The sequence below is a fragment of the Crotalus tigris genome, unplaced genomic scaffold (assembly GCF_016545835.1).
Source record: "Crotalus tigris isolate CLP2741 ecotype Arizona unplaced genomic scaffold, ASM1654583v1 scf7180000019137.2069052, whole genome shotgun sequence".
Classification (NCBI taxonomy): Eukaryota; Metazoa; Chordata; class Lepidosauria; order Squamata; family Viperidae; genus Crotalus; species Crotalus tigris.
The window spans coordinates 717789-994392 of NW_024097395.1; the positions used below are offsets into that span (position 1 = coordinate 717789).

General features: G+C 41.5%; 5 protein-coding genes across 23 annotated transcripts; 3 read left to right on the plus strand and 2 right to left on the minus strand.

Moving 5' to 3' along the window:
* The first annotated feature begins 1703 nt into the window (after positions 1-1703).
* MTSS1 (MTSS I-BAR domain containing 1) lies at positions 1704-148988 on the plus strand. 17 transcript variants are annotated; one of them, XM_039359856.1, is made up of 16 exons: positions 1704-2093; positions 20457-20518; positions 28229-28302; positions 106845-106929; positions 107996-108087; positions 111976-112050; positions 118540-118563; positions 122814-122971; positions 125581-125688; positions 127945-128042; positions 132300-132510; positions 136857-136979; positions 139142-139339; positions 142664-142828; positions 144584-144746; positions 145685-148988. In XM_039359856.1, the coding sequence occupies exons 1-16, from the start codon at positions 2022-2024 to the stop codon at positions 146365-146367; spliced, it is 2391 nt and encodes a 796-aa protein (XP_039215790.1). In that variant the 5' UTR covers positions 1704-2021; the 3' UTR covers positions 146368-148988. The 17 variants fall into 17 exon arrangements, with proteins under 17 accessions (XP_039215790.1, XP_039215776.1, XP_039215777.1 ...); XM_039359842.1 differs by having other exon boundaries at positions 1870-2093; positions 136860-136979; XM_039359843.1 differs by having other exon boundaries at positions 1870-2093; positions 132303-132510.
* Positions 148989-151853: 2865 nt separating this feature from the next.
* On the minus strand, positions 151854-157964 carry NDUFB9 (NADH:ubiquinone oxidoreductase subunit B9). The gene is made up of 4 exons (XM_039359822.1): positions 157942-157964; positions 155805-155997; positions 154292-154405; positions 151854-152106 (listed from the first exon to the last, which is right to left on the minus strand). The coding sequence occupies exons 2-4, from the start codon at positions 155928-155930 to the stop codon at positions 151975-151977; spliced, it is 372 nt and encodes a 123-aa protein (XP_039215756.1). The 5' UTR covers positions 155931-155997; positions 157942-157964; the 3' UTR covers positions 151854-151974.
* Positions 157965-159583: 1619 nt separating this feature from the next.
* On the plus strand, positions 159584-169295 carry TATDN1 (TatD DNase domain containing 1). Of its 3 annotated transcripts, none has more exons than XM_039359804.1 (12): positions 159584-159732; positions 160271-160336; positions 161978-162027; positions 162187-162250; positions 163525-163668; positions 163756-163798; positions 165796-165881; positions 165974-166014; positions 166927-167003; positions 167927-167997; positions 168352-168478; positions 169147-169295. In XM_039359804.1, the coding sequence occupies exons 1-12, from the start codon at positions 159711-159713 to the stop codon at positions 169247-169249; spliced, it is 894 nt and encodes a 297-aa protein (XP_039215738.1). In that variant the 5' UTR covers positions 159584-159710; the 3' UTR covers positions 169250-169295. The 3 variants fall into 3 exon arrangements, with proteins under 3 accessions (XP_039215738.1, XP_039215737.1, XP_039215739.1); XM_039359803.1 differs by lacking the exon at positions 159584-159732 and adding an exon at positions 159768-160044; XM_039359805.1 differs by lacking the exons at positions 159584-159732; positions 160271-160336 and having other exon boundaries at positions 163538-163668.
* A 524-nt stretch (positions 169296-169819) lies between these two features.
* RNF139 (ring finger protein 139) lies at positions 169820-180993 on the minus strand. The gene is made up of 2 exons (XM_039359802.1): positions 180519-180993; positions 169820-171872 (listed from the first exon to the last, which is right to left on the minus strand). Exons 1-2 carry the CDS (start codon positions 180853-180855, stop codon positions 170080-170082), a joined length of 2130 nt encoding a protein of 709 aa, XP_039215736.1. The 5' UTR covers positions 180856-180993; the 3' UTR covers positions 169820-170079.
* Positions 180994-192218: 11225 nt separating this feature from the next.
* On the plus strand, positions 192219-212876 carry TMEM65 (transmembrane protein 65). The gene is made up of 7 exons (XM_039359807.1): positions 192219-192865; positions 207252-207296; positions 207890-207957; positions 208360-208414; positions 209588-209630; positions 210590-210695; positions 211071-212876. The coding sequence occupies exons 1-7, from the start codon at positions 192517-192519 to the stop codon at positions 211161-211163; spliced, it is 759 nt and encodes a 252-aa protein (XP_039215741.1). The 5' UTR covers positions 192219-192516; the 3' UTR covers positions 211164-212876.
* Positions 212877-276604: the final 63728 nt, after the last annotated feature.

Below are 276604 nucleotides of genomic sequence, written 5' to 3' on the forward strand. Positions count from 1 at the left end.
TAGAATAGAATAGAATAGAATAGAATAGAATAGAATTCTTCATTGGCCAAGGAATTTGTCTCTATTGCATAAGGTCTCTGTACATACAAACAGCAAAGTGATAGGTCCTATATCATAGTAACAGGCATTAAACATAATATACAAGTGATAAATCATAAATCCAAATAGGAGAAGGTAGTAAGAAAGGTGAGAATATGAGAAATATGAGACAAATAATATCAATACAGCCCTACTACATGGATATAGATCTTTAGGGAGATATTTTGGGAGAATATAAGGTAGACCTCGACATAAGACCACAATGAAGCCCGAAATTTCTGTTGTTAAGTGTGAAATTTGTTCAGTGAGTTGTGGCCCATGTTATGACCTTTCGTGCCACAGTTGTTAAGTGAATCACTGCAGTTTATAAATTAATAACCCAGTGGTTAAGTGAATCTGGCTTCCCCATTGACTTTGCGTATTAGGTGATCACATGACTTTGGGGAACACAGCAACGGTCATAAATATCTGAATTTTGATCACATGATCACGGGATGCTGGAAAAGTCGTAACTATGAAAAAACAGTCATAAGTCACCTTTTTCAGTGCCATTGTAAGTTTGTTCGGTCAGTAAACAAACGGTTGTAAGTTGAGGACTATCTGTATTGGGAGAAGTCCGCCAAGCGTGGCTTAGTCAACAAACCAGGCTGAGTTTCTGGTGTTAACACAAGCCTTGGTCACTGCGGAAGGAACGGAGGGAGCTCCAATGCACACCTTCAGCCAGCAGCCAAGACCTCTTAAAGCATCAAAGGAGCAACTCCCGCCTCTCAGGTAGAGCTAGCAAGAGCCAACGACTCAGCCCGCCTTCTCCCAGCCTTTTCACCAATCAGAAGCCGCGGCCCGGACATTGGCGCCCGTGACGTATCTTCCCGGGGAAACTGTGAAGCCGCCAAAGCTGCTCCAGATCGCGCTTGCGTGCAGTCGGTCGTGCTTTGGTGGAAGAGGGGAGGCGGGCTGGCGGGGAGTTGAGGGGGGTGAGGCAGGAGGAGGAAGGGAGGGAAGGGAGGGTTGTTAGCTGTGGAATCAGCACGCCGGAGGGCTTTCCTGCGGGGGTGGGTTCCTTTTGTATTTTGATTCCCTCCCTTTTGGAGGGAGGAATGGACATTTTATGAGCTGGGGAAAAAAAAAAAAATCTGGTGTCTGTGAATAAAAGCGCTGGCGAGCATCTTTCTTTCCGCCAGCTTGCCTTGATGCATTCAGTGCAATTGCTTTTTTAAATAGCGCTTTTGGATTGTATTTTTTATCTTAGCTTTTTTTTTTTTTTTAAAAAACAACAACTGGAACGCGCATTCTTAGAGCAAGGCGCAGACTTGGTACCCCTCTCTCTCTCCCCCGCGCCCCCCCAAATCCCCGGGTATTTTTTTTTGGGGGGGGGTTTTTGGCAAAATCGGATCCGCAGCTGCTAAATGAATAGTGGCTTGCGAGGGAGGGGGGCTGCTGTGGGCGGCAGAAGACAGGCTGGTGCATCCGAGGCGTTGTTCGCTCGCTCGCCTCTTTTCTGTTGAAACCCCCCCCCCGTCTAGATCGGAGTTGCTGCTTTGCGCGGGCATGAGCCAGGATGGCCATTCGTGGGGTTGGTCTCTGCCCTTGCGTGGGGGGGTTGCAAACACTTTGAGTCTCCCCACCCCCATCCGTGGGATTTTCCTCGGGGTTGCTAGGAGCTGCGCTTAAACTCGGAATCGCCCGGCTGCAAGCGAAGAGAAGGGAGTTGGCGCGGGCGAGAAAGCCAGCCAGCCTGCCTGCCTGCCTGCCTGCCAGTCCGAATTGCGAGCTTCCCTTCGCCTTTTTCGTCGTGCATCGGGAGCGAGCCAACCTCGGGATTTTCTCTCCTCCCGCCTTTAAACGGCTTCCTTTTATTCTGCCTCCCGCCTGGTCGGGATCCAAAGGCGAGGCTCCGATTGGGGAAAGGGGGGGGGACGTGTAGAAGAGAAGATCGCCCCCAGTCGTTGCTTTGGGGTCCTCGGAAGCTGGGGGGCAGAAACATGGAGGCGGTGATCGAGAAGGAATGCAGCGCCCTTGGAGGGCTCTTCCAGACCACCATCAGTGATATGAAGGTAAGGGGGCCTGCGGGGCGGGGGGGGCTCTGGATAAGGGGAGACGCGGGGTGTGTGTGTGTGAAAGAAGAGCCCCTCGAACCCCGCCGCCTTTTGCAAACCTGCGCAGGAGAAGGGCTCTCCCTCCGTCCCACCTGACTCGAGGAAGTGGCTGGGTGGGTGGGTCACTAAGCAGGCAGTGAAGCGCCAAAAGGCTAATTCCCAGCGCACGGAGGGAGCCTTGCCTTGCCCAGGGCCTTGGTTGAGCTCCAGGTCCCTCCCGCAGGCGCCCCATTTCCCTTCTGGTGACGAGAGCCGCGCGGGTTTTCCCTTCGGGGTCCTCGAACCCCGCTTTCCCTGGCCCAGGATTTCTCTGGTCTGCTGGAGTGCTGAATAATGGCCTTTCGAGCCGAAAGGGCGCAGCCCAAGCCTCTGAGCATCCCGAGGAAAGCATTTCAAGTCTTTATATTGGTTGTTTTTAAGAGTTACACCTCCTCTCCGTCGCTCTGCTTTATCTGGATCGAAGGGAAGAGTCAGCAACATAGGATATTAACACCGTAGTACGCAAAGGCTGGCCTTGTTTAAATGCTCACGCTGCCCTTCCTGATGTCGTGATAAAGACGTGAGATATTGTAAAAGCTTATGTTACGAATAGATGTATTTAATACGTCCGAGTTGCCAATGGTTGAACATTCCCTGCTAGTTGGCTGAAATGGAACTTCCATATTCAGTGGCAAGATACCTTTGAGAATCAACTGTTGGAGAGTTAATGGAGCCAGGGCCATTGGTTTTGTGACTCCCTTTTCAATTTTGAGAATACTGTAAAAAGAATTAGGATGGGGTTTGCTGTGATAAATCATGCCAGTGCCCAGATGTTTGGGGGGAAAAAATGACCCGAGTCATGGTATATGCTGGTTTTGTAAAAAAGATACTGGCCTGGTTTTCTGTACAAGTGGCTGGCTGAGAAGTTATTGGTGGAAATAGTTTTTTAAATAGTGAGAACCCCGGTGAAGTGGTTCAGATCCACACTTGGCAACAGGAAGGTCTCTTTGGGGTGACTTTGAATCACTTGTTTTCTCTCTGCCTGGGTTGTGATTGTGGAGAAAAATGAAAGGAGGGCACAATGAGTACACCATTGAATGAAAGGTAGCATAATAAAAAGCTACAAATTAAAATTAAAACCAGTTTTTTTTTTTAAAAAGGCTTTTTTCCAAGAGACTGATGAAAAAGGTCTGTGGTCTTTTCTCCCCGTTTTGCTTGACTCCAGTGGACCCTCATCCTTATGCTGTCCTATTTGTCCACTCACCTAAATGAAATCCCTTAGTTCCTTTTGGCCAGTACTTAGACACAGCTGGACAGTATGTGAGCCCAGAATTGCAGTAAAGGAAGTCATTTCAGCAATAAAATGCAATAGTGTGACTTGTTCCTAGTGGTGTCCACAGTGAAGCCCAGTCACATTGGGCTCAAGGCTCATGGTTATCTGGCTGTTAGTTGTGAAGGGGGAAGAACCACATAAATGAGGTGTGTTACATATTTAAACTTTTATCTGGATCGAAGGGAAGATTCAGCAACATAGGATATTAACATCGTTTTACGCAAGCTGCGCCAGCCCAAATAAACTGTAGGAAGCAAGGAGGGACAAGTAATAATGATATAAAACAATTCCATATGATCATGTATATGTGGCAGTACAATAGTGCCAGCTTCTGTTCAAATCCCTATGGATTACTACAGCAAGGTTTCGTTTGCCACGCTGCAGATCCTTAATATTTAAAACTAACTTGCACCCACTGAGGTTGAGGTGGGGTTGCAGAAATAATTCCCAGTTATTTCAGCTGAATTGCACAACTGAAAAGCTGAGATTGCAGCTGGAGAAAATGTGAAGGTTTTTTTTCTTTTTTAAAAAGGGAAGCATGAAGCTGTGTGGGTGAAGAAACGAATGGTCAAAATTCAACTGACGGTGGCATTTTTGAATAGTTAAGAAATACAGCTTTTAATAGCGTGGAAGATGGATTCTTTTTATTTTCTCTCTGCTTCTTTTGGCAACACCCCCCCACACCCGGAATTTGGAAGTGCATTGATTGGTTGAGTGGGAACAGTCCCCATGAACAGTGTTAATCAAACAATGGGCCTAATTCCACAGTTTTTTTTTTTAAAGAACCTTTAAAACTGGATTCTTTTGTACTGTCATCTGAGCAGGTCTCTGCAGATGTTTTAACAGGGCTGCTTGCTTCCATATGAAAAGTATGTCAGGAGTTTTGTCATAATGAACTCTTTGTGGTGTGGTGTGGTGTGGCTGAATCCCAGATCTCTCCCTTTGTTGAACGGCATGTAAATCTCTGGGGAAGGAGGTCCAGAGCAAAACCTGTAATCATTTTCATTAAGTCCGTTTCAACCATGGAAATGCTTTAACCAGATGCCTTCTTCCGCCAGCTGGACTCTATAAGTAGGCATTGCTAAAAGCTGGAGCTTTTATTCCCTTTCTTAAAAAGGAAGCAACATCAGTTTGGGAAAATCTTGTTCTGTGGTACTTGCAATTGATAGTGTGTACACCTGGAACGCCTCCACACCTCGGAGCGTGTGTTTACTTATTTACTGGGGTTTGATAACAGAAATAAATTGGAGCTATAATTATCTGCATTTGTTAGGGGGGAAATTCTATGGAGAAGTCAAGATTTTTGATCTGTTTTCAATCTTGTGATGTCATTTTTAGACAATATTTGCTGATACACTCCAGAAGGGGGAGCTGTGCTAGGCTCTTAACAATTGCAGATCAAAACAGTCCTGTGGCTCCTAAAAGACAAGCAAATTTGCCACCCCATATAAGCTTTTCTGGACCAGTTGCCTTCTCAAATGCCCAGCCCTTTTGCTAAAGCAGGCTGTTTCCAAGACCTAGATCCAGTCCTTAAATGAAACAGGATGTTTTCCCTGTTGCTGCTACTGACTTTGCTAATTGGGGGCATGAGCAGGGCTTATTTTGGCTGTAATCCCTTGCACATATATTTAAGAGTAAGAGTCATTAAATCCAGTGGGGTTTGCTTATCAGTAAATGTGACACAGGAGTGAAGGACCTGACCTTTTTTTCCAGACACAGCAAAAAAAAAAAAAAAAAAAAAAAGGAAAAAAGGGGATGGGTAATGGGGCAGATAATCATACAAAAGTATTTTGAAAAGGCTGTGTGTCTGGGGATAGATTATTAGCAGGCAAATAGAAAGAAACAAAATGCAGACTCACTAGGATGCATGCTTGAACTGATGAGAGAATTTAAGATAAGCACGATGTGGTTTCTTTCCATGGCAGTATCAGCATTGCTTTGTTTTAACTAAATGGCTGCATGGAGTTGCACAATTCTAAGAAAAACCTGACATATCTGGTTTTCTATTGTCAGGCAGTTAGCAGGGGGCTCCCTCCTTCCCCTTAAGCCCACTACTTGACCCAGTCTGTTTTCAGTGGGGGCAGTAGTTTGCTGAAATAAACATGAACCTCTTGGATGCTCTTTAAATATTTCAGAATGCAGCTTTAAATATTTGCAGGGATCCGTTCCGCCTGACGGATTGGAAACCAAAGAACCTCTAGTATTACCTGTCACGGGATACCTGAGGGTGTAGCTTTGACAAGTCAAGGCAAGGACAAATCCTGTTGAACACCGTGTCCTGTCCAAGCTTGTTGGACATGGTTTTAACTCCTTCAGTTGAGTTACCACCTTTGCGAAATAATGAATAAATTAACTTTGTGCAGAGCAGAGGCCTCCAGCCTTAAATGCAGTAGCATGTTAATTAGGCCCTCAAAAGACTTCAGTGTCTTAAACATTCTGATTTATTACACTGGCCTTCTCAGTTGAAGTATTGATTTGGGTATCAGTGGTGCCCTTTTATCTTTTTCCTGGTACTAAAAATCTAACAGCTGTCCACATTCTAAGTTTTCTGTTTTGGTTACAGTCTTCAGATTTGTTTTTAACCTTCCATATTGATCCTAAATACTGACAGGTTAAGCCAGTGCTTCTCAACCTTGGCAATTTTAAGATGTATGGACTTCAACTCTCAGCCTTATTGACTGGGGCATTCTGGGAATTGAGGTCCACACATCTTAAAATTGCTAAGTTTGAGAAGCACTGTGGCAAGCTGTTTTAAGATGCACAAGAAAATGTGGACAACTTTTTAACTAAAGAACCTCTGATAATTCTACTTGCTACTTGAATATTCTGATTTTATTGAAACAGAAAGTTTGGAAACTTTAAACATAATTTCAGATGTTATAGATTAAACTAAACATTCCCTCTTTTCACAAGCTTTGTAATAGCAAATGGCACTTCCAGGATTAAAAATGTCAACTATATACATATATGTACTGTGTTGAGTGAACCATCCATATATAATTTATTCAATAAGCCATGATAGAACATGGTCGAATGTGTTGTGCAAGCTTAGCCCGCAAGATTCTGAGTGCCAGTTGAAGAACTGCATTGATTATGGATTTATATGATTTATATGATCTGAAGAAAATCCAAAGTATTGAAAAGTAGCTACTGTCTGGAAACTTGGCAGAAATTTCATGCTCTTCTTTTTTAAAAAACAAAAGACAAACCTTGAAATAATTCAGAGTTGCAGTACATTGAACTGGGATCCCCTGAACATAGAAATATACAGGTCATATGGTGTAAAGTTGTAGTAAAAATTGTTATTTAGTACATAAATTGCTGACCTCTTCTGTGCACTCTAGTTCAGGGATGTCAAACTGCTGGCCCGTGGGCCGGATGCGTCACTCCGAAACTGCGCCCCCATTGCCGGCAGTGGGAAAAACCTCACGATACGTCCCGCGACATCGCGAGTTTGACATGCCTGCTCTAGTTGGATCCCACTGCAGCTTTTTTTTTAAGTGTGTGAGAAAATGCTGCTTTTAATGTTTTAAACTCAACCTAGTCTCATTTTCCCAAGTTTATGTTGGATCAGGGTCAAAAGAATTCTCCCCAACATATGCAAAATCACCAAATAAGGGAAGTTTTATAGCCCAATGTGTTTTAAACATCTTTTCTTCCAAAGGCTATTTTAAGGAATAGAAAAAAAGGGTTTTAGCTTGAGGGGGTAACCACTAATAAGATAAAAGTGATTTGTGTCCACTCCTTACATTCATCAAAAGGCAAGAGAACTTTTCACTGTGTGAATACAAAAATGTGGTTAATATTTTGTTGCCTGTCTTGTCTGCTTAACATTACATTAGGATTGTAGCCTATAGTTAAAGGAATAGTAATTCTGGTGATAGTTACTCTGTCCTAACTCCCTTAATTAGAGTTCGTATGGGCAGGTGCATCAAAGATTGGTAACTGGTCCCAACCAAATGCCCCAAAGGTGCTTTTCCAAAAGGCAAGTGGACTTTCTTGGTTTTTTTCTTTGAAAATGTTTTGCTTCTCATCCAAGAAGCTTCTTCAGTTCTGAACTGAAGAAATGTCTTGGATGAGAAACAAAACATTTTCAAAGGAAAAAACCAAGAAAGTCCACGTGCCTTTTGGAAAAGCACCTTTGGACAACCATGATTGAGAATCTCCATAGACATCCTAACCAAATGTTTGTCATTTTGCTTGGTGGATTTGAGAACCCACCCGTGTCCCTGCTAACACGTAGTAATATTGGGAACAATGGCTCGATCTCCATTCTTGCCTTGAGCCACATATTCTAAAGTGCATTGCTTGCAACTCTGTTTTTTCTTTAAGGGTTATTTTGTTTGAGGTCATTTTTGCCTTCAACGTGTCTTTTGTCTGTCTTAGCTAAATAGACCCTGATCAGTGAAAAAGTATTCACTGGATTTTTTTCCCCTTTGCCACTGAAAGCTATTAGAACATCATTTAGGCCCCAGTATGTATAAAAATGGCTGTGAAAGTTGGACCATAAGAAAGGCTGAGTGCCAAAGAATTGAGGCCTTTGAACTATGGTGCTGGCTGGAGAAGACTCCTGCGAGTCCCCTGGACTGCAAGGCGATCAAACCGGTCAGTCCTAGAGGAGATCAACCCCGACCGCTCTTTAGAAGGCCAGATCCTGAAGTTGAAAGTCAAGTACTTTGGCCACCTAATGAGAAGGAAGGACTCACTGGAGAAGAGCCTAATGCTGGGAAAGATTGAGGGCAGTAGAAGAAGGGGACAACAGAGAATGAGGTGGCTGGATGGAGTCACTGAAGCAGTAGGCATGAGCTTAAATGGACTCCAGAAGATGGTAGAGGACAGGAAGCCCTGGAGGAACGTTGTCCATGGGATCGCGATGGGTTGGACACGACTTTGCAACTAACAACAATATATAGAAATATAAGAACATAGCAAGGTGGCTTAATAATGAAGACTCCTGCCTCCCACTCGGAAAGTTGAGAGTTCAATCTTACGTGATGGCAGGTATTTCTCTGCACACAAAGAACAAATTTCTGCTGTGAACTCCAGATAGGCATCAGGAAGGATATCCGGCCAACTCAGCTCAAGCACCCCGACACTACCCCAAATTAAGGGATTACAGGGTCGTAAATGGGGGGTTTATATATAAAAATATGAATGTATGACTAATTCCAAAGTGAAGTTCTAATTTCATTTATTACATTAAATGAAATAATCTTAACATGCGGTAGGCCAGTATAAAAACCCGTATACGTTGGTAAATTAAAGTGATACAGATGGCCAGCTCTGCCATTTAAATTTTGGCTCCTATCATCACTGTGAAGTTCTTACCACAGGGATTGTAAAGGTACATCTTGACCCACTCAGCAGAAATTTATGGAGCCTTCTTTAGAAGGGTGGGATCATTGATGCTTATCTCCCTGGATAGATTACAAAATCATTTCTAAAATTCTGGATCTCCACTGGTCTATATATAGATACATTGTCTTGAGAGCGAGAAAATTTAGGGCAGTAGTGAGTCTTCCCAAAAATAGCCATGCATTCAAAATCACTCCAGGAGCTCATCATATAATCTTTGAGAAACCCACAAAGCGTTCCAGAATAACATCAGTTATCTGTAAGCCCAAAATTGGCATTTATGACTCCAGTATCCGGAAAGCACTGGATCAAATAGAGGTCCATGGGGCATAGCTGGACAAAATCTATTGCTCACTCAGAAGAGCATTAATGATTTATCTTAAGCACTGAATGAATCTCCAAATGTATGGATGAATACTCCACAGAATTGAATTTTGTGGATTGAAGGTAGAACTTTTTAAGCTCAATGAACATTGCACTTATTTGCCAGAAAACAAAACACACTTCTCCTCATTAAGATGCTCATGTTAGCTGCTAAGGATGGCGCAGAAAGACTTTTCTGTGTCAGAATCTGTACTACTATCCACTGTTGAGAGAAATATGAGTTCTGCAGGACAGTATCGGGCCATCTGTCCATCCACACGAAGTGGACCATCAGCCAGACAAAGATCTCAACATAAAAGCAATCCATAAGAAGGAAGATGACTTTGATATTTTGAAACAGCCATGTCAAAGCCTAAATTGAGACCCCATGAAAGCCCAAATGAGCTGTTCATGCCAGAACTCAAATATGGAAATGAATCACCATGGAGGAATGGATTAAAATTCTGGGAATTGAAATCCACAAGTCATAAAAGGGCCAAGTTTGAAGACCCCTGACTTAGTATGAAACATTCAGCCTTTGCTGCATTGCAGGTAGTCCTTGACTACAACTCATCACTTAGTGACCATTCGGATTACCCCAAAGATGGTTACAACACAGATTTGAAGTTCTCCCCCTCTGACCCCCTCAGACACTGAATCACATTCTAGGTGCTTGGCAATCAGCCTGCATTTACTGCTATTTGCAGCGTTCCATAGTACTGACCAAGATTTATGGGTTGTTGGTTTTTTTTTTGCCACAAACCACCATTTACTTCCAGTTTCTGGCAGAAAATGTTGACTATGGATAATGGATTTGCTTAATGACCGTGGCATTTGCATTGGGACCACCACATTTTCTTTATGACTTCTGCAATTGCTTAATGACTGCTGCAAAAAAAAAAATGTTGTAAAATCGGGTCTATCATATTGATGACCTGTTTAAAGGATTGGCACAAATTATGACTGTTATTCTGTGCTCATTTACAGTTATAAGTCAAGGACTCCCTGTAGTTGTTATTCATGGAATCTGCAACTTGTGATTTTTTTCACACACAGTTTATGTTCTGTTAGTATAATTATGATGCTTATAATAGTGGATGTGTTGTGAGCAGGGCCTCCTATATACCAGGGGTAGGCAACCTTGGCTCTTTTATGACTCGTGAACTTCAACTCCCAGAATTCCTGGTCCAGCCACACTGAGGGGAAAGAGAGAGTTTCCAAGCTGAGCCATGCTGGCTCAGGAATTCTGGGAGTTGAAGTCCACGAGTCATAAAAGAGCTAAGGTTGCCTACCCCTGTTATATACCGTTTAATTTTTAATAAGACAGAGAAACAGACACACAGATATAATACATATATAGAGAGAGCAGTTGTATTTTAACAATTCACACTTTGATTTTATCACATTCACTGACCTGTCCTTATTTCTTTATTCTGCAGTTCTTTCCTCTTCCTCCTCCTCCTGGAGGAGATTTCTCTTTTTTTTTTTTTTGCCAGCACATTGTATTGATTCAAAATACAGCTGATTGTTCACTTGTTTGTTTGTAATTATGTGCAACCAACTGGTCCTTCTTGTTCTGCATTTCTTTGCCACTATAAACAGCTGCAGTATGTTTCTTTTCAGGCTTGGAAAGAGGGGAGGGGAAAAAAAACACCCTTCTGATTTCTCTCCTCTGATCTTGAGTGTTGATCTTGGAAACAATCAACCGAGCAGCTGTCTCACATCAGGGTTTCTTTAAACCAATGGCATTGCTGAGTAAACGGTTAGCTATTTTTAGATATTCGGGCAGTTGCTGTGGATGGGGGAGGCATACTCCCTAAGGAACAGAAGACAACTTCCAGAGCAAAGTCTTCCCTTCCTTTCATCATGTTCTAGAATGGGTGGGCAACTATGGCAATCTTACGACCTGTGGACTTCAACTCCCAGAATTCCTGGGAATCCTGCTAGGGATGCTAGTTTGAGGGATTCTGGGAGTTGAAGCCCACAGGTTGTAAAGTTGCCATAGTTACCCACCCCTGAGCTAGAAATACGGGTACTATTCTACAGTCTTTGTTAGCAGCTCAAGCTATTGCAACAGTTTTCAGAAATAAAGCTAGTCCTGGACTTACGACCACAATTGGGACTAGAATTTGTTAAGTGAGTCATTCCAGATTTTATGAGCTTTTGTGCCACAGTTGTCAAGCGAATTACTGCACTCTGTTAAGTGAACCACACAGTTGTTCAGTGAATCCAGTTTCCCCCATTGAGGTTGCCTTGGGAAGTAGGCAAGATTGGAAAATGCTGTTCTTAGAGAAGTTTCTTTGCTGTTGAGTCCAACGTTATACCACAAAAGAGTTTTACAGAATGAGTTTCTGCAAGGAATTCCGTCAATTGCTATGGGAATATATTAGCCTTTGATAATGTTTGTGTAGTTATGCACATAGGGAAATTAATGCATGGAAAGATAGGGATGCTTGATCAGGTATAACCTCTTTAATGTTGCATTGTGGCTCTCGAGGGCTCTAAAACAACTTACCTGAAGTCAGTTTAATGCATCATACAATCATAAGACATGGCATCAGAAGCCCAGTGTTTTTTAACCTTCTTCTTAGGATAATGGCAGAAGGATGACCCAAGTTTAGTAGCTTAAAACTATAGGCGATACAGCTAATGTTGAAAATTTTCGCATCTCTTCATTAAGTTGGATCATACCAAGATAAAGTCTGTTACAAAGAAAGTAATTTGACTTATCAAGGAAGGCAGGCCAGATGCATTTATTAATTAGATATTTTTAGATATTCAGGAGCTCAGCAGAGCATATGCGATGTTTCATTTTCCTAGTTTCTCCTACATCAACCCTATGAGTCACAATCGTGGGATGTTTCATTTAATGACCAAAAGGAAAGTGAGGTTGTAAGCCCATCATGGTCCCGTGATTTTTCCACTTGGCAACTGCAGCACTTGTAATCCCCAAATAAGGACTGCTTGTGTAAACCAACCATTATATTGTCGGTAACTTCATTGAAATTTCATGGATGGACATTTTGCCAAATTGCTAAGAACTCAGCTTCACCTTGGAAGTTAGATCAAAAGGTTGGTATTACTTTAATGGACGAGAATTTGGTAAAACAGATTAAAGATCAAAACCGACCGCATATAAAGAGAATTTATAATGTTTTAATAGAAATGGATTCGGAAATGGAATTAGTTAAGGATTGTATGGTAAAGTGGGCTCAAAATATTCAAGAACCGACTCCATTGGATACATGGGGGGTAATTTGGGTCAGAAATGTAAAATTTACCCAGGCACAAAATTTAAGAGAAAATTTTTATAAAACGTTTTATAGATGGCATCTGGATCCTAAAAAGTTGTCTTGTATGTATCCTAATTTACAGCCCAAATGTTGGAGATGTGGTAGTTTGGATGCCACTTATTTTCATATATGGTGGACTTGTAGAAATATAAAAGCCTTTTGGATTAAGATTTGGTGGAACATTCAACAGATTTTCAAGAGAAAGATAAAGTTTACCCCACAATTATTTCTGTTGGGTGTTATTACAGATTGTGATGCTAAAGAAATTAATTTGATGCTGAATTTGATAACAGCTGCAAGGTTACTAGTAGGGCAATATTGGAAGAAGGATTGTTTACTTACTATAGAAGAATGTACGCTTAAAGTGTCAAACTTAGCAGAAATGGCTAAGATTTCTGCTTACTTGAAGGATCATTCACAAGAAAGATACACTTCGGTTTGGAGAAGATGGATAAATTATATTCAGAATAAATATGGGACTAAAAAGTTTCATTTAGCTTATGAGTTAATTTTAGAGTATTATGATATTATTTTTAGTATTAGTATTGTTTAACAATTTGGAGATTGTATTGTTTAATAATTAGGATATTAACTTGTTTATGTTTTCATTATTATGTTTATTTTCAATTTGTTTATATTTATGTCAAAGGGGAGTTAAAGTACATTATGGACTTGGTTATTTATATAGTTGGTTAATGTTAGTTAGATTATGATTATCATATTTGTAACCCTGTACTCAGCTCTGGGAAGTTGGGGAGAGAGGGGGGGGGTTGGGGGGTTATATTGTAATTTTTATAAAACTTTTTAATAAAAAAAAAGAACTCAGCTTCACCTTGTGATTTCCCCCCCCCTCCTCAAATTGATAACTAGATGGAAAAGCATTGCGAATTGGAATTTTGCAAAAAGACAGATGGTTTAAAACAGGGGTCCCCAACCCATGGGCTGTGACCCACTACCGGACCTGGCCTATTTGGAATTGGGCCGTGCAAGTGGCTGACTGGAGTGCAAGCACAGCTCAATTTGTGTGGGTCGGCTGGCCAGTCACTTGCATTGCCCAGTTCCCCTCTCCCCCCAGCCTGCCTGCCAAGCCACAAAGGTTGGGGGCCGCTGGTTTAGAAGAACCACGAGAGTTGCAAATCTTTTACAGATTGGAATTTGCTCTTTGCTTTCTGTTTTGCAAGTGGCCTTTTCCCTCATTGATTGAATGAAATATTTATGCAGCAAATGTCATGCAACTAAATAAACCCATTTCTTAATCAGTGAGCAGTGTACAAGCTGACGTATCTCTATGGGCAAAGTTCTTCTGTACAACATTTTGATATGTTCAGTTTAGGCTACAAAAGGTTCAGATCATCCTGTATGGTAGATTTTTCTTTGAGAGCATTTGAACAACAAGATGATGCTGTTTAGCGGATTCATACTGGCTAGGGATTTCTGGGAGTTGAAGTTCATATCTTAAAGTTGCTGAGGTTGAGAAACGTTGGTTTAGGGACTTAAAGTAGAGGTAATCCTCGACTTAACGACCATAATTGAGCCCAAAGTTTCTGTTGCTAACCGAAACATTTGTTAAATGAGTTTCTTGCCATAGTTTTTAAGTGAATCACTGCAGTTGTTCAGTTAGTAACACGGTTGTTAAGTGAATCTGGCTTTCCCATTGATTTTGCTTGTCAATTGGTCACAAAAGGTGATCACATGCCCCCAGGATGCTGCAACTGTTATAAATATGAGTCAGTTGCCAAGCATCTGAATTTTGATCATGTGACCATTGGGATGCTACAACGGTCCTAAGTGTGAAACAATAAGCAATATGACTGGTTGTTTAGTGACTGTTTGAAGTTATGACAGACCTCCCAAAAGATACTTATAACTCAATTCTGAAGTTCTGATAGCTACCCCCCCCCATCATATTTATGGCCATTTGCAGCATCCTGTAGATACATGACTGTGATTTATGAGTTTTTTGCCCCAAAGTGACATTTATAGGTTTTGGCAAAAATGGCCCATAGTGAACAATGGATTTGCTTAATGAATGACTGGGGATTTGCTTAACAACCACTGCAAAACATAAAATCGAGTTGGTCATAGGGGTGATCACATTTACAACCGTCATAACATATGACTGTAATGGGCAGGCTGTAAGTCTAGGACAGGGGTAGACAACCTTGGCTCTTTAATGACTCGTGGACTTCAACTCCCAGAATTCGTGAGCCATGGCTGGCTCAGGAATTCTGGGAGTTGAAGTCCACGAGTCATAAAAGAGCCAAGGTTGTCTACCCCTGGTCTGGGAGTACCTGGAATACATTGGAGGAGGAGGGAAGAATTGCAGCTAGTCAGGTGTTGTTGTTGTTAATTGCGAAGTCGTGTCCTCCCCATCGCGACCCCATGGACAATGTTCCTCCAGGTCTTCCTGTCTTCTACCATCTTCTGGAGTCCATTTAAGCTCACGCCTACTGCTTCAGTGATTCCATGCAGCCACCTCATTCTCTGTCGTCCCGTTCTTCTATTGACCTCAATCTTTCCCAGCATTAGGCTCTTCTCCAGTGAGTCCTTCCTTCTCATTAGGTGGCCAAAGTATTTGAAGTCAGGTGTTAAGTGACTATAATTTTCTTGTCTTAGTTCCTTCCCAAAATTGGAAGCTATAAAGGCCGGAAAAACAATCCAGCAGAGACTTGGGTAATATGCATGGAAACAGCTTGTTCTGCAGGAAAAATGAGTGTGCCGCTTGTGCAAACAAATAAACCTTTATTTATTTAAAATACCACCCCCCTTGCTCAGTGAATCACATGGGCAGATTTGCCCTGAGATGATCTATCTGATTTGTGATTTCTACCCCACTTAGAGCAGATACCTATTTAAGATAATTGTTTCTACAGCTGCAATCCACAAAACATTGCCAACTTACACAATTCTGATGTCCCACTGAGGATAGCTGGCAAAAGTATAAAAAGAGGACTCTTTCCTTAGCATCTCTAATAAAGGAGAATATTTGTAGCTCAGGGCTGACATGAGGGGCCTTGGTGCGCTCCGAGCTTGCTTGTTTTCTTGCAGACGTTTCATCATTCCAGATCAGCATAGATCGCGCAAGTTGAGCTGCATGTGTGCATGCCGCCTTACCATTTGTACAAGGGCTATGTGCGCATACACACATGTGTGCCAGCCCTCCCCTCGTGCAGCCCAGTTCCCCTTACCCTCTCCCCCAGCTGGGCCACCAAGCCCCAAAGGCTGGGGACCGCTGGCATAGATTAACTCCAAGGTTAACATCAGACCAACAATCAAGTAAACAATACTCCAATCAAGAAACTGCCGAAGAGCCAAGAGTAAACAGCCCAACCAAAGAATCTCTAAAGAATCTCCATCAACACTTGACAGGCAAGTCACTAGAATAGAACTGACAGCAAACTGCATTCTTTATTAGCACTGATGATGTTACCTAGTGTGGGTAATGAAAGGTCTGCAAGAAAACAAGCAAGGTCAGAGAGCACCAAGGACCCCTTAGCTTAGCATTTCTAAATAGAAGTCATATTTTAGGGGTGTGTATAATTGGCTGTGGGAAGCTTTTCTTTTCCTAATTTCAGATAGCAAAGCAATTTTCTTCTCTGCTCACGAAAGAATGTGCAAGAAATTCGGGGTCAGAAAAGGCCAGGCATGAGATTAGTGCTCCTGTCTTGAATCATAAAGTTTTCCTCTAAATCTCTTTTATTCCACAGTTAGGACAAGCAAGGCAGAAAAATACATTTAGGGCAACTGTATCTCTGGAGATATTGCTGCAACTCCAATTGTATATCAGCTAAATACAATTGATTTAATTTAATCAAGGTTGTGTAAATTCAAGACTAATTGAATCATAGCAATTAACCTGAATTAGTTATCTCTCAATCATCCACACTGGATGAATTCATCCCCATTTTAACCTCTTTGGTGGCTTAATAGCTTATGGCTAATATGAATTTTTTGATCTTTAAATTTAATACAGAGGCTTAGAAAATAAGTAAATTATTGTAGGGTAATTTATTTGGAGTAAAAGATTGTGATGTGCATAACATAGCTGAAGGGTTTAGAAAACTGAAAGTGGGGGGAAAAAGCAACGTTCTACAGTTGTAGTACAACTAACTGAAATAGGAGCCATCTTTTAAGCTAATTAGGATGGTGTGTTTGTTAAACTTTAGTATTTACAATGTGATAATAGCAGTCCTTGATATTAGGATTATGCTAGAATGCAACCATTCTCAAATTAGTGTTCTCCAGAATGTTCTCATTTAGCATATTTGGATAAGATTGTTTTCTTAATGACAAATGTCAATGTTGCTTTGGTTTTAGACATGTTTCTTCCTGTGTCAGAGGAAGATGACTTGAGTAGCACTTTCTCAAAATACAGGTTAGGGGTGAAAAACCTGTGCCCGTCAAATGTTTGGTGGCAATAAGTAGCATTGCCCTTTTCATTTGTTATTCTGTTCGAGGTTGAGTTTTGAATCACCTGACATTTGAGTCATCTGATTTTGGTTTGAGAGAGAATAATTGCTATATTAGGTTGCATGTGTTATTTCCACCTGGATTTTCTTTCTCAAGTGAACATAATGAAAATGCACGTTAACCATGAAGAGAAGCAGAAAATTGCTTTGTAGTATAATGAATAAGAGATTAATCTTCTGTTTGATTGGAAGAATTATCACAGCCAGTTGGCACTTGTTAAGTGAAGGGGATGGAACAAAGAATCATAGAGCTGGAAAGACCTTGGAGATCTTCTAGTCCAGCTCCCTGCTCCAGGCAAGATCCTTTTGCCATCACACTCAAAAGATTTTTTTTTTTTTTGAAAACCTCCAGTGATGGAGCACCCACAACTCCAGGAGGCAAGCGACTCCATTGATTAATTGTTCTCACTATCAGGAAATTTCTCCTTAGTTCTAAGTTGGATCTCTCTTTAACAGGTTTTCACCCATTACTTCTAGTCCCTCCCTCTGGTGCTTTGGAGCATAAGTCAATCCCCTCATCTCTGTGACAGCTCCTCAAGTACTGGATGATATTGTTAAGCGAATGGGATAATGTTGCAATAGATTTTTCAGGTTGTAAGAATCTAGGTTTTCCTTTTTGCCTGGAAGAAAATGTCTGTATACCTACATTGATACCTACAAAGCCTCCCCTTCATCATGTTTGCTAAGTGTGTGGTCAACATAGCTGTCCAGTTTATGAGCAGCAGAGCAAATAAGGATGCCGTGGGTGCACTTAATGTGATCCTCTGATGTTGCTGAACATATGGTACATTGGTTTAAGTTCTTGGACTACAACAAGCCTGGTCAAGGTCCTAGTTTATCTCCCATCATGAAACTCAATGGGTGATCTTGGTCATCCACTCAGCTCATCTTGATGAGTTGATGATAGGAAGCAAGGTTGGAGAAGTCTTATGTGTGTTTCTTGACTGGTTATAAATCTGAGGATTATAAATCCTCAGGTTATAAATCTGAGGATTAAATAAGTAATTAGGTAAAGGATTAGACTGAATGTTATGAAATCTAATACAATGAAAACATAGGCAAACGCTTCATGTTGTGTTAAGAAACAAAACGGGGGGGGGGGGGCGAATCCCTGACAAATGAATTGGATGGTTTTGAAGCTCAGTGAAAATGAACCAGAGAGACAAGAAATCTGATAATGCCTGAATGAATTGCTGTTTTGTTTGGTGCTTGTGCTGTAAAAGGTGAGGCTGAGGCCAGAGAGGGAGTCTTTCCTGCTTCTTGGTACTTCAAAATCATCAACAGTTGACAGATCTTTTGCTCAGACCAGAGTTGCTCCGATCTGGTTTCATGATTATCCAGAAGTGACTGATCCTTGACAGAATAGTGTCTCTGTTTAATGGGTCTTGCAGTGTCTCCTGGGGAAAGCGGAATGATCCAGGCGTTGTCAAATTGCCCCAGAGCAATTGCAGCCTTCTGTCGAAACCAAATCAGAGTTGGACTGAGTTTGAAGGGGAAAGGGGATTAGGAGGCTGGGAGTGGGGGTAGGAATTGACTTGCCCTCCTTGCATTCACTCCAGACTTTGTGGTTCAAAATTTGGGCGTGGGGGAAGGAATTGTGGTTCATACTTAGAAGAATGCATCAGATTATTTTATTTATTTGATTTTTATCCTATCTTTATTATTGTTTACAAATAGCCCAGGATGGGGAACATGCATAATATTCCTTCCACCTAGTTTCCCCACAACAACAGTCCTGTGAGGTAGGTTGGGCCTAGAGAAAATGACTGGTCCAAAGACACCCAGCCGGCTTTCATGCCTAAAACGGGACTAGAACTCACCCTCGCCTGGTGATTGGCCCAAAGTCACCCAGCTAACTTTTATGCCTGAGGCTTGGAATAGAACTGGTTCCTAGGCCCATAATGTTAATACTAGACCAAACTTATTCTCTGTCTCAAATACATAAAATAATTTTATTTTATATGTTGAATAACATATAACAAAGTTGGTTAACATATAACAAATTGCCCCTATAATGAGTTGGCATGGATTTGTCTTTTTCTTTAAATCTGTTGCTCAGTTATCAGAGGCCTGGAGCTTCAGGTGAAGATTGACCCAGATGAGGGAAGTCTTAGGAAGGCCTTCAAGTCCTCGTATCTACAAAGGAGCTACGTCAGGGTGCTCCTTGTACTCTGTAATAAATTTTCCTTGTAAAAAGGCAAGAGTTTTGCTACTGCTCAATGATGTCATCTAGCCTACAAGACAATATCTGGGGAGTAATCAGATTTTTGAGGCAGATTCTCTTCTTGACCTTTGTTTTAAATAATGTTTTTCATGCCAGTGCAATTCAATGAAGCTCCATAGAAATATTGCACTTTTTCCAAAAATTTCACTCTGTTTCCACAGCTCCAGGTGTGATATTTTTCTCCACACATTATTATAATATCTGCAAATTTCACATCTCTGTGTACTAGAAAGCAAGCGTGTATGCAAGTAGGCCAGTTAAACTGGGGAGAATTTGTCATTGCTTGTTTGTGAGTTGAGGATCCCGTTTGGGGCTGCTGCTGAGATTTGCGTAAAACAACATAGTCTGCTTTTTTGTGGGGATATTGCAATAAAATTATTTGAAAATTATTTGAGGGGTAATTGAGTCAAACAGTTTAACAATCACTGATATATACTTTTTCCCGTGTTGGTCTTTGCTGCCAGTTTAAACAAAGTTTAAAAATGCCACTATTAAAAAATTTGTGAATATAGGTAGTCCTCGAATTATGACCATAATTGAACCCCACAATTTTGCTCATAAGTTGGCATGTTGTAAAGCAGGTCATCACATGACAGTGTCCAATTTTATGGCTTGGGGGGGGGGCTAAAGTGAATGTAGTCATTAGCTGAACCCATTATTATAGGGTGGTTTTTGTTGGAAACCAGAAATAAAAGTTTTATTTCCATCATCAACATTGTGTAAATCATGGTCATATGACTACAGGATGCTGTAAATGGCCGTAAATGCAGGCAGGTTGCCAAGCACCCAAAATGCAATCATGTGACCTGGTGGGAGCAGGCCCAGATATTGAAACTTCAAATCTGGGTTGTAAGTAATGTTTTTGAGATTGCTAAGCAACCGGTCATAAACTGAGGACAACCTATGTCTGTATGTTTGAGAATTGGATGTCATTTCATTATGGCTGATGATGGATTTAAAATTCCGTATAACCAAGCTCTATCTTCAGTTGGTTGTGTGCTGGTGTGTGAACACATTGTTTGCCCCAACCCCTTTATAAAGTTAAGAGAAATGGTTATTCCAAAGTAGCCTCCATTTTTATCTACATACAGTCAAGATTAGTGTATGAATTTGATAGAAAGAAATTATTCTGTGCTGATATAAACTTGTTTTTCATCCTGGGTCTTTTAAGAACAACTTGATCAATATTACCTGTGTGTTTATTTATTGCCACTGTGTATTTCTCTTTCTTTTTTGTAAATTTGCTTAAGTTTTCAGAAATGGATTCTTTGTAGTGATCAAAATTTTGTACTTCTTCTCTTCCAGGGAAGTTACCCAATTTGGGAAGATTTCATAAATAAAGCGGGGAAGCTCCAGTCTCAACTTAGGTAAGCTATCCTTCCATGTGGTAGTGGGACCTACCTCACTGTTAAAAAAAAAATATGGGTCTTCAAAAGTTGTAGATGATTTGTGGGCCTTAATTCGCAAGCAAAGCAGTGGAATTGGCTGTGCAAAGTTAGTTTGGGAACGGCAAGGCAGAAACATGTTAAACAATGAAGTAGATACTTAAAGTACCACAAAACTTGAAGTGTTCATTTTTAGCCTTTATTTTAGAGAAAACAGGAGAGGTGGTGGTGGAATAAGGCTACTATGAATTGATTTATCCAATTTTAAGGTTTATTGTTTTTAATATTTTTGACGTTCTTTTTTATATCGTTTTATCATGTAAGCTGCCCTAAGCTGCTTGATAGTGAGATGCGCTGCATGTAGATTTAATAAATAAATTTTATTTGCTATTACATTCTAGGGGCATGCTCCAGATGCAACAAAGTAGGCACTTGGGGACTGAATATGGCCACAAAATTGATCATTCATATCATATATCAGTGTTTGTACCTTTTTAATTTTTGATTATCAGGCTTTCTCTTAAGAAGGCCGTGTTAGTTTTCTTTAATCTGTTGCATTAGCCTAAGGGGTTTAACCAATTTTCTAAGCAGGGATTGTTTAACCATAGCTAACTAAACCACAGTTACATGCTAAGGCATCCATTGTCATTGTCTAAGATATTCATTCATTGTAGTTTATTAAGTACATTGCATTTAACATAGGAAAGCATTTTGTAAAAGCTGAGCAGGCAGACACCCCAGAAGGGAACTTATAAGATTTTACATCTGAGTAATGCCAACTGGTTGGGTTTAAAATTAAAGGTATTTAAATTTACAGTCTTAAGTTAAAGGAAAATGTTATAAAGCTAATAGAAGAGAATATTTTATCTCAGGGTTGATCTGGTGCTCTTTGAACCTGATTGTTTTTTTGTAGACATTTCATTACCCAACTAGGTAATATCATCAGTGCACTGATGATATTGCCTAGTTGAGTAATGAAACATCTGCAAGAAAACAAGCTCAGAGAATACCAAAATCCCACAGTTTAAAGCTTCTAGGCATATTGTATGGTTTTGATCCTTGTCTGATGCACATACTGCCTTACAGAAGCTTTTTGTATCTTAATTGTCAGTAAAACTGATCTTTTTCCCAGCTGGCCACTGGGAACTAAAAATTAGAGAGGAATGAATTATGCAGTTAGTGAATAGCAGGCATATCTGCCTTACATCCTGTTTTTATGAGGATTTAAATGCTTTAACACCAAAAAAGGAAAGGAAAAGAAACCGGTGGCAAAATCTGGAATATTACTTGCTCCCTGGAATTTATTTTCCCTAGTCAAAAAATCAAAAGAGTTGGACGAAGCCATGCAGACTAGCAAATGCAGACTGGTCAGTGCGAGAATCAGAATGGAAAACTTCCAGACATATGACTCCGCCAGCGTCTAGTGAAGAGCTGCTACTGTTAAATTATTCTTACACTTAAAGAATTTTTTTTTTAACGTTGGAAAACTGCTAATTCTGTTACAAGCAAGTGTAACTTTATTTAGAACTAGTGATCGAGAATGCTAATGGAACAACTTTAATTGATGCAAGAAACTAATTGTTTCTACAAATAAAGGATTACATATGAGAAATAGTTATGGATTGGCAGCTATTTTAGAGGGAGGGAAAGAACATGGGAGCTAACGTAAAATAGTAGTTAAGTTATTCTACCAGGCTGACCAAGGTTTCTCATACATCATCAGTTCTTTTTATCAATTGATCTCACGGAGTTACTGTGCTTGTTATCATTAGCTCATTTGGGGAAGCTTGGAAATTGAAGAGGACCACGAAGATTGCATGTCTACGAAGATTCTCAAACATCCAGGACATGGTTGTCCCAAAGGTGCTTTTTCCAAAAGGCAACTGGACGTTCTTGGTTTTTTCCTTTGAAAATGTTTCGCTTCTCGTCCAAGAAGCTTCTTCAGAACTGTTCTTCAGAACTAAAGAAGCTTCTTGGTTAAGAAGTCATACATTTTCAAGAAGATCCAGTTGCCTTTTGGAAAAAGCACGTCGGGGACAAGAAGATTGCATGTTTTTTTCTACACCTACTTTTTTCCTTTCAAAATAGTCTCCAGGACCTTGTAATTCTTGGCAACATTTTTGTAATTGGTTTATCCTTGCCTTCTTCTTGGAATCGCAACTAAGCAATTGACCTGAAGTCACCGACTGACTGGCTTTGAGCCTAAGGCAGGGCTAGAACTCACAGTCTCCTGGTTTCTGGCCAATTCTTTAACCACATCACCAAACTGGCTCTCCTTTTTTTTTAAACTCGTACTACAGAGCAAAAAGAACACATGGGTGTGAGAAAAGAGGACCAGGAGAAGGAGAAGTCAAACTATTTGTGATTTACAAGCTGAACAAAAACTGAGGTTTTTACTGGAAAAGAGTTATTTGGTTTGGGTGTGCTCTTTGCTGAAAAAAAGAAAGCAAACAGTAATTAATATACTTGTAGTATAGTTACAGTAGTTTGCTGTGGTGACACGTTTTAAAGGGGAATCTGTAAAATTGAAATGAAAGTCCGTAACAGAAATGAAGCCACAAGAATTTCCTCTTGCTACAGGAAGATTTGATACCAATTGAAGCCCACTAATTTTGTGAAGCATCTGGTTATATCCAGGATTGTATAATCGTTACTGGCGCGGGTTCACATATAATTGATTGTTGGGGGCAATATGCTGACTGTAAACTGCTTAGAGAGTGCTATAAAGTACTCTAAAGTGGTATATAAGTCTAACTGCTATTGCTATTCTGAGCTATCATGGGCTTGTTAGGTGTGATGTTAGTGTGTTCTTGGCTTGAGCAAAGATCCAGGGTCAAAAGAGAAAATGTGACTTTGTGTGTGTGTGTATACATACGTGTACATGGGGCACACACATCACACCCGTTGAAAAAACTTTCAGAAGCTTCCTGTTTTTCTGTGCTGGCACAGCTGCTTAGTAAAGAGTTCCCCAACTTTTCCAACTTTGTGGACCAGCGGGGGGGGGGGGGGAGCAAGCAGCGGGCATGTACACGGGCGCAACTCCATGTGCACAAGCGGCAGGAGTGTGCATGCATACAATTGCCCGCTGCTCACACCAGTGAGGATGCACGCTCACCCGCCACTTCTGCAGCCTGGTTCCGAATGGCTCAAGGCCCAGAAGTAAGCTGTGGCCTGGGGTTGGAGACCCCTGGCTTAGTATGTATTCTTGGCTTTAGAAGCATTGTTCAAGATGCACCTAACAGGTGCTTCCTGTGCATCACCAAATCATTTTTTACTTCTTGAATTCCCATTGCTGTACTTCTGCAATCTGTCAGATAAGCAGAACCATAACTCTATTTTGTTATGCTTGAAGTAACTCTCTTTATTTGCATTTGCCTATTCTAGTTCATTTAAAAAAACCCATCACAATAAAATCATGGTTTACTATCACTCAGGAAGCTGATCTAAGTTGTAAAATGAGAAAAGCAGACATATATTGGTTAACTTGCCTTTATTCCTCAAGTTGGAGATAAGGCACTTAAAATAGCACCAATGTTAAGCTGTAAAATCTTTAGGTTTTTTTTTTTTCCTGATTTCAGGATTTTGGATTTCTTTTTGCTTCCACCTGCTGTGTGCCTTTCTTTTTAATTCATCCCCAAAGTCGTGCCCCAGATTCCTTAAAATTTATATTTGAACGTGCAATTAACTGAGACAAAGAGAAGAAATAGTTCAGCGTTTTTAAGTTTTTAAGACGAACAGAGTGTTTAAAAACCTACTTACTCATCAATTGCCTACTATATTTAGGGAATGTCTTATGTTTTATTCAAGGGAGAATCTGGGTAGCTGCTACAAAAGGTGATCACGTGACCCCGGGACACCAGAACTGTCATAAATGTGAATCAGTTGCCAGGCATCCAAATGTAAATCACATGACTATGGGGATGCTGCAGTGGTCATAAGTGTGAAAAATGGTCATAAGTCACTTTTTGCAGTGCGGTTGTAATTTCGAACAGTCAGTAAGCGAACTATTGTAAGTCTAGGACTATCTGTATATGTCACTATTTTGTATCAATTTTGGGATAAGCTAGTTTAGTTTTGTTTTTAAGCCCGCCTAGCAATCTGCTGAATCCTAATTTTACATTTGAAGCAGGCCACTGTGAGTTTCCATATGCTATGACTTAATCACAAACTGAACACAGTCTGAGTTAAGATTGTTAAAACCATCTTAAAATACTTAATTCAAACATGTCAGTGATGACTTACTTTTCCTGCTCACTAGCATCATTGTAATACATCAACGTGGACTTTGACACAGGCTTCCTTGGACAGATGCATGAGTCAGAGGTTTTATGAATATCCTGTTTCCCTTCTGACTTCCATCTATTCCAGAAGGAGTTTTGTTGGACTCTTTCATGATGGGTGGTTCTCTAGGATTTATTTTGCATTTTGATGTTCCTCATGATTTTCAGTATGTGTTGCCTCTGGAAGCCGTAGAGGACATCTAAAGTGCTCTAAGTTAAATGAAAAGTTAACCCTCCCCCCAGCTCATTTACAAAATATGAAGCTTCTTGACCAAAAAGTTTGCTTGATCTGTCAGATTGGTCATCTAAGACGTAAACACCTCTTACAAAGATTGGAATCTCTGACGTAAACACCTCTTACAAAGGTGAAATGTTCTGCAACTGACTCATGAGACAAGCCTGGATAAACTCAGTGCAAATGTAAAATTTCCATTTAAAATATAAGCTCACCAAAGAGATCCCAAAGGTGCTTTTTCAGGGGGCAACTGGACTTTCTTGTTTTTCTTTAAAGATGTTTTGCTTCCCATCCAAGAAGCTTCTTCAACTCTGATTGGATGGTGGGGAATGGAAGGATTTATACTTGATTCCTGCAAGGAGTATAAATTTTTCCATTCCCCACCATCCAGTCAGAGCTGAAGAAGCTTCTTGGATGAGAAATGAAATGTCTTAAAACAACCCCCCCCCCCAAGAAAGTCCAGTTGCCTCGTGAAAAAGCATCTTTGGGATAACTATGACCTGGATGACTGAGAATCTTTGTAGACATCATTAAAGAACGATCCAACCTAGAACTAAGGAGAAGTTTGCTAACAGTGAGAACAATTAATCTGGTGACTTCAGTAGTTGTGGGTGCTCCATCACTGGAGCTTTTCAAGAAGAGACTGGACAATTATTTCTCTAGGATTGTATAGGGCAGCGGTTCTCAACCTGTGGGTCGGGACCCCATTTGGGGTCGAACGACCATTTCACGGGGGTCGCCAAACAACGCAGTCCGCCATTTCCCCCCCCCTTTTCCTTAGCTGTGCTACTCCCGTTTATTCTATTGGCTTTTGAAAGCCAATAGAAGAAACTCTCTTGAATAGAGTCTAATTCTATTGGCTTTCAAAAGCCAATAGGAATTGTCCAGGCTGTCTCTGCCCTGCTGAGCCCGCCAAAAGTCCCATTCTGCAAACGGTGCTGCACCAGTTGAGTAGTCCTCGACTTATGACCGGTTGAGGGTCACGGCATTAAAAAGGTTGAGAACCACTGTTCTAAATAGTTTTTTGGATTGATCTGCTCCCAAATCCTTGTAGATCAAGTGTCTGCCACGTTTGATTGAAACAGATAGATATTTGCATGTTTCTGTTACCTTGCTGTTGTCTAAAATAAGACAATAGTACATCCTTTATGTAGTAGCAAGATTTGATAAGGCAAATATGTACCCTGAATACAGAATAACTTTGTTTCCAGAAGGGAAACGGTCTTATGAATCTTAGATTGATAGAGTTGGAAGGGGCCATTTAGGACATTAATAGTCCAGGCCACTCCAGCTAAGCATCTGCAACTGATGATTATCTAACTTCCAGTGAAGCACATTCAGTAAAGGAGAGCTTGTGGGTCATGGCATTTGCTGTTAGCGTTCTAGTTTTTAATCATTTAAACCCATGATTTTATGGCATTCTCTTTGGAATGTCAAGATCAAGTCTCGACTAATCCCTGGCCATGACATATTTCCTACTGTTAAAAATATTATATCCATCTCATCTTTGGATGGGATAACATACACTAAGCCATGATATACTAAATTAGCCTCAGTAGGCAGAGTTTACACAATGCTGAGCACCAGCTGTGGCTAATAAACCAGAAAGGTTGGGTTGTCATGACACACTGGGCCCCTGTCAGCACAGACTGCCTTTGTAAAGCCCCGTAGGTTTTGCTGAGCTACCACTTAAACTTAGCTTGTTGAATAAATCCCATATAGCTAGATGGGTTCATAATGCTAACCTATGAAGCATGTTTCACTAAGTGCACCAGTGGGGTTTGCATAACAGAAAATTCAAAAGCAAATGAACCACATACTTCAGTGTAATGTGCAACCCAGTCAATAAAGTTTGCGCTTTTGAGCATCCGGTCTATTCTTTTTTAATTATACAGGTACTCCTTGATTTACAATTACAATTTGGACTGGAATGTCAGTTGCTAAGCAGTGTTGTTGTTAAATGAAGCATTCTATGACTGGCTCTGATTTTATAATCATTTTTACTGGAGTCATTATGAGAATCAGTCATTAAATGAATCTGACTTTCCCAATTGACTTCACTTGTCAAAAGTCTGCTGGGAAGGTCGCAAATCATGTGACTGCAAGTCACTGTATGTGTGTGTGTGTATGTGTATGCATGTGTGTCTATGTATAGGGTTTTCCTGTTTGAACTGGGGGTTGGACTAGAACAGAGATGATTTTCCATGGAGAGAGATTTTTCTGGGACCAGAGGGGGCGTGGTTTTGTGTGCTGCCTGCATCCCACAGATGGGGGCATTGCTTGTTTGGGCGGACCGGTTGTTGGCATGCCGTGGCCTGGTACCGGTCCACGGACCAGGGGTTGGGGACCCCTGGACTAGAAGACCTCCAAGGTCCCTTCCAATCCTATTATTCTGTGTTCTGGCTGTCATAAAAGTGAGCTAATTACCAAGTGCCTGAATTGTGATCATGTGACTGTGGGGTGTATATGCAACAATCATAACTTTGAGGATGGATTGTGTGTCACTTTTTCCAAGACTATTGTAACTTTGAACTATCATTAACAAATGGCCATAACTGGAGGACTCCCTTTACTACTGTACCTCTTACCGCAAAGTTTTAGACAGTAAAGAAATACAGGTAGTCCTTGACTTAATGACCACAATTGAGCCCAAAATTTATGTTGCTAAGTGAGAAACTCGTTAAGTGAGTTTTGCCCCATTTTATGACTTCTCTTGCCACGTTTGTTGTGAATCACTGCAGTTGTTAAATTATTAACACAGTTCTTAAGTCAATCTGGCGTTGCTTTTTCAAAAGTGGACCCTGGGATCCAGCAACTGTCACAAATATGAACCATTTGTCAAGCATCCGAGTGTAAGTCACATGACCGGGGGATGCTGCGATGATCATAAATGTGAAAAATGTTCCTAAGTTCATTGTTTTCAATGCCGCCATAACTTCGAATGGCCACTAAACGAACTGTTCTAAGAAAAGGACTACCTGTGCTTTCTACTATTACTTGTTGTCCCTTTGAAGAGCAAATAACAGAGGAAACGAGATTGAGAAGATCAACGCCATTTCTTTGTTCCACGTACAGCTGCCTTTTTACCGTCTTATAGTAATTTTTTCTTCTTGTGTAGTGACCCAAATAGACTGCAACAATCTGTTTCTAATATTATGCTGTCTGTTTGTATTCTAGGACGACGGTTGTAGCCGCAGCTGCCTTCCTGGATGCCTTTCAGAAAGTAGCAGACATGGCAACCAATACACGTGGTAAGCAGATGTGTCGGGGTTTTTGTTTTTTTACTTTAGTGTGTATGTGGTCTGCAAAACCTGTAGGTGCTTGTCTCACCCTTCTGTTTTTAAAATTTGGCTATTGGAACCAATGGCATATCTGTTAAGACATCTGTGAGTATTCAGTTTTCCCTACCCGAGTGTGAATATGTACCACTGGCTTGAAAGAATATAAGCCAGAAACCTGTCACTGAAACTTGCTTGGTGTGAATAACAGGCATGTGGCTTCATTGGCCATCTGAATAGCTATTGTGGCTTGAAACAAAAGGGCTGCTTCATTTTATTGGAAAATAAATTTATTGGGGCAGATTAAGCCTAAGTCTTGTTTTTTGGAAAGAGTTGGGGGGAAAGCCACAATTCCATTAAATGAGATGCAGGGTAAATATATATTCTGGATATATATTTATATTCAGAATTTGCCTGTACTGCTATGGAAATTATGGGAAAACGCAGCGCCTCGGTCTTCTCTCTACAGTGTTCTCACTAAGCAAAATGTCTGGAGAAGGAAGGAATATAAATGAATGTGATTAATTTGCCATAGTCTTTCGAAGAATCAGGGACAGGCATGCATTGAAATGCATAAAGCTGGGAATGAACTTGTGCAGGGCACAATTTTTAGACGTCGGTTTCTGTTGCGGTGCACAAAGACATTTTTATGGCCCAGGGCCACTCAGAGTTGTTTCTGGGAGCTACAACGTGGGTGGAGCTATTTTTTCAGCAATAGGAATGTTGTCATTTTTATGTGCCTATTTTAGAACCTACACTGCAGTTTCCCTCTGTTTCATAGCTCATCACAGCAAAAAAAATGAGTTCTTCCCAGAGGGGGAAAATGTTGTGACAGTGATGAAACTTGTGGCTGTGATAGATTGTGCTGCCTTAATCAGACAGAGGTAGAGAGGCAAGCAGGCAAAAAGTCCAGAAGAGGAAGGTTTCAGATCTGATTTTGAAAATAATCAGATAATGGGTGAAAGGCGGCAGACAGACATAACCGGTAAAGCAGAGAACATAACCATAACTTAAAATTATAATGCAGATTTCTCAGCTGCTGGAGGTCTATAGAAAGCCTTCATGGGCGGAGATGGGACCCAGATGCTAGCCCAGTGTTTGGAGGAGGGTGGGATTGATAACTAGGGGTCTCTGAGAGGTATACTACTCCTATTCCCATTCTAACTTTCCCTGGGATATATATATTTATTCCCAGTATTTCTGTGCCATTCTGTTGTAGAAGGCTCCATGTAGTGCCGAAATAGAGATGGAAGGTAAAGACATTGAAATATATTAACAGTAGTGCTAATCAGCAGAAATGGATCAAAAAGGCAAGCTAGGATCTCTCCAAATAGTCTTTCTCGCAGCCAAAGTTTTGCCTCTTTCCAGAAACTCTACAGGAGAAGGCAAATATTGTATGTGGGGTAGTTTATTCCATAGAGGGCCACGGTGTGGATCGCTGTTGAGATGACCCTGGACCAAGAGCCCTATACAGGTAGTCTTTGACTTACAACAGTTCATTTAGTGACTGTTCTGAGTTACTACGGCACAGAAAAAAATGACTTAATGATCATTTTTCATACTTAATGACCATTGCAGCATCCCCGTGGTCATGTGATCAAAATTCAAACACTTGGCAACTGACTCATATTTACAGTTGCAGTGTCCTGGGTTCATGCAATCACCTTTTGTGACCTTTTGACGAGCAAAGTGGATGGGGAAGCCAGATTCACTTAACAACCGTGTTACTAACTTACAGTTAACAACTGTAAGATTCCCCAGATTTTAGAGTAAGGGAAAGGCAATCTTGTATATGAGAACATAAGGAATGCTCTGCCGGATCAGATCTCCTGCCCATCTAATCTAGCAATCTGTTCTCAAAGTGACCAACCAACTACACAGGAAAGGCCTACTAGTCTCCCAGCAGATCCCAGTGACTTCCAAGAACTTTACTTTTTTTAAAGTAAATCAACTTGGTAGCTAGCACCACATTTCATGGTAAAATCTCTTGGAAAAATTTAGAGTTAAGAATAACCTAATATTGCATTACGTGCTTGTGGCACAGCCTGCCTGCCTTCCTTCCTTCCTTCCTTCCTTCCTTCCTTCCTTCCTTCCTTCCTTCCTTCCTTCCTTCCTTCCTTCCTTCCTTCCTTCCTTCCTCCCTCCCTCCCTCCCTCCCTCCCTCCCTCCCTCCCTGTCCAAAAGCTCCTGTAGCTACTTGCCAGGACTTTAGCTACAACCTTTTCGTATAGTACAGTGGTTCTCAACCTGTGGGTCGGGACCTCATTTGGAGTCGAATGACCATTTCACGGGGGTCGCCAAACAAGGCTGTCCGCCATTTTTCCCCCCTTTTCTTTGGCCACACCCCTGGCACCCAGTGATGTATAACTGGTTGGGGGTCACCACAACATGGGGAACTGTATTATGGGGTCGCAGCATTAGAAAGGTTGAGAACCACTGGTATAGTATTATTCTTAGGTTTATCTGCTTATGTTTCAAAATGGGAAAAATTTATATAATGCACTTCTCAGAGGGTAAGTGCATTTGAAGCTGACTCACCAGCACTACTTAATTGATCTCACTACTTAGGAGATCCACTGGAAATGCCTATTCATTGCAGTCCTGTTATTTGGCTTTTCTTGTGGGTAGGGTGGTTTCTCCAGTCCTAGTGCCTTGCAGATGTTTTGAGACTACACCTCCCAACATTCCATCCTGGCTAGGAATTCCGGAAGATGCCATGCCATAAATGTGGAAGGTTGTACCCATTGGGGAAATATGAATGAAGGATTTTGAGTGTCCTCATCATCAAGAAAAGGTTGTGGGCAGACCCTTGATGCATTGCTTCGCTAATTAATAAAGCATGGCCTTTTGTTTATCTTAAGGTGCTATATTTCAAATCTATGTGTTATGTTTGTTTTACAACATTCTTTCTAAGGTTGATAGAACTACTATTTAGTGCCACCACTGGTTTGTTTGCCCCTTTGGAAGTGAGTGCCCTTCCCAGATCGGCAATCTAAAATGTTATTTTCAAAGGCTTCATCTCATAGATTCTCCTTTCAAATACGCAAATATGCTTTTTTCTGGAAATGTAAGTAATAACACAATTTATAATAATTCTGGGAGTGTCAAATTAGGTTCAGGCTTCACCTAGCCCAGGGGTGTCAAACTCACAACGTCACATGACGTGTCGTGACATATCGCAACTTTTTCTCCATTGCTGGCAATGGGGTTGGTGCGGTTTTGGCATGACGCATCCCGCCCGCGGGCTGGCAGTTTGAGACCCCTGACCTAGCCTATTAAAAGAAGGGCGAGAATAACTGTGGTCATTTTCTTTCAGAGACAGAATATTTTCCCGTAGAAAAAGTTCTCAGTTTAAGCAGATAAAAACAGCCGTCATTTTGTGCCTGTTATTTCTGGCTCAGCTGTAACATTCTTTGATTTTGGCTTAATGTGATATGAGAACCTAATTTCTGTGGTTTAAAAACTGGTTTAGGGCTTAGTATGACATAACCAAGCTGATTGTGCTTAGCCAGCAATTACAGTTAAAACATATCTGGCTTAATATGATGATGTACCCCATTGTTACATTGCACAGTAAGTTTTTTCAAGTTTTCAGTGATGTAACATACTTGTCTGTTTCTCTTGTAAAAACAATGTTGTCTATCACATGATCATTCAGGTCCACCCTGCTTAGCTTTTAGAGGTCATTCAGTGTTAGCTACATGCTATCATCTAGTACAGCGGTTCTCAACCTGTGGGTCGCGACCCCATTTGGGGTCGAACGACCATTTCACAGGGGTCGCCAAACAACGCAATCCGCCATTTTTTCCGCCATTTTTTCCCCTTTTCCTTAGCTGTGCTACTCCCTCTTATTCTATTGGCTTTCGAAAGCCAATAGAATAGACTCTCTTGAACAGAGTCTAATTCTATTGGCTTTCAAAAGCCAATAGGAATTGTCCAGGGCTGTCTCTGCCCTGCTGAACCCGCCAAAAGCCCCAGTCTGCAAACGGTGCTGCAAGGGGAACAGTCTGCAGAGCTTCCCTCCCTGTTGAGCAACTAAAAAGTAAGTAAAAGAGGGCCGGGGGTGGGAGGTGGGAGGCCGGTGGGTGCAGGGAGGGTTGCTGGCGCGCATGGGGCCCGGCAGGTGCCTTACCTGCCTTGGGCTGGGCCAGCTGGTGGCCCAGCCGGTGGTCGCCCTGGGCCGCCGCTTCCGCGGCCGCCCGGGAGCGTCTGGGCCTGCCTGCCGCCGCCCCTTGCCGGCTATGCCTCAGCCGGTGCAGGGGGTGGTGCTGCGCATGTGCGCCGCGCAGGGGGCAGTGCCGCATGCTTGTGACCGGGGTCGCCGGTATAAAAAGGTTGAGAACCACTGATCTAGTAAGTGATATGTATGTAACTTGTACTATGTATGATGTATGTGTACTTCAGTATTTTTTGGGTTGTGGTTAGGCACACTGAGGAAAATTTAGCCAAGTCAAGTTGTGTATACTATAAAACCATATTTTACCAGAATTTGATGTAACCAATCACATGCTACAGATTAAATGTCCTCTGCAATTTATGTCATGGGCAAAACAGCACCATTCAGCCAATTACGCAAATTATATTATTTGCATCAGTTTACTTCCTTGTGTTGATGATGCCATCAAGTAAATTATGTACATCTCATCTGCTTTTTGATTTGATTTCATTTGAAGACTTTCTTGACTAATAGCTGTACCTCCTCTGCATTCACCTGTTAAATCGGGCTTCACTTTGCATTTTCATGTATAGGCAGTCCTTGATTTACAACTGTAATAGAACCTGCCCGTCACGGTTGTAAATTGTGACAGTCATGAAATGGGTGGGTCACAACTTTTTTTTCTCCCACAGCTAAGTGAACCAATGGTTCATAATAGGGATAGTTTTGCTCAAAGCTGGAAGTAAGTGCCAGTTTTTAGCAAAAATGTTGTAAAATGCCTAGGCACATGATCATGAGATGCTGGAAACATCTGTAACTGTGGCTTTGTTGCTGAGTGCCCAATGTCCGGTCACATGACCACCCGTCATCTATTGGAACATTGAATCTGGGTCATAAGTAGTCCCAAGGTAAATCAGTCATAACATTGAATGGTTGCTAAGTGACCAGTCATACATCAAGGACCTGTATGGTTTATTTAAATTTGTAACCCTCTTTCTTATAACTAGATTCCACTTGTGGTTAATGGTAATGACATAATATGAGCAACAGGCCCATTCCAAAATACTAAAAACTACAAAGGACAAAGGGAAGATTCTCTTACTGCAGTTCCTCCAATGCTAATTTTTCATGGTATTTTTGCTTGCTTGAGTGTCTGGTAATTTCTTCCTAAGTAATGTTTATTTTTTTCCCTAATATTTTGCAGTTGCCATTGAGAACCTCTCTGTGTTGTGTATATCTGCCTTCTGTTAGAAACAAGTTAAAAATCTGCCCTGGGTTTTAGCTTCATATACATCCTATATGGTCCTGGTTTCCATAACAATTTGTCTACTTCACAAAGTGAGGTCCAGACACAATTTGAATGTGAGATTTATGCTTATGTTTCATTTCTTTATAGTTCTATAGCATGCCTCATTTCCAGTGAGTTTCTTCACATAGGATGATGGTTCCTATAGTGATGACTATCTAGGAATAGGTTATTATTAAGATAATTGGGTATAATGATTTTAACTTCATATATGCTGCTTTTTATTAAGTTTATTCCTGGAGGAAATGCATTATGTTATGCATGACACAACCTTAAGTAGCAAGATTCTGTTTTCTTTGCTTTGTTTTGCTTTGCTTTGCTGGAATAGACAAATAAATTAAGCTGTCATTTTTTCCCAAATATAATGGCTTTAAGGAGGCATAATTGCTGCAAGTGCAAATTTTTGGACAAGCTCTTGCTTTGGTGGAATTTGGGTTTATAAAACAGCAGTGCAATGATAAAACTTCCTCTTTCAGTTCTCTCATCAAAAAGCTTTAGCCATCTACTCAGATGTTGATATGGTGGCCTTATATTAGGAGAAGACAACCATTTTGTCATTTCTTGTCCACCCTGAAGAAACTTGGCGGGGGGAGGGGAGAAATCAGTTTTGAAGTTTTGAGAATTTGATTTTGGAATTTCTAGATCAGGGTTTCCCGACTGGCAAGTTTAAGACGTGTGAATAAGATGGGTGAACTTCAACTCCCAGAATTCAGCGGGTAGCCACGCTGGCTGGGGAATTGTGGGAGTTGGAAGTCCACACATTTTAAACTTGCCAAGGTGGTAAAGCCCTGATCTAGATGGAGTTTTAAAAAGTGAGAAATTGGTGCCCTAAATCTTACAGAGGCTTTAAGGCCTTGTTAATAAACAATCAGCTGGTTTTGTTTTTTTGTTAAAAATATTCAGGCACTCACTTTCTACCTGTGGCTTAATTTTTAATTGGATTTATATCTGTCTCTTCAGGGCTCAGAGCAGCTTACATGGGGCAAGGGGTTCTCTCATTTTATCTCCATCACAAAAAGCTGTGAGTAACCTGGGCTGAGTGCGAGCAGTTGGCCCACACTCATCCAGCTAACTCCATAGTTAAATGGGATTTGAAGCAGTCCAAGTCATAAGGCATTATTAACAACTGTATCACATTGTCTCGCCTTACTTTCCATACCTCCAGGCTCTAAAGTGGTGACGGGGACCATAATCAGCTTGGTAATGATTCATTCCTGCCTTAAATAAGACTTAATTTCCAAGCTGTTACCTGCTCTAGGGAACATCCCTTGGCACTCGTCCATTCCATTGCATCCTTGTGTAGGATTTCAAAGGGCAGTGTAACAATACGCCCACAAAATGACATGGAAATACTGTCCGTGTTACAAGGTGTGGTATATTTGACTTGCATGGAAGCATTCATTTTCTGTGGGTAGTTTAAACAAAATTGCTGACTTACTTTTGCCTAATGCAAAAAAAGAGGGATACATTGCAAAATTTATTTTGAAACCCTAATGAGCTGAGAGCTCTCTTGAACGTTGCTTATTGTAGTTACTGGAAGTTGCAGTCTATTTTAGGGCCCAGCCAATCCTGCTGAGAAAAGCGTTTTATTCTTGACAGTCAGCAGGAGACCTCATGAGATGTTCATCAGCTTTTATGAGCACTATATTAGCAAGAAAAAAAATGGCTGTATACAACAATCCTGTATACATTTATTATTAAAAGGTAACATGACTAAACTACTGTTATAATCCATGTTTTATGTCTTCACCACATCTGAGGTTAACTGGTATGGCAATAAAACATTTGTAAGCTCAAAATCTGAGTTGGTGGACTCAACAAAACACGTCCTAGCTCTCTTCTCTTTTAACATACCTCTTAATTTCGTCATAGACACAGTGCAATTTTAGAAATGTGTGTGCAGTAGAATTTCTGATTTGATGAATTCTTCTCCATCCCAACCCTATCTTTTTTTTGGGGGGGGGATCCAATTTATCCATTGGGTTTTGTTTCTTAGGATTTGCAAAGGAGAAAAAGGTAGTGTAAAGAAAAACATCAGTACCTTTCTTTGGGGATACTTTTCCAAGTTTAACCAAGTCATGATATCAGATTTTGGGTTAGCAGCCTATTTCAGTGTACAAGCTTTATTTCTGTTGTAAAGAAGAAAAAAATGACCATAGAGATAACCTATAGATCAAATCTGCCTTCGCTCTATATCCAAAGTACATGGTGGACCACCACCTCATTCATTGATCAGTACTGCCCTACATGGTGCTGGAGAACCTTGTTGTTCAGTCGTTAATTTATGTCTGACTCTTTATGACTCCATGGACCATAGCACATCAGCCCCTCTCCCTGTCTCCCGGAGTTTGCCCAAATTCATGTTCATTGTGTCCATGACACTATCTAATCATCTCATTCTCTGCCATCCCCTTCTCCTTTTGCCTTCCCTCTTTCTCAACATCAAGGTTTTTTTCCAAGGAGTCTTCTCTTCTCATTAGGTAGCCAAAGTATTTGAGCATCAGCTTCAGTCTGTATCTTTCCAAAGACCTGCCTTAACTGCCTGCCTAAAATGTATATGATTTATTTCCATTGTTCTCCCTGCCCTGATTTGTTTTTTCACTTACCCAATGGAGACCTTTAAATCTGATCATGTGAGCATTGAAAGTGTGTGAAACGATTGAACCCATGTTCTGTCTCCACGAACCATCGTATTATGTCTTGGGCTGTTGGGGCAGAGCATACAATGCCTTAGGTTCTGTTCAGGTTAGGCCTTGGTTCAGTCAGCAGCAGGTGAATTGAAGTTGATATTCTTTTGATGGGCTGTATTAAATATTCATGCAAAAGAAGCTTGGAAGATACATTAAGTACCATTGTTTTCTCTGCTACTTCCGTTTTGCCCCCTTCCTTTGTTTCCAGGAGTTTGAATTTATGAAACTGATGCGAAGATTATTTGAAAGCCCGAGTACTTCCTCCAGGATGGACAATTGATCTTCAAAGAACAATTGTTAACAAATCCTTTGATACTCCCTTTGGTGTTTGTATTTTTCCTCCCTGTTTTTTATTACAGCATGCCTTTGTTTTCTTTAGCTTTTTATTCTGTATTATTGAGAAATAGAATTAGAAAGAGTCTTAACCTCTCCGTGAATCACCCCAAGAAAAGTAGACAACTGGGCTCAGCAGATGATGATCAAGGTGTGTGTGTGTGTGTGTGTGTGTGTGTGTGTGTGTCTACTTAACTATTTAATGTTACCTGCACTCCTTCAAAATATGCTGAACAATTTTGCACTGTACATGTTTATTTTTGCAAAATGTTTATATACTTTTTTGGGAAAGGATCTTTGATTCCTTTCTTGGATGAATGACTAATCAAGTTTTGAGAATAAACTTTGATGTCCAGAGTAACTTCACATCTAAACAGTAAATCTGATATAAAATTGAATTTGAAAACCATTTCAGAATTATGATGGTGTTGAAACTCATGAATTAGAGTACATGGATCTATACCATATACCAGCTTGACTTTTTTCTATATATATAGAATCTGCAGTATAGAATCTCTAAACTTCAGGAAAATTAGAATTCTACTACCGGTCTAATTTATAGAAACTTAGACCTGTAGCCTTGTGTGGAGTTGAATGGCTTAGGGCACTGATGGCGAATCTTTTAGAGACTGAGTGCCCAAATTGCAACTCAAAACCCACTTATGTATCGTCGGGTGCTGGGTGGGCGTGGCCCATTGGGTGGATGTGACCCATTGGGTGGGCGTGGCTGCCATGGTAACAGCAGACTGGGTGGGACTAAAAAGTTCAATCAATCAATTCCAACTTTGCGAGATCTTTTTTTCCCCCGCGAGAAGTTGAAATTGATTGATTGAACCTTTTTGGGGGTTTTTTGGACACGGCGGTGGAGGCCTAAAGCGAAAAGGTTTTATAAAACCCAGCTGAAGGCCTAGGACTGGGGCGATACCACACGTGCCCACAGAGGGCTCTGCGGGCCACCTGTGGCACATGTGCCATAGGTTTGCCACCACGGGCTTAGGGAAAAACTAACTCAGTTTCTCAACTAAATTATATTTTAAGCTAACATTGTGGTCTTGTTCCCCTTACATATAGTTTCAATGGCTAATCTTTCCCACAAGATCTTGAATTGTCCAGTAATGAGCATTTACCTAAATTTGATAAATATTTTTTTTGACAGTATCTTGGATGAGGACCCCACACCCACCTAATCTAGTAGCATGGGAACACCTCCCTGGAAAGCATCACTTAACATAACCTAATAATTAAAAAACTGAGCGATCGGAAACATGTATATTTCTGCACTGGAAAAGGTTTGGTTAAATGAATGAACAGTTTATAAAACCCTGCCCAGCTTTTCTTTTTTCTTTGTTTGCTGACAATGACTGTTTAATTTGATCCTCTTGTAGGAGAAGGAATTAAAGAATGAAAGAAAATCAGGGTATTTCATCTTTAGTTACAATTGGAATCCAGTGACTTGCATTTTTTTGTTCTTGGCTGAAAAAGATGTGTATTAATCTTAATTAGTGGGGGAGGAAGCTACGCACAACATTGTAGGCATGCTGTCTATTCTTATACATTGATTATTATTTTTACTTTAATTGAGACTAGAGCTAGCTGAGAGTTCATACAGTCCCAATTAATACCACCCAGGAGCTTTTCCTGGGAGGAGATTTCCAGTTCAATAGGTTAAATAGTCACTATGGTAACCAACATGGATGCTTTTTTTCTGTGGACCTTTAAAAACGTAGTATAGAAACTCCAACAGAAACTCCAACTTCCTTCTTTGGCAGCCTTGAATTTTTCAAAAAGGTTATATTAAGTAAAGAAGGTGTATATTCAGAAACAAAATCTAAAATAAGTTGGCAAAATACTATTTTGTATTAAAGCAATGGGATGCAGATTTGTGCTAGTTGAAATGAAAAGAATGTGCAGGGCAGATTACTAGTATATATAAATTAGACGTAAGTGTATGAGAAAAGCAGGCAGAACTGGGGGAGGAGTGAAACATGTCATCAGCTTAGAGTTGTTGTGCTCCCACAAGTGGGCCAGATCCGTTCCCTTCTGCATTCCATTGACTTTACCTGGCGCTAATTTAGTGTTGGTCTTTAGTTGACAAGATCCTAGCCTTATAGGCTTGAATAAATTTTGTATGCTGCAATCTAGTGGCTAGTTCTGATTCTTTGCACCTGAGAAATATCCTGATGTCCTTCAGATATTTTAGACCAAAAACTCATGCCACCTGTGATCGTCTGCCATAATGCCTTTATTTACAGTAATCTCTATTGGCTTCTCTTGAGATGTTGACTAGGTTCAATGGTTTGCATGATTTTAAGCTTGCATGAATCTAGCCATTTTGGTTTATAGGTAGTCCTCAACTTTCAACTGTTTTTGAGCCTAGAATTCTGATTGTTAAGCAGGTCAGCTGGTGGCCCTGCCCAATTTTACAACTTTTTATGTGGTGGTTCTTGAAAAAGTAGTGGTCATAAGACAAAAGTGGTGATCATTAAGCAAATCCATGGCATAAATTGCAGTCACGTGACCTTAGGATGCTACCATGACTGTAAATGCAGGCCAGTTGTTGAGCTCCCAAAATGCAGTCATGTGACTACTGGAGGGGGTGGAGTCAGAAATTCAAGCATGGTTTGTAGGTAGCCCTGGGAAGGCCTGCTTAACTTCAACTAGTCACTAAACAATCAGTCATAAATTAAGGGCTACATATATAAACCTTTTTTATTGTAGTCTCCAAACTCAGCCAAACGTGGCAGAGTCAATACAGGAGTTGGGCTTAATGTGACACAACAGCATGTTATGTATGGTGTTTAGAGACTTGGATTGGAACTAAGGATAACCAGGTTCACATCTGCTCTTAGCCACAGACACTCAATGAATTATTTTCCCATCCCAGCCTTATAACGTACATGAGGAGTCTCTTTTCTTCAAGCTTTTGGAGAAACGCAGGAGATAGCGATGATGATAAATATCAATAATAGAGATGGCAATGGGATAATCTAGTCCAGGGGTAGGCAACCTTGGCTCTTTTATGACTCGTGGACTTCAACTCCCAGAATTCCTGAGCCGGCCAGCTGGCTCAGGAATTCTGGGAATTGAAGTTCACGAATCATAAAAGAGCCAAGGTTGCCTACCCGTGATCTAGTCATTCCTGGTCAGAAGTATATTCAATCCATTGCCAGATAATCTTTTTTCTTAAGATTAAGGTGAGGTAAATTTTTCCGCCTGTAAAGCATGGTGCTTATTTAGAATAGAATAGAATAAGATTAAGAATGGACTTCGGAGGTCTTCTAGTCCAGCCCCCTGCTCAAGCAGGAAAACCTAAACCATCTCAAACAAGTGACTGTCTAGCCCAGGGGTAGGCAACCTTGGCTCTTTTGTGATTCGTGGACTTCAACTCCCAGAATTCCTGAGCCAGCTATGCTGAGGGAAAGGGAGAGCTTTCCAAGTTGAACCATGCTGGTTGAAGTGCACGAGTCATAAAAGAGCCAAGGTTGCCTGCCCCTGGTCTAGCCTCTTTTTAAAAATTTCCAGTGATGGACTACCTTGGATCATCTTAGTTGCTCTTCTCTGAATTTTTTTTCAAACTCTCAACATCTTTTTTGTGATATGGTGACCAAAATTGGCTGGAGTACTAAGGTTTTATAAAGCGGTAGTAATACCTTGCGTGATCTTGATTTTGTGCCTCTGTTTATACAACCCAGGATTGTATTAGATTTAAATTTGGAGATTTATCCAGTTGAAGCTGCCTGAATTACTTGATTTCTTCTATACTCTTTAATCCTGAACTGTGCCCTTTTTCAGATTTCTTAAGCAAAATGTTTGTGATAGACTCAGGCCCTTGTTTATGTCAGGAAGATGGAAAGATTGAAGCTTTGTCAGCATTCCAAGGACCGGACGGGACACTGCAAAAGAGGAACTCTGCCCAGCACTTTCTAAATTGCATAAGACTTCTGTTTGGAAAGGAGATCTTGTGCTCTGGTTTAGATATCCCCTCCCCCCCCACGCCTGGGACCCATTGCCACATTCCCTAGATATTCATTTGCATAAATAGGGCCTAGCTGCATGAACCCAGTTGAGCTGTTTTCAATTCCCTTGATGGTGATGGCCCAAAGTGCACCATTAGCAGTCATTTTCTGAAGCTTGCAAGCTAAACAAAGGGTCATGCCTTGCATTTAGAGATAAAAGGCTTTGTGTAAAAAATACATTGTGATTAAAAGCAGCTTTCTGCTCCTTCCCCCCCCCCTTGTGTTTCTCTTGCATAGCTCATGTCTCTTTTAATTTAAGACCTATATTTCAAGAACTTTCTTGCAGCTAATATTTTAAAATCCTGCTTACCTTCCTGGTCTTTCCAACGCTTTCAAAGTAGGAGGTTTTCTGCTCTCCTAAAACAAATCTTCAAGGGATGAAGATGGAAGTTCAAAGGAAACCAAAACCTGCATTTGGGAAAGTGTAAAATTGCCAGCTTTTTCAAATGCTTTAATTTTATTTCTGACCTTAAAAAAAGATGAGGGGGGGGGGTTGTGTGGGATCTCAATTTCTAAAATGTTTATAATTAGGGCTATTTTCCCCAAAGAAAGCCGGGCTTTGTTACTTTCCAGTCTTGTTTCCCCATCAATTTTTGATGCGCCAGAAATCAGGTAATGGGTGCCATGGCAACAGTAATTGATGCAACCAAACAGGAGAAAGTTTCCTTTTCATAAATCTGACACATGGGGTGGTTGCCAAAAACATGTACTTGCTAATTATTAAAGGAAAACTGTGTTTGTTTAGTTTCCTTATTACTTCTCAGCAATTAATATTCACGTTGTCTGTGATTCTTAAGGCAGTAAACAGATATTAAATAGCCCTTTATTTCATAGCTAAATCTGTCGTTTGGGCATCTGATGGTGGTGAGTGCCGTATTCTTCCTTTTTTTGATTTTGGCTTCCGTATGAGATGGCCAGGCTGAGTCAAATGCATCATCAGTCATGAAGCTCTGAGCTCCCACAAAAGATCTAAGTCCAGCCCACCTTAAATTCCTTCTTATCTCCCGCTCATTTCCCTTGACTGTTAGTTGGCCAGATTCTTGTAGAGAACTTAAGCTTACAATAAATCTTTATACTGCCTGAATCTCCTGATTTCCCTGGTGCTGGACAAGTTCCCTGTATTTAGCTTTAATGGATACCATAGAGCTGTAGGCTTGCAAAAGAAGGTTAGAAAAACACTCTGTTTCTGCATTTTCTACATTGCATGATTTTATACACCACTGCCAAGAATCTGCCTCCATTCCAGACTAAAAATCCCCAAAATTGCTGCAGAGACTTTGGGTAAGTGGCCTATTGTGGCTGCATAAAGATTTTGGCTGTCCTTCTTTATACATGTAGTCCTCATCTTACAACCTTCTGTTTAGTGACCATTTGAAGTTACAACGGCACTGAAAAAAAAGGACTAATGAATGTTTTTCACACTTACGACCATCGCAGCATCCTCACAGTCATGTGATCAAAATACTGGCTTGTACTTACGATGGTTGCTTGGCAACTGGTTTGTATTTATGACGGTTGCAGTGTCCAGGATTATGTGATCCCCTTTAGCAACCTCTGACAAGCAAAGTCAATGGGGAAGCCAGGTTCACTTATCAACCATGTTACTAGCTTAACAACAGCAGCGATTCACTTAGCAATTGTGGCAAGAAAGGTCGTAAAATGGGGCAAAACGCACTTAACTGTCTCGCTTAGCAACAGAAAGTTGAGGACTGCCTGTACCTTTTCCATCTTTTCTATTTTTTCTTCTTTCTTTCTTTCTTTCTTTCTTTCTTTCTTTCTTTCTTTCTTTCTTTCTTTCTTTCTTTCTTTCTTTCTTTCTTTCTTTCTTTCTTTCTACCTACCTACCTACCTACCTACTTACTTACCTGCATCAAGCTTCATCACTGGTTTTAGGTCAAGGACCTTGAATCAACAATTTCGTAAGGAAGAAGCAAATATTTCAAGAAATTGTACAAAGCCTGGGGCAGGAAAAAGATGCAGCCAAATGAAGCATAAATGCCGGCCAGATTTCATTCACATATGCACACCAAAATCCCTCTTTTAAACCCCCCCCCTTTTTTTTGAAACAGATTCTTGGCACAGCCTCTTATTTGTGATGCAAATTAAAGTATAAAAATTGAATTGGGTGGGCAAACCCATTTTGCATCCTTCTGCCTGCATTATTTGTGTGCAAAATAAGGTCAGGGATATAAGAAGTCCTAAGATGATGAGTTTGGAAAGCTTCCCTTAATGGTTGGCACATCAAAAGCAGCTTTGTTTAATCCTTAAAACACAATGGCCAGTGGCACTGATTTTCTTGCTTAGGCATTTCCGTCCCTTGTGATGCTATCTTCCTTCCAAAGCTACTCTTGAGCTCTGCTCTCTGATGTTCCCATTATCCCTGGAGGATTAAGGTCTCTGTGTATTTTAACACATTCCTGTTGTGGAAAAAGTCTTGCTCATCAGCGGAGGTTTGTTCCGTGCATGTGGCAAGCCAGCTAGCAAGGTTTATCACTGTGGAACACTTTACTCATGATGTGTTCCTTATTTGTATGCTCAGCTGCATCGTATGCGCTCCATATAATCTATCTTTATTTTTCTGTGCACCAGCTTTTTGTAAGCCAGTTATTTATCTTGCTGTTTGGTGTCAAGAATCACAACAAGGCGTCCTCTCTGTACCCACCTTTTCTTCTTCTCCTTCTCCTTTCCTTCCTTTCATTCTTCCCCTCCTTTCTCTCTCCCTCTCTTGTCTCCCTCTCCCCTCTCCTCTCTATTGGTTCCTGCATTACCTGTACTCTGATGAATGGAGCATTTTCAATAGAGAGAAGCCCACCAAATACTGAACAGTTCAAGATGGATTACATTGTCTGTATAAAACAAGCCCTTTTCTCATTTTCACAGGCAAACTGGCTTTTTCCTCTGAGCCAAAAAATAGGTTGCAGAAAAATCTCAAGACAATTCGCTTTCATGGTTATTTTTTTTCAAATGCTACCTCTGATTAATGAGGATTAGATTCCAAAAGTTGAGAAATGTTTTTATCCGAGCATCATGGATTTGGTGCACGGGCAACCAAAATATTTTGTGTGATTGAATTGTTGCTTGAAACGTTCAATATAAACCTTGCTGCCTTCTGCATTATTAAAAAATATTTTTTTTAAAAGAATAATTATTTCCACATGAAGCAAATAAGCAGGGCTTTAAGATTCAGGACTGGAGAAAATGATTTTAGGTACATTTCATCGTTGTACTGATCTTTGCAGTGATCAGTGTAGAAGGCCTTGGTTGTTTCATGTATTCAGGTTATCTACACTGACTGTGTATTGGAAGATCATAGAATTCATGCTTGCTCAAAGCTCCATTATGAGAAGGTTAAGTAAGAGAGCTAAGGGATCTAGTTTAAGCTTCAATAAGTAGAGTTTTTAATTTCCTCTGTGTGAAATCAGTTCTTCATTAATTTTAAAGCGGTACACTGCAGCAACAGATAACTTATGCAAGTTAGCTCACTACAGAATTCCATTTATATAGGTCAGCCATGTAAAATTCCCACTTTATGAGACCCAAATCCCATTGATTAATGAAGATTATTTAAAATATTCGCAGTTGTCAACTAATACGGATTGATGAGTGCCTGTTTCCAACGGTAGGTAGGGCCAACATCCTGTTAAAAATAAAAGGGCATTAATTTGTAACCAGCTGGCATCTCCCTGGGTAACTGGCAGTGGGCAATAGAAGCTGCTTCTCTTTGCAATGACAGCGTTTGGAAAGGTTTCCTGAGCTCATATCGCAGCACTTCTTTCTAAGCAAAATGGGGGGAAAATTTGCATTATTCCCTGCTGCGAGTGTCTGGGCTTAGGGACTGGTTACTATAGAAACTAATATTGAAGAATTGACTAGGAGTTCATCCTTGGAGTTTGTCTGAGCTGATTTCACAGTATGGTGCAATCCAGTGTGTTATGATTCCTGCCCACCCTCGTTTCTTTTCCAACAGGAAGGAAACACAACACGATACTTGACTTTTGCGATAGAGGCACCAAAGAGATTGCTGGCGGGAAAGAAGAAATGGCAAGACAAGTGAATGACAGCCCTTTGATTAAGATTAATTTTGGTGTGAAATAGATTGATGCAAACCCCTGGGCTTCACTGAAAAAGTTGTGAATCCTCTGTGAATTCAAGGGTAGGGAGGGGTGTTATCCACCCCTTTTCTGACTCTTGTCCTCAACAGAGAACAGATGGGATAAAAAAAACAAAACAGTATTCCTATTTGAGGCAAGACAATAGATGAGCCATGGTTGCGCGGTGGTTAGAATGCAGTATTGCAGGCAAACTCTGCCCACTGTCAGGAGTTCGATTCTGATGGGCTCAAGGTTGATTCAGCCTTCCATCCTTCCAAAGTCAGTAAAATGAGAACCCAGATTATGGGGGGCAAGATGCTGACTTTGTAAACCGCTTAGAGAGGCTGTAAAGCTCTGAAGCGGTATATAAATCTAAGTGCTGTTGCTAAATGCTATCTTTCCTTGCTGTATATTCTTCATTCTTCTGTCAATTGAGGGCCCGTCACGTGGGTTTGCATTTTCTTGCCTTGTGACATCTCAATAAATGATGTGCGTTATATATGTCTGGGAAAGAGAACAACATAGATTGAATTGGTCCTCCCTTTCCCCCCCCAGGAAGTTATATTGGACTTAGACAATGCTGTCATTGATATCCAGACTACATATTCTCCTTATTTGGGTCATTCAGAATAGCACAAAAAGGACAGTGTTGTCCCTCTGCTCAGCTCACAAGCAGCAAGTTGCTGTTATTTGATTTTGAGTTCTGATGATTATTTTTTATACAAGTACCAGCTTTGGTCGATTATGAATGAACTATAAATTCATTAAAACATAAAGGTTTTGCAAATTGATTTGTTTTTTAATCTGGGGATTTGGGGAGAGACACTTGGTTTATTTGTATATATTGACTGAAAGTTGTTATGTTAATAGGAAATCCTTTTCTCCCCGTTTTCTGATTGAATTTGGGTATAGTGGGGGGTCTCCTCTTGAAGGATGATTGAAACCCACCCTGATTTATAAGTGAAATGCTCATGCATTTCAACATCTGCAGTTCCTACTTATAGTGGTACCTCGGTGCTCATAGTTCATTGTTTCTGGGAGGCGTGATATATACATAGCAAATTTTTCCCATAAGGAATAATGTAGTGAGTCACAAGGCAACTGACTTCTAGCTTGTCCGTTGAGTACCAAACAAACAATGAGTACCAGGACAAAATGTTTGCATCAAAAATGCGTTGAGAACCAAATTTGATGAGTTCCAAAGCAGTTGAGTACCAATACAGTACCGCTGTATTCAGCTGTGGGTTGTGTTGCGGTGTCGTCTACAATAGAGAAGGTGTTATTCCATCAAACTGAATTCTGAGTTTCTGTGCATTTCACACTTGGCAGTGGCATGCCTCTGAGAGTATACATTGTTGACTTTAGGCCAACTGAAAATAAATTTTAAAAGATTGTGCATAAGAAACAGATGGATGACACAGATAATCATAGACTGGGGCTAAGACGAGGATAGCTGGAGGCATCTGTGATGATGAGGGTGGACTTTCTAGCTGCACCTGTAAGAATGTGCATGAAGTATCCTTACACATTGCAATTACCAGTTGTACGACTAATAGTCCTATGGGGGGAGGGGGGGAAGAATTGTTCAGTAAATCTACCAGAGGATAACTAAGGCTTAGATGTTGTCTGTTTGTGCCAGTAGATACGATGCCACTGTGATTCTTGCAACGAGGAGGACTAATTATAATTCTAAAAGCACATCTTGTGGTTTAGCTTTCTAGTGAGCAGAAGTTTTTCTGAGCAATTAACAGATGAGAAGATAAGAATGCTGCTTAACTTGACAGCTTGTTGCAAATAGTTGTTTTGGTTAGTTCTTCCTGAGCTTGAAAGATGGTTGGGATTTCTAGGTTCTTTTGCAGTCCGCTCTTAATAATGGCCTTTTAAATACCCCAATTGCCAGAATAGACTCTTAAGATGCTGCTAACAGCTAGTCTTCAATTTACAACCAGAATTAGGATCAGAATTTTTGTTACTAAGCAAGGTAGTTGTGAAGTGAGTTGCACCCAATTTTATGATCTTTTTTTGTCATGATTGTTAAGCAAATCACTGCGGTTGTTAAGTGAATCACACAGTCGTTAATTCCCAATGATTTTGCCTGTCGGAAGCCAGCTGGGAAGGTCACAAATGGCCATCACATGACCCTAGGATGCTGCTATTGTTGTAAATACATGCCAAATGCCTGGACTTTGATCAGGTGACCTTGGGGATGCTGCAGTGGTCATAAGTGTGAGAGCCTGTTAATAAGTCACATTTTTCAGTGCCATTGTAACTTTGAATGGTTGCTCAATGAAAGTCTATGGAGATTCTCAAGTCATCCAGGTCATGGTTGTCCCAAAAGTGCTTTTTCAGGAGGCAGCTGGAGTTTCTTGTTTTTCTTTGTAGTCATTTCGCTTCTCATCCAAGAAGCTTCTTCAGCTCTGACTGGATGGTGGGGAATGGAAGGATTTATATTCCTTGCAGACAACTGGTCGTTTGCATTCTTTTAGAGAGTCATTGAGGCCACTTGGAGGTTTACCTGTGTCCTCAGGGTCACCTGAGTAGTGAAAATGTGTGTGGAGCCTTCTTGGCTGCAGGATGTTTTCTCCCGTGTCCCTTCACTGTTGGAAGACAGACACAGGCTAGGCTGTTGGGGATGAGTCTGTGTTATCTGAATCAAACTGAAGCGCAAATGGTTCCTGTAGTGTGCAATGTTTTCTGGAAATCCATTCATACTCGCTCACCATTCAAAGGATGCTAAATGAATGTTTGTGAGTTGAGCATTACTTGGGAATCAATGGATGGATTTCATAAAAGTGGTGTGGTTCTTGCCCTCTATCTGAAAATTATAGATGATCTTCTTAAATCGTTGCATCATCCAAATTAACAGAAACATACTGCATCCAGTTTTGGTCACCACATTACAAAAAATATGTTGAGACTTTGGAAGAAGTGCAAAGAAGAGCAACTATGATGATTAAAGGCCTGGAGACCAAAACATATAAGGAACGGCTGCAGGATTTAGGAATGGCCAGTCTAGAGAAAAGGACTAGGGGTGATGTGATAGCAGTATTCCAGTGTTCGAGAAGCTGTCACAAGGAGGAGGGGGGTCAATTTCTTTTCCAAAGCACCAGAAGGCAAGACGAGAAACAATGGATGGAAACTAATAATGGAGAGAAGCAATCTGGAATCAAGCAGAAATTTCCTAACAGTTAGGACAATTAATCAGTGGAACAGTTTGCCTTCAGATGTTGTGGGTGCTTCATCACTCAAGGTTGTTAAGAAGAGACTGGACAGCCACTTGTCTGAAATGATAGGGACTCCTGCTTGAGCAGGAGGCTGGACTAGAAGACCTCCAAGGTCCCTTCCAATTCGATTCTGATTGAAAATGGTAATCTCTTGAAGGTCTTAAGTCTTTGTATGTGGAACCTAGTGGCTCAGTTAACACATAACACTAAACCATAGTTTTGTTTTAACCATGCTTTGTTGAGTAAATCACAGAGATTGAGTTCATACAACATTCTGAAAATGAAACAAAATCCAATGAGGTGAATAAATTACTAAAAGATGGCCCTGTTGCCTGATGTGTGTGCATTTTGTCTAGACAATAAATTGAAGGCTTTATTTTTTTTTTCTTTTTGTTTTGAGAAAGTAGGTTGGGAAACCTATTAATTTGCTCTGTTTATTTTTGATGCATTTAAGTTCCACCACATGGATTCTGTGGGTGGCTAACAAAATATGTTCTTTACTTTGTTGTTCCCTCTCTCATCCCTTCAGAAACCTCCAGAAAGCTTTAGCAACAAATCCATTTGGCAGCTCATAAAATGTAATTTCAGATATCAGCAGAAAACACTGAGTGAATCCCACCATATGTTTGGGGGGGGGGAAGTGACATGTTGATTAGATCAAGGAGAAGTTGTAGAAAATTCATTTACCTATTAGGCTGGAAACAAATAACATTGGAAAATTAAAACAGCGTAGTCGAAGAAGGATACTCAATATTTCTACTCTCTGAATAGGATTTACAGATAGTCCTCAACTTACAACTATTAGTGTAGTGATAGTTTGAAGCTACAACGGCACTGGAAAAAAGGGACTTATAATCATTTCCCACACTGTATTTGTGGAACTGTTTATGTCACCTGCATTGAAACTAGTCTTCAAATTTCATGTAATCTCTGAACAAGATAGTTATGTCTACTGTCCTTTTAATTGTGGATGTGAATGGATGGAATCTAGTCTTTATTTTATCCTTCATTAAAAAACAAAAACCTGACATTCTTTCTATTACATTCAAAACCTAAACCAAATTTAGGTTGAAATTTTACAAGTGGACCCCAACTTACAGCCACAATTGGGACCAGAATTTCCATTGCCAGACTGAGCAAGTTGTTAAGGGAGTCGTGGCTGATTTTGTGAGGTTTTTTTTTGCCACAGTTGCTAAGCAAATCATTGCAGTTGTTAAGTGAATCATGTGGTCATCAAGCAAATTCAGCTTCCCCCATTTACTTGGCTTATCACACGTCAGCTGGGAAGGGTGCAAATAGTGATCACGTGACTCCAGGATGCTTCAACCATCATAAATCTATGCCAAGATGCTAGGCGACCAAAATGTGGATCACATGATATTGGGGATGGTGCATGGTTATAAATGTGGAGACCGGTTATAGAACACTTTGGTCACTAAACTAAAGGTTGCAAGTCAAGGACCATCTGTAGAAAAGCTGTTTTTATAAGCCATGAATGAGCAAACTTTCAGAAGATGATTACAAATAGTCCTCAATTGACAGCAGTTCACTTAGTGACAGTTCAAAGTTACAGTGGCGCTGAAAAAAAAATAGCAATAGCACTTAGACTTATTATACCGCTTCACAGTGCTTTACAGCCCTCTCTAAGCGGTTTAGAGAGCCAGCATATGGCCCCCAACAATCCGGGTCCCCATTTTACTATAACCTTGGAAGGATGGAAGGCTAAGTCAACCTTGAGCCGGTGAGGATCGAACTGCTGAAATGCTAGCAGCAGCCTGCAGTACTGCATTCTAACCACTGTGCCACCACCATGGCTCATAAGTGACTTAATAACCATTCTTCACACTTAGGACTGTTGCAGCATCCCCTTGGTCATGTGATTTACATTTGCATGCTTGACAACAGACTCATTTATGACAGTTGCAGTGTCCGGGGGGGGGTCATGTGATCACCTTTTATGACCTTCTGACAAGAAAATTCAAGAGGGAAACCAGATTCACTTAACAAAGGTGTTATCAATTTACCGTACTTTCCGGCATATAAGATGACTTTCGCAAGCGTTAAAATCGGCGCCGAACTTAGGGTCGTCTTATACGCCGAGTTGTCTTATATGCCAGAAATAACGGTAGTTTCCGGCGTATAAGACGACTTTCTAGGCATGCGATCTGGCGCCGAAGTCGGGGGTCGTCTTATACGCCGGGTCGCCTTATACGCCGGAATGTATGGTAACTACTGCACTGATTCTCTTTAACAAATGTGGCAAGAAAAGTTGTAAAATGGGGCAAAACTCACTTAACTAACAACGTAAATTTTGGGCTCAATTGGCATTGTAAATCGAGAACGACCTGTATTTGGGAATTATTAATTTGACTTCTCTTAGCAATGGATATGATATCACTTGTAGCAGCATTCAGTCAACACATTAAGCCAGAGAAGCCACAGGGTGACAGCATATTGGCTGCATCTAGACATAAGCTTTGGGAAACTAACGCGGTGCATGAACCCAGCCATTTATGGTTTAGTCAATAAGCAGTGGTTTAAAAAATCCAGGTGGTGTTTTGTATTCCTAAGACATTTTATTTTTTGCAGTTAGAAATACGAATGGTTGAGAAGAGGGTTGTTTTTATTGTTAAGTTGTCTTTGTTTTTCCCTGAGTCAGTTGAGACATGCAGTCATTAATCAAAGAACACTGCAGTATCACAAAACAAAATATATTAGCAGCACAAAGAAGAGAGAAGCAGATAGTACAAAGGCAGCTCTAGTAATGCAGCTGAAGCTGCATAATGCAGAAACTGATTTAACATCTTTCGCACAAATTATAGTGCGCTGTTGAGTTGCTAAGTATCTGGTTGACGGCATGCGGTTACTTCTCTAATTATTATATTTATGTATCTCTTAGAGATGGTCAGGTAGAGTCCTCATTCAACTTTTGGATGACATGTCAAGGGCTCTACCATCCAGAGTGAAGGCCAAAGACAAATTAAATTTATTAGATGGAATTAAAAATTAAAATTAAGCTAAATGAAACACAGAACCCTCCATTTATTTAATAATAATACTCCCATGCTTGTCATGCTGGAAGTTATAATTTGATGGAAACATATAGAGTGACAGTATGAGCTCTTTCCAGGCTTGTGATGGGTATATGGATGCTCATATTGTAGATCACTGTTTCTCAATTTTGGCACCTTTTAAGATATATCAACTTCCATTCTCAGAATTTACTAGCTAGCTTTGGCAATTCACATCTTAAAAGTTGCCAAGTTTGAGAAACACTATTGTGGAACCTGGCACCTGGGCATAGAATCATCATTACTTCAGTATTGTTACCAAAATGCAACACAGCTATTTAAAAACTCAGGTAGGGAGAATATTAGAAGGTGTGAATGAACACAAGTGTTATTATTCTTGTTTGCATGCCTGTGTCTTCCAAGAATTTTAACAGTTTCTGAATTTACAGTTTCGAGGAACACCAATTAAGTCTTTGTCTTGGCACATCTGATTTACAGATTTCAACTAGAACTGTTTCTCCAGTGTGTTGGCACAACTGTGGTTTGCTGTTGTGTGGCATTGTGAAGCTTCTGATTGCCTCCTACTTACTACAAGAAAGCTGATGTGGTATGGTTTAGCCTTGGAGTCTTATTGACACCTCTTGGCATTTGTAACTGTTCAGACATTATACAGTGTAATTTTTCCTTGAAAGTATTGATTTAGCACCAAATAGAAACAACTGTCTCCAGTTTTCCTGTTATTTTATAGTATAGGAAAATAATCTTCTTGCCTGTCAAGAATAGGGCGCGGAGGGGGTGTTAAGGGGATTTTGTTTTTTTGTTTTTAACTATACTATTAGAAGCAACTAAATCTGCATTTTTCAATATTTTTGAGAGCATGCAGTTCTTTAAAATAGCAATGAAATGACAATACTTGAAATAGCACAAAGTTGTTTTTATATGTGGAGCATTTAGAACTGGAGATTCTCAGTCATCCAGGTCATGGATGTCTGGAAAAAGAATGGTAAAAGAATGCAAATGACCAGCTGTCTGCAAGGAATATAAATCTTTCCATTCCCCACCATCCAGTCAGAGCTGAAGAAGCTTCTTGGAAATATCTTCAAAGAAAAACAAGAAACTCCAGGTGCCTCCTGAAAAAAAAAAAAACACCTTTGGGTCTTCTGGAAAAGAGAAATCTATAGGGCAGTGGGGGTGAACCTATGGCACGGGTGCCAGAGGCGGCACTCGGAGCCCTCTCTGTGGGCACATGTGCCGTTGTCCCAGCCTCGCCTCCCCCCATGACCCCCTCCTCACCAGCAGCCCTCCTGGAGGAGAGTCGCCCCCGAGTGTGGCCCACGCAAAGCAGCACAGCCAAGGACATGGCAGCCAGGCAGCATAGACCAGACTTTGCCCTCACGCCCCATTGTGCACAGTTGATGCTGTGGGGCGCAGACAGGGTTGTGGCCACTATGGTGCTGCTGGCTGCCTGGGTGATCTGTAGCAGGCCCTGGAGGCAGTGAGTGGCCCTGCGGGCAGGCGGGATGGGGACGGGGTGGGGACGGGGGGCAGGAGGTGGAGTGGGGGCGGGGCCAGCTTTTGGGCACTTGGTCTCTAAAAGATTCGCCATCACTGCTATAGGTGGTCTTTGACTTACGACTGGCCACTTAGCGAACATTTGAAGTTATGATGGATTTTTAAAAAGCTACTTATCCATCTGTGAGGTTTATTTTTTTAGTGAATGGCATATCATACATCATATTATATCATAATCAACAGTGAGGTTCTAACTGCAGCACACACATATACCCCCACCCACCCCCCAGTCACGTGATCACATTTGGAGCACTTAGCAACCGGCTCACATTTACAAGTAGTCCTTGATTTACTTCACTTAGTAACTGTTCAAAGTTACAACAGCACTGAAAAAAGTGACCATTTTCCACGCTTACAACCATTGCAGCCATCCCCATAGTCACGTGATTTAAATTTGGATGCTTGGCAACTGACTCACATTTATGACGGTCACAGGGTCATGTGATCACCTTTTGCGACCCTCTGAGGAGCAAAAGTCACTGGAGAAGCTAGATTCACTTAACACAGGTGTCACTAATTTAACAACTACAGTGATTCACTTAACAACTTTGGCAAGAAAGGTTGTGAAATGGGGCAAAACTCACAACAAATTTCTCACTTAGCAACGTAAATTTGGGGCTCAATTGTGGTCATAAGTTGAAGACTACTAGTACAATGTCCCATAATCATGTAACCACAGTTTGCAACACTTTTGCAGAAAACTGGGGGAGGGGAAAACATCTGTCGGATAGGCTGGATTTGCTTAACTATGCTTAATGACCAATTTTACAACTGTTTTTGCAGTGGTCATAAAACAAGTCACCATGCTTATTAAGTGAACCGTATGGCCGTTAAACAAACCACATGATTAAGCAAACCCAGCCTATCCGATAGGTATTTATGTTAGGGAGATATGTGTGAAAACGAACTAAGTGGGCAACCATGGCTACTTCACCATCTGTGGACTTCAACTCCCAGAATTCCCGAGTCAGCAGGTCATAAAGTTGCCTCAGCCAGTCCTGGAGGACTATGGCAGCTATAGCAACATCGGCCTTAAAACAGCGGATCTGAATTCTCAATTTCTGAGGACCTGGTGCATATGTTTTCTTGAAAAAGGAGCTTGTCAATGGCTTCTTTTCGAAAGTTATGTGACTTCCCATTTTAGAATGCAGAGCTGGGATTTCTTGATGACTCCCATCCTGTTGCCATGAGGTCTGTCTCTATTTGAACTTTCTGAGATCAGCCAACATCAACTAGGTGCTGCCAAAAAGCCGGGCCCTCTTCCTCTTTACCTTCCTTTCATTTTTGCCATGGAGAAGCCAAGGCAGTTGTTTTGGTAGTCTAGGGCAGGAAGAGAAATAGGATGAGCGTCTGGCTCCCTTTGTCCTTCCTCAAACTCCTCCTTCCTTTCTCCTTCCTATCATTAGTGCTGTACCAGGAAGGGTGTGGGTGGGTGTGGAGGCAGGTTGTGTCCTTGTGTCCTTATTGGTGCTTTGCATAGTTGGTTAAAAACATGAAAGGAAGGAGGGGAGAACAGACAGCTATGGAAAACTGGTCTTTACAGTTATGCCCATTAAAACTTGGAGCTGTGTTGTAGGGCGGAGGAGGAGATGGTGTGGAAACAAAGCTCTATTAAGTAAGAGTTTTATATTAAATATTTGGTGTAAGAAATTTACTTCCTTGCTTTGAATTGTTATTAGTTGCGAAGTCGTGTCCGACAATGTTCCTCCAGGCCTTCCTGTCCTGTACCATATTCTGGAGTCCCTTTAAGCTCACGCCTACTGCTTCAGTGACTCCATCCAGCCACCTCATTCTCCTTCGTCCCCTTCTTCTATTGCCCTCAATCTTTCCCAGCATTGGGCTTTTCTGCAGTGAGTCCTTCCTTCTCATTTAGTGGCCAAAGTATTTGAGTTTCAACTTCAGGATCTGGCTTTCTAAAGAGCAGTCAGGGTTGATTTCCTCTAGGACTGACCGGTTGGATCGCCTTGCAGGGCGCAATTGATAACTTCTAAATAACTCTTACGATTCTATAATTCTTTATCTCTGTAGGAACGTGAATGATTTTCAAAATGCATTAAAATATTTTTTTAAAAAATAATCCAAAACTAGAAATGGATTTTAAGTGGATTCATATGCTTGGTCATATTGAGTTGTCTGCAGCTATTAATACATTAAAAAGGTTTTCTTGCCATTTTTTTCCATTATTATGGATGTTAACAGTTTACTGGCTGTTTGACGTTACAATGACACTGAAAAAAAGTGATTTGTGATTGTTTTTCGTGCTTATGACTGTTGCAGCATCCCCATGATCAGGTGATCAAAATTCGGACACTTCGCAACTGGCATGTATTTATGATGGTTGCAATGTCTTGGGATCATGTGACAAACAAAGTCAATGGAGAAGCCAGATCGACTTAACCGTGTTACTAACTTAACAGTTGCAGTGATTTGCTCAGCAACAGTGGCGAGAAAGGTCATAAAATGGGGCAAAACTCACTTAACAAGTATCTTGCTTAGCAATGGAAATTTTGGGCTCAGTTGTGGTCATAAGTTGAAGACTACCTATACATTCTCTGTGTTAGCCTGGCACCAAAGATATGCTGATGTACCACAGACTGGAGAAAACTCCTGAATTTTGCTTCCTTTGAGTAAAACCCTCCTTTCCATAGCTAATCTTGCTCCTATCCTTTGTTTTCCACCATTCCCCTACTCCATAGGTGGCGAACCTATGGCAGGCGTGCCAGAGGCGGCATTCAGAGCCTTCTCTGTGGGCATGTGTGCCATTGCCCCAGCCCTGCCTTCCCCCACGGCATCAGCAGCCCTCCGGAGGAGCAGTCATCCGGAGGAGAGTCGCCCCCAGCGAGGCCCGCATGGAGCAGCATAGCCAATGACATGGCAGCCAGGCAGCAGGGACAAGACTGTCCTCACGCCTCGTCACGTGCAGTTGATGCTGTGGGGTGCGGGCGGAGGGCGTGGCCACCATGGCGTTGCTGGGCTGCCTGGGCAATCTGCAGCAGGCTGTGGAGGCGGTGAGTGGCCCTGCAAGTGGGTGGGGTGGGGCTGGGCAGAGCGGGCTGGGGGCTGGGCCCGGTTTTTGGGCACTCGGTCTCTAAAAGGTTCGCCATCACTGCCCTATTCCATCTGCTGAGCAAAAAAAGAAAAAGAATTGCTTTGCTTTCTGAATGAATTTGAGATCTGCTGCTGGTGAAGACAGGCTGGGGGAAAAGTGATTTGTACATAGAAAGCATCAGAAAAATCTGAGAAGATAAGTCTCTCCCATTTACAGCTGCAGCTCATGAAAAGTTGAAGGATGCAAGACTTGGAGATCCATAACAGCAAAATTCAAGGAGAGTAGTAACACTTACTTTTGGATTTAGGTTTCAGATATGGTATACATTTTATGTAAACCTCTACAGGCATACTTGATAAATGTTGATAAGGTAATCATTGCTTGTAATTAGATGTATTCATCAAGGATAGTACTGCAAAAGTTAGAATACTTTGCATGTCAGTTAGCATAATGGTAAAGGTTTCTCCTGCCTAGTCATGTCCTAGTCTAGGGAGTGGTGCTTGTCTCCATTTCCCAACCGAGAAGAAACTTCTGTGGTCACGTGGCTAGCAGGACCATACATCAAGGCGAATGCTGCTACCTTCTCACCAAAGTGGTACCTATTTATCTACTCACATTTGCATGTTTTCAAACTACTAGGCTGGCAGGAGCTGGCGCAAGTAACAGCAACTCACCCTGTTGCAAGCTAATTCCAAGCTAATTTATTGTTGTTTTCCTTCTCGATAAGTTCTCTATAATATTCCAGAAACCTCTTAAGCCAGAGTTCCCCAACGTTTCTGGCTTTGTGGACTGGGGGGGAAGGAATGGTTTGTGTGAGCAGCATGCATGTGCTCCTGCCGCCCACCAAATGGAGTGTGCACGTGCTCGCCCGCTGCTCGCACATTTGAGGGTGCACATGCTCACTGCCTGTTTCCATGGCCCATTTGCAAATCCCTCACGGCCCACAAGTTGGGGATTCCTGTCTTAGGCTATCCACAACTGTGTTTGTGAGGGGTGTCTATGAAGACTTCCTGTTGCCTGAAATTGTTTTACCGCTTAGCTGGTGACAAGTACAATATAGTATCCATACTGGATCTGAAGCACTATGCCATCTTTTGATTCAAAATACTTCTAGATGAGATATAAACATAAGAAGTTGCCTTGTGCTGCCATTTCTTCAATCTGCTTAGTCAACTAATAGTGGCTATAGCTGAAACTAGAACTCTTTTGCACATACAAAGTATAATGTTTCATCCCTGTACTGTAGGTCATCTTTACCGACTTTTGAGAAAAAACTAAGATCCTACCGTTTCCTTGACATTAATTTGGGATTAGGGTTTTCCACTCCTATTCATCAAAATTCGGGAGAGAAAAAAGTTAGGGCAATCTGACGTGACACTGTTGTGTGTATGCTTTAATTCATGCTTCCTTCCAGGAAGCAGTTGACCTCTTGTCATTTCTCGGAAGTGTGCTAATGAGGTGTCTTTTGCGACATCACTCCAAGCTTTTAAGTATTCCTGCTTTTAGTAAAGTGATGGGTAGAATTATCAGGAGACATATGGCCTCTCCAGATAAATAAGTGGAATTGGTAAGTGAGTGAGGAGCCATGAAGACTGCGTGCAACTAATAATTCAGCTATCATGTTAAATTATACCTGGTGAATAATTTTGAAAATGACAGGGAGAAATGGTAATCTGTTGTTTAAATTAACACACTATTGTGCAGATGAATAGGTACATGTGCCAAGATGAAACTGTAATTAGTGCTCTAAACTGAACCTTGTATTTTTCAAGTGTCTCCAACCTAGTCTGGAAAGAAAAGCCAGTACGGAAACTAAAATCTGATTAGATGGAGGGAATAACTGATTTGATCCTGTGTTTAAAGAATAAAAAATAGAACAACAAATAAAGAATCAAATTTCTCTGTGATCCCTCCATTAGAGACTATGGCCTGTTTTTAAACTGTATAAACTGTACAAATGTAGAGTTTGTAAGCAGCATGATCTCATCTCCGGCCTTTTCCCATCAGTCTGCTTTTTATGTCTTGTATAGTATAGTCCTAATCTCAGTTAAAAATTGGGTAGGTAAAAAAACAAATAGGACAAACCTAAGCTTATGCTGAATTTAATAGTTTTTTGGGGAGTACAAATAGTCCTCGATTTACGATCAGTTGCTTAGCAACCATTTCAAGTTACAACAGACCTACTACCAAAAGCAGTCCAATTTTGAAGTTACAATAACTGCACATGCACACAAACGCACATATCACGTGATCGCATTTTGGGTGGTTGGCAACTGTAAGGAGGTTTACAGTACCTCACAGTTATATGACTTGCGATTTTTGACAATTTTTTTTTTTTGCCAGTTTCCAGAGTTTACTTCTGGTTATTTGCAAACAAACAAACAAACAAACAAACAAACAAAAACCATTGGGTAAAATTGATTAATTTAATAGGTACTTAATAGCTGCTGTGTTCACTCAACAGTCATGGTATTTGCTTAACGAGGTGCAAAAAGGTCATAAGCTCTGGTCTGCTCACATGATGAACCATTTAATGACTGTACCAATTTACAACCGGGCTCAGTTGCAGTTGTAACTTGAGGACTACTTTTTATCTGCCTTGTCTTTATGATTCCACCTGCGTTCCGAAACAACGACAGATAGGAACCAGTGGGGCTGCACCCTTTTAGCATAATACACAGACAGTCCTCGACTTACAACAGTTCATTTAGTGACCATTCGAAGTTACAACAGCACTGAGGAAAAGTGACTTATGACTGCTTTTTCCACTTGTGGCCGTTGCAGCACTCCCGTGGGTCATGTGATCAAAATTCAGATGCTTGGCAACTGTCTCATATTTATGACAATTGCAGTGTCCTGGGGTCATGTGATCACCTTTTGCAACCTTCTGACAAGCAAAGTCAATGAGCAAGCCAGATTCACTTAAAACACCGTGTACATCTGCCTCGCTTAGCGATGGAAACTTTGGGCTCAATTGTGGTCGTAAGTAGTTTCATGGGACAGAACAAGATTCCTTCTGTGCACGTTCTCCATCATTTTCATGTCTGTTTATGGACATCAGTATCATCACTGTTCAATATTGCTGCTCTTTCAAAGGAGATTCAACTACATTCTTTGTCTTTTTTAACAGGAATTTGAGCAGGTGATTAAAGGTTAAAATGATCCCCCTTTTAATGAATGGGATTCCTTGGATATAATCTATATTTAACTATTGGAGTAAGGTTGGGATGTCTTTCTGGACAAGAATAAACAACTGTTGCATACTTGACAAATAACAGCTGAAAGAGACCAGCAGGCCCCTTGTGGTATTCTAATACTGTAAGGTCACCAATGCTTATTCTACTCCAAGCATTAGTGACTCGCACAAAAAGACTATGGACAAATGGTTGTGGGAATACCAAAAATAGTACTTAAAACAGCAACAGGCTCTCATCTAGTAGCTAGTCAATTGTTACTTTAACTGGTGGGTTAAATTAAGCTTCAGTGGGCAGCTGTGGACTAGTTCATATGCTTTATCCACAAGCTACTTATTCATTACTACAGCTGGAAATTAAAAACACGCACACCCATTGCAGAAAGCTATTTTAAACTATCTGGAAATTTGTATTTTGTATTTTTCTATTCACAGTCATCTCAGGGACTCAGTAACATTTGATACCTCTCAGAAGAAACTGATTTCATCTGAATATTAGGTATCTGTAATTTGAATAAGAATTTATCCAACCTTTCCATTTTTTTTTTCTTTTGTGTCTGCAGAATTGGCATTTTTAAATTTGTTTTATATTTATATCCTGTTCTTGGCTCTTGATAGTTAATGATAGTTACATGGCAGTTAATAATAGCTAGAATGCCCAAAATATAAAATTAGAATGTCAAAATAAAATCAGCATTAAAAGTAATAAACTAATGGAATTATTTCATTCTCTATAGGATCTCTGAGACAATTATGTTTCTAAAACATATAATGTAGCAAATAAGACAGAGCAAAAAATACAAATAAAATGGTTTTGACTTTCCTTCACTGCAGATATAAATATAAATTCACATTAAAAATTTCACTTCAGAAATGTGAAAAATAGATAAAATTAAACTTTTACTCTAAGTTTACAACATAACTAAATTATTCTATTATCTACTATTTTTTTCTAATTGTCACATCCATGTCATAATTTCATTTTTTCCTGTCATACAAAAAGTTAAATGGGGTTTCCAGTCAGCATTAAAATTAATATTTTTCTTTAACCAAAGAATCCTAATGCATTTATAACCTTGTTCTAGGTTCTTGCATCTACATCTTCTCAGTAATTTACCCTTTTGTGGGTTACTTCAACTGCACAATATTTTTTTATGATGGGGATAGATGTTGTTTTTCTTTTGCCCTTTGATAGTCAAAGAGGGTGGGCAGGTGATCTTTGAATGTTATGGGGCTGACTTTAAGATATTTCTCTACTACTTTTATTGGTGTTTTTGGGTGGTTTTTAAAGCTTGTGGAGTCTAAAACAACTTATTTTATTTCATTTCCCCATTTCCCTGTTGTATGTCAGTCTGCTGATAAATTTTTATTGCACAATTTGTGATTATGGGAGGGAGGGAGGGAGGGAGGGAGGGGGAGAGAGAGAGAGAGAACGAGAATTTTTTATAATACCCAAAATATTCCATTATGGGCAATTCTGGGAATTATGGTCCCAACACATCTAGAGGCCACCAAGCTAGAGAAATGACTTTCCAGAAGGATCTTCTCAGTCCATTAGAAACCAGCAATCAAGATAATTGGCATCTTTATCATTTACATTGTAGAACTGTTCAGAGGGTTTAACCCACTGGGAACAGGTGTATCTGTTTTCGGCATTTCTGCTTTGAATCTAGTAGGGGATATTCAAAGAATTGGCATGAGAGGTCTTATCACACCCCTGGAGAGCAGATGGTGGTAAACTTCCTTTCTGATGAGGCTGCAGGGGAATTGGGTTAATTGAGGATTAAACAGATCTCTTTGCCTAATTAACAGCCAGAAGATATTATTACTGATTTGTGTCATAATATTGTATCTGGATGCCAGGTTCCATCTTTGTAATTAAATTTATATCCTACCTTTCCTCTAGGTACTCAAGACAGATCCCAGCCAATGTTATCTCCACAATAAACAGTCTTGAAAGATAAATTATGTGTAAAGAGGACTGACTGACTCAAGGTTAACATTAAGCTGAAAGTCAACTTTAAATTTGACTTTGGATTTCACCAGAGAGCTAATCATCCAGTACATTAGCTCAGACACTTTTAAGTTGTTTGGAGGTGTTATGTATAGATAACTAAGTGCAAAATTTATGACTGGATAATGTCTTTCTTAGAATTAATCAAGCAGCATAAAAGGACCTGCAAATATTTGGGTTTTCCGACACCCTTCACTATGTAAGATTTTACAAAGAGGGATAAAGGAGAAATAAAAGTCCTAGCAATTCAGAATATGAATTTTGGATTTTGTTTTAATGAGTCAACACAGAACCTGTATTTTTCATGGTATTCCTACCATGGCATTTATATATGTGACAAAACTACTCTGGATTAGTATGAACCATTTTAGATTGGAATGTAGGGACCCTGATGTATATTTCTGAAAAACCAGTATGCTTGGACAAGTGTGGATATAAAAAAGTTAAAATTTGATGAGAATCCATCACACAGCTGGAACTGGGCAGAGCCACGCCTAGTAACATGTTCAACTTACAGGAACCATGAACTCTTGGTGGCTTGTAGATTGTGGTCCTGTTCTTTGAAGAAACCACAGCCTCATGATGAAGCAGATACAGTATGATACAATCCCAGAATTGGTAGACTTCTGGGGGTTTATTTGAATCATTGGTAAACAAACCACAGCTTAGCAACACAGATAATTCTCATTCACCAACTGCAATTGTGATGGCAACTCTGTCACTAAGCAATATGGTCATAAAGTGAAATGTCATGTGACCGCAGCCAACTTATGTCAGTTCTGCGATCATTTTGCTAATGAGCACGTGAAAGTCATGTGACCACGACTTGCGACTTTCTGCTGGCTTCCCCATAGACTTTGCTTGTCAGAAGCTGGCTATGAAGCTTCATCATTTCAGTCCCGAAGTCAACAAAATTCCATTGAAGGCACTAGAAATTTGCTTATAGAGAAGAGATGGGCTATGGGAAGAAGAGGTCATTAGTTGTATATTAAGAGAAGCTGACAAGTTACTGAAATTGTTTATATTTGTTGTAATGAAGAGGGAAATCATTTTTTACGTAATTGTTTTTTTTATTATTATTTGTTTTCTTTTCCATTTTTCTGTGTTTTTTTATTTCTGCACCTCCCCATTTTTTCTTTTTTTAAAAAATACTTTTTGTTAAGATTACAATTAAAAAAGCAAAAACTAGTATAAACTATAGAAAATATACAACCAAAGAAGAAAAATGAAAAGTGCAGAAAAATTTAAAAGAAAGAAAAAAAAAATAACAGCCCTCCTTCATCACAAGTACAAACAATTTTGGCAATGTACTACTGTCCCTTAATAAACTGTACAATAAACACTATCTTCCCATATTTCATTTCCTTCAGTATCTTCTAATAATAATCTCAACTTTTATTTCTTTTCGTCGTCTTTTTTCTCCTCTCAGCAAATCCTTCAAAATTTTACTGAACTATTTTGTAAATCCAGTTTAAAAGAAAGTTATCCAAATCACTCTTCTGATTTAATTCTTGGATGTCTGTATGCATTTTCAAATACCAAGACATCAATCGATTTCGTTTGTACATTCAGTATGTCATCTTTTGCATATTATTCTTGTAGCTTGCCATATTTACATGTATATTCAAATCAATTTCAGTTTCATTCGGTATAGCTTGTTTTGCTTCTATAATAGCACTTGCATAGCATACAGCTATAATGTTAGACATTCTTAAAATTAATTTCTCAGTCCATAATTCACAAATCTCCGTAAAAACATCTGGTGTTTGAATGTTTTGCTCTATTCTGTACTACGTTGTTTAATTTGAATCTTCTTTTAATTGTAATATTTAGTTTCTTCTGGTTCCCTCTACTGTTCAACATACAAAATCCCATCTTACCATGTTATTTTTCCAAAAAACTAAAACAACCACAGTTTCCCATGGGAAGGATTCTTATATTTAATTACAAACTTGTATTCTATTTTTAACTTTCCAAAACCAACACTTTAAATATTCTTTTGCTGTTTCTTTCAGAAATGCTATTCATCTAAATCCTTACTCATACTTAAAGCTTCGTTCATCAAGGAGCAGGAGACTCATCCAGTGAATGCAATAAAAGCTTGCCATTCCAGAAGTTCTCAATATTTTTAAAAATAGTAAAAATTCCAAAGGTGATTAAGAAATGAGACTCAGTTCAGCTCTTTGTCCATAAAAAGGCTATATTACGACTGAGCTAAAACATGGTATCACTCGACTCCCAGCCCTTGACTCAGAAACTGACTGCAAAAACTTCAGTTTCTGTGGCCTGCTCATAAGGAGTGGATGTCTGGAGTGCATGTGGATTATCTCACACTATCCACTTTCTCTGGAGGGATTTTATCAGCCAGAATCCAGCATCTGACTGCAGTCTCTGGTGTAAACACAGTTGTACCTAGACAAGGAAATCTAGCTTGCCATGGCCACACTGGAAGTCCCCCTGCAACTTTTTTTCTTTTTTCTTTTTAGTTTGTTTTTATTGTAGTAATAATTTTTGACAAAATTACTCCTTTAAAAAAAAGAAAGCTGGCTGTGAGGATCACAGATTGTGATCAAGTGACTGTGGGATATTGCGATTGTGCCCCATTTTCCAAGCCCTTGTGTGGTGACTGGGAGGACACTGCAGTGGCCGTAACTTTGAGGATCAGTTGTAAGTTTTCTCCAGCACTGTCGTAACTTTCAGCAGTCTCTGAATGAGTGGTGGGTGGGGGCTACAGGTAGCCCTTAACAAACATTCGTTTAGTGACTGTTTGAAGCCATAGTGGCACAGAAAAAAAGGACTTATGACTGTTTCTAATACTTATGTCCATTGCAGTATCCCAACGGTCACATGATCAAAATTCAGATGCTTGGCAACTGGCTCATATTTATGATGGTTGCAGTGTCCCGGAGTCATGTGATCACCTTTTGCAACCTTCTGACGAGCAAAGTCAATTGTGAAGCCAGATTCATTCAACAACCATGTTACTAACCACACAACTGCAGTGATTCACTTAACTGTGGCAAGAAAGGTTGTAAAACTCACTTAACTCTCTCTCTATTAACAACAGAAATTTTGGGCTCAATTGCAGTCGTAAGCTGAGGACTACTGTACTTTGTAATTACAAAGTTAGCCTTACAATTTGCTTTGGAATTGGTTCACTTTCACACGTGCATGAACGGCATGTCTGCACATGAATTCATCTTGTGCAGAGGTCATGCTAATCTTGCGTGCACCATTCCAGTTTTTGCATATGTACTGTACCTACCAGAACTGCATGTTGGAGAGGATTAACAATACCCTTGGTAGATTGCATCACATTTCCAAGTTCCTTTGGGAAATGCAGCTCCTGCTCTATTGCTAGATATTATTCCCATACCATCTGCACTTTTATGCTTAGTGGGAATCAAAAAGAAATTCTGTATATAGGGCAATCTTCACATTCAGCAAATCCAATCAGAACAGTGTTTCTTCTCTGCAGATTAAATCCTTTTGAGAGGGGGCTGCGTTGAAGATTGACTTGGGCCTCTTGCAGACCGAGAGCTGTTGATACCAGCAATCAGTAGACTTTGTCTGGCAATTCTGCCTTCTCCTCAATCTTTTTTTTTTTACTGTGTGTTGTGTTGTAAAAAGAAACAAACGCTCTAAGCCTACAAATGGAAGACTGTGATAAGATGCTCCAATTACCAGGTGCTGGTAAAAAAAAGATTAAAAAGGACAAGTTATAACATAGGGGTCAACAGTATGGTACCTAGCCATGGCAGGATGTCATAATATGCCTAGTTGACAATTGCAGATCTTACCAAAACATTAAAATGTAATCACTCTAAAAATAATTGGAGTCTCATGAGATCAACAATACTTTACACAAAATGTATTTCTGAATTGGGGCTATATTGTCGGATAGATTGTTAGAAACATGAAAATTCTGCCTGGAGGAATGAAATGCAAAGATGCATGAAGTCTAATTTAGACTCGTCCGCCACTGTGTAGAGCCATCAACACATACCTACGGAGTGAAAGGGTTGATGGGTAAAATGTAAGTAGCAGATGGGACTACCCTCACACCTCCCAAATCCCAACTGAGCATTCTGTGGAGGTGCACATCGTACGTGCTGATTGGTTGATCTGACTTCCTATTTTGTGCTTAACTGTTTGAGCGCCCCCTAGCCAAAACATTGCATTTGCAGAAATATTATTGAATCACCTATGCCAGGGGTCCCCGGTCCATGGACCGGTACCAGTCCGCACAAACAAGCAAAGCCCCATCTGTGGGATACAGGCAGCACACAAAACCACACACCCTCTGGTCTGCGGAAAAACTTTTCTGTATGGAACTGGCCCCTGGTGCCCCAAAAGTGGGGACCTCTGACCTATGCAATTGTTCTGGAATAACTGCACTGATGGAGGAGTCTGCTCAACCCTTAAGGTTGTTCCCTTATTATTAGTGGCCATTACAAAACCTCTAGACCTCAACTTACGACCAAAAATAAGTCCAAAATTTCTGTTGCTAAGTGAGATATTGGTTACAATTTTTTCCATCTTACGATCTTTCTTGCTATCGTTATTAAGTGAATCACTGCAGTTAAGTTGTTAAGTGAATCTGGCTTTCCCATTGACATTGCTTGTCAGAAGGTTGCAAAAGGTGATCACATGACCCTGGGACACCACAACCATCATAAATATGAGTCAGTTGTCAATCATCCAAATTTTAATCACGGGACCATGGGGATTCAGCAATGGTCGTAAGTGGGAAAAACAGTCGTAAGTCACTTTTTTCAGAGCAGTTATAACTTTGATCAGTCACTAAACAAACTGCTGTAAGTCGAGGACTACCTGTATTAAAGTTCAATGTGCTGGCTGAAAATAACTTTAATGATCAGTCCTCAAACCTATGGCTGCCACAGCTTTCACACAATCATTTGTGCGCTTCACAGCCAGCTTCCAACCAGCAGAATCAATGGAGAGGCTGGCAGTAAAATTGCAAGTCATGGTCATGAGGTGTCTCGCTTAGTATCTGTGGGTGATTCACTTAATGACTACAGCAAAAGTGAGTTTCTGTCAAGGTCACACGATATCTTAATAGTTTAGCAACAGGGTTGTCAGTCCCAGTTGTCATTAAGCGAGGACTGTCTCTAAAGTGGTGTCAAAGTCATAAAAATAATCATGAAAAAGATATAAACGTTTGTTTGGGAAAGGCTTCAACTCTAGTTTGAATGTGGGAATCTTTCTCTGTTTGTTTTAGGTGCCGTACATTCTCATAAAAATACAAAGATTGCCACGCTTATTCAGAAAAGAAGAATAAATCCCAAATCTTTCTAGATGACATTTCTGTTTAATTGCGTACTGACAAACCAAATAACATTAGCGAGTGTAGGATATATCTTACATGTATTCCTTGCACGAACTTTTTATATTTCGAGTTGCAAGGACGGGTTTGTCCGGGTTTTCAACTATTCAATTTATTTTTTGGCAGTCAGGTTCACATTTCACATTAACTAGTGCTTTTTGTGCCAATTATAATTACTTGGGAGTCTTGTGTTCCATTAAGCCGTAAGCTGTATGTTTTATAGTCCATAATATTTTGAGTTCACACATGTCAGACTAAAAACCAGACCAAAAGCATCATGTGCAAACTAGATCAAAAGGTAATAAGCACATTCCTTCAAACAGGTATTTTAATTCAGTAACATGTTATTAAATTTATAGCGGCATTAACATGCTGAGGCTTTATAATATGTATGTATGTTATATATTTATTCAGATCTGGTGCTTTGGATATTTTTTAAAGGCTTCTGCTTTGTTCTCCAAATCTTCTTCCCTCCAGGAGAGGAGAGAAATGTAATTTTCTGACTCTCCTTCATGGTAGAATTAGCAATAATCCTTTTGGGTTATATGACTGCTGTGCTTTTATCAGTAAAGTTGCATATTGCTGGTTTTCTTCTTCTCAGAGAAACTGTTTAGTGATGGAATCTAAACAGTCATTGGAGTATCGTCTGTCTTAGAATAATGAAGAGCATTGTAGTGTTTTCTTTATCAACAGCATATTAGTATACAAATCTTCCAAGAATCTAATTAGTGTTACCATTGACCACCTTCGGTCATCCATATGGTAGAGATGAGCAATTTAAGGCCCTCTGACCTCCTCTTTTTGTGACCATCTGAGCATCCTTCTGTCCTGATGGCTAGACACCAGTGACCTAATTTCCTGCTATTTTGTGGTGAGCAACAGATGTAATATCAGATTTAAAACAAGCATATCGCAGTTAAGAAAAACAAAAACTCTGTGAAAAATATTCTCTTTGATTATCCCTAAATGTTAAACTGCCTTCCTCTAGAGCACAGGCGGGTAACTATGGCCCCTTAACAATCTGTGGACTTCAAGTTCCAGAATTCCTGATCCTGTTGGCTCAGGAATTCTAGGAGTTGAAGTCCACAGGTCATAAAGGGCTCATGGTTGCCCATCCCTGCTCGAGAGCAGAGGTCCCCAACCTTTTGGGTGCTAGGGACTGGTTACATGGAGAGAGGTTTTTTAGCGGGCCGGAGGGGGCGTGGTTTTGTGTGCTGCCTGCATCCCACTGATGGGGCTTTGCTTGTTTGTGCAGACTGGTTGCTGGCATGCCGTGGCCCGGTACTGGTCCATGGACCGGGGGTTGGGGACCCCTGCTCTAGGGGATGATTGCTCTTGACCTCCATTTAGGAAATCCGTACAAGGTGGAATGCAAGGCCACATTAAGTGGAGGCACTATGGCTCATGTACAATATTTCTTTTTGTGTGCTCTTGTCTACACCTTCTCCTTTCATATGCAACTTCCTCCATGTGAAGGTAGCTTTAGAATAATCTTTCACTTAATCTGCAATTGATATTTTAAAAATCATTATAGAATGCAATTCAAATTCTTCTTCATAGTGTACAGTCACCATTTTATGGCTTATGGGCAGGTATGCTTGATATCAAATCAGTGTAAGTTCTCTTAAGGGTTGGGAGGCACCAGTGTTGCTGCTATTTAAATTAAAGTCAGCTTTTATTCAATGTCAACATGACACAGCAATATAGCCATGTAAATCTCGGTTGATTCCAGGTTTCTGTAAGCTGGTTCCCTCCAGTTATTTTGGCATTACTCTTCTGAGAAGCCTCAGGTCTCATGCTTAACAGCCGGTTGGGAATTATGGAACTTGTCCTAAATACATCTGGAGTCACCAAATGAGGGAAGTCGAGGTGCCCAACCTGAATGTTCAGTTTTTAATTTTTTTAATTATAAAGTGTCTAGATCTTTTCTGTATGAATAGCCAATGCAATTTCTTACAAAGCAGATGAGACTCCATTCTTACTAAGGAGAAACTCATTCTGGCTCTTTAATCACCAAATGTGGATGTATTTAGCAGGAGGAGGGTGCATTAGTGATGTAATATATACTTTGTTTTATATCACTCTATTGTTCAAACTTTACTTAAAATAGTATTTTTGTTTCAGGGCACTAGTGTGGTATACAGGTAGTCCTCGACTTACAGCTGTTGTTTAGTGAGTGTTTAAAATTGCAGCAGCCATGAAAAAAGTATCTTATGACTGATTTTTACACTTAACAATTATTGTAGCATCTCCATGGTCACGTGATCAAAATTCGTGCTTGGCAACTGGCAGGTATTTACGACAGTTGCAGTGTCCCGAAGTAATGTGTTCACCGTTTATAATCTTCCCAGCTGACTTTGGACAAGCAGAGTCAATAGGGCAGTGGTGGCGAACCAATGGCATGCGTGCCGGAGATGGCACTCAGAGCCCTCTCTGGGCATACGTGCCGTGCTCCAGCCCCGCCTCCCCCCACGGCCCCCTCCTCCCCAGCAGCCCCCCTGGAGGAGAGTAGCCCCCAAGCGTGGCCCACGCGGAGCAGCCAAGCCAAAGACATGGCAGCCAGGCAGCGTAGAAAAGACTCTGCCCTCATACCCCTTCACGCACAGTTGATGCTGTGGGGCGCGGGCAGAGGCCGTGGCCACCATGGCGCTGCTGGGCTGCCTGGGCGATCTGCAGCGGGCCCTGGAGGCGTTGAGTGGCCCGGCGGGGTGGGGGTGGGGCAGGGGGTGGAGCGAGGGCAGGGCCAGTTTTTGGGCACTCGGTCTCTAAAAATTTTGTCATCACTGCAATAGGGGAAGCCCAATTCACTTCACAACTGCATGAGTCACTGAAGGACAGCAGTGATTTGCTTACAACTGTGGCAGTAAAGTCTTGCTTGGCAGTAGAAATGTTGAGCTCACTTGCAATCGAAAGTTAAGGACTACATGTAGTGCAGGAATTCTGGGAGTTGAAGTCCACAAGTCTTAAAGTTGCCAAGGTTGAGGACCCCTGAGGTAGTGGATAGGTTGTTGAATTAGAATTAAGAAGATCTGGATTTCTTCAGCCTTTGAAGTTCTCTGAAGGACTTAGAATCAGTTATTACTCTCAGGCCAGCCTACCAAACAGGGTTGTTGGGAACAAACTGAGGAGGGAATGCTATATATATGCTGTTTCAAATTCTTGGAGAAAAGGCAGAATATACACCTAAAAAGCAGTTAAATTAAAATCTTACCTCAGACGTTGGAGGAATATTTGTAGATTTGATATAGTTAAGGCAGCTACCTGCACCAGTGGTTCTCAACCTTTTCTTCACCACGGACCCCCTTTAAATACCTTCTGTGGCTACGAATCATGGCCACAGTCCCCCCCCAAGACTTTTCAAGATTTAAAGCACTGGACTGCACCAAATATTCGCGGATCCCTGGGTGGCATCACGGCCCACCAGGGGCCTGCAGATATCAACTCCAATCCATTGATTAAACCTGAATCTGTTTAAGTTTTAAGGCAGTCATATTTAAATGATGAGACCACCTGCTTTTAGGCTTCTGGTTTTTATGAGTGATGAAGCAGATTATTTACTGCCTGAGATAAATAATAACAGGCTGCTTTCCAATTGGTGGAGAACCAAAACCTATTTTATCATTGGCAATAGGACAACATCTCCTTGTGCACCTCCAGATGCTAAATCTGGTCAGAGCTATATTCCAGCTATCAAATGGTAGATTTAGTTCTTCTTCTGATACACCATTAGCTTTCTAGATTTTCAAACAAATTGCAATTGAATATTTGGGCAAACAACCATATTTGAAACAGGACTTCTTCAGTCTTCCTATAAACATGGGCTCCATTTCTGTGCAAATTCTTTGATTTTAAATGAAAAAGCCTCTCTCCTTCAAATTCCAAAGAAGCATTTACCCTTCGTTGATATCTATTTACTTGCTAGATTTATATCTCACCTTTTATGCAGGCGTTCAAAGCATCATATATGTCAGAACTGGGCATTTTACGCTCATGGGCCACATTCAGCCCATGAGGTGTTCCTGTCCAGTCTGCAAGAGCAGGCAATGTTGGCAGCAGGGGGCAGGGCATTGATGGTGGGGGTGGGGCATCGGGGCAGGGCATCAGTGGCCCTTCTCAACAGTCCCAGTTTCTCATGTGGCCTCTTGGGAAAATTAATTGCCCATCCCTGATGTATTGGATTCCCTCCTGTCATTTTTTTACCCGTAGCAACCCAGTTTGGTAAGTTGGATTGAGAGATGGAGACTGGCCCGAAAGTCATACATGGAGCCTCCATGGCTGAGGTGGGTTTGAACCTAGATCTCCCTCTATTACACTGTACAGGTAGTCATCGACTTACAATCTGACACTTCACAACCATTAATGATGACCGACTTCTCAGGGCTATTTAGACCTGGATTCAAAGTTAATTGAGGGCTGTTCCCCCCCAGGTCTTATGATTGTATTTTGGTCGTTCAGTAGGCTGCCTGTGTTTATGACCATTTACAAAGTCTGTGGTTATGGCTGTGATTTGCAACTTTTTTTTCTGGAAATCATCATTTACTTCTGGTTTCTGGCAACCCCCCCCCCAAAAACCCACCCATTGTGTACAATGGATTTGCTTTACAACCATTGCAGAATTCGTGAAATCAGGTAGGGTCATGTAGTGAACCACTTAACAACCAGCGTGAGTTAATGATACTAATTCTGGCATCAGTTACATAAGTTGAGGACTATCGTATCTCTTTGCTTGACCAACTGAAGGTTTTATAGACCTTTGGAAATAGATTGCTTTAGTAATGATTTTGAACTTTGTTTTCTTCATGGTCAGTATCATAGCCTTTTCTTCTGGTATCAGTCTTTGTTAATGGTTACAACTAGATAATTCAGAAATATCCTTGACTAGCACTGATGATATAACCTAGTTTGGGCAATGAAATGTCTGCAAGAAAACAACCAAACTCGGAGAGCACCAAGGATTGTCCTTGTCAAACTTCTATTAAACTTTTTAAATTGCTTTAAATAATGGCATGTCCTTTCCTATTTTGGTGTGGAATATGGAATATTTTATCATTCTAACCAATTTTCCCAAAGCTTTAAATTAAAAAACAAATATTTCCCTTGAAGCTTTCTCTGAATGTATGAAAGGGAATACTTTGAGTCCCTGATCTATCCCTTTGCACAAACACAAGTCTTGTGTGCTGTATTTTTTTTTCCTCTGTACCCATTTAATTTCTGCTGACAAAACATCCCCTGTTAATCCATTTTTGGGAAGAAACCCCTCTTTTTCCACCAGCACAAATGTGAAAGAAGAGAAATGAAGCTGTGTTCTCTGCTTTGAAATGCTTTAAAGAAAGATTTGGCTGTAATACTCCGTTTAAGTTCCATACACATGGATAGTGCATTCTTGCCTCAGTTCCAAGCCATAGATACATTGAAAGTGTCCTCTATTTATTTCATTAAAAAGGAAGCTGCCCATGAGATTGCTGATTGTGACTGTTGCTCCCTTAGCTTTCATTCACAGTGTTTTTGTGTTTTTTCCACGGAAAGACTAAATCTGGTCTGTTTTGCCCTATAATATGTACTCAGTTCTTTATATGGGGTGAGATTTGAGGGCATGGATTCCTATTTTGGACCCAGTGGGGGATTGTTATCAGACTTACTGCAATTTTTTTAGAGACCTTCCTTCCTTCCTTCCTTCCTTCCTTCCTTCCTTCCTTCCTTCCTTCCTTCCTTCCTTCCTTCCTTCCTTCATCTACAAAATATAGCATTTGCTCTCAGATGGCTATTACCTACTTTGCAAAAGCTGATAAATGCTTATAGCCCTCAGATGTCCTGGCTGAAAAACAGAAATGAGTTAAATATACATTTGAGACCTGAGCTTGAAAAACTGAAGTTGTTTAAACAGAGTTCTTCAGAAACCTGTTCTTCCTCCCCGCCCCTCCCCCCAGGTTTCTGAACAACTCTGTTTAAAACAATTCCAGTTGTTTCCCTGTATTAAATTTTAGATCTTAATTCTTTGGAACAGAGATGTCTTGTGGTCTATAAGACACAGCACATAACTGGTGGGATTCATAACATAATATTTGTCCAGAATGGTATAGGACAGTGGTGGCGAACCTATGGCACGCGTGCCAGAGGCAGCATTCGGAGCCCTCTCTGTGGGCACATGTGCCATTGCCCCAGCCTCGCCTCCCCCCACGACCCCCTCCTCACCAGCAGCCCCCCGGAGGAGAGTCACCCTTGAGCATGGCCCACGCAGAGCAGCGCAGCCAAGGACATGACAGCCAGGCAGCATGGACAGGACTCTGCCCTCATGCCCCATCGCGCACAGTTGATGCTGTGGGGTACAGGCAGAGGGCGTGGCCGCCATGTCGCTGCTGGGCTGCCTGGGCAATCTGCGGTGGGCCCTGGAGGCAGTGAGTGGCCCTGCGGGCAGGCAGAGCAGGGGAGGGGGTGGGCGCGGAGTGGGGGCAGGGCAGGGGGTGGAGTGGGGCGGGGCCAGTTTTTGGGCACTTGATCTCTAAAAGGTTCGCCATCACTGGTATAAGATCTCCTGCCATGGGTAGGAGGTTGGACTAGAAGACCTCCAAGGCTCCTTCCAACCCTATTGTTCTATCTTCTAGAATAGATTCTGGTTGAAAAACAAGCAACCATCCCACAATCATTTCCTCAGGGTGTACAAATTCAGGCAGCTGCGAGCTGGTTAAACCATGGATTCAGAACAATCTAGGGTAGGGGTGTCAAACTGCTGGTCTGCCGGCTGAACGCATCACAAGGAAACCACGCCCACCCCATTGCCGGCAATGGGGGGGGAGATCCGATACGTCGCACGACGTCACATGACGCCACCAGCTTGACATGTCTGATCTAGGGCATGAAACCATAAATTGAATCTGTCCTGTTCTTATTATACTTTAACCAGGACCCAGTCCTTTTTGTTCCTTTAAAAATTGGAACAAGAGTCACTGACTTCCTCTTTCGAGATATAAAAGGAAAAAAAAGAATGGCACGTTCAAGCCTTATAATGGGTTATTCATATTATAGTGGAGAACATTTTAAAACATGTTTGAAATGGCCTTTTATCCAGCAGGCTTTTTCCTTAAAGTAACATACATACATACATACATACATACATACATACATACATACATACATATATTGTTCTATTCCCAACAATTAAAGGTTCCTTTTAGTTTTTCTGTATTATTCCTGTGACTCTATATGTTAAAATCGGTATGATTTATTTTTCATTACCCAGATTTCATTTATTAAAAACATATAATTCAGCAGTTGTAAGTCTTCTCCTGCTATAGAAAGAGGAGAAAATGGTAGATACAGAACTTTGCTAGGTACAACAATCTGCCTTGCACGAAATGCTTCAGAAGCCCACGGGGCAGTTGCATAGCTACTGAACTACCCACCAACATTAATACTGATCTTTTGTTATTTGTGCTGCCGCTTGTTAACATCTTTGTATTTTTCTTGGGCAAAACCTTTCCAGCAGCAGCTGTCATTTTGTAAAGAAGACAGAAAGAATGAAATCTGGTGAACAAGGTTTGACTTCTCCCTTTCTTCTTTCTCTTAAGGATTCAATCCCCAAACACAATATCCTCTTTAAAACAAGCGATTTTTCAACAGAAGTCTTTGTCTGTGCGCATGTGGAATATGTAGGTTCATTCAAAGTCTTGTCAGAAATACTGTATGGGCCCTGGTTCTATATAAGATATTGTCTATCTTGTATTTTAAATTTTCAAAAGCTACGATTTTGGATTTTTTAAAAATAAGTATCCAGTGTGTAAATTCCCAGTTATACAGTATATAGCATTCTCTTTAGAAAAAGGTTTTCCACAATATTTGATAAGTTTTGCTTTGTTTAATTTTGTTTTTAAAACAGAAATTTTACCACAACTGTAGGCATTTTTCTGATGTGTTGTGAATAAACCCTTTATAATATTGCCATATTTTTACAGTAAAAATAAGGCTGCCAGTGGTTTTCAGTTTCTATTCTCTCTTCTCTCAAGATTTAATGTCAGATGAAGCTTGGCAGGAAAAGACAATGGAACATATTTCCTACAGAAATGTATTTTGTTTGAGAAACAAAGTAATGCCCATTTAAAGGAGTGAGAGGAAGAATATGACAGTTGGAGACAAATGATTACTCTGTTTTCTGCCTCAGTTTGACATATTTTTAATGTTGCTTGAGTGTGCTGGGATAACAATGCCCAGACCTGTTGAATTGATTGCTGCCGCTTATATGCCACTCAATAAAAAACACCACCACCACCACAAGTTATTTACAAACGTACACAAGAATTAAAAATAAATGAACTTCCAAACCCAAGGTAATTCATCTTGCTTCTCCTGCTGCAGCACAAAAAATCCTGTGTGAAAGGGTGAAGATGATTGCATTGCTTTGCTCTGTGGGTGCTGCACATACAGATCACAAATTCCATTTTTAAGAGTGTTGTTCAAATTCTTAGTGGGACTATTTTGGGACTGATTAGCAGTTTCTTGTTTGGGGAACAAATTCCATATTTCTATTGCCTTGATGATTTCCACAGGAAAAACAGCTGTTTAAAAAAATACTCTATTATATGTATGCAGTATGTATTGAAGTCAAACTGGGATATTTTTAGTGGTTGGGACCAAAATTGTGGCCTTTTTGTTTTTGGCTAGGTGGAGATGCTTGAAATACAGGCTTTATGGCATTTATCTATTTTTTTTCCTCAGAGGGTGAGAAATTTCTTCTACATCTGTTTAGTCTATTTTAAGACTTATACTAGTTTTCCTTGTGTTTTCTTGTACTTTCTATCTGAAAATTGCCAGAAATATTCTTGATTTTCAAGAATTATATTCAGAGGAGTTCCAGAGATACAAAATAGGTTGGGAATATAAGCAAAGCTGTGAAGTAAATTGTATTACTTCGATCTGAAGACTGAATTTAACAGAATAACAGAATAACACAGGTGGAAGGGACCTTAGAAATCTTTTTGTCTAACCTTCTGCTCAAGCAGGAAACTTTATACCATTTCAGACAAATTGTCCAATCTCTTCTTAAAAACTTCCAGTGTTGAAGCATCCACAATTTCTGGAGGCAAATCTTTCCACTGATTAATTATTCTAAGTGTCAGGAAATTTCTCCTTCATTCTAGGTTGCGTCTCTCCTTGATTAGTTTCCATCTGTGCTTCTTGTCCTGCCTTCAGGTGCTTTGGAGAAGAGGTTGATCCCCTCTTCTTTGTGGCAGCCCCTTAGATATTGGAACACTGCTATCATCTCACCCTTCTCCTTCTTTTAATTAAATTAGATATACCCAAATCCTGCAACCGTTCTTCTGGTACCCTAATCATCTTTGTTGCTGTAATCTGCACAATTTGTACGAGGAAATTCAAGTTTCACATTTCCTATTTGGAGCTTTACAAGAAGAATGGAATCCAAGGACTCTAAACACAAGAAATTCATGTGTGTGTGTGTGTGTGTGTGTGTGTGTGTGTGTGTATAGAGCTTCAGCACGATAACTTCTCTTTTGCAGCAATGTTGATGGAGTGTGCTCTTGAGCAGTTTTGAGTATATCCAGCTGACTGAAATATTCTAAGGAAATAGATTTCTTGTTAAAGCCTATGCAAGAATTTCATGGATGTTTGACTTTACGCTCCAGTGGTGATAATTAGATATGTGACCCGTTTTTTTTTCTGCTGCCTTGTGGGGATGCATAGCCTCATTACAAACACAGTGATGAGCGAGGTGAGGGGAGAAATGAGTTGCATTTTCTGCTCTGAGGCATTTTTTTTTTTTTTAAGAAGGTGCTTCAAAGAGTTTCAGGAAGCTTCAAACCTGCAATATATTTCCAAGTGACTGTTTCCCAAAAAACTTCATGGAATGTGATCTGTTTAGATGCCCATAAAAATATTTTATTGTGGAAAAATAGTCTGGCTGCGTAGAACCCACTTGTATGTCCACAGTGTCTGGATTTATTGACTAATTCAATTCAGTTCTGCATGAAAGAACCCTTATACTATGAAAGCTACCTATATCAATTTCCAAATGTTGGTAATGAGAATAGAAAAGTACTTGATAAGTTATCACTGGAAGGAATGTTAAGATCAGGCCACTATACTAGTTTTAGTTTCTCAATTTATTATTATGGTCCACTTTGACAAAAAATAAAAGTGTATTTAAAATGTATAGCAGTAGTCTAGGAACTATTATGGATGGCCGAAATAAACATAATGGATATTTATGACATAGATATAATAAATCATGATGGATGTCTATACTCCCATCAATCACAGGCACATGACTGGCGGGGGGGGGGGTGTCGCTGAAAGTATGGAAGCAGGTTGTAAGTACCCTCGGAGAGGTCCATTGTAATTTTGAACGCTCATTACACAACTGGTCATAAGTTGAGTCATAGCTGTATACCAGAGTCTATTGAGTACATCTTTCTACATTTGAACAGGCATATTATTGTCAGGACTTTTATTCAGAAAACTATTTAGACATTTCACTGCACTTAATGGGCCATATACATTTCATTTCCCCCCAATCTTTACAGGTAGTCCTTGACTTATGATCACAATTGAGCCCCAAATTTCTGTTGCTAAGCAAGACATTTAAGTGAGTTTTGCCCCAGTTTACAACTTTCCTTGCCAAATTGTAAAGTGAATCTGGCTTCCCCATTGACTTTATTTGTCCGAAGGTCGCAAAAGGTGATCACATGACCCCAGGATACTACAACAATCATAAATAAATATGAGCCAGTTGCCAAGCATTTGAATTTTGATCACTTGATTATGAGGAGGCTGCAGCAGTCATAAGTGTGAAAGATGGTCATAAGTCATTTTTTAATGACACAAGTTTGAACAGTCACTAAATAAATAGTTGTAACTTAAAAACTATCTGTATTGCTAAGTGACCACAACTGTACTGTTAGATTACACAGTGTGTGTGTGTGTGATACTGTATTAATATTATTATATTATATTATATTATATTATATTAATTATATTCACATAAACCTGTACTGTTGGATGAAATATGTAAGTGATGTATATTTTTTCCCTCCTTTTTTATACATAAAACGTTTTAAAAAAGATAATAAAAACCAACTTAGGAAACAAAAAAAGATCTCAGTGTATTTTATAAGGGATCTCAGTTTGTGTCAAATGTAGGAGCCCAAAAGAAGATTTTTACTTCCTACTCTCAGAGCAGTTGTTTTAATAATCCAAGTAGAATTCTAACCCACCCCCACCCCATTTCTGTAGTCAGATGTGAACTGTCCTTAGTGCCATTTTTGGCTGTATGGGCTAAAAGCGAATTGGAAGTGAGCTTGGAAAAATCTTTTTCAACACTCTCTTCAGTGCAGAATTTGCCTTGACAGAAATTATGGGGAGGACAGAAAGAATGAGTAAGCTGGGCTTCCTGTTTTGTTTACAGAAAAAGATTTTGTTTCTTGAAACTTGTGAAGTTCTATAAGGAACATGTTCTATAAGGAACAAATGAATCCATACAGTAGGTGAAATGACCACCTGCTTCTTTAACAACACTCTATCTTTGGACTGCAGAACATTCTTTCTTGGTCTCTGGGATAGGCCAAACATAAAGGGTTAACACCACTATCACCTGACTTATCACACTTCTAAATGGTAGTGCAAAAGGGGCAATAGATTAAGAGAACATCCAAACGTTTCAAGATTGAGGTGCAAACTATTTTGCACATTGTATTCCATTCCCAGTCAGACATTGGTTGTCACAATGGAGTATACAATGAAGGAAAGAGAGCAACCACACGCAACTGAGGTCAGTACATGCAAGTGAAAGGAAGGACTTCCTTGACAAGACAGGAAGAAATCTTAAGCCCTGATTTTGGCATAAAAGAGGTGCAGTTAACTCTTTCATGCCAGGTCCATCTTCCATGCTGTATACTTGTAATCCTCCAAATTTTAAAAGCAAGAAAACTTCATGGGGTTTGAGAAGTTCTTATTAACTAAGGTTTTGAATTCTCTGTTGTATATTGAGTTTGTGGAAACAGAACCTTGCTCTTTGTGATGGGTTCAGAATCATCCCATTGTTTTCGCAAAATGATAATAGTAATAATAGAGTTGGAAGGGACCTTGGAGGTCTTCTAGTCCAACGCCATGCTCAGGCAGGAAACCCTATACAATTTCAGACAAAGTTGTCCAGTCTGTTTTTAAAAACTTTCAATGTTGGAGCATTCACTACTTCTGGAAGCAGGTTGTTGCACTGATTAATTGTTCTAACTGTCAGGAAATTTCTCCTTAAGTTCTAGGTTGCTTCTCTCTTTGGTTAGTTTCCATCCATTGCTTCTTGTCCTGTCTTCAGGTGCTTTGGAAAATAGCTTGACTCCCTCTTCTTTCTGGCAACCCCTGAGATATTGGAACACTGCTATCATGTCACACCTAATCCTTCTCTTCATTAAACTAGAGATACCCAATTCCAGCAACCGGTCTTTATATGTTTTAGCCTCCAGTCCCCTAATCATTTTTGTTGCTCTTCTCTGTGCTCTTTCTAGAGTGTCAACATCCTTTTTTACATCATGGTAACCAAAACTGGATGCAGTATTCCAAGTGTGGCCTTACCAAGGCATTGTAAAGTGGTATTCATACTTCACATGATCTTAATTTTATCCTTCTGTTAATGCAACCTAGCACTATGTTGGCTTTTTTGGCAGCTGCAGCACACTGCTGGCTCATATTTAAGCGATTGTTCACTAGGACTCCGAGATCCCTCTCACAGTTACTACTACTGAGTATTATTATTGTTGTTGTTGTTATTATTATTATTATTATTTACTACTATTAAACAATGCTTGACTCAGATGTTTCTGTTGATATGGGTTGAATGTATGAAAGGGGTTGCCTCAAAGAGGACGATATGTTAATTCAGAGTTTGTTTTAAGATAGTTATGGATTTCTTGCTTGCTTTGATTCCTATATGATATCGAATGAGTTGGCTGAAATAGTTTATCATAAGACATCACAAGATCATTGATCATTCTCTTTTTTAAAAAACAGTACAAATTAGTAATTAAAAAAACTAACTCATTGTATTTGGAAGTATCTTTAGATGGTGCTTGTCTTAGGCATTTTAAAGGTGGAGTCTTTGTTGATTTAAAGTTGTACCATTAGGGGTATTTATTTTTTTTTTGCTGCACTTACAGGTAGCCTCAACTTATGACTGTAACTGAGCCCAATCATAAGTTGTTGGCAATAGTTAAGTGGGTCACCATGTGACTGCACCTGATTTTACAAACTTTTTTTGTGCTGGTCTGAAAGCAAATCCATTTTATCCAATGGCCAGTTTTTGCAAGAAATCAAAAGTAAATGCAAGAAAACTGGCAAAAATCACAGCCATGTGACGGTTGGACACTGCAAAAAGCTGCAGAGGGTTACTCTTGCTCAGCGCCTGAAATGTAGTCACATGATCATGTGGGATGTATGGCCATTGGAACTTAGAAATTGGGTCATAAGTATCTTTTGGGGTGGTCCACCATAACTTTGAATGGTTGCTAATTGACCAGTCATTAAGTGAGAACTACTTGTAATCTTGATTGCTCTCTCTTTATTGAAAGAGGTTTGCTTGAATTTGTGACATGCACTCTGCGTAGCTCAAACTCCATATTTTGATCTATGCATTTTGTTCTATAGCTGTGTCAAGCTGGCTGGGGAATTCTGGGAGTTGAAGTCCACATATCTTAAAATGGCTAAGGTTGAGAAACACTGCTCTCCCCAATTAGCTACATAAGCTCTGAACCTCTGTCAAAGCCTTCTACAGCCTATTAACTTCCAGATGCATCTGATTGCAAGTTCCCTCATCTTGGCCAGCATAATAATTGGCTGTGCTGGCTGGGGCTGATGTGAGTTGTATCTTGTCCACATCTGGAGAATGCCAATTTGAGAAAGGCTCCTCTTTAATCATTCTGTGTCCTAAGATGTGTTTTAAATGAAAGGGAAAATGAAACTCGGGTGGTTCAAAGACAAGGAAAAATGAACAAGATGTCAAAGATCTGTTCAAGGATTTGTTGTCTGAAGGCATCGTGTAGCAAAACCAATATGGGTTTTGTGCTTCGCTTTGTGCGGAAGAATGTGATGGGTGGAAAGCCACCTGTTTAGAAGGCCACAAGTCTGCATAGCAGATGGTTTCTGCATTCCTGCTTACAAATTGCAGAAATTTTGCAGCAGAGTTCCTTTCTGGTATTTACCTGCTGTTTTTACAATGATAAGAAGGACTGATTAAAATATAGTATTTTTTTAAAGAAATCTATTAGAACTGACTTTACGTTTGTGGACAATCTGTTGATAACAGTGTTGTTTCCAGAAAAATCCCAAGCAAACAAACCTCTATCAGTGGAATTTCCAAGTCTTTTTTTTTGCCAACGGGTATCCTTTAATGAGAGCTAATTTGGTGTTTTGAAATGGTTAAGAGCTTGCTTAAAGGAGAACTAGTGTCTCCTAGTATTACATGAGTTTTTTCTAGCAGCATTGTGCAAAATTGAGTACTGTAATGGAATAGCTGAGGCAAATTTCTTATGCCTGGTTTACAGGTAGTCCTCGACTTACAACTGGTTGCTTAGCAACTGTTAACAGTATGATAGATCTCCCAGAGGAGACTTATGACCAAGTTCCAACAGCCCTCTTCCCATGTTCCCGTGGCTATATTTGGGGCACTTGGCAACCGACCCACATTTATGCTCCCTTCCAGTGTATAGTGGTCACACAGCCATGTTTTATTATGGTTTTGCCATTTTTTTCAGCAAAAACTCCCCATTGTGAACAATATATTCACTTAACGACTATGGTTTCACTTAACAACCATGGTGATTTGCTTAACAATTACTGCAAAAGTTGTAAAAATTGGGTCGCAATGGTGATAACCTACTTTACAACCATCATTGCTTATGGACCATAATGGGCAGGCTTCATTATAGTCATAAGTCAAAGACTACCTGTATTTATTTATTTATTAAATTTGTTTGGCCCATATGCTCTTCCTGATTTGTCCAGAGCAAAGTGTCCTTTCTGCCATTTATCTTTTATTTTGATATGAGGCCGTCTGAAATAAATTTTACTTGCGTTGAATTTCTGTAAGTCAAGGACTGAACATTTGGGGGGGGGAGGGCTATCCCCCAAAACACTTGGCCAAGGTGACAGCTTGATTGGGCTGGATTTCATTTACATTTATTTAAATGAAACATTGTTAATATTAATAATCTTGGGCGGATTGGATTTCATGATTCCCCCCCCCCTTGACGTACTAAAATGTACAGCTGGCTAGGAATGTTAAAAAGTCTTGGTTTTGCAGGTTACACTGGAGAATTTTTGGCCTGCTAGTAAGCCTGGATGGAATTGTATGGCTCTGATGTAAATAATGAATTAAAAACTGTGTTTATGCAGTGAAGATATATCTTAAGTAGAAAAAAAATAGTATGTGAAAATGCTTTTAAAGCACATTCCCCTGGCTGTCCCCAAAGGTGCTTTTTCAGGAGGCAGCTGAACTTTCTTGTTTTTCTTTGAAGACGTTTCATTTCTCATCCAAGAAGCTTCTTCAGCTCTGACTAGATCAGGGGTAGGCAACCTTGGCTCTTTTATGACTCGTGGACTTCCCAGAGTTCCTGAGCCAGCATGGCTCAGCTTGGAAACCTCTCCCTTCCCGTCAGCATGGCTGGCTCAGGAATTCTGGGAGTTGAAGTCCACGAGTCATAAAAGGGCCAAGGTTGCCCACCCCCTGGACTAGATGGTGGGGAATGGAAGGATTTATATTCCTTGAAGACAGCTGTTAGTTTGCATTCTTTTAGGGTCCTCAGGGCCACCTGAGTAGTGCAAATGGATGTGGAGCTTTTTTGGCTGCAGGATGTTTTCTGCCCTGTGTCCCTTCACTGTTGAAGACAGCACAGGCTGTTGGGGATGAGTCTGCTTTGTCATCCCCCAGCTGGCAACTTCCAGATACGCTGGACACTATCTCTACAATTTTCCAGCCAATGTGGCCATGAGGTCCAGCACATCTGGAGGGCATCAACTTGAAGGAAGCACTCATAGACTCATCCCACAGTCTTAGTGCTTGGAGATGATTCCGTGTCCCGAGAAAGGCATGGCTAAATCAAAGCGTTTTTCTTCACCACTGCATAAGTAGGATAAGCAGGATATTCTAAAAACCCTTGGAGGGAGACATTAATAGAATGTCTCTGTGTCCCCTCTCCACGTGTTCTTTTTGATGTGGTAATAGGGGGAATAATTGAAATGTGTCGATACATGCAGGATGGTTTCTGGTTTTGCTGGGAGGGGGGGACATTTTCTGCAAAGGGGCAGGGGGAGTGATGATGTCCCAGTAATTGTAGCTAAATGAACACGGGCCGGATGGCTCTCAGCAGGCTGAACCTAATTTGTCACAGCTGTCGGGGCGATCATGTCAGTTGGATGCCTTCAGGAGTCATTGACTGGAAACTCTGTTAACATTTATTGAGATGGAATATTTGCTGAGCCCACGCTTTGTATTGGGGGCAGCTTCCCCTTCCTCCCCTTCTTTAATTGCCTGCTCTGTTTGTGCGTGCCAGTGGATTTAATAGGCTGCTACTACATACCGCTGGAGCTTAATGGATGCAGTCACTGGCCTCTTCTATCTGTAGGAGATTTTTTTTCACCAACTTTTACCAGGGGGTGAAAGGAATCCAACAGGACATTTCTAGCACCAGAGCACACAAGGCTGAATTGATCTCCTGAATTAGGAAACCAAGATAACCTTCTAATAAAGTACCAGGCATTATTTTTGCTTGGACTGGGTTCGCAGGTCAGATGGATCCATAAACAACAGTTTACAAATCACAGAGACGGCATTCACGAAATCTGCTAAACAGCTCTGTACAGGTAGCCCTCAAGTTATGACTATAATGGAGCCTACCCGACACAATCATAACTTGCGACAGTCGTAAAAACAGATTGGTCATGTGAATCCGCAGTTGTTCAGCGAATCCGTGGTTGTTAAGCAAACCAATGGTTCACTACGGCATGATTTTGTTGAAAACAGGAAGAAAATGCCAGTTTTGGGCAAAAACGTGAAATACAATTTTGTGACTTTGGGGCAGTGCCAACAGCTGTAAATGCTGTCTGATTGCTTCAGACTCCACTGGGAAAAAACCAGGGGTCTTCAGACTCGGCCCTTTTATGATACATGGACTTCAACTCCCAGAATTCCTCAGTCAGCGTGCCTGGCTGAGGAATTCTGGGAGTTGAAATCCATGAGTCATAAAAGGGCCGAGTTTGAAAACCCCTGATATAAACCAACAGCTGACTCTTAGGAAGGTCAACAGGAAGGAAGTTAATGGTTGACTTTTAGTTCCCAAAGCTGCCTTAGCTATAGTTAGTGGGTTAAATCTTTTACCATATTTCAGGTGTTTTGGATTGTGTCTCCCATCATTCTTAGCTTTTTTGTTCAGGAATGAGAAGATATTATACCAGGCGTATTTGCAGGATTGGCTGATCTGCTCAACACAAAAGATAAAAGGCATTCCGAAAACCATGGTGGAATGGAGAATTAAACTTTGCACCTTTTGCATCTTCAGGCTATGCTTTCTCTCACTGCTCAGTGCTTTCCTCAAATTCCCAAACTCTGTATTTTTGAAGGCAGGGCTGTTTTGCCTTGAGAAGTAAACCAGAATACCATTCAGAAAGGAAACTTTGTGATAGAGTCTGAATCACCGTTCTGCCATTGTGTGTTTTAAGTCATCTTTTGCGTGTCCTAGCAACATTTGTTGTCTTCATAATTTGGACCTTGCAACACCTAAATTATTTTCCCTTGGAGAAGTTGCCTTTTAGGTCTACATAACAATTACCGCTTTCAAGAAGGCATTCTGTGAACACTTAACTCATTCAGTTCCATTGAAGTTGGAGGCTCTCATGTTTTCAGGTGAAGAACAGCCTTAGATGTCTGCTTCTAATCATCAGCATGGAAAAATGATAAAACATGCATCATGACACCTAGTATAAACTCCTCCCCTTTTAATTTGAGTTATGAATAGAATATAGTTCTTGTTTTGTTGTTATATGGAAATCCACAGCTTTAAACTGTGAAAAAAAAATGGAGCCATTATTTCACATTTGGGTTATTTTGTCTGTCAATTATCTAATTGCTCTGGGCCAGTTATTTGGGGTGACAAAGTGGTGGTAATTAAGGGTAGTTCCTTCACTTATTAGAAAGATCATTTGAATTATTAACAATTCAATCAGATCAATATATGTAGGACTTGTACAGGTAGTCCTTGACTTATTGAGTCCAAAATTTCCATTCCTACGCAAGATAGTTGTTAAGTGAATTTTGCCTCATTTTAGGTCCTAAATTGCCACATTTGTTAAGTGAACCACTGCAATTGTTAACCACACAAGTCAGTATGGTTTCATAATTGACTTTTCTTGTTAGAACGTCGCAAAAAATTATCACATAACCCTGGGACACTGCAGCCATCATAAATACATGCCAGTTGTCAAGCATTCAAATTTTGATCACGTGACCACGGGGATGCCGCAAAGCTTGTAAGTGTGAAAAATGATCATGCCACTTTTTTCAGTGCCATTGTAACTTTGAACGATCACTAAATGAATGGTTGTAAGTCGAGGACTTCCTGTATTAAGGTACTCCTTTAAGAAAATACCTTTTAGATTTGAACAAAATTCAGATATAACTGAGCTACTCTAAACCAATCCTGGAGTTCCACCAAAAAAAAAAAAAATGAAATCCTTCTGAAGGATTTGGAATCCAAGTGGATCTTTCATGAGCTTTGGAGCATTATGGAAAGGCAGATCTGCACAGTTTGTTCAATTTTTAGTTTTCCTGTAGAATATCGTGGAAAGAATGGAATGAGAGATGGATAAACTTTCTAACCACAGGGAGTGATTCATCTTATATTTTCTCCGTTTGCAGTGCTTTGGTGAAAGGATTCTTATTTTATCTTTTGCTGCATGTATCACTTAAGCCAGATCTAAAATACAGACATTTGCTTTAAACAGAATTTAAAGGAGAGTAGCTCCAGATTTCCTTCATCTATTACAGCAAAATTGAAGAGGCTTAATTCTCTGAAAATGGTAAATCATCCTTGAAAAAATTAATACTATTTTATCATGGTAGTAAATTGGGAACATACATGGCCAGCTTTCCAAAATCTCTTTTGATTTGATGCCTGAGTTGAACTGGATAGTTTCTGATCCATTCCAGATCAAACTGGGTTATTTTTTAAAAATAATTTTGAATTGCTGAACTAAATCATGTTTGATGTGCAGTTACTTTTAAATAATGATTGCTGAGAAAGTGAACAATGATCCCCTTATAAGCTGATTTGAGCTCCTGAAGGAAAAACTGACATAAATCTAACACAGTGAGATAACTTTAGTAAGGAAGATGCTTTAATAATCTCAGATTAAAACTCTGAGTCATTTCACTTATTAATTGATTGAAGGTGTCCAAAGCACCTTATTTTTAAGTGAAAGTGTCTTACTCCAATTTCCTGTACAGATTATTCTCTAGTTTAATTTCCCTTGAGAACCTGTGCATCTTTCCTGTTTAAAATTGTGTGTGTAAACCCATCCGCACTAAAGTGAGCATAACCACTCTATGGGGACTTTTTTCCTCCTGTTATTTATTACTTACACTGTCACCAGTGGATTCTAATGGACTGTTAAAGAGGCTTCTCAGTTTACATAACAATGCAATTTTTCATAATGGAGGACCTAGCCTGATGAAGCTGGAGCGTTCATATTCTTTCTTGAATTGCTTCTATTTTTCAAACAGATAAAAGGGGAAGGAGTTGTGCTCTGTGAACTTAGATGATTCAAGAACTATTGTCTAAAACAGATTAACTATGAAAAATAATAATAGAATAACAAGAGTTGGAAGGGACCTTGGAGGTCTTCTAGTCCAGCCCCCTGCTCAAACAGGAGACCCTATACCATTTGAGACAAATGGCTGCCCAGTCTCTTCTCAAAAACCTCCAGTGATGGATAGAGCATCCACAACTTCTGGAGGCAGGTTGTTCCACTGATTAATTGTTCTCACTGTCAGGAAATTTCTCCTTAGTTCTAGGTTGCTTCTCTTCTTGATTAGTTTCCATCCATTGTTTCTTGTCCTGCCTTCTGGTGCTTTGGAAAATAGAAAAAGACCTGAATTGGTCCTATATGTCACTATAGTGACGGTTTTGGATTTTTGGGTGAAGAAAACATCTGGAAGTATGCATGAGGTGAAATTCAAGTTGAAATACATTAACTTTTTCCAATCAGGCATGGAAATAAAGTTGAGGCTTTATTTGCAGGTTTCCAGAGATTTAACCTGCTCAGGTTATTCTCCAGTACAGGAGATGGATAATCCACGGATGGGTTTTCTCTGTCTGCCTGCTCTTGAGACCAAGTAGCCAAAGCTTGACACACCCCCACTTCCTGTGGAGTCCATTCTTAACTTGGTCTCTGCTCGAGAAGACTCGTTTTGGCGTGGCTCTCAGCTTATCAGGTTAGACAAGAAATCCATTGATTGATTATCCCTTGATAATTGGCTTCCCCTTCCAAAAAAATTGCCACCTATAGGAATTTAACCACAAAATTTTCTGGGGATCAGTCCTGATCTCAAACCTAAAATTAAAAAGGGGATTGGTGGGGAGGGAAACTTCCCCACAGATATCAGCCAGCCCCAGGGCTCTGGGGGGTGGAAAGGGGGGGAAGAAGGCATCAGCAGAGACTACTTGCTGAACCTTTTCCCCAACCACTAAGTTTTCCTTGGGATCATCCCTGATCCTATATTAAAATTGAAAAAGGGGGTGTGGGGGGGGGAACTCCCCACGGATCCCAGCCAGCCCCAGGGCTCTGGAGGTGGAAAAGGGGGGGGGAAGGCATCAGCAGAGACCACTTGCTGAGCTTTTCTCCCCAACCTTCCAAGGGATTTTTTCCTCAAATTGGGGGAAAAAATAACAATCTCCAGGTCCGGATTCAAACTTGAATTCGGATCATCGGAGATTCCCTAGCAGCCCAGGGCAACCGCGGGCGCCATTTTAGTTGCCGTTTTCAGGCAACAAAGGCAATCCCTGACTGGGATTCCCTTAAAACGTCACCAGCGCGCCAAATTTAAATCCCCGGGCACAAGCAGCTTCTGGGAGGCTGCGGAGCTCCCTCCTGGGATCCGCAAAGCCCATTTTCAGGGAGAAACGAGCTGCGGCTGCCATCTCTTGCCAGAGGAAGGCAAACCGAGCTTAAGGAAGCTCCACATCATATCTGGAAGCACTGATAGAGGCGGAATAGGAGCGCACAGCCAGCGCTCCACCCCCGATACACACATATAATAATAGGACAAAATATAATAATAATAAAAATAAATAAATAAATTTTAAAAATAATAATAATAATTTAAAAAAAAATTTTTTTTAAAGCTAAAAATTAAGCGACTGCAGGGCCAACAGGCCTAAAGGCAGAACACACAATATTATCATCATCACCATTATTGTTGTTGTTGTTGTTATTATTATTATTATTATTTTATTATTATTGTTGTTCCTATTATTAGTATAATAGTAATAATATTAATAAGAATAAATTCCGCTCTAGGTGACCGCCATTTGATACCTTGTTGTGTATTAAGTCAGGCCTACAGACCCTTTTGAGGTCGCCACTGATATTTTTTGCCTCCCTTTTCCTTTTTCTACTGGTGCACGTTGCCTGGTCACCTAAGGCCTCCGGGCGGAACCCAAAGAGTGGTTCCAAACGTGCCTTCGGTACCTCCCTCAGCTACCGTGACCTTAGCCCAGAGAGAATATTTTTGTTGTGGTCGGGTGATCAGGGGAACAGTCCTGGTACTTGTTCCAATTTCGCTCCCGCCAATACTTGCCTGCCTGAGCGTCTTCTCAGTTTTTCTGGGACTGCTCAAGCGGAATGGAGGGACCCTCGTTGCCTCAATCCATGAGCACGACCCCTCCACCTCCCAATTACGGCTGCAACACACCTTCTGACCAGAAGGCGGCAGGCAAGTGCAAAGCGAAGACAAAACACTCGCTCAAGAGGCCCTCCAAGTTGGCGGAAAAGCAAGCCAGCCGTAGGCACCAGGCCCTGGAGAAGGAGTTCTCCAGAGCGCAGAGGCAGGCCCAATTGGAATTGGTTCAAATAGCGGCCACCGAGATGGAATTACCATTGGGTCCATCCACATCAACCCAGAGCGCGTGGTCCATTCCAGGAACACCGCAACCACTGGATCCGCCATCTACATCAGTCCAACAAACAACCACGGCGGCAGGCACAACCACTGAGTCCACCTCTCCACCTGCGGTCACCACACCCAAAGGTAATGACATAGGGGACATCTGGGCAGATGGACGGCTAGAGGCCCTATTAACCAAAGTGGTGGACCGAGCCCTAGCACAGCGCTCCGCCCACCACGACCAGGGGCCCTCCACCTCAACCATGCCACACTCGGAACTCCCCTCAGAGTCCTCAGGCATTCAGGAACCCGTCTCCCCGGCCCAGTCCTCCATGAGTGGTTATTCTTCACCACAAGAGGAGGATCAACCTGGGATCTCTATGTCAGAGGATGAGGAACTTCCCCCTGAGCCCCCCTCAGGGGGATTATTTAATCCCAACCGCTTCCTCACGATACTACGCAAGGCCACAGCCATTGCGGACATGGGGACGGATCAGTTTTCTCAGCCGCAAGCGACACCGGCCACCACATCCAGACCCGTATTCGTAGAAAAGGTGACAACGCAACACCATATACCTTGCCCCGCCATTTTCCTGAAAGGGATCAAGAAGCCATGGGACTCTCCCGCTTCCTTCCCATCAGTGAGTGGTACGGACAAAAAATTATACAGCACTGCCACAGACCTCAATGAGGCCTTAGAAATTCCTAAAGTAGATGAAGCCTGGACCCCCTTGGTCTCCCAGACAGCCATGGCTGGGGACCTAGTGGAGGCCCTTAAGGCAGATGACAAAAAGTGGGAACAAGCCTTTCGCAAAACCCACCAGACAGCGGCATGGGCCATCAAAGCAGCCACCTCGGCCTCCTTTTTTGTCCGGGCCACCCTCATCTGGTTGCAACAACTACAAACCATAGTTCCTATGGAGGACATACGAACACACCAGGACCTGGCTAAGATGGTAGCAGCCACGGAATATGCTGCAGACGCAACGCTCCAATCGGCCATTTTTTCATCCAGATCCATAGCATCCAACATAATTGCCAGGAGAATGCTATGGCTAAAACACTGGCAAGCTGACACCAAGGCTAAGTGGCGGCTAGCGACCGCCCCTTACTCAAGTAACGGTCTGTTTGGGGAGACCTTGGACCCCTATCTTGTAGAGAACAAAGACAAGCGGAAGGTCATGGCACACTTGAACAAAAGGTCAGACAAACGTACCACACCTTACTTTCGTAGGCAGTCCTTTCGCCAACCAACAACCACGCCTATCAGTCAGGCACCCAAGCCATTCACTCCCAGGCAGAACAAACCGTACGGCCGCCCCTACGACAGACCGGGGTTCCAGCCCAGACAACAAAACCAGTCGAGACGACCCTTTCGTGGAACGGGTCGTCCGTACCGGAAGACAAAATGACTCCTACATAGACCTACCCATTGGAGGAAGACTAGCTCACTTCTTCCACCAGTGGGAGCAGACCTCCACGGACAACTGGGTACTACAAACCATCCAGTCCGGGCTGTCCCTGGAGTTCCTGGTCACACCCCCAGACCGACTCATCAACTGCTCGGTCTCCAGGAACCCCACCAAACGCAAACTCATGCAGGAGGCCATCCAACACCTGTTGGACATTCAAGCCATAGAACCGGTCCCAGCGGAATACAGAGGCAGAGGATTTACTCCATCCTCTTCGTGGTTCCAAAGACTTCAGGAGGATGGAGGGCAATCCTGGACCTAAAAAACCTCAACCACTACATCACATACAAAAAATTCAAGATGGAATCCCTTCAGTCCATCCTGGGAAGCATCAGAGAAGGAGACTTCCTGGCATCGATAGACCTCACGGAAGCCTACCTTCACATCCCCATCCACCCAAACCACCGCCGGTTCCTATGTTTCTGTTACGGGGGAAAACACTTCCAATACAGAGCTCTCCCCTACGGTCTATCTTCGGCACCCAGGGTATTTACCAAGATACTAGCAGTGGTAGCCGCCAAACTGAGAAAAATCCCAATACGCGTCCAATGTTACCTAGATGACATACTAATCCAAGCAACATCCCTACAGACAGCTCAGGCGGACGTAAGGACCGTCATTCGCGTCCTCCAATTACACGGATTCTCAGTAAACTTTCAGAAGAGCCAGACAGTTCCCTCGTCCAGGCTGCTGCATCTGGGGGCCATGATAGACACAACCAACTGTATGGTCTATCTCTCCCAAGACCGGGTGGCCGGCATCAGGGAACTGGCTCGCTGGGTTCACAGGCAACGTTCAGTTCCGATACTAACACTTTCCCAATTATTGGGCAAGATGGTATCGGCCATAGCCATTGTACCCTGGGCCAGGCTCCACCTACGGGAACTACAGTGGTTTCTGCTCCCTTACCAACGGCAGAACACCAGCGCATCCAACCACCTAGTCAGGGTCACGGCACAAATCCGCAGGGCGCTACGCTGGTGGTGCTCTCGGGCCGTGACCAAGGGGTCACCCTTCAAGGAACCAGTCAGAGTTACCATCACTACAGACGCCAGTCTGTATGGTTGGGGAGCCCATCTGGACTCCCAGTTTGTACAGGGACGTTGGTCCGCCACGGATCTGAGAAACAACATCAACTGGCTAGAACTCAGGGCTATCCACCTAGCCTTGCAACAATTCAAAGACAGAATCAGAGGCCACCACGTTCTAGTCCTAACAGACAACGTAGCAGCCAAGGCGCACATCAATCGGCAGGGGGGGACCAGATCAAAAACCCTGATGACAGAGTCACGACTCCTATTCAGCTGGGTAGAGCCCAATCTGAAGTCACTAAAAGCGGAACACATATCGGGGGTCAACAACCAGCAAGCGGACTTCCTAAGCCGCACCACAGTGGACCCTTCGGAGTGGGGGCTACACCCGAACTTGTTCCTAGACATCTCCCGCAAGTTCGGGTACCTGATCCTCGATCTGTTCGCATCATCAGACAATGCCCAGCTCCCCAGATTTTACTCTCGTTACTTCAACCCGCGAGCAGAGGGGACGGACGCTCTGAGAACTCAGTGGCCTCAGCGTCTGCTTTATGCCTTTCCCCCACTACCACTCATACCGGCGGTCATCCGCAAGCTGATTCAAGAGCGGGCAGAAGTGATCCTAGTAGCACCATATTGGCCACAGAGACCGTGGTTCGCCGACCCGATGAACCTGTCTCAGTCGCCCCTATGGAATATTCCCCCTCATCAAGTGTCCCTACACCAGGGAACCATCAGTCACCCGGAACCCCAATGGTTACAACTGACCGCCTGGCACTTGAGCGCCAGATAATGGCACAGGAACTATTCTCTCCCGGGGCCATTACCATAATTCAAGCTTCACGCCGTCCGGCAACAAACCGCATTTATGACTCCACTTGGAAAAATTTTTGCCTTTGGTGCAGGGAACGGCAGTTTGACTTACACAAACTCTACATCCCTCAGATAGTAGATTACCTCTTGGAGGGACTAGACAGAGGCCTCGCCCCCGCGACCATCCGCAGGCAAGTGGCGGCCTTGTCCACCCTCCTCACCTGCACGGATTCGGTTCCCTTAGCTCACCACCCCAGGATCCGCGCCTTTATCAAGGGCGCCTATAACACCAGACCTCCAGTAATTCACAGGTACCCGTCCTGGGAACTACCGCGAGTCCTTCACGCACTCACTCGGTCACCATTTGAACCATTGGCGACCGTTTCCTTGCGACACCTGTCGCTAAAGGTGGCGTTCCTGATTGCCATCACATCGGCCAGACGAATTTCGGAACTGGCCGCACTGTCAGTCAGAAACGACCTATGCATTTTCCACAAGGACAGGGTGGTCCTTAGGTTAGATCCTGCCTTCATACTGAAGGTGAATTCACTCTTTCACAGGACACAGGAAGTAATTCTCCCAAACTTCTGTCCAAATCCAACACATGACCGGGAGCGGCAGTGGCATACATTGGACGTCCGCAGAGCCTTGCGGCGTTATATAAAGCGTACAGAACCCTTCCGCAAATCGGAGGCCCTATTTGTGTCCTTCCAAGCGGGCACCTTGGGGCGGAAAGTTTCCGCGGGCACCATTGGAAGGTGGATCCGAAGCTGTATCGCAGAAGCTTACAATGTATCATCCCTGCCGCCCCCAAGTCATCTCACAGCCCATTCCACCCGAAGCGCTGCAACTTCGGCGGCATGGGCTACCCAGGCGTCAATCGAGGAAGTTTGCAGGGCCGCGACATGGTCCTCGCCTTCCCCGTTTATACGACACTACAAGATAGACCGCTTTGCATCGGCGGACGCCTCCTTTGGTAGGAGGGTCCTCCAGCAAGTTGTCTCAGAGATCAGTCTACCGGCCTTATCTGTTTCCCACCCCTTGGGACAGTGAGGCTTTGGTACGTCCCATCCGTGGATTATCCATCTCCTGTACTGGAGAAAGGGCGTTGGTCTTACCTGAACGCCTTTTCTCAGTACGGAGATGGATAATCCACACCCACCCCAAGGCCAGCAGGCTGCTAGTAGGGAGCTGAGAGCCAATACCTTGTCAATCATCAGCCAATTCGCCCTCGTTAAGAATGGACCCCACAGGAAGTGGGGGCGTGTCAAGCTTTGGCTACTTGGTCTCAAGAGCAGACAGACAGAGAAAACCCATCCGTGGATTATCCATCTCCGTACTGAGAAAAGGCGTTCAGGTAAGACCAACGCCCCTTTTATATTTATTTATTTGCATGTATCCCACCATTATTATTTTTACAAATAACTCAAGAACAACAAACATATCCATTCACAATATAAACATATACATATCCAACATACCTATTTTTCCACAACAACTGTGAGGTGAGTTTAGCTGACAGAGAGTTATTGGCCCAAAGTCATCTAACTGGCTTTCATGACAAAGGTAGGACTTGAATTCATGGCCTCCTGCTTTCTAGCTTGATGTTTTATCTGTATGTAAATGGACTCTATTTCCCTAATGTGTGTTCATGTTCTGAACTTGTCTGTTTCTGCACCAAGGAGACTAAAAGAAATGAAACCTGTGTTTAAAACTATTATGTGGCTTATTCTTTTTCCTGGTAGATGCTTCCAAGATATTGCCATGGTTTCTCTAGCCTGGTTTTGTGACCCTTTTCCTTTTCCTTTTGTTATTATACGGAAAAAAGAATGAATAATTATATTAAATCTAACAATTCTGTCAAGTGGCTGACAGGCCATTAAAAAGCTGCTCTCACTGATAAGGATTGTTAAATAATTTTAATATGTTGTGATAATAGGTGGGAATGTATTTTTCTCTGGTAGGGATTATCTAAGGTAGATTTCATTCTTATTATGAATTGACCAGTTGCTGGATGATAAAACAGTGTATTGAAACATAGACGATTCTAGTGTTTATTCCAATTATTCATATTTGGAAAGTTTTGGGGGCTAGAAAGGGCTCTGGCTGAAGCAAGAGAAAGGTGCTTTCCACACAGAAGCTGCAGATATTATTAAATAAGGTGCACCAATATTCAGATTCAGTTATAAGTGTTTTGTAAACGCAATAGAAAATTGAGAGCAAGAACATCTGTTTTTTTCTTCATTCACTCAGTCTGGCTCCAAGTAACTTCCGTTATTAAGGTGGGGTGCATCAGAAATATTTTGAGTTTGCTTCCTGCCTGCCCTCAAGCCCCCTAACAGAAGCTTCTAGAAAAGGAAGTATCTGGAGCTTTATATGTATTTTTTTCCTGGCTGAAATATTGTGGACTTGGTTGGGAAGTAGCTGTTTAGTATTTTTGTACAGGAAGGGAATTGAATTCTCATTTTGGGGTGAACTTTAGCTGATAAGGGTGGAGCTTCCTTGCATAAGATTTGGAGCTGAAGGCAAAGGTTCAATCATGTTTCTATCATACAAATTTTAGATTTTGATTGACTTGAATTGGAAAGGGTGGGTTGGTTGGATTTTGTGGGTGGGAAGAGAATTCAGAAAGAGGAAAGAGAATTCAGATTGAGGAGTCCTTGGTTCTCTCTGAGCTTGGTTGTTTTGTTGCAGACATTTCATTGCGCAAATTAGGTAACACCTAGCACTGATGATGTTACCTCAGAGAGCACCACGGACTCCTCATTTCAACCCCGAACTATAAATATAGGTAGTCCTCAACTTAATGACTGTTCAAAGTTACAATGGCATTGGAAAAAAGTGACTTATGACCGTTTTTCACACTTAACAAACATTGCAGCATCCCCATGCTCACGTGATCAAAATTCAGACACTTGGCAACTGACTCATATTTATAACGGTTGCAGTGTCCTCTGGTCATGTGGTCACCTTCTGACAAGCAAAGTCAGTGGGGAAACCAGATTCACTTTACAATCATGTTGCTAACTTAGTAACTGCAGTTATTGATTGTGGCAAGAAAGATTGTAAAATGGGGCAAAATTCACTTAACACAAATTTCGGGTTCCATCGTGGTCGTAAGTCAAGGACGGGGGTAGGCAACCTTGGCTCTTTTATGACTCGTGGACTTCAACTCCCAGAATTACTGAGCCAGCATAGCTCAGCTTGAAAACCTCTCCCTTTCCCCTCAGCATGGCTGGCTCAGGAATTCTGGGAGTTGAAGTCCTTGAGTCATAAAAGAGCCATGGTTGCCTGCCCCTGGTCAAGGACTATTTGTATTCTCCTTTATTAGAATTCAGATTATTTTGCTTGATTCTTTGAAAGGCACAGTGAAGTTAAATTTAAATTTTAAATCAAACCGAATGGTGGAACTGAGCTCAGCCAACATTTGGCCTTGTTTATCACTTTTGGAACTGCCTGTTATCACTCAGCTGTTCTCAGAAGAAGTCTCCTAACCCAACTGTCAAAAAGTCTGACCTTGCCAAATTTTGCAAGGCCATCCGGGATCTCTGCAATCAGCATGCAGTGACAGTGAAAAAGGGAAGCATATTAGAAGTGTCTAATTGAATTTTTGCATTACAGAGGTGTGGTGATTTAGAGAGTGGCAAATCACCTGCTGCGCTGTCTGTGACCACAATAATAGGTGGTGAGCTTAAGGATGCTGTTATGAACATCTAGTAGGCTCCCTAGTTTGGTCTTTAAAGATGTCCTACAGAGCTTGAAAGTGTAAAGGTTTAGAAAAGTAGCAGGACCAGGTTGAATCTCTTAGCGTTTTATAGTACAGGTAGTCCTCAGTTTACAACAGTTCATTTAGTGTCTATTTGAAGTTACAATGGCACTGAAAAAAGTGATTTATGACCATTTTTCACACTTATGAGCATTGCAACATCCCCATTGTCATGTGATTTACATTCAGATGCTTGAGAATTGGTTCATATTTATGATAGTTGCATGTCATTCCCTTTTGAGATCTTCTGACAAGCAAAGTCAATGGGGAAGCCAGATTTACTTAACAACTGCCTTCCTAACTTAACAACTGCAGTGATTCACTTAACAAATGTGGCAAGAAAAGTCGTAAAATAGGGCAAAGCTCACTTAACAAATTTCTCACTTAGCAACATAAAGTTTGGGCTCAATTGTGGCCAATAGAAGGAAAGAAGTAGGTTGCAGAATAAATCTCTTTGAGATGCCTCCTCCCTGTCCCCTCCCCTGCATTTTGGAAGATTTATAGGTCTTGAGTTTACAGAAGTTTAGTACACATTTTCACATTAACTAATTGAAACAAGCAGAGAAAGTTAATTGGTGGAAAAATCATCAGTTTGCTGCTGATTTTGATTTATGGAGGCCATCAAGATAAGGCTTGGGAGAACTTCGTCAGCTATTCATCCTGTGGTTGCCTTCTCCATTGCAGTTTCTCCGTTAAAGCAGGTGGACTTCGTGTTCTCCAAACTGCCCTTTTATTTCTGAAATTGGATGTCCCAAATCTTGATTTTGGTTATTTTTGTTAGAAAGATGCAAGTTTCTGTAGAGGCAGTAAGTGGCTCTCATATGCATGAACCAAACCCAAAAGAAGTTGATGGATCAGCAATGAACTTTACTTTCTGCTCTCACTTGGGGGTTGTGCATTTAAATTAATAAGGCATGGAATAAATTTGGAGAATCTGCTTCAGGAATAATGCAACCTTCCCTGGGGCACTCTAGGTGTATTAAAATTGCTCCAACAGTATAGGAATTACAGCCACCATGTATCATGATGGGCAAAGCCATTATAATGCTTCAGAACAAGGCTGTCTGCATAGAGCTCTTGAAGACGGAGAATGCTCTTCTTAAGCTGGGAGCAGATAATACAATTTATTGCCAGCGCCTGAAATGTAGTGTTGCTCTTTTCCACCCTTGTTAGAATGTAAACTCTAGGACTGTAAAGTCTAGAGAGTAAATTATATAGCATTTCTTAGTGCTAGAGGCGTTTTCAAAGCAAATTCTTCCTTCTGTAAACAAAGATGCTTATTTTTATAAATGTGGGTCAATGTGTGGACAAGACCATGATCAGGGATGACATGATAGCAGTGTTCTAATATTTGAGGCGCTGCCACATAGATGAGGGGGACAAACTATTTTCAAAGCACCATATTTTGACGTACCGTATTTTCCGGCGTATAAGACAACTTTCTAAAGCGTGGAAATGGGCGCCGCAGTCGGGTGTCGTCTTATATGCCGAGTCGTCTTATACGCCGGAAATTACGGTAGCTTCCGACGGATAAGATGACTTTCTAGGCATGGAAATCGGCGCCGAAGTCGGGGGTCGTCTTATACGCCAGATCGCTTTATACGCCGGAAAATACGGTATGCATTTTATTCAAGCTGACTGGGGAATTCTGGGAGTTGAAGTCCACAAGTCTTAAAGTTGCCACGGTTGAAGACTCCTGCTATAGGGTACCTTCTGCTTGTGCACGGGGTTGGACTAGAAGATTTCCAATTCTATTCTCTTATTTTCTTTTGATGTATCCTTGCTGGATATTGGCCTTCACTAAACATTAGAGGGCTCTGTGATCCCTTTAATAACCTGCTGTTGTCTGGGTTTAAATTAGTCTTGATGACACCAGATTGTGTAAACAGCTAACATTTTTTTTTGATGTTGAGGTTGGTGGAGGAATGATTGCACTTAATTACTTCAGGAATCCATCCAAATCTTGATTTAGTGCACATGTTCTTAAAAAAATCTGAAGAGCATTTTGTTGCTTCTTTCTCCTCCTCTCCTGAAGTCCTTCTTGAGGGGAACAATTTATCAAACGCTGTTTGGAGTTGCAGGCTGGAAGAGTACGCAAGAGTACATATGCAACTCAGCTATGACTCCTGCCTGAATGCTGTAGTAGCAATTCTTTCTCTACTGCCATATAACATACAGTATTCAGTTCTTGAAGCATGGACAGAATTCCTGTTGAAGTGGGGAGAATTGATTATGGTGCATCTTCCCCTCACTAAAGAAACCTTTTGTGGTGCAGTTGCCCTTCAGATTCTTGTATGCAAAATGTATTGCTGGGTGATGTATAAAAATTATGCCAATGCAAAATCTATTCTAAGGAAACCAATGAAGTGGCTGCTCTTTTCATTCCCAGCCTGCAGAGCCATCATCTGCAAGCCAGACCATCTCAAACAAAGGGAAAGGTGGTTTCAGGGATATTTTGCCCATGTTGCATGATCTACTTAGGTCAGTGATGGCGAACCTTTTAGAGACTGAGTGCCCAAACTGCAACCCAAAACCCACTTATGCATCGTTGAGTGCTGGGTGGGTGTGGCCCATTGGCTGAGTGTGGCCCACTGGGTGGGCGTGGCTGCGGTGGTAACTAAAAAGTTCAATCAATCAATTCCAACTTTGCAAGATCTTTTTTTCCCAGGGAGAAGTTGAAATTGACTGATTGAACTTTTTTTTTTTTTTTTGTACACGGCAGTGGAGGTCTAAAGCGAAAAGGTTTTATAAAACCCAGCTGAAGGCCTAGGACTGGGGTGACAGTGCACATGTCCACAGAGAAGGCTCTGAGTGCCGCCTCTGGCACCCGTGCCATAGGTTCTCCACCACTGACCTAGGTGGAACCTTTCACTAGTTTTGAATGAGCCTATATATAAACTATGGATAGGTATAAATAATGAGGTATTATTACAATGGAACCTTAAGATCCTGTTATCCTAGTAAATTAATCAAGGAGAGAAGCAACCTAGAACTAAGGAAAAATTTCCTGAGAGTTAGAACAATTAATCTGTGGAACAACCTGCTTCCAGAAGTTGTGAATGCTCCAACGATGGAAGTTTTAAAGAAGAGACTGGACAGCCATTTGTCTGAAATGGTATAGGGCTTCCTGCCTGAGCAGGGGTTGGACTAGAAGACCTCCAAGGTCCCTTCCAACTCTGTTGTTGTTATTATTATTATTAGTAGTAGTAGTAGTCCTTGCTTTACAACCAGAATTACTATGGCTAAGCAAGGCAGTGAGTCACACCCAATTTTATGAGCCGGTTGGTAAGTGAATCACTACAGTTGTTAAATAAATCATATGGTTGTTAAGCCAATCTAGCTCCCCCCCCATTTACCTGGCTTGTCAGAAGGTCACAGATGGCAATCACATGTCACCCAGGACACTGCAACTGTCATAAATACATGCCAGCTGCCAAAACGCCTGAATTTTGATCGCATGACTATGGGGTTGTTGCTCTGGTTGTAAGTGTGAGGACCAGATCTTTTTAGTGCTGTCATGACTTCAAATGACCACTAAATGAATGGTTTTAAGTTGAGGACTATCTGTACAATGTTTTGATTATGGTTTATGGTTCAGTTTACAACATTGATTAGCATGCAGTTGCTCAGGAGAAGAAAAGAAAGGAAGATCTTGGGAAGGGTGTAGGACACGGGTCTTCAAACTTGGCCCTTTTTTGATTTGTGGACAGAGTTCCTCAGGCAGGCACACTGGCTGAGGAATTCTGGGAGTTGGAAGTCCACAAGTCATAAAAGGGGCAAGTTTGAAGACCCCTGGTGTAGGACATCAACTGAGAGAAGAAAGGAGAGAGATGGAGAGGTCAGGGGGTGAGCAAACCAGTGGGATGTGCCAAGCTGGGGCTGCTAGAGAAAGAGAAGAGATGATACCCACCAGCTTGCCTTTCTTTCATTTTAGCCTTGTGATGTAGTCCAGACTTCCCCAACCTTTCTGGCTTTGGGGACTGACAGGGATGGTTCTGAACGAGCAGCAGGGATATGTGCGTGTGCAGCTCCATTTGTGCGAGTGGCAGGACAAATGGAGCGTGCATGTATGCACTCTCGCCCGCCACTTTCAGGGCCTGGTCCCAAATGGCTTGAGGCGCAGTAGTGGGCCGTGGCTCGGGGGTTGGGGACCCCTGGTCCAGGAATACTAGATCTATATTGTAAGATTTCATTAACAGAATCTTGCAAGTCTGAAAAGCACCACTTCCTTCATTCACTTCCTTATTCTCTTGAAGACTAGATCCCCTCTGAAACACCTGTTTCCTTTCATACTCAAATTTTGTTGATCAGCCTGTTGTCTATGCTTTAGTTTCTTCCTCCTGTCTCTCAGGGTCATTCCCAAATACCATTATATCTCAGCTGCCCAGAACAGCCCTGCTTTCTTCTGCATATAGAGCAAAACAGCTCCCATGTTGTTCCAGACCTTGACTAAAACGTGTCTTTCAGTTCAGATGAGCATAATCTAAAGCCAGCTGTACCGGGTACTGATCACGGCATGCCCAAAACCTTTTGCAATATTTAGAACTCAAAGCAACTCTGTTTTCTTTACTTTTTGCTCAAGGATTACATAGAACAGAGGTCTCCAGCCTTTTGGGCACCAGGGACCGGTTCCGTGGAGAGAGGTTTTTCCACGGACCGGAGGGGGTGTGGTTTGGTGCGCTACCTGCATCCTGCAGATGGGGCTCCGCTTGTTTGTGCGGACCGGTTGCTGGCATGCCATGGCCCGGTACTGGTCCACAGACTGGGGATTGGGGACCCCTGACATAGGACAAATGAACAAAACTGTGAGTTTTTTTTTTAAAAAACAAATTTATTACAAAATGTAAGGAATAATAAGCCTTCTTTTAAGGGTGAGGGAAATGGACATACAGTTATAAAAACTCAACAAAAACAGTACAGGTCGTCCTCAATTTACGACCACAATTGAACCCAAGATTTCTGTTGCTAAGTGAGACCGTTGTTCAGTGAGTTTTGCCCCATTTTACAAACCTATCTTGCCACAGTGAAGTGAATCACTGCAGTTGTTAAGTTAGTAACATGGTTGTTAAGTGAATCTGGCTTCTCTGTTGATTTTCCTTGTCAGAAGGTTGCAAAAGGTGCCTACATGACCCCACGATACGGCAACTGTCATAGATATGAGTCAGCTGCCAACCATCTGAACTTTGATCACGTAACCATGGGGATGCGAAGACAGTTGTGTAAAAAACAATCCTAAGTCACTTTCAGTGCCGTTGTAACTTGGTCACTAAATGAATGGGTTGCAAATTGAGGACTACCTGCACAGCGTGGGTTCATATCCATGAAGAATATCCCTTTCCTGTGAACTGATTTTTCTTCTTCCTCATGTAGAAGCATGCTGCATTGGCCTTGGCCATCATTTAGACAGGAAACTTCAAGAAAGTGAGGCAACCTAGTTTTTATTAAATTTATCAAAACCATGCAGAGATGCAGAGTGCGCACTCTGTAATGCTCAACTAACAAACTAGCTTAGATTTTGCATTTATGGAATGAAACCTGAAAAAGTCTTATTAGTGATACTGTGTGAAGCACACAGCATGTGTATCTTGCTGATGTCATGTCTAGGTCTGTCTTTCACAGCAGTAGAATCCAAAATGGTGCCTCATAGTCTGAACTTGTGGTTTTATAACTGCCACTTTCCCCATCTTACTCTGCTTGTCCCCGCCAAAAGCAGCAGGGATAAATCCAACGTCTACTGTTTTACTGGCTAATGGTAGAGAATGCCTTTAAAACACAACATATAGGCCAGCAAGGGATTTTAAAAGCTACTTATGATTTTGTGAACATTTGAAACGTTGCAACTTGTCCGATTTCTAGCTTCTTAGCTTGCAATATTTAGAATTTTCCAAACTTAAAAACATTTGGGCATATCCCCAGTTAGTTCCTTGGAAGCTTTTTAATCTTCCTTAATTTTTAGCAGGAGGATGTTGCATTTCATTGAGATAACATGCGTTCCATGCCTGCAGATGCTCTTTTTCTCCCATGTAGGACAATTGGAACTGTATTACAGGAAGTCCTTGACTTACAACCAACCATTTAGCGACTGTTCACAGTCAATGGCACTAGAATGGTTGCTGGAATTGGGTATGTCTAGTTTAACGAAGAGAAGGATGACATGATAGCAATGTTCCAATATCTCAGGGGCTGCCACAAAGAAGAGGAGTCAAGCTATTCTCCAAAGCACCTGAAGGCAGGACAAGAAGCAATGGATGGAAACTAATCAAGGAGAGAAGCAATCTAGAACTAAGGAGGAACTTCCTGACAGCTAGAACAATTAACCAGTGGAACAACCTGCCTCCAGAAGCGGTGAATGCTCCAACACTGGAAGTTTTAAAGAAGAGACTGGACAGCTATTTGTCTGAAATGGTATAGGGTTTCCTGCCTGAGCAGGGGTTGGACTTGATGACCTCCACGGTCCCTTCCAACATCATCATCATCATCATCATCATCATCATCATCATTATTATTATTATTATTATTATTATTATTATTATTATTATTATTATTATCATCATCATCATCATCATCATCATCATCATCATTAAGTGACATGGTAACTGCCATGTATTTATGATGGTAGCAACATCCCAGGGACACATCATCACATTTGTGACCTTCCCAGCTGGTTTTTGACAAGCAAAATCAATGAGGGAATTTACTTAACAACTGCATGATTCACTTAACAAATCACAGCAGAACAACTGTGATTTTACTTGATAATCGTGGCAAAAAGGATATAGAATGAAGCACAAGTCACTTAACTGTTTGCTTAGCAGCGGAAAGTCTAGCCCTAATTATCATCATAAGTTGAGGACTACTTACATTTATTTGATTCCACATCTTTAATAAATTAAGAAATAAATGGTGGCCTTACACATGGAGTCATATAGATTTTAAGGAAGAACAGAATGTAAGTCAGATGCGCTGACCAGATTGAGGTTGAGCACTAAACCAGAGTTCTCCATAATAATAGTTAGCTAATTCTAAATGACAGGTGAATCCTTCAAACCCCTTTCCTTCAGTTCTGTAGTCCGAATTTTGAGCAACCTCCTCTTAGTGCCAAGATCAAAACCCCCTTTATTGTAGATTGGAAGTTCCTTTTAGTCTTATTACAGTAATGGACAGTTTATTGGCAAGAGATGACAAGCCATTGTATAATTCTCCCAGAAAATGGTTTATGAGATGTGTTAAGCATGTGCCAAAAGATGGAAGGTTAGCTTCCCCCCCCCCCATGATGAATTTGTTTCCTGAATTATTAATTGGCTGGAGCAAATTTTAGGTCATCTTGACCTAGAATGTTCCCAAATTGCCTAAAAATAACAGCATGCTGGCTTTAATATGAAGAGAGAAAAAGGAAGTCAGCAATCATTAAATATTGTGGCATTGATTCAGTCAGAGCTAATACGATCCTGATTTTCCCTATCAAGAAAGGATTGATAGAAGTGAATATTTGTTGCTCAGGATTAAGCTGTGGGGTCCTTGGTGCTCTCTGAGCTTGGTGGTTTTTTTGCAGATACTTCATTTCCAAACCAGGTAGCATCATCAGTGCTATCATGCTATCATTCATTAACTACTTTGTTAATGAAACGTCTGCAAGAAAACCATCAAGCTCAAAGAGCATCAAGGACACCAAAGAAAGGAGTCTTGGTTGAGTTTCCCATTGAACGTCCTACAAGCAGACAAAGTTGATTCTCCACCTGGAGGTTGGTAACCTGGTACACTCCCTGTCACCACAGAATGTCTGCAGCTGTTCTCTCTTGGCCTTCCCATATTGGTAGTGGCAACAGAATGGAAGGAAATTTATATCAGCCCTTTGCAATCATTTTACAGGAAATAAAAGTAAAAAAAAACAACCAGTCACTGAAAAGGGAAAGGGGATCTCTTATTCCTTTCATAAACTTGGGCTTCCCCATTGCAAATCCTGGGTCCATTTTAATGGAAGGAAATGCATAATAAATGCATAAGCAGACATGCACATGGTTGTATTTTGGGTTCCCCTTTCATAGCAAAGCTGTCAAGCCACAGATACAGAGAATTTAAGCTGTTTAACATTGTCTTTATCTCGATGCAATATTTATAAAGAAGAGTCATGTACACTGGGCTGGTTAAACAAAGTGCTTGTGTTTGAAACACATTCACGTGTAGCAATACCAAGTGTTGGGAAAATATTTAGGGATCCAGTAATAATGTAAGTGGGAGGGAAGGAAGGAAAATTGGTATTCACTGTAATCTCTTTTTTTCCTGTTGAGTCTGCATGTTTTCAGATGATACTTATTTTGTGTTTAAGGGATGCATCCTGTCTCTCTTTCTATTGTCTGACTCTTCTTCCTGCACTTAACTTGCTAAGAAGATGGGAGAGAGAGGAAGAGAATGAGTGGTGAAGGATGGAGAGGCAGAAGGAAATAAATGCATCCTTCTTAGCTGCGGCCTTTTATTGCTTAACTATTTGAAGCTTCTGGTGTTAAGCTGTAAATAACTAAAGCAACGGAGTGAAAGAATACCATACATTGTTTGACAATGCAGTTGACTCTGCCTACATTCTTGTATGTGCATATCCTGAAAATACGATCCTTTGAACTCAGTGGGGTTATCCTAAGCAAATAGATGTAGAATTACTCTTTTAGTGTTAGCGTTTAGGGCAGGTTAAAGAATGTTTGATGGTTAGTCAGGAGTGACAGCAACTTTGCAGGATGCTTTTATCCATCTGTCTATCTGATTTCTATAGCTGCCCATCTCATCAAACAACAACAATTTCCCATCAGTTGCCAGTTTCCTAGGTGAAAATGCATCAAACTGCATCCCAAGAGTATCCAAACATTTGGGACTGGGGACATAAGTACAAGGGTGAGGAGGGTAGATGGTTAGTGGAGCCGTTCGCAAAAAACCAGGAGATATACATATTCATAATATGGGGGCCAGGTTAGATGTAATCAATCAGAAAGCATTTGTTAGTCTGGTGAACTAATCTCAACCTTGTCTGAAGATATTCTACCATTTCCTAAGTCATTTTTTTCAGTATCATTGTAACTTAGAACGGTCACTAAACAAATGGTTATAAGTCAAGGACTATATCTGTATAGGAAACATTCAGATTTTCTTGATGGTACCCTTATAACAGCATTCTAATTAATAGCCTGCAAATCAAAACTTCTACTGAAGCTTGAGCATTAATTGTGCTATCTTGTTTAATGATAAGGCATATTGCCTCCCTCCACCCCAAAATATATTATAAAATAGTCCAAATTTCACGGAATGTCACGTGAAGATGCCCAAAGCTCTTGAGTTTTGGTAACTCACCAATCTCATCATTCTTCCTTCTCATCCCCCCTCATCACTATCCTTTTTTAATTAATTGAATTGTGAATGTTAATTTTAGTTCACTGTAGAGTCTATGGCTGCTGCCTTCTTAGCCTCTAGATTAATTTCAGCTTCACTGAAATTGCTGGCTGTGGAATTCTGGGAGTTGAAGTCCACATGCCTTAAAATTGTCAAGGTTGAGAAACACTGTGCTAGAGTCTGAAATCACCCATCGGTGAAAAAAATGAGAACAGATTCGTGAGGGTGAAAGAAAAAGCATATAAAATTCCTAGGATTCCTCAGAAAAAAGGAGACCCCATCTGCGTAGATAGGAAGGAAATCATGATACCTCTGTGGCATTCTTCAATGACACTGCATTAACTTTAACAGCATTGCAATTTTTCATAGTTAACATGAAGACAAGGAGAGAGGCTTGGGTAAAAACGGAATAGGAGCTGGTTCCAAGGGTGCATAAAACGGAGTCAGAGGAAAAAATGTGTCAGTGGCTGGACTATATTCGATCATAGTCCTATTTCTGACTGGTGCTTATAATAAACAAGGGTTGGATTGTCTTGATTATGCTCTGATCTTCTTCAAGGAAGTCTTACCTTTTTCCCACTGATTCAGCAAGGCAGTTCTTGCTAAGTTCTCATGTCCTTTAAAAACAGCACCATCTGCCGGTTGACGTCTATGTTATGAGCAATCAAATTTACAGTTTCTTGGCTATGCAGGAAGCTTGAATTGTGAATTGGTTTCTGAATGAGAAAGAGTTGCATTTTGTATCCATCTCATAAACGAGGAGCAACTAAGGCAGGGGTGTCAAACTGCTGGCCCGCGGGCCAGTTGCATCATGCAGAGGCCACATCTCACCCCAGCTCCGGCAATGCAAAAAAGTCACGATATGTCACAACATGTCACGTGACGCGGCGAGTTTGACACCCGTGAACTAAGGGATTTAGATATATCATGACTCTATAAAGACTAATCTATTTTCTCTCAGTTCCTGTTTCAGTTTTATGTTCTTGATACTTGACAAGTTTAGAATGCTTAGGTTTCATCTTCATAATTTGATGCGGGTTACAAAGATTTGTGTAGCATTTTGTGTGCTTGATAGTTGGACTGAAAGATATTAGCTCTCTTTTCTGTCAGAGTTTATTTGTGGTTATTGTGGTTCTCAAAATACCTGCCTCACTGGGTATTTTAGAACAATTCATATGGACAGTTTGCAGCTCAGGACTCGGTAAATTATTGAAATGTTAAGACCTGTAAGAAGTCCCCTGATTTTATCAAGATTTATTTAGAGGAATTATTAGAGAGTTTGGAATATATATATTCTCAATTCTTTGCCAAGACCAAGCTGAAAAATGATTATGGGAAATGAAATCCAGCCATCTAAGAGGTATTAGTTTGAGAAAGGCTGGATATTGAAATCAGCCCAGTTCCTTGCTCTGTTAAGCATTTACACTCAAGTGCTGAATAAAATTTTGTTTGTAAGCTATTTCATTAATTTTTTTTAAAAAATATTTCTTTTACTATCCAGACTCACTGCATTACACTCAAATAATTTGGAGGAATAACTTTCAAAAATATAATCTCACAGTCTCCCAATTTCTAGCGTGATCTTTAACCATTACACCAAATTGGTTCTCGTGTCTTAAAAACTCCTTAATGCTACTTTATTTCCAATTCCATATACATCAAAATGTATTTCCTTTTAGGCTGATTCTGTGCTACCCAGTTATCAGTCTCCGGCAGGATCCAAGAATTTGTATAACAATATTATGAATTTCTGTAGCACCTCCCATAAGGTTTGATCAGGTGCTTGATCCTCAATGCTTCATACTCTCAGTCGGATCTGTGTTTTACTTATTTTCTTTGCCAGAATGAACATGTGATGCAGGTTCTTATAAGTAAGGCTGTTGTTTTTTTTTTACTTTTTCAGGTGCTACCAGAGAAATTGGCTCTGCTTTAACCAGAATGTGTATGCGACATCGAAGCATTGAGTCCAAGCTCAGGCAGTTTTCAAGGTGAGTTATGCTTGTTGCCAGTTGACAATCTGGAAATAGAGTTTCATTAGATTCTGGATGACATTCAGAATTTAATTGGTACTCAGTCTCTTTCATTCAGGACCATATTAAGCTGTTTACTGGGGCTGACTTCCAGCCAACCTCCAACTTTTTGTTGCCAGGAACACCCTTTCATTTTCTCTTACTGTACAAATTGGGCTTTGTAAAAGGGAAAATGTAACAATGGCTTGCTTGCTCTGTATTTTCGAAGTAGTAATTCTTGTTTCAGACATTACTGTAACTCAGCAGTAAGTGAAGAATGGCAAAATGCAAGATTTCCATATCTGAGAACATTGATTAGTGTTGCAAAAATATTTTCCCCCTCTCTGGAGTTATTTCTGGTAACTCTTGAGTAAATTGGGGAGTTGTTCTTGTGTGATGATTATAAGAGGTTGAGTAAAAAAATTAGGGAAGTATTGCAGCAAATCTAAATTGTGCTTCATCGTCACAAAAGCAAGGATGCACAGATTGAATCTCCCTAGAGTTTTGGATTTGGCTTGTATCCTTCTTGCAGAGATGCCACAAAACTGTCATTTTTTTTTAAACGTAGCAGATGGGGAAAATTATCAGATAATGGCAAATCATAATATTAACTATAAGTAATTGAATTTAGATTACATGCCTGTGTAATTAAATCAGATTTAGCATTTGATTTGTCCTGGTAATTTCTTTGTCCTGAGCACTCCTATTTGCAAACCCACCACTGAAAGGTTAAGTGTGCTCTTTGCTCACCATTTTTGCATTGAGTGGCCTTGAGCTAAACCAGTATTTTTCAACCTTGGCAACTTTAAGACGTCTGGACTCCAATTCCCAGAATTCCCCAGCCTCTCAGTCTCAAACAGCCTGTCATTTACTCCATAAGCCTGATTGATGCGGCTGTGATTGAATTGGACCGAGGTGTTTCTAATTTCTGGTCTTTGGGTTCGTGTGTGGGAAAAGCGTGCCCTTAAAAGGCTTAGAGGGAGATTCAGATTGGTTCTTTTCCTGCAGGATTTGATTCCTCTTTGTGTTTTCTCAACAAAATTAGTGCTTTAATTGACTGTCTGATAAACCCACTTCAAGAGCAGATGGAAGAATGGAAGAAAGTGGCCAATCAGCTGGACAAAGACCATGCAAAAGGTAGTTACGTGGAAGCGGAACTGGGGGTGTGGTGTGGGGCAGAATTTATAGAATAATATGAATAGAGAGCATAGGCAATAGCCTTAAAAAAAACAGAAGGATGTCAGCCCAATAAAACAACCAGCTTACCCGGTGGGATTAGCTCACCCCACTCATACCAACAGAAGGGACATGCTGCAATAACCATCAGCCAAAGAAGTAGAGCTTTTTCTGCCATGGCTCCCCCCCCTCCCCCAGAACATCCTGCCCCTTGAGGTCAGATCTGCTCCCATTCTTCTGGCCTTCTGAAAGACCTTGAAAACATCGCTGTGCCAACTAACCTGAGATCCCAATGGGGGCGTGGTACATTGGGGGTGACTGATTCACTACACAACACCCCATCTCCTCTCTGTGCACGCTTTACTTCCTCTGTCACCATTCTGCTTTATTTTATTTTATTTTAATTTTTAAATTTAAGATCTTTATTCTATTTTTATTCAATATCTGTAAGCCATCTAGAGTTGCCTTTGTCGAGATGGACAGCATTCAAGATAGGTAGGTAGGTAGATAACTAGACAGACAGACATAGCCCTTGACTTGCGACCACAGTTCAGCCCCAAATTTATGTTCTAAGTGAGATAATTGTTAATGACTTTTTCTTGCCACAGTTGTTAAATAAATCACTATAGTTGTTAAATTAGTAACGTGGCTGTAAAGTGAATCTGGCTTGTTCTTGTCAGAAGGTCGTAAAAACTCATCCACATGATTCCAGGACAGTGCAACTGCCATAAATATGAACCAGTTGCTAAGCATCCAAATTTTGATCACAGGACCACACAGGTTGTCAAGGTTCCAACTGATGAACCCAACTGAGTAAGCACCAACAAGACGACCCAATCGCTTTTTATGCAAAATTTTATTGAGTACATCATTTCGGCATAAATGAAAGCAAAACCAACTCTGGATATTTCCTGCTCAAACCATTATAATTAAAATATAGAATCCTCCCTCCCCTTGTTAGTGTTGGTCACATTGTCCAATCAAGTCTTGAAATACTGTTATGGGAAAGTGTCTCTGTGAGTTGGCAACACCTGTTAAAACATCCTTGGTTCCCACGCCACGGCTTGACTTCTTGTTAGGAACCTGCATTCCACTTCCCTCTCTCCTCCCCCCCCCAGCGTGTTGGTAAGCTGAGAAGCAGTAATGGTGGCAATATCATGCGAGCGCTTCAAGCTCGACACAGATGCTGCTGTAGTCATAAGTGTGAAAAACAGTCATAAGTCACTTTTTTCAGCACTGTTGTAACTTTGAACGGTCATTAAACAAATGGTTTTAAGTCGAGGACTACCTGCTAGGGCAGGGGTAGGCAACCTTGGCTCTTTTATGACTTGTGGACTTCAACTCCCAGAATTCTTGAGCCAGCTATGCTGAGGGGAAAGGGAGAGTTTCCAAGCTGAGCCATGCTGGCTCAGGAATTCTGGGAGTTGAAGTCCATGAGTCATAAAAGAGCCAGGGTTGCCTACCCCTGATATAGGGCAACAGAATCTTACAAATCTGAATGTCCTTCTCTCCTCCTTCACATTCTCTCCTTGTAAATGAAGGAGGGGCTTGTCTAATACATTTTCTCAAGTTATTTTCTTGACCCCGCTTTTCTTCCCCCTGCAGCTTTTCTTCCTGTGTCCTTCAAGGCTGTTTGCTGTTTCCCCTACTACAGGTTGTTAAAATCTGCCTGCTCAGGAGTTCCTTCCTTTCAGACAATGGCTCCCACAATGTTAACACTAACATTCCCCAAACTGTTATTGCTGAGGCAAGACTTCAGCTGTCTCAGAACACGAAACAATAGTCTTCATATACAAGAAGGCACATTCCTGCAGGATATTAAGAAAAAAAATTTCCTAACAATGGAAACTGTTTAAAAATCCAGCCAGTTGCCTGGTGCTGGGCAGGAGAACTTGAAACCCTGATATTGTCCCCAGGTCCTCTTTTTGCAGCAGAAAATCAAAGTTACATTTGAGTGACATTTAATGAGATGGGAAGCAGATAAAAATTACAGTGTAGGCCTTAAAATGTATCCTGTAAGAATGTTATATTTCAAGTAGCAAACCTTTCAAAACTTCCCTAAAAATACTCCCCACTCACATATTGATGTTACACTTAAATTGTGACCTTTAAGATCATAATAATTGGTCCTCTGTCTGTCTGTCTGTCTGTCTATCTATCTATCTTTCTACCTACCTACCTACCTACCTACCTACCTACCTACCTACCTACCTACCTACCATCTATCTATCTATCTATCTATCTATCTATCTATCTATCTATCTATCTATCTATCTATCTAATATAGACAGTGCTTTTTTTCTTAAAAAAAAAAAAAAAGGTAGCGGAACTCACAGACATCATACAACCTGCCTTGCCTACCCTACAAGATTCCATACAAAAAAGATGCCGGAACTCCGTTCTGGGGGTTCTATGAGAAAAAAAGCCCTGGATATAAATATAGATATATAGATATAGATATAAGAAAGGCACAATAATAATAGTAATAATAATGATGATGATAAAGTTGGAAGGGACCTTGGAGGCACAAAAGGTCTTCATTTAAAAATTGGATAGACATTTATTGTAGATGCTTTAATCTGGATTCCTACACTGAGCAGTGAGTTACCCTTAACATTTTCAACATTATGATAAAGCACATTAGCTTCTGTTGATAATGTGATGGCCTTTTTTAAAAAAACAACAACAGATTTTGCTCTGATCACACAATTTATGATTTAGCCTCTCCTATATGCTGTGTTTATGCACATGCTCTATACCAGTGCTCCCCATCCTTTCTGGGTTAGTGGCCCAGAGGGAAAGGGGGGAGCAGGAAAATGTATGTGCACATGCGTATGTGCGCATGCACAAAATGGGCACACGCAGGGTGGTGGCACTAGCACCCATGTGCATGCGCAAGTGGGATGCATGCACCCACGGTGGTGCTGGCACCCATGTGCATGCGCAAACGGGGCAACTAGCACCTGCACGGCAGTGCTAGCACCAGCCATTCCGGTGGCCCACAGGCCATGGACCAGTACTGGGTCGCGGCCCACAGGTTGGGGACCCCTGCTTTACACACACACATACAAACACATCTGGCTTTTTAAGCATCTGCTGAGATGAATGAAGTCTCAAGTCCATATTGTAATACAATTTTCAGTGTCTAAAGTGGCACAAAAATATTGCTTGATTTGTCCTGTATTTTGTTTTTGGCTACGGGAGGATATGTATGTCATTCAAACTGCTAGTCAAAAAGGGTCCTGTTTGTTCCATATCATAAACTGATTAGTACCGTGACCTTATTCTTCTATATCAGTGGTTCTCAACCTGTGGGTCGGGACCCCATTTGGGGTCGAACAACCATTTCACAGGGGTCACCAAACCATGTTGTCGGCCATTTTTTTTCCTTTTCCCTAGCTGTCCTACTCCCTCTTATTGGTGGCACACCCACTTGGGGGTCACCACAACATGGGGGACTGTATTATGGGGTCACGGCATTAGAAAAGTTGAGAACCACTGTTCTATATAAAAAAGGAAGGCATGGTAATCTGTTGCAATTGCTTATTATCCCTTCTGTGATTACTTATGACCCCTGTAACCTCAGTTGATTATGTTTTCCTATTCTTCCTTGACCTTCGTTTGTGCAAAATGTTAAATGCATTAGGCCCTTAAAATGAAAGTTGCTTAAGCTTCAATCTCGTGTAAGCTTACCTTGGCATAAACCCACTGAATTCAGCATAGCTTATGCTTACACAGTACTACTATTAAAATCCTTCTCCAACATTGCTTAACTTGAGTTTCTAGCACCATTGCCCATCAAATATGTTTATATACAATCTCTCTCTTGCTCTCACTCTTTTTTTGCAGAATACAAAAAAGCACGCCAGGAAATAAAAAAGAAATCTTCAGATACTCTGAAGCTTCAGAAGAAAGCAAAGAAAGGTACGGTTCTCTCATTTTTCCTTCACTGTCTTGATATAGAGACCTGATCAGAAGGTTCCACTTTTATCCCGAAGCAAAATGTTACAAAAATATGACTCAAAACAGCAAAAAAATTGCTGTTTAGCTGGCTTTCAGTTCCTCATCTGTGATCAACCCTGAGTTTGTTGAACTTGCTAGACAGAGTGGAATGCAAAATTGGACCAAAAGCAGGTTCCCCTTAATTCCAGAGCCACAAGACCTTATTAGTACATTTGAAATTTAATGGAATTAGATTATGGAAGTGCACCCATTCTTAAAAAATGAGAATAAACAAACAAATAAACACATCAAGTTTACTGCTCCAGAGGCATTGAAGACATAAGTCTAGGACTGCCGGAGGCCAGAAAATGAACAAGAAATATTTTTTTTCATACCAATTTAATTTTCATCCGCAATTCTGGGACCATAGGAGTGCTTCTTGCAGCATCAAAGGCATGTGGTTTATTCAAAATTGAAAGCTGTATTTGTATATTATGATTTCTTAATTAGAATAGAAATGCTACTGAGAAATAATAAGTTAGAAAATTATGGGGACATCTTCTCCTCCTCCAAGTATGTCACCTTGGCTGGATAATTCTTCCCTTCAGTTTCAAGAAATTGGCGAGCCTGTGAAACATTGGGAAAACAGGACACAACATTTTACTCACAAGAAAAGAAAAGAAGATTTCTCTTCTTCAAGTAACACATACATTTTAGTATTTAAATGCTCCCACTTGGAGCCCAAAAGTGATTGGCTTGCGAGTTTTAACTGTGAAGTTACAGAATACAGAGTATCCGGAGTTGGAAAGGACCTTGGAGGTCTTCTGATCCAACCCCCTGCTCAGTCAGGAGACCCTATACCAGGGGTAGGCAACCTTGGCTCTTTTATGACTCGTGGACTTCAACTCCCAGAATTCCTGAGTCAGCTATGCTGACTCAGGAATTCTGGGAGTTGAAGTCCACGAGTCATAAGAGAGCCAAGGTTGCCTACCTCTGCCCTATACCATTCCTGTCCAATCTCTTGTGATGGAGCATCCACAACTTCTGGAGGCAAGCTATTCTACTGATTAATTGTTCTCACTGATAGGAAATTTCTCCTTAGTTCCAGGTTGGGTATATCTCTTTGTTAAGTTTCCATCTGTTACTTCTTGCCCTGCCCTCAGTTGCTTTGGAGAATAGATTAACTGCCTCTTCTTTTAGTTTACTGACGTAGCTTCTGAAGAGCTTCCTGTGATTGCAGAGGGATCAAAATGTAACATAAACAAACAAATAACAGCTTCTTTTTGCAAAATTAATCAATCTGTTGAAAATCACAGTGTTGGACAGCAGTAGGAAAATTACTGGAGTGCAACAGTTATGCTGACTGCCACATAGTACGCTGGAAACCTGTTTATACATTTAACAAGATTTTTACACTTCCCCAATTGATCTCTGAATGCTTATAAGGTTATAAGCCATGGTGGTGTAGTACTTAGACTGCAGTACTTCAGGCTAATACTGCTGGCTGCCTGCAGTTTGGCAGTTTGATCCCCACTGGTTTAAGATAAACAGCCTTCCATCCTTCCAAGGTCGATAAAATGAGGACCCAGATTATTGGGGGCTAGATGATGACTCTGTAAACCTCTTAGAGAGGGCTATAAAGCACTGTGAAGCAGTATATAAGCCTAAGTCCTGTTGCTATCAAAACAAAATCTTCATATAACAGTGCTACATAATAAAAGCAACTGTTCATAACCTTGCAAGGCATTGAGATTGTTAAAAGACAAGTTTAAAATTTTTGAGTTGACTCTAAAATCAGAAGTGAGGGTATCAGCTGAATCTCTGGGGTTGATATACTGGTAAAATCCTTTTGGTGTTCCACCTTTCGATTGTGCTGTTCCTATGTTCAATGCTTTTGGATTACTGGGAATTTATTTGATTTGGGCAGAATTCAAGTGTGGTTAAGGCAGTAGAACTGCAAGAAACCCTTGCTTAACAACCATCCATTTAGCAACTATTCAGAGTTACAACAGCACTGAGAAAACCGACTTACGACTGTCCTGGCATTTAAGACCATTGTAATATCGCCATGATCCAGCGCTTGGGAATTGTTGTGCATTTTACAATATTATTGCACCACCTTGCAGTCACAGAGTCACTATTTGCAACCTTCCTAGCCAGTTTCCAACAAGCAAAGTCAATGCAGAAGCCATTTAAGGCCGCATGTCATGGTCACGTGATGCCTCGCTTAACAACTACAGCCAAAAGTTGTAAAATCAAGTACGGTCACATAATGACACAGCAGCAGATTTTGTGTTCCCTGTTGTGGTGGTAAGTTGAAAACCACCTGCAATTCACACATATGTTTTAACAAATTTTCATCAGTGAACCACAAATACATTTTAATGATAGGAGTTAGTGCCTTGGTTTGAAGTCAGTTTTTCCAGTGAAAACCCTGCTGTTCTAGGTTCAGCTGCCGGAAGATGGATTGTAGAGTGAAAAACTACTCTGAGGTTATGGGGTAGGGAGAAGAATTTCCATATCTCCTACCGCAGGTTGAATATATGTGGTTCTCTGAAAGTTGCTAACCTAGCAGCCTCCAGAATCCTTACAATCAATCATGCTTGTGAATGCTCCTAAGAGTCCCAAACTACAGTATGCTAAGATTTATTTTTTAAAACAATATTGTTTGGGTCCTGATGTAGGATTAGTTCTAGAGCAGTGTTTTTTAAACTTGGCAACTTTGATGAATGGACTTCAACTCTTTGGGGAATTCTGGGAGTTAAAGTCCACACATCTTACAAGTTGACTACTGCAACGCGCTCTACATGGGGCTACCCTTGAAAAGTATTCGGAGACTACAGTTGGTCCAGAATGCAGCCGCGCGAGTAGTAGTGGGTGTTCCTCGGTACACCCATGTTACACCTATCCTCCGTGAGCTGCACTGGTTGCCTATTGGTCTCCGGGTCCAATTCAAGGTGTTGATTATTACCTTTAAAGCCCTATATGGCTCAGGGCCAGGCTATTTGCGAGACCGCCTTCTACCTCATAGTTCCCTTTGTCCGGTTAGATCCCACAGGCTGGGCCTCCTTCAGGTCCCATCGGCCAAGCAGTGCTATTTGGCGGGGCCGCGGAGGAGGGCTTTCTCTGTGATGGCGCCCACGTTTTGGAACCAGCTCCCCCCGGAGATTAGGACCGCTCCCACCCTGCTGGTTTTCCATAAGCTGCTTAAGACCTGGCTTTTCCGGTAGGCCTGGGGTTTATAAAATCTGACCCCTGGATGACTGTTATTGTATTGTCTGTTTTGTCATGTTATATGGTGCTTTTATTGTTAGCTACCCAGAGTCCTGCAGGAGTGGGGCGGCTTATAAATTTTTTTTAAAAAAAAAATTAAATAAAAATAAAAAAGTTGCCAGGTTTGAAAAACACTGCGCTAGAATCTTGTTTGAACACAAATTACATACTGGTAAGTCCTCAGTTTACACCCACAATTGGGAGCAGAATTTCTGTTGCTAAGCAAGGTGGTTGTAAGTGAGTCGCACTTGATTTTATGGCCTTTTGGTGTTGTTAAATGAATCACGGCAGTTGTTAAAGTGAATCACGTGATCACTAAGTCATTGCTGCTTTCCCGACTGCAGGGGTTTTCAAACTTGGCCCTTTTATGACTTGTGGACTTCAACTCCCAGAATTCCTCAGCCAGCGTACCTTGAAGTCCACAAGTCATAAAAGGGCCAAGTTTGAAGACCCCTGCCCTATTGATTTTGTTTGTTGAAAGGCAGCTGAGAAGATTTCAGATGGGGATCAGATGAGCCCAGGGTGCAGAAATCATGGTAAATACATGCTAGTTGCCAAACACCCAAATTCTGATTACGTGATTGCGGGGATGCTGCAACGGATATAAGCATGAGGACCAGTTGTAAGTAACTTTTTTCAGTGCCATTGTTACTTCAAATGATCACTAAACAAATGGTTGTAAGTCAAGGACTACCTGTAATATATTGAAACTAGCACAAAATCTAGTGTACGCAAGTTCAGCGCTGTAAATCTAAAAGCATATTTTGAGAAGAATTTTCAAATGTTGTTAACTTTCTTCTCTCTCATGCATTTTTTTCCAGCCCAATTATTTTTTAGGTCAGCTGCTGAACTAGACTTTTTTAAATGATGGGCAATTAGAGTATCCCCTCCTATCAAAAAAGAGTAGCCATTTTGGATGTTGTTGACAGATGCAAAGAGGGTTATAAATGGGGAGTTATTTTACTTTCTGGCAAAGCATTTCCAAAAGTCTTCAACAGAAAGTATCTCACTGGAAAAATATATTGTCCATGGCAAAGTTCTTTTTGTCGGTGGCAATTCAAAAACAAATCTGGAAGTATTTGTAGCTAAAAATGAGCAACCTCTTTAAAACCCATTAAAGAAGAAATTAATTTGGGGAAGGAAGGAAAAAGAGGGAATCTACTTTAAGTCAGTGCAATGAATACCACTGCCGAGCATCTATCACAGTTCAAAAAGCAGTTGCTGAAGATGGCATTGTGAATCAAAAACAAAAAAATAGAAGACGCAACAGTGTCTGTGGCATTAATTCTTCACAAGCTTCAGTAAAGAAAAAATCAGGGGAAACAAAGTGAAAATACAATACAGGCACTCCTCGGCTTATGATCAGTTGCTTAGCAACCATCAAAGTTATGATGGACACTCGCAAAGGTACTTAGGACCTAGTTTTAAAATTCTGTCTCCTTGGTCATGTGACATTTTGGGTGCTTGGCAGCTGACCCCCCATTTACAGCCGTTTACAGAGTCCCTCAGTCGCATGTCAATTTATGACATTTTTGCCCAAACCCAGCATTTACTTCCAGTTTTTGGCAAAAAATACTCCATAGCGAACAATGGTTTCATTTAACCATGGTCATTAAATGGTTAACTTAAGTGGTTTCATTTAACCACTTAAGTTAACCATTTAATGTCTACGGTCAAAAAAGATAAAATCAGGTCAGCCCTGTGATGACCCACTTTGCACCATCACGACTTACAAATATAATTAGCAGGCTCCATTACGGTTGTAAATCAAGGACTACTTATCTCTTAGGTTTAAGCATGGGTTTTTCTAGATCTGCAAAAATATAGTTATGGCAAATTTGCAGTCAACTTCAGAAACTATTTCAGTTGTTCCAAGAATACAAAACATGCAGGATAATTTTTTAAAAAAATCGTACACAATACAGAGAGAAGTATCTGGTCAGCTCCAGTTTTGTTGGTTTAGCGCCGATGAATTGTTATAAAGGAGTTTGAACAAAATTGCTTGGAGTAGAAATGGCAATGATATCCACAGCAACAGGCATAGCTAATATTTGTAATAATTGTGTTGGGATGCAATTGCTACATGGTACATTATTTTAATCTTGATTGTCTTTTGTATTCATTATCTCTTATTTATTTGAAAAAAAAATACGGCTACTTATTATATGCAAGACCCCTAGATGGCCAAGAAACATACATAAATCATAAAAAGGAAAGATTAAAACTCTTAACACAACATCAGGGAGAGACAGTTCCATTTGGTAGGTACAGCTACAGAAAAGCTTTGTTTCTTAGGTCTTGCCAGAAGATCATATTTAATAGAGGGGACCTAGAGTGATCCCACCCTATCTAATCCAATTGGGATGGGTAGATCTCTTCAGGGAGCGGTGACTGCACAGGTAACCTGGCTATAAAGGAGAAATTGAATGCCAGTCGGATAAAAGCCAGGAACCCATGCAGGTCACACAGCATGGATAAAACACAGGCCAACTACTGAAGCATGCTGAATAATAGTATTTATAATCCAATTACCTAGAGGATAGAGGTTTGAGAAAGCGGTTTGAAGGTTGTTTTCAACACAAGTGATTGAAGATTGAAGATTTAATACACTCCTTTGTTTTCCTTTTCTGTTGCCAGTCTCCCTTTCTATTTCTTTAACTATAATTTTTTTGAACCAGGGAGCTCTCATGCCAAATGGCAATGTTCAATTTGTTACCCATCGTTTGTGATCCATTTCATGAGATTATTTTCAAATTCTAACTTAGGACATTTGGACTTTGCTTTGCTGGTATTTTCTGGTTCTCTTGGGCCAAAGGATTGGAAATGGAGAGGGGAGAGAGCCAGAATGTGTGAACCAAAAAAAAAAAAAAAAGGATCCTCTGAGTCATGATTTGAAGGATCAGAATGTGATCCTTCTATTGTCTCTTTTTTTATGGCTCCTGTTCCAATTCATCAAGATGAATCAGGTTGAGTTGACACATAAAAAGCGGAAGGACCATCACCACCCCATGACTCATAACTCAGAAAAGACTTATACAAAAGATTTTGTTGGAAAAATGGAGCTGGGATCAGTGTGTTTCTCTTCAAGCTTAGAATGATGATTAAACCCTTGGAGTGCTGGAACGCTGGTTTTGACTTCTTTTATTTTCCTTTTTTTTGTGTCAATTTTTGCATCCTGCTATTTCCCATCATGCTCAGCTTTCTTGACAGCAGAGGCACTGGGTAAGTTTCACCCTGCACTCTTCCTGGTGGCTGGTTGGGGTCATTCTGGCGGTGGTCACTTTATGGTACTAGTGCAGTGATAGTGAACCTTTTGGGCTCGGCGGGTAAGAAACACACACATACAAACACACACACAAACCGAAAAAACGAGAAACAGTTTTCTATCTATCCCCCTACCATCCTGGCCATGCTGAACAGCAGTGCCAAGGCTGGACCTGAAGTGGAGTCACCACTGCCCTGGTGCCACTCAAAAAGACTGCCTCACGCTATTCCCCAGGATCTGTCACCTGCCACTTACATTCAGGCCATGTTCTCTTTCTCTTGACAGGCCCCCTGTGGCATACCTGAGGCTGCTCCAGGTTGCACGAGGCCTTTTCCTTTAAGCAGCTTCAGAGAATGCTCTTCTGTGACCTCTCCCCAAAACTGCATGAAAGCATGCCCCATTTTATCACAATTTTTGGAGGCTCCAGAGGCACACATGAGACCACAGCCCTTTCATGCAACTTTCAGCAGATCTGGAGGTTGCACAAGAGCACACCTCATTCTCAAGCAGCCTCCATACTGTCCAAAAATCACATGAGAACGGGATGTATTTTTCAGAATAGTTTGTCAGGTGAATGCTGGTGTGTCACCCAAAACAACAGAAATTCTGTTGCTTAACAACAGAAATTCTGTTCTCAATTGTGATTGTAAATCAAGGACTATTTGTAATGGGTTTGTGAGCATATATGTCCCACAAACAGTATGCAGTTTATCTGTTTCTTCTAGAACAAATATATGCATCAAATTAGATTATGAGTCAGGCATTCTTATCTGTTGCCCCTGAATTGGTCTGACATATCTCTCCTCTTCCTTCTGTTGGCATTCTGAATGGCTTCTCTCAGAGGTAATGGAGAAGTAATGGATACGTATAAGTGATTTGGTATACGTGCAAAGTAAGTGGTATAGATATATGCTGTATCCTAACCTTAGCCTACGCAAGGAGATCCATTTGGTGTAGGGTTTCCTGCCCGAGCAGGGGGTTGGACTAGATGACCTCCAAGGTCCCTTCCAACTTTACTACTATTACTATTACTAAATTTGACAAGGAGAACTTTGACTGAGCCAGCCACATATATAGATGGAAAGCTGTACATCTAAGCTCCTAGTTACCTATATTCATATGGCATCTTGCAGGACTTAACAGGAGAGTTAAGACTTTGGCTCTGAATTAATATTTTTAGGTATATATCTCCAACATGCACAGTTGCACTTGAATAGCCAGATAACTCTAGTCCAAGCTCAGTTTAGTTGTTCGTTTCTTTGAAATTCAGCTAACAATTGATGTAACTTTGGTGGATCTTAAAAATTGCAAGTAACCTTCAGTAGAGATTGAATAAGTCTGCAGGAAATGGCATTCCCATCATTAGTGATTCCTTGAACAATTGTGGTTCCAGCTTTTGTTCTGAAGGTTAGTGATAGCTGAGTGATTTTGAGCCCCATGACCTAGGAAAACCATTCCTTGATGGGAAACTGAGACATGATTGGTGATTGATTCAGCCTATCAAAAGGACTCTTATTCTAAGGTGTAATCAAGCTTGGTCTTGGTTGGTAGCTTTCATGGTGGAAATCAAAGCTTTAACAGTTGCTACCTGTCCCTTCAGCTTCTTGATAGTTCTAAGAGTGTGATGATTTAAGATACAAAAACAGTAATATTTGGAAGAGCCAGGAGGGAGAAAAGAATTGTTGGTATAAAGGAATTTATAGATTTAGAGATCATATTCCTATAACAAGCTTCAAGTATTTATGGAATAAGCCCATTTCCAAGATTTGCACAATGCGCTATTTAAATTAACCTAGTTTCTTGAGTGAGTTTACATATTAAATCTCTAAAAGTCATAACCAAAATTAACTCCAATCAAGCTTAGCTTGTTGTGCAAATTTAATTACTGAGTGTTTATTTGACCTGATTAAATAAACAGACACAGGGTATCTGGGCTTCAGAATATTAATCCTTGTAATCCTTCATTTCTTGGAACTATATTTTTTATGCATGTTATTCTATAGCTGAAACCTCATGGAACATTTTTGTTTAGTCGTATGCAAAACATGCTGCATTTTTAATCCACAGACTCAACCTCACACTAAGCCTTCTGAACTGAAACTTCAGTTTGTCTTCTTTTGTAGTGCCCTCCACATCTCATAATATCTTTTGATTGGGTTAATACCTTTGCCTTCCATTGTTTAGCTAGGATTTAGATACAGTATTAACAAATATAATTTGGAAATTAAATATAAACTCCATAAGATGTTATTAGCATATTAGAATAATATATCATTCTAATACCATTAAATAATGTTGAAAAGATATTTGACAGGAGATAAACACTATTCATACATTAGAGATACAAATATTTGCTTTCTTTGAAATGTTGCAGCTTAAATTGTATTCGCTTACCTGTTTATTGAAATGTGTTTTTCTTGTTAAGATTCTTTTCCTCTTTGTCAAAAATCTGCAATAAGTCAGGACACAGGTACACATAAACAGGTAGATAAGCACACACTTGTAACACACACCAACCTTTACTGTGTTTTTCAAATTTTGCTTCTAAAGTGATAGTGACTTAAATTGGGGGGTGGCTAGCATCTGTTTTTTAGAATGTGTATGGCCTCTGTCTTATCTCTGGAAAGACCATAACTCCTTTCAGAGTTGTTGCATAACCTTCATATAGGTCAGTCTGCAAATGTCCTACTTTAAAAGAATTGTTCTTCCATCAATCTCTGCATTTTGTCCCTGAGCTTCTGGATAAGAATCTCTAGGTCAATGGTTCTCAAACTTGGCAACTTTAAGATGTTGGACTTCAACGCACAGAATTCCCCAGCCAGCAAAAGTCCTCAAACCTTAAAATTTGCCAAGTTTGAGAAACCCTGCTTTAGGGTATATGGTCACATACCCTGATTGTATAAATGATTTGTGTGCAGAATATAGCAAATTAATTTTGCAGCATTTCTACTTAAGGGGGGAAAAGGCACAAGTAATGGGGAAAAAAAACCTTTATTAGAAAACCTGGGAAGGCAGTGTAGGTCAAAGTAAAAAGCATTTCTAGGAAAGAAGGATAAGGTAGAACACAGCTTTCCATATTAAACAAAACATTTTGCCTTGCCTTCTTGGACTCAGCATTGCTCTGTATCAAATTCATAATGCACTACAAAACAACCTGCAGTCTCTCTCATGACTGTGTATTGCAGAAGACAATTCCTATTGTCCATCTTCGTAAGAACATAAAATCTGATGTGCTGAATCAAATCAAAAGCCTATCCAGAAGACATATTGCACCCTAGCGTTTCTGTGTCTGCTTGGGAGCTTTTCATAAGCACCAGCTGCTGGAATTGTTCTCTATTAAGTAGTATTGATGGTCCTAGTCTTCAGACTTGGCCCATTTATGTCTTGTGGACTTCGAGGCACGCTGGCTGAGGAATTCTGGGAGTTGAAGTCCACAAGTTATAAAAGGGCTAAGTTTGAAGACCCCTGCCCTAGGGTCGTGATCCCAAAGGAAGTATGTAACCTTCATGACTGGTCACCAATTCCATCTTAAAGTTACCTAAATTGGCAAACTTAAGAATGTGCTGTCTTTGACCATGTCTTACATAAAGCGTGCTGCTGTCTTTAATACCAATGCTGTTCAGCTTTATTGAGTCACTCTCATTTCTAAAATTATAAAGAAGGAAAGTAAAACTTTTGTATCCAATTTTATTGTACCCTAAACTTTTCATTTAAGAAAGCCCTAAATGGCTACTCCACAACATGGCTCCCCTGAATTGAGTTGGAAAACCACCATCAAAGTGAAAATAGATAAAATACTTTTCATTTGATTGGGAGCTATGCAAGGTTGGTTGGATGATTGGCAGCTATATAAATATTATACACAAACATATAAATAAATTCTGTTTTTGATTGCTGCCTGAAAGGCAAATTTTAACCTTTTTAAACATCTACATAACATCATTTGAATAAAAATACAAGAATGCTTTGTGTGTACAGTTGCATTAGAATCCTGCTTTAAGTTAAAGGTGAAATTCATTGCTGTTGATTTAGACAAGGTTACGTTGGTTGGTTTTGGTGTGACAGCCAACCATTTGATGTGTACACACGTACGTTGCCATTGTTGTGAGTTTGGCTGCGTGGAAGAAAATGATCCAAATATTTACAGCCTACATTGACAATTGTTTTGGCATTCAAACAACTTTTGTTTTTCCTCTGTTATGAATAGGTAGAGGAGACATCCAGCCCCAGCTGGACAGTGCACTGCAGGATGTGAACGATAAATATCTTCTTCTTGAAGAAACAGAGAAACAGGCTGTTAGAAAAGCACTGATTGAAGAACGTGGCCGATTCTGTTCATTTATTTCTATGCTGCGTCCTGTAATTGTGAGTTCCATTCCCAACACTTTTATTGTTCATGTGTCTTTGACAGAAAGTGAAGTATTTCTACAGTAACATATTGTATTTCCGATTCCTGGTTTTTAAAGTATCCATAACCTACTTAATGCTTCTCGCCTCACATACACAGTTATGCACAAAAGGACTGTGACAAGATAAGATAGATAATACACATAAAACAATACACAATATACTGTAAATAAGCGAATAACAGAATAACAGAATTGGAAGGGACCTTGGAGGTCTTCTAGTCCAACTCCCTGCTCAGGCAGGAAATCCTATACTATTTCGGACAAATGGCTGTCCAGTCTCGTCTTAAAGACTTCCAGTGTTGGAGCATTCACCACTTCTGGAGGCAGGCTGTTCCACTGGTTAATTGTTCTGTCAGGAAATTTCTCCTTAATTCTAGGTCGCTTCTCTCCTTGATTATTTTTCATCCATTGTTTCTTGTCCTGCCTTCAGGTACTTTGGAGAATAGGTTGACTCCCTCTTCTTTGTGGCAACCCTGAGATATTGGAACACTGCTATCATGTCATCCCTAATCCTTCTTTTCATTAAACTAGACACCTCCATTTCCTTGCAACCACTTTTTATATGATTTAGCCTCCAATCCCCTAATCATCTTTGTTGCTCTACTCTGCACTTTTTCTAGAGTCTCAACATCTTGTTTACATTGTGGCGACCAAAACTGGATGCAATATTCTGAGTGTGGTCTTACCAAGGCATTATAAAGTGGTATCATGTGAAGATTTTCATGACTTTCAAAAAAACATTTGAAAGAGCTTTGCATAACTCTGGTGGTCCATATTCTGAAGAGTCACTACTGTGAAGATCCCCTCTTTCATGCACACTATAAAAGGGGTTTTTCTAAAGAATATTATAAGGATCTTCTGAAGAATTGTATGACTGGATTTGATGATCAAGATGCAATTAACACAATTATGTGCAGAGATGAGATATTTTTTTCTTTTCTGTACAGTTGATGTACAGTAATAGTAGATTCTTATTTCAGAATATTTCTTGAATTTAGTGGAACTTCAGTAGACATATATAGGTGTACAGAATAAAAGAATGAGATACAAAATTGGTGGGCATGAGGTTCTTGCACAGTGCAATAAGATAATGTCCTAACTTTGTAGATTGATTTAAGGAGATGCAGTGAAAGTTTGACACTTAAAACACTTTTCCATTCATTCATTTTGGTTTTATTTTATTTATCTGGTCCTTTCAATTCCCTGTGCACCCTTAGATTTATTTATTCAATATTTTCTATGCAACCTTTCATTCTAAATATTCTCAGGCAAGGTAGCAAATACATGAAAAATTTTAAGTGGCTAGTTAAGAATTGCAAATAATCAAGAGGCACTGAAAGCTGGGAATTTTTTTAATTAGTTACTTGGCACCGATAACTGCAAATTAGGTGACAGTCAACACTTCTAGGACAGAATTCTCATAATCTGTTTTCATTTCTCTTTCATCCACCTCCCTCTTCCAGACCGAGAAGTAATTTCATTTGGAATGACAGAGACCTTGTGCTTAGGGTGTCCTGGGAAATTAGGAATAGAAAAATAGAATAGTTACTGGGTATGGCAGAAGTGAGAGACTTAACTACTTACTGTAGTTCTTTTCTTCGCTTAGCTAGCTCATCTGAATGAATCCATTCTGTTAAAGAGCCTTGTAAATTGGATCTCAGTACTTTATATGCATCTTGTGGAAGGAAGAGATATAACTAGGCTGTGTGCTATTAAACTATTCCATGGCTTTGTTACTATATGTAAATAAAAAGAGGGGCACAATGGCTCAGCGGTTAAAGACGCTGAGCTTGTGAACTGGAATGTTGACAGCCCAGGTTTGACACCCGAGAGTCATGTGACAGAGTGAGTGCCTGTCCCTTGAGGCAGCTCCTGCCCACCTAGTTCGAAAGCACGCAAATGCGAGTAGATAAATAGGTACCACTTCAGTGGGAAGGGAACCGCTTCTTGTGTGCCTTGACGCATAGTCAGGCTGGCTACATGACCTTGGACGTATCGTTGGACAATGCTGGCTCTTTCGGCTAGGATAGGGAGGCAACCTTGGCTCTTTTATGACTCGTGGACTTCAACTCCCAGAATTCCTGAGCCAGCATAGCTCAGCTTGGAAACCTCTCCCTTTCCCCTCAGTATGGCTGGCTCAGGAATTCTGGGAGTTGAAGTCCACGAGTCATAAAAGAGCCAAGGTTGCCTACCCCTGGGCTAAGAAATGGAGATGAGCACCACCCTCAGACACGACTGGACAGGGGAAACCTTTACTTTTATATGTAAATGAAGTTACCTCTTACTTACTTTCTCCTTCCCCAAACCACGAATTTGGGAAATAAACCTCCCCAAATTCATACTTACGGGGTAGGTAAGGAGGTTTTACAACTCCTGCTAGTATGTTTTAAGATACATATCAATGTTGTGAGAATAAAGTATTGGAGAAATATAGATCCGCCCCACTGTATCTCAACATTGTGGTAAGACTGTCCTCAGTTGACAGAACCGAATACACAATAAAATTGAGTAGATAAGCAATACCAGATTCTGTATTTTTTTTTTTTTAAAAAAAATGTCTTGCAGGAAGAAGAAATATCAATGCTAGGAGAAATAACTCATCTACAGACCATATCAGAAGACCTGAAAAGCCTCACCATGGATCCACACAAGCTGCCATCATCAAGTGAACAGGTACACTGGTTTTTTTTGGGATTCCTGACTCAAAAATAGTAAGGTGGTCCTCCATTTACAACCATTCATTTAGTGACCATGACAGTGGCACTGAAAAAAGTGACTTATGGTCATTTTTCTCACTTACAACCGTTGCAGCATCCCCATGGTCACAATTCAGATGCTTGGCAACTGGTATGTATTTATGACAATTGCAGTATCCTGAGGTCTCCTATTGTGATCTTCTGAAAGCAAAGTCAATGGGGAAGCCAGATTCACTTAACCGTGTTACTAACTTAACAACTGTAGTGATTCACTTAACAACTGTGGCAGGAAAGGTTGTAAAATGGGACAAAGTTCACTGAACAGTTGTCTTGCTTAGTAACAAAAAAAATGTGTGCTCCTTCTTTACATTCATTTGGGGGATTAAGGCAGAAACAAAAATCTCAGTCAATGTACCCTCAGAGATACTACATTGTTTGATTTTTGCAAGAAGAACTGGAGTATTTAACATTTAATGCAGGAAGTTGGTTTTGAAGTAGAGGTTGTGTTATAGGTTTCATATAACATGCAAGAGAGCTAGTTTGATGTAATGGTTAAGGCATCAGGCTAGAAACCGAGAGAAGGTGAGTTTTAGTCCCACCTTTGGCACAAAGCCAACTGGGTGATTTTGGGCCAGTCATACACTCTCAGCCCTAGGAAGGAGACAATAGCAAACCACCAAAACCAAAATCTTGCCAATAATACTGCAGGGATTAGTTTAGGCCAGGGGTAGGCAACCTTGGCTCTTTTATGACTCATGGACTTCAACTCCCAGAATTCCTGAGCCAGCCATGCTGAGGTGAAAGAGAGAGGTTTCCAAGCTGAGCCATGCTGGTTCAGGAATTCTGGGAGTTGAAGTCCATGAGTCATAAAAGAGCCGAAGTTGCCTACCCCTGGACTTTAGGCAATCACCACAAATCAAAACTAACTCAAGAAGTCATACAGTAATTGCATAGTGAAAAAGAGAGTTCATCTCAGTCCATAGCCCATTGTTTTCATTGGAACATGTGAACACATAATTTGGATGCTGTTCTGGCATATAACCAATTTGTCTTGGTTTTTATTTCATCTAAATATTGGGTATATTTATCAAAGACTTTAAAATATTTATTGAGAGATGCACAGTTGAACATTGCCATGCATAATCTATGGGCTAGTTACGACATCTTTTATTCTGTTCACTCAATTATCGATGTTCTGCAGTGTGCTTAGTACTGTATTGTCTCTGATGTTTTTAGAATGTTTTCTTTATTTTGCATCTCTGAAAATCCAACCCTAACTTATTTCATAATTAAGCAGTTCTTGGAATAACCCAAGACATAGTGATAGTTTCCTTTGGTTCATAGATTATTGCTATCAGAGAAGCTGCTAATTATTATTAGTAAAGAGCAGTGTTTCTCAACCGTGGCAATTTGAAGAGAGGTTTTTCCATGGATCGGAGGGGATGTAGTTTCATGTGCTGCCTGCATCCCATGGATGGGGCTTTGCTTGTTTGCATGTCCTGGATTCTGTTGTGAGTCCGTGCCAGCCACTGGATCCGGCAGCTGAGTCCGGGGAATCAGAGGAGGAGGGGCCTGGAGAGTCATCAGAGGAGGAGGAAGGCTCTGATGAACTGGAGGACTTACCATCTGATGAAGAGGCTGGCCCTTCCAATCGTGCTCAGGCTGAAACTCAGATGTGCAGGGAAGCTGAATCAGACTCTGAGGACTCACAACTGGAAGACATTAGAGACACTTGCAAACTCAGACTGGCAACAAGAGCAGAACAGAGGGAGGCAATAGGGCGACTCCGAGGAAGGAGGAGAAGGCATTGAGAAGCTATGCCTTGGGGCTGCATAATAAAAAGGGAAGGTGTGGGCGGTGCTGGTTGCTGAAGGCAACCGTTTGCAAAGGACTCCCGTTTCATGGAATCCTGTTTTGTTTGCCTTGCTTGTGAAAGTTCTTTGTCTGAATCCTGTTTTGTTTGCCTTGGACAATTCCCCATTTGCATTGTGTTTTGTTTGCCTTTGCTTTGGGGATATTTTGCAGGTCTACCTAACTAAATAAAGGGGTTTGTTTTCCCTGCATTTCGAGCCTACTTGTTAAAAGAGGGTTTGTCCTTGTGAATTAACAAGGACTCACATAGGCTGGGATAGAACATGGATTGGGGGGTTGGAGACTCCTGAGTTAGAAGACCCCGAACCAGCCTTTTAAAGTCTTTCTTGATCTTACATGGTGATTTTTGTTTTTTTCTCAGGTAATTCTTGATTTAAAAGGTTCCGATTATGGCTGGTCCTATCAGACTCCTCCTTCTTCTCCCAGTACCACCATGTCCAGAAAATCCAGTGTGTGCAGGTAGGTGTGGTACACGATGTTTTAAGATTTTGAATTTGGGCCAGGAAAACTCAACCTCACACCTGTTCTTAATGGAACTCATTGTGTGGCTGTGTTCATTACCCTCTCAGCCACCCAACTTTGCTTATCGGGGAGATGGACGAATTTAATAAATGAATAAAAAATAAACTTTCAACTGTATGGGAATTTACTTTGGGGTGAACCCCATGTACATTTCCTTCAGCAAACAGGGTGGTAGAAAAAAATAGGATAAAATACAGTAAATAAAATGAAATAATCCTGTTTCTTAAGGAGCCCGGTTGTTTAAACTTTTTAGTCTGTTGTATTTGGATTTGAACTTAGAACTTAGAACAGGGGTGTCAAACTGCCAGCCTGCGGACTGGTTGCATCATGTGGAGGCCACACCCACCCCAGCTCTGGCAATGCGAAAAAAATCACAATACGTCGCGACACGTCACGTGACGCGGCAAGTTTGACACCCGTGACTTAGAACATTCAGCAAGTCTGAAGCGATCCTTTTGGAACTGGTTGAGCCATTGTTTCTGCTGAGTTTGACACCCCTGTTCTAAGTTCAAATCCAAATACAACAGACTAAAAAGTTTAAACAACAGGGCTCCTTAAGAAACAGGATTATTTCATTTTATTTACTGTATTTTGTGGCACTGCATTTAGTTGGGCTTCCAACATTGCAGTCCCTGTGTCCTGACCCAGATCTTGTAGGTAAATGCAGGCAACAGTAAAGTCTTTCATTGCGCTGTTAAACCACAACAGACGGCGGCGGGGGGGGGTAGATAAACCTCCATCCCACTTCCTCAAAAACCAGCAACCCACTGTCAATGTAAACACAGTCCCACCAACCGAGTCCAGTAGTCACCAGAAACAAACCCCCCAACAGGAAGAAAGTCCATAAATCCAGTGCAGGCGTTGCAAAAACAAGCCACATGCAGAGCCCGCAAAGCAAGATATGCAAATCCAGAGGCTGAAACCTGAGTTGGAGGCTAGAAGTCAAGGTTTCCCAAAGTCAGGGAAGAGTGCCAAGACAAGCAGTTGTTCCCAGTGTTCCCTGGCCTCTGGTTAAATCAGCCCGAGCTAGGTGTTCCTTGTGAGGAAGGGTGGGGCAGCCTCCTCATGAGTAGCCTCACACACTTCCTCTGAGCTTCCCTCTGCACCATCCTCCATGCCCTCAGATCAGGTGGGGAAGGCAGCTGTTCCTTTTTCAGAGGGGATTTGTTGTCTGTCATCACCATTGCCTGTCTGCAGCTGATCTTCCCTTGTGTTTGTGAAGTTAGGCAGCTTCCCAGCCAGTTGGCCACTTCCCCCAATGCTGGAAGGGCCTGGGACAGCATCATCCTTAGCCCTGGACTCTCCAGACCTGTGGTTCTCAACCTTTCTAATGCCGCGACCCCATAATACAGTTCCCCATGTTGTGGTGACCCCCAACCACTTATACATCACCGGGTGCCAGGGGCGTGGCCAAAGAAAAGGGGGAAAAAATGGCGGACAGCCTTGTTTGGCGACCCCCGTGAAATGGTCGTTCGACCCCAAATGGGGTCCCGACCCATAGGTTGAGAACCACTGCTCCAGACATTCTAGGGGAGATGTGCCATCCCCGTCAAATGGTCCTGGTTCCAACTCCGTCTCCACACCAGGATCCAACGGGGCCATGACACCCTACCACTTAGCATTTTAGAATCCTGAGGTGTCCCCAAATCTGGTTGAATTTTCATGAAAGTTCTGTGGATTTGCCCCTAATATTGGAGTGATTTGGAATGCGTTTATGGTTGAGGATTCTAATGCTTAAAAGAATTTTACCAAAAGCGGCTTGAGAAAATTAAAAGGTATCTTTTAATCGAGTCAGTTTACTGTTTAATTGATGATTCAGAATCTGCTCTTCCTTGCCCTGCTTTCATGCCCTTGAACGCTTAACGTGGAATAAAAGAATGAGGACTAATTATGAGGGAACATTAGTGGCATAGCAGATTAAAGTATCCGAGATCATCAAACGTCTCTCAAATGGTTGGGATAAAGTTGTTTGTTGTTAGATGCAATAGCTGTGAACTGTTCAGCACTGTTTTAATATGTTAGTTTTGTTTGTGTGTCTTGGAACTCTTGAGATGCCTTTTCAGCCTCCTCCAAGAAACTGTTTTTCTCTTGGCTAAAACAGTTGACCGCATGCACACCTAATTCCTTGCTTCTCCCAGGTGTATGGAAACCTTACTTTTCTCCTTTTCTCCAGCAAAAGGAAAACTTCCTGCTGTCCTTCTGTCCTTTCATTTCTCCCTAGCCCTGAAGCTCTCACATTATTATCACTTTATTTTAAAATGTTTGCCTTCTAAATCACATAGATTGGAGATGCTGTAGCATCCCTGGCATGAGAGAGAGAGAGAGAGAGAGAGCAGTTCATTTTGCATTTCCTTGCAAAGCTAGCTGTCTGTGCATGCCTTTGTATAGTATCTATATCCAAGAGATCTATAGATATTTACGTTGATGGCAGGAAACACAGGCTTTTAAAAATGCAGTATCCTGAAACGTAAAAGGAAAATGGCAGTCTGAAAGTCTACTGGAAGTCTAATGGCCAAAGTAGGCAAGTTGGTGTTGCAAGGGGATGTGTGGTGTTGGCAATGACTAAATAAGCCACACTGCTCCTTCACCTTTCAGATTGACCCTCCAAGAGACTACTGTTAACACCTTAAAATAAATCCATAACAATTTCCACTTATCTGCCATTCAGCTTGTGTTATCTGAGTGTTGGAGTCAACAAGATTAAAGCAGGGTTTCAAGGTTTCGAGAAGGGCCCCTGCAGACATCCCTGAAAGTTTTGTCAAGGAGTCAAGAGTGTTGTCAAACAGTTGGGCCAACCGTTGAGAGAACCCCAGGAGTACCAAAACCTTTCAGAGCATCATCAATGGCACACTAGGCCTTCCTTGGAGGGAGGTGTGAACTGGGTGGCCAATAATTGCCCATGACAATCAACTGTTCCATGCCATTGGTGGGCAGCTTAAAATGTATACTATAAATGGGGTTTGTCTGTTCTGGTGATAAGCTGGAAGATGAGATGTAGGAGTTTAGGAAGGCAGTTGAGGATTCTGAGTAAGGGAATGAGAATAAAAAAATACATTTGATCACCTACACGAATCCCACAGTTATTATAGATCTTTTGCATCGTTCACATTGATTTTATTGAGACTTGCATAGGAGAACCATCCTGTTGATTGTTCTGAATATGGATATTTCCTGGAAGGGCTGCCAGTTGAAAGTTCCACCTGCCTGTGAAATATTTTGAAGTAGAACCAAATCATGCAGGCAGTCCTCAACTTACAACCATTCATTTAGGGACCATTCAAAGTTAAGCGGCTTATGACCGCTCAGTAGTTATGACCGTTAACAGCATCCCCACGATCACGTGATCAAAATTCGGACGCTTGGCAACTGGATCACATGGATGACATTTGCCGTGTCCCAGGATCATGTGATCCCCTTTTGTGGCCTTCTGAACCGCAAAGTCAATGGGGAAGCCAGATTCACTTAACACACTGCGATGATTCCCTTAACAACTGTGGCAAGAAAGGTCGTAAAATGGGGCAAAACTGGCTTCACAACTGCCTTGCTTACCGATGGAAATTTTGAGCGCAACCGTCATAGGTCGAGGACTACCTGTATTGCAGTGTTCCTCAACTTTGGTACCTTTAAGCTGTGTGGATTTTAGCTTAGAGATGCCAGGGGTTGAAATAGGCCACGGAATGCCATTAGCTAAAAAGAAAGTTGCTCCTTTTCACTGCTAGCTGTTCTCCTGGAAGAAAATTCTGAGATAGCCCAGGCAAAACCACGTAGGATTATTATTATTTTTAGGTCCGGTTGTAGATTAGAATACGAGCATCACCCCCTGATTTGCCATTTTCTGTCTGGTTACTAAGGATACTGCAGCAAAACCTATGGCTTAAAACAGTGTTTCCCAAACTTGACAATTTTAAGGCATGTGGACTTCAACTCCCAGAATTCCACAGCCAGCAACGCTGGCTGTGGAATTCTGGGAGTTGAAGTCCACATGCCTTAAAATTGTCAAGTTTGGGAAACACTGGCTTAAAACTACTTCTTCTGGTTTCACCATTTTATGATTTGTGCATGCCTAGCCGGGGATCCATGGGACGTTAATTGTATTGTGCCGGTTTCTCCCTACCTACCCCTTTCTTTTTGTTTTGTTTCGTTCCCCTCCTCCTGCCCCCCCCTGCCCCCATTCTCTTCCTTTGTATCTCACAGCAGTCTGAACAGTGTAAACAGTAGTGACTCCCGGTCAAGTGGCTCGCATTCTCACTCACCCAGTTCACACTATCGCTACCGCAGCTCCAATCTGCCTCAGCAGGCACCAATGAGGCTCTCCAGTGTCTCTTCGCACGACTCTGGATTCATGTCCCAGGACGCTTTTCAATCCAAGTCGCCGTCCCCGATGCCGCCCGAAGCCTCCAACCAGGTATGTCTTGAACTCGTGTGGGATGACCGTGATGCCTTGTCTGTTAATGTTGTGGGAGAAAGGAAGCCTAACTTTAGAGACCCCAGGAGGTCCTACCACGGGGTTTCCACGTCCTGTAGTCAAAGTTAGTTGGTTATCCGTTTGCTGCATTCTGATCCTCGTTTCCTCGTTGAGAATTGTATCTACGGTTGGCTTAGAACAGTGGTTCTCAACCTTTTTAATGCCGCGACCCCCCAACCGGTCGTAAGTCAAGGACTACTCAACTGGTGCAGCACCGTTTGCAGAATGGGACTTTTGGCGGGCTCAGCAGGGCAGAGACAGCCTGGACTATTCCTATTGGCTTTTGAAAGCCAATAGAATTAGACTCTATTCAAGAGAGTCTATTCTATTGGCTTTCAAAAGAATAAAATAGAATAAAAGGGAGTAGCACAGCTAAGGAAAAGGGGAAAAAATGGCGGACTGCGTTGTTTGGCGATCCCCGTGAAATGGTCGTTCGACCCCAAATGGGGTCCCGACCCACAGGTTGAGAACCACTGGCTTAGAAAGTCTTATCCCCTCCTACAGCTTAGGAGAGGTAGCTGAAATTAGCTTGTAGTTGATAAAGAGAAGCCTAGAAGATGTCTTGTCTCCTGAAGGAGATCTGTCTCATCCAATCAAAATAGAGAGCCCTTTTAGGTCTTTTAACACAGAGGTCCCCAACCTTTTGAGTACCAGGGACGGGTTCCGTGGAGAAAGGTTTTTCCACAGACCAGAGAGTGCATGGTTTTGTGTACTGCCTGCATACCACAGATGGGGCTTTGTGCAGACCAGTTGCTAGCCTGCCGCGGCCCAGTACCGGTCCAGAGACCGGGGGTTGGGGACCCCTGTTTTAACATACCACATTTTGTAATAATAACCTTGAAGACTGAGGTAGCAAAATTGGATATGCAAGCAACTAGAACAGAAGATTCAGGACAAGTAGCAGCTGCCAAGTCAAGATTTCCTCGTGTGTTCTCTGTCATTCTTGGTGCAAAACACACTCAAGCTTAGATTTCATATTGCACCCAAATTCTTAATCCAAGATCCCTGATTTCAAGAATTGGCATTATATTAGTATGCTGGCTTTGTCTGAGGCCATCTTAATTGCTATAGGCAGGAATGAACAACCTGTGGCACATGAAAGAACTATTACTACAGTTCTCAGCAATCCTAGCCATTATAGACAAAGGTACATGGATTTCTAGCTCAGTATGAGTTTATCCATATCTGTGCTACAGGTAAGTCCTCGACTTACAACAGTTTGTTTAGTGACCGTTCAAAGTTACAACAGCCCTGAAAAAAGTGACGTGTGACCATTTTGCACACTTAGGACTCCTGCGGCATCCCCATGGTCGTGTGTTCAAAATTCGGTTGCTTGACAACTGACACATATTTATGACCGTTACCGTGTCCCAGGGTCACATGTGATTATCTTTGCGACTTTCTGATGAGCAAAATCAATGGGGAAGCCAGGTTCACTTAACAACCGGGTCCGTAACTTAACAGCTGCAGCGGATTCACTAAATAACTGTGGCAAAGAAAGGCCATAAAGTGAGCCAAACTCACTTAACAAACTGTCTCACTTAGCGACAGAAATTTTGGGCTCAGTTGTGGTTGTATGTCGAGGACTACCCTGCAGTGGCTTATCCATTTCTGATAAGAGGATATTGAGAAATAATCGTCTTCAGAAATGTGCAAACTGAAGGCAGGAGCATTTGCAAGAGGTTGACAAAAACTAAGTTCGACACCCAACAATCGTCTCTTTTGGATGTGCATGTGAGTGACATCATGACGCATATATCAAAAGGCGAGGGTTTTGTGTCATTGTAGAACAACTCTGTTTTCCTCCTTCAACCCCCTGGAGATAACTGCTTCTTGTGGACCCACATTTGCCTTGAATGCTGTGTGTAATCTCTGAAAGTCTTGAAATCTTTTAACTCTTGGTTCTTAAAAAAATAGCTACCAAAGAGAAAATTTTGCTGCAATAGAATAGGGAAATTACTAACAGTGAGTAATTGTAGTAATGGTTTATTGAGTCTAACTTCACTTTAGATGCAAAATTACATTAAACTAAGACCTATCTGGTTCTGGCAGTTACCTGCCATATTTTAATTGACATGTCCATAGTCCATACAAGTCCCCTTATAAGTAAACCTATAAAGATTGTCAGCATAATTTAAGCATGCAAACAAAAGTATATTTTTTTCCTCCCTTAGTATTGCGTTTGAAGTCCTGCTGGTTAGACAGCGCCAACTAACTTGGTTGACAGATTTCCCCAGCTGTGTGCAATTTGTGGTAATAACCCACTGACAAGCCGTAACTTTGCAGTTTGTGTATTAAGGGCTGAGTGTGACCAAGAAAATAGTCGTGCAATGCCATATGTTGTATTTGAAAGCAAAATATTGTCTCTAACAGAAACACTGTGGTGAAAACCGCCTCCCACCCACCTCCCTTTATGATGCTTTTTATGTATTTTTAATGTCTCGTTCTCTGTTGCTGAGGGACAAAAGAATGCATTCCACAGGTCTCGCAGCTCTTCCAAAGAGTGGAAGAAGAGGGATTTTTCATGTTACATTTCAAAATTATCCCATATTATTGGGCACTTTAGAGGTGTTGTTTAGACTGTTGAGAAAAAGGTTGATTGACTCAAAAGAGAAATAAGTATTTCTGTCAGTTAGTCTATTTGTATGAAATCCAAACCATTGTATGGGGGAAGAAGGCCAGGTAAGAATTTGCTTCCTGTGTCCTTCCATAGTTGAAGCCATAGTCTGTATACGTGAATAGTACTATCTTTTCCTTCCTTCCTTCCTTCCTTCCTTCCTTCCTTCCTTCCTTCCTTCCTTCCTTCCTTCCTTCCTTCCTTCCTTCCTTCCTTCCTTCCTTCCTTCCTTCCTTCCTCTCCCCATCTCCTCCCTCCCTTCTAAAAATAGAAATAAATACAAGTAGGATCCCGTGATTTGCCCTCCCCGTAATAAACAAGTCCATGAACTGAGCTGTAGCTACTTGCCAAGACTTTAGCTACATGTTTTTCGTCTACTAGTATTCTCAGGTTCACCTGCCTATGTTTCAAAATGGGAAGGAGTGTCTAATGTGCCTTCCCAGAAGGTTAAGTTTGACTTAACCCTACGTTCTGACTTAGTACTTGAATAAAAAGCCACTAGGAAGTCCAAATATTGAAGGTTAGATTGCAAAATTTCAAAAAACAAAACCCCAAGTCAATTGGCAACCTCCTTGTACATAGTTACTAAACAAACAATATGGAGGTTGCATGCGGTCATCAGAAATTGAACTGAAAACTTGAAGAAAATTTCATTTAGAGATGGCTTGATCGGGTGTTGGGTGCATCATTCAAAGAGTAATTTGTAGAGTAATTTGGTGTACTCCTGAGCAGACTTTAAGACGTGCTCTGAGTGAATAGTAAGATGTTTCAGAAATGGAAACGTTGATTGGTGGCTTCGTCTTGTGCTACCGGAGTACTTCACCCCTCAGTCTCTTTCAAGAATAGTCATTATCAAATAAATTGATGTAGTGTTAGTCTTGACTTGTCCTGCTTCCTTGTTACGGTTTTGCCCAGCATAGATCTTGAAAGCTAAAGGCGACCTTCAGCCTGGTCAGAGCTGTGTTTGTCTGCCTGACTATCCTGAATGGTACCCTTCGAATAAATGATTCCCACCTTACATTTGAAGCAGCCTACAAACTCTGCAATCATGTCATCTTTTGCTGAAGGGTTGCTCGCACTTTCTGTGGGCGTATCTGGCTTGTGCCTGTTCCTTGCTTTCATCCTTAGTGAAAGGGGCCCTGCTTTGGTCTAGAAAAAGGTGTGCTGTTGAAGAAAGAACAGGGAGTCTCACCTGTAGAAGATTGATCAGTGGAAGGAAGGGAGCATCCTTCTTGGTCCTTCAGCAGGAAGGCAGTGTTGAGATACTCACATCTTGCACGTTTTGTTTGTGATTTCGTGAAATGATATGGCACCTTCCCCGACGTGTTGCCTTCCAGTTGTATCAAGATGGCAAGTCCCAGGTCTGCAGCCAGGACATCCAACTCGTTCTCCAGCCCTTTGGGAGGTCATTAAGTTGATCCGCTATGCTGCGAAGAATCTACCATGTAGAACCCATTGCTTTGGTCCCTCCGCACTCTTCAAAAACGTATAATCGTGTTTAATGCTTAGATTTTTTCCCCTAACACTCTGCTTTTCTTCTCCTCTGTGTTTTTGTCCTTCGCTTTTTTTTTTAAATTTGTTTCATTGGCTTGTCTTTCTTCCCTTTTCTTCCTTTTCTCTATTTGTGGTGCCGTTTTGGCTTTTTATTTTTTTTTTTTTTGAACCCCAGCAGAATTCGTCCAGCTCAGCCTCTTCTGAAGCTTCTGAAACCTGCCAGTCAGTGAGTGAGTGCAGCTCCCCCACCTCTGTCAGTTCAGGCTCCACCATGGCGGCTTGGGCCTCCACAGAAAAGGTGAAAAAGACTTAATCTTGAAGACTCGTGATTCGGTTTTTCCAGGCTCTGTAATATTCAGGAGAAAAATATATACACACAACTGCAAACAATAAGAAGCTGTAGATGAGAATGGAAAATGTCCAGGTTCTCTTGAAGGGTTGAAGTGAACGGACTCACGAATGAAACCGTGGTAAAAGCTGACCTTGATGTTGGCTTTTAAGCTTTGCCAAAGAAGTTGCCCCCAGTTCAGATGTAGTTAAGGAGCTTTTCCAGACGTCCCCAGTACAGGTAGTACTTGACTTAACAACAATTCACTTGAAGTGACCATTTGAAGTTACAACGGCACTGAAAAAAAGTGACCTATGGCCTTTTTTCACACTTACAATCCCCATGGTCACGTGATTTACATTTGCATGCTTGACAATTGACTCACATTTATGACGGTTGCAGAGCCCCAGAGTCATGTGACCTTCTGACAAGCAAAGTCGATGGAGAAAGCAGACTCACTTAACAGCCATGTTAACAAATGGGGCAAGACAAGTCATAAACTGGGGCAAAACTCACTCAACAAATTTCTCACTTAACAACATAAAGTTTTGGACTCAGTTGTTGTAAGTCAAGGACTACCTGTAGGGGCAGCCATGTCCTGAAGTGAACACAATTAAGGCTTGGGAGACAGAAATTAACGTTTTCCAAGGCACTTGAAAAGACTTCTGTAGCATGTAGGGATGTTGTTACGAGTAGCTTTCTGTCCACAAATCTACCTTTGAGAAATAAAACAGTAAGAAAATGTCCTTTTTTTTCTAAGGAGGGAGACCCAAATCTGGAGAAAATAGACTTTTGCCATCTCAGAATGTAAATGGCAATTGTCCATTTTTCCAAATTCACCTGGAAAAGCCAGATCCTTTTGGCAGGTGTGCATACATCTGCCCAGCATCCTAGAGGTCAAAATGAGGGAGGGGACTGGTGAGATCCATACTCATGAGCAATTTCCTCTTCCATTCCTCCTGTCGTTTTGTTTCGTTTTGTCTTGTCTTGTCCGCAAACGAGTCATTTTCTGAAGCTGAGCTACTGCAAGGAACGAAATACGTGGATATCCTGAGCTGTCAAGCCCAGGAAGAATAGCCTTCTATTTTACAGTAGTATGTCAAATGTGGATTTATATTAGGATATGTTGCTCCTGATAGTACCTGTATCACAGATGGATAGATAATTACTTTGCATACAGTAGTCTCTGAACCTCTGGCATTCTCAATTGTTTAAAAACCAGTACCAGGCAATCAAAGAGATAATACAGGTAATCCTCATTTAGTGACCTTCACCGTTACAAAAGGGATGAAAAAGTCACTTTGCAAATAATCCTCACATTGACAACTCTCCTAGGACTGTAGAATAAAGAAGAGTTGATTGTAAAATTGTGATGTTTTGCTTAACGGCCAAGTTGACTGAACAGTTAATCAGTGGAACAACCTGCCTCCAGACGTTGTAGGTGCTCTGACACTGGTAGTTTTAAAGAAGAAATTGGACAACCATTTGTCTGAAATGGTATAGGGCAGGGCTAGGCAACCTTGGCTCTTTTATGATCCGTGGACTTCAACTCCCAGAATTCAAGCTGGCTCAGGAATTCTGGGAGTTGAAGTCCACGAGTCATAAAAGAGCCAAGGTTGTCTAGCCCTGGTATAGGGTTTTCTGCCTGAGCAGGGTGTTGGACTAGATGACCTCCAAGGTCCCTTCCAACTCTGTTAAGAACTTGACCAGAGAGGATCTTTATTCTTTTTGTTGAATGAACCCCTGAGGGGGTCCTCATTTACCAAAAGAGCACAACCTTTTACTGCCATGTGTATCCTCACACCGACTGATGAAGTGCTTCCACCTCTGGAGCACAGCTGTGGTCCAATGATTCAGCTTCCAAAAAATGATCTTGTTTGTTCTTGTTCTGGTTTTCTCTTCCAGAACATGGTTTGCCTATTGAGTGTCATTAACAAAGCATGAGCAAGCACCGGGTATGGGTGTTGACTAGCCAAAGGGACTAGAACCATTGAGAGCATTTCCCTTCCTTTCTCCCAGATCAATGCATGTCTGTTTCACTTTGTACTCCCCCATATTTGAACCTATTTATATTAATTTCTCTCCTTTTTTCCCCTTTTCTTTTTTTATTGTTCTTTTTTGTTTGTATCCAGTTGTCTAATGGGTATTATCACTGTAGTTTACCCAGTGGCTCATCTTTAGCCCCCGTTGGTGTGGGTTCTTTCCCTCATATTCCGTCTGTCTCTCACGCATGGACCCGGGCCACCTCCTCCACCCTCCTTCCAGACTACGTTCATTATTACACCATTGGGCCAGGCATGTTACCATCATCTCAGATTCCTAGTTGGAAGGTTTGTGTTTCTTTTCGTTCCTGTTAGAGTCTCTCCTTGTCATCCCTCACCCCACCCCTTGCAAGAAATTGCTTCTCAATTCTTACTTAATTCTGGGTGGACCTTTGCTGCCTTCAGCTCTCATCCCCCGTTCTGAGTTCTTGATCTGGTGGTGGAATTCTTCTCCTCCATCCTGCTTTTCCAGTAATTGAATCATTATTTTTTTATTTAAAAAAAATATTGTTTTGGATCGGTGGTCTCCAAACTTGGCAACTTTAAGACTTGTGGACTTCAACTCCCCAAATTCGCCAGCCAGCATGGGTCTGGGGAATTCTGGGAATTGAAGTCCACAAATCTTAAAATTGCCAAGTTTGAAGACCCCTGGTTTGGATGAACAAGCTCCCAGCTTTGTAATCTCTGCAACCCTTTGACTTTTCGGATTGTTTATGAAGTAGCAGTTGGTATTTGCAGATGGGATTTACATATAATTAATAATGCATTTATTTTGTATCTTACCTTTACTATTTTTACAAATAACTCAAATTCTCCTCACAACTACAATCCTGTGAGGTGGATTGGGCTGAGAAAGAGTGACTGGCCCAACGTCATCCAACTGGCATTTCATGTCTAAAGTGGGACTAGAACTCACAGTCTCCCACTCTCTAGCCTGGGTTGCCAACACTATAAAGCACAGTCTGTGTTCTTTACTTTCAGCAGTGATCCCTCTAGTAAATCCTTTAAAAGTCCTCCTAAAAACCTCTTCATGATTTCATTCCTGGAGACTTTTGTTAGGTTACTTCTGTGGGTGCAGAGTTTTTATTGCCAAATCTCATTCTTCATGGGATCACATTCAGAACATCTTGTCATGACAAACCGGCCATTGTAAATTACTTTTGCAGTAGAGTTGGTATCTAAAGATACTTTTAAGTTTCGAGAAAGCATGAGGAAAAAACGACATGATTTTGGGGAGTAGGAAATACAGAGGGAACTGCTCTGGAAACTCTGGAGGAACATTTGCTAGGAATATTGGGACTCTAGCTTCCAGGTTGGCCAAGTTGCTTAGGGATTCTGGGAAACGTAGCCCCAACTAAAAGACTGCAAACTGTTTTGAGGTCAAAACCTTCTCAGCCTGGAATGGACTCATCTAACTCCAGAATTGATTGGAGTAACTTCATTTGAAGTCACACCACTTGATAAGGTCAAAACTCTGGGCTGAGACACTTTGACCTAACATTTCACGCACACACCTGGAAAAAACTAAGTTTGGAAAGACCGCTCCATAAAGAACATACATTTTGGGTATAATATCCTTTTCCACCTGGGCCAGGAATCCGGATCTGGTTGTGATCCCAAAGCAGTTGCATGTTGTGATAGTTAACAATAGATGCATGCGTAGATGTTTTCCTTTCTCTGAAATATGAAGAAACAGAGAACTAGAAAACAATGGTTGCAGAAACTGAGTATGTCTAGTTTAATGAAAAGAAGGACTAGGGGTGACATGATAACAGTATTCCAATATTTGAGGGGTTCCCACAAAGAAGAAGGGGCCAACCTATGCCCCAGGGCATCTGAAGGCAGGACAAGAAGCAATGGTTGGAAACTAAGGAGAGAAGCAACCTAAAACTAAGGAGAAATTTCCCGACAGAACAATTAACCAGTGGAACAACTTGCCTCCATAAGTTGTGGGTGCTCCAGCATTGGAGGTGTTTAAGAAGAGATTGGATAAACTTTTGTCTGAAATGGTAGAGGATCTCCTGCTTAAGCAGGGGGTTGGACTAGAAGACCCCCAAGATCCCTTCCAACTCTGTTACTCTATTATTCTGTTTATTTTAAAGGGGAAAAACAGTTTTTTTTTTTAAATCAAGGCACTCCTAAAAAAAAAAAAAAGTTTTAAATGTGGACATTTGCCTCTAGATTCAAACTTACCCTGGAAGTGGCCATCAGATATTGAAAAATTGGGGTTGAAACTCATTGCACTTTTGAATTTAAAACCCCTCCACCTAAATAGTGTAAATATTGATTGGCAAACACTTTTTTAAAGCTTCCTATACACCACTTATGCATACATGGTTTCATTTGTCTTTGATGATTGCAGGTTTTAAGATAGTTATAGGTTTGATTCATGGACTCTGACCTTTGCTAATTGATGGCCAGACTAGAGTAGACATTAAGTCCAAGAATGAGTAATTGCCTGTCAGCATTTTCCTCCCTTGCTTTCTCCTTAGCATATTAAGCAGATACTTGTCAATGACAAACTTGTATTAATAGGTCAGAGATATCTATTTAGCAGAGATCTCCAACACATCCCACCTTTCAGTGGCCCAAAATATTACATTTGTAACACTGATAAGGCAGTATTCTAATAGAAGAGAATATACGTAACTCACGGTTGAAATGAGGGGTCCTTGGTGCTCTCTGAGCTTGGTTGTTTTCTTGCAGACATTTCATTACCCAACTAGGTAACGTCATTGGTGCTAGAAGGGAGTGGAGTTAGGGTTAGGGTAAAATTTATCTTATATTAAATAGCAATTCCTATTTTAAACATGCTGGGAAGCCAGACCTGAAGGAGAAGGGAATAGAGAAAACTAAGGGATCTACTGGTAGCGAGATTAGTTTTTATTTACAGGTTGTTGAAGACTACCTCTCATTCAATCAACCTTGCATGGCCAGTGGTGATGGATGATGATGTTGTTGGGATCATCATAACTGGCCCATTTCCTTCCCACTGCTGTTTCTATACTGTGGGTAGTCCTCGACTTACAACAATTCATTTAGTGACCATTCAAAGTTACAACACCGAAAAAGTGACTTATGACCATTTTTCACGGGTCCTGACTGTTGCACGGGTCCTGGTAATCCACGGGATCAAAATTCAGATGCTTGGCAAGTGGTTCATATTAATGACGGTTGCCGTGTCCTTGGGGTCATGTGATCCCCTTTTGTGGACCTTCTGAAATTAGTGGGGAAGCCATATTCATTTAATGACAGTGTAACTTAGCTGCAGTGATTCACAACAACTGTGGCAGGAAAAGTTGTAAAATGGGGCAAAACTTTACTTAACAACTGTTTCACTTAGCAACAGAAATGTTGAGCTCAACTGTGGTGTAAGCTGAGGACTACCTGTACAGTTGAAATACTAAGCATAACCCTTGAGAAATTTGCAAATATATTCCTCATCTCGCCCGCATTTAAACTGGCCATTAAATCTCAGGAAAAGGGAAGGGGCTCCATTATCTTGATTTATATTGGGTGTTTTTGCAAGAAGGTTGTGGGTCTGCAGGTTGTGTATTACACAGGGATGGAGAGAGCCTGTATAAGCTTTGACTAATAGAGCTTTTTTCATAGGATTGGGCTAAGCCTGGTCCTTACGACCAGCCCATGGTGAACACTTTGCAACGCCGGAAGGAAAAACGAGAAGCAGACTCTCCAGTGGGGGCTCAGAGTGGTCCGCCTCTGCCCACAGAAGACTCTCAGAGGGCCCGGAGCATGACTGTATCAGCTGCCCCAAAGGTGAAACTCGGCTTAACCATGAGCTGATATGTTGCTATGAAAAAGGTTCAAGGCACATCCTTGCTACTAAACCTCCCATGGTCTTTGGTTTTAGCTTGATGTGATATGCAAGCAAATCATGGTTAATCTAAACAGCTTAGCACAGTATGTAGGACATCTAGGTTCACAACCCCACTAATGGGTGATGTGGCTTGTTTGGTTTTTGGCTTACATTCTTTTGAAATCCCACAGTTTGATAAGCTCAGAGTTGGTCGATTGTCTGATTACATAGATACAGACAATTCTGGATGTTTTTTTAAGTGAGAAAATGGAAGTTTAGTTCACACATTATGCTAAGCTTGTTTAACTTGCTTTAGGGCATGGATGTCCATACTGATTGGGGAATTCTGGGAGTTAAAATCCACAAGTCTTAAAGTTGCCAAGGTTGGACATCCCTGTTTTAGGGAATAAAACATAATTGCTCAGATTATACAACGTGCTAGCCTGAATCACCCTAATGTGGGAACCCATTCATGGAAGACTTTTTGCAATTTATACACTTTATCATGTACCAGTTCTATAATATGCAAAATGAATCATTTGAAAAGCAGATCAACTTATATGGAAATAATATGTAGTGCTTTGGACCATAATAGAAGAAGGCATCAAAAGAGCTTATTTAGACTGCAAAAAGCTGGGTAAGCTTCAGGTGGTAGTAAAACAACTAACCTTTGCTATCATCTAGCTCAGTGATTCTCAACTTGGCAACTCGAAAATGTGTGGACTTCAAGTCCCAGAATTCTCCAGCCAGTCATGCTAGCCAGAGAATTCTGGGGGTTGGAGTCCACAGATCTTTAAATTGCCAAGATTGAGAAACCTTATTCTCCCAGATGCCCTGATTTTTTTTTTGCTGTCTAGATATGGTAGCTTTATGCTTATTGATGTCTTGCTTCTACATTCATTTGTTAAGATCATCCTGTACCATATTGGATTTTATGTAAAATTGGATGACCCAATCTGCAAAAGATATAAATGTATAATTTATCCATTACAGTCGCCTCATAAATAGTTTAGTATGGACCTACTGAATTGATGGGTCTTCAGTTATTCACACCTCTTCCCATTGAGCTCAATTCATATATCCTTTTAAACCGTAATGTGGTTTGTTTGGTTTTGACTCAGTGACAGATGTTTACACCATGTTCTGGCTTCTTGTTTTCTGCGAATCAGGACACTGAGTTGTTCTACAGCCAAAATTAAAACAAACCATTGCTTAGCCCATTATATTAATCCAATTATGGTGCCTTCTTCAACCAGGTATCCTTCAAACAGGGTGATAGAATGCTTTTGTGACAACCCAGATTAGCTGAAACATCTTGGGATGACAGAAAGCATATTCCCAACATAGATGGAGAGGGGCCAGGTTAGAGCGTGGGGTGTGGTTAAATCCAGTCTGTCTGGGTTGTGAATCAGAATACAACTGACAAGAGACAGCCAGACTTTGCAAGAGGAGAGTGTTCATGTGTTGTAATGATACTCTAATCCCGTGGTGGCGACCCTGTGGCACGCAGAGCCCTCTCTGTGGGCACGCGCAGCATCGTCCCAGTCCTAGGCCTTCAGCTGGGTTTTATAAAACCTTTTCGCTTTAGGCCTCCACCGCCGTGTGCAAAAAAAAAAAAAAAAAAGTGGATTTTGAGTTGCAGTTTGGGCACTCGCTCTCTAAAAGGTTCGCCATCACTGTTCTAATCTAACAAGAGACCTTCATTGTGTTGATAGCAAGGAGAGGAGATGGAAGCCTGTGAAGAGCTGGCCCTTGCTCTTACTCGGGGGCTGCAACTGGACATTCAGAGAAGCAGCAGGGATTCCTTGCAGTGTTCCAGCGGCTACAGTACTCAGACCACCACACCTTGCTGTTCCGAGGATACGATTCCCTCACAAGGTAAGAAACAAGAGCCGTCGGTGTCTCACGTTTTGCAGTGCTTCTTAATTTTTGTTGGAGCAGGTCCCTCGCTTTCAAGCAGCCAATAGATTGCTACACACTTCCTCAGTTACGTAAAGTAGCTCCTGGAAAGGGTATATAGAAAGGGGAAAGTGAAGTGTTGGCCATTCACAAAAAATACTGAAGGGTCAAGAACCACTTGTGTCAGTCCGTTGAGGTGGACTGCAGGAAGACCAGAACTACAGGTAGTCTTTGACTTACAACAGTTTGCTTAGTGATTGTTCGAAGTTACAAGGGCACTGAAAAAAAAGCGACTTATGACCATTTTTTAAACCCTGATGACCGTTGCAGCCGCCCCATGGTCACGTGATTTACACTCAGATGTTTGACAAGTGATTCGCACGTATGACAGTTGCAGTGTCCCGAAGTCATGTGATCCCCTTTTGCAGCCTTCTGATGAGCAAAGTCAACGGAGAAACCAGATTCACTTAACAACCAGGTTACTAATTTAACAATTGCAATGATTCACTTAACAAATGTGGCAAGAAAAGTTATAAAATCGGGTAAAACTCACTTAACAAATTTCTCACGTGACAACATAAGTTTTGGGCTCAATTATGGTCATAAGTTGAAGACTACCTATATATTTAATGGAGATAGAGGACCGGTTGCTGGCGTGCCGCGGCCCAGTACTGGTTCATGGACCGGGGTTTGGAGACCCCTGACTTACTTCCTTTCTTGCATTTTATATTTCTCCTTGATTTCTTTACCTTTGATCCTTCTTACTTTATATTAGTTATTATCTTCCTTTTCAAAACTTTTAATAAACATCATATCCAAGAAAAAAAAGGAAAAGTGTAGATTGAATACGTTCACTGGATATTGCCAAGTTCCTTTTGAAGATTTGCTGTTCTGACTCCCCTTTTTTGCCTTCCTAGTTTCAGATTACGACTACTTTTCTGTGAGCGGAGACCAAGACACTGAGCAGCAAGAATTCGACAAGTCTTCAACTATTCCAAGGAACAGCGACATCAGCCAGTCCTACCGTCGCATGTTCCATGCCAAGCGTCCCGCTTCCACTGCGGGCCTCCCAACCACCCTTGGCCCTGTGATCGTTACACCGGGCGTGGCCACCATCCGACGGACCCCTTCCACCAAACCAGCGGTAAGGCGTGGGACCATTGGTGCGGGACCAATTCCCATTAAGACCCCCGTGATTCCCGTTAAGACTCCATCTGTGCCAGACGTGCCGGCGGGGCTTCCCGGTTTCCCGAGTGGGGCAGAAGAAAGCTCTGAGCAAAGCCCTGAGGCTGGAGGGGGCAGCACCCCCACCGTATGTACCTCCTTGTGGAGCGGGCAAGCACCTGCCGGCTTTCCCGCCACCATTCAGAAGCCGAGCAGCACAGAGGATCAGAGACCGGCAGCTGCTGAAAACAAGGGAGAGGAGAATGCAAGAGAAGACACCAGCATCACTGCTCCCCCGTGCCAGCCCGTGCCCCATTCGGGTGGGCAGAACCCAGCGGAGGCCCCACAGGGCGAAGACATGCTGAATGCTATCCGCAGGGGCGTTAAGCTGAGGAAGACCACCACGAACGATCGCTCAGCACCCCGTATTTCTTAGATGCTGAATCACTGCCCAAGTTGAGTGAAAAGAGAGGGACCTACTGATGACATCAACTTTTGTGTCTCGGTCCATTATTGTACAATCAAGATTTTTTTCTAGGAGAGACAGCTGGTGATGGTCTCTAAAATAGGAAGGGGAGGTTAGAATTGGCCAGGTGAAATGCTTAAAGGAACATCTTCCTGACTATTTTTTTTTCTCCTTTGTAAAGCTGGCTGATTATATTTCCCCCTGCACATTTTCAAGGTCTCAGTTCCTCTTTTTTTTCCTCCCCAAAGGTGCCAAAATCCCACTTATCCTTTTAATAACGCTTTGTAAAATATATTCATTCACAAAAGGATGGCTATAAGAAATGTCAAGTAGTTAAATTTTAGCGAGGGCAGGGGGTCCCCCGTGGTGATGCAGTTCTCCCTCTTGGACAGTTTTGTGGAGCACCTTGTCTGTCATAGTTGGAATCTCAAAAATTGTGTTCGTTTTCTTGTACAAAGTTCCTAGCAAGAACACAACTCCTCACTGGAATACGGTGAACTGTTCCCCTGCCGCAAAAGCAGGAAACGGAAGCTGATTAAAGCAATATATAATGGAAGAGAGAAAGAGAGAGAACGGCTTGTATTTGGTTAATTTTTAGGGATTAGGACGGGAGGGGCTTAATTTGTTGCACAAAATGTAGCCTAGCAGGTAGTTTCATTGTAAATGCGTCCAAATAAGCCATAACGAATTACAGTGTTCATTTAAGTAAGGTGTTTCAAAGAGTTTTGGGTACTGCCTGCTAGGTGTTTTTCCTGTGTTGGCCCTATGAAAAGGACCATGTTAAGATTTCTGCGGTATGCTTTAATTTCCGGTCATCACGAAACCTCGTTATCAGTTTTGTACCATCTTGGCAACAGGCTTAAACTTTGCATTCCTCTCTTCACATTGTGTTCCTTAAAAGAAGTAAACAGAACACAACATAAAGACACTGTGAAGGCAGAAGGGTGTCTAGGTTGATACAATAAAAAATAAAGAGCAAAAAATTTAAAAGAAAACCAGGGAGCTCTTAATTATAACTTTATACCTTTTACTGGCTGTGCCCAGCAGGCTGGGTAGCCAAATAAGTGGAAAACCTTCCCCAGTACTTTTAACAAAAACAACTCATAGATGGATGGGCAACTAACTGGGAACTCCAGTAAAACTGCAAATGTTACTTTTAAGGGGGGCTGTTTTTCCGAAACAGCAGTATGGGTTGGTTTTTCCTAAACAAAAATTTGGGGATTGGGAAGGGACCGGAACACTCTTTAGCTTTTATTTATTACAGTGGGAGGGGCATTCACAACTGGTTCCTTTTTATTCTTTTTTTCCCCCCACAGTAATTGGGGAGGGGGGAGCACTGTTGATAAATTTATAATAAGATTTTTTTTCTTAACATGGACATTGCCGTGGCATTTTCTGTTTCATGGGGTCAGTAGAAATGTGCATAACTCAGGCATCCCACCCCACCCCGGTGTTTAAGTTTTGTGGTTTTCTGTTTTTTAAAAGCATTCTGCAGTCTAACTGGATACCGTCTGCCTTATTTCTACATGGGCAATGCTAGCAGAATTCTTGACTTCAGAGGGGTGTGTTTGTGGTTGCAGTGATGCACCACTCATCGCGGAAGGAGCTGGGTTGTGAGCGTGCACACACAATCTACTCTGCCATGGACACTCGGGAGATTCGTATTGGCTGCCATCTTGCCTACGTAAACTTCTTATGCTTTAAATACATAACTGCATTGGATGTGAGATGTATCGTAATCCTGTTTATAGTCACTGTGTTCTATATACATTTACACAGCTGTGGTTGCTTAACACTTTTTCATTAGGGCGTCGGAAGCGAAAAGTTAAAAAAAAAAAGGCATGATCCAAAATAATAAGCTTTTTCTTCCTTCAGAAAAAAATAAAAATAAAACAGTGCTGTCAAACTAGCCCACTTGTCCTGAAAATGAGCAGATGCTCTCTGCAAATGATGCTCCGAGATTTCATTTTTCTTATCCGCTTGAAAGAGGGAAGAAAAATGGACAAAAAGGGTGCAGGCTGACAAGCTGATTTTTCTAAGCTTTTTTCTCCTTTTTTAAAAAAGGTATTTCTGTTTAGGGGCTCAGGTATGCCCTTGCATTAACCCCCATTGCTTTCCGTGAAGCTCACGCGGGGGATACTTTTTTTTTTTTTTTTTTGAAAAAGCACGTTTAGAAAACATTTTGGATGAAGCTGTATTTGAAAGTGCAGCCTCCTTCCTTTCAATACCAGAATTAAATCTCAGTTAAAATAATAATAGTAATAATAATATTGCCAAAATTCAATGTTAACCTGTGGCAAACCACTTTGAATAGTTTCTGTTGGTTTGTTTTTTGAGGTTTCTTTTCCTTTTATCTTTTTTTGTGTTCCTTGCCTATTGTAACAGCAGCGTCACAATGTAAAATGTTTCTAATGGTAAGTTCTTGTGGTTTAGTTGCTAGTTTGTACCGAGAGTTGACCTCTCTTTCCCCATGCAGTGTTTTCGTTCCGAACTGCTAAAAATAAAAATAGCTGTTAACTGTGCTTCCCTTCTACCTTGTAATGAATGCTTCAAGCCTATATTACAAATAAAGACCTGCTGATTAAACCTGCTTCTGGAGTGGTTTGTGTCTTTTGTGTAATCCAAGAAATCGTGCAAGATCTTTTTGGTCCCCTTTAATTATCGCTGTGCCAGGCAATCTTCTCCATGTTATGCCCTCCAAATGTTCTGTAGTGTCTGATCCTATAAATTTAGGGCAGGGGTAGGCAACCTTGGCTCTTTTATGACTCGTGGACTTCAACTCCCAGAATTCCTGAGCCAGCACGGCTCAGCTTGGAAACCTCTCCCTTTCCCCTCAGCATGGCTGGCTCAGGAATTCTGGGAGTTGAAGTCCACAAGTCTTTTAGGCCTAGGCTGCTTTCTGACTCGTGGACTTCAACTCCCAGAATTCCTGACCCGGCATGGCTCAGCTTGGAAACCTCTCCCTTTCCCCTCAGCATGGCTGGCTCGGGAATTCTGGGAGTTGAAGTCCACGAGTCATAAAAGAGCCAAGGTTGCCTACCCCTGATTTAGGGGAATGGGCTGGAATGGATAGAAGTTAAATGTTTAACCCAAAGCTGCCAAGCCAACTCCGTGGCGTTTTAAGTTGCAAAGGGCATCTTTGTGAATCACACTTCCTATCCCTCAGCTTGCTAGTTTTTCTGATAAAGTGACTGAGGAAGCAAAGAAACTTGCCCCAGAGTTGTACGCCCTGCCCCCTTTTAATTTACCCCTATCTCAAGAGGAGGTTGCTCACAATATCAACTATAAGTGGCTTTGCTTTCACAGCCAGATTACAGGCAGTCCTCAACTTACAATAGTTCATTTAGTGACCGATCAAAGTTAACAACAGCACTGAAAAATGTTGATTTGTGATCGTTTTCCACACTTGCAACTATTGCAGTATCCCCATGGTCATATGATCAAAATTTGGATGCTTGGCAAGTTATAATGGTTGCAATGCCCCAGGAACATGTGCCTCCCCCTTGGCAACCTTTTGACATGCAAGGTCAACTGGGAAGCTAGATTCACTTAACAACCAGGCTACTAACTCAACTGCAGTGATGCACTTAACAACTGTGGCAAGAAAGGTCATAATAATAAAGCTGGAAGGGATCTTGGAGGTCATCTAGTCCAACCCCCTGCTCAGGCAGGAAACCCTATACAGACAAATGGCTGTCCAGTTTCTTCTTAAAAACTTCCAGTGTTGGAGCATTCACAACTTCTGGAGGCAAGTTGTTCCACAGATTAATTGTTCTGTCAGGAAGTTTCTCCTTAGTTCTAGGTTGCTTCTCTGGTTAGTTTCCATCCGTCACTTCTTGTCCTGCCTTCAGGCGCTTTGGAGAATAGCTTGACTCCCTCTTCTTTGTGGCAGCCCCCGAGATATTGGAGCACTGCTTTCATGTCCCCCCTCATCCTTCTCTTCATTAAACTAGACATACCCAATTCCAGCAACCGTTCCTTATATGTTTTAGCCTCCAGACCTCTAATCATCTTTGTTGCTCTTCTCTGTACTCTTTCTAGAGTCTCAACATCTTTTTTACATCGTGGTCACCAAAACTGGATGCAGTATTCCAAGTGTGGCCTTACCAAGGCATTGTAAAATGGTATTAATACTTCACGTGAGCTTGATTCTTCCCTGTTAATGCAAAATGGGGCAAAATTCACTTAAATGTTTCCCTTCACAACAGAAATGGGCTCAGTTGTGGTCGTAAGTTGACTCCCTGCACTGAAGAAAATTACTTTGCAAGGAACTGATCGTTCAGAAAGGTTCAGAGGCTGAGCTGTATCCACTTCATTTCCAGGATGAGGCTCCTAATGTTTTAATAAACATGTGGAAAACATTAAGACAACCTCTGGCAAGTAAGGCATTTGCCATTTGTTCATCCTTAAAGCAACTTCTGCAAAGCTCATTGTTCATAATTCGGAAAGCTCAGCTCCTGTGACTTCCTGCTGCCTTTGAGCTCTCAGTTAAGGATCAGTGATGACTCCACAGGTACTCAAGGACCCCTCTAGCCCTCCAAAAAAGCCTAGCGACTTTTAATCGGGCTAATCCAGAGCTCATTACCTGTGCCGCAGGAAATATGATTTTCAACAGGTTAATCCTTATTTAGCATGTAAACCATTTTTTACCAGCAGTATCTTAGCATCTTAACTGTTATCCTCAAAACTCTGACCAAGTTATTACTATTAGACTACTATGTTAGAAGCATTAGAAGGCTGCATCTTTGTATTCTGCTATAAGACAAATGCAGACAGAATCTGGCCAGGGAGCAGTTAACACTGAGAATACAGAGTGCTTCTATTTGGAATAAGAACTGACAGTTGGGATCAGTGATCCAAGGCGGTGGCCCTCAATCTTTTGGGCACCAGGAACTAGTTCCATGGAGAGAGGTTTTTCTGTGGACTGGAGGGGCCGTGGTTTCACATACTGCCTGCATCCTGCGAATAAGGCTTCACTTATTTGCGTGGCCCAGTTTCTGTCATGCCGTGGACCGGTGCCGATCCACGGACTGGCGGGGTTGGGGACCCAAGGCGATTCCAGCTTTTCCAAGCTCTACTCTATGTACTCCAACTTCAATGGGAAAAGGATAAGAGCCTTCTCTCTTTCATGCATATAAACACAAACACACACGCGTACAGAGGGGGGGGGGATTACATAATGGATTCCTTTTGTTAACTACATCCTCTCTACGCCAACGTTGTGCAGGAGGGGTGTCAAGCCCGCTCGCATCGCGGGCCATATGGTGACATGGGTTTTTCACCTTTGCGGTGCTGGGGTGGTGTGGCCTGCGTGGGCTGGATGCGGCCCGTGGGCCATGGGTCTGACATGCCTGTAAGTGAAGTATCCTGTGACTTACCTTAACCGACGCTGCATGTCTTGCTCGTCGGAAAAAGACTGCTAAGATAATCTACGTAGTAATGGCTAGGCAGGCAGGTTCACAGTTTGGTTTTATATTAGACTTTATTGGGTTGGCTAGTACAGTAAAGCAACCGACCGGCTGCAGAAAGCTCACAGACCGTTCCGTGGGACTACACAGCCATTTCAGAAAGGAGCTTTTACACTGGGAACCTGCGAGGTTTAGTGACGTATTGCCACCAGAGAGGAGGCAGATGTCCCTCTTTACGTGCTGGAGGGAGAGCTTCTGTGGTGGGACCTCCTGGTGGGGTTTCTTCCTGAAGCTGCTGAACCTGTCAATGAGAAACATGCTTAGCTACCACTCAGGACCGGCAACATTTTTAATACACTTGAGGGGGAAATTCTTACATTTAGGACACGTCTTTCCACATTTCAGGCAGTCCTCTATTTACAACAGTTCATTTAGTGACCGTTCAAAGTTACAACACCATTGAAAAAAGCAACCCGTGACCATGTTTCACACAAGCATTGCAGCATCCCCATGGTCACATAATCCAAAGTCAGAGAATTGGCAAATGACTCATGTTTATGAAAGTTGCAGTGTCCCGAGTTCAGGTGATCACCTGTTGTGACCTGGCAAGCAACGTCAACGGAGAAGCCAACTTCACTTCATAACCGAGTTACTAACTTAACAACTGCAGTGATTCACTTCACTGTGGCAAGAAAAGTCGCAAAATGGGGCAAAACTCACTTAACTGTCTTGCTTAGAAACTAATTTTGGGCTCAACTGTGGTGGTAAGTTGAGGACTACCTGTATAACTAATGCATGACATTCTATCCAACAAGGAAACCCTCAGCCGTGAGGTGGTGATGAGGCAGAGATTTGTGTCTCTGTGTGTGTGTGTTTTGTCTCAACAAGGCATCTGTGTGCACCTGTGTGCCTTTCAGACCACTTCAAACACTTCTGATAGAGGTAGTCCTCAACTTACAGCCATTCATTTAGTGACCGTTCGAAGTTACAATGGCCCGGAAAAGAATGACCTATTACTATTTTTCACACAACCGTTAAGCAGTGTCCCCACAGTCACATGATCGAAATTCACACGCTTGGCAACTGGCTCATATTTATGACCGTTGCAATGTCCCGGGGTCACGTGATCACCTTCTGTGATCTTCTGACAAGCAAAGCCAATGGGGAGGCCAGATTCACGAGTCTGCTAATTTAACAATTACAATAGTGACAAGAAAGGCTGTAAAATGGAGCAAAAACCCACTTAGCAACTGCTTAGCAATAGAAACTTTGAGCTCCAATTGTGGCCGTAAGTTCAGGACTACCTGTAATTAAAAGAAGCTTCCAGCAACACATCCACAGGATTTTCTTAATTTCTTGGAAGTACTGTGTGTGTTGTTTTGTAAGATAGCTGCAGGGGGGAGAAACTTCAATGGAAGCATTTTTAAAGGCAAATCATCCCTTTCAAGCATGAAAAGCCTTAATACGAACTTAATGCACCCTGAATCCAGTTTTTAAAAACCACCAATGGGAACAATGTCACTATAATCTGGAAACAATCTCTCTGAAGACACTTGGAAGTGTTTTGACTAAAAGCTCATTTCCAATTCCAGCCAGCAACAGATCTAAAAAAATATATAGTAATATTGCTATAAAAAGTCCCCTCCCCTCCATCCATTTAAATGCCTCTTTGGAAATTCAGGGATGAATAGAAAAGAATAGTGCTGTTAGAAAATTGGGAGATCACTCCAAATGGACAGAGGCAGAATTAATGCATCGAATGCTAAACCAGCTCAACTAATCAAGTTCACTTTGATGTGAACTTAGGTATTTGATAATTTTAGGGATCTCGTGTGCTTCAGTACTGTAGGCAAAATCATGCCTCGGAGAAGATGTGAGCATTTAATCATGTTGGCACTTTCCCAAAGAAGCCATAATCATTTTCTAAACTTGCAAGCAGCCACACGATCCTAGTGAAAATCGGGAAGGAAGGAAGGAAGGAAGGAAGGAAGGAAGGAAGGAAGGAAGGGCGGGCAAGGAGGGAGGGAAGGAGGGAGGGAGGAAGGAAGGAAGGAAGGAAGGGAAGAAGGAAGGAAGGAAGAGAAGAAGGAAGGAAGGAAGGAAGGAAGGAAGGAAGGAAGGAAGGAAGGAAGGAAGGAAGGAAGGAAGGAAGGAAGGAAGGAAGGAAGGAAGGAGAAAGAAAGTATATATAGCATGCTGAATCTGAAGCTCCCTTAGTAAACAGAACCAGTTTGGTGAGGCTTTTGATAAGGCCTTTCTCCTCTCTAAGGCACTCATTTTACTCTTAAACCACTCTAAAAAAGAATTAACACTTCTGGCTCCCTCACAACCCCAAGGATTAAAGGACCCAGAACAGTAGGTGATGGTCCATGAGGGTGCATTTTAAGACCTGCATTCCAAGGTATCACCCAACAAACTCCACTTTGTGACTTGCTTCAAAATTATTTCATGGAAAAGTAATTGTAAAATATAGTCCGATAACCAACCTCCTTGTCCCAACTTTCCAGGCGCAGCTTCTTCCATTGTTCTCTCTTAGCAAAGTAATCTGGGTACATCGCTTTCTCTGATGGATGCCACATTTCTAGGATCCATTCAGGTGACTACAAGGCGGGAGCATAACAAAAAAAGGTTATCCACTGCATCTTTCAAGGAATAATAGCCTTCTTCTTCTTCTTGCTCTTTTATGTAGATGTATTTTGTACATTCTCCTTCTAATAATGATTAGACTGTGGTTGCTGGTCTGCTTAAACCAATGTTTGTCAACCTCGGCAACTTTAAGATGTGTGGATTTCAACTCCCAGAACTTTTCAGCCAAAATGCTGGCTGAAGAATTCTGGGAGTTGAAGTCCATACATCTTAAAAAATTGCTGAGGTTGAGAAACACTGTTTAAAACCAAAACGATAAGACTCCAAAGATACTATTTCCTGCATTGGAAGTCTTAGTTCTAGAAAACTACTGGATTATCTTGTTCCAGAAAACTACTGGATTCTCTTAGTATGGCAAGTTTAGCAACTTTAAGAATCAGGGCATTTTAGAAGAAAAAGTTATTCCCACCTGCAGGCTAAGATAAGAGCAATAAGTATTTCGATGCTCATAATGCTTTTTCCCTCTAATTTTGGGTATTTACTTAGGCAGCATATTTCTATGTAGTATCAAACAGGGATAAAAAAATATATACATCTATGGTTTGAAAAGAAAACTGGCAACATAATAATGCAATAGTAAAACAATCAAAATCAAAGCTAAGGTAGGAATCAGTCAGGGCTCCTGGAACAGTTTTATCTTCAAAAGTTCCAGAAACACCAGCCAAAGGGGTTGATCCAGCCTTATCTCACAGGAAGGCTGTTCCACAAACTTGGTACTGCTACAGATATTTTAGAAGTAGAAGGCACATTTTAATGGCAGGGTGATTCTCAAGCCTAGAAGCCGAATGTCTCAGACAATTAGATCCTTGTCTTAGCAACTATTCAGTGCATAAAACAGCTGTCCAGCGATGTGGAGAATGTGCTATCTCCAGATCACTTTGTGTGGCTCAAACAGCCTCTGGACATCTAAAGCACTGGCTGCAAACATGAAACACTGCCCTATACAGAACTGTCTTGTGGTCTTCTCCAGCTTCGGCAGTTTGGCAGCAACTTTCTAGAAGCTTCGGTTCCTTCATATCCCCTGCTATTAGGTCTCTCTTCAAACTGGAGGTCAAGCAGAAGAGCTCCACCAGGCAAAGTGTGCCCTGCCCCTGAGCTTTCTCCCGTGTCTTTAGGATCTTGCCAACACAGATGGAGGCTGGGCCACTGACATTCATTGAGGTTGAGACCTGAACAACTTCCCTGTGGCCTTCATTCATGGATTCTTCCTCAGAACCAGAGAATAATTTTGCATGAGGAATCTCCTACTTACTAATGAAAGTTAACTGAAAACTCTGGGGATTAAGAATGCCAATATTTTGCAACACGTGGAGGAACTGATTATGTGTAATGCCTGCCATGTCACCTCCTGACCTTAAAGCAGTCGTATCTCTCATAGCTTGTGCCACCTGGAGAGTCGGGAAAGAGGTACGGCTGAGGATGTTGCCTTTCCCAAAATTCTTCTTCAGCGGCCATCAACAGCTTGGTTGCTTTAATCATGTCTTTTTCGTCCTTATGCTCATCAAACCTTGCTCTCAGCAGACAGGCATGGTACCTAAATTTATCCCTGAGAATATTAAAAGATAGTATTTATTCCAAGAAAGAATAAACCATAACTATCTTTTGAACGGACAAAAATACTTCATATTTTATTTAATGAATGGGGAATTTCATTCATTGATTCGACATCTGATGATGATAAGGGCACACCTGCTCAGTTTTCCTGTCAAGAATTATAAGGCTGGAAGGAACCCTGGAGGTCTTCTAATCCAATGACCTACCCAAGGCAGGGGTCCTCATATCATTTCAGACAAATGATTGTGCAATATTTTCTCAGAAACCTCCAGCAATGCTGCACCCGCAAGTCCCAAGAAACACTTCTTAATGGTTTCATTACTTAAAGAGTTCTCACTGCCAGGAAATTCCTTCTTGTTTCTAGGTTGGCTTTCCCTCTGTTGAGCTTCCACTTCTTGTCCTGCCCCCCCCCCGCTGTTTTGGAGAACAAATTGACCCCCTTCTTCCCTGTGACGCCCCTTCGAGTATTGGAAGACTGCTATCATGTCAAGAGCAGGTTTGCCACTGACTTCTTCAAAGCTGGCTGTATAACTTTGGGCCAGCCACTCAAGCCCAACACATCTCAGAGGGTTGTTCTTGTAGGAAAAATAGCAGGTGAAAGCATAAATAAAAGTGGGATTAAAAATATAATAAGAACACAGTCCTGAATGAAGGCGAATATACGTGTCCCGGGATAATGTTGCTGGATCCAATCTGGGTCGGTCACACCAGGACCAGAGGTTTTTGTCTTCCTAGCTTTTGGGCTCATTCGCTGAAGATGGGCTCCCAGCACGAGTCCAAAAGCTTGGAAGACAAAAACCTCTGATCCTGTTGACCGACCCAGACTGGATCCTGGAATACACTCCTTAAAAACTTGTAAGCAAAAAAAGTATGTAGAATGGCCACTAGAGGGCCCTAATAGCCAAATATTGTACTATAAGTGCAGAGGTCCCCAATCTTTTGGGCACCAGGGAGAAAGGTTCCATGGAGAAAGGTTTTTCCAAGGACCGGAATGTGTGTAGTTTTGTGTGCTGCCTGCATCCCACAGATCGGGCTTCGCTTGTTTGTGCGGACTGGTTGCTGGCATGCCGCAGCCCCGTACCAGTCCACAGAGGGTTGGGGACCTCTGCTATAGTGAATCAAGTTACATGATTTATACTCAGCTGTAAACAACCATATTACATTTTAAATGGATTATATATCTGATTGTAGGGTTTTTTTTCCCTCCTAAATAAGTGGAACTTTGTCACCGGGGATCAGAGTCGCCTTTGGTGAGATGAGCGGCATATAAGTTTTAATAAATAAATTTTATGTAGGGCTGAAAGGGCTATATAGTACAGTACTTATTTCTGAAGCTAAATTCTTTTGCTTTTCTTCCCAGGAAAAAAAATACAAGCTCCTACCTCATCCCATCATCCTAATTTGCCTACTTCAATATATTTTTTTGCATACTAATATGTTGAGCCCAACAAGAAGAAGCAAACACAATATGCAAGTGTGCCTATTTAAACCTTGCTTAATAAACAAAACTGGCTCATCTGACAGTATTTTTTACCAATATCCCAGTGAGGATTACAAGCCATTATTATTTTTTGACTGCCACTCACTTACCAAGATGTATTTCCTGAATGAGATGTATTTCCCAACCAGTTCACTCCCTACCTCCTAATCTGGGCAAATCTGCTGGATTCAGCAAAGCAGGGCTATCCCAACCACGGCTTCTTAGCCCGCGGGGATGCCTGATCCCGGCCCCGCAGCCTTTCTGCCCTTCTGAACCCAGAGCTGTCGTGGGGGAAAAAAAAGACGCGCGGATTAACTCGGCTTAGGATCCGCGCAAGAAAAGCGCAAGGGAGAAAAAAGCGCAGAGGCGCCGGTACAGTAAGAGAGAGGGGGAGAGAAAACGCTCTTCAGAGGTTGGAAATCGTCCCCGCGTTAAGACTACAACGCCCAGACACACCGGGGTCAGCGAGGGTCGGGGATGATGAGGATGGGTGTCCTCCCGCAAATCAGGAGGCAGCGAGGCTCGTGCGGGCTGCCATCCGGGGCGGAAGGTCGGCGACTCACCGATATATACACCAGGACTCGAGGTGCCGCATGGCTCGCTTGTAGAGCCGCAGCACCTTCTGCCGATGCGATAGGTAGCCCGCCATCTTGGCGGCGCCCCAGTCGACTTTCAGGCTCGGAACGCGGGGGGGGTGTGTGTGTAGGAATAGCGCCGCAGGGGCTGACGGGAGCGCGAGGGCGTCCGGCCTCTAGAGAGAGAAAGAGTAGAGTGACACGCCGCCACTGAAGCCTCCGTCACGGGCTCGATACGGAATAAGTCCGACGGAAGGCTGTGAGAGAAGGGGGAGGGGCTCTTTATAACCCTCGGGAATCTATAACGGTTTTTACGGTTTATAATTCTTAGTTTCCTATCTCTAAGAGTAATCTTCCTTCCTCCTCGTCCTCCTGGGGAGGATATGACGTTAAATCAATGTTTCTCAACCTTGACAATTTTAAGGCATATGGACTTCAACTTCCAGAATTCCCCAGCCAGCAATGCTGGCTGTGGAATTCTGGGAGTTGAAGTCCACATGCCTTAAAATTGTCAAGGTTGAGAAACACTTAACTGCTTGATATGAACACATGGAGATAACAATTAGAGGGGCCTCTCTGCCGGCATTAGGAGAATCACAGTATCACAGAGTTGGAAGGGACCTTGGAGGACATCTAGCCCAACCCCCTGATCAAGCAGGAGACCCTTAGAAAACCATAGAATAATGGAAGGTACCTTGGAGGACACCTAGTCCAGCCCCCTGCTCAAACAGGAAACCCTTACGGAATCATAGAATCACAGAGTTGGAAGGGACCACAGAGGTCATCTAGTCCAATGCCGTGCTCAGGCAGGACGCTCTTACAGGATCATAGTATAACAGAAGGAACCATAGAGGGCATCTAGTCCAACCCCATTCTCAAGCAGGAGACCCTTAGAGAATCACAGAGTTGGAAGGGACTATGAAGGAAGAGAGTCAAGCGGGGGTAGAATATTTAACTGCCAGAAGATTAATATTATATTTAAATCTAATACATCTATAGTATATTTATAATATAGTATTAGTATACTACAGTACAGCAGTGGTTTCCAACCTTGGCAAGTTTAAGACTTGTGGACTTCAACTCCCAGAATTCCTCAGGCAGCAAAGCAAATTTACAGTAAATTGTATTGAATTGCAATGTGGTGTAATTTTGTTTCATTTTTTGTGAATGCATTTTGTGTGGCTTGACGTGTGTCTGCAAGACCAGAATTTTATATATATTATATACATATAATACATAATATAATATTAGGGTAGGGTTGTACACAGACACAGACGCGGGCCAACAGAAACCGAGCGGCCCATGCAGAAGGCCAGGAGGAAGATGGCGCTGGGGAGTTTGCTGTTATGAAACGAGACGGACTTGACGTGGATAGCTATTTTCAGACTTGGCTTTTGCACTGAGGCTCGGTGCTCCGTGCAAAACCAACTCGCTGGAATCCTGGTGGCAAGAACGCCGCCGAGCACCAGAAGGCGAGCACTTCCTCTTCCCTGGGACGCGTGTTTTGTTTCCGGACGTTCCGCTTCCTCCCGAGCAACAGCCGCGGTCATAAGGCAACCGGAAGTAAGGGGTGGGCGCGTAACGACTCCTCTTCCTCTGCCTCTTTGGAGCAAGCGAGGACCGTGCGCGTGGAGCTCTGCCGCTGTCGTCATGAGCCGCTTCAAATTCATTGGTGAGGGCGGTTGCCCCGGCAACGCGGGGACGGCGCGGCGTCTGGGCGTCCTCGGGCAGAATGCGGGGTTGGGTGGCCGTGGGAATGGCACGCGCGTCCCGCGAGCTCCGGCAGCTCCTCCTGGGAAAAATAGCAATTTAGAGGAGCTGGAGGGAAACCCTCGGAGCTCGCTGCCCTTGGATCTTTAGGGCTGTCTTCACACGATCTGCTGGAAATGCTTGTTCTGGATTGGCACAACTCCTAGAGCCACATCTGTCAGCACATAAAATGCTGATATACATACACAGAGACACAAAATTAGCTTTAACCGAGGTTAGCTTGTTGTGGGAATGCAACCTTTGACTTTTTTTCTGGACCTGTTGAAGGGCATCCTAGGAAAGGAGCCAAGAGGGTTTTAATTAAGGGTCTCTTTGGTCAGCGTTGATGGATACTTTGAGAAGATGCTGAAAAGCAAAGATTACATTTGCTGCAGGGAGCAAAATTATATCCCTGCACTCAGCCCGATTACCAACTAATTATTGATTTTTCTTTTAACTAGATATTGGTGTTAACTTAACCGATCCTATGTTCAGAGGTATATACAGGGGTACCCAAAAACATAAAGGTAAAGCTTTTCATTGGTTTATTCCCAACACCTGATGTTGGGATATATAGATGCATAATAACTATAAGTAGACCTTTTTGTGCTGTATTTTCTCTGGATCCTGAAGAGGAAAGAAACCTCTAAGATGGAGGCCTCCATGTATTTTCTTTGAGGTTTATTGATTACGGAAGAAAAGCCACTTGCTTTACTATCAGTCTCTTTTTCAACTGTTTTCCATTTTTCCCAAGTTTTATGGTCTTCTCCACTGACTATGTGTCCAAAATATTTAAGCGTTACCTGTTGTAATAGTGCCTCCAGAGAACAGTCTGGTTATACTTCATCAAGTATCAACATGTGGAGAGTTGAAGTCCACAAGTCTTAAAGTTGCCAGGGTTGGACACCTCTGAACTGAATGATTGAAGTTCTGATTGAAGGTTGGACAACCCTTAACTAAATCTTTGAAGGTTGGAGGCTCCTGAATTAAATCATAAAGTTCTAGGTATTCACAATTATTTTTGTGGTATATGCCATTATTTAGAACCATCAGTTTTTCTTTGTTCGGCTTCTCTCGTGATCCAGCTGTCAAATCCATGTGGTGCGGCTAGGAAAAGTACAGCCTTGACCAAAATGTACCTTTATTGTCAGTGTAATTTCTCTCTACTTTGATCTACCTTCTCTCGAGTAGCAAGAATTTCTGTTTCATGTCTAAGGTCAATGTTGTTCTGAATTTTTGAGCATGGGAAGATAAATACAGGCAATTCTTAATTTACGACCGTTTGTTTAACAACTGTTTGAAGTTACGATGCACTGAAAAAGGTGCCTTATGATCAGCCATCACATTTAGAACCATTGCAGTATCCCCACAGTCACATTATCAAAATCTGGTGCTTGGCAACCAACTTGTGTACAGGTAGTCCTCATCTTATGACAATTAAGCCCAAAATTTATCTTGTTAAGTGAGAAATTTGTTAAGTGAGTTTTGCCCCGTTTTACATGGTTTATTGTTAAGTGAATCTGGCTTCCCCATTGATTTTGCTTGTCAGAAGAAGAGGACATGACTCTGGGACACTGCAGCTGTCATAAATGTGAGTCAGTTGTCAAGCATCTGAATGTAAATCACATGATCCTGGGGATGCTACAACGGTCATAAGTGTGAAAAATGGTCATAAGTCACTTTTTTCAGTCCCACTGTAACTTCAAACGGTCACTAAACAAACCATTGTAAGTCGAGGACTATCTGCATTTACAACAGTTGCAACACCCCAGCGTCATGTGATCACAATTTGTGGTCTTCCCAGGGGGCTCTCAATAAGTCAATGGAGGAAGCTGGAGTTGCTTGTTATTTAAAATATTGTTCTAAATCCTCATCAGTCACTGCTAGCTCTGATCCCATCAATTTGAAGATGGCTGAGGTTCTGTTGGAAATTATATCAGTGCTCTACATGTATTCCATTTGTACACAGCAATATTTTTGTTGTCAAAGAGTTGAAAAGTGTGGAATACTACTTTTGTGCAGAAGATGATTGCAATGTTTACTGTTACGAAGCTTTGAACACAAAAAGCTCCCAGGAAATAGAAATTGTGAACAGTTTGATCATAACTGTGCTTTTTAAAAATGGATTTAAATTTAATATATTTATATATACGTGTATATATTTGCAGATGATTTCTTGGATGTAATAGACAGAGCAATCAAAACTGGGGTTCAAAAGGTAACTGTGGCATTAAATATTTTTCAATGTGTTCCTTTTTATTGTCTGAACTGTCAGTTTGTCCTTGCTGACTTGATGTTGACTCTCAATTTATGCCCCCCAAAGCATTTTAAACTTGGTGTTGGGAAATTAGCAATTACATGTTTTTCTTCATTTCAGCTCATCATCACAGGTGGAAGTTTGCAAGATAGTAAAGGCGCCTCGCAGCTGGCCCAAACCAATGGTAATTTCTTTCCTTGCATCATGTACCACCACCCTTAAGTGGGATGCTTGAATTATCCCACACTGTATTTGCTTAAAAGGAAAGTGAAAATTTTCCTGCACCTGTAAATTAGAGAAGTTGCTTATCTTACCATAACTGGGAAAACAATATGTGGAGGATCAGTGGTCACATAATGAAAACAAGTGCAAGGAGGAGAGTCTGGAGATGGAAACTACAGGTAGCCCCTGACTTACAACCATTTGTTTAGTGACCATTCAAAGTTAAAACGACACGGAAAAAAGTGACTTGTGACTGGTTTTCACGCTTGCAACCAATGCAGCATCCCCATGATTAAAATTCGGACACTTGGCAACTGGCATGTATTTATGTCCAGGAATCACGTGATCCCCTTTTGCGACTTTTTGACAAGCAAACTTAACACAGAAGCCAGATTCACTTCACAATTACAAAGGTCAACACAGTGCTGGGCTGCATTAACAGAGGGATAGAACCTAGATCACGTGAAGTATTAACACCACTTTACAGTGCCTTGGTAAGGCCACACTTGGAATACTGCATCCAGTTTTGGTGACCACGATGTAAAAAAGATGTTGAGACCCTAGAAAGAATAGAGAGAAGAGCAACAAAGATGATCAGGGGACAGGAGGCTAAAACATATAAAGAACAGTTGCTAGAATTGGGTATGTCTAGTTCAATGAAGAGAAGGACGAGGGGGGGCATGATAGCTGAGTTCCAATATCTCAGGGGCTGTCAGAAAGAAGAAGGAGTGATGCTATTTTCCAAAGTGTCTGAAGGCACGACAAGAAGCAACAGATGGAAACTAATCAAGGAGAGAAGCAACCTAGAACTAAGGAGAAACTTCCTGACAGTTAGAACAATTAACCAGTGGAACAACCTGCCTCTAGAAGCTGTGAATGCTCCAACACTGGAAGTTTTTAAGAAGAGACTGGACAGCCATTTGTCCGAAATGGTGTAGGGTTTCCTGCCTGAGCAGGGGGTTGGACTAGATGACCTCCAAGGTCCCTTCCAACTTTATTATTATTATTAGAACCATATTACTAACTTAACAACTGCAGTGACTCACTTAACTGAGGCAAGAAAAGTTGTAAAATGGGGCAGAACTCACTTAATAAATGTCTTGTTTAGCAACAGAAATTGTGGTCATATGTTGAGGAATATCTGCACATACAGACAGAGCAGGTGATCGTTTTCCCTTTATGTTTCCGTAGAGTCCGCATCACTTATATCAACACTTTCATGTGGTCTGATTTCAGAAATGTTTTACAGTACTGTTGGCTGCCATCCCACGCGCTGCGGAGAATTTGATCAGGGCAATCCTGACCGGTACTTAGAGGAGTTGCAAGATTTAGCTGAGAAGAACAAAGGGAAAGTTGTCGCAGTTGGGGAGTGTGGCTTGGGTAGGTATTAACTCCCTGGCTTAAGTGCGTTATTTGTTCTTGGCAGTCTTTTGAAAACTTCTTCACTGTCTGTTTTCCCCTTTACAGACTTTGACAGATTAGAATTCTGCCCCAAAGACACCCAACTCAAGTAAGAAATGTATTTATTGTTTCAAATACATTGTATTGGCCATCCTGTCGTTTTAATCTCTTATGTTGTACTGTTCTATGAGGATTTTCTCAGGAACGTCCATTAGAAGCTGTAAAACAGTGGTTCTCAACCTGTGGGTCGGGACCCCATTTGGGGTCGAATGACCATTTTACGGGGGTCACCAAACAACGCAGTCTGCCATTTTTTCCCCCTTTTCCTTAGCTGTGCTACTCCCTTTTATTCTATTGGCTTTTGAAAGCCAATAGAATAGACTCTCTTGAATAGAGTCTAATTCTATTGGCTTTCAAAAGCCAATAGGAATTGTCCAGGCTGTCTCTGCCCTGCTGAGCCCGCCAAAAGTCCCATTCTGCAAACGGTGCTGCACCAGTTGAGTAGTCCTCGGCTTACGACCGGTTGAGTAGTCCTCGACTTACAACCGGTTGGGGGTCGTGGCATTAAAAAGTTTGAGAACCACTGCTCTATGTTGTACTGTTCTACTGTATGGGGATTTTCTCAGGAACGTCCATTAGAAGCCGTAAAACATTTTCAGCCTATTTTAAGCGGAAGGAAAAGTAAAGAGCAGGTCAACCCTTCTGCTGTTTATCCTCAAACTGAGAGTCATAAAAGAGATTGTTTCTGAATCCCATTATCCGTCTCAACAGCATGTGTTAGGGCTTGTAACAGCTGCCAAAATTTTCATTTTGGGTCTTGTGCTTCTCATTCGGATAAGACAGAAATGGTTATAAAATTGGACGGCTAGGATGAGGGAACCAGGCCTCAAGTTGCATCTCTGTGTGGGATGTGAAAGCCCAAAGGGCAATCTGCACATCGTAGTGCAGATTGCCATTGTGTGTGTGTGTGTGTGTGTGTCTCCCTTTCTGGAAGCTGTTGCTACAGAGTAAGATACTACTAGCGAAGAGGGTATCTTTGCTCAGGAATTAATCAGCCGAGAAAAGTTAAATGAAATGGAAAAAATAGTTTCTAGGAACAAAAAAAGTAACGCAAAAGAACATTTTCACTAAACCAGCGCCCCCCCAACCTTTTGGGCACCAGGGGCTGGTTCCGTGAAGTTTTTCCGTGGACCAGAAGGGGCGTGGTTTCGCGTGCTGCCTGCATCCCAAGGATGGAGCTTCGCTTGTTTGCATGGACTGGTTGCTGGCATGCCGTGGAACAGTGCCAGTCCACAGACTGGAGTTGGGGATCCCTGTACTAAACTTTAATGTGAGGAACCTACGATTTGTCTTGCTGGATTCCTTGCTTAGCATTTGGCAAAAGTTGATCAGACACCACAGTGCTCACAATAAAGGGATGCTCACCATCCCGCTTGTCCTCACATTAAGTTTTTGACTTAACAACCACAATTCTGACCAGAATTTTCATTGATCTTTTTGCCACTGTTGTTAAGTAAAGCCCTGCAGTTGTTAAGTAAATCAATTACGTGATCAAAACTTGGGCGCCTGGCAACCTGCAATGGTCACAGCATCCTGGAGCCACATAATCCATTTGCAACCTTCCCAGCTGGCTTCTGTCACCTGTGAAGCTTGTAAGTTTGCAAGAACTGATTGTCACTTTTTTCAGTTCTGTTGTAACTTTGTTGGCTAAATGAAAAGTTGTAAACTGAGGACTACCTGTAGCAGGTTAGCAAGATGTAGAATGTCTTGGTCTACAAATATAGGTAACATGTTTAAAATATTTGCCTCTTTGATGGGAGATCACAAAACAGATCTGGAAAGTGAAGAGTTTTTCTGCACATCTATGGCATTTTGGAAACTTGCGTTAAATCACGGCACCACTAAGACCCTTTCACGGTTCAGAGGTAATTTGGCTGTTTTCTTGGGCATTTGGGTCAGGACTATTAGAACTCCTGTCTGGACGAGGGTAACAGATGTGATTCCCAACCACCGGTTCTCTAAAATGATTTGAAGTCAATTATTATTTTGTTTCTGAATTATTATTTTTTTAGGGATTCGTCGCTTGTCATTTTTTTCTTCTTTCAGGTATTTTGAAAAACAGTTTGATCTAGCTGAGCAAACCAAATTGCCAATGTTTTTGCACTGTAGGAATTCGCACCCAGAATTCATAGGTGAGTTTGGTTAGAAAATTAGAATAAATGTGTACTTTTGAGGGAAGAAACGTTCCTGAGATTCTAAACTCAAACTCTTTTTTTTTTTGCAGATATTATGAGACGAAATAGAGAGAGGTGTATGGGAGGAGTGGTAGGTGCAACATTACCCTTTTTTTTGTGATTTAAAGTCTATTGCTATATTTGTATTACAAATAGTTAAACATTTCTCTTTTGTGTTTGCAATTCTTTGCCCAAACCTTTTCTTCTAAAAAACTAGTGAAAGAAATAAAAGTTTGGATCTAGCACAGAGCCACGTTTTTCTTTGTTTGTTATGAACTGGGATTTCTGTGATCTGAATCTTTTTGTTTTAAATTTGGCAGTGTCTTTCCATGCATTGGGCAAACCTTAGGCCTTGCTAGCCATGTTTAGAAGTTGAACTAAGAGAGACTGGGATACCTGCACCTGGTAGGGTAGCACAAAAAATGACACAGCTGTGAAAGAGAGAGCAGCCATGTCATCTTCCTAGGCGGAATTGCTAAATTTTCTCACATTTTTCATGCATGCACAGCTGCCAAATGACATCCAGAAAGAGCAACAAAAATAATTAGAGGGAACTGAGAGAAATGAGGACTGAGTATAGGTAGTCCTCAACTTATGACCATTCCCTTAATGACATCCAAAGTTATGACAGACTTCCTCAGGGATACTTACGATCTGAAGTTCCGATAGCTATCCCTTCCCCCTCCCCACCGCGCAGTCACATGACTGCATTTCAGGTGATCAGTAACCGGCCCACATTTATGACCATTTGCAGCAACCCCATGTCACACAATCAGCATTTCCAGTTTTCAACAGTATCAGCCCATCGCAAACAATTGATTTACTCAAAAGCTATCACAAAAAAGGTCATTAAGATCAGATTGGCTACAGGGATGACCCGATTTATGACTTTCACAATGATTGTGATGAGCAGACTCAGTCACGGTGATAAGTTGAGGATTACCCCATATTAACAAACATTTACCTTCAGTCTTATGATGTATGCTTCTAATTCTTTTTATAGGTTCACTCTTTTGATGGCACCAAAGAAGAAGCAGCAGCTCTAATAGATCTTGATCTTTATATAGGGATTAATGGTTGGTAAGTTATTTTAAACATTAACTCTTCCCTCAAGCATTGATTTTTAGTTTGGTAGTTATTTATTTTTTAAAAATAAAAAGGCAGATCATTAACCACGTAGTACAGAGAGGGGCAACTATGGCAATTTTACGAGCTGTGGATTTCAACTCCCAGAATTCCTGAGCCAACTGGCTCAGGAATTCTGGGAGTTGAAGTCTATAGGTAGTAAAGTTGCTGTAGTTGCCCACCCAGATGTAGTTTGTTTTGCCAGGGATATGAAAAATACAAAGACCTTATTTCTGAAGCTTGAGGCAGGAAACGAGAACAAAAGATGCTAATAGCCTATCCTTGTTTGATTAACTGTCTAAAGAACTTGCAATTATGTTACGTTCATAAATAAGAATAAAAATAAATAATAGTCAAAAATATGCAACATTCTAAATTACAGTCACACATACTAGTCTTAGCTTAGAAGAACCCTTTATCTGTAATTCTCAGATAAGGTATCCAGTCAAGAGCTTGGGAGGTCCTCTGGTTCACTAAAAGATTGGAAATAATTTTGAACACAAAGTTGCCCACTTCTATCGCACCCCCACCTTACAAAATACAGAAAATGAAAAAGGGTGAACAGGATATAAAACTATGTGGCATTTAGTTTTAGACGCCTTAGAACTTCTGTTTTAATCAGAGATGCAGCAGAATTCAACTTTTGAGTGCACAGGCTTAAATTTCAGGCATTGTTGCTCTCCCAGTGTTTAATTGGGGAGGGGGGGATCAGTCTAATGTAAATGGGATTAGAAACACAGTGTTGGAGTATGCTCAATACTGGTTCCAAAAACAAAAATTATTCATTGAATTTTGGGAGCAGTTTCTTTTTTGTGAGCTCCCCTACAATAAGAAGTGATATACGTTTTCATCTAACAAACATCTAACATTATTTCCAGTTCTCTGAAAACTGAAGCCAACCTAGACACGGTGAAGTCAATTCCCAGTGAAAGGTTAATGATAGAGACAGGTAAGTTACTTTGCTTTCACTAATTTATCATTTTCAAAACTCTTACATCTGAGATATATTTGGCTTGTAATCTTGAGATGGTACATCTAAACCATAGGCCAAATGCAGTGTTAGCTTAACACGATTATCCAGATAGCTAATTCATTGATAGAGAGCGAAAATGCCTTTTTTTACTTGTCATTAGTCGTTTGGTCATATTTAGCTGAATTTTTAATTTATTTCCAAAGTGCCGTGTGAAAGATATATACTCTGTGTACAAGGAGGAAATGAGACAGGCAGGAATGTAAGTTCAAGTTTCTGAAATTCGTTATAAAACTACCACTTCTTTTAAAAAAAAACCTATTCTCTGCTTAGATGCTCCCTGGTGTGGAGTGAAAAACACTCACGCGGGCTCAAAATTTGTAAAAACCACATTTCCAACCAAAAAGAAATGGGAAGTAGGACACTGCCTAAAGGAGAGAAATGAACTTTGCCATATAATGTAAGTACTGTTTGCTGTTCCTATCAGAGTTTCAGTCCAGCAGAGATTAGTCATGATTAAGTCCCCTTGAAACTGATCTAATAAGTTAGTCATGACAGGCTCAAATTACACTGCTTTAAATGGGACCTGCCGGTGTCTCACTCTATCTAGGTCGTAAGGAGAGAATATAACACTTTGTAAAATGTATTTCCTGAGCTTCCATTTCTTCAGTGCAACATAACATGAAATTTATTTTGTTGGAGCATTATCTAGATATCATCTATTTTGCATTTTAACAGCAGCCAGCAATAGGGCACTAAGAAGTATTAAACTGCTGTTGTATCAACCCCACAAATTCAGGCTAACCTTAATTGCTTCAATTGGCTCAATAAAACATGCTTTTAAATGAAACACTATTACCCACCATTCCAGGCTTTGGTCATAACCAAAGCTTCCAGCCCTTTCCCAGTCATAAGGAGACTGAGAAGCATACAAGTTAGGCTAGATTCATTGCTGTTTTGTTAAATCATCATTTAGCGTGCCATTTAATGAATGAAACTCCAAAACTAATATTTTTTTTTAAAAAAAATCACAGATATGGCTTACATATCTTTCATGCAGTTTTATCAAAAGTTGTCATGAATTTTTGTAAATTAATTTTTTTCTACATTTTGTTTGTTTCATTGTAGCCAGATACTGGAAATACTAGCAGCAGTTCGTGAAGAGGAGCCATTAGAACTGGCCAATATTATGTATAACAACACTATTAAAACTTTCTTTCCAGATATGTAAATCCAGTTAATTCTGTTCATAAAATAAAGTAATCTAAATAATCTAACTCCCTAATTCTGAAATCATTATTTAAAAGTATGTTTGCCATACAGGATGGTTTGGTAAAAAATGTGTGTGGAAATCCTCACTTTTATTGTGAATTTTCTGGCATTTTAGAAATGTTTTTCTTTCCTTGTAATTCAGATAATTTTATTGTGTAACTGCACAGTAACCAGATTTCTGCCCAAAAGAATTGTCATAGAGTTCCGTAAATAAATGTATTTCCTTCATTCCCCAAGTTTGTTTTCCTCTATAAACAAATACTAGAAGCAAATGGTATCTTTTATGGAAACCTAAACTTTTCATTTTCAGCTATCAAGCTGGGAATGATGTTGTGTTATGATTTCAAACAGAATATTTTTTAACTTTTGTCCAGGATTGAAATGAAGAGGGATTGAAATGTCCCTCTTTATGGCACTCCATGTTTATCTTAAAAGCCACTGGCTTTTAAACTATCAAAATGTGAGAGGCTTTGGATATAACATACACACCATAATTTTATATTAATTAAGGAGTGTTTTGTTCGACTTCTTAAAAAAAATAGGTGAAAACATTTTATTCCATGTACAATAATGTACATAAAGTTTCAAAGTGGTCGCAAAAGAGACCAGCAGTAATACCAGCCATATTTACAGTAGCACATCACAGTAAACTGACAACTCATTCACAGATTCAACATTTTGCACATCGCGTTCTTGTGCTTAGTGGATGAAGGGAAGCTTTTATTCCAATGCTGAACGCCGCGAACACCCATGGGGTTCAGGATTTTCCGTTTTAATTCGAGCACAAGATCAGGGCTGGTACTGAGAGGGCTGCTCGGGTACTGTGGCACTAGACTGAGTCGAGCTCTCTGCCTCTTCCTCACTTTCCATACTCTCGTTATTTAGTTCGTCTTCTGCAGCAGCTGCCTCTCCCTGGGCGGGATTTTCATCGGGGGCGACGAAGGCATTGTTGTTGGAGAGATTGGGGTTCTCCTTCTCGTCAATGTCAACTTTCTGATGGCACATTGGGCAGGTCTCCTGGATGTAGAGCCATTTCCGAAGGCAAAGCGCATGGAAGTAATGGTTGCACGGCGTAATGCGGGCGGACGTCGTAAACTCGTGGTAACAGATTGCGCACACGTCGTCTATGTCCCGCAATCGCTCCCCTTTGACCTCCGGGAGAGAGTTGATTTTCTTTACAGCCGTCCTGCGATTTATGAACGTTTTCCAGCCATTCTTCGCTTGCAGGTAAATGTTGAAGTAGGCATGCAGACACATCATACAAGCCCGGATTTTGCTTCCTGATTCAAACACCATGGTGTAAGCACCGTTGCCAAACATTATTACTCCAAATACAAATTCAATGATATTGCCTGTCGATCTAACGTAGTAGACATAATCATCCAGCTTCTCCCACAAAACATTATAGTAGCCGTCGATCATGAACAGTACGTACACAGTGATAGAAACAATAACCTTGAGGCAGAGCTCCACACAGAAGGCTGTCACGGCAAACAGCCACGTATTTAGTGCATAGTGATGCCAGAGGATATAGCTAAGCAAAATCGGAAGGAGGAAGAGGCAAGCGGAGACAAAAAGCACGGGGAAGTGTCTGCGAAGCGAGGAGACGTGGGAGGCACTCAGGGACATGAGCACAGGGTCAGTCATCCCGTGGATAAAATGCAGCACTGCCGTCAGCAAAAGGCACATGTTTCGACTTAAGCGGACCAATCTCTCCTCCGGCTTTAGCCCACTTAAGCCAGTCTGGAGGGCTAAAATAAAAAATAAGACTGGTGCCACAAAACCAAGCCTCCTGTCGTCCTCATCTGTGGAGCCAATAAAGGCCAAAATACCCAGCCCCAGATAATGAGCCACAGATGAAATTACAGCACTCATGCCTAACACGGTTAATGTGGAATCGCATCCACTGATGATAAGGCTGCAAAGTAATTCCCAGAAATTGTCCCAAGTAATCGTGTAGAATTTCATGCTGGGATCCATTTCTGTTGCCTTGATGACGTAAAGCAGCACGGCAGCTTGGATTACGAGTCTCGATAACCAAAAAAGCCGCAACACGTCTGGAAAGCGAATCCTTTTCCACGTGTCTTCCAGCAACAACTGTAATCCGTAAATGCGATACATATGCCTTATGAGAAGATAGACATACCTTGTGGAATAGTAGACCCATTTCATTTTAGTAAATAAAATAGCTAGGCTGTGTAGTGTCAAAATGGAACCTGATGCAAAGACTAAAATCTGCCTGAAGTGTAAAGGTAAATCAAAGATCAAGCCTACGATGGGAAGCAATAAATCCAGGATGATTAGCTGAGAATATATGGAGTCAATATTTAAGAGAGCGACATAACCAATCCCAAAGGCAAGCTGAAGGACAGAGAGTGCCATCCATAAGGAAGGTCCTTTATGAGGAAGGAGCTGAACTCCAAAAGGTGTTGTATAATAGGCACTGTGGAAGTTTATGTGCAAAAAAGCGTAATAGTTCACCAACACTGACGTTGCAGCTAGCAGAAAAGCACAGCTGATCATGTAAAACTTGAAAAGCGATCGTTGTGACAGAATCAGGACAACGGTGGATGCCAAGATTCCTACAGGAAAAAAAGAAAGTAGTAGTTAACTTATGTGCATATTTTTCAACAGTATTCAGTTAGTGGTTGCAAATGGGAACACTTAATTCACTGAACAAATAGAGAAGCAAATCCCAGCAGACCATAATTTTAAATTATGTATGTGCTTCCTCCAAAGAACTGCAAAGCATGCTATGATACTGGCTGAACAACAAGTGGATTGGCAGCTGTTAAGTACAGTAATTACATCTATTCCATTGTGATTCCCCCTATCTCACAAGTCCAATCAAAATTGGTAAAAATGAGACAGAAGAAAACAGTTCATAAGTTTGAATCTGGGACCTATCTTTGTCCAAACTGAGCTGTACAAAGTGAACTGCTATCAGATGATGCCTGAGTTAAACAGATTTGTGTTATACAAAACACGGGACACTTTATGATTCTACAGAAAGGTAAATAGAAAAATTGGAACTTATCATGCAAGGCAGTACAATAATTATACTGTGATTCATATTGCATCCTGTTAATTGCCTGCTACACTTGAGCATTAACAGATGCTATATATATATTTTTGTGAACGTGGGGCAGACATATGTGTATGTTTGTTTCCAAGCTTATGTCTATAAATTACCTATACAACTGATTTTATGTGCATTCAGTAGGCCACCAGGTATGCCAAATTACTAAATCATTTCATTTTATAATCTGACTGAACCACCTCCAAATCAAAGAGAAGACAAGGATCACCCACAAATTTGTTCCATGCAGAATCTCCCTAAAAGGTGATTGCAAAATACAGTAGTTATCTTCACTTCTGGGAGCAAGGAAGTGGGAACATGTTGTCTAGGCCACGGGTCCCCGACCCCTGGTCCGTGGACCGGCACCAGGCCACGGCATGTCAGAAACCAGGCCGCACAAATAAGCGAAACTGCATCTGTGGAATGCAGGCAGCACACAAAATTACGCCCCCTCCAGTCCATGGAAAAACCTCTCTCCACAGAAGCAGTCCTTGGTGTCCAAAAGATGGGGAGCTACTGGCCTAGGCAAGTTCGGAGCCTTCAGATACGGGATTCACTCTTTTTAAGTCTAAGGGTTAAAAAGAAAAGCTTTAAATTTTTGTAAAAGAGGAGGACTAGAATGTGGAAAGTTAAGGGGCTAGGTCAGGGGTAGGTGGACTTGAATATTTCCTCAGAGGTATTTAATTAAAAAAAACAAACAACACATGAAGATTTTGAAATTAACTATAAGAAATACTCCTGTGGGAAAGTTTTCCTGGTTGGAAAATAAACCGATCATAAGAAGGGACTCTGAAGATTGACTAGAAGGAACCAGAGAGAATTAAGTATAATTAAAGTAAAAGTGACCCATTAGTACAGTGGTGGCGAACCTATGGCACGGGTACCAGAGGCGGCACTCAGAGCCCTCTCTGTGGCACGCATGCTGTCGCCCCAGTCCTAGGCCTTCAGCTGGGTTTTATAAAACCTTTTCACTTTAGGCCTCCACAGCTGTGTGCAAAAAAAAAAAAAAAAAAAAAAGTTCAATCAATCAATTTCAACTTCTCATGGGGGAAAAAAAAATCTTGCAAAGTTGGAATTGATTGATTGAATTTTTTAGTCCCACCCAGTCTGCCGTTACCACTGCAGCCATACCCAGCCAATGGGCCACACCCAGCCAATGGGCCACACCCACCCGGCACCCGACGATGCATAAGTGGGTTTTGGGTTGCAGTTTGGGCACTCAGTCTCTAAAAGGTTCGCCATCACTGCATTAATACAACAAAGCAATACTACTTGACTGTAAGAGAAATTAAAGCTGTTTGGGAACAATGTACTCAGAAACTACTTACAAGATTGTCTGTTATATATATATATATCAGACAATCTTGTAAGTAACGGCAGACTGGGTGGGACTAAAAAGTTCAATCAATTCCAACTTTGCAAGATTTTTTTTTTTCGTGAGAAGTTGAAATTGACTGATTGAACCTTTTTTTTTTTTTTTGCACACGGCAGTGGATGCCTATAAGAGGATGTAGAAGAATATATTTTATTAGATAAACAGAGACTGAGCTGATTTGAATGTGGATTTAGACTTTTAAAAACATGCCAGATTGCAAAAGTGACATGAAAAAAGATGCTGTGGGTCTAAAAAAGGATTTTAAAATGCCAGAATATAAGAGTGACATGGAAAAGGATGATACAAGGGATTTAGAAATGAAGCCAGCTGATGTCTGTATACTGTAATCAAAGAGGATATACAAATAATAAATGGTTTGAAAAGCTTTCTTATCTTGGATTTACAAAAGGGACATGATAAACTGCTGAAGTACTAAAGCTGATCCTGAAAGAAGAGAAAATAATAAGAAAACAATTTCTGGAATTTGATGGGATTAAAGACCAAGCTTTTTAAAAGTAAACAGAATGACTATAAAGTGAAATTACTTGACCAGGGTTAAAATATATATGCTGTGATTTCTTGTAGTTATTAATGGGATTTTTTTTTTTTTTTTTTGAGCAGAACTGAAACAATAGTAGAAGAGAATATTTATAGCTCAGGATTGAACTGTGGGATCCTTGGTGCTGAGTTTGGTTGTTTGTTGACATTTCATTACCAAACTAGATAACATCATTAGTGATGCTATCTAGTTTGGTAACACAATGTCTGCAAGAAAACAACCAAAGATGGAGAGAACCAAGCACCCCACAAGTTTAAATATCTTTTTATAAGTGGGGGAAGATGTTCTTCTGCTTTATTTAGTAAGAAGAAAATTCTGGTCCGTTCCACATCTGGGTAAATGAGCCGAGGACACCAGCTTGAAGTGAAAGTAGCATATATTTTGACAGCAGAAACACAAAGCACAATTCAGCTAATGAAAAGTGGGCTACCAAATAAGAACACTGGGAGTGGTAGTACTTAAACTGACAGCGGATTTTGATCGTGAAGTAATATACACTTTGATATGAAGTAGGTTAGATATGTAAATTGAGGGGCTCCTGCCCTGAGGTGTGTGTGAAGTCCAGGAGGGGTGGTGGGAAAGGTTGTTTCTTACCGGGAGGGGGGGCGATCTTAGATTTCTTCCTTGACTGGAATTTTAGTATTTTATTCAAAATTGGACCTAAATTTGGCGAATTTCTTTCCAGCTGAGGAGCCTGTGGCTAGAAGCCAGAAGGCCCTACAGTGAATTTCAGCGTTCAATTAGCCAATTCGCCAAATTTAAGTCCAATTTTGAATAAAATATTAATTGAATAAGCCAATTACAACTTAAAATCGATTAAATTCCAATAAGAGAGTATTAAAGTCAATTAACCTAGCCTGACTAAAGGAGCCAAAAAATCTGCGCCCAACTGAGCCGGAGACTAAGTCAAAACTGGGAGGATACACCCAGAGGGAGGCGTGGCCATAATTCTGACCTAGTCTCTTCTGAGCAGGAAGGCTGAAATTACCCATCCAGTGGATTCTACATCATCATGCTGAGAAAAGGCATTCAGGTAAGACAACGCCCCTTCATATCTTTATTTAAAGTTGCAGGTAGATCAGAGGCAGTTGGGGTGATTGTGTGACATGGTTAAAAGAGTGTGTGTGTCATAGAGGGAGGTGAAAGTAATTAGATAAATATAAACAATTTCAGTAACTTAATAACTCCTCTTAATATTTTTTTTAAAAATCTCTTCTTTACATCCCTTTTCAATAATCAAATTATAAAAAATTCATACAGTATTAATCTGTAAAAGTCCAGCTACCAGAAAGTGACATATATATTTTAATCTTAAATAAATCCATGTTATAATCTATCACTTTCTCTAATAATTGTTGGAAGAATAAAAGTACCTTTATGACACACATACCCTTTTAACCATGTCACACAATCCCAATAAATTTAGATATATTTTTCTTATTTTTTCCTATCTATTTCTTTTTTCTTTTTATATTTTCCTTAAGTTTTAAATAGTCTTTTATCTCTATACTTCTAAACTTTAATAAAACTATAATAGAACATAGACTATCAGAGTTGGAAAATAAAAAGAAGCTAGCACTTCTCACTTAAAATAACTTTCACTTATATGGCTATTTTTTATTTATTTATGGTTACTGAAGATTTTACATAGATCAAAAGACAAATCTAAAGAAAGAGCTAGAAGAGAAAGGAGAACATGGCAGCCATAAACATTGACAAACCTATATTGGTTCAGGGCAGAAGCAGGAAAAACATATTTCTACAAGAGTTTTGCAATGCACCATGCTGTAACAGGGTAAGGCTTGGCAACGTAACTCAGATTTTTTATAAGCCTTAAGAGAACACAATTTCCTAACACACAATTGCGGATGAAAATCTGGATGTTGCCTCAGGAGGAAGCATTTGCAAAGCGACACGATTTTTGCTTTAAACTGGCCTTCCACGTATCTAGAAACTACAAGGATCTGTTTTATGTTCTAAAAGTTGACATAAACCCTACTTCTATTGTTCCATTCCATAATATTTCTGCCTTATGAATGCCAATTCAAACAATCTTAAATATCTATTAGGAACTAAACAACATTTACATGAAATTTATCCAGGCTTGTCTCATGAGTCACAGTTGCAGAACATTACATTAATTCCCAGAAGAGGGTGGTGCCCAGGTAGTCCTCAACTTACAACCATAATGGAGGCTGGCAATTACAGTCATAATGGTCATGTGACCAACCTGATTTTGCAATCTTTTTTTGCAGCGGTTGTTAAGCGAACCCATTGTTCGCTAGGGGGCATTTTTGTCAGAAATCAGAAGTGAATGCCAGTTTTTGACAAAATTGTTGTAAATTGTGGTCACGTGACCATGGGATGTTGCAAACAGTCATAAACGTGAGCTGGATGCCAAGTATCTAAAAATGCAGTCAAATGATTGATGAGGGGTGGCCGTTGGATTTTCAGAACCAGGTTGTGTAAATATATTTTGGAAGGGTGGGATTCCATCGTAACTCTGAACGGGTTGTAAGTCAAAGACTACTTGAACCCAAATGTTCCAACTTGAGTCAGTAGTGCCTTTTACAACTTATTAATAAATCCAAGAATAACCCTTCCTTCCAAATCAAAGCTGGTGAAACATCCATAATTAGATGCAGTAGCCCACAATTAACAATAACTGGAACTGAAATTTCTACTGCTAAGCAATGCTATCATAAAGCACATCACACAACCACAGCAACGGGGACTGCCGGGACTGCAATCACGGCTGTCCTTATTGCTGTTGAGGGAAGTTAGCCCAGAGAAGGAAATATTAAAAAGGCAGAAAAATACATTTTTCCTCAAAAGGACTTTTTTTTTTAAAACCAAACCTGGCCCCCAAATCTATCTCTCTGCCCCAAGCAAGATTTTAACCCCATACAAATGCAGATGTAAAACCCTCAGAAAGTTGGAGCCAGAGCAATCAAGAAGACAAAAGAGAAGATCTGCATACCCCACCCAAACTCTAGGAGTCATTAGCCCCATCACCTGGGAAGCAGGATATGATAATAGGATTAAACCACAGATATCAAGGCCTAGACAAACACTCAGAAACAGCCTCAAGGTTCATGCCACAGGAACAGGAAACTATTCCAAACAAGGCTAGAGAGGGTATAAAAAAACCTACTGCCCATGTGCTCTCTCTTTCCTCTCCTCTGCTCCTTCCTGCAAGGACCATCTTTCTGCTTCTTCAATAAACTGTAACCTTCTTCCCAAAGCAGTTTCCATGTTGCCTATTTATTCCTGGCTTGGATGAACCAGGATGAAGACTTACGTCTCACACTGTTGTTAAGGGAACCCCATTCAGTCATTAGGTGATGACCCAACTCCGATCCAACCCATTCCCAGTTTGGACTATCCTAGCCTCGAGCTTAGTAAGCTCTCCTCCTCTTGAACTCCCCCCCTCTTCCCTATTTTACTCCCCTCCCTCCATCATTGCCCTTTGGACACTCCTCGCAGTAATGATAGCGCCTGCAATGCTGGGGCTCAAGTAAAAGTCCAACAGTCTCAGCTACCACCATTACTGACCCTCTACTTCAGCCCCACCACCACTATGAGCACCACCAGTGATAATTGCTGGTCCCAACCTGCCCCACTGCTAGCCACCTCTGCTGCCCTCCATCTACCAGCTAACCTTTGCCATCTTCTTCTTCCTGCTGCTGTGGTGCACCTAGCCTGCCCCTTTCTCCCTGAGGCAGCGTGAGGTCTTCTCCAAAACTCACATGTCCTTCTCCTAGTCCAGGGGTAGGCAACCTTGGCTCTTTTATGACTCGTGGACTTCAACTCCCAGAATTCCTGAGCCAGCATGACTCAGCTTAGAAACCTCTCTCTTTCCCCTCAGCATGGCTGGCTCAGAAATTCTGAGAGTTGAAGTCCATGAGTCATAAAAGAGCCAAGGTTGCCTACCCCTGGACTAGTCATATATGGCCTTTTTGTGAGATTTCTGGCGTCTTCCAAAGCCTTGCAAGAAAGCCGCACAAGATCTGGAGAAGGCTGTGGGTGGGGGCCTCAAGAAGTCCTTGTGAAGGCAACAGTGGCCTTGTGAAGGCCAGGTCATCAGCAGAGGAAGATAGCGAAAGTCAGCTGGGAACAGCAAGGTCAAAATGGCAGAGACCACAGGTCAAATAGTGGGTGGGGGAAATTGAAGTACCCCTATGATTGTTAAGTGTCAGTGGGCTGCCAATTGCCCAAATTTTGTTCATGTGACCTTGCAGGCGCTACAATAGCCATAACTTTAGGCCCCTAAATACCATTTATTCAGCACCACCGCAACTTCAAACAGTTGCTGAACAAATGGTCGGTAACTGAGGACTAACTAATGCAGTCTGAAGTTTCAGCAACAAAACTTGGCAAGGTTAGTTTATAGATCATGATCTAAATTCAGAGAAAGCTAGTCATGCTTCAGCCCTGTGCCCTTCATTTCAGAGATAACAAAACATGCTTAAGTATTTTGCCATAAGGCCTCTTATTGATACATAGTTTAGATTCAAACAGGACTGCAACCCACTGCACAGGTTACCTACATGATAATCCCAATAAATCACAGGTGTTACTTCTGAACAGACATGGATAGGTTTGCAAGGTAAAAGATGGTTTGATTCTACTTAATGGTTTGATTCTACTTAATGCACTACAATGGTTCTAGTCCAGTGCTTCTCAATTATTTTCTGTCATGCCCCCCTAGGAAGAAGAAAACATTTCGCGCCCCCCCCCGCGCGACTGTCTATCCAATCGGGTCCTTTGCGTGTGTCACGTGCGTCCAATATGACAGTATTTGCCGAGGTCAAACGAGCCCCCCTTTACGGAGCCTCGCGCCCCCCCCTGGGGGGGCCGCCCCACTATTTGAGAAGCACTGTTCTAGTCCAAGATTTTATACCATCAGGGTAAAATGGTTGTCCAGTCTATTTTTGAAAACATCCATTGATGGAACACCCACAACTCCGGGAGGCAAGTTATTCTGCTGATTATTCTCACTATCAGAAATTTTTTTCTTTACTTCTAAGTTTGATGTAAGAAGCTTCCATCCTTTATTTTTAATCCTCCCCTCTGGGGCTTTGGAGAAAGTCAATCCCCTTCCTCAAACAAAGTCAGGGCAAGAATATTTTGTGGAGTAAACAATTATGCCTATTTCCTTATGTAACCATCTACGCGGTCTTTGCCTTCTAACAAACAAGTATTATCAGTTTTCAAATACTCAATCTCAGATAATTAAAATTAAATTAAAAACATAAGAAAAAAGAGGGAAACGAGAAACTTCTTATATTTATCTTTGGAACTTCTCTTTGGAACTGAAGCCTATTAAACTGAATTATCAACAGAAGTTGCATCCATTTTTCCTTACCCACCCTCTCTTACAAAGGGCTTTACAGATATACTCTATCTCCTAATCCTCTCAAGAAAATAACCATTTGCACATAGTTCACGGGGAAACTAATCATTTACACTGCGCTCCTAACAAAGATTATCCAGTAATGGACCAAGTAAATTTCATTTAGCCAGAATTCCTTTCGAAGCACTTGTGACAAAGCTTCCTAATAGTATAAATGACATATTTTGATGAGATTTATTAATTTCCAGCACTTCCTCCTCCACCAACAAAACCAAAACCGAGACATAACACATCTCTGTTAAGAGTTTCTGGCCTGAGCCGCCCTTTGCCACCCCGTGACTGTATCCTCCTTTAGGCAAAAAATAAACCAAGATGGGGAGCGTCCCAAGGGTGACTCGGGAGAGCTGAAGGCAAGTTGCACAAGAAAAGGTGGCAAATACAAACAATGCCAACCCCAAAGGTTGTCATCCTCTGAGCGCCCTTGACATTCACAATCACAAAGGCTGAACCATGACAGTCCTGCAGACTTGTTTGTCCACTGGTCGTTTCAACACCTATTTATAGGGACGCTGGGAATGGGGAAATGCAAAGGGGGGGAGGGGAGGGTGGTGTCAGCCAGGCCGAAGCTGCCCGGGATAAAAGTGACCGGGGGTGGAGGGTGGGTCTTTCTGCAAGACTACAAGCCGGTCTCGCCTCCTCCTCTGCCCCAGTGAAAGGGGGGAGAAGGGCCAGCAAGGGTGCCCACGTTCACACGGGACAGTGGAAATTGAAAGGGGAGAACGGAGGGGGCATTCCGGCCGACACCATTCCCTCCCCCCCCTCCCCGACTTCCGCGAGGCCGGGCCGGAGAGGAGCTCACCCAGCAGCCGCAGGAGCCCTCCCAGGAAGCCGGCCCAGAAGGAGTCACTGGAGAACACCGGGGGCGAGTTGAAGATGGTGTCGATGAAGAAGAGGGTGGGCACCCGCAGCATCACCTCCACGGCGACCCGGAGCCGCTGGCCCAGCAGCTCTGGCGGCGGCTGAAGGGGGCCCGGGGCCGCCATCCCCGAGTCCCCGCCGCCTCCTGTCCGTCTCTGGGCGGCTGGCGGGAAAGAGGTAGAGAAAGGGGATGATGGCGGCGGCGGCGGCGGTGGCAGCGAGGGCTGATTGCTGCTTCTAACGGCCGGGACTGGCTTCGGTTTCCCCGCCAGCCGCATGGGATCCCACTCGCGTGGTCGCCGCGTGTGGGGTCGCCGGCGCCGCCATTGCGCCCGGCTCCTCTTCGTCTCCCTCCTCCGCCTTCGACGCCGCCTCGCTCGGACCAGCCAGCGCACGCCACCTGCGGCAGCGGCACCAATGACGTCGCCGGCGGCGTCCGAGAGACGCCCTGCGCTGCGAGGGGGCGGGGTCTCGGCGCTCTCCGTCATAAAGATAGGCCCCGCCCCTTCCCAGGAGGAGGAGGGGGGGAGGAGCGTTCCGGCTCTGGCGGCGCGTGCTCTGTGTATACGGAATAACAGAGGTGGAAGGGAGCTTGTGTAGGTCATCTAGTCCGAACCCGCCTAAAATTCTGCCTAAACCTGTGTTCAAAGCTTTCCTCACTTATTCAGAGGACCTTAGGGTTACTCTTGGGTGGAGGCACTATCGCTTTTCCATCCCGTTTGAAGGGCAATGAAGGGAGTGATAAGTCTCCCTCTCTTGTTTGTGAACCTCCAAGGAACCGAGAAAGAAGCCTAATGGGGCTGTGTCATTATTTTATATATAATGGTACATATTTACATATATACATAAATATACATACATATATAACATACATATTCCATTCACTTGGAATATTGCATCCAGTTTTGGTCCCTGTGATGTAAAAACTCGTTGAGACTCTAGAACAGGGGTCCCGGGTCCCAGTCCGTGGACCAGTACTTGGCTGCAGCATGCCAGCAACCAGGCCATACAAACAAGCAAAGATCTATCCATGTGATGCAAGTAGCACACAAAACTACGCACCTTCCTGTGTATGGAAAAACATCTCTCTACAGAATTGGTCCCTGGTGCCCAAAAGGTTGGGGACATCTGCTCTAGAAAGAGTACAAAGAAGAGCAACAAAGATGATCAGGGGACTGGAGGCTAAAACATATAAAGAATGGTTGCTGTCTACTTTAATGAAAAGAAGGACTAAGGATGAGATGATAGCAGTGTTCCAATATATCAGGGGTACCACAAAGAAGAGGGAGTCAATCTATTCTCCAAAGCACCTGAGGGCAGGACAAGAAGCAACAGATGGAAACTAATCAGGGAGAGAAGCAACCTAGAACTAAGGAGAAATTTCCTGACAAAACAATTAATCGATGGAACAACCTGCCTCCAGAAGTTGTGGATGCCCCTTCGCTAGAATTTTTTAAGAAGAGTTGGATAACCATTTGTCTGAAATGGTATAGGTTTCCTGCCTGAGCAGAGGATTGGACTGGAAAACCTCCAAGGTCCCTTCTAACTCTGTTATTCTGTTATATCTATATATATCTCATACATTATATACATATATGTACATATATGTATATATATATATGTATATGTATATATATATATACACACACATACATATACACACAAATACATATATGCATACGTATATACATATACATACATATATACATATATATACATATATATATACATACATATATACATACATATACGAGTAAAAATTCGACTCCTGGGTATATTCATGTTGTGAAGCAAATAAATAACATTTAATAAATAGAATCTAGCTTTCGTCGGAAGCTTCCGACATCATCAGGGTTAAAAGCAGTCGTTGGGGAGAAGCTTATATATGATCACTAGACGCTTCTCCCCAACGACTGCTTTTAACCCTGACAATGTCGGAAGCTTCCGACAAAAGCTAGGTTCTATTTATTAAATGTTTTGTTTTTCATTTATTCTCCTGGTGATTGTTATTTGCTTCACAACACATACATATATACATACATATATATACACACACACACATACAAATCAGATCTTTGTCACAAATCAGTATGCCTTCTAATTAAAGACTGGCAAATGTTCACTCTTTTCATCTTCTGCTAATGTTTTGGAGTCTTTGTGGAATCCAAGAACATTCAGGAAAATAAAATTGTGTTTGCAGAAGGATGGCTCAGAATGATCACAAGAATGATGGCTCCCTCCTTGTGGAACACCACCATCCTCACAGAGATAAAATGGGCCCCAACCTTGAAATTCTTCTGAAAGGCTCTGAAGACATGGTTTTGCCAACGGGCATGGCAATCCCAGATTGATATGGAGCTCATCAAATTTTGTTTGAATGTTGTCGCCGGAGAAATAGGATTGTTTTAGGTTTTGTATTAGGGTTTTATTCCTGTAAGCTATCCAGAGACACCATGAGTGAGTTGGGCTAGGCCAGTGAATAAATCTGGAATTTTGAGAGCGTGTGGGCACACTCACAAAATGGCTACCATTGGGTGGGAGTGCCTATTCAGAAATGATTGCTATGGTGGCAATGGCCAGGTCAGAAAGGAAATGGGTATGCTTCTCTGCCACCTTTTCTAGCTCTTGATGATATTCCAACTTGAATTTCTTCCTTTTTCGGGCAGGCAGGCACATTTCCAAACAAAACATGGTTTGCAGCCAACCAACATTTTACTTCCCAGGAATGGCTGTTGGCTCAGAAGCACTTTTATGAATAACAATTATGCTAGACATTTGTTCTTAGCTTTCTGGCATGCCCACTTTCCATCTTTTTTTCTAATTAAAAGTGTTTTTTTAAAAAATAAAAAGATGAAAATCAAAATTTTTAGACCACCAAAGGAATAGCAAAGCAAGTACCTTAAGGTGCTTAAATTGTGACAAGTGTCCCATGAGGACTAGTTCATTAATGCAGCAGCCACAACACTGAAACATCTTAATAAAAAAATTCCAGTGGATTGAAAATGAAGAGTATCATCATAAGCAATTAAACAAATTATAATTTAAAAACTTTAAGGCAGAGCAGTGAAAGTAGCATATTACTTTGGTTGTTTGGCTGGTAATATATTTTATTAACCAGAACACTAACATTAGGGACTGATCTACTGCATAATTTTTTTTTTCAAGATCTTATATGGGATGATACACTCTGGAACTTCCATCTAAATTATACTTTTTCTCAGTTTCCTCACCAATCTCTCTTTCCTTCTGTCTTTTACTGCTTTGTTTTTGCATCTCTCCTCTTTTTGTTGGCTAAACTTTTCCTTCCTTCCTTCCTTCCTTCCCCTTCCTTCCTCCTTCCTCTTCCTTCTCTCCTCCCTTCCTCTTTTCTTATTCCAGTCAGAAGTAAGTCTTCATCCTGGTTCATCCAAGCCGGGAATAAATAGGCAACATGGAGACTGCTTTGGGAAGAAGGTTACAGTTTATTGAAGAAGCAGAAAGATGGTCCTTGCAGGAAGGAGCAGAGGAAAGGAAAGAGAGAGAGCACATGGGCAGTAGGTTTTTTTATACCCTCTCTAGCCTTGTTTGGAATAGTTTCCTGTTCCTGTGGCATGAACCTTGAGGCTGTTTCTGAGTGTTTGTCTAGGTCTTGATATCTGTGGTTTAATCCTATTATCATATCCTGCTTCCCAGGTGATGGGGCTAATGACTCCTAGAGTTTGGGTGGGGTATGCAGATCTTCTCTTTTGTCTTCTTGATTGCTCTGGCTCCAACTTTCTGAGGGTTTTACATCTGCATTTGTATGGGGTTAAAGTCTTGCTTGGGGCAGAGAGATAGATTTGGGGGCCAGGTTTGGTTTTTTAAAAAAAGTCCTTTTGAGGAAAAATGTATTTTTCTGCCTTTTTAATATTTCCTTCTCTGGGCTAACTTCCCTCATTCCTTTCTCTCTCTTCTTTCTTCCTTCCCTCCCTCCCTCCCCTTCCCTCTTCTTCCTTCTCTCCTCCCTCCATCCCTCTCTTCCTCCTTTCTTTCTCATTCATTTCTCTTCTTCCTTCCTTCCTTCCTCCCTCCCTCTTTTCCTTCTTTACTCCCTCCTTTCTTTCTCCTTCCTCTTCTTCTCTCCTCCCTCCCTCTCTTCCTCCTTTCTTTCTCATTCCTTCCCTTCTTTCTTCTCTCCCTCCCTCCCTCCCTCCCAGAGATCTTCCTTATTCCTTACTCGCTCACCATCTCTCTCAGTCTGTGGCAAACATTTCAAAAAGCAGTTTAGTAACATCTTTCCAGCTAAGGAATTTGATTAAAAGGCAGAAACTTTAATTAACGGTGGGGCAGCCAAACTAGCTTCCTCTTCCTCGCCTTCCTAAGGACAGCCCCAGACTCCCAGCCCACTTTCCCTGGCCAAAGCTCATCACTCTGCTGCTCCTGTCCCAAGACCCAGGTGCCACCCGAGAAACAGCAGCACCAGGAAGTCTGAGAGCAGCAGAATTTCCCCAAAAGTACTGGCTGCTACCATGCCATTGAGGGAAGTTAGCCCAGAGAAAGAAATATTAAAAAGGGCAGAAAAATATATTTTTCCTCAAAAGGACTTTTTAAAACCAAACCTGGCCCCAAATCTATCTCTCTGCCCCAAGCAAGAGCTAGGCCCATACAAATGCAGATGTAAAACCATCAGAAAGTTGGAGCCAGAGCAATCAAGAAGACAAAAGAGAAGATCTGCATACCCCACCCAAACTCTAGGAGTCAGCCCCATCACCTGGGAAGCAGGATATGATAATAGAATTAAACCACAGATATCAAGGCCTAGACAAACACTCAGAAACAGCTCAAGGTTCATGCCACAGGAACAGGAAACTATTCCAAACAAAAGGCTAGAGGGAGTATAAAAACCTACTACCCCATGTGCTCAGCCCTTCTCTCCTCTGCACTTTCCTGAAGAACCATCTTTCTGCAATAAACTGTAACCTTCTTCCCAAAGCAGTCACCATGTTTGCTTATTTATTCCCGGCTTGGATGAACCAGGATGAAGACTTCTAACACCATTCTCTTCCAGGAGTGCTTTTGATCTCCCAGTTTCTGTATCTTTGAGACCTTTAGTCCTTTGGCCTTCTTCTTGGACAATGTTCTCAGTGCTTAGAAAGCATCACTACGAGCCAAGAAAATGACTTGAAAGGCTGTATTTGCTGTGATCTGGTCTGTCCAAATGTCACTTAGCTTTCAGAACAGTTTCGGTAAACCTACTAATTAGGTACCTTCCATCATTTCTCTTCTTCTAACGATACATGGGACAGTCACATCCCTTTCAAAGTATCTTGTACCCATCTGTGCATATATCCAGTTTTATTTATTGGGTTTAGCAACAAGAGCATATTTCAACCATTTGGAAACACTCTGAATTTCCCTAATTTAAAGAAAGGATTTTGTTTCTTCTCAGATTTGAATAATGAGTATATCTAGTTTAAGGGCACAAACTACTATGAATCAGGAAGTCTAGCTGTCTGAAAATAAGCTATAATTATAGGAATCATTCTTGTTCCTTTCAGTCAAAGCTGCTGACTCATGATGACACTAATAACTAAGGGTATTATCATAAGAAATGTATTCATATTTGGTAAGGATGAAAAGTCCAAATGAAGTCTGGGAAAGATTTGCGAGCAGAAAAATTGTTCTATTGGCATGGCTACATGCCAATACATGTCAAACTACATACTGGAGTCATTTCAGTGTATATTCATAATACTGGGGTTGATTTGGGAATAGGATCTCTTGGATACTTACCTGAATATCTATTCAATTGCCAAAATTAAAAAAAAGTCCATTACTGGGCAGTTCTAATAATATCCATGTTGCATTAGCAAAATCATGTACAGGTAGTCCTCAACTTACAACTGTTCGTTTAGTGACCGTTCAAAGTTACAATGGCACTGAAAAAAGTGACTTATGACCGTGTTTCACATTTACAACCATTGCAGGATCCTCATGGTCACATGATCAAAATTTGGATGCTTGTCAGCAGTTTTACCTTTCTTTCTGTCCTATACCCATCTTATTGTTTCACATTCTTGTTCTAGGAATCAGCTCCCATTTGGGGTGTATTAACAGAATAACAGAGTTGGAAGGGACCTTGGAGGTCTTATAGTCTAATCCCCTGCTCAGACAATGGTTGTCCAATCTCTTCTGAAAAACCTCCAGTGTTGGAGCACCCACAAATTTTGGAGGCAAGTCGTTCCACTGATCAATTGTTCTAACTGTTTAGTTTATGTGTTTTTATTTTGTTATTAGAGGTTGTAAACTATGTAGACTTGGGACTTGTCTATAGAACAATTGTGTAAGAAACAAACAAACAATAGCAAATAATGAGCTCTTGAGATTTTCCGTAATCGTACTGTAAATATTTACTTCATGCAGGTGTCCTTGCTTTTTTTTTCTTCCTAGATTGCCACTAGGTGGCAGATTTAATTCATGTAAACAAATATGATTCCCTATTACAGTGAAATTTATGAAGGCGGGACAGGAAGCAATGGATGGAAACTAATCAAGGAGAGAAGCAACTTAGAACTAAGGAGAAACTTCTTAATAGTGAGAACAATTAACTTGCCTTTAGAAGTTGAGTGCTGATTGCTGGTGGAGAGGTGCTAGAGCAGCGGCTCTCAACCTATGGGTCGTGACCCCATTTGGGGTCGAACGACCATTTCACGGGGGTCGCAAAACAATGCAGTCCGCCATTTTTTTCTCCTTTTCCTTAGCTGTGCTACTCCCTTTTATTCTATTGGCTTTTGAAAGCCAATAGAATAGACTCTCTTGAATAGAGCCTAATTCTATTGGCTTTCAAAAGCCAATAGAAATTGTCCAGGCTGTCTCTGCCCTGCTGAGCCCACCAGAAATCCCATTCTGCAAACGGTGCTGCAAGTTGTCTGCAGCGAAGGCAAGCTGTCTGGAAGTTTCCACCCCTCCCTGCTGAGCAACTACTAAAAATGTAAGTAAAAGAGGGCCAGGGGTGGGAGGTGGGAGGCCGGTGGGTGCAGGGAGGGTTGCTGGCATGCGTGGGGCCCAGCGGGTGCCTTACCTCCCTTGGGCTGGGCCAGCTGGTGGCTCAGCCAGTGGTCACCCTGTGCCGTTGCTGCCCCTTGCCAGCTACGCCTTGGCCGGTGCAGAGGGCAGCACCACGCATGCGCGGTGCTCCTGGGCAGGGAAAGTCCTCAATTTACTACTGGTTGGGTAGTCCTCGACTTACGATCGGTTGGGGGTCGCGGCATTAAAAAGGTTGAGAACCACTGTGCTAGAGTCTGTTTCTCTTTTGGGTTGGTTGATTGTCTCTTTTGAGCAGTCTATAGATGTTAATGTCTATGTGTCTCTTCATGGCTGATTTGTCAGTGCTAGCCTTCTAGAAATTCCCTGGCATTTTTGGATTTGGCCTAATCCCTAAGACCACCCCCACTCACACAGACAGGCAAGACACCAGAATATAAACTGACAGCAAACCCCACTCCTGACTAGCACTGATGATGTTACCTAGTTAGGGTAATGAAATGTCTGCAAGAAAGCAAGAAAGCTCAAAGAGCACCAAGGATCCCTCAGAATATTTCTGCTAGGATATTGAATTGAAATATATAACTGGCCAAGAGAAAATGTGGAAACTTGTACCTCTTCATATTTCAGGTCCCGCTGAACAAAATACAAATGACCTTTTAAGCAAAGCAATCCAGCTATTGATATGTTTTCTAGTACTTGCTGGGATTCCTGATGGAATTTTTATTTCCAGTTGCTTTAATGATTTGACTACATTCTTTTAAAAAAAAAACTCCCAGAGGCTAACAAGAGATAATGTCCTATGCATTATTCACTTGCTCATTTTAAGTGCTTCAGAGCGTCTCCGAGAAGCTGGGAGCGCAATCCTATATTTGTCTACTTTTTTAAAAAATCCACATATATAAACTCTTACTCATACATGGCACCGAGACAGAACAAATAAAAAATTGCGTAATAAAATGGATGCAAAACTTTAAAGAAACAGTCACAACAGAAACACAACCAACCCATTGTTTGCCAGAAACCGGATGTAAACACTGTCCTGAATTGCCACTTTATGTGATCATGGGACACTGCAAATGGCCATAAATGAGGGCCAGTTGCTGAATACTCCAAATATGGTCACAGGACTGTGGGAGATGGGATAGCTGTTGGAAGTTCAAATCCGAATCATACGTTCTTTTGGTGTCCATCGTAACTTTGAACTGTTGCTAAGCAACTGGTCATTAAGCAAGGACTAGCTGAAGCACCAGTGACCTGCTAGTGCATTCAAAATATTATTGTATAAACAGGACCAGCAACAAAATGTCACAACATGAGGAGAATTTTCTATTCGGAATTCCATGGGTGACATTCTATCCATATCTCCCTGAACATCAGATAGTTTGCTATAATTACAGGTAGTCCTTATGATTACAGTTGAGCCAAACATTTCTGTTGCTAAGTGAGACAGTTCTTAAAATGAGTTTTGTCCCATTTTACGACCTTTCCTGTCACAGTTGTTAAATGAATTAATGCGGTTGTTAAATTAGTAACACGGTTAAGTGAATCTGGCTTCCCCATTGACTTTGCTTGCCAGCTATAGAGGATCACATGACCCTGGGTCACGCCAACTGTCATAAATATGAACCAGTTACTAAGCATTTGAATTTTTGATCATGTGACCATGGGGTTGCCCTGACGGTTATAAGTGTGAAAAAAGTCATTAGTTACTTTTGTCAATGCTGTTGTGACTTTGAACAGTCACTAATCTGATGATTGTAAGTCAAGGATTTTGTGTGATTATTGAACGTGCTCAGTCATCACTAAACTGCTTTATGAAAGCAAAGAAACCAAAATGGTCCTAAACACTTTTTGAATCTCTGCAGACCCTGCTCATTTTCCTTGCTTCTTTGTAGATTCCTAGCTTTGCTTTGCCAGAGTTATTTAGGTTATGCAATAGCCTTAAGTGTGGAAATGATGGGCAAGGCCTGGATGATTGTTTTGGATAGAATCAAGGATAGCAAACAACAGAGGTATGGAATCAGCCTCCTTTTACTGTCTGAAACATTTGCTCATGAAATCAGGAGGAATCTGGTAGCCTCTTTTCCAGCTAAGACTTTAAATTAAAAAGCTTCTGCTTTCAAAAGCTGCAACTCAGTTCATCAGATGCAAGAATGATGTTTCTGATTAATGGATCCAATGAAAGTTTATGCCCTTAATTTGCCTGAATTACAGACACTCATATCTGAGTCACACACACACACACACACACACACCCCGCTTGTATTACTACAATGCAGTCTACATGAGTCTGTCTGTGAAGTGTATTTGGAAGCTTCAGTTGATGCAAAATGTAACAGCCTTGGCCATTATATTCAGCACGCACACACGATAAGGTCAAGGTCTCGACTGCTAAGGTGTCTCAATTGATAGGGCCCAGGAGCAGAGCCTTTTCTGTGGTTGTGCCCATCCTCTGGAATTTTGTTCCTCTGGACCAGAGGTAGGCAACCTTGGCTCTTTTATGACTCGTGGACTTCAACTCCCAGAATTCCTGAGCCAGCATGACTCAGCTTGGAAACTCTCTCTTCCCCTCAGCATGGCTGGCTCAGGAATTCTGGGAGTTGAAGTCCACGAGTCATAAAAGAGTCAAGGTTGCCTACCCCTGCTCTGGACAATAGATTGGCCTCATCCCCTTTGGCCTTCCGTAAGGCCTTGAACGTGACTCTGTGCTTGAATTTTGGATGCATGATGGAACCCATTTCCTGGCTATCTTGAAGGTGAAGGTTTGTAGTTTTTTCTCAGCTGCTGTATGTTTTATGTTTTTATACATGCTTTTATCTATTATAGAATAAAATAGAACCTTTTTAAATATTGTTATCTGCCTAGAGTCGTATATTTGAGATGGATGGCTGTATAAAATGAATGAATGAATCAATGAATCAATCAATCAAATTGTTGCTCAGGGGCTACCAGACTCAATCTTGGTTTTTGCCACCATAGACTACCATGTTCTTCTCTTACAATCTGAAATGTATCCATTCTTTGAAAATAAATGATTGCTGTCTAATGTGGTTAATTACTTCCTGGAGTATTTGTCAAATTACTTTAAATTCTGTTTACACAAATGTGAATTATCGTTGCATATAACCCATAGTGGGTAGAAAAGAAGACAGGACAAGGAGGACCAATGAAATAATGCAGCAGTCCCCAACCTTTCCAGCTTGGCAGCCTAGCCCAGCATGGTGTGTGTGTGTGTGTGTGTGTGTGTTTATGTCATGTAAGTGGCAGGCACACTTGTGTGCACACAGCTCCATTTGTGTGAACAGTGCACATACACCCTCCGCTTGCAGAAATGGAGCTTTGTGCATGAGCAGAGCTTCACACGCGATTGCAGAATGATGGGTGCTCCGTTAAAGGAGGTCTTCAAAAAAAGATTGGACAGCCATTTGTCTGGGATGGAATAAAGTCTACCTTGAACAGGGGTTTGGACTAGAAGACCCTCCAAGGTCCTTGCCAGCCCTGTGACTCTATGATTCTATGATTCTGTAATAGATGAGTGATGCCTTATTCATTTATAAAATATTTCTGTTCTGCTTTTCCTCATATCCGACACCAGGGTGGGCTCTTACATACACAATCAATTACTTTTAAAATCCAGAATTTTAAAACTATTATCCAAGAGCCCTAATGGCTATAACAATTTTCTAATACAGAAGCAGATGGAAATGTTACACCAGTTAAAATGCTTGACTGAGATGTATAGCCTAGCTATACCTGATTGGAGAAAGCATGTCAAAGCTTGGGTTGTAACAGAGAAAAAAATAGTTGTATAAAGAAGATACTAATTTATAACATCTTTTTTTAAAAAAAAAAAATCTAAGGAGATAGGAAAAAGGACAGACCTTGTTTTGGTACATTCCCAGATTAAAACTCTGAAAGAAGAAATTACAAACCACTTCCCTACCTGTGGGCAATGTGGTGGCTCAGCAATTAAGACACTGTGCTTGTCAGCCAGCACCCACACGATGGGATAAGCTCCAATACTTGCTCCTGCCAACCTAGCCGTTTGAAAGCATGGAAATGTGAGTAGATAACTAGGTACCACTTAGGTGGGAAGGTAACAGGACTCTGTGATGATGGCCACCTGACTGCGGAAATGTCCATGGCCTCTGTAGTCAGCAACTACATGGGCCTTATCTGTGAAGTCACCAGCAATCAATCTGCACTGGCAGACTTTGCCTTTATGTTCCTAGCAAAACATCTGGACCGCTCCCAAGGAAATAATATAGAGATGTTTCCATGAAGTCAGCAGGAACGAAACCTTTACACACCCCAAAACCCAAGAAGGAAACATGCAAGAGAGGGTTGTCTGATTTGGGTTGCAAAGACTGGTCCCACCCCAAGATTGAGCCAGAAGATGAGGCTTTTGGCTGCCACTTAGCGGCCACCCGGATTTTTACAGCCAACGACGACAATCAACTAAAGAGCAACGAGGGCAGCGGCGATCCGCAGGGAGGTGGGCGTGGCTGGAATCTCGTCCTTCCCCCCCCCCATCTAATTAGGAGCAGCGGGAATAAGGCGGAGAGGAAAAGAGAAGGCTTCTCTCTCCTCCCATTGGTTGGAAGGCGTGGGGGGGCGAGGCCGCGGCCATTGGCAAGATGAGGCCAGTGCGCCTGCGTGGCGTCCGCCTGCCACTTCCTTCGTTTCAATCCCGCTTCACAGGCGCGGCGGGAGCTGGTCGCCGGAGTTCGTTGCTGCTGCGGTTGCTATCTGAGGGTTGATGCGGCGGCTGGCCGGAGCCGACCTCGGGCTCTGAGCCGCCGGCACTGCCGGGCAGGCGCGGCCGGGGCAAGGCTCGGGACAGACTCATGAGCACCGCCTTCCCCGCGCCCGGGCGTCGCCGCTGCCTCCCTTCTCCTTCCCAACGCCGGTAGCCGGGCCGGCTGGCTGGCGGCATGTCGTCGCCGACGTGGCTGAGCTGCCGGCTGGCGTTGAGCTTGGGCTCGGCCGGCTCCTCCGCGCGAGCGTCGCGCCTCGGCGGGTGCCGCTGCCTCCTGCTTCTCCTCCGCCGGCGCCTGAGCGCCCTCCGCCGCGCCCCCCGGCCCGAAAACGGACTGTGGCTCCCACCCGCGGCCTCCTGCTTGGGCTCCCCGCGGCCGCTGGGCACGCACCCCAAGAAGGAGCCGATGGAGGCGCTCAACACGGCGCAGGGGGCCCGCGACTTCATCTACAGCCTGCACTCGACGGAGCGGAGCTGCCTGCTGAGGGAGTTGCACCGCTTCGAGTCCATCGCCATCGCGCAAGGTGAGGGCCCCGCGTCGGGGGAAGCGGAGGAACGCCCGTGCACGTGTGAACGAGCCCGGGAGCCGTGCCGGCTGCCCCACCCATCCACCCGTTTGGGGGGAGGGTCGTCTCGAACACGCATCTTTTGGGAGGGGCGAGGGATCCGCGAGAGTGTCGGCCGCGCGGTTGGGGGGGGGGAGTGCGCATCCCGCGTGCAGGCCGGCTTTCTTGGGAAGTCGAGTAAACACGTGTACGCGCGGAGTCCCCGAGATGGAGACAAAAAAAAAAGATTAGTTTAGGAATGTTGTCAGGTTGGCTCTTTTTTGAGGGCTTGGCGATTTTCCTAGACAATCCATCCGCTTATTTGCATTTCATAAGCAAATGCTTCCAAGTCCCGAACAGGCGTGTGCATGCCTGCATTTTGCTGTAGAGAAATATTCTGCTCCCTGCGGATCCCCCTGCGCCCGGCAGCTGATGGTTGGGCGCGTGCAGTTGTGGGTTTTTTGTTTTTTTGTTTTAGCTTGCCACTGCTAGATGAGAGTTATCCGACCGGCTTCTGTGCCGTAAGTGATATCTGAATGGCCTCTTCTCATATTTTCCTTTAACCGTGCCAGAGGATGGTGCAAGAAAACTCGCAGTGTGTAACTTGTTTGCCTCTTCCAGCAGATCTCTTTTCTTAAAAAAAACAAAAACAAAACTGATTTCTAGAGGTGTAGTGTGTTTTCAATATTCCAGTGCTCTAGAACGTTTTTAACAATAACAGAATTGGAAGAGACCTTGGAAGTCTTCTAGTCCAACCCACTGCTCAAGCAGGAAAAACCTTATATCATTTCAGATAAATACGGTAGTTGTCCAGTCTCCTCTTAAAAACATCCAGTATTGGAACACCTACAACTTCTGGAGGCAAGTTATTCTACTGATTAATTGTTCTAACTGTCAGGAAATTTCTCCTTGGTTTTGGGTTGCTTTTCTCCTTGATTAGTTTCCATCCATTTTTAAATATTCCAATATCTTTTAATAAATATCTTTCCAATATTTTTTAAGTATTCCAATATCTCAGGGGCTGCCATAAAGAAGAGGGAATCAAGCTATTTTCCAAAGCACCTGAAGGCAGGACAAGAAGCAACGGGTGGAAACTAATCAAGGAGAGAAGCAACCTAGAACTAAGGAGAAACTTCCTGACAGTGAGAACAATTAATCAGTGAAACAGCCTGCCTCCAGAAGCAGTAAATGCTCCAACACTGGAAGTTTTTAAGAAGAGACTGGACAGCCATTTGTCCGAAATGGTGTAGGGTTTGCTGCCTGAGCAGGGGGTTGGACTAGATGACCTCCAAGGTCCCTTCCAACTTTACTACTACTATTATTAAAGCTTTTCTGTTGCTCTATTCAGACTCTGTCTTATGGTTTGTTGGTGTATCTATAATACAGCTTGCATGTAGGGACTGGTAACTTCTTAGCACATTTTTTGATGGAGCCGCCATTAGTTTGATGTTTTAAGCAGTAGAATTTGAACAGGTACTAATCTAGAGCATTTACAGAATTAGCTTAATATCAGTCGGGAATCAAAGCCAACTTTAGATCTGTTTTGAAATTTAAAACTTTTTAAAAACTTGAGCTAGGACATTGAAAAATATTGTGTCAAGTGTTACTGAAATAAGCACAAAAATATAGGGGAAAAGTAGTATTTTGACCCAAGATTTTTGCCGTGTTGGATGTGGTTCTTCCTCAATTGTAATTAATTGAATTGTTTACTCCTTGTTTCTGAAAATCTATGTAGACAGCTTTCTTCAGTAACGTTTAGCCCTGGTAAATAGGAAGGAGGCATACATCTGTCAGAATGGTACTAAACCATGTTGCATTGTGACACTACAGTTGCTAATGTGGATTATTCCTAGCTTTTTTGTGCTAATTGGCAGTTTGTAATTAGCAGCTAACAGATATACATGTCTCAGTGGAACGTGAAGAGAGCTGCCACACCACACATACGTGAGTTGTTCTGGAAGACTGCACATCCTTCAAGTAAATTGTGTGAGGTGGAAGAATACAGGTAGTCCCTGACTTACAACCATAACTGGGCCCAAAATATCCATTGCTAAGCAAGGCAGTTGTAAAGTGAGTCACTCCATTTTATGACCTTTTGCCATGGTGGTTAAGCGAATCATTGCAGTTATTAAGTGAATCATTGTCATTAAGCAAATCTGGCTTCCCCCATTGACTTTGCTTGTCAGAAGCCAGCTGGGAAGGTTGCAAATGGCATTCACACGACTCTGATACGGCAACCAGCATAAATAAATGCTGGTTGCCAAGCACCCAAATTTTGGTCATGTGCTGTGGGAATGTTGTGATCATTATAAGTCTTAGGATGGGTCATAAGTCACTTTTTTCAATGCTGTTGTAACTTTGAATGGTCACTGAATGGTTATAAGGACTACCTCTATATTCTTTTTGTTTTATTATATCCGTAGAACACCGGCATTGGATTGTGCCCTTTACAAGTAGTCCTCAACAACCATTTGTTTAGTGACTGTTCAAAGTCCCTGAAAAAAGGGACTTATGACTGTTTTTCACACTTCTGACCATTGTGTTATCCCCAAGGTCATGTGATCAAAATTTGGATCCTTCTCTACAGGTATATATTTATGAGAGTTGCAGTATTGTGGCTTCCTGTGATCATCTAACAAAATGAAATTCAATGGTGAAAAAAGTAAGGTTCTACATTTAGGCAAGAAAAACCAAATGCACAGTATAGTATAGGTCACGGGTCGGCAACCCGCAGCTCCGGAGCCGCATGTGGCTCTTTGAGCCACCTCCTGCGGCTCTGGAGCCTCCTCCGCCATTTTCAGAGAGAGACAGAGACAGAGAGGCACTTGTGCTTCCCTTCTCTCTCTCTCTCTCTCTCTCTCTCATATGCAGATTTGCTCCCTCGCAGAGCTCCTGATTGGCCCTGCAGCTGGGTGCCCTGCCCCCTGGGAGAAGGGTGGCCAGGAAGGGCCTTTCTGAGGCTGGCCCGGTCCGAGGTGCATGTGGCCGGAGAGCCATTCGGGGAAGCCCTGGGATCCATGCTGGGAGCGGCCCAGCAGAGCCTCCGTTGAGTGGGCCAGCCCTCTCGCAAGCCGTGGCCCTGGTTGGCCAAGCAGCAGCAGAGCCGGAGATGGAGGATGAGTGGGGGGAAGGGAGGTGGCTTACCTGCACCAGGTGGAGGGACAGCCGAGCTGGCCTTGTGTTTTCCCAGGCTGGGTGGCAGGCCTGGCGGGGCCGGCAGGGGCATTGGTTCCTGCCCCTCCCCAGGTTGGGCAGTAGGCCTGGCGGGGCAGCAGCCGGTAGGGGCATCAGTTTTTGCCCCTCCCCGGGCCGCTGAGCTGGCCTCGTGTCTCCCCGGGCTGGGTGGCAGGCGGCGGGGGCATTGGTTTCTAGCCGTCACCGGGCCACTGAGCCGGCCTCGCGTCTTCCTGGGCTGAGTGGCAGGTGGCGGGGGCATTGGTTTCTGGCCATCCCCGGGCCGCTGAGCCGGCCTCACGTCTTCCTGGGCTGAGTGGCAGGCGGCGGGGGCATTGGTTCCTGCCCGTCCCCGGCCGCTGAGCCGGTAAAATCAACGGACTTGGAGGTGCTGCGGCTGGGTTTTTGAGTCGCCGCAGACCTCCATTGACTTCCATGGGGACTCTTGGCAATGAAGGGGCTGATTGAAATCGCTTCAAGAATCGAGCTGCAGGATAGCTTTGAGTGGCAGAGACACAGAGAGATGCAGCAAGGACAGGAGATGAGGAGGAGTCAGCTTTGTCTGTGCACAAGCCCTGAAAGCTTTCTTCCTCTCCCTGGTCTTGCCTTTCTTGCTGGCCTTCTGATGTAAGCATCTGCTGGGTTTCTTCAACCTCCCCCCCCCATTTTATTTTAATCCCATCATCGCCTCCCTCTTTCGCAAAGTTGACATTCCGGGGACTCGGAGCTCGCTTCGTCCCTGGAGTCACTTGGCAAAGTTTGAAGGAGAGGCCGTCTGCTCCCACCTCCCACGGAGCAGAACTGCTGCTTCCTCGCCCTCCCAGCGAAAAAACCCCAGAGAGTTGGAAGACGTCCTTTCTCCCACTTTCCGCTTCCCATCCTCTCTTTTCCGAGCACCCCTCCCAAAGCGAGCCAGAAGCCTCAACTCCAGCCTCCCGCAGCAGGCTGAGATAGGCGAGCCCGAGCGGCCGTCGAGCAGCCGTCTGCTTCCGCCTCGGAAGATTCACCGCAGCAGCTCTTTCTCCCCGTTGGCCTCTGCTCCCTTGGAACCTTCGCGCCAAAAGGCAGAAAGAAGAAAGTCCCAGAGAGGGGGAGCGCGGGGCGGGGGGAGAGCAGTCTTTTCCGAAGGGAGGAGAAGCCAGGATGGCAGACCCTCCATACCAGAGCTGGATGGGGGGCAGGGCCGGCGCACGTCTCGCCTTAAGCTCCACATGCGCGCATACATTTTGCGGCTCCCAGTTTTTTCTTTTGCAAGGGAAACAGGTCCAAGTGGCTCTTTCACTGTTGCAGGTTGCCGACCCCTGGTATAGGTGGTATCTTGCTCAATATTAGCAACTGTGAGAGGGATCTTGGAGTCCTAGTGGATAATCACTTAAATATGAGCCAGCAGTGTGCTGCAGGTGCCAAAAAAGCCAACACAGCACTAGGCTGCATTAACAGGGACAGAATCAAGATCACGTGAAGTGTTAATGCCGCTTTACAATGCTTTGGTAAGGCCACACTTGGAATACTACATCCAGTTTTGGTCACCACGATGTAAAAAAGATGTTGAGACTCTAGAAAGAGTACAGAGAAGAGCAACAAAGATGATTAGGGTACTAGAGGCTAAAACCGTATAAGGAACGGTTGCTGGAATTGGGTATGTCTAGTTCAGGCATGTCAAACTGCCGGCCTACAGGCCGGATGCATCATGCCGAAACCGTGCCCACCCCATTGCCGGCGATGGGGAAAAAGTGACGATATGTCGTGTGATGTCACGTGATGTGAGTTTGACATGCCTGGTCTAGTTTAATGAAGAGAAGGACAAGGGTGGACATGATAGCAGTGTTCCAATATCTCAGGGGTTGTCACAAAGAAGAGGGAGTCGAGCTATTCTCCAAAGCGCCTGAAGGCAGGACAAGAAGCAATGGATGGAAACTAACCAAAGAGAGAAGCCTAGAACTAAGGAGAAATTTCCTGACAATCGGAACAATTAGTCAGTGGAACAACCTGCCTCCAGAAGCTGTGAATGCTCCAACACTGGAAGTTTTTAAGAAGAGACTGGACAACCATTTATCTGAAATGGTATAGGTTTTCCTGCCTGACTAGAAGACCTCCAAGGTCCCTTCCAAGTTTTTATTAATATTATTATTATTGTTGTTGTTGTTATTGTTATTATCAATATCATTAATATTATTAATATTATTATTAATATCATCATCATCTGAAACCTTCTGACAAGCACAGTCAATGGGAAAGCCAGATTCACTTAACAACTGTGTCAAGAAAAGTTGTAAAATGGGGCAAAACTCACTTAACAAATGTTTTGCTGAGCAATATAAATTTTGGGTTCAATTGTGGTCACAAGTCAAGCACTAACTATATTTGTCAATGTCTTTAAGATGGATGATAGGTTATGAATTTAGAGCAACTGCTTTTAAGTTGTAAAGCATTAGAATATAAATATCATACCTGATTGAGGATTGAGCTTATTTTGAGACTTAAATTGGGGCAGTTTGGGGCAGCATTATTTAAATTTTATAGGGCAGATTGGATTCACATATGCTATATCATAATATAACTTGTTTTTATTTTGGCTTATAGTATTGCCTGAATTGAGCCATTATAGTTTAAGCATTATGACTGAGTGTGTGAATTCAGCCTCTACAAATAACATTTTATAAAGTAATAGAATATACACCTCTAACTGCTTACTAATGGGATCTTAAAATGAACAACTCGGTTTTTGCCAAATATGGCTAGATATTTCCAGTGTCATAGCACTTAGATTGTGTTCATACCTCATGCTAAATCTTACTTACATAGTATGTTTAGGTGTGTGTCATGTATGTGTTTCACTTTGAGAGCGAATAACTAAATTTCATTTTTGATGTGTGCCATTGTGCCCACAGTAAAAAAAATGACAATAAAGCTTATCTTATCCTACTTAATGTAGCTTGCTTCATTTTGAAGTAGCCTGATATTGATATCAAATCATTGTGATTTATAGATTAGGATTCTAAATAAAATAGGACCCTGCCTTAGTCAAAAAATGTTGGTCAAAGCAAATACTGGCATAGCATGGTGTGTGAATTAATCTTAACTTTGAGCGGTTGCATTAAATTACCAGTTACATATGTGAGTTGCATCATAGTGCAGATAGTGCCCACTCAGCTTTTTCCAAAACAAATGACAGCTAATTATGAGTTTCAGTCTGCATAGGTGTGATTGTGCTGAAGTCTAAAGTAATTATGAGTCTGTTATTTTCACATTGATTTTTCACTCTTTTTTTAAAAAAATGGACAGCTGTCAGCCAGCTGATAAATTCAGAGCAATTCTTACCTTTGAAATGGAAAATATCAAAACTGCTTGCTTTGCTTTTTTTATCTTCATCTGTTATAGACTATTAACTGCAAGTGACTATGCCTAAGTTTTGTATTTTATGTATTTAGGAAGTTGCTTGCATTTGACCTTGATCCATATAATGGTGTCCTTGAACAAATTGAATGGCTTGAACTGTTCCTAGCCTGGAGGATAAGAGGCTTGTGTATTATTATTAAATCTTGGAGGAATGCTCAATAGAAGAAATACTTTCCATCTCGTTCATGTATGCTTGTGTGTTCTTAATCTCTTAGCTATAGGGTTTTTTTTAAAACTAGAATGTTTAAGTAATTTTTCTAGAGTTTAAAATCCCAACTGCAAGTTTTGCTAATATGCTGCCAGTCTGAAGCCTATTTAAATTGATGTTTGTGGGTTGTAGGACAATGGAGACAAATGTCGAAACTTGCGTCAGGTACCAGGAGCAAGTACATAATTTGTGTGATGCATTACCATGTACATGTTGCTATTTTTTAGGGGTTGTTGTGATTTATAGTTGCTATTGCCTGTTCAGAGGGCTTTTATTTCACTACTTTTGGTATATGTTTCCTCACACTTTACTTAGTGAGAAAATATGCAACAAAGGTGCTGGAATAAAACTCTTCCGAACACCTTAGGAGAGAGTTAGCAGTAAATTGGTTCTGCTGAAAAACGTCTGTCCATTTTTGCCTCGATCCTGTACCTTCCCCATCATGGAAAGTCTGCACTTATTTTTTTTCTGGATATTTATTCATTTGCAGTGATTTACAAATGTTTTGGAGTTTTAACCTGTCTATATTTGAAACTGTCACTAAGCCCTCAGCCTTATATATGGTATTAAAAAGGGCACTGGAAGAAACACTGTCTTAGGCATCCAGGTAACTATGGACAATGTAAAAAACAATGGAGGTCTTTTAATTGCTTCATTTCTAAAAAGCTTAACCTAATCTAATAAAAAGTTACATGGTGTGAAGTGCTTTTTTTGATAGAGGAATAAGGGCAATAGATCTGTGAATCTATGTCGCAGCATTGAGTTATTTAAAAATAGCAAACGTGGGATAAAAAAATCTTATATAAATATTCCTTCTCTTCTGTTGTGGAATTGATAGGAGAAAGAGAACTGGTAGGTTTGGTGAATGTCAAAGCATCCAGGAGTACATCAGTAAGATGGCACCCAAAGATGAGCTGCTGAGAGAATGCCCGAGACAGCAGCAGACGTGGGAGGAAGATCACACGGAGGAAGTGCCATGGCTAGACCAGATCTCTGCATTGAGAAATCCTACCAGGGATTTAGATCATAGCAGCACAAGACCAGCCTACCATACTAGACAGGATCCAAGGTGTAGACTGTGCTGAGAAGCCTCAGAGACAATCTTAACCCATAGTGGCAGGGTGTAAAATGCAGGCAGGAACAGCATAAACCGAATGGCACAACGAAAGAGATGGCATTGTGTACAGAAACATTTGCACAGTGTATGATCTAGACCAGTGATGGCAAACTTTTTAGAGACCGAGTGCCCCAAATCCGCCTGCCCCGCCCCACCGCAGGGCCACCCACTGCCTTCACAGCCTGCTGCAGATTGCCCAGGTGGCCCTGCAGCACCATGGCGGCCGCCCCCTACAGCATCATCTGCGTGTGACAGCCGCGAAGGCAGAGTGTTGTCCCTGCTGCCCGGCTGCCATGTGCTTGGCTGCACTGTTCCGCACGGGCTGCACCCATGGGCGACTCTCTGGTGAGGAGGGGGCCGTGGCGATTCTCTGGTGAGAGAGGGTCACACCCGTGGACGACTCTCTGGTGAGGAGGGGGCCGTGGGGGGATGTGGGACTGGAGCAATGGTGCACATGCCCACAGAGAGGGCTCTGAGTGCCTCCTCTGGCACGCATGCCATAGGTTCACCATTACTGATCTAGACCTTCCCAACTCCAGATGGCAGATTCCACAGAAGGTTGTAGAGAATAAGAGAACTGTAAACCTTCCTGATCCTGACATACAGGTACTGGCCAATCATCCAGACATTGTGGTAGTAGACAAGGACCAGAGGATAGCAGTGGTGATGGATGTAGCAAAGCCAAGAGACAGCAGCAGCAGGAAGGAGGACTATGAAAACCTGGAGAAGTACCAGGGACGGAAAGAGGAATTAGAGAGGAGGTGGAAAGTAAAGGCCAAAGTGGTCCCTGTGGTGATAGAACCACGCCAGGCTGTGACTCTTAAACTGGGAGAGTGGCTCCAGCAGATCATTGGAACAATATTAGAGCTCTCTGTCCAGCTGTTCTGATGTTAGGGACATATAATACTGCACAGAACACTCAAACTCCTAGGCATCTGGTAGAGCAGAGGTCCCCAACCTTTTGGGCACCAGGGACTGGTTACATGGAGAGGTTTTTGCCTTGCCGGTTCTGCATTGAATCATGGCTCACTCTACGCGTAGTGCAGCCACATCTGCGGCTTGAGCCACTCAAGCTTCCATTGAGGAGGTGTGTAGGGCGGGCACGTGGTCTTCGCCTTCGCCGTTCATACGACATTACAAACTGGACAGGTACGCATCCGCAGAGGCCTCCTTTGGCAGGAGGGTTCTGCAACAGGTGGTGCCCCGTGACACTGTTCCAAACTTGTCCGCTTCCCTCCCTTAAGGACAGTGGGCTTTGGTATGTCCCATTGGTGGATTATCCATCTCCTGTGCTGGAGAAGGGGCGTTGTCTTACCTGAACACCTTTTCTCATTACGGAGATGGATAATCCACTCCTACCCATTTAGGTCCTTAGGCCTAGGGTTAGGTTCTGTGAGCCAACACATCATGCTGTCAGCAGCTTCGCCCTTCGACTGGGACAACTGGTCCAGGACAGGCGTGGCAAGTTTGGCTGACTTGATCTGATTGGGCAGGAGGATTGAGTTAACCCATTGGTGGATTATCCATCTCCGTGCTGAGAAAAGGCGTTCAGGTAAGACAATAACCTGGCCCTGTGCCGTGTGGGACTTTAAAGATATCAGCCACCATCTTAAATTGCACCTGGAAGTCAACCAGTAATATGGGCATGATGCACTTGCCCCCATCATTGGTTGTGTTGCTACATTCTGGATCTCCTATACCTTCCAAATGGTTTTCAAGGGCACATTGCAATGATGCATGTCAAAGCGACCAAATAAATGATTGTAAGAAGTGCCTTCTGGTTCAGAAAAGGGTGCAGCTAGTGCCAGATACCCCATGTGAAGGCCCTCTTGGCCTCAGCTACCACCTGTTTTTCAAATTGTAGCTGTGGAACCCCAAATTGCACACAAGACCTAAATAAGGTAATGTAGCCCCATTTAGGAACAAAGTTGGAGGATTCCCAACACCACGGGGCCCAGACAATCACGGCTACTCAGTCTTGCCAGGTTGGGTTGAGCTTGTTCCTTTATAACCAAACTCTCACAGCATCTAAATATTGGGACATTGCAACAGCATTCCAGTCGAAGGACAAGATACATAAATTATTGGTGATAATTGCCCTTGATCCAGCAAATGAACTTACCCAGTGGCCTCATGTACATGTAAAACAGATGTGGTGAGAGCATCAAGCTCTGAGGCACCCTGGGAGTGTAGATTTTGTTAGGTAGCAGAGGGTGGTTTTTTGTTTTTTTTTGCCCATCTCTGGTGCTTAATTGAGTGGCGGACTGATTGGTGCGTGAGTTGTTTATGACATGGCAAGAATGACATTGGTAAGGAAAAACACAGGATACTGGATGTTTGTGGTGAGTTGGTGGGACTGAAAATGGTGTGTGAAAATCTCCCATCATCCCCTGGTCAGAACAACAAGGTGGGTTGGAAGCATGGAAGACAAATTGTACTGTCATTGATTATTTTTTATTTTAGTAATGAACTAATACTGCCTTAGAATTCAAGTCAGAAAATCTTCACTATCAACTAAGCTATTTCCTGCTACAACTCACAAATATTTCAAACCTTTTTCCACGAGAATTCATATTTCTCTGCAAGTGTTTTTATGGGGTGCAAGGGACCAGATTAAATGAGAATATAGTTATATGTTTAATTTGGTGAAGGAGGAATGAAAGTTCATTTTCAATGTAATGTTCCATCCTACAGAGCAAATTTCATAGTGAGCGGATGCAAGATAAACAGTATTTATAAGGAAGTAATGCCTATTAAAGTCAGTGACTGTTAATTTTTAAATAAATAAACTTGGGATTCTAGGTTTGGATAATGAACTTTTAAAATGTTCAGCTGAAAGTAAAATAACATGATATTTCTTTTGTATGAAAACTCTTTAGCATCCAGATTTCCTAAACCACTGGTACCATTTAAGATGTCAATGAAACAGGTAGCATCAGCAGAACAACGTAGGGCTTTGGGTACAGTAAATTTTGCTATTTGTTGATAAATAAGGCATGATGTGAGTAAAAGGTTCTGGTCATATAACCTCACATGAACTTACTAATGTTTCCCCATCAAATTATCTGGCATGTGCTAATATAAATGCTTTTGGTTAATTCTGTCTGCATCAGCATTTGATTTCTTTCAGAGTAACAGTAAGGAGATGAGGGCTTTTGCTTCTAAAATAACAGTAAGGAGATGAGGGCTTTTGCTTCTAAAATCAAAATTATCCTAATTAGCTGCCAAACCGGTCTAAAAGGATCACAAGCCAAATTCTTAATCAGAATTTGCTTGCAGTTTAATTTAAACTGATCTCACTTTAACTAAAGGACTTACCTTAGTGTTTTAAGCAGGTACAATAGTTTTTAGATGAAGTGAGAAAGGCTGTATCTGAAAAGCTTGTATATTCTGATAAGGTCTGTAATATGTGTTTTACTATGGGTTATTTTCAATTTAATTTAGGAAACTGACATTTTGACATCTTTTTGTCTTAACTGGATATAATAGCAAACCATGATTTGAAGAACAGTCAGACCTAATCAGCTGTCCTTTTGTTATGAAGCCTACTTGTAATAACTGGTTGGACCCTGAGAACAACAAGAGTAAAAGTGATGTAAGACTTTCCATTCATAAAAAATAACACATCAGAAATAAATGAAATTACAGCCAGTACAGAAAAAGCAGGCAGAGAAAAGCAGCTGTATAGTAATCATTGAAGACCAGCAGTAACTTTATTCATACTAAGTGTAATTATACTGTATATGGAATTAATTTCCACAAGTTACAATGACAAGAACCATTTGCTTCAAATGCTAAAGAGCACATTAAACCACTTGGGCGAGTTCCTAAATCTCATGCAAATAAACACTAACATGATCCAAAGCCACTTCTTCAAAAAAATCTTTTAGAGTAACATTATTAATAAATAAGACAATCTTGGAAACAAACAAGTAGCAGGAAAAGGCCGCTGTTTTCAAGCAAGGTACTACTGCCCACCTGATAATTTTCTTACATTTTTCAGCATGTGTTCCAGACAAAGCATGGTTCAAATGTGGGTGACCCAGAAGAAACTGGTTCACAACTTGATAATACAAGCACTTCCTTATTCTTCCCCTCCATTTACTGATCCAAGCTTACCATGCAAAAATGCAAGCTATAGATTAAAAGTTCTGGTGCGATACCAAACTGTCACCAAGAATTGATGTGATTGTAGCACACAGGTAGTCTTTGACTTAACAATAATTTGTTTAACAATGGTTCAAAGTTCTGATGGTGCTGAAAAAAATGTTGCAAGACTTAAGACCATTGTGGGATCCCCACTGTCAGATGATCAGAATTTGGGCACCTGTCAAGTATTGTCCTAGGACAGGGGTAGGCAACCTTGGCTCTTTTATGACTCGTGGACTTCAACTCCCAAAATTCCTGAGCCAGCCATGTAACCTTTCCGGAGGGTTTATAGATCCATGGTAGCACAGTGATTAGAATGCATATTGCAGGCTGACTCTGTTCACTGCCAGGAGTTTGATTCTGACTGGCTCAAGGTTGACTCATCCTTCCATCCTTCCGAGATCAATAAAATGGGGACCCAGATTGTTGGGGAGAAGATGCTGACTACGTAAACTGCTTAGAAAGGGCTGTGAAGCGGTATATAAGTCTAAGTGCTACTGCTATTTCCAACAGGCAAAATCAGTGGTGGAATCCATGTTTGCTAATGACTGCAGCAAAAAAAAAAAAAAAAAAAGATAAGCATGATTAACTTAATGGCTGTATCACTTAGCTATGGAAGTCCCAATTGTAGTCATAAGTCAACAATTACTTGTAAGAAAGATCGAAAAAAATATAGAAGAATATACATTTATTTATACATTTTGAAGGTGGGTTAATTTTAATGTGTAATATTAGACAGAAAAGTACATATGGTATCTCAGCTCACAGAATTCTTTATCTATCTTTGAATGATAACTATTTTTTTATATTAATGAGGCCAAAAGAAAGAAGTTACCATTAAAAGTATATTTGATCATTATTTGCATATCCATGTAAAACCTGCAAATGAAACCATTGAAGCTTTTGTTCTCATAATCAGTTTCTAAGAGAATGTTCCAGTTATTGAAATAAGGTTAAAATATTGATTTGGTTCCTGTGCCTCTTATCCAGCAGTGCAAATTTCCTTTATTATACTGTGCCATTTTTAAAGGATTCATGAATAAAATCTTCCTCTGTACAAAGAGAAAAAAAAATCTGCTTTTGTTATAATGTATTTAAGATTCTCACCATCAAGTGACTTTGCCTTAACAGACAGATTGGTGAGAGAATACATAACTATATACTCTGACATAGTACCATATTGAGCCACAAAAAGTAAATTCAGGGAAGATAAAATCCTTCAATCTGTATATGTAGATTTCTTTATATCATCTTTCAGAGGCTCTGAACTGACATATTTATTTTGCATTGTATTGTTTCTATTTTCTCCTCTTACTCCAGGAGCTTTACATGGAGAAACAGGTTAGACTGTGCTAAATGGTCACCAGAGCTACATTTGATGCAATATATAATTGTGTGTGCACATTGCTTAATGTTGTAATGGACTCTGGGTCTGGCTGCATGTGATTTGTGAATGCAGCCACCGTGGTTTGCAAAGAAGGAGTCATAATGTTACTGATGACTTGTTTGAAACATGATTAAATTATATCCATTTGCCATAATTCTTCGCCAAGCATGATCAGTACTTTTGTTCTTATATCATAATCAATTACCCCTATAGGCTGCTTATCACAAAAATGGGTTTAGGGCGTATGTCTATATATTGCTTCAGTCAAGTGAATCTAAGCACCTTAAATAGAAATATACTGCACATTGCAAACAGAAATTAAAATCTTTCTTTAATAACACACAAACCTTAAACTTCATGATCTCCTTAATTCTCTAATATGGCTGGTGAATGTAAGTTACACTGTCAATTACACTGCTTAAGAAATTTCTTTCCATTGTTAATTAAATCAGTTTTATTTCCTGAGTAATCCTTGAAGTCAGTAGAAATTGATAAAGATTTCTGATATGGAGCTGTTTGATAGCCATAAACTAATATTACAAAATTATTCTTGGCAGTTTAATATTTTTTATAGTACAGGTTTAGGGATCAAGGTAGTTCTGCCTTCCCTGGCTAAGAATGAAATTTATCCAGGTAATGAAAGAATAAATGATTTTTTTTTCACAGTCTGCTTCTTGCCCATTCCTTGAATATGATAAGTCATTTTAAATTGTGGGATATTAACATACTGGTAACAAAGTTAAGAAAAAATGTGTCATATTTGGTGACTGAAGAGGCCGTTCTTTTAATCCCAATTAAGTCTGTGGAGAATCTACCTTACCTATATTTTTTTCATCAGAATTATTTTACGTCTTCACATTTAAACAGTGCTTGTGTACAAAATAACTAGCCAAATATGTCTGTGCTTATATTTTCCTTTGTTTAAATTTAGAGAAGCTGGAGGTTGCGCCACCAAACACCGGACAACTGAAACACGGTAAATGTATTTTTTTTTTTAAAAAATCAGATGTTTTCATGGGTTAAGGAATTGAAAGCCTCAAAGAACTGCAGGGTTACCACTTTTAGTATTTGGCTATTACTTTTACTTTGGGGGGGGGGGACAGTATTTGCCATGCTAATTCAGCATCTGTAACAGAGTGGTCTGCTCTGATGAGGATCTCTTGAATTCTTCCTCATCTCTCTCCCAGTTACAAATTGGCTAAAATTACTTGTTCAGCTGTGTCCAGAGCAATTTTGTCACTGATTCCTCTACGTATGTGTGGCTTTTTCCTCTGTATCACCCTTACTGCAGATGGAATTATTTAGAAAGTACCCAGAATGAATCTGGCCTTTCAAAGAATAGTCACTTTGGTGTTTGCGATCGCTGCATACAAATTGCTGGTAGTTAGCTGTATTCAAGAGAGTATGAAAAGCCTCTTCTGGTTTGGGTTATTCATAGAAACAGTGTCATGCCTGGGATTTTAAGCACTTTTCAATCCTTATTTGGATAAATAATAATGTCATATTATTTGATGTAATTGCAAATGGCGATTAAATACTTAAAACATTGTACGCCTCTCTCTGTTCTAGTGTTCTTCCACAATGCAGTACCTTTTGTAGGCTTTGGATTTTTTGATAATGCCATTATGATTGCTGCGGTAAGTCATCTTGGTACCAATCTTTATATATTCTAAAATATTTCTGTTGGTAGTATTGCAGCAATGCAGCATGGCTAATTTCGGTTCTGCTTTAACACACCATTACAACAATGCAGTGCCATGCATATTGCTTTGGAGGTCTTCTGGAGGAATTGGGTGAGCAGATGGTGCCCCTCCCCCATTTTACACTTGCATTGTTTCCTACAAGTGATTCCTGAAGTTCTGTCTACATCAGGGGTGTCAAACTGCCAGCCCGCGGGCCGGATGCGTCACCAGGAAACCACGCCCACCCCATTGCAGGCAATGGAGAAGAAGCTCCAATACGTCGTGTGACATCGCGAGTTTGACATGTCTGGTCTACATAATGTGTGGATAATGATGAAACTCTCTTGTTATTTTTAGGGCACACAGATAGAGCTATCAATAGGGATTGTGTTTGGAATTTCTACCATGGCAGGCAAGTAATCAAGATCATTGCTGTTTATGTAGATTTTTATAGCTATTTATTTATCATTTAAGTTTATGTGCGCAGTGAAATTCATATTGACCTGTCCATCTGTTTGGACACAACTTTTTGATTGCTTTTTTAAAAGCAGGTTAAAGGATGAGTCACTTGGCATTAGGCCATTGTAGGATGTTGGATTTTGGCTAAGTCTGCTGTTACGGTTTAACAATCTTTAGTTTAGCTTGATATGCATCCAGACTCTCCATATGAAGAACTGGCTCCTCATTTTGCTTCCAGCTTTTGAAGAAATTTGTTTTATCTTTTACGTGTTATTTATTAGTTTGACATTAGAAAGCTTGGTATAATTTTGAGACATAAATATGCTTTCTTCAAATAAAATAAACACTACTGTACTTAGTTTTAAATTCAATTTTGAATATTGGTTTATCGTAGATGAACCATTGTTGATGATCTTGCTTTGGAGAATATAAACAGTGTTTTGTTGGAGCAGATTAAAGATCTGTCACATCAATATTCCCTTCCCATAGAGGCCAGTGGGATACCTGCAGAAAATAACATGTAGCTTTCACGATGCTTGATTTCTAGTTTGAGCTAATCATCCATACATATTTATACTAAAGAATGGAGAACAGAGGTTTAGTCTTTGTGAGACATTAAGTACTTTACAATTCATATTTTTATATTAATTTCCCTGGTTTCCAGCTTGATTCTGGGCTCAAATCAAACTCCTTTTTTAACTTAAAATATCTTCTTAGGAATTGCCCATCTAAAATAATTTTTTTCCCTAAAGTTCCTCTTTTGAGGATTGTATTTCAGATTCTCCCATTACCAAAAAAAATAAAAATAAATCTGAGATGGCCTCTTCACTTTTAATAGCAATAACCTAGAAGTGCTTATGCTCCTAGAGATCAGCCATGGCCAATTACTAAACAATTTTGTAAATTACCCTGCTAAATTTATGATGCTCTGATACCTTTTTTAAAAATGATAGCTGATTGATTGATATGTTTTATTTTATAACATGTTGAAAAGCAGCTTTTATGAGGTATATAAATATATCTAAAAATAGTCTTCAGAATAATTTTAATTTTAAGCAATAATTTGCTGCATATTTCTGCAGTGTGTTACTAATTTATATAATACTGGAATTTTCCAACTTTCTAGCTGCTGCCTTGGGAAATCTTGTCTCAGACTTAGCTGGATTGGGGTAAGTTTAATTATATTTTTTCATGAACATGCAATATTTTTCTATAATACAACATTTGAAGCTCAAAATGCCTTGCTAGTCTTAGCTCAGAATGATAGCTGGAAAAGCACCCTAATAACTAGCAACCTAGTTTGAACATGGAAATATTTTTCACATTCCCTCGTGTTTTTAATTTTGATACATTTATCGGGATTTGAGGATAGGCTGGTACAGAGTAATGAAACTGGAATGTGAAATACAATTCAAGTTAGAGTGTTGGAGCAAAGGGTGTAACTTCATAGATTAGTACCTGCTATCCTGAAGTTCATATTTTCTCATTCTGTTTTGAATTCTTACCCTGTTCTCAAATCTGGTAATAATATGTGAAGAAAAATGGGAATTTGAGGAGCTGACAGTAGTGTAACCAAAACAGCCATGTAGTGAGGAACTGTATTTTTATTAAATTTATATTCTGCTTTTCCAGGGAAAATTTAGCATTTAAGGAGGTTTAATAAATTTAGCATGATTTAAGAATAAAATGATTTTCAAAACAAAAATATTTCACATTAAGTATTTTTTAAAAAGGCAAGAATGATAAAAATACAGAAGGGGAAAGGAAGGGGCTTAGGTTTTTGTCACCTATGCTATACCTACATTAGAATGTTTATGTGATGATGATGATAACTTTATTGTCATTTTTTTTCCTATGGGCACAACGGCACACATTAAAAATGAAATTTAGTTGCTTGCTCTCAAGTGTACACAAACATATGTGCTTATGAATCAATGAATATTGCATTCAAGATTAAAAATGCTCCCTTTTCTACTGTGTAATTTATTGTCAGTACAGAATTTTATACAACCTGATTCTTTACCATAATTGCTCACTATTTTTCTACGGTTAATAAAAATTAAGCAAAATTGGTACCGGTATGTTTCAGAGATTCATGTGCTCAACATAATTGTATTTATCTCCCAAGTCTTGCAGGCTATGTTGAAGCTATGGCCTCCAGATTGGGCCTTTCAATTCCCGATCTCACACCCAAACAAGCTGATATGTGGCAAACACGTCTTAGTGCACACTTGGTGAGTATGTGCATTTATGGATGAGAGTTCAAGTGAAACCAAGACAGAGAAAAATAGCAACTTCAATATTGCCTAAATATTAGAATTTGGATACCAAGTATGTATGCATTATTACCTATTATTCCTGTGGGGATAAAAATAGAAACGGAATATTTTAGTGTAGATTATGCATCATAATCTGCATGCAACTGATTCTAATGAGGATTTCAAATCCACTTAATTGCACATTATTTCCTGTGCAAAGTGATGAGCTCCTAAATTGAAAACCTCAGCCTGAACAACATAAATGATGTTAATTGGATGTTAAGTATCGGATTTGATCCTAAATGAACATCCCATTCTCTTTATTCCTCCCCCCCCATTATTATTTTTTAGGGTAAAGCTATTGGAGTGACCATTGGCTGCCTTTTAGGAATGTTTCCATTGTTCTTCCTTGAAGAAGACAAAAAACTGGATGGAAAAAAATAACCTTTTTACAATATTTATCTATATATATATAAACTAATGTACCTCAGATATACAACTATGCTGTCCCACGTATATAGGCATTTAGAGACAATAACAAGCAGCATGCCATTTTACATAAATACTTAACTTATTGTGGCTTTGTCTTAGTAACATCTTTTTAGTAACATCTTTTTATAAGGGTTTTTCCTTTTTTTTAAATGTAAATTTGTTGACATGCGATTTCACTTAACACTGATGGTTGATCTTTACCATGTCTCCCTCTTTCTTGGCTTCCTTCACCTGGATTGTTACTTTAATTACCTGCCATTGACGCAATGTACAGTGTTTGGGTTTGCAGAATTTCTTAGCTGTCAGAAACGCATGGCACAAATTGCCCTGGATATTCACAAAATCTCAGACTTTAATGTAGTTAGGTGACGGCTGCCTTAGGAAATATCATGCTGTAACTTTCTTGCTTTCATTTGTCTTGCGGCAATATTTGAACTCAGGTGCCTGAAGCAAAGCCAGTTAGAACAGGGGTCTTCAAATGTGGCCCATTTATGACTTGTGGGCTTCAACTCCCAGAATTCCTCAGCCAGTGTGCCTGGCTGAGGAATTCTGGGAGTTGAAGTCCACAAGTCATAAAAGGGCCACGTTTGAAGACCCCTGGGTTAGAACAAGTGTTAACTTGTGGAAGGAGTGATGGAGAAATATTTTAGCAAAGCCATTGTACAGATCCATTTTATGGTCGTTTTTTTTCCCTCTAGGCAGAATATGTCACTAAATTATCCAGGTGGCAGCTTAAGATCAAAGCGACCGTACAAGTTGATATCGCCAATAATAGCTAGCATGTAATGCAGCAGATTTGGGAAGTGTCTAAAACAGGGGTTCTCAACCTTGGCAACTTTAAAGCAAAGCTGGCTGAGGAATTCTGGGACTTGAACTCCACAAGTCTTAAAGTTGCCAAGGTTGAGAACCCCTGGGACTCTAAAACATCTTGCCTCTACAGCAAGTATTCATTCTCAGATTTCCATTACTGAATATTCTCGCCCAATTGTTTGTGTGCATGTTTGTTTTGCCACAATATATTTGAAAATCGGGCTTAGCCTTACCCAACCTATGAACCTCCAATCTTGCCTATCTTTCTAAACCAGAAACAAGCATAATATTAATCAGGCCAAACTTCATTCCTGATCTGAAGGTATTAGGAAACGGGATAAAGTTTCTGTTGGATATAGAAGGAGATGTATCTGGCATGGTGCCGAACGGGAAGAGCAGTGTGACGGGGAGAAGTTGGATATAAGACGAGAGCAGAGGAGAATTTAGAAGAAAAATAAAGCAAAATATTAAGCCTTGAAATATATGGCTGCCCTCCCCCCCCAAATGTGCTGATTTTAGTGTGAAACAAATTTCTGCCACTGTTGCATGTTTTTCTGCTTTAGCAATTCAGGAGTAATGATATATGTGTCCTTGTCTGTGAATGTCAATGGGGGAAAATGGTAATCAGTTGGTCTAAAATTGACATTGTCTGGACGAGTGCAGATTTTAATTTACAGAAATAAACTTGTTTACTTTTCATTTAATAGGGTTTCTTTCATTTTGCCTTGTGCTTGCAGTTACTGTGCAGTATTCAAAGGAACTGAAACTTCCTAAAGAGCATTATGTTTTCTTGATTATGTGGTGGGTATATTCTGAGCATTTTGTTTTTATTAAATAAAGAGGACCGTTTGTTCATCTGACGTTTCCAGTGAAATATATTTACTTGAAAGACCTAAATAGCCCATTTTGATCACAAAATCATGTGCTTCGTGTTCTGTCTAGATATTTTGCAACAACTCAGAATTGGAAAGGATGAACTACATACAGTTCCCAACTTCCAACACCAAGAATTGCACTGCTAAAATTACTGACAAATTACTGTATTGGAGGAACATTGCAATCATTGCTCATATAGGAGGAACCAAGCCCGAAAAAGGAGAACAAGTTGGGGAACATCATTTGGGTTGGCTTTAAACACCCACAAAAATGTAGAGGGAACAACTCTGGAAGCTACTCTGGTCCTCTATAAATCATTTTTAAAATACAAACACGTATTTTAAATAAATGCCAATCCCCATCTTAAACTTCCATATAATTCCTTCTAATTGGGTGAAACTACTTAGTTGCATATATCCTTACTTTCTGGGAGAAACTGGATAAAAATCCTATAAAGGTTAGTGAAAAAGAGGGAATCGGCTTGAAGTAAAAGTGGAAATCCTTTAGTTTCCAATCTTGCCTCTAAGCATGTGCATTGATTGAATTCACACAAAGCAATAAGCTCAGATGCTGTACATGTATTTTGGAGCAATTGAGGGCTGCCATTGCACAATCTAGGAAAACACAGATGATGTAACACTTGTAGACAGGTACCATATGGCAGCGGTTCTCAACCTGTGGGTCACGACCCGATTTGGGGTCGAACGACCATTTCACGGGGGTCGCCAAACAACACAGTCCGCCATTTCCCCCCCCCCTTTCCTTAGCTGTGCTACTCCCTTTTATTCTATTGGCTTTTGAAAGCCAATAGAATAGACTCTCTTGAATAGAGTCTAATTCTATTGGCTTTCAAAAGCCAATAGGAATTGTCCAGGCTGTCTCTGCCCTGCTGAGCCCGCCAAAAGTCCCATTCTGCAAACGGTGCTGTAAGTTGTCTGCAGCGAAGGCGAGCTATCTGGAAGTTTCCACCCCTCCCTGCTGAGCAACTACTAAAAATGTAAGTAAAAGAGGGCCAGGAGTGGGAGACTGGCGGGTGCAGGGAGGGTTGCTGGCGCACGTGGGGCCCGGCAGGTACCTTACCTCCCTTGGGCTGGGCCAGCTGGTGGCCCAGCCGGTGGTCGCCCTGCGCCGTCGCTGCCCCTTGCCAGCTACGCCTCGGCCGGCGCAGGGGGCGGCACCACGCATGTGCGGCACTCCTGGGCAGGGAAAGTCCTTGACTTACAACCGGTTGGGTAGTCCTTGACTTACGACCGGTTGGGTAGTTCTCGACTTACGACCAGTTGGGGGTCGCGGCATTAAAAAGGTTGAGAACCACTGCCATATGGAGACTCCTGTGTGGCTTGAAGCATGTTTTGGCCTTTGAAGCCGAAGTACTGCACATCTCTTCAAAGCTACTTTTTACATTAGTGAATTGAACCAACCAGCTATTGTGGTTTGTTCAGTAAACCATGATTAATAAACCAGCTTAATGTGGTTAAATAATGCTCCTTTATTGGTTTGTCTTCAGAATATTTAAAGATGTGCATGTAATAGTAAATGCAATTATTTTTGGTAGCTCAGTGCATTAATTTTACATCAATACTTGCTTCATTATTAAAGAAGTATACAGTATATTCCTTGTTTCACATTGAATTTTCACACTGGCCTCAAGAAGTTGCATATAAATGGTACATAAATATTTGATGATTTTTATTTTTATTTCTGTTGACATATTCCGCTTCTTTTTTCCTTTGGCTTAGCTTTTATGTTATATCATTTGAAGGAATTGAAAATATTCTTCAGATAGACAATACATTTATATGAGCTGACAAACTGATTGGACACAGCATTCCATCCCATATCTTTTGTTACAGAAGAAGATAAAACCTATCCAACGTAATATTTTGTGTTCATGAAGTATGTAACTTAGTGTACATTTGTTTATATTTTGTTACCATATATCAATTTATTGAAGCAGAAAAACATCTTTAACAAAAGGAAATGAACTATTTATCTGATACTGTACAGCAGATCTGGGCATCTTATGCCGTTGGGCCACATCTGGCCCTTTTGTTGTCCCTGTCCAGTCCACAGGAGATTAATTGGAAATTAGAAATTAAATATAAGTCTATGCCATGCATGCAATACAACTGCATTGCTTTTATTTTGAAGGCCACTGCTATTTTTTTTTTTCAATTTAGTATGTCTGCACATCTTCACAGCCCTATTTGGCCTTCCACAACAATCCCTGTTTCTTTTTGTGGCACCTTGGGAAAAATCAATTGCCCACTCTTGCACTGTATGTATTCTTGTATTAAGTGCTCCTTGCTGTCCTACATTATAATGAATAGGGCCAGTTATCATGGTGGTTCTATTAAGTAATATAAGTAATTGCTACTAAAAATGTGCCATCGTTTAGAGACAACATCTCCAAACAGGAGTGTAGAATCAGAGCCACAAATTTAATTACTAACGGTTGACAGAAATTCACTATTCCAATAAATTTGCCCAGACCTTTCATCAGCAATGTTATCTAGCAGTGCAACAGATATGGTCCCACAAATATGCAAAGAACGGGCACATAAAACACAGCTAAATTTCCCGATATAATTATTTTTGAATATAAACTAATAGGTAATCAAAGCCAGCAACCACTGACTTACAGAGGCTGTCCTTAAAGCAATATTTGTACTTTTGGAGATGTTTTTGCTGCTGTCCTAGATATGAAGACAGAACCTAGCTTCTGGAAATTAAGTTGCCTGTTGATCCTTCAGTGTAATCCTGAAATTAAAACACCGTTCTGAAATCTGTATTGTAGATTATTCTCATTTATGGTTTGTATGCCAGGGTTGTGCAGAGATTGGTGGAATTTGGATCAGTTTGATCAGTCACTTTGCTTCCATCTGAATGCTAAGAGGGTCTTAAAATAGGGTTGAAAATGTAATCCTAGCTAGAGATTATTATCTAGCCCCACTACAGATGATTCAGTAGTTGGCAGCACATAAACATTCTATTCATTGGAACAGTAAACCTTGTCACACACAAATTTATTCCTCTTCACTGTTTTCCCAAAAAAGGGCTAAAAGTATTACACGTTTCAACGGCTTTCTTATTTGGAAATGGGGTGATGGTAGTGCTCTGTGTTCATGAAGATATTAAGTAAGTCACATCTGATTTTATGAACATTTTTGTCATGGTTGTTAAGCAAATGTGCAATACTTAAGTGAAATATGCTGTTGCTAAGTGAATCCAGCTTCTCTGCTTGTCGGAAGATCATAAATGGTGATCACTTCATTCCGAGATGGTGGAGCTGTGGTAAATACATGATAAGCACCTGGATTACTGCAATGGCTGTAAGTGTGAGGACCAGTCATAAGTCACATTTTTCAGTGCTGTTGTCAACTCAAAACAGTCACCAGATAAGTGGCTGCAAGTCAAGAACTACCTGTATCTTTTCACATTAAATACATATTAAATATACAGTATTTCAACCACCCCTTTCTGGACTCAGAAACTAAGCAGGCAAAGGCATGGTTAGTGTTCGGATGGGAGACCTCAAGGACCAAGAGAATTGAAGATTAGACTTGAAAGGAGCATATTCTGGAATAAGGCAATGGTAAAAGCACACCACTCCCAAACTGCAGCCAAGAAAACTTTATGGATGTGAAGTTAACGTGGAATGAAGTTTGACCTTTGTATTATACAATAACAGAGATGGAAGGGATATGGAGGTCTTCTAGTCCAAACCCCGCTCAATCAGGAAAGCCTATACCATTTCAGACAAATGGTTGTCCAATCTCTTAAAGACCGCCAGTGTTGGAACACTTAACAACTTCTGGAGGCAAGTTGATCCACTGATTAATTGTTCTGTCAGGTAATTTCTCCTTAGTTCTAGGTTGGTTCTATCTTTGGTTAGTTTCCATCCAATGCTTCTTGTCTTGCCTTCAGGTGCTTTGGAGAATACGTTGACCCTTTCTTCATTGTGGCAACCTCATAAATCACGAGTGTCAAACTCACCACATCACATGACGTGTTGCAACATATAGCGACTGCATTGCTGGCAATGGGGTGGGTGCGGGCTCGATATGATGAAACCGGCCTACGGGCCAGCAGTTTGACACCCCTGCCATAAATATTGGAATGCTGCTATCATGTCACCCCTAGTCCTTTTCATTAAACTAGACATACCCAGTTCCTGCGATCATTCTTTTTATCATAAAAATCCCAATTTTGAAAAGAATATTGAATTGGGGCTAAGTGATGCTACCTTGGAGACCTCTCCAAAGATAATACATGGCCACCAGATGGACTACAAAGGAAGGCACATTGAGCAATAATAAATACTGTATCATTTAACACATTTCTGTCATGCACATAGTCTGCTTGGTTTCTGTTGCACGGAGCAAGGTTTGTCACAGTAAGAGGGAAGGATTATGCAACTGTACAAGTATACTTTTTGTTGTTGTTGGTATATTTACTTCTCCTGGGGTTAACTAGAGGTTAGTGGTATCCACCAGGAATTGACTGATTTATGGCTGCTAAGCAACATATCTATTGGGATGCGCAATCACAGCATCATTATGAATGCATTCACTTCCGCTGTTGTCTTGAGTCATGTCTGTAGCATTGACGTGCCCCAGATCCCTGTTTTTCAACCTTAGTAACTTTTAAGATTTAAGGACATCAACTCCCAGAATTCCCTAGCTGGGGAATTCTTGAAGTTGGGGTCCACACATCTTAAAACGTTGCCAAGATTGAAAACCACTGCCCTAGATACTGTTTTTGATGAGACTAAAATGCTAGAAAAATTGCATAATCATATAAAACCTTGCTTGAAACAGATTTGGGGTCTGTTCAAGATATTCTTTTGAAATCCCAAATAGATTATTGTGGCACTATTGCCAGTTGCAAAGCACCCAAACTGCAATCTTGTGTGACCATGAGATGCTTGGGATGGTCATAAATGGAAGGATTGATTGTTTTTTTTTCACCGTTCTAACTGAACGGTAGCTGAACAAGGCAATCAGTAAGTAGGACTGCCTATATTAACAATATTAATTGGAGTAATTATTCAAATTAATTGCCTGTACCATAAGATATCTAGCTGTAAAATTAGTTGGACTCCAGTCAATTCAACTGAGTTTCATTCCAGGAATTAGCTGCCAAGCTCCAGACGTCCCCTCTACTTTCCTGTCTGTGTGCTATTTTCTGATCACATTTCTTCCTATGCCCCCTTTTTTCAGTTTGCCTTATCATTTGCCTTTGTAAGCTAAGGACCTGTGGTAAGGATGCCTCTGGACATTGCAATGTCCTTGAAAGTGCTGGGACTTGGCTCAATTATTTCAAGCAGCTGGAACACCAGCAAAATACGGAAGCTTTAATTCTTCAAGGAAGAGAACTTTCAATTTGCACCAATAAGTTTTGCAAAGATACCCTTTGCTCAAGAAGATACGGCGGTCCTTGACGTACAACCACAGCTGAGCCCAAAGTTTATGTTGCTGAGTGATAACGGTGGTTAAGTGAATCTTACCCCATTTTACTACCTATCTTGCCACAGTTGTTAAGTGAATCACTGAAGTTGTTAATAACATGGTTATTAAACGAATCTGGCTTCCCCATCAACTTTGCTTCTTAGAAGGTTACAAAAGGTGATCACCGGGACACTACAACTGTCATAAATACATGCCAGTTGCCAAGTGTCCACATTTTGATAACGTGAATGTGGGGATGCTGCTATAGTCATAAATGGGAAAAGTGGTTATAAGTCTTTTTTTTCAGTGCTGTTATAACTTCAGCCACTAAATGAAAGGTTGTAAGTTGAGAACTACCTATAAGTCTGGTCCAGGATATACTGTAGTGGCGAAAATTGTGGAAACCTTTTGGGAAAAGTGTATTTTTGTGGTTTGAGGCTAATGACACCACTGTTTTTTGGAGTAGTACCATAAAATTATATATAATGGAAAAATAATTTAATCAAGAATGTAATGCAACAAAGCTTGTTCAATTATCTGTACTGTATTCTATGAAAAGTTATAGCCAAATAACCAGAAAAAGGAAGCACAACTTGCTTAGGTTGATATCAGGTAGCTTTCCTTCATCTGATTGTAGCCAATGAGCATGAGTGTTTTGAGAGCCAATCAGGTGTCATCTTGATTTGGCAATGAGCCAATCAAATCATAGTAGGATTCAGTTATTGATGTGATGTATTGAAGCTGAGAGGAGACATTTGTCAGTGTGTTATGTGATCGCTATCAAGTTGGTTGGGGTTTTTTGTGTTCTTTCATTTAGTGAACTGGCAAAACGTAATAAAATTAAAGTAATAGTGCAAAGAGTTGACTGGTTGCCCAGAAAGCGATGTAAAATAGTATTATTAAGTGAACAAGGCTACAGTTATAAAGAAATTAGAAGAAAAATTGGTGGAAACTTAACCAAAGGTGGCATTTCTACTGTACACTTTTCCCAAAAGGTTTCCACAATTTTGGCCACTACAGTAGCTCTGGAATAAAAGCAATTGTTTCATTTTGCTCAACAGTAGGACTGAAAATTTTTCCCTAAGTGTTCTTAATTTTCCAAGAAAATCCTAAGAGTGGGTTAACTGTGTTTATTTCTAAACCAAAGCTGCAGAGAATTGATCAATGCTGGTGTATTACATCCCCAGAGTGGTCAGAGTTAAATTTTTTCTTTTGGAATGGAGTAATTCGGGAGTGTGTTTCAAACTTAATTAGCCCTTTAAAAACCCTCTTCCAGAGGAAATGTGGGTTAGCTCAGATGTGTTTAAGATATTTAAATTGATATTTTAAGTCTCTGACAAGAAGTGTAGGCATTTGCTTCTCTCCAATTACCCTCTTCAGAAAAACAAAGCAAAAAAAATTATTTGGGATATCTTGGTGTTGCTGGCATGTGGATTTGTCCACCATTTCCACAGTAAAAAAAGATGAGTAACTTTTTCTTGGGCTTAGAAGATTATCCTTGTTGTAGGAGTTTATTTATGGTGGTTTATTTGGGTTAAGAAACTGCAGAATGCCTTCAGAAAGATAATTACACATTACAACGCACAACAGCCCTTATTGCAATAAAAGATCTCTATATTTCCAGTTAGAACCCATGACTCATCTTCTTAACAAGAACCTCATTTCTTTTGTTTAGAGATTTGTGATGTCTGATTATTATTGTAAACTATGTATAGATGTGAGTAATTAGGTCCCACTTTTGAGAATCACTGAAGAATGAGATGTACAAGTTTCTGCAAGCTAGTGTTGTTTCTCTGGTTCCTATGCTGGAGTCATCTGATTCCACATTAAAGGTATCCTTCACTCATTGAAATTAATGGGATTAGGGAGGTATACATGTCATTCCATTGAAATCAATGGCCTGTTTAGCTATATTGTCCACCATGATGTATCTCAGGGTTCAGAATATATTATCTCAAAAAGAGCAGGACAATTTCCAAATTGTCATGAATAAGGTAAAAAGTTGGGAATTGTTGCTCAATTCTATATCTATTCCTGATTTATTCAATGACCAACTGGCAGAAGCTATTTAGGGTGGGGTGCAGTGGGCTAGTTATAGAAAATAATTTCTCTAAACCGAGAAAGTCTGAGACATTTGAAAAGTAATGAATCCATTCTAGCCTTCATCTAAGAGTCTTTCTCTATTTGAGAAAAAACTCAAAAAGAGTTTCCTGAGACTCTTCTCCTTCCTCAGTAACCTAAGTGAGTTCAGTTTAGGTCTGTCCCTCAACTCAATCACGACACAATTTGTGAAGTCTTCAGTAGCTCTATTAAGAGTCTTCAGGGCTTGGTCAACACACAAAGAACATGATTGACAATGTTTATTTGTGCAAGACTTCTACGTCAAGCAAGCTTATAGAGACAGGTCAGATTCAAGTATATATATATAAATATATTGCATTGGCTATTTCTAGCATCTAGGTTAATCCATTCCTTCTGGCATGAGAAGAAACTTGGAAATTTTCCATTTACATTTATGACAGATAGCACTTAGATTTTGAAGAAATCAACCATTCACAGTAGAATGGAATGGAATGGAATAGAATAGAATAGAATAGAATAGAATAGAATAGAATAGAATAGAATAGAATAGAATAGAATAGAATAGAATAGAATCTTGAAGGTCTTCTAGTCCAGTCCCCTGGTCAAGCAGGAGAACCTCTACTATTTCAGACAAGTGACTGTCTACTCTAGTCTCTTCTTAAAAACCTCCAGTGATGGAGTGCCCACGATTTCTGAAGGCAAGCTGTTCCACTGGTTAATTATCCTTGCTGTTAGGAAGTTTTTCCTTCATTCCAAATTGCTTCTCTCTTTGGTCAGTTTCCAACCATTGTTTCTTGTCTTGCCCTCTGGTGCTTTGGAGAATAGTTTGATGCCCTCTTCTTTGTGGCAGCCCCTCAAATATTGGAATGCTATCATGTCACCCTGTTTCTTCTTTTCTTTAGACTAGTCAAACCCAAGTTCTGCAGCCGTTCTTTATATGTTTTAGTCTCCAAGCCTTTGATCATTTTAGTTGGTCTTCTCTGAACTTTTTCCAAGGTCTCAACATCTTTTTTGTAGTATGGCAGTGGATCCCAACCTTTTGGGCACCAGGGACAGGTTCTGCAGAGAAAGATTTTTCCATGGACCGGAGAATGCGTGGTTTTGTGTGCTGCCTGTATCCTACGGATGGGGCTTTGCTTGTTTGTGTGGACCGGTTGCTGGCATGCCGCAGCCTGGTACTGGTCTATGGACCGGGGTTTGGGGACTCCTGTAGTATGGTGACCAAAATTGGCTGCAGTATTCCAGGTGTGGTCTTAACTAGGCTTTTATAATGCAGTACTGATAGTTCACGTGATCTTGATTTTATGCTTCTGTTTATACAACCCAGGATTGTATTAGCTTTTTGGCGGCTGCTGCACACTGCTGGTTCATAGTCAAATGATCGTCCACTAGGACTCCTGGCTCCAATACTAGCCATACCCTGTCACCCATGGTGTAGCTTAATCTTCTGCAAGTGAGAGACTTCTTTGTTTGAAGACAAAATAGAGTTACTGTAATTACTGTGCTTCCCCGAAAATAAAACCCAACCAGAAAGTAAGCCCTAGCATGATTTTTCAGGATGCTCGTAATGTAAGCCCTACTCCAAAAACAAGCCTAGTTAAGATCGTCAGCCAATCGTTAGTATTGTATTTCCCTGAAAATAAGATCTAACCCTAATGCATCTTTTGGAGCAAAAACTAATATAAGACCCCATCTTATTTGGGGGAAACACGATAAGTAGAATTTTATCCCATGCATGACCCTATGTATGTTGTCCATATCCCAAAATAATTAGGGTTGATTTGGAAAAAGTTGGTCAGGAAAACTTGCATGTAGAAAATACAGGTAGTCCTCAACTTATGATCACAATTGAGCCCAAAATTTCTGTTGCTAAGGAAGACAGTTGTTAAGTGAGCTTTGCCCCATTTTATGACTCTTTTGCCACAATAGTTAAGTGAATCCCTGCAGTTGTTAAGTTAGTAACATAGTTGTTAAGTGAATCTGGCTTCTCCATTGATTTTATCACAAAAGATGATCACCTGACTCTGGGACACTGCATCTATCATAAATATGAACCAGTTGCTAACTGTCCAAATTTTGATCACGTTATTGTGGAGATATTGCAATGGTCGTAAGTGTAAAAACAGTCATAAGTCACATTTTTAGTGCCATTGTAACTTTGAACAGTCATTAAACACATTGTTGTAAATCGAGGACTATCTGTAAGGAGCAGATAGGAAAGTGTTGAGTATGTCACAGCTATCATTTTTTCCTAAATCTTCCCCCTCTGCCATTTTCCCCTCCTTAGGGAAACACAAGATTGGGAATCTTGCTTGCACTTCCTTGTGTTTAAAATGAAGACATAATGGATGTCTAAGTGTTATTTTTTTCCTGTTTTATAATTTTACATTTGATGTAGAATCAAATCTTGGCTCTAGAAAAATCAAAAGAAATCTTTTTCTGAAAGCTACTTACCTCAGTCTTAAGGATCGAAGATTCATTAAAACATTGATCTGCAAATGTGTATTCAGAAGTAAAAAAAAAAAAAAAACTGAGCCAGGAAATTGTATATGGGTCCTTGACCTGCAAAGAACTCACCGTTTTATTTCTTGTTATGCCAAATGTTTGTTTCAGCAGAATCATTCTGGGCGGGAGCATGGATTGAATCCTTCGGTTGCTCTTGATAACAAAATCAGAAAGCCTGCTGATCCCTTGCCACACGCTCATCCTACACACTTCTAATTATGTTGTACTGCATGGAAATTACAGGCTAGTACTTTTGGCTGGCATTCTAGCTAATTGGCTATCCTGGTCCAAGAAATTGGTAGATGTAAATCACTGCTGAACTTGCCTGCTATACTCAAACCAATTTCCTGTTGGACTGTGCCAGCAAAATATCCCCCTATCATTACACTGAAATAACACAGTCTGGAACCAAGATATCAAGGGGCCTAACTGTGCAGCTTGATAATATGTTCTCAAGCTGGGTGTTCACCAGCCTCCCAAGAATTTCACACATATACCGTGTTTTCCTGAAAGTAAGGCCTACCCTGAAAATAAGCCCTAGCTTGATTTTTTGGGGGGTGGGCCTAACATAAGCCCTACGCCCCCCCAAATAAGCCCTAGTTGGGGGGCGAGGCACACACTTAAAAATCAAGCTAGGGCAGGGGTGGGGGGGTATGGAGCTGCCCCACGTGCCCCGCACCCACTTATCTGGCAGCCAGGCCTTTCCTTGCTGGCCCACTTCTTCTGCAGCATCTTCTGCAGCCAGCCCTGCATTTCTCTGTCACAGGCCTTTCCGGAAGGCCTCTGCAGCCAAGAACCAAGCTATGGATTGAATCCATTGCTCAGTTCTTGGCTGCATAGACCTCACTGCAAAATGCAGGCCTGACTGCAAAATGCAGGCTGGAATGCAGTTGCAGAATGAAGCTGCTCCTTCAGCCCCAGAAGAAGTGGACCTCCTGGGTGGGGCTGTCGGTGCTGGAGGTGAATATAAAAGACACCCTCTGAAAATAAGTCCTGGTTCCTTTTTCGGAGGCAAAAAAAAAATATTTTGGGGGAAACATGGGTATGTGCAACTTCCCTCCCCTACACATACACACACACCCATACATTGCAACTGTCAAGAAAGCCAACACAGTTCTAGACTGCATTAATAAAGAGAATCAAGATCATGTGAAGCGTTAACATTTTATGATGCCTTGGTAAGACCACACTTGGACTATTGCATCCAGTTTTGGTTGTCACAATATAAAAAAGTTATTGAGACTCTAGAAAGAGTGCAGAGAAAAGCAACAAAGATGATTAGGGGACTGAAGGCTAAAACAAAGAATGATTGCTGGAATTGGGTATGTCTAGTTTAATGAAAAGAAGGACTGGGATGTATGTGTGACATGATAGCAGAGTTCCAATATTAAAGGGTGTTCCACAAAGAAGAGGGGGTCAACCTATTCTCCAAAGCACTTGAAGAGAAGTCAAGAAGCAATGAATAGAAACTAACGAAGCAGAGAAGCAACATAGAATTAAGGAGAAATTTCCTGACAGTGAGGACAATTCATTAGTGGAGCAGTTTACTTCTAAAAAAATTGTGGTTGCTCTATCACTGGAGATTTTTAAGAAGAGATTGGACAGCCATTTGTCTGGAATGGTCTAGGGCAGCGGTTCTCAACCTGTGGGTCGCGACCCCATTTGGGGTCAAACGGCCATTTCACGCCAAACAACGCAGTCTGCCATTTTTTCCCCTTTTCCTTAGCTGTGCTACTCCCTTTTATTCTATTGGCTTTTGAAAGCCAATAGAATAGACTCTCTTGAATAGAGTCTAATTCTATTGGCTTTCAAAAGCCAATAGGAATTGTCCAGGCTGTCTCTGCCCTGCTGAGCCCACCAAAAGTCCCATTCTGCAAACGGTGCTGCAAGTTGTCTGCAGTGAAGGCGAGCTGTCTGGAAGTTTCCACCCCTCCCTGCTGAGCAACTACTAAAAATGTAAGTAAAAGAGGGCCAGGGGTGGGAGGTGGGAGGCCAGCGGGCGCAGTGAGGGTTGCTGGCGCGCGTGGGGCCCAGCGGGTGCCTTACCTCCCTTGGGCTGGGCCAGCTGGTGGCCCAGCCGGTGGTCGCCCTGCTCTGTCTCTGCTGCTTGCCAGCTACGCCTTGGCTGGTGCAGGGGGCAGCACCATGCATGCGCGGTGCTCCCGGGCAGGGAAAGTCCTTGCCTTACGACCGGTTGGGTAGTCCTCGCCTTACGACCGGTTGGGTAGTCCTCGCCTTATGACCAGTTGGGTAGTTGTCACTACTGGTTGGGGGTAGCGGCATTAAAAAGGTTGAGAACCACTGGTCTAGGATCTCTTGCTTGACCAGGGAGTTGGACTAGAAGCCCTCCAAAGTCCCTTTTCACTTTATTCTGTATTTTATGTATGTGAACCCAACCTTTTGTTCTACATGTTTATCAAATATTTCCTGCAGAATTAAAAAGATGCTGCTTTTGATGATCTCTTTTGCAATAGAGCTTGCATTATATAAAAAAGAAAAAGATGCTTAAAATGCAAAGTGCTGTCTTCCTTTCAATAAGAACTTCCAAGGCTCACTTTAGACTGACTGTATGAATGAGGTCCGTGGCCTCTATATTCACCCCTGGGGATAGTTTGGTTAAGCTTGATGGAAAGTAGCTTTAGCACTTGGTAATGCAGCAGCTGTATGTGTGGTTTGCCTCAACAGGAACAGAGGGGAAATGGCAATAAAAGCAGAGTCTCTTGATCAGCTATACTTGATGGTCTTACAGAAAATCAATGCACCAAAGAAAAATGTTTCTTTTAGCCAACTAGAAAAAGGAAAAGGGAAAAAAAGGATAACAGAAAGCAAGCAAGCAAAAATCAGAGAGGACCAATAATATCATTTTTTAAAATGGTATGCCTGCAAATTAGAGTGGGCAACATTTCAGGGAGCAGATCCAAAAATAATTATAAATAATAAGATAATTACACCCTAGATTTAATAATGAAACCCCAGTTTTAACAACTGTTAATAAGCGAGACAAAAAAAAATCTAGATGTTGGACGTTGCAAAACCCGGAGACAGCAGAATAGAAGGGAAAGAACTGGAGAAAATTACAAACTACAAAGACCTGCAAATAGAAATAGAATGATTATGACAAAAAGAAAGCAAAGATAATACCAATAGCAATAAGCTTCTTGGATGCAAATCCCCCAAAATCCAGAGCATAATTTGAACACCACCGGCATTGACAAAATCACCATCAGTCAATTGCAAAAGGCAGCTTTACTTGGAACAGCTTATGTCCTGCAACAGTTGCTTTAACAACAATATCTGTCTATCCCGGGTCTTTGGGAAGGACTCGATAAGTGGATAAAAATGCCAAATTCAATCTAAACATCTGTCTGACTGTGCAACCAACCATAATACCTATGTTTCACAAGGTAACAACATTTTGTGAACACACAAGGAAAGAACCACATAGAAAAAACGCCTGTTTTCTGCTCTCCACAGCAAAACAAAGGAATCTTTAAAAGCCAAAGGAAATTAAGTTAAAAGAAATGTTTCTGTAAATTTCACAAACGTGTGTACATATATCATACATATAAATGTACAAATGTGGTTTGTTCCTCTCTAGCAGCTTTTACTGCTAAGTTCATGACTATTCAGTTGGAAAATATTTTTATTTCCTTTTAAAGTTTGATTTTAGTGCTAATATCAATTTTCAGAGAAGCAACCAGACTGTGAATTATGCATGGGACCCATCATAAGACATAATAGTATCAAAACGATAATCCTTGTGTCATGTTATTGTGCAAATGATCCTTGTTAAGAACAGGAAAAATCAGATTCACAAGACACTAAGTAACAAAAACTCAGTTAATAGAATGCATAAAATGTGATCTGGCAAATATCTGAGTATACAAAGATATGAAGATATGAGAACTTTAGATAGAAACCCAAGAATTTGGTGGACAAATAAATCAGTATTTCATACAAGGCTGCCACTTGGGATCAACTGTAGCAACAAAGTTAGAGCAAATTAAATTTTCATTTAGTTTATTGTTTCTTTAGTGTGGCTAATGACCACTCAATGTGACAAACAGTGATACAAAGACATTAAGCAAACACAACAAATAAAATATGATCATGATCAAATTAGTGGAAGTGAAGATTATCCGGAGTATCTAAAATATATCACCTGACCAGGGCTGAAAATCAACTCAAATTATTGCTAATATAAAAGAGAACAAAAATAATTTGCTATCTAGACTAGAACTCACAGTCTCCTGGTGACTGACCCAAAGTCACTTGGATGGCTTTTATGCCTAAGGAGGAACTAGAACTCAGTCCCTTGGTGACTGGCCCAAAGTCATCCAGCTGGCTTTCATGTCAAAGGCAGAACTAGAAGTCATAGTCTCCTGGTGATTGACCCAAAGTCACCCAGATGACTGTCATGCCTAAGACTGGACTAGAACTCACAGTCTCCTGGTGATTGGCCCAAAGTCACCCAAATGACTTTAACCAAAAATGACTCAACTTATCCGTAGTCATTATAAAGGAACCAAGGCTGGAGAATTGGTCCAGAGGACGTTATAGATTTGGTAAGCATTCTGGTGGGTTGCCTAACAAGTTGTTTATGAATTCACAGGGGTTATTTTAGAAAAATTGTGATTGGAACTCTACTGAATAGGGAAGAATTGCATTCCCAAGACTTTATTTTCGAGGCTCCAATGTCTTTTAATTTGCCATTATACTTGATCTTAAAAAAAAAACAACCACTCATTGTTGTCTCCAAATTATTTTCTTGCTGCCCTTGATATCTTTCACTAATTTATAATAGAGGACTTTTGCTCTTGAGTTATTTATTGCCTCACTACACTCTTAATCTGCAAGCCTTATCAGCAACCAAAATGTACTCAGGTATGCAAGTTTTCATCCGGAACATATGAAAGAAATATATTTTTTCTCCTCTGTACCAAAAATAAAATTATATAGAAGAATGGAAAGAGCTTTTAATTATCCAGTGCAATAAAACACAATGAATAATAAAAATCTGGTTTTTTCCCGATAATAAATATAAATTATGTGCAGTTTCATTTCACTGCCTAGAATGAGAGGAATCAGCCAATACACCATAGATAATTTCCTTTTATTAAATTTCTAATTTACTTCTGCATGGTCAAGATTTAAAGCATAAGATAGGATAAAATTTGGTGGTGATATGGTAGTGATGATGTTATCCATTCAGTCGTGTCTGACTCTTGGTGATTCTATGGAGCAGGACTCTCCACATCTTCCGAACTTGCATGACTTCGTTGAGTTTTTCTATGCTCTGGCTGGTGTCAATTTTGTTGGTGGCTGTGATAGTATGGGGACATAACAGAAGGAAAAGGTTGCCAAGGCAAACTAGAGCCCATTTAATCTAATGATTAAGATGCTGGCCTTGGAATCAGGAGACTGTGAGTTCTAGGGATAAAAAAACTGACTTGTTGACTTTGGGTCAGTCCCTCTCTCTTAGCCCAACCCACTTCACATGATGGTTGTTGTGGAGAAACTAGGATAAGGAAGAAACATTTAAGTACGTTCTCCACCTTGCATTATTTATAAACTATAATAAAGGCAAGATAAAAAACAAACAAATATTTCTGTTATGGTTAGGTGCAAGTGAGGAAAAGTTTGCAGATACAGGTTCCTCAGGAGTTGTGGTGCAGTTAGGTACAACCTAGGGAGGTGGGTTGGGCTGAAAGAGAGTGACTGGTCCATAATCACCCAGCCAGCTTTTATGGCAAAGGCAGAACTAGAACTCACAGTCTCCTGGTGATTGACCCAAAGTCACACAGATGGCTTTCATGCCTAAGACAGGACTAGAACACCAGTCTCCTGGTGACTGACCCAAGGTCACCCAGCCAGCTTTCATGTCAAAGGCAGAACTAGAACTCACAGTCTCCTGATGATTGACCCAACGTCACACAGATGGCTTTCATGCCTAAGACAGGACTAGAACACCAGTCTCCTGGTGACTGACCCAAGGTCACCCAGCCAGCTTTCATGTCAAAGGCAGAACTAGAACTCACAGTCTCCTGGTGATTGACCCAAAGTCACACAGATGGCTTTCATGCCTAAGACAGGACTAGAACACCAGTCTCCTGGTGACTGACCCAAGGTCACCCAGCCAGCTTTCATGTCAAAGGCAGAACTAGAACTCACAGTCTCCTGGTGATTGACCCAAAGTCACACAGATGGATTTCGTGCCTAAGACAGGACTAGAACACCAGTCTCCTGGTGACTGACCCAAGGTCACCCAGCCAGCTTTCATATCAAAGGTAGAACTAGGACTCACAGTCTCCTGGTGGCGCAGCAGTTAGAGTGCAGTACTGCAGGCCACTTTAGCTGACTGTGTTCAGCAGGTCAGCGGTTCAAATCTCACCGGCTCAAGGTTGACTCAGCCTTCCATCCTTCCGGGGTAGGTAAAATGAGGACCCAGATTGTTGGGGGCAATGTAATATATATATATACATTGCTTACTGGTGTACACCGCTTAGAGAGTGCTTGCACTTAAAGCGGTATATAAGTCTCATAAATAAATAAATAAATAAATAAATAAATCACCCAGCTGGCTTTCATGTCAAAGGTAGAACTGGAACTCACAGTCACCTGGTGACTGGCCCAAAGTCACCAAAATGCATAGGAATATCTAATGGAAGGAACTTTGGAGATCACCTGCCCATGAGTACAGAATGTCAGAAAGGGGTGGCAGGACCACTTGAAGCTGTGACTTCTAAGCTGGGACAGGGGCTCCAACAGATCCCAGGAACGACGTCAGGGCTGTCTTTCCAGAAGAGAGCAGTGTTAGGAACAGCTAAGATATTGCACAGAACCCTCAAAGTCCTCTGACTGAGGACCTGAGATTGAAGAAGACACATACAGGGCTACCCATAGGATTAGAGAAGGGATTTTTTTTTTTTACTGGCCCTTTTATTAATATTAAATGCAAAGATGCACTTAATGTCACACTCGTTTGATTATCGAGACAGGAAAATGAAGATCCGTAATGAAGGATATTTCACATATTCAGCCGTGACAGTATAATTAGGGGGATAATAAAGAAGGACTTTGTGGTTCATTGTGTAAAAAGGATCACTGATGTCAGATATTTGATAGCTAGCGGCATAGACGGCTTTAAAAATAGACAAGGCAAATGCAGCGTGAGCATTTAGTACAATATCAGCAACTAGAGCCCTCATACTCATAGTAGGTAATAAAAATCTGCTGAATTGATGTTGCGGGCAACAATTATGTAGAGCCCCAACAGGGGAGTATTACATTGGAGATGGTTGATACAACAGTAGATCTCACCTCCCCACTGCTGATCCTGCTCTGACCCACCCCATCTTTTAGTCATAATTAGTAGTTGAAATTTTTATTGCAGTTAGATATATGTGCCTGTATAATTGTATTGCTTTTAGTGTTGTAAACCATCCAGAGTCACTTCGCAGCAAGATGGGTGGCAAACAAATGTAATAAATAAGTAAATAAATTAGAAATAATCCTTACACTGTCTGTGTAAGCCTCCCAAATGCACCATGTTGATTATTCAGTAGTACAGGTAGTTCTGGACTTACAACCATTTGTTTAGTGACCGTTCAAAATTACAACAGCACTGAAAAAAGAGACGACCGTTTTTTGCACTTACAACTGTTGCAGCATCCCCCGGGTCACATGATCAAAATTCAGACGCTTGGCAACTGGATCATATTTATGACGGTTGCAGTGTCCCGGAATCTTGTGATCACTTTTTGCAACCTTCTGACAAACAAAATCAATGGGGAAGCCAGATTCACTTCACAACTGTGTTACTAACTTAACAGTTGCAGTGATTCCCTTAACAACTGTGGCAAGAAAGATCATAAAATGGGGCAAAACTCATTTAACAACTGTCTCATTTAGCAATAGAAATTTTGGGCTCAGTTGTGGTTGTAAGTTGAAGACTGCCTCTATATAGAATTTGCTAAATCCAGCAAGGCAATTCTTAGGATCCTATGACTAAGCTCATAGTGATTATTTGCTATCCTCAATCTTCTATGACTTGTTCTTGGATAATGTTATCCCTACTACTTATAGCAATTCAGTCAAGTTTACATATGCAAAGGGATGATGCAGCTCACACAACCTTTCCAATGTGCTGGAGGACAGTTTTCTGTCAAAAGAAGCAATTACAGGACAGAAAAGAAGCAATTTTGGAAAGGGTATTAGTGTCACTTATTCAGATGGATACAACCTCAAGAGCCAGGGACAAGGGTGTCATGGGCATGGCTTCCAAAGCTTGCCATTAAAATAGAAATGTTAATGTGACACAGGAGGAAAAATATGGAATACATGAGGGAATAATTACACACAAGTCCGTGTAATTTAATTTATTTTTTCATTCAATAAAGTTCCAGTTCTTCTTGGTCCTATTTCTTTGTCTTCCTCACTCCATCTGCTTTTGGATACAGCCTCTTTCATACTAAGTCCTCTAGTCTAGAGCTCACTTTGTCTAAATCACAAGGGCCAGTTTGATGCTGTGGTTAAAGGCATCAAGCTAGAATCCAGGAACAGAACACAAGTTCATCTTCGTCCCTTAGGCATGAAAGCCAGCTTGTGACTGTGTGCCAGTCACTCTCTCACATCCCAACCCACATGACCAAAGTGTTGTTGGGAAAATAGGAATTGGAGTCAAGGCCATGGTTTTCCCAGTTGCAAAATGTATGGCTGTGAAATTTGGACCATAAGAAAGGCTGAGTGCCAAAGAATTGAGGCCTTTGAACTATAGTGCTGGAGAAGACTCCTGCGAGTCCCCTGGACTGCAAAGCGATCAAACCAGTCAGTCGTAGAGGAGATCAACCCTGACTGCTCTTTAGAAGGCCAGATCCTGAAATTGAAACTCAAGTACTTTGGCCACCTAATAAGAAGGAAGGACTCACTGGAGAAGGGCCTAATGCTGGGAAAGATTGAGGGCAATAGAAGAAAGGGACGACAGAGAATGAGGTGGCTGGATGGAGTCACTGAAGCAGTAGGCGTGAGCTTAAATGGACTCCAGAAGATGGTAGAGGACAGGAAGGCCTGGAGGAACGTTGTCCATGGGGTTGCAATGGGTCGGACACGACTTTGCAACTAACAACAACAACAAAGCCTTGCTACCTAGACTTGTACAAAATAAATGCATAGGCCTGTGGACCTTACTTTTCTGCAAAAGGCAAGTTTGAGTCTTGTTCTTTTTTAAAAAAGAAAGTACACAATACAGATTGACAAAGTTGGAAGGGAACTTGGAGGTCTTCTAATCCAAGCCCCTGCTCAAACAGGAGACCCTGTGCCATTTCGGACAAGTGGCTGTCCAGTTTCTTCTTAAAAACCTCCAGTGATGGAGCACCCACAACTTCCGGAGGTAAGCTGTACCACTGATTGATTATTATCTCTTACAGGATTTTTTTTCTTTAGCTCTAGGGTGATGGGCATTGTTTACAAACTCCCCAAACCAAACATACAGTATATTGATTTTCAGTAACATACTGTATGTACATTTCTCTCATTCTGTGAGTTTATTGCTTCCAGTGGGAACCAGTTCCTTCTGAGATCCCATCAAATGTATCCTTAATGCAGCCTGATTATACCTTATAATTTAGATCATCGGCTGGAATTATACATCTTCCTTATTTGGCATGCATTTAACTGAAACATGCATCCAAAGGACTATTTGAGTGTAAATGAGGTGACAATCAACTTCAGGAGACATCTTCCTTCTCCTGTGTGTGTGTTTTTAAAAGAGATGGTAATTTATATACAAGGTTGTTTATTTAGATCAGTGGTTCTCAACCTTTTTAATGCCGTGACCCCCAACCGGTCGTAAGTCAAGTACTACTCAACCGGTCGTAAGTCGAGGACTACTCAACTGGTGCAGCACCGTTTGCAGAATGGGACTTTTGGCGGGCTCAGCAGGGCAGAGACAGCCTGGACAATTCCTATTGGCTTTTGAAAGCCAATAGAATTAGACTCTATTCAAGAGAGTCTATTCTATTGGCTTTCAAAAGCCAATAGAATAAAAGGGAGTAGCACAGCTAAGGAAAAGGGAGAAAAAAATGTTGTTTGGCGACCCCCGTGAAATGGTCGTTCAACCCCAAATGGGGTCCCGACCCACAGGTTGAGAACCACTGATTTAGATCTTGTGTTATGTTACTTCTGATGAACAAGGAGAGAGCAGTAGCTGCAAGAACATTGATTACAGGATGTTGTTTTGGTTTTTTTTTTGTTTTTTTTTTAAAAAAGAACCAGGCTGCTGTTCTCTCTTAAATCTTAGCTAGTGGCAGCAGCTGTCAAAATTGCATTCTTGTATTCCAGTTTGTCATCCTATTAGGAACAGCAATTAATTTGGCAACTGTCTTGAGATGAAAACAGTTACGACTGATGGCTTAGTCTGGGTAGTGGGCAGCCACAGAGAATATATTTTGAAGCAGGAGGGCATTATGGCAATTCTTAGTTCATGAGGCAACTGGACTTCCTTGTTTTTCTCTGAAGACGTTTTGCTTCTCATCCAAGAAGCTGAAGAAGCAAAACATCTTCAAAGAAAAATAAAAAAGTCCAGTTGCCTCTTGAAAAAGCACCTTTGGGACAACCATGACCTGGAGCACTGAGAATCTCCATATACAAAAATAAGCAATGTGAGTTTTGTGTGAGAATTGTCTAGATGAGCAAATCACAGAGTCCACCTGGGCTACAGCCATTGCTGATACCAGGGAAGGATGGCTGAGGAACATCTCAACTGCAGCTGGGCATAATCTACAAGAGAGGGAAGGACTGGTGGGAAGTCATATCTTCATGAAAATGCATGATTCCTTCTGCATAGGCTGGAGGAAGGAAAAAAGGGGCTTTTTCTTGTAAATTTTTGAACAAGCTGGACAATGTGGCTGCTTGTACAGGTAGTCTTTGACTTATGACCAAAATTGAGCCCAAAGGTTCCATGCTAAGTGGGAACATTTGTGAGTCTTATCCCATTTTGTGATCTTTCTTGCCACATTTGTTAAATGAATCACTGCAGTTGTCAAGTTAGTAACATGGTTGTTAAGTGAATCTGGCTTCCCTCTTGACTTTGTTTGTCTGAAGGTCGCAAAAGGGGATTACCAGACTCCGGGTCATAAATATGAGCCAATTGCCAAGCATCTGATCACGTGATCGTGGGGATGCTGCAACGGTCATAAGTGTGAAAAACGGTCATGTAATTTTTTTCAGTGCTGTTGTAACTTTAAACGGTCACTAAACAAACTATTGTAAATTCAGGACTACCTGTAGTGTGCTAACCCTGGTTTGTAGCTAACACTACAGGTGCGTATCTTGGAGAAGAGGTAAAGGTTCTCCTGTGAAACCATCATCCTTCTGAAGACATTTTGAGCTATGCCAGTAAAACTGCCAACCCAATAACAAATTACTTTGGAGAGTTGCATGCTTTTGATGCAAAAATATCTACTGTATGTAACCGTTACCAGTCTCGATCAATTTTCCACCTAATTCTGGTGTGTTATATCTAATGCTAGGGCTGTTTTTGTTCACCCTATTTCAGTTTTGGCCTTCTGGTTCCATTCAAATTAGAATAAACTGATGTACAGATATGAATGAATATGATGTACAGATATGGAGAAGTGACATTGCAAATCTGCTTATGTTCATTATCTCCTGAAGCAGGCAAATCTTATTGACTTTTCATCTGGGTGAGCCTACAGATTAAGTAACTGAATATCAGCCAAGGATTCAAAGATTTACAGTTCTTCTCTCTTTATGAACAATAGGAAACATGTTCTGTATGTAAATAGTGTGGGAAGTCAGCCCCCCCAGAGAAGGAAATATTAAAAGGACAGAAAAGTATATTTCCTCAAAGGATCTTAAAGAGGCAGAAAAGCTTGCCCAGTTTTTCTTAATAGCCCCAGGTCTCCCTCCCCCAAGCAGAAACCAGCTCTGTAGACATGCAGATCGAGGCCCCCAGCTAGAAGATTACGAAGACAAAGAGACCTAAAATCTACATACCCCACCCAAGCTCTAAGACAGGACATAATAAGATTAATCCACAGATGCCAAAGGGCATACCCAGACTCATGTCAGAATACATTTGAGAAAATAGCCTCAAATAGGAACAGGAAACAACTCCAAACAAAAGGCTCAAGAGGGTATAAAAACCCACTCCCTACATGTGCTCAGCCCTTTTTCTCTCTTTTCTGCCAAAGCGATCTTTCTGTTTGGCTGTCCTCCTCAATAACCTTCTTTCTAAAGCAATTGCCATGTTGTTTATTCCCGGCTTGGACTGAACCATGATGAAGACTTTTCTTTTAACAATTGTTTTGAATCTAGAAGTATTTGATTGGACCAGGTACCAGTATCAGACAATGGGAATTATGTCTCTACACCAGTGGTTCTCAACCTTTTTATATGGCGACCCTGGTCATAAGGACGCGGCGTGCATGCGCACCGCCACCCCCATGCACAGCATGCATGCGCGGTGGCGCCCCCATGCTCGGCGCGCATGCTCGGCGCCGCCCCCTGAGGGAAAAAAATGGCAGATCGCATTGTTTGGTGACCCCCGTAAAATGGTCGTTCGATCCCACGACCCACAGGTTGAGAACCGCTGCTCTACACAATGCTTCACTTATAATTGTCATATTTCTCTGTTCCTGGAATAAGTACACGATTAAGGAGAACAAGCAGCACCTTCCTGTAGAAAAAGAACTAGTGAGCTATTTTTGGTAATGGTCAATCAACACCTTAGGAGAAGAAGATTCAGCAGCGCTCTTGAAATGTCTGAGAAGGTGTCACACAGAAGATCAGCTCTCGCTTGTTCCAAGGTGCAAGACATAAAATAAAAGAATTAAATTATAGGGAAATTAGAGGAACTGCAGTGCACAGTTTGATGGGTCACAGTGGAATCCATTATTTAGGGACTTAGGGAGGAAGGTGTCCTTTGTCAGAAGTAATAATAATAATAATAAAGTTGGAAGGGATCTTGGAGGTCATCTAGTCTAACCCCCTGCTCAGGAGGAAACCCTATACCATTTCAGACAAATGGCTTCAAGTGAAGGCTGGGCAGCTGTGTGTCTGAAAAGGTTTAATCTGGATTTTTTTTTTTATTAGGGAAGGAAGAATTTGATGGCCTAAACTGCCTCCTCCTATCCTAGTTTCCTGATCCTGTCTTGGAGAAATTCACAACCAAGGTATGAAGAATCGCTGGAGTTGGACACTTTCTTCTTTTTAATTTAAAGTCCTTCAAACTTACCTTTTTTGATCCTCTAGCATCTAACACTGTAGAGTAGGGGTCTTCAAACTTGGCCCTTTTATGACTTGTGGACTTCAACTCCCAGAATTCCTCAGCCAGCGTGCCTGGTTGAAGAATTCTGGGAGTTGAAGTCCACAAGTCATAAAAGGGCCAAGTTTGAAGACCCCTGCTGTAGAGATTCATGAATATGGGTAGTCCTCAGCTTACAACCATTTGTTTAGTGACCATTTGAAGTTACAATGCCACTGAAAAAAGTGACAATTTTTCATACTTATGACCATTGCAGCATCCCCATAGTTATGTGATCAGAATTCAGGTTGCTTGGCAACTGGTTCATATTTATGGCGGTTTCAGCATCCCTGGGTCATTGGATCACTTTTTTTGAAACATTTTGACAAACAAAGTCACTGGGGAAGCCAGAATCGCTTAACAGCCATTTTACTAACTTAACAAATGCAGTGATTCACTTAACAACTGTGGCAAGAAAGGTTGTAAAAAGGGGAAAAAACTCTCTTAACAATTGTCTTCATACTGTGATTGTGAATTTTGGGCTCAATTGTGGTCGTAAGTTGAGGATTACCTGTCAGGAAGTTTTATTTCTCCAGCAGGATGACTGTAGAGTCCAAATGGATAGGGTTCTATGACGGCCTTCCTGCCTGGCAGACTGGGTAAAAACTTCGGCCACACCCCTTCCTTTGGGCGTGACCCCAGTTTTGACTCAGTCTCGAAGCCTGGTACAAGTGCGAGAGGCAGCTCTCAGAACCAAACGAATTTAAACTCAAAGAAAACAAAAAAAAGGAATCCCCTCTTCTTCCCTTTGCAAGAGAAACTTCCTGGCAACGATTAGAACTGAGAGAGGCAGCCAGGATCGGCGGACTCGTGAGTGGGGCTAGCTGGGGAGGCTCAGAACGGGCCGGATCGCTCGCCCTTTTCTTCCGGCCCGCCGAGCAGCTGTTTGGCGCGGGGGATCTCACCGGGTTGCGCGTAGCCCTCCGGGCCCTCCCAACAGCTGAGCAGCCTGGCCGAGGGAGCTGAGCGCCGCTCGGCGCGAAACAGCTGAGCCGCGCGGGAAGCGGCAAACCAGGTCGCCGCTCGGCTGCGATCAGCTGAGCGGCGCGATAGACAACGCGGCAAGAGCAAAGCCGGCGCTGAATTTCCTTCTATCCAGAGGAAAGGCGCAGCCCCCTCATGACTAGAGGAGTCTTCCTGATTGCAAAAATCAGGATCCGCCATTGTTTTTGAACCTCGTGGATTCCCGGGCTTCCATTGGGAGGCGTGGCTTCTTCCCCATTCGCCATTTTGGAAATTGATCTTCCCGCCGTTTCCCCTTGGGGGCGGGGCCATCACCCGGACTCCATTTTCCGACAAACAAAAGGTTTTTTTCCCTTGCAAGGATCTGAGGTTACCCAAGGAAATTGAGACAGAGGAAGGAAGAGGGAAAGCAAAAAGAACCGTTTCCTATCGTGGTCTGTTGCCACAGCCACAGACTGGGGGAGAGAGAGAGAGATATAAACTGCACCTTGTCTGGACTAGGTGAGGAGGTGAGGAGGAATATTTTTCCCTGACTGTTCCTATAGTGGCCTTTAGTCACTGCCTGGCAGGATCTTCTGTCCAAAGAATCCTGTCTGTCCGGCCATTGTTTGTATAGGCAGAGGAGGGCACAGTCCCAAGCATCTGCCTCTGATCTGCGTACCTCATTCCCCCATCCCAGGCATTTCCTACTCGGGGTGTCTGGCACAATGGCAGACAATGTCTCGTATTCAGTCACACAGGTCCCTCATTTGTCCCCCCCACAGCAGCAGCGAAAACGCAGATCCTCTGAATCAGAGGTGGGGGGGAAGAAGAAAGCTAAAACAAAGCACCTTACTCAGAAGGGACAGTCTAAAACGGCTGAACGAGAGGCTTTGAGGAGACATTTGGCTTTAGAAAGACAAATTAGCAGGGCACAGAGAACCAATGCCAATGGGACAAATTTGGTTTCCCCTGTCCCAGTGGCGGCACCCAGCACAGAACCTACTGCCGAGGAAGTGCTCAAGACTTGGTTTCCTCCTGGGGAAACTGAACAGTTAGATTCCTCCAATCCCTCCTCACCAGCTTCTTCTCCCTCACCCGACCACACTCCAGCGCCTCACCCCAGCGACAAAGCGCAGGAGAACATATGGTCGGCACAATTTCAGGCATTCATGCAGGATGCATTCTCCCAATTCATGGCTTCCAAAGGGCAAGTGGCCTTTCACACACCCCGTAAGGGACGAGCTAGGCCACCCCCTACCAACATCTCTGAATCTTCCTCTCAACTAGGAGAGGGTGACTCAGTAGATCTTGACATGTCAGACATGCCCCTATCGGAGGACGAGGAAACCGCACCTGAGCAGGAGACGAGCTCTGGCCTCTTTAACCCAGCGCTCCTAAAATCACTCCTGATAAAGGCAGTTTCCACAGTCAGCCTAACATCAGTACAGGATGAGAGGCCATCGACAAGCAAGGAGGCCAACCCTCTATTTGCCAAAAAGGTCCCACAGGACAAGTACATTCCATGTGCGGAGGTCTTCATGACCACGCTGGAGGAACAATGGTCCTCACTTGCAAGCCCGCCGGCACCTAACAGCGCGGAGAGGAAGCTTTTCAACCTATCTCCCTCCTTCTCTAACATGTTAGAGGTTCCCACTGTAGATAACCCCTTGATCTCATTATTCTCTACCTCCGCGATTCCAGGAGACATGGCGGAGGTCTTGAAACCTGAGGAGAAGAAATTTGAACACTCCTTCCGGCGTTCCCACATGGCTGCAGCCTGGGCGGCCAGAGCAGCCACCTCATCATCATTCTTCGCGAGGGCCTGCATCATGTGGCTGAGGGAACTGCAGGGCACGGTGCCTCCAGACCAGGTCAGAGTACACCAGACATTGGCCAAACTCCTCGCGGCCTCTCAGTTCATGTCTGACGCTTCACTGTACGCAACAAAGTATGCGGCAAGATCCATTGCGGCCACAGTGGCCTCGCGTAGGCTACTGTGGCTCAAAAACTGGAAGACAGACCTGAGGTCCAAATGGCGTCTCTCGACGTCCAAATACAGTGGAGAGGCCCTATTTGGTTCCATTCTGGATCCACATGTCAGCGAAGGCAGAGACAAGAAAAAAATCCTAGTACATCCATCAAAGAAGTTAGACAGGAGAGGCAGTCAGGACTTCCGGAGGCAGGGCTCCCGCCCAGGAAGCCCCTGGGAATGGAGGCAGCCCTTTCGATCAGGGCAATCCTGGGACTGGCCCAGAGGCTCACGATCCTTCTACCCGAGACAGGATCGAACCCAGGATCGCCAAAGCCCGGGAGCCAGGGGCCAGTTCCAGTCCAGACGCCCATATAGAGGAGCGGGAGGCAGATCCTTTAAGCGTACCAAGTGACGCCAAACAGGATACACCCATCGGGGGTCGGTTAGGAAATTTCACCGAGGTCTGGGAACAGACCACCACCGACGCCTGGGTCCTGGAAACGATCAGGCATGGCCTGACCTTAGACTTCTGTTCTCCCCCTCCAAACCGGTTCATCAGATGTCCCATCTCCAGAAGAGCACACAAGACAAGGCTGATAACTTCGGCCATAGATCACCTCCTGTCAATTCAAGCAATAGAGAAGGTACCAAAGGAAGAGGAAGGAAGAGGATTTTATTCTATCCTCTTCGTTATCCCAAAGACATCAGGAGGGTGGAGAGCAATCTTGGACCTGAAGGGCCTGAACTATTTCATAAAGTACAGGAGGTTCAAGATGCACTCCCTAAAGTCCATACTAGCCAGCGTCAGGGAAGACGATCTACTATCCTCAATAGATCTCACAGAGGCGTACCTACACATCCCCATCCACCCCAGCTACCGGAAATTCCTCAGATTTACCTACGCGGGGCGACATTACCAATACAGGGCATTACCCTTCGGACTGTCGTCAGCACCAAGGGTATTCACAAAGATCTTAGCTGTACTAGCGGCCCATCTCAGGTTGATTCCGGTTCGCGTCCAGTTTTATCTGGACGACATCTTGATTCAGTCCAGATCTCGGGAACAAGCAAGGACAGATCTCAAGACCACAATCCGAACCCTACAGGGGCACGGATTCTCGGTCAATCTAAACAAGAGCCACCTCATTCCCTCAAGGAGACTGCAACACCTGGGCGCGGTGATAGACACGTCACAGTGCAGGGTATTCCTTTCCCAGGAGCGACTGATCAGCATATCCAAGCTAATCCACCAAATTCAAAAGATCAGGAGAGTGCCCTTGCTACAACTCTCGAAGCTCCTGGGGAAGATGATATCTTGCATGGGCATCATCCCATGGGCAAGGCTCCACTCGAGGGAGTTGCAGTGGTTCCTCCTACCCTACCAGAGGAGGAACCTCAGCACCTCCAACAGGAGTGTGCTGGTACCAGCACAGGTGATGAAATCACTAAAATGGTGGCTATCCCCCACGACACTCAAGGGGAGCATATTCAGGGAACCGAACAGGGTCACACTCACGACAGACGCGAGCCTGTTCGGATGGGGAGCCCACCTGGGAACACAGATAGCACAGGGCCAGTGGGGACAGAAGGACCTGTCACACAGCATCAACTGGCTAGAGCTCCGGGCCATACACCTGGCCCTCCGCCATTTCTCACACCTAGTAACGAGGAGGCACGTCCTCGTACTAACAGACAACGTAGCAGCCAAGGCACATGTAAACAAGGAGGGAGGAACGAGATCAGTGGAACTAATGAAAGAAGCATTGGCTCTGGCTCGGTGGGCAGAAGCCAATGTGAGTTCCATCAGAGCGGAACACATCTCAGGGGAGACAAACACCCAGGCAGACTCCCTGAGCAGAGCCAAGGTGGACCAGTCGGAATGGCGTCTGGACCCGGCTCTCTTCGAGGAGATCTCCCGGAGGTTCGGACAACCGCACCTAGATCTATTTGCCAACCACAAGAATACACAACTCCCCAGGTTCTTCTCCAGATTCCCGTCCCCGGGATCGGAGGGAACGGATGCTCTCAGGTGCCGGTGGCCGGCGCAACTCCTGTACGCCTTCCCACCGCTGCCACTAATACCGGCAACCATACGCAAGATGATCCTGGAGGGCGCAGAAATGGTCTGCATTGCCCCTCACTGGCCACGGCGCCCGTGGTTTGCCGACCTCGTGGACCTTTCGATATCACCTCCGTGGAGGATTCCCCCGGACAGGGTAAAACTCAGTCAGGGCAAGCTCGGACACCCAGACCCCCAGTGGCTACATCTAGCCGCTTGGCATTTGAGCGGCAAAGCTTAACTAAACAATCTTATTCTGCAGGGGTGATATCGATCATACAGGCATCACGAAGAGCGTCCACTAATAGGATTTACGACGCTACATGGAAGGGATTTTGTAGGTGGTGCGCTTCGCTTCACCTAGACCCGACCGCAGTATCTATACCCAATATCCTAGATTACCTATTGGAGGGTCTTAATAAGGGCCTGTCAGTCAATACTATCCGCAGACAGATATCGGCCCTCTCAACTGTACTCTCCTGCGACAACTTAACTTCCCTAGCACAACATCCAGCGATTAATGCCTTTTTAAAAGGGGCATCTAACACAAAGCCCCCAGTCATACACAGGTACCCGTCCTGGAACCTGCCTAAGGTCCTTCTAGCCTTGACATCAGCACCCTTCGAACCTCTTGAAACATGCTCACTCCATCACCTATCACTGAAGGTAGCTTTCCTTGTGGCAATTACTTCAGCAAGGAGACTCTCAGAACTAGCAGCACTGTCAGTAAGGAAGGATCTGTGTACCTTTTTCAAAGACAGGGTCGTTCTTAGACCAGACCCGACCTTCATCCCGAAGGTAAATAGCATCTTTCACAGATCTCATGAACTTACGCTTCCTGATTTCTGTCCAAGACCCAAACATAGGCTAGAACACAGATGGCACAAGCTAGACGTGCGGAGAGCGCTGTGTTTCTACGTGAAACGCACCTCGGCTTTCCGAAAGACTGAAGCATTATTTGTGTCCTTTCAACCATCAACTATGGGAAAGAAGGTATCTTCTTCCACCATAGGCAGGTGGATCAGAGCCTGCATAGCGCCGGCCTACGTCTCACAGGATTTGCCAGCACCCACTCAGGTGACTGCCCACTCAACTCGGAGCGCAGCCACATCTGCGGCGTGGCTAACGCAAGCTCCGGTTGAAGAGATTTGCAGGGCCGCAACCTGGTCCTCACCTTCGGTTTTCATTCGACATTACCGTTTAGACTCCCTAGCAGCAGCAGACGCGGCTTTTGGCAGAAGAGTTCTTCAACAGGTCGTATCTGCTCAGAGTTCGGTAGCCTAGACATTCCCTCCCCGGGGGACATGAGGGCTTTGGTATGTCCCATCCATTTGGACTCTACAGCCATCCTGCTGGAGAAGGGGCGTTGTCTTACCTGAACGCCTTTTCTCAGCAGGATGATGTAGAGTCCAAGCCCACCCAGAGGATAGGTCTAGGCAGGGATATAATAAAGATATAATAAAGAGCTGCAATGTTAATTCCAACAAAGTTTCTCGCCTAAGTCAAAACTGGGGTCACGCCCAAAGGAAGGGGTGTGGCCAAAGTTTTTACCCAGTCTGCCAGGCAGGAAGGCCGTCATAGAACCCTATCCATTTGGACTCTACATCATCCTGCTGAGAAAAGGCGTTCAGGTAAGACAACGCCCCTTTCCTCCTAAAATTACGAATCCCGGGTATACACATAATTGTGAAATAAAATAAGGTGATCACCAGGATGAAATCATAAACATAAATGTTTAATCTACAAAAGCAAGCTTTTCCCGGATCGAGCATTTTATACCCTGACGATGTCGGTAGTGTGGCTGATGAAAGCTTGGTTTTGTAGATTAAACATTTGTGTTTATGATTTCATCCTGATGATCACCTTATTTTATTTCACATTATATATATATATATATATATATATATATATATATATATATATATATATATATATATATAATAAAATATAAAAATGAACACTAGGGTAATAAAAACTAAGGAAGTTTTTAATAGGTTAAAACTATAAAAGTTTTAAAAAGCACCAAGCTTTCGCCGTCACCTGCCGGCATCCTCAGGGCTGGCGTGCCAGAGAATGAGAAGGTCTTTTTATAGGCGTGCCGAGGTTTGCACTCGGCTCCTGGATCTTGTTATGGGGCCTGATTGGTTCAGCCGTGTGTAGTTGGCCTGCGCTTTTTTTCTCTTCTTAGTTGTTTTTTTATCCTCGTCCGTCTCCAGTTCTCCCAACCTCAGATTAGCTGAATGGCAATTCCAGTTATTTCGGTTGCTTTCATGTTCCGATCTCCCCTCAGGCTTGGGTGGTGGTGGACGTTCCAAGTTCCTTTCTCCGCCCCGTTCTGTCCGGTTGCTACTTTTAGAGTCCAATATATTTCCGGTCTCAATGCTTTCGGTTTTAATATGTTTATCATCCTGGTAATCCCGTAAATTGTTACGAGTCTGGTATAGCGTGGGGGGGTATTCCGCATGGTGGAGGGGTCGTCTCTTGTTCGTTGTCCTGCCCAGCTGTCTCGCACGTGTCTTACTCCGAGTGCTCAATCCTGGGGGTGTGTGCACAGTCATCGGGGCGCGTCCCTCCTGGTTACCGTGTTCTTCCTTAGTTCTCCCCTTTTTTACCTTGTTGGAAGCGCTCGCGTATGTTCTATGGGAGTCCTCAGGATCGTCAGGTAGGGGGTATGACAGCTCGATCTCTTGCCCCCTGCCGCTCTCCGACTTTCCTTCCTCCTCTCCAACGGTATGTAGGGGTTCATCATCAACCACCTCCCGTGGTTTGTCCTCATAGGAGCTGATCGTTCCAGCTACATGGGGAGGTTTTCTCCTCCTTTCCCGACCAGCTGCGATGTTTCTTTTGGTGTGTGGGCAGGCCATTGCGTTTGGTGATTCCTCCGCATTTTCACCTGCCGTATCTTCCCTCATCTCCTCTTTGTAGCCGGGGGTCCGGACCTTGGTTCCTGTCCCTCCCCTGATCTTCTGGGATTGCGGCAGTCCCGCGGGGATGGTCAAGGTGCCTCGCGGTTGCTTCCTTTCTTTCGAATTGCACCTGGTTCGTTGGGCGGTGCGGGTGCTACCCAGATTGTTATCAACCCGTCGGGGGTGTTGCCGCCGATTATTGGCACTCCATGATCTTAAGGCTAAATAGGATGGGCATAGGTCAATGTGCCTATTAATAGACTTACTGTCTGAGAGCCATGCCTCTCTAAGAAGGCGGCCCCCTTTGGTGTTATCATTTGCCAATACACTGACATCACTAAAGTTAAACTTATGGCCTAGATCCACCATATGGGCCCATATTTGGGAGTGACAGTCTCTCCTTCTCACTGCTAATTCGTGCTCATGGACCCTGGTCTTAATGCGTTTAGCAGTCTCCCCAGTATAATTACATTGGCAGTCCGTACAGTCAATCCTCTAGACGGCTGCTGATCTTTCGGTGCTGGGGAGCGGGTCCTTAGGGCGCATTATGGCCGCTCGCAGTGTTTTGTTGGGTCTATGGGCCACCTGTATTTTGTGTGGTGCCAGGATCCTAGCTGTGGCTTCCGATACGTTATGGATATAGGGGAGGGCAATACGTGTGGTGGCAATACGTATGGGACTCTAAAAGTAGCAACCGGACAGAACGGGGCGGAGAAAGGAACTTGGAACGTCCACCACCACCCAAGCCTGAGGGGAGATCGGAACATGACAGCCCCCGAAATAACTGGAATTGCCATTCAGCTAATCTGAGGTTGGGAGAACTGGAGACGGACGAGGATAAAAATACAACTAAGAAGAGAAAAAAAGCGCAGGCAAACTACACACGGCTGAACCAATCAGGCCCCATAACAAGATCAAGGAGCCGAGTGCAAACCTCGACACGCCTATAAAAAGACCTTCTCATTCTCTGGCACGCCAGCCCTGAGGATGCCGGCAGGTGACGGCGAAAGCTTGGCGCTTTTTAAAACTTTTATAGTTTTAACCCATTAAAAACTTCTTTAGTTTTTATTACCCTAGTGTTCATTTTTATATTTTATTATGAATATCCCTAGGGTTCACATTTTTAACCTTTTTAATCGTATATATATATATATATATACACATACATACATATATATATATATATATATACTCTCTCACTCCCTGGCGCGCTAGCCCTGAGGATGCCGGCAGGTGACAGCGAAAGCTTGGCGCTTTTTAATTAAACTTTTATAGTTTTAATTAATTAAAAACTTTTATAGTTTTTATTACCCTGGTGTTCATTTTATTTCTTTACCATATATAATGTGTGTGTGTATGTATGTATGTATGTATGTATGTATATATATATATATATATATATATATATATATATATATATATATATATATATATATATATATATGCCGAGATGGTCAACTGGTGGTTTTCTAACCATCTTGCAGCTGTTAAAGATTCAGGACCCGTGCCAGGAAAATGAAAAGGCTGTAATCTAAGAAAGCCCCTAGACCTGCAGAAGAAAAGGTTGGCGGTCAGAGCAATATATATTCCTTGCTTAGGCTGGAGTCATTTCAGGGAGATGTTTTCCAAATGCCAAGGTCAAACATACACAAACAATGAAACAAGTTCCATTCGGATGTTCCAAGAAGGCTTTAGGGCTCATATGGATGCAGAGCATGTCATAAAAAAAAGAGCCTAAGTAATTCTTGACCTATGATCACAACAGAGGCCAACATTTCCATTGCTAAGCAAGAGAGTTATTAAGTGAGTTTTGCCCCATTTTATGACCTTTCTTGCCATAGTTGTGTAAGTGGATCATTGCAGTTGTGAAGTAAGTAACACTGCTGTTAAGAGAATTTGGCTTCCCCCTTGGCCGCTTGCAAGAAGGTCACAAAAGGTGATCACATGATCTTGGGACACTGCAGCCATCATAAATATGAGCCGGTTGCTAAGCATCTGAATTCTGATCATGTGACCGTGGGGATGCTGCAACTGTCATGCAAAAAATGGTCCTAAGTCACTTTTTTCAGTGCTTTTGTAAATTTGAATAGTCACTAAACAGAAGGTTATGAGTTGCGGAGTACCTGTACTCCATATTTCAAGAAAAAGACAGTTGGAAGAGAATATACTGCAAGAAGGAGCACAGATACTGGGGGAATACAGCTGATTGACAAAATATATAAGCAGAACCTAAATGGATGGCATTTTATCCCATCCCCATGATTCCTGCCTCGTTTATAAAACGCATGCAGTCCCTCAACTTGCTCTCATGCGAATGCTGTTTTTCCCGGCTGCATTTATAATATCTCCTTCTGATGATTCCGTGGATTGCAGAATAAAATAAATTTCAGTCTTGTAGGACAGTGGCCTTCAACTTTTTGGCACCAGGGACCAGTTCTGTGGAAAGAGGTGTTTCCACGGACTGAAAGGGTCATGGTTTTGCATGCTGCATGCATCCCATGGATCGGGCTTTGCTTGTTTGTGTGGCCCAATTGCTGGCATGCTGCAGGCCAGTGCTGGTTCACAGACCGGGGGTTGGGGACGCCTGTTGTAGGAGAAACTGCATCAATTTGAAATAGAAAATTGAGGTTTTACATGTATATAAGAGCCGTGGTGGCGCAGTGGTTAGAGTGCAGTATTGCAGACTAATTCTGCCAACTGCCAGCAGTTCGATTCTCACTAGCTCAAGGTTGACTGACTTCCAAAGTCAGTAAAATGAGGAACCAGATTGTTGGGGGGGCTATATGTTGACTCTGTAAACCAGTTAGAGAGGGCTGTAATAGCACTGTGAAGCAGTATATAAGTCTAAGTGCTATTGCTATCGCTCTATCTGTTTTAGCTTATTCCATTTCAAAATAAAGAAAGACAAAAACAACAAAGGGAAAGAAGATACATTTTTGGGTCCCGAGTCAGCATGCAGACTGCTGCATGCAAGTTGTCCATTCCTGCTTGACAGGTAATCCTTGATTAATGACCCCAATTTGGGCCAGAATTTCCATTACAAAGCAAGATGGTTGTTAAGTGAATTGAGCCCAATTTTACAACCTTTTTTTGGCCACAATTGTTAAGTGACTCACCACAATGGTTAAATGAATCATGCCTCATGAGTGGATCCGACTTCCCTCATTGACTTTGTTTGTCAGCCAGCTGCAGCTGTCCTAAATGCGTGCTAGTTGCCAAGCTCCCAAATTTTCACAATGTGACTGTGACAATACTGCAATGGTTGTTAAGGGTGAAGTCACAACTCACTTTTTTCGGTGCCATTGTAACTTGCTAAGCAAATGATTGTACGTTGAGGAGCCCCTGTTGGCAAATGCTTAATTTGCAATTATTTGCTCTCGCAAGTCTAATTTGTCAGCCAAGTCACATAAGACAAACAGCATAGGTAGTCCTTGACTTACTACAGTTCATTTAGTGACCGTTCAAGGTTACAAAAACACTGAAAAAAGCAAGTTAGATTTTTTTTCACACCTACAATCCTTGCAGCATTCCCCATGGTCAAAATTCAGACGTTTGGCAACTGGTTCATATTTATGACCTGTCTTGGGGTGATCCCCTTTTGCAAACTTGTGACAAGCAATGTCAAACGGAGAAGTCAAATTCGCTTAACAACCGTGTTACTAACTCAACAACTGCAGTGATTCACTTAACAACTGGCAAGAAAGGTCATAAAATGAGGCAAAATTCACTTAACACATGTTGTGGTCGTAAGTTGAGGACTCCCTGTACAGATTCCAAGATCTCATAAATACCGTGACTGTTTAAACAGATTTTAGGAAACAGGAAACAGCTCATGTAGAATGTTTTTTTGTAAATACCAATTTATAAGCAGTGTCGAATTGTCCTCAGTATCAAAAAGAGCAGACTCTTGTTGTTAGTAATTGAGCAAAGAGGCTGAATGAATCTGGAAAATCTGGTATTCGTTCTGCATCGTTACAGCCCACAGCTTTGTAGTTTGGCTTCATTACCACTCTCCAATTTAACTTATCTCAGCAAATGTTGCAGACCCATTTGAATGATTGTGATTCTATTTGTTCCTGGGCTCAGTTCTGTCCTTCCTTTTCTGTCTGTTCTATTTTTAACATGAACCAAATCCCATCTATTTGTAGCAGCCTGGTCGGAATTTATTATCACATTCTATATATAAACTACAGAAGTCTTACTCTGAACCTCCATTATTAAGGTGACCAACTTTTTTACAACAAAAAGGAGGAAACGAATAAATTGAAGAAAAAAATATCGTAAATAAAAGAAACATTGTATTTATTGCAACAATAACACAGAATACACTATAATATGATCAATGCATAATAAAAAACATTTGTAACAATAACATTTTATATTGTAATTATGCTTACATGCCTATTAATTATTTAAATGAGTACTTTTCCATTGAATGAATATTTTTTGTCAATGTATCATCTTCTAACAATATATTGGAAATATCTGAACAAGAAATATCCTTCATATTGAATTTTACGGCAAGAGCTGCAGCTAGAGTATCAACATTCAATCTCGATTTCTCACTTCTCCAAAAATCTGCACGGTGGGCGGCGGAGGCAGGTGTTGTGAGCCAGGCGCTCCAGGATGGCCACGTAGATGCGCAGGGTGAGGTGGTGGCAGCGCAGATCAGCACTGCGTAGACCACCAGCTGGCGCGGCCCATGGAAGGTCAACTGCCCGCTGCACCCCCGCCCACAGCCACCCCGCCAGCACCACTGCCCTGCTGTGGAGAGCCGGTCCCACGGCTCGCAAAGCACCAGCCGAGACAGCTCTGGCCCTGAGCCGCCCCCCAGCACCACCGCCCACCCTGCGCATCCCCGTAGAGCCGGCTCCACGGCTCGCAAAGGCAAAGCACCAGCCGCGCCAGCTCCGGCCTTGCAGCCGCCCCCCCCCAGCTGCCCCCCAGCACCACTGCCCACCCTGCGCATCCCCGTAGAGCCGGCCCCGCGGCTCGCAAAGCACCAGCCGCGCTAGCTCCGGCCCTGCAGCACCACCGCCTACCCTGTGCATCTCCGTGTAGAACCGAACAGGGAAGATCAAGAGAAACTTACTGCTCCAGTCTTCTCCAGCTATCTGCGGAACTAAGTAAGAGATGGTGTAGTTGGGTAGCAGTGAGGGGTGCAAAGTTCCTGCAACTTGCACGTGCAAAGTTTGCCGCCTGGGTGTTTTGGCGCCCTCAGCAGCAATTCCTATTGGCTTTCGAAAGCCAATAGGGGGAGTAGCACAGCTCAGGAAAAAGTTGAAAAAAACCATCAAAAAAAGGTCCCGGAACACCTTCTGGGCGTTCTATGAGGGAAAAAAAGCCCTGCAGATAAGTCTTCAAATATAGAAAAAGAGGACATTTAGGAGGACATTTTCGAGGGAGGACAGAACTCACAAAAGGAGGACTGTCCTTCCAAAAGGAGGACAGTTGGTCACCTTACCATTATACAATGCTATAACACAGTGGTTCTCAACCTGTGGGTCGGGACCCCATTTGGGGTCGAACGACCATTTCACGGGGATCGCCAAACAACACAGTCCGTCATTTTTTTCCCCTTTTCCTTAGCTTTGCTACTCCCTTTTATTCTATTGGCTTTTGAAAGCCAATAGAATAGACTCTCTTGAATAGAGTCTAATTCTATTGGCTTTCAAAAGCCAATAGGAATTGTCCAGGCTGTCTCTGCCCTGCTGAGCCCGCCAAAAGTTCCATTCTGGAAATGGTGCTGCACCAGTTGAGTAGTCCTCGAGTTACGACCGGTTGGGGGTCGCGGCATTAAAAAGGTTGAGAACCACTGCTATAACAGGTAATGTTGACAGGGTTTTAATGTTTTTCTCAAGCTGCAGTCTTAATTGCAGAGGGAGAGTCATCTTTTGGAGATAACATTCATCTCCAGACTTGGAAGAGCCAATGAGAACGGGGGAAAAATAACATTAAATTTTTAAGTATTAATTCTAATGCTTAAGGACAGGAAGACCTGGAGAAACGTTGTCTATGGGGTCGCGATGGGTCAGGCACAACTTCGCAACTAACAAGAACAACAAATTCTAATGGATGTTGATTGCAAACTTTTGACAGTTGCATTCTTAAAATTAGTTCATTCTTTAAATTATTGCTACGTGTGGTTTGTTTGCTTGCTTGCTTACTCAGTTCCCTGCATTGTGTTCCTCCTCATATTTTTCTTTCTACAACAACAACCCTGTGAGGTAGATTGGGCTGAATCAAAATCATCCTGTGAGCTTCTGTGATTAAATAGGACACAGAATCTGGATTTCTCTATTTCGAATTCAAAGCTTTAACCACTATATTGTACTGGCTTTCTAATTAGTAAGTAATTGATATGATTAATTAATTAATCAACAAAAATGAATACATTAATTTAATTAATTAATGTGACTAATTAGTATCTAATTAGAGATAATTTTCAATGTGTGAAGTTTTTTCTTAAAAATTATAAGGCACTGAACTGTGTAGTGTTATTTTACATTGCCTCAAAAGCCCATGTAATATTTGATATGCAAGATTTTTTAACAGGTACTAACTATCCAGGGCAAAATTAAAAAATTAAACAAAACCTATATTTCAAATATAGGTAGTCCTTGACTTACAACCATTTGTTTAGTGACCATTTGAAGTTACAAAACCAATGAAAGAAATGACTTATGACCATTTTTTACACTTATGACTGTTGCAGCATCACCAAGGTCATGTCACCAAAATTAGGATGCTTGGCAACTGGTTCATATTTATGACGGTTACAGCGTTCTGGGGTCATGTTTTGCAACCTTCTGATAAGCAAAGTTCAATGGGGAAGCCACATTCAGTTTATAACTGAACAACTGCAGCGATTTATTTAACAACTGTGGCAAAAAGGTCATAAAATGGGGCAAAGCTTACTTAACAAATGTCCCCCTTAGTCAGGGTCTTCAAATTTGGCCCTTTTATGACTTGTGGACTTCAACTCCCAGAATTCCTCAACCAGCGTGCCTGGCTGAGGAATTCTGGGAGTTGAAGTCCACAAGTCATAAAAGGGCCCGGTTTGAAGACCCCTGCCCTTAGCAATGGAAATTTTGGGCTCAATTGACATCATAAGTCAAGGACTACCTGTATAAAAGCCAAAATCAAATATTAATAGCTGGAAATGTTGAATAGGAATTACAAAGAGCAAGAAGCTGTTGTATTAGTAACTACAAGGTTCAAAGCAATGCCAATGTAATAAGTGAATTCCAGTCTGATTTACCAAGTTTGAATCCTGTCAACATCTGCCAATCTCTTCACATACATCTACAAGTTAAAAATAATTTTATTTCTCTTCCTGATAATGTATATTCTGTGCACTTGAAACATAGACTTCTCCTTAGCATCTAAGCCCTAGCAATATCTCTATTCTGCCATGTTCTCAGGATGTTGCCTTCATCTCATCTCCAGCTTAAGACTGAGACAGACTTAAGCAGTATTTAGCTGAACCTAAGTAAAAGTAATGCTTTCTTTCTTATTCTGATACTATCCAAAGGAATAGCAATGGCAATAGCACTTAGACTTATACACTGCTTCATAGTACTTTACAGCCCTCTCGTAAGTGGTTTAGAGTCAGCATGTTGTCCCCAACAATCAGACAAATGGCATGTTGCCCCCCAAACCATCAAACAAATGGTCATAAGTCATTTTTTCAGTGCTGTTGTAACTTCAAATGGCCACTAAATGAACTGTTGTAAGTCAAGGACTACTCTGTACTAACTTTAAATGAAAACTACTTTAAATGAGAATAAGTTGAATTCATGGAGGACAATCTATCAAGAACTCTTAGTTTGGAAGATTCAGTGTTAGCTCCAGGATGGGTGAGATGCCACCAAACATCAGTTGCAAGAGAACAACAAAGAGACAGGAGTATGTGTACATCTCTGGCTTTTGAGCACATCAGAGGCATCTAGTATGTCCTTCTGAGAAGATGCTGGACCACATGGGTCATGTCTGATTCCGCAGAATTGCTATTACGTTCAGCATGAACAACTGCACAATGCTGACGGATTACTACTGTAATGCTTCAGTAACCTCTTCCTGGCCCGAACGAATAAAACATAAATGACAAAGTTAGCCATGCAACACAACTCGTGATCAAAGAAAAAATATCAGTTTATTCACTGTGCAACACAACCTCTTTTGTACTAGGAAATGGCAAGCGTCATTATTTGAACCTTGACACCCATGGAAATGATACTAATGTATTCTTCTCTTTTTAGTTCTGCATTTCTTTATCATTAAAACATGAGGCATTACTTCATCTGCCATTACAAGAAATTTATAATACCCTAAAATGCACTGTGCACTGAGATGGCCTGTGTTTGTTCTTGTATTTCGCAGAATTCCAGAAGCAGGAAAAGTAAAATTAATTGGGTTTCTCTGGCTGTGTACTTTAGGCAGAGCTGTTCTTGCCAGCGGACGGCATTATCGCAATTTCCATTAGAATGCCATTTGCTGTTGAAAGCTGATAGAGCAAAAGGATTAGTTGAGAGAAAGCAGTGACTGTGTTACTCGGTAGTGACTGTGCTACTCTTTAATCAATAAATCCCACACAGCAACAACATAACTTAGGTCTTAGGATGTTTTTAATTTTGCAGAGCAGGTTCCTGAGTTCTATTAATTTTCACACGTGATCTTGGCTTATTTGTGTATATTTTTGCTTTACCAGTCGTTTGCTCTCTCCTCATGTATTCCTAGTTGTATATTTGGCAATAGATAAGACACCTCTTCCCATATCGATCAATCTTAGGCATTCAGAAAGGCTGGCGCCTGCTTTGCTACCTATCACACCTTGACTGAGTTCATATAAGATGTTAAAATCCGAAGCAAGGGCAACAATACCCAGTTTCTATTATTGCATTTGTGTCAGAAGTACCGAGGCACTTCCAGGTTGAAAGGATTAGCCAGTGACATCATCGCTGCCTGGGGGACACCCAGTTGGTGTTCCCAACAGGAGCTAGAGCAAAGGACGGGAGCTTACCCCGTCCCACAGCAGCACACGGGTCTCAAACAGTAGACTTGCTAACCTCCAATTCAGCATCCTAACCATGCAAGCTACCATCCTCCTAATTGCTGTTATCACACAACATGATACACATAGTCCTCGACATACAACCGTAATAGAGCCTGCCCATTACGGTCATAGGTTGTGAAGGTTGTAAACTTGGTCGATCATGTGACTGACCTGATTTTACATTTTTTTTTGCAGTGGTCATTAAGTGACCACAGTTGTTATTAAATGAACATGGCGACTGTTAAACAAACACAGCAGTCATTGTCCGCTATGGCACAATTTTGCCAAAAACTGGAAACAAACAAACAAACAAACAAACAACCCAGAAATAAATTCCTGGTTTGCAAAATTTTATAAAACACAGTCATGTGACCATGGCACATTATTGTTTATTTATTACAAATGGTCATAAATGTGGCTGTTTTGCTGCATGCCGGAATATGACTCCGGGAGGGAAGCAACTGTCAGAACTTGGAACTGGGTCGTAACTTCCCCTTTTCAGGCAGGTTCCAACTTTGAATGGTCTCTAAGTGAGTAGTCATAAGTCAAGGGTTATCTGTATGTCCACACAAATAAATCACACCAGGGGAATTTATCATGACAGTGTGCATCATACAACTTGTTAAGTCGATGGCTGGATTCCCAAAATATACTGAGTCCCAAACTTCCAATTCATTTTAAATTAGCCAAACATGTTTGCGAATTATATTTGCATTAGGAACTTGAGGTCACCTCCACTGATACTCTGCATTAGAAGGAATAAATCAGGCTTAGTGTCACCACTCAACGCTTCCTTGAGGTTCTGAAGTGATATTTGCGCACACCTGCCTTGTATTACTAAGAGTTACAACAGAGGAGACTGAGAGTTGCTATTTAAAATAACTGCTTTGTGTTTTCAGGCATATTTCACAATGTGGAAGAAAAACAAGCCTTCTGTGCATATGGGAAAAGCTAACAATAAATCTCTTTGAGGAGTGAATTCCAGATTGACTGGCCAACTCTCCTATTTGTGAACAGCTCTATTTCTGAAGATGTTTTTTAATAGAAGGGCTCACCAAATTCCAGTTTAAAGATTCTTCTTCTTCTTCTTCTTCTTCTTCTTCTTCTTCTTCTTCTTCTTCTTCTTCTTCTTCTTCTTCTTCTTCTTCTTCTTCTTCTTCTTCTTCTTCTTCTTCTTCCTTCTCCTCCTCCTCCTCCTCCTCCTCCTCCTCCTCCTCCTCTTCCTCCTCCTTCTTCTTCTTCTTCTTCTTCTTCTCAATCTTGTCCAGTTCTCAGAAGGTGCCTGAACAAGTCCCTGCAGTTTTCTTGCCAATTTTTTTCAGAAGTGATTTGCCATTGCCGTCTTCTTGGGTCTGAGAGAAAGTGACTGGTCCAAAAACACTAGCTAGCCTTGTGCCTGTAAGAGATCAGCTCACCTCCCCCCAGAGAATGAAACATTCTGGGGAATATTTTTTAAAAAAGGCAGGATAGAATATTTCCCCTGAAGGAGAAATGGAGATAAAATCTTAGGCAGAAAGAGCCCCCAAGCTCTTTTTCCTCAGGCAGAAACCTAAGGAGGTTAGCCTTTAGAAATGGACATTTGATAATCCATTCAGAAAGACTGGGACACACTATTCATAAGCAAAATGACTTCAGCCTCCACAGCTGATGGGATTAAGAATTTACATTCCCCCACCCAAAATCTAAGGATAGGACATGACCTTTAGGACATAATAGGATTAACCCAACACCCTCTTCACTCTTCAGACTAGCAAAAGACACAAAAGCCCACCTCATTGGACCAGGAACATTTCCACTTCAAAGTCTCAGAGATCCATAAAGACCCATCCACTCACTGAGCCATTTGGTCAGCTGTCCCAGAACTTCATATGGTTTCTGGTTCTGTCCATCAATAAGCAGGAACCTTCTTTCCTAAGCAACCTACATTTTATTTCCAGTGTCTTAGCCTCCATTTTATTTACTCCCAGCTTGGAACTGGACCTGATGATTTTTCTTCTGACATGCCTAAAGCGGGATTCAGGCTCTCATGGTTTCTGCCTGATAACTTCACCACTACACCAACCTGGTCTTCATGTTTAAAAATAGGGAATCCCCAAAATGGACCAGAAGGCCTTCCTTTACATCAGTGGTTCTCAACCTGTGGGTCGGGACCCCATTTGGGGTCAAACGACCATTTCACAGGGGTCGCCAAACAACGCAGTCCACCATTTTTTCCCCTTTTCCTTAGCTGTGCTACTCCCTTTTATTCTATTGGCTTTTGAAAGCCAATAGAATAGACTCTCTTGAATAGAGTCTAATTCTATTGGCTTTCAAAAGCCAATAGGAATTGTCCAGGCTGTCTCTGCCCTGCTGAGCCCGCCAAAAGTCCCATTCTGCAAACGGTGCTGCACCAGTTGAGTAGTCCTCGACTTACGACCGGTTGAGTAGTCCTTGACTTACGACTGGTTGGGGGTCGCGGCATTAAAAAGGTTGAGAACCACTGCTTTACATAGTCTACAACCAAATAATAGTTTGAGCAAGAGCTGTCCTTTCTGATCTATATTAGCTTGATTTCATTCTTGTACTATTTCCCATTATTTCTTTTGGCTAAAGCTTGTATCAATCCATAACTTTGTGTTTGCTAGTAATCTCTCATTATAATTTAGATCATTTTTTTTAAGAGTGAGCATCCCATTCCTGAAATCACATTGTGTCAAAATCAATTTTTCAGGAAATTCACTGTTTTATCATTCAGCCATAAAAACGATTACAAATGTGAAACACCCAAGCATCATGATGGGTTGTAGTACAGTAATAAATTGATTTTTTAATAAAAATGCTACCTCCAATACACAGAAGTAGAGACAGTGTTATATAAAGGGGCAGAATTACTGGAGATTCAGGAATCGTGAATAAACACAAAAATGCACACAGTTTGACCTTTTTTTTTTTTTTTAAATGATCATCCAGAAGAAATCCAAATATTTACAACATTTCTATGCCTAGCAAACCTGAACCCTGGAAAGTTTTAAAATGAAAGTAGGTTCCTTATGCAATATAATCAGTAGTTCTTTTCCAACTGAACATGTTGGCTATTTATATTGTGGCTTATGGAGGGAGAATAGGTTTTTTTAAGTCGCTTGAGTGAGCTGTCATGAAGGCATATCAGTTAAATTCACACATTATCCTAAGCAGGTCTATTTTTGATTTAACATGGTGATTATTCAACAAACTTAAATATTAAAAAATAGCTTAGGTAGTGTGGGAAGTCAGCCCCTCCCTCAGAGAAAGAAATATTTTTGGGAATATTAAAAGACAGAATATTAAATTTCACAAAAGGATCTTAAAGGCAGAACCCCCCCCCCCAAGTCTCTCTGCCCCAAACAGAAACCAGGTCTGCAGAAATGCAGATGTGATAATCTTGTCAGAAAGATTGAAGCCAGGAAGCTTGGATTAGAAAGACAAAGATCTCTAGAATCAACATTCCCTCACACCAAAAATCCAACAGTCATCAGCCACACCCCCAGGGAAGCAGGATATGACCTTTGGGACATCATCAGAATAGCACAAAGACACACTCAAAGTTCATGCCATAGGAACAACTCCAAACAAAAGCCCAAGAAGATATAAAAACCCATCACTCCCTACTACATGTGGTCAGCTTTCCCAGGCCATCTTTCTGTCTGACTCTCCTCTTCTATAAACTCCAACCTTCTTTCTAAAGCAGTCTCCATTTTGTTTATTCCCAGCTTAGACTGGACCCTGATGAAGATACTTTTTTCAACAGTAATATGGCTAGCCTTTGACTTAGGACCACAACTGAGACCAGAATTTTCATTGCTAAGCAAATTGGTTGTGAAATGAGTTCTGCTCGATTTTATGAGCTTTTAGCCACAGTTATTAAGAGAATTACTGCAGCTGTTAAGAGAATCACATAGTTGTTAAGTGAATTTGGCTTCTCCCATTGACTTTGTTTCTAAAAACCAGCTGGGAAGGTTGCAAATGGCAACCACGTGTCCCCAGCATGCTGCTACTATTTTAAATACATGCCAGTTGCCAAGCATCTAAATTCTGATCGCACAGAAGCACATATTCTGGTGAGAGAGAAGTTGGTGAGGATGGGCTCCAGCACGAGTCCAAAGCTTGGAAGACTAAACCTCTGGTTCTGGTGACCCACTCAGACTGGATCCTGCAACATTATCCTGGGACCTATTACTTTAAAAAATTTATTGCATACTTTACACGCACATAAACTGGGGTGGGGCTTTAAGTGACTATTGTTAGGAATTCTCTGGACAAGACAGAAATGGAGCAATGGAGGTGATAATCTAGGGTGGATCACTCAGGAGTGTATAGCAGACCCCCAGATCTTTGCCCAGGTCTTAGGCTAGGCTGAATGGAATCTCTTATTGAAGTGTTGGTCATATGTTGCAAATGATGTTGCTAATGTTAGTTATCTGGATTTGCCATTTTGTTTATTTCCTTAATTTATCTTACTGTCTTTGTATTTTGTTTTTTGTATAGTGAACCTCCCAGAGTTGGTCCAGAATTGGGGGACACTGAGATTGAATTATATAATAAATCATAATGAATCACTGTGGAGATGGTTACCAGCATCAATTTCCTGGGTGTGCAGCTAACGAGTAGGCTGGCTTGGTCGCTCAATAGTGAGAAACTGGTGAAGCGGGCACAGCAGTGCCTGCATTTTCTGCATCGCATGAGAAAAGCACATCTTCCTTCCCCTGTCCTTATCACTTTCTACAGGGGGATGATCGAGAGCATCCTGTCATACAGCATCACAGTCTGGCTTGGAAGCATCACTGCTTCACAGGAAGGCGGTGAAGAGAGTGGTGAGGATGGCTGAAAAGATCATTGGCAGCTCCCTCCCTCCCATCCAGGACATAGCACAAAAGCGTTGCTTGAGCAGAGTCCGTAAGATCATCTGGGATACTACAGATCCTCTCCGCGACCTGTTTTCCTTGTTACCTTCTGGGAGGAGGCTTCGTGGTATCAGTAGCAGAACATCCAGATTCAGCCATAGTTTCATTCCATACAGCAGTGTTTCCCAAACTTGACAATTTTAAGGCATGTGGACTTCAACTCCCAGAATTCCACAGCCAGCGTTGCTGGCTGTGGAATTCTGGGAGTTGAAGTCCTCATGCCTTAAAATTGTCAAGTTTGGGAAACACTGCCATACAGCATTAACCTTGTGAACTCTCAAACTTCCTCCTTCCGTTATATATTCAAGTTGGACAGTATTTAATATTTATTTGTTATGCATATGTAGGGGTGTGGGTCTATACATATGTTGTACATATGTATGTTAGGTGTATGTCATGTATGTGTTTCACTTTGAGAGCGGGCAACTAAATTTCATTTTTGATGTGTGCCTTTGTACCCACAGTAAAAAATTTTTTACAATAAAGGTTATCTTATCTCGTATCTTATCTTATAAATAAATAGTGTGTATCTTGGCCAAAGTCCACTGAGTTCCAGCAGCACTACCAGTATTCCGCTTTTTAATGGATTTCTGTGGGAAAAAAAGAGCTCCCTAGATTATTATTTTATAGGGAAGCCACAAATGAAATAGTGTGTGTCTGTATTTCAAAAGCTTCTATTGTCGATTTTTGATGTGGTTGTATGAATTTAATGAAGAAAAATAAAAAGACCATTAAAAATATGGGAAATAGGTCACAAAACAAATGCAGAAGATGAGAGCTCTCCACAGGGAGCTGCCTAAATGAAGGATTATGTTAAGGGGGTGTTGATTGCCTATAATTATAATATTTTCCAAAGATCTTTTTATGTAGAAAAATGATGGTATTGCCATTAGCAAAAAAAAGAAAGAAAAAGAAACAAAAAAAACCCACAGCTGGTTGCTGATTATATGGAAATGAGCATATTTGTCTCCAAGTATATTTTACAACCTAATTCAGTAATGGCGAACCTTTTAGAGACTAAGTACCCAAACTGCAACCCAAAACCCACTTATGCATCATTGAGTGCCGGGTGGGTGTGGCCCATTGGTTGGGTGTGGCCCATTGGCTGGCCATGGCTGCAGTGGTAACGGCAGACTGGGTGGGACTAAAAAGTTCAATCAATCAATTCCAACTTTGCAAGATCTTTTTTTTCCCTGCAAGAAGTTGAAATTGACTGATTGAACCTTTTTTTTTTTTTTTTTGCACATGGCAGCGGAGGCCTAAAGTGAAAAGGTTTTATTAAACCCAGCTGAAGGCCTAGGACTGGGGCAATAGCGCGCATGCCCACAGAGAGGGCTCTGAGTGCCGCCTCTGGCACCTGTGCCATAGGTTCGCCACCACTGGCCTAATTTGATGGAGACAATGGGGAACTATGCATGCATTTGGGAAGGGGTTGCAGATGAAGGTATGCCTATACAAAAAATAGAGGACCTAGATAAAATGTCCTCTAAGTCCCACTTCTATGTCCTCAAAGCTTTCTGTCGCTAAATTGCATTAAATTAGCATTAGAATAGAATAGAATAGAATAGAATAGAATAGAATAGAATAGAATAGAATAGAATAGAATAGAATAGAATAGAGCTGGAAGGGATCTTGGAGGTCTTCTAGTCAAGCCCCCTGCTCAAGGAGTAGAACCTATACCATTTCAGCTAAGTGACTATCTAGCCTCTTCTTAAAAACCTCCAGTAATGGAGCACCCACGATTTCTGGAGGCAAGTTGTTCCACTGGTTAATTGTCCTCACTGTTAGGAAGTTCCTCCTTAATTCCAGGTTGCTTTTCTCTTTGATCAGTTTTCAACTATTGTTTCTTGTCCTGCCCTCTGGTACTTTGGAGAATAATTTGATCTCCTCTTCTTTGTGGCAGCCCCTCAAATACTGCAATACTGCTATCATGTCGCCCCTGTTCCTTCTTTTCTTTAGACTAGCCCGGGGGTAGGCAACCTTGGCTCTTTTATGACTCGTGGACCAACTCCCAGAATTCCTGAGCCAGAAAGGCTGGAGACTGCTGATCTAAGCTATTTCTATTTATAGGATGTAATGTTTTTAATGATGCATCACAATTCTTTTCGCTGTCTTTTATTTTGACTCACTTAACTTTTCTATCAAAGTATGTAAAGATGTCAGTGTTGTAGCCCTTGGGATAAAGAGCTAGTCCAGTGGTGGTGAACCTTTAGAGACCAAGTGCTCAAAAAATGCCCTGCCCCCAGCCCACCCTGCCCTGCCCTGCCCTGCCCCACCCCACCCAACTCTTGCCCTGCCTCCCCCACCCACCATCTCCACAGCCCATCACAGATCGCCATGGTGGCCCTGCAGCACCATGGCGGCCACTCCCTTTGCCCATGCCCCACAGCATCATCTGCACGTGACAAGGCACAAGGGCAAAGTCTTGACCCCGCTGCCCAGGTGCCATGTGCTTGGCTGCACTGCTCCATGCGGGTCGTGTCCGGGGGTGACTCTCCTCCAGAGGGCTGCTGGTGAGGAGGGAGTGTGGGGAGAGACGGCGCACATGCTCACAGAAAGGGCTCTGAGTGCCGCCTCTGGCACGTGTCCCACAGGTTTGCCACCACTGAGCTAGTCCTTAGGTGGCCTTCAGAGTAGCCTGTCTCACATTTAAGTGTGAGACCCTGCAAAAAAGACACGATAAAGACTGATAGTGGGATTATCATGCTACTGAAGGGCGTGAAGAACTTCATCAATAGGAGAACTTCCTGTTGGATGGAATTTGCTATGATCTGTAGGACTCATTATTAATAAAAGATACGATTCATGTTGATGCGTTTATCATTTGGGGCTTTTTTAAAAAAAACATCTCCTTCATCCACAAAGTGAAAAATGAACCATTTTTCTTTTTAATTTTCTCTCTAGGGGCCAAAAAGGAGGCAGAAGCAATTCATCAAGATGAAAGAGCAAACAGGATTCCCCCCCCCCCATTTTTTATGCTCCACATCTTTTTCCGTGATAGATAAATTAAAATGAAGAAGTGAAAATTATGGCATTAGAAAAGCTATTTAGAAATCAGCCTTAATAAGAACTAGTGATGGATCAAAATCATCAAATAAATCACCCATATAATTTTACAAGTCATATAAACATAGTCTGAATGATATATTTGTATGCAAAGTATTAATAATATGTAACAATAAATAACAGAGGTAGAGCCAGGTTAGTTGATTGAAACAGCAGTTCATATATCAAACTAAGTGAGCTTCACCACAAATATTTATAATGCAATTATTTTGTGGCTTGCACAGTGAAATGTGATTTTTCATTGTTTACAGTTGCAATAAAGAAACATAGTTGTTTTAGAAATAGGAGATTTGCTGGTTATTAAGAGTCGAAAGCAACGATGGAATATAAGCATCATCAAATGTTTATTTTAATATGTCCCACGTAACCACAGCCTACTTTATTATTTTATTATTGACATTTAAAAAAAGATGCCATCAAATCTGATATTAGCAGTCTTAAAGTTAAAGAGTCACCAGGGTTACAATTATGTCTAACAAAATTAGCAGAAGGAGCATCTGTATGTGGTACTGAAGATAGATGTTTTATATTTTGATCAAATTAATCCATAAATAAATCTTCAAAATTCAGACTGAGTCAGTTGCTGGGAGTTTTTAGCTATATATCTGAGGCAGTGTTTTAGAAGCTTTGGAGGCACCGAAGGAAAATTTTAGGTCAACAAAAGTAGGACTTGTAAGTTGATTGATACCACCGGTTCTTGATTTTTTTCTAGGTTTGGGTTTTTGAAATGAAGCAAAAAGGCAGATAAAGTGTTCTGGCAACCAGGATTATGTGACCAAACTATCAGATAATGAATCTGTGAGAAGAAAATAAAATGTCAACCATCCATATATCCACCTGCTTTAGGTGACCTTTGTGAAGCTTGTAGCAATCTAGAGAAAACTGTGTTGCAGATATTTGCTGCCTAACATTTTCTTTATGGTTTCAGAACAGAATTAGTTGTGACCTAAAAACAGGATTTCTTTTTAATGTTTTTTTCTGAATCTTTCACCCTCTCAACATATGCTCATATAAATGCACATCCTTTTTGTTGTGATGGTCAAAACTAAATTTCTAAACTGGATGGTCTTCATTTGATATGCCATTTCCCAAAGTTAAATCTCAATTCAGCTAAGCCTGCCTCTTCTGACTGAAAATGAAATGCCAAATAATGTCTATTTTTTGATGACTTCTTCTTAACCAAAGTATATCATTGTGCAAACAATTCATCCTACTATAAACTTTGTTTTACTTTTGTCAAAATGCACTGTTTGACAGACCTTTCCCTAAATTTTACAACTGCATAGCAACATACAAAGAAATGTAGATTTGAAATAGTAACTAAATTTCAGTTTATGTATTGCTTCGAAAGTATGTTATTACATACAGTAAATTCACATTCAATATGAATGAAACAACCTTCTCTAAACTTATTTGGGATTCAGAGGAATATTTTTTTCTCTTTAATTTTTTTAACATAAATTGTTTTCTCTTTGGTAAGAAGAGAATGTAACAATTCATTTGAACAAATAAACAAGTTTAAATAGTAGGATGTTCTAGAAGAAATAACATTGAAGGTATAATAATATACATTTTACAGATGCTTTTAACTGTAATCATTTTAAATTTTCTTTAAATTGATGCTTCCTTGATATTTCCATGCTAATGGTTTTGTCTCTTTAGCTGTTTAAAATATTATTTCCGCATGTATAATTTTTAATAACATTTCTTTTTTAAGAAGAGCTTGGACAACCATTTGCCTGAAATGTTATAGGGTTTCCTGCCTAAGCAGGGGGCTGGACTAGAAGACCTCCAAGGTCCCTTTCTATTCTATTCTATTCTATTCTATTCTATTCTATTCTATTCTATTCTATTCTATTCTTCCACATGGTTGTTGCTGATAGCCACTATTCAATAATGCAATTCAATAATTCAGAAATGGATTATTGCTAATTCTGCCTGTTCTTGTTGTTATTGAAGGTCTTTTAAAATTATTTTTTTAATTATTTAAAATGATTTTTCCTGATTATTCTTACTATTAGAACAAAACAATTAAAATGGAAGGTATTTTCACAATGCTCATATATTGCCCTTCTAAACATCTTGAGGGGATGACCCAAAAATCACTTACATCATGAATTTGAAATATTTTTGCTTTTCTTGTTACGGTCTCAAGGCAACAGAACAAGATGTAAATTTCCTCAGTTTAAACTCAGCTATACCCTGGTAAGTGCAATAAGAGCCGTGGGAATGCAAAAGATCTAAAGCAGTGGTTCTCAACCTTTTTAATGCCGCGACCCCCAACCGGTCATAAGTGGAGGACTACTCAACTGGTGCAGCACCGTTTGCAGAATGAGACTTTTGGCGGGCTCAGCAGGGCAGAGACAGCTTGGACAATTCCTATTGGCTTTTGAAAGCCAATAGAATTAGACTCTATTCAAGAGAGTCTATTCTATTGGCTTTCAAAAGCCAATAGAATAAAAGGGAGTAGCACAGCTAAGGAAAAGGGGAAAAAAATGGCAGACTGTGTTGTTTGGCGACCCCCGTGAAATGATCATTCGACCCCAAATGGGGTCCCGACCCACAGGTTGAGAACCACTGATCTAAAGTTAGTTAGTGACAGGTATATGATTGAGGTATTAAATTTGATATTCTGTTGTCAAAATCAATACAGCAGATATATAATGTTGGACAATGGTCTTCTTCAAGAGCATTCTTTGCATATATTTAAATGGTAAAGTTAATAAAATGATCACCTCTAATTGTAATCTTTTTTAAATAATGAAAATGCTGGGCCTAGCATCAGATATAGCTTCAGATATACTATTTCCTGGGATGGAGGCTTTAGATTAGTCATGCTAGCTGGGGAATTCTGGGAGTTGAAGTCCACATGTTTTAAGATTGCCAAGGTTGGGAAACTCTGCTTTGGATTGACACTTAACGTTTGTTGCTGTCTCTCTGAGTGTGATCTGGGATATTGCAGAGCTACAAAGCTTTGAAGCATAGGCCAAACCCAAAATACTACTAATTACAGTTGGCTTTCTGTCAGTTCATGTTTAACTTCATCAATCTTCTTGTCATCACAATTGTCTCAAATGACCAGACCACATGCAAACATTCAGGCCTATAAGTCATTCTTAGTTCAGAAGTTTATTTTTCTTCTGAGCATCAGGTTACACTGGGCTGGAAGTCAGATTCTATTCATATACTTGCCAACTCTCAATTCATCCTTCCCTGGTTAGGTGATCAATATATAAATCATTCTAAATGAAATTGGGAATGGATGCAATTGCTTCTGCTCTGCAGTTGACAGCTAAACTGTTGATTAGAGGTGAATTGAACATAAAAAGCCCAACATAAATTTAAAAAATACTCAGAGATTTACACGCTATATGATTGCAACCCTACAAGAAGAAATTTGAGCTAATGGTTCTCGGTCATTGTTATAACTCTGTTCTTCATCCATATTTATTATACTGTAACATACATTTATGAAATATTGATTCCTGCAGTGTCTTCTTAGTAACAAAATACAATATTATTCAGTCAGCCTTGTAAAATAATTCTGCAGATTCTAAGGAATTAGTGGCTTCTATTTTCATGCTGGTTGTAAAATAATTCTGTAGATTCTAAGGAATTAATTTTCATGCTGGTTGTAAAATAAGACCACGGAGGTTTTTATTGGTAGACTGATAGAGAAAGTGAAAGCCTTGTACTAAATAATCTGGAGAAACTAATATAAATTAGACTAATAAAGAAAATAAAAGTCTTTTCTTCCTTAGTACCAGCATAGAGGTCAGTCAGAATGATAAACAAAGAATATCCCTGATGGCAATCAGTTCAGTTATTAAACTGCAAGATTTTACACTTTATTTATCATTTCTAAGTCATGTTTCACAATTTACATTTTAAAATTTAACCAGTTGATGGATTGATGGATTGCCTAGTTTGTTGAACTGGAAAATAATTCTGAAAAATTTGAAAACTTTCTGGTCTGTTTCACAGGCTGCTGGCAGCCACTAGACTAAAAGTAGAGACTCAGTGAGACCGGAGTGTACTCTTATCCAACAATTTTGGCTAAATTTCATCCTTCAGCAAATCGAAACTAATTTATATGAAAACCCAGTATGGCATTAATGTAGTGGGTTATGGATTTCTTGGGAAAGTACATTTGAATGGAGATAATATTAAAACCTTTTAGAATGAATAATTCACTGGAAGCATGAATGGAAAACCATTTCTGGTTTAAAAAGCTGCTTTCCCTATAGATCCCCATGCTTTGGGTAAACAAGGCCAATCTCTGTATTCTCTACTCTTTCTAGAGTCTCAACATCTTTTTTACATCGTGATGACCAAAACTGGATGCAGTATTCCAAGTGTGGCTTTACCACACATTTCAATCACTTCTCTGGCTGTTTTTGTGCCTGCTCGTCCAATAATCTTAGTAGCTGCAAAATTGAATGTATGTCCTTGTTTACTGCAATGTGAGGCTACCAATGAGTTCAGGATTTAATTAGGAATACTTTTCTTTGCTGCAAACATTCTCTCTCTCTCTCTCTCTCTCTCTCTCACACACACACACACACACACACACACACACACACACACACACACATCCATCCATTGACCTATTGTCCATCATCGAACAAAATTGAAAAATAAAATAAAAATGAATAAAATATATTTTAAAAACCCTAAAAATAAAAAACAAACAAACAAATAAAACAGAAAATAATAATAAAAAAGCATAGATTCCATGGACAGCTAGGACTTTTCTGGTTCTCGGTTTTCTGTGTTTCTATGTTTCCAGAAGACAATAACAATCCACTTCTGTTTAATGCCATGAGCATTTTTGGAGCCTCCTTGGAGGCTTCCAAGTTTTTGATAATGATCTGACAACTCTGCAAATCCTCTATTGATCTGCTTGGGCTTTTGTGCAGCTTCTGTACATTGCACTTTATACAGAGCAGAGCTGACTGTGCCCGAAATTGTCTGTAGCTACTGATGTACATTAATCTGAGTGACTTCAATTCTTTGTATCTTCCCCACCCCTTTTCTCTCTTCCGTAGTGATGATTCATAGAGAGATAAATAGGACAGCACTGATCTGGCCAGGGACAATTTCCATAAAGATTTTTCCCTTTCTTCTTTATACGTAAATGTCACTTCCTAGAGGTGCACATATTATCTAGTTTAATGAAAAGAAGGACTAGGAGGTGACATGATAACTGTCTTCCAATATCTAAGGGGCTGCCACAAAGAAGAGGGGGGGCAATATATTCTCCAAAGCACCTGAAGGCAGGAGAAGAAGCAACGGATGGAAACTAACCAAAGAGAAAAGCAACCTAGAACTAAAAAGAAACTTCCTAACAGTGAGAACAATTAACCAGTGGAACAACCTGCCTCCAGAAGCTGTGAATGCTCCAACACTGGAAGTTTTTAAGAAGAGACTGGACAACCATTTGTCTGAAATGGTATAGGGTTTCCTGCCTGAGCAGAGGGTTGGACTAGAACAGGGCTTTTCACCCATTGTACCACTTTTAGGATATGGCAACATCCGAGTACCACCAGTCGCCTAGCAAGGTGTCAAAAACTTGATGACCAAAAAAAAAAAAAAGGAAAAAAGTGATAAAGTACAGGTTCGCTTAGTGACTGTTTGAAGTTACAATGGCACTGAAAAAGGTGCCTCTCCCAAGCCACAGCCGAGCAAGACAGCGCCCGACGGCACTCTTCCTCCTGTCCAAGGTTCTCATTGTGAACATTTCTGTTGAGGATTGGCAGTGGGGGTGGGGTGGGGGGGTGTTTGGTTTTTATTCCCCCCATCTGCTGGGTGGTTGCAGCAGGTTTTGCTCACTTCACATGACCGTGGGACACTGTGACCATCATAAATATGAATCAGTTGCCAAGCATCTGAGTGTAAATCACAAGACCCTAGAGATGATGCAACATTCCAGCTGATTACTGCTTCTTCTGGGCTCAGCAGAAGTGCCAGGATCAGTGCTGCTTTCTAGCTGATTGCTGCTTCTTCAGGGCTCAGCAGAAGCACCAGGATCAGCGCCAAGCTCCAGCTGGAGCCTGGCACTGATCCTGGCGCTTCCGTTGAGCCCTGATAGCCCTGCAGCTCCAGCCATCTCTCGCTCAGGCTTGTGTGGTGCTGCCACTAGTTCAGCTCATTCCCCTCCCCCGATACCACTTTTCTAGGATGGTCGCGTACCACCTGCCAGGTGCCATTGTACCACAGGTGGTACCAGTACCACTGGTTGAAAAGCCCTAGACTAGAAGACCTCCAAAGTCCCTTTCAAGACTGTTATTCTGTTATCTCAAGGAATAAAAGCAAGCTTGGTGGTTTCCAAAATGGTTTCCAAATTATTGTTTTGTTCTTTCAAGGCAGACTTCCAGTTTTCATTCCAATTTCAACTGAAGCGATTGAAAGAGAAAAGAAAAGTCAAGTCTTTGTGCGTTAAATGCCAGGGAGTTGTGTCAGTGCCAATTACCATACACATGTTTTGGCCTCTGGAAAGCATGTACCAGAAAGATTTACATGGTGTGTCGCTGGCACGCTTAGTAAACAAATGGATTGTGGTGTGTTTGACACTGCATTTTAAGAGAAGCTTTCTGTAAATGGGTCTGCTGTGAATCCCGCTATGTGATTAGAGCTAAGTGCAATCTGATTGCTGGGAGTTGCAATAGTTTATGGCTCCCTGCACAGAAAACATTTTCCATCTCTGCTATATTAGATGTTGGTTGTCCTCAATTTAAAACAGTTCATTTAGTGACCTTTCAAAGTTACAAAAAAAAACTGACTTAGGACCATTTTTTCACACTTAACACCCTTGCAGCGTCCCCATAGTCATGTGATCAAAATTTGGACACTTGGCAATTGATTCGTAGTTAAGATGGTTGCAATGTCCCAGGGCTCCTGTGATCCCATTTTGTGACCTTCTGACAAGCAAAGTCAATGGGGAGGCCAGATTCACTTAACAACCATGTTATTAACAATTGTAGAGATACACTTCACATATGTGGCGAGGAAGGCTGCAAAATGGGGAAAACCCACTTAACAAATGTTTCACTTAGCAACAGAAATGTTGGGCTCAATTGTCATAAGTCGAGGACAACCTGTAATCTCGTCCTACATAGAAGCAATATAATTAAATGGAAATATTTGCTAATATTTCCACTCAACAATGCTCATTTAGCTAGAAATAGAGATCTGCAGAAATTGAGCTGAACAGAGAAATCATCTATTTTAATACAAACACATTGTACAGGTAGTCCTCAACTTACAATCAGTTGCTTAGCAACTGTTCATATGTTTGAACATGCTGGCTGAGGAATTCTGGGAGTTGAAGTCCACAAGTCATAAAAGGGCCAAGTTTGAAGACCCCTGCCCTAGACCCAGGCCTAGATACACCTCACATTAAATGGGAGATTAATAAAAGATTCTTTATTTCCCAAAACATCTGGTGTGCATTTTACAAGATGGAGACCTTGCCATCTAGCTAGGCTCCTTCCGTGTTGTTGTATGTACACACACACACACGCACACGCACAAACACAAACAAAGCCACTGTCCTGGAAGAAACCTAGAGCATCCAGGAGTACATTGGTAAGATGGCACTCAAGGATGAGCTGCTGAGAGAATTCCTAAGACATCAGCAGACATGGGAGGAAGATCACACGGAGGAAGTGCCATGGCAAGACCAGACCTCTGCATCAACAGATAACTGAGGTGACAGACATTGGGAAATCCTATCAGGGGCTGGACTAAAAGACAGCACTGATCATAGCAGCACAAGACTAGTCTATCACATTAGACAGGATCCAAGGGGCGGACTATGATGAGATCTTCTTCTAAATGTCAGGATTTTCTCTCTGGGAAAAAATGATATTTTTTTTCCCTCTGAGATAAGAATTTTACAGCCTCTCCCACATCCTACTAAAATGCAGTTATTATTACTTGGTTCTTCACGATTTGTGAGCTAAAAATAAACTCTCCTTCTTTAGAACTGGTATTGTCAGTGGTAGTTTAGAGGTATGGAATTCACATATAATTTTGCAAAGCTGAGAGAAAGCAGAGATCACTACATCTATTTTTAACAAAGCGTTTCATTAAATTTCAGTAATCAGTAAAGGATTATTAAAGGGTATAGATGAACATACATACATTTTATTTCCATATGTTCCATTCATTTGCTCTTCAGTGGAGTCAACCCTTCTGTATTTAAAACATGGCAATAATGTAATAGGATTTGCATATCTTGAACTCTATGCTTTCAAACTGATTATCAAGAGATGCCATTTTTCTTTACATCTCTTATTTCCTCAATTCACTCGCAAAGGTTGTCTCTTAAATTCTCTTAATCCACTTGAAAGTAATGGGGCAATTTCCTACAGGAACACTTTACTTCATAACAAAATGAAACCATCTTTTATACTGGAAGATCAGAGACCTTTCAGTTTCTTCCAGAATGATTGTAAGTCAAGGAAAGTGCAATTCATGTTGTTGCTTATGGGCTCCAGCAAAACTAATATAATCTCCTACAATTTGGCTTGTCATCTTGAGAGAAAAAAAAAATCACAGCATTGAAAAGCAGTGGCAAATTTCTCTCTATTTCTATGGCCAGATACGTGAAATTGCTGTTTGGAGAAAGACATTGTTTCCAATTTCTGAAATAGTATTTCATTTTCTACCCTAGTATAACAAATGGAGCTGCTCTTTCAATGCTCTTTGACTTTTGCAAACTGGTCTCTTTCATTTAAAAGTTTCCCTGTATACATTTTAAAGTGTTCTTGGAATTAACAAGAGGGAAAAATTCAGTCACAGTTCAGGTATTTATTACTTGCACACAATAAAGAATAGAATAACAGAATAACAGAGTTGGAAGGGACCTTGGAGGTCTTCTAGTCCAGCCCCCTGCTCAAACAGGAGACCTTATACCATTTGAGACAAATGGCTGCCCAGTCTCTTCTCAAAAACCTCCAGTGATAGATAGAGCATCCACAACTTCTGGAGGCAGGTTGTTCCACTGGTTAATTGTTCTCACTGTCAGAAAATTTCTCCTTAGTTCTAGGTTGCTTCTCTCCTTGATTAGTTTTCATCCATTGTTTCTTGTCCTGCCTCCAGGTGGTGTGAAGAATAGATTGACCCCCTCCTCTTCTTTGTGGCAGTCCCTTAGATATTGGAACACTGCTATCATGTCACCCTTAGTCACTAGGGATGACACAATAGAAAATCTTGCCGAACTAAAGGATCACTACTTTCACGCTAACAGATATACTGAGAGATTCTCCTATCCAGTTTTGGGCTGGGCTGCCTCTTGTCTGACCCCCCTCACCTTTTCTGGAATGTTCTCCCTCCTTCATGTGAAACAGTGGCTTCAGTGTTGTCCCTCACATCAGCTCCCCCTCTGTGGGCACCATCTCACATTAACCGAAGATGAATGGTGACCGGTGGTTCTGGTCTTATTTTGGGGTTCTAGTTGATTAATTTCATTCAATAAGCTTCCCTCTCCCCTTTATATTGCTAAGAAGCCAAGAATGTTGTAGAATTTGCTCTTACCGCCAAGATCTGGCTTGGAATTGGTTTCAAATAGAACATTCGGATGGAATTGGTTCCTAGTCATTTGGTCTAATAATAACTTGCCAAGAAAAGAGAGAAAAATTAGCCTATTTTCCTGACATTCCTAGATGAAGATGAAAACACTAGAGAGCAGTTGAGCAGGACTGTAACTTAATGGCACAATATGTATTTTCTCATGTCAAAAATCTAAATTACAATTTATGCATATGCACATTTTAAATTATTTGTAGGACTGACAATGCAATCATATCAATTACATTCAGGAAGGCCCTGAATGTAGCAGAACAAGGAAAAGAGTTGGTAGGAAGCAGTCTATAATTTGCGGTGCTATATTTTATATAACACTGGGATATTATAATTGACACATAAGAGAACTGGAATTTACCTTGAGAAAATTAAATTCCAAGAATATCTTACAGCTTCAGATGCAAATTCCTTTGGAAGCAAGCATTTGACTCATTTTCCCTGCCTTCCAGATTTCTTGGGTCACAATTCTCAACACAGCAGCCCGCGTATCTCTAGGGAAAGTATGTGTTAAACCACAAGCATGGCTCAGAAAACTGCCCTTGCATTTATTAAAATTGTCAGAAATATACAGCGAGCCTATAGTGGGGTTGTGTTTATGTCCCCTCCTACTTCTCAGAAGGTCTTATTGTAAGAAGACAAAGCAAAACAAAAGCCTTCAAAGGACTCCCAATCACCTTTGCAGCTGCACTGAATGTCTAATCATATACTTTGTTCTTTAAATGCTAAGCTTTACAAATCATTAACGTTAATTATATTGTTTTAAAACAAGATAACAGATTTCCCCTTCTCTTGTATAACGAAAAAAGCTAGACATGGTGTGAATATTTTAAGCTATCCCATTTATTTATTATGTTTTGCTTTTCAGAAGGGAAATGTAGAAAGCTCATGTTTTCCATCCATGTTTTAATTGACAACGGTGGTTTGAGTATTATTTTCTGTAGATTTTTAAGAAGAGACTAGACAATCACCTGTCTGAGATGATATAGGTTCTCCTGCTTGAGCAGGGAGCTGGACTAGAAAAACTCCAAGGTCCCTTCCAGATTCTATTCTATTCTATTCTATTCTATTCTAGTCTAGTCTAGTCTAGTCTAGTCTAGTCTAGTCTAGTCTAGTCTAGTCTAATAAATACATTTGAGATATGTTCCGGCTAGAAAAGATATTATAAACTGATATTATTGACACTATGTTTAACATTAGAAACTTGTGATAAAGATGTTTATATTTAATTGTATAGGTATTAATAGCAGTAAGAATTATATTTGTATAGTGTGGAAAAATGATTATTATTGGAAGGAGAGAAAACCAGGGAAATATTGGATGGTGTAATATTGGATATTTTGAGTGAAAGTTAATATGTACCACTGAATGACAAAGGAACCCAGATACCGAGTTGTTTATTAAGTACTTATGATTGTAAAAATTGAAATTAATAACATATTTATAAAAAAAATAAAAGATTTATCCTAAATTCACTTTCTAATTTCAAGGAAGAGTAATGCAGGAAGTTTACAGAGCTGTCATCGAGGTAGAGAACCCTCCTTTCAGAAAAAACTATAATATACAGTGTAATCATGACTGTAGAACTACAGATAGCCCTCATTTAGTGACTCCTTTGTTAAGCAACCATTCACAGTTACAGTGATGAAAAACCAATTTACAAGCAGCCCTTGCATTTACAGCCTTGGCAGGCTTTTAAAGCCAAAAAAAGCTGAAGTAAGATCGTAAGCACAGTTGCAGTTTCACTTAGCGATCTTTTCATTTAATGGCTGAGTTGCTGGTCCCAACTGTGGCTGCTAAACAAGGATTATCTATATTGGGAGAGATGAAATAAAAAGTGAAAAAAAAGGACACATTTTGATTCATGGCACAAATCTGTGACAGCTGTACCTTTGTTGTCTAAAGAATCTGCGTGGAGAGATGTACCTATAAACTTTAAATGCTCTATATCAAACTAATGAACTATCTAATTAATTCATTGGGTTACATGGGAGCTGAGAATGAAATTGAGGAAGTAGTGCACTCTTGAAGCCCAGGAAAACGTAGCTAATTCAGGTATACAATATTGTTATTTTCCTAAAAAAAAAAACCAAAAAAAACCAGTGCCATGTTTTTGAACCAGCAACCTTCTACTTACAAGGCAAATATTATAACAATGTATATTAAATATGGAAGAAACTGTGGTAATTATTAATAGGGGATGTTCTACCTCTGCAAAGCAACTAATGAGTTGTTGGAGTTGACCTGTAATAAAGGAAAACACACCAACTCAAACAGATGAGAATGCTCAAGGCGAGACAAGAGAACAAGAGTATTTTAAAACTGTAGCAAAGAACATAGCTGGAAATTACATTTGTGATGAAAAAAGGGCAAATATAGAGCCACGCAGTGAATTTTTTTGTTGCCCAGGCCCAGAATGGACTTCCAGAAGCAGCATCCAAACAGAGAACCGGTTGTTCACATATTTGAATCCCACCACTGGAGCCACGTCAATTATTCTTGCCTTCCAAAAATGGCCACTGGCCTATTTTAGTGAGGACGCAATCAGGCAGTACTGATAAGTCCCAGATGATTGATTAAAAAAATACTGCATACACACATCTCCATTGCTGGATCAAAACCAACATTCCTTGAAGGCTTCGATCCCTTAAGTTACATTAGGTATATAAACCATTTTAATTATTTTTTTTAAAATGCCATTTTTCTCGACAGGAGATTTCATTTTAATTGACAGTTTTTGAGGTATGGAAAAGAGTGACAGTTTGCTGCCAGCAGTTTTCCCTTTGAAGATAATGGGCATTAGAAAATGTTACTTTCAAAAGTGCAAATGCAAATGCCACACACACACAGACACACACACACAAACAAACACACCTGCTCCAGACCCTGGAATGATTGCTGCAGGTTTATTCATTATGGATAGCTTCCAGCAAGAGCTGACCTACAAAAGAGAGTAAATTAAATTGTCCAAACTGTTGGTTTTTCTTATTTTAAAACACTTTTAACTCTTTCGTATAAGTCATGATCAACCACAGGGTAACTTATCTGACCATGTCAGACTTATCTGACCATATCAAACTGATTAAAATATCATGATCAGTAGTATATTTCTGAAAGATGGCATAGGGAGTTATAGTCAAGTTGTGTCGGATGGCAAGGATGCCCTGTGACATTCCCAGCAAAGTCAGGGTAGTTGCTAGTAGAAACAGAAACCAATAACATTGATTTCTACTTGTTATGGATTTATAAACAGATAAAAACAGTATGATATATCGTATGCTAATGCAGAAGCAAAAGAAAAATAGCAGATGGGGTAGAGGAAACAGATGTAAGATGCTTTCTTCTTGGATTTAAATCATGTTTTGCTAACAGCTATTGTATCACATAATTTTTCTGTGTTTCTTTACAACAGGACTGAGATAAAGTGAGTGGGTCAAAGTAAGCTTCCAAAATCAATGATGAACCTGAATCAGGTTCTAGTCCATCATTTAACCCAATGTTTCTCAGCTTTGGCAACTTGAAGACATGTGAACTTCAATTTGAGTTGAAGTCCACACAGCTTCAAATTGCCAAGGTTGAGAAACATTGTCTTCACCACTACATGACATGAAGTCTCCTATGGCAGGGGTCCCAACCCCCAGACCATGGACCGGTACCGGGCTGTGGCATGCCAGCAACTGGGCCACACAAACAAGCAAAGCCTCATCTGCAGGATGATGGCAGCAGACAAAACCATACCCCTTCCGGTCCATGGAAAAACCTCCCTCCACATAACTGGTCCCTGGTGCCCAAAAGGTTGGGGACCTCTGTCCTATGGTAAGGCTACTTTCAAGTGCTCAGTGTGGCAATGGTAGGGTAAGAGACCTGAGAGAGACAGGGAAAAAATGCTTTTTTTGTTTTATAGTGTGTTTTTCATTATATTTTATAGTGTTTTATGATTTTCTGCATGCTCACTGGTTAGTAGCCTTAGTAGCCATTGATGAGCAGGAAAATAGGAAAAAATGAGGAATTTCTGATGATAATTCAGAAATTAATCAATGAGTGAATGAAAGAAGGAAGATCTGCTCCTGAAATGCCTGTCTCATTGCCTCCTTTTTAGACAAATGTGATGGTCAGCACTTTACTGAGCTCAGGCACAAACCATTTGCCTTCTAGACTAAATCATACAACTTTACGATGACTGTCACTATTCACCCAAAGGAAAGCAGACCCCAAATTTCCAATAACTCTGTCTCCCAAAAGATTAGAAACAATTTCATCTGCCTCCTTTATAATACTATCACTAAATCTTAGAAGATGTTTTCCTTTTAATGTAAGTTATTTGGGGAATGAGGAATATTTATTTCTTCCAGGTATATGTTGTGTTGAAAGAAAAATATTCATCAGGGTCCAGTCCAAGCTGGGAATAAATAAAATGGAGACTGCTTTAGAAAGAAGGTTGCAGTTTATTGAAGAGCAAAGCCAGACAGAAGCATAGCTCTGGGAAAGCTGACCACCTGTAGTTGGGAGTGGTGGGCTTTTATACCTTCTTGAGCTTTTGTTTGGAGTTTTTCCTGTTTGAAGCTTTGTATTTCCTATGTCATGCACTTTGACTTGAGTCTGAGTGTGCCTTTTTGGTATTGGTGGGTTAATCCTATTATGTTTCCTGTCCTTAGAATTTGGGTGGAGTATGAATATTTTAGGGGTCTTTGTCTTCCTAATTTCTTCAGTTTCTAGCTGGAAGGCTTAAACCTTTCTGAAAGGATTATGGAATTTGCATTTCTAAAAGCTGACTTCTGCTGAATTTTCTGCTTGGGGGAGAGGGGCTGGGGCTGGTTTCTGTCTTTTTTTTTTTTTTTTTTTAAAGATCTTCTCCATTATTCCTTTGGGGAAATATATTCTGCCTTTTTAATATTCCCTTTCTCTGGATTCTTCCCAGGGTTGAATTTTGTTCTCTTATTCTGTTTATCTCCATAGCAGCTGAACTTTAAATGTAGCTGTAAACATAATGATATTTTAGCCTTCAACTTGCTTTTCACCATTAGAGCTTGGCTGAATGCCTCAGACAGAAATAATAATGACTATACTGTATTCCTTCAGCAATAGAAGGAAATATATATTTTATATTAATGGAGTGCACAGAAGCAATGCCACAAGGTAAAAGTAAATTCTTAACACTGACTTTTTTTGGGGGAATGTGGAAAATGAATCTATTTGTAAACCAGGACGTATAATAATATTAGCGGTCTTATTCTGCATTTGTCTTGGCTGTTCTTAACTTAGAAAAAATTAAGATGATTCAAGAGGTGCTTTTCCCACTTAAATACTGGTAAACTTTTAAAACTCAGCAGGTACTGAAACATTTTGAAGTTGACAGATCAAGTACTTCAGTTAGTACCGCTTCAGAGGCATTGATAAACAGCATTTTGTCCAAAGTTTCAAGCTGATGCAGCATTTATTTGAATCTCTGCTGAACTGGCTTTGAAATGAATGGAACATTACTTTTTTCCAGCACTGCTGATATTTCTTTTCCCAGTTGCAGATCTACTGTCTGCTGGCTGGGTAGTCCCAGGGTGGTAGGGCAAAAAGATTAGTCTGCCTTTGGACAGAGACAGTCTGATTTTTGAAGTGATTCATTGTTGAAGAGATCAGGTGATGGAGTGGTCGCTGTTGGAGAAGCAACAGGCTTCAAGTATGTCTGCCCTGCTCCAATTGGATTTCCAGGGAACAAATCATGGATAATTTTGGTTTGATAGATTCTTAAACCTTCCCATTCCTCTGCTAAATCCCTAGAGCAGGAGAGAAAAGGGTGTATCCGTGGAAATGAAGCAGGCAGGCAGGCAGGAAGGAAGGAATATTT

What these genes read in the sequence shown, in the direction of transcription:
- NDUFB9 (XM_039359822.1), bottom strand. Translation starts at nt 155,930, where the DNA reads ATGATTAAAGCAACCAAGCTGTTGATGGCCGCTGAAGAAGAATTTTGG. An exon ending in AGAGATACGACTGCTTTAAG is followed by an intron (nt 154,406 to 155,804) that starts GTCAGGAGGTGA and finishes CCCGCCTTGTAG; the next exon opens with TCACCTGAATGGATCCTAGA. An exon ending in TGGAAAGTTGGGACAAGGAG is followed by an intron (nt 152,107 to 154,291) that starts GTTGGTTATCGG and finishes TCTCATTGACAG; the next exon opens with GTTCAGCAGCTTCAGGAAGA.
- RNF139 (XM_039359802.1), bottom strand. Translation starts at nt 180,855, where the DNA reads ATGCGGCTGGCGGGGAAACCGAAGCCAGTCCCGGCCGTTAGAAGCAGC. An exon ending in AGGGCTCCTGCGGCTGCTGG is followed by an intron (nt 171,873 to 180,518) that starts GTGAGCTCCTCT and finishes TTTTTCCTGTAG; the next exon opens with GAATCTTGGCATCCACCGTT.
- TATDN1 (XM_039359804.1), top strand. Translation starts at nt 159,711, where the DNA reads ATGAGCCGCTTCAAATTCATTG. An exon ending in GGGTACCCAAAAACATAAAG is followed by an intron (nt 160,337 to 161,977) that starts GTAAAGCTTTTC and finishes ATATATTTGCAG; the next exon opens with ATGATTTCTTGGATGTAATA. An exon ending in GCAGCTGGCCCAAACCAATG is followed by an intron (nt 162,251 to 163,524) that starts GTAATTTCTTTC and finishes GTCTGATTTCAG; the next exon opens with AAATGTTTTACAGTACTGTT.
- TMEM65 (XM_039359807.1), top strand. Translation starts at nt 192,517, where the DNA reads ATGTCGTCGCCGACGTGGCTGAGCTGCCGGCTGGCGTTGAGCTTGGGC. An exon ending in TCAGACTTAGCTGGATTGGG is followed by an intron (nt 209,631 to 210,589) that starts GTAAGTTTAATT and finishes TTATCTCCCAAG; the next exon opens with TCTTGCAGGCTATGTTGAAG. An exon ending in CACGTCTTAGTGCACACTTG is followed by an intron (nt 210,696 to 211,070) that starts GTGAGTATGTGC and finishes ATTATTTTTTAG; the next exon opens with GGTAAAGCTATTGGAGTGAC.
- MTSS1 (XM_039359856.1), top strand. Translation starts at nt 2,022, where the DNA reads ATGGAGGCGGTGATCGAGAAGGAATGCAGCGCCCTTGGAGGGCTCTTC. An exon ending in AAGCTCCAGTCTCAACTTAG is followed by an intron (nt 20,519 to 28,228) that starts GTAAGCTATCCT and finishes TTTGTATTCTAG; the next exon opens with GACGACGGTTGTAGCCGCAG. An exon ending in CTGTATCAGCTGCCCCAAAG is followed by an intron (nt 142,829 to 144,583) that starts GTGAAACTCGGC and finishes TTGTGTTGATAG; the next exon opens with CAAGGAGAGGAGATGGAAGC.